The sequence below is a fragment of the Mobula birostris genome, chromosome 1 (genome assembly GCF_030028105.1).
Source record: "Mobula birostris isolate sMobBir1 chromosome 1, sMobBir1.hap1, whole genome shotgun sequence".
Classification (NCBI taxonomy): Eukaryota; Metazoa; Chordata; class Chondrichthyes; order Myliobatiformes; family Myliobatidae; genus Mobula; species Mobula birostris.
In genome coordinates this window covers 199,089,819-199,378,176 of record NC_092370.1, presented here as the reverse complement: position 1 = coordinate 199,378,176, position 288,358 = coordinate 199,089,819, and the positions used below count along the sequence as shown (strand labels likewise).

The window sequence follows — 288,358 nt, the reverse complement described above, 5'->3', positions numbered from 1 at the left end:
CTCTTCACTCTGTTCGGATACCCATGCTATATCCACAGTGACAGAGGGTCCTCGTGTATGAGTGACGAGCTGCGCCAATATCTACTGGCTAGGGGAATTGCAACCAGTAGGACCACGAGCTATAATCCCCGGGGGAATGGACAGGTAGAGAAGGAGAATGGCACAGTGTGGAAAGCCAACTCTTAGCCCTCAAGTCAAAGGGACTGCCGGTCTCCCGCTGGCAGGAGGTCCTTCCCGAGGCACTCCACTCCATCCGCTCCCTGTTACGCACAGCCACCAATGCCAGCCCTCATGAGTGGCTCTTTTCTTTTCCCAGAAAGTCGACCACTGGGACCACCCTATCAACTTGGCTGACGTCCCCGGGGCCAGTGCTGCTCCGGAAACATGCGAGGAGCAATAAATACTCCCCGATTGTCGAGAGGGTTCACTTACTTCATGCGAACTCCCAGTATGCCTATGTGGTTTTACCTGATGGGAGGGAGGACACGGTCTCCATCCGCGACCTGGCGCCCGCAGGAGCTCCGGGCCCCTACCCTGAACACTCCGTGGTGACTATTGACCCCGTACCCACCAATGTATGTACCTACGACACACCGTGCACCCCAAACCCTATACAGACACCACACGACACTCCCATACCGGGCGCGACGCACACGCACGAGGGATTACTGACGCCTAACGTGCTGGCACCTGAAGTCAGGCCGGAGCCAGCACAACCGCCATCGCCGGTGCAATCACCGCCGGTGCTACGTAGATCACAGCGACGGACTCGACCGCCTGATAGACTTGACCTGTAGGTATACTTGTTTTAAATATTGTCAGTCACTTCACCCCGCGGGACTCTTTCTAAAAAAAAAAAGTACAGGTGAATGTGGTAAACCATGTATATATGTTGTAACTCGGTTACCTGTCTGGACACACCCCTCTGCTGACTGCCCCTGTGGCTCCTCCCACAGAGTCCTGTATAAAGGTGTTCGTCTTGCCCCTCCCCCTCAGTCCGGGGGCAGACACTCACCATGGAGGTCGTATTGTACAGCGAATAAAAGCCTTGCAGTATTTTACCAAACCTCAGTCTTTTGGAGTAATTGAGGGTGCTTCAGATGTGAAACTTGTTCCAACTTGTAAAGTAATGTTCTCCTTGTCTGTACTAATATGCAGTGCTTCCGTTTCACAAATGACTGACCCAGTTTGTATACCAGAAGGCAAAAGAAGTTACACTGTGCTATTTTGAAAGGCCAGTAGGAAGAAGATCTGACTCTTTCATTCTTCCCTCACCTTGGCCTTCACCGTCCGAATAGTAGCAAATAGAACAAACATTTGAGAAGTGAGCTGATAAACTGAAGTGCCAGTTAAAATTTAGGTGGATCTAATAGATGAGTTGTTTATATTTAATTCTTACTCAGGACTTTATTTCAGAAACAGGTTATTCATACTGTATGACAATAAGATTAAAATTCATCTGGAGGAAAGGAATAAAGTTATGTTGAGGAGTGCCACATGTGCTAATACTCACCGAATTCGGGTGTTTTAGAACATCCAGCAAGAAATCAAATGAGCTGCTGTTTTACATCGACCTAAATTTGTCAGTTCCATTGACTGCATTTATTCCAGCAAAGGCAGTACATTTAACATGGAGAATTTTGTTGGAACACATCCGTTGCATGCTCTATGCTCTCTCTTATTAACTGCTTTTAATTAGTGTAGCTGTCTTTTTTCATAGGCAGAAAATTTGAGTGTATTTATGTCAGAATATACCAATATAAACTACTGAGGTGAATTTTTTGGGGTGTAGTAGAGTGGATGAAATCACCGGAGAGACAGAGTCACTGGTAGATACAAAACAGCTTCTTTATTCGACACAACAAGGTACAGCAGACATCTTAACGGACGGAGACACTTTCCGCAGAAAGGTCTGCAAGCTTCTTCTTCTTTTGAGTTCTTACGGCAGTTGGCATCCACATTGTTGCATTACTGCCATCTTCAGGATTTATTGTCCTTCATTGTCCATTCACTTTAAAGCCGTCTTTCCAGTCCCGTCACCCTTAAATAACTAAACAACCATTTCCTCCCCTGATCACTCTCCCCACACTCCAATAAACCTTTAACACTGTTCTCTACCAGTCCTATTTTGCGTAATTGTTGTAACATTTGTTGCCTTTCCTGTGCATGAAATTTTTTTTTATTTCAAAATATACTTTATTCAAAAATAAATATATACAATAAACCATTCAATAACTTTTCATCCTTTACATACGTTTCCATTATACTCAGTACACATCCGTATTTATAGCCACCCACGTGGCACTCCAGTAGTTCAGCTTACCACATCATTGTGGAGGGGTATACTCCCCGCCCACCGACCCCTCCCACTCCCGCGGGTGAAGAAACCTATACCGTGGTCCTTTCCCACCAGGCCCTTGCGGTGACTGCACCAAGTTTCAGTGCGTCCCTCAGCACGTACTCCTGCAGCCGAGAATGTGCCAGTCGGCAGCATTCTCCCACGGACATCTCCATGTGCTGGTAGATCATCAAGTTTCAGGCCGACCAAAGAGTGTCTTTCACCGAGTTGATGATCTGCCAGCAGCACCGGATGTTGGTCTCCGTGTGTGTCCCCGGGAACAGCCCGTAGATCAGAGACTCCTCTGTTACGCAGCTGCTGGGGATGAAATGTGACACTAGCCTGTCCATCCTCCTCCACACCCTCTTTGCGAACTGGCACAGACTCCTCCTCACTGCAGTCCTCCCGTGGGCAGTGGGGTGCAGAGACAACATTCCGGGCGTACAGGAGGGCTCTGACTGGGAGGGCCCCTCTCACCGCCAGCCAGGCGAGGTCCTGGTGCCTGTTGGTGAGGTCTGGCGATGAGGCATTTGAATGAATTGGACAGTCTGCTCAGGGAACCACCCCACTGTGTCCATCACGTCCCTCTCCTGCAGTGCCTGCAGGACACTACGTGCTGACCACTGCCTGATGGCCCTGTGGTCAAAGGCGTTCTCCTGGAAGAACTTTGCTACGTAGGACAGGTATGCCGGCAACGACCAGCTGACTGGGGCGTTGCGCGGGAGTGGGGCCAGACCCATCCTTCGTAGCCAGGGCGACAGGTAGAACCTGGGCACATTTCCGGCATGAAATAAGGAAATGCTCTAGTGTTTCAGTCTCCTGACATAGATCGCAAAAACCTGTTGGATGCTTATTTATGATGGCCAGAGTGCCATTAAGGTTACTGTGTCCAGTTCTCAGTCTACTTATAATCCAATTCCCAGACTACTTATAAATGTGGGCTCGATATTTATATGCTAAATACAAAGGCAATCGCTACTTAAAAAGTTATAGACAATGCTTCCTATTGAAGCTCATACAAAATCTCACACCATCCTTTCCTCCCGACGCCAACATGTCTCGGTTGGTATCCACAGCCTTTAGGAATGTAGGTTAAGTATGATACATTTATTTGGCATATTCTGTGCTAACATAGAAGACAATTAATATTTATAATGTCTAGGTGATACTGCCTTCGAAACTACAGTATCAGGTCAAACTACAGCGCCAGAAGCATCTGGTATTCACACCTTTCAGGAAGCCCATTGTGGTGGACTCAATCCACAGTCCTTTGTCAAACCGTTAAAATAGAAGTCTGGTGGCCAAAGTCATTTAAGTGTTAACAGATCATCTACCTAAAAGAAATCCACTCTAACAGTGGGCAAAAATAACTTTCAGAGCTGATTGATTTTGAATTTAGACTTTTGAGGAAGTTGGTCTCTTTATCTAATGTTGTTTGGTTTAACTTCAAATAAATTTTGTGAATTATTTAGTTGCAAGTATAATGTTCTTCAGTTTGGCTCAGCAGGACAATAGAATAAAAACTGCCTATTTTGGCTGGGGTAAAGTGAAAATTTAAGAAACATTATGAGAATTTAATTAAATGGAAAAATTGCAGACTTTCAAATTGGAACTAAAACAATAAGCAGTAGGACAGTTGTGTGTAAAAGTAAGAATTTTTAAAATAATTCTGAGGGGCTGGAAAAGGGTACTAGGAATGGAATAAAGTATCAGGTTTGAAAACTAGCAGTCTGGTTCAGCATAACTGATTTTTTATCATTTAACATTATTATCCAATAGTGGGTTGACAGAATTTGCCTCAAATTGGATGTTAAGGCAACATTGTTAAGCTTTTAATAGCTAATTACTCCATCATCCTTTCCTCATTTGCCCAGTCCTGATGAAGGGTTTCAGCCTAAAACGTCGACTGTATCTCTTCCTAGAGATGCTGCCCAGCCTGCTGCGTTCACCAGAAACTTTGATGTGTGATCCTTTCCTCATTTAATCTTTTCAGGATTGTATATTAAAGAATGCCTCCTATTTTAGGTGTATAAGATGATGAGAGGCATTGATTGTGTGGATAGTCAGAAGCTTCTTCCCAGGCCTGAAATGGCTAACACGAGAGGGCACCGTTTTACAGTGCTTGGAAGTAGGTACAGAGGAGATGTCGGGGTAATTTTTTTTGCGTAGAGACTGGTGAGTGCTTGGTGGAGGCGGATATAATAGGGTCTTTTAAGAGACTCATGAATAGGTACATGGAGCTTAGGAAGATAGAGGGCTATGGGTAACCCTAGGTAATTTCTAAAGTAAGTACAGGTATATGTTTGGCACAGCGTTATGGACCAAAGGGCCTGTATTATGCTGTAGGTTTTCTCTGCTCTACGTTTCTATTATGGATTCCATTTTAAAAATATGCTCAAAGAATCAGTTTGGTTATTTTTGATAACTGAAGAGGGAAAACAAGTTACAAAAAGGAAGCAGCAAAAACATTCAAGGTGATTGTTACTTACTGTGCCTTTAGAAATTATTCACCCCCCCCCCCCAGAAGTTTTCATGTTTTACAACATTGAATCACAAGTGGACTTAATTTAGTTTTTTGGACACTGATCAACAGAAAAAGGCTCTTTCATGTCAAAGTGAAAATAGATCTCTACAAAGTGATCTATGTTAATTAGAACTATAAGACACAAAATAATTGATTGCATAAATATTCCCTTTAATATGACACACCAAATTATCACTGGTCCAGCCAATTGATTTTAGAATTCACGTCATTAGCTACATAGAGACCTGGGTGCAGTGTAGGAGTTCCAATTGATCATAGTAAAAATACACCTGTATCTGGAAGGTCCAACTGCTGGTGAGTCAGTATCCTGGCAAAAACTATAGCATGGAGACTTCAAGCAACTGCTTGAAAAGGTTATTGGAAAGCATAAGTCAGGAGATGGATACAAGAAAATTTCAAGCAAGAAATGGAAAGAAAATGGCACAGCTGTAAATCTGCCTAGAGCCGTCCTCAAAAACTGAGTGACCGTGCAAGAAGGGGACTAGTGAGGGAGGCTACCAAGAGACCTATGACAACTCTGGAGGAGTCACAAGCTTCAGCGGTGGAGATGGGAGAGACTGCACATAGGACAACTGTTGCCTGAGTGCTTCACCAGTTACAGCTTTATAGGAGAGTGGCAAAGAGAAAGACACTGTTGAAAAAAACTTCATTGAAATCTCGGCTAGAGTTTGCCAGAAGGCATGAAGGTGACTCTGAAGTCAGCTGGAAGAAGGTTCTATGGTCTGATGAAACGAAAATTGAGCTTTCTGGCTGTCATATTAAGCGCTATGTTTTGGGTAAGCCAAACACCACACATCATCAAAAACATACCATCCCAACTGTGAAGTATGGTGGTGGCTGCATTATACTGTGGAGATGCTTCACTGCAGCAGGCCCTGAAAGGCTTGTGAAGGTAGAAGGTAAAATGGTTGCAGCAAAACACAGGGAAATCTTGAAGCAAAACATGATGCAGTCTGCAAGAGAACTGCAACTCGGGAGGAGATTTGTTTTCCAGCAAGACAATGACCCTGAGCGTAAAGCCAAAGCTACACAGGAATAGCTGAAAAACAATAAAGTCAATGTCCTGGGATGGCCAAGTCAGAGTCCAGACCTCAATACAATTGACAACGTGCAACTGGACTTCAAAAGGTCCCCGTGCAATCAGACAGAACTTGAGCATTTTTGTAAAGAAGAATGGGAAAAATTGCTGTGTCCGGATGTGCAAAGCTGATAGAGACCTATCCACACAGATTCAAGGCTGTAATTGCTGCCAAAGGTACATCTAATAAATACTGACTTGAAGGGGAGGGGATACTTATGCAAGCAATTAGTTTTGTTTTATATTTGTAATTAATTTAGATCACTTTGTAGAGATCTGTTCTTGCTTTGACACAAAAGGGTCTTTTTCTGTTGATCAGTGTCAAAAAAAAAGCCAAATTAAATCACTGTGATTCAGTGCTGTAAAACAACAAAACAAGAAAACCGAAAGGGGGTGAATTCTCTTTACAAGCACTGTATATTCAGATTGTCAACTCTTGGAAGTCCTAAAACAATTTGTAATATTATGGAAAAAAAGGTACAGTCTTGGCGATAAAATTTGGATTCTGGGAAACCTGTAAATGATTCTCCATGCTCGAGATATTTTAAAGGAAGGGTAGAAAGGCATCATTTGTGTGAGCAGCATAGGCAGTTTTGTCCTGTGAAATGCACATATTTCACTATTAATGCCTATTAATTCAAAACAATAAGGTAAATGGCTTCAGGGTGTGCAATCATTGGGAATTCTGAGAAATTTGTAAAAGATTCTTCATTGCCCAGATATTTTACAGAATGTTAGGAACACATCATTTGAGTGACCAGAACAGGCAGTTTTGTCCTATGAATTTGATACATTCACTATTAATGTTCACTAATGCAAGGCAATGAGGTGAATGGTTTTAGTGCATTGCATTCCCTGCTCCAAAGCTGCAGTAAAGTAAACCAAGACATTTGATATCTTTTCATTTCTTAGAGTTATGTTTTGCTTCTATATGTGCACATATGACTGAATGAAGCCTGCTCACAGAACAAAACAAAATCATTGGCAACACAGTCATACTTTCATTCTATGTGCTCGTGAAGGTCCATTAGATTAGTTCATAGTAGATTTATATAGCCTCATCCAAAGATGTGACAGGGTTTAACTAATTGAGACTGACTAAGAACTCTTGTATATAGAGGTATTTATTTGAGGGACAACATTATTGATATTATAGGGGTACTTAATAGTCAAAGATTTCACACAACATAGAATTCAGGACATTTAAATATTTGTTTGGCAATGGAGTAATTTGCAAACAAACTTCACTGACAACTAAAATGGATAATTTCCATGTTTCCAACTAAAAAGAAACAATTACAAGGAAAAAAAGTGAAACATGAAGGTACGCTAGTCAAAATATAAAAGAGAATGCCAAAAGCTGTTTCAGATACAGTACATAAACAGTAAAAGGACACTGGACTGCTGAAAAATGATGCTGGGGAAGTAGTAACTGGGAACAAAGAAATAGTGGACAAATTGAATTACAGTGGTGCTAGAAAGTTTATGAACCCTGTAACATTTTCTCTATTTCTGTTTAAGTATGACCTAAAATGTGATCAGATATGCACACGCAAGTCCTAAAACTAGATAAAGAGAACCTTTGTATGTGAACCTTTGCTTTCGTTAACCTGGAACAACCAGGTAGTCTTTTGCAAACTTGAGACGTGCAGCAATGTTTTTTTTTTGGAGAGCCATGATTTCCTCCGTGGTGTCCTTCCATGAACACCATTCTTGTTCAGTGTTTTTGTTAATATAGTGGACACATGAACAGAGATTTCAGCAAGATCTAGAGATCTCTGCAGGTCCTTTTCTATTCCCCTTGAATTCTTTTTCACCTCCTTCAGCATTGTATGTTGTGCTGTTGCTGTGGTCTTTGCAGGATGCCCACTCCTGGGGAGAGTAGCAACAGTATCCTCCAACTGTAGACAAATTCTTACTGCGGACTGATGTACACTCAGGTATTTTGCAGCTTTTTCCAGCTTCATGCATCTCTACAACTCTTCTTCTAAGATCCTCTGAAAGTTGTTTTGCACATAAATATATCTTTCTTGAGAAGAGCAGGCTCTGTCAGTAACCTGACTTTGTATGCTTTTTTAAAATAGGACAGGGCACCTCTACAACTCACATCTTGAATCTCATCTCATTAATTGGAACACTTGACTCCAAATAGCTTTTGTAGAAGACATTACCCCAGAGGTTCACATATATTTTCCAACAAATACATGTAATTTTGGATCACTTTTTTCAAAAAATAAATGAACAAGTGTAATGTTTTTTGTGTTATCTATTTAATTCAGTTCTCTATCTAACTTTAGGACTTGTGTGAAGATCTAATCACATTTTAGGTCATATTTATGCAGAAATAGAGAAAATTATACAGGGTTCACAAACTTTCTAGCACCACTATAAATGTTTTGCTTCAGACTTCGCTGTAGAAAACACCAGCAGTTTGGCAGAAATTCAGGTGTCGGGGCAGAAGTGAGTGTAGTCACTATTACTGAGGAGTCATACTTGGGGAAACTGAAAGGTCTGAAGGTAGACAAGTCACCTGGATCAGATGGACTACACCCCAGGGTTCTGAAAGAGGTAGCTGAAGAGATTGTGGAAGCAGTAGTAGTAGTAGTGATCTTTCAAGAATTACTAGATTCTGGAATGGTTTCAGAGGACTGAGAAATCATAAATGCTACTCCTTGAGAACGGAGGGAGGCAAAAGACAGGGAATTAGGGGCCAGTTAACCTAACCTTCATGGTTAGTTAGATGTTGGAGTCTATTATTAAGGGTGAGGTTTTGGGGTATTTAGAGGCACATGAATAAAATAGGAAAAAAATGACATGGTTTCCTTAAAGGGAAATTTTGCCTGACAAATCAGTTGGAATTCATCAAGGAAATAACAGGCAAGTTTGACAAAGGGGAGTCAGTGGATGTTGTTTATTTGGATCTTCAGAAGGCCTTTGACAAGGTGCCACACGAGACTGCTTAACAAGATGAGTGTCTCACAGGAAAGCTACTAGCATGGACAGAAGTTTGGCTGACTGACATGAGGCAAAGAATGGGAATAAAGGGGTACTTTAATGGATGGCTTCTGGTGACTAGTCAAGTTCCGCAGAGGTCAGTGTTGGCGCCGCTACTTTTCACGTTAGATGTTAATGATCTAGATGACAGAATTGATGGCTTAATGATCAAATAGATGATACAAAGATAGATAGATAGATAGGCAGGTAATGTTGAGGAAGCAGGTTGTCTGCAGAAGAATATAGACATATTGGGAGAATGGGTGAAGAAGTGGCAGATGGAATACAGTGTAAGGAAGTGTATAGTCTTGTACTTTGGTGGAAGGATTAAAAGCATAGCATATTTCCTAAATGGAGAGCAAAGGGATTTGGAAGTCCTAGTGCAGGATTCCCTAAAGGTTAACTTGTAGGTTGAGTTAACTTAGGTTAACTAAGGAAGGCAAATGCAATGATACCATTCATTTTGAGTGTGCTGGAATATAAAAGCAAGGATGTATTACTGAGGCTTTTTCAAGGCATTGGTCAGAACACAGTATTAGAGTATTAGGAACAGTTTGAGGCCCCATGTCATTGGATGGAATTATCCTAGAGATGAAAGGGTTAATGCACAAGGAGCATTTGAAAACTCTGGTCTTCTACTTGCTAGAGTTTAGTAGAATGAAGGGGGAATCTCATTGAAACCCGTTGAATATTGACTTGGAGAGGATGTTTCCATTGGTGGGAGAGCCTAGGGCTAGAGGATACAGCCTCAGAATACATTAATAGCCCTTTAGAACAGAGATTAGGAGGAATGCATTTAGCTGGAGAGTGTGAATCTGTAGAATTCATTGCCACAGGTGGCTCTGGGAGCCAAGTCACTGGGTCTTTTTAAAGAGGAGCTTGATAGGTTCTTGATCAGCAATGGTGTCAAAAATTACAGTGAGAAGGCAGGAGAATGGGATTGAGATTGGGATCAACCCCAATCTGGGAGCCGACTCAGTGGATCAATGGCCCAATTTCCCTCCCATGTCTTATTGTCGTGTGTGGTAAATCATGATCTTTAACATATTGCAATGTTATTGATGCATGACAACATTAAAAATTATTTCAAATAAACATGCTAATTGTTCCTAAATATGGTAAACGGATCAAATTTTATCCTGCAGTATGTAATTCTTTGAAGATCAGCAGCAAAGTGATTCTTGGTTGGCCCGGTGCTCTGTGCTGGCATATGCAGCGACTTTTTTCATCTGTTTTGGATCTCGGATTTGTAAGTGTGCTGTTACAACCAGATACCATGGGAAAAGCCTTTGGCTCTCGTCCCCTTGTGGGGACACATAAAAGCTTTGAATTATTTCTTCACGTTAATTTATTTTTTTAGTAATGGACATTGGGCAGTTCTTCTTTTAATCCATCTAAATAATCCTAGCCTGAGCTGAAATAAATAAAAAATAGTCATCGGATAAATTAGCACCAATAAAGAGCCATTTTAGATTGATGAACTGTCATCAGAATTTTGAACGGCAGAATATATACAGCAATCTGTTGACTATATTTCATTAGGAATTTAAGGAAACTTGGTATGTCACCAAAGATTCTTGCAAATTTCTAAGGTCATATCCCGGAGAGCATTCTAACTGGTTGCATCACCATCTGGTATGGAGGGGCCACTGCACAGGATCAGAAAAAGCTGCAGAAAGTTGTAAACTCAGCCAGCTCCATCATGGGCACTGGCCTCCCCAGCAACAGCAAAAGGTGATGCCTCAAAAAGGCAGCATCCATCTTTAAGAACCCCCATCACTCGGGGCATGGCGTCTTCTCATTGCTACCATCGAGGAGGAGGTACAGGAACCTGAAGCCACGCATTCAATGTTTTGGGAACAGAGTCTTCCCCTCCACCATCAGATTGCTGAATGGACATTGAACCCAAGTACACGACCTCATTATTTTATTTTCTTTTGCTCTCATTTTTCACTATTTAATTTTGCACTATGTGTGTGTGTGTGTATATATACATACACTCATAGGCACATGCTGTATATATTTGTTACTGTAATTCATAGTTTTTTAAATTATGTATTGCAATGAACTGCTGAAACAACATGATTCACAACATATGCCAATGTTATTAAACCTGATTCTGGTTAAAATCAATGGTAGGAAAAGTAGTAGAATCTTGATTAAAGAGAATGTATAAGTATAATAAATTGAGAATGGATCTCAAAACAACATTTTAACAATTAGTCTCAAAGAATACTTTGAAGAAGTAAGAGAGAGAGAGCAGTTAAGAGTAATGGAGTAGTTGGCTTTTATTTTCCATGTTTATGATGGGATTGTGCTTTGGTAACATGTCATACATAACAATTAATGAGCATGTAGAGAGAGGGGAATGATAGAAGTATGGATTGCTATCTGGTTACAAAACGGAATGGCCTGTAAGAGTAAAAAGTTCCTTTTCAGACAACACACATCAAAGTCGCTGGTGAACACAGCAGGCCAGGCAGCATCTCTAGGAAGAGGTACAGTCGACGTTTCGGGCCGAGACCCTTCGTCAGGACTAACAGAAGGAAGAGTTAGTAAGAGATTTGAAAGTGGGAGGGGGAGGGGGAGATCCAAAATGATAGGAGAAGACAGGAGGGGGAGGGATGGAGCCAAGAGCTGGACAGGTGATTGGCAAAGGGGATATGAGAGGATCATGGGACAGGAGGCCTAGGGAGAAAGAAAGGGGGAGGGGGGAAGCCCAGAGGATGGGCAAGGAGTATAGTGAGAGGGACAGAGGGAGAAAAAGGAGAGAGAGAAAAAGAATGTGTGAATATAAATAAATAAATAACGGTTGGGGTACGAGGGGGAGGTGGGGCATTAACAGAAGTTAGAGAACTCAATGTTCATGCCATCAGGTTGGAGGCTACCCAGACAGAATATAAGGTGTTGTTCCTCCACCCTGAGGGTGGCTTCATCTTTACAGTAGAGGAGGCCATGGATAGACATGTCAGAATGGGAATGGGACATGGAATTAAAATGTGTCGCCACTGGGAGATCCTGCTTTCTCTGGTAGACAGAGCGTAGATGTTCAGCAAAACGGTCTCCCAGTCTGCGCCAGGTCTCGCCAATATATAGAAGGCCACATCGGGAGCAACGGACGCAGTATATCACCCCAGCTGACTCACAGGTGAAGTGTTGCCTCACCTGGAAGGACTGTCTGGGGCCCTGAATGGTAGTGAGGGAGGAAGTGTAAGGGCATATGTAGCACTTGTTCCGCTTACAAGGATAAGTGCTGGGAGGGAGATCGGTGGGGAGGGATGGGGGCGACGAATGGACAAGGGAGTCACGTAGGGAGCGATCCCTGTGAAAAGCAGAGGTGGGGAGGGAAACTCCTTCTCAGAGTTTCAAATGGAGGAAGTGGTACCTCATAGCATCATTGCTGTGACTGTGTGTTCATAATTTCTACTAATAAATGCGATTTTTGCAGTCAAAATCAACTTTTCTAAATTTGTGTATGACACAATTAGTGGTTGTCAGTTGTGATGAGGACTGGAACAGGCATGTTATTGGCAAATAAATGTTAACACATTAAATTTTAGTGAGAATTTAAAAAGAACTTAAAGAGATCTCTGATTACAAATACGCAAATAATGATAAGTTGTAATACAGTTCAATTGGACCATAAATGTAAAGCAAACACTACTTTATTTCTAGAGAGAACTGGAAACTTTGCTGAACTGTTAATAAACCTTTAAGATTGTGCATGGAGTAGTATGTAGAGCTCTTATTACTAAAAGTGAAAAATGAGGCAGGTTCTCCAATATTTTCTTGAACAGGTATGGCTGAGCTGTTATTTGATTAGAATCTTTGAAACCACAAGAGGCTGAAAAAGTAGATACAAAAGGTGTGCTTCCATTTATAGAGGACAGCAACCAAATAGAAGGCTCAGGCAAGATGCCTTTGCTCCTAATGCTGGAATTGTGGAACTTGTATCTGTGGGGAGAGATGGTACAGTATAACTGAATGTAAGGGGAGCCTTACATGCATTTATACTGTTAAAGCCAAGTGGCACTTAATTAAAAAGAGAGAAACACCTTAATACAGAATTAAGCTGTGCATCTTATACCATTAAATATAATCCAAATATTATTTTCAGAAAATTGTTAATTGGGTCATAATATCACTAACCATCTTAAAAATAACCCTTTAGTGCTTTGGATGAATTTATGAATTAGTTATTCTATATTGATACTGTCAATGTAGCTCTTTTTCAGAATGGTGTATGATTGCTGGAATAACTATTTTGAAATGAATATCATAGTTTGTCACTCCATCGTGATTATAGATCATTTGTTAAGATTGATCTGATCTAAGTTCCCTCAAGTGTAACCCAAAGCATCTGTTAAAAATGCATTAAATCAAATGATGGACTAGAACAGCCAACAAATTCTTTAATAAATTTCTCACTATAAAAGATTTAATACTACATGCAGAATTGATTAGTGTGTAAACAAAATGACAAGCTGATGATCCATCTTGAATCAGCTGTAGAAAATATCAGGCTACATTGGGCTCGTGACAACATAAGACAATTAAACTAACACTGGCCTGCAATTTCCTGGAATGAGAAGTATATTTGACCTGGAGCACCATAGCAATGAGAATTTGTACTTCTAGGTTGCTGTATGATAAGGATATGCCCCAAGACATTTGATAGGCAAGACTTAACACACACATGTGAGGGGATCCAGGAGTGCCCCTATTAGCTGTTTGAAGAGAGACAGAGACAGACATTCATCATTGATGGTTTGTTTGGAAAGGAGAGAGAGAGAGCGAGACGAAGATCAACAGTTGGACTGTCACTTTAAGGCATTGGAAATAACTTTGGGTTTTTACTGAGTTGGAGTTGGAAACAGCACCGAGCAGCTCGTAAGTTGCTATGGTGACCGAAGGTGGTGTTATTTCATGGACACTCAATGTTATGATTTTCAGCAGGTTGTTGATATTTCTTCAAGGACTTGTTGCCTGCTTGTGCATTTCTTCACAGACAAAGGAAGGAGGGACTCTTTGAGTGACAGGTGATGCTCAGCCTGGTGAAATAAATGGGAGGTCAGATGATACAGACCTCAGGACACATGATCTGGACACTGAAGGAGCATTGTTGTGCCCGCAGAGAAAGTGGGCTTTGAAGGATCGATCAAGCGGATCCATCCAAATTGCTATTCCAAAGTAGGAGAAGGGGTTGACTGGTGGGGAGTTGTCTATGTGTCCACCCTTGCTGGGGTGATAGCTCCACCACAGAAGACCGGTCCCCCTGGTTAAAGTCACAGTCGGTGACTTGTAAAGGATTTTGGAGGACGACGAGAAGATCGACGGCATCAGCTTACCTGAAGACTCAACTCACTCTCTCTCTCTCTCTCTCCATCACTACTCAACTAAATACCACGAACTGAACTGAACTTTACTCAACATCGTAAGACTGTATCTTTTTACCCCTAGACTTAAAGAAGCTTGGTTTTTCATATATATATATTCCATACTTACTTTTATATATATTCATTGCTAACCTGTTTGATTTATCTACATTTAGATTACTGTATTGCGTAGTTACTAATAAATATTATTAGTTTATAGCAATACTGGACTCCAAAGTGGTTTCTATTTCTGCTGGTTCTTTATCCCCGTCACGGGGTACGTGACACACAAAACACTGGAGGAACTCAGTATTGATGGAGGAGAATAAACTGTTGCCAATTTCAAGTGAGACCCTACATAACTAACCTTAACCTTACCTCCACAATACCCCTTAACACTATCATAGCCTTGTCTTTGGTTCTGTCTATTTTAACACTAAGGTCTTGAATGTCTACATAGCATAGTATAATTTTCATGTATCATTTATATATATAATCTATATTCGGTATAGTTCTCTGTCCCTATGTGCCTACAACGCTGCTGCAGACAAAATTTTTATACTGTACATCACCATACTTGTGCACTTGACAATAAACTGGACTTGGTATCCCCTGTAAATCTTGTTCCCTTATCCTAAATGTATGGCCTCTATTTTTATCTACATCTGAGTGAAACGTTTCCTACAGACTATTCCTCAAAGAAAAACATGATGAGAAACAGATTATCTGATCCTTCATCAGGTTGCTGATTGTGGGAATTGTGGGAACTTGCATTATAAAAGTGAATACCACTCAAAACACTGATACCTTGAGGCTACGAAAGCAGCAATTTAAACTCAAAGCCTTTCAAATGGCATGGCATTAACTTAAGTTGTTCTGTTTCATTGAATCAGGCTGCGATCAGGTTAGTTTTCATTTTTAAAACTATTTTGTCCAATTTGAATTTCTGTGAACCGGTGTTCAATTTTCGTCTTTCCCAATGATCATATTACTAAAGTAGATTTTCCTCCAGTGATGAATAAAGGACACCATTCATTCTCAAAAATGTGCTTTCCCACAGACTATGGGCTAATGCAGTGAAACATATGGTCGCCTTAAATCTATTTGAATATTGAGTCTTCTGTAGGGGTCTTGGATCTAGGTTAACAAATCTGAAAATGGCAAACCTCCAAGCAACTAAATTGAAGAATCTGTGCCTGAAGCAAGCAATGCTTGAGGGGGGAATTGGAGGTTAGAACGTTGAATTAAATGTGAAATGATGTACAGTAGGGAGGGCATATACAGAAAAAAGATACAAATGAGTGATAAATGAGACAAAGAAAAAGTTTGTTTTATTTTATCTCCAACCGTAATTGAATATGAAACTCCATAGTTACAAAAGCAAAATTTCAGTGCATGCGGAACACTTTGGCAGTAATTAAGATTTATCGCGCTATTAAAGATTTACTTACCTGTAAGCTTCAGAGATGGTAACTATTTTCAGCAGACACCTCAAGGTACTGGAGAGGCATCATCAATCCTGAGTCTTCAAAATCCTTCAACTCATTGCAACAAAGTATGTGTGGTAAACCATATATATATGTTGTAACTGGGTTAACTGTCTGGACATGCCCCTCTGCTGACTGCCCCTGTGGCTCCTCCCACAGTTCCCTGAACAAAGGCGATTGCGCCATTGCTCCTCCTCCCTCAGTCCAAGGGCAGATACTCAGCATGCTGGAGGTCACATCTTACTGCTAATAAAAGCCTTTCAGTATTTACTCTACTTCCAGTCTTTTGGAGTTATTGATGGTGCATCAATATGTTTAGTGTTCTCTCCTGACCAATATCCCAAGTAATTATGCTTGACTAGCTCAGATGAGAAAGACTGGATCGACTAGGCTTATACTCGTTGGAATTTAGAAGATTGAGGGGGGTATCTTATTGAAACGTATAAAATCCTAAAGGGATTGGACAGGCTAGATGCAGCAAGATCGTTCCTGATGTTGGGGAAGTCCAGAACGAGGGGTTACAGTTTGAGGATAAAGGGGAAGCCTTTTAGGACCGAGATGAGGAAAAACTTCTTCACACAGAGAGTGGTGAATCTGTGGAATTCTCTGCCACAGGAAACAGTTGAGGCCAGTTCATTGGCTATATTTAAGAGGGAGTTAGATATGGCCCTTGTGGCTAAAGGGATCAGGGGGTATGGAGGGAAGGCTGGTACAGGGTTCTGAGTTGGATGATCAGCCATGGTCATACTGAATGGCGGTGCAGGCTCGAAGGGCCAAATGGCCTACTCCTGCACCTATTTTCTATGTTTCTATGAGTGGGCCACATTGTTGGCATAATTGACACCAGACTCCCCAACCTGATGCTTTGTCAAGAAATGATCAGGACATCTGAAACGCTTCACAGATGTTCTCAGAAACCCCTTGATTGAAGAAATTGTTATATATCAATCTGGGAATCCCGGTCCCCGGACTCCTCAAAACAGGGCAATGAGGCCACTCTCAGGTTCAAAGAGCAACACCTCATATTTTGTCAGGGTAGTCTCCAACCTGATACGAACATTGATTTCTCTAGCCTCCAGTAATTCTTCCCCCCTCCCCCTCCCCCTCCTCCCTTTTCCCTTCTACCCTTCTCCCTTCCCCCTGCTTCTCCCTCACTCTCTCCTTTTTCCCCTCACCCCCTCCTTTCCCCGTCCCCTCTTCCCCTCCTCTTTTTCACCCATTTCCCCCTTCCCCCATCCCCCTTCCATTGAGTACCCTCTTCTCCTCACCTGCCTATCACCTCCCCAGTGACCGTCTTCCTTTTCTTTCACCCATGGTCCACTCTCCTATCCTATCAGATTCCATTTTCTTCCCTTTTCCACCTTATCACCTCCCAGCTTCTCACTTCATCCCCCCCTTCTTCACCCCCCCCAAAACTGTCTTCACCTACCACCTTCCAGCTTGTACTGCTTCCCCTTCCCCCGTTCCCCTGCGCCATCTTAATCTGGCTTCTCCCCTCTCCTTTCCAGTACTGATGAAGAGTCTCGGCCTGAAACGTCAGCTGCTTATCCCTGTCCATCGATGCTGCCTGACCTGCAGAGTTCCTCCAGCATTTCGCATGTCTTACAAAGAACAACAGAAATGGGACTGAGCTGCCTGAACCTATCTGTCAAGGGAATGTAGAAGACCAACAAAAGCAACAGCGGGAATGTCCTTCCTTCCATATTACCCACTCTCTCAGCCCAGCAGGCACTCCACGACACAACAGTGGCAAAGTTTGTATATTCTTCATCCCTTATCTTAGAACCGACAGAACTGGAAAGAAGCACTTCTCAACCCGAAAGAGAAGATATGCAGAAGTTACAAGAGGAGTGATGAGGAGTAAACCATAGTTTCCAGATTGGTGAAGAATGTCTGCAAGTTCAGCTTCTAAAATGGAAATTTTGGTGCTGATGGTCAGAGGCAATGGGAGCAGCCGGCTAGAGCCAGAGGGAGACGTTAGTCTGCTGCCATGAGTTGAAAGATTTTGAAAACTCAGAGTTGATGGTACCTAATGCTTTGAGGTATCTGCTAAAGATGGTTCTTGTTTCTGAAGCCTACAAGTGAGTGTATTTTTTAATAGCACGATAACTCTAAAGCTATGGTCCCTTTCAATAATTCCAGGTATAATCCCAAGCATCTCATATTTTGAAATAACATGGTTAGACCTTATTTCATGGCTGAGCTTTCATTCACCGGTAGTGTCCTAGTTGCAGTGTTCATAGACTGTTGTTCACATTTTCACACATGTCATGTTTTTGACTTTGTTATTGTGAAGTTTCACTCACAGTCTCTAGCAAACCTAAAACATTTTTTTTTCAGATCCTGTTAAAACAGTTACTTAATACGCAAGTGAAACAGCTTTTACCACAAAAACAATCCTCCTCATGAACTATTAACATTATCGAGCCTGCAAAGAGACAAAACAGACTTGAATTTGTAAGGCGTTGGAAACTACAATCAAAAATAGAAAATAGAAAACTGATGAAGGAGCATCAAAGCCATTCATTTCACTGGAAAATCTACTAAGGGATGCTAAGACTGTACTATCATAGGACATAGGAGCAGAATTAGGATAACGGCCTTATCAAGTCTGCTCCACTATTTGATCATGGCTGATTGATTTTCCCTTTCAACCCCATTCTTCTACCTTCTCCCTGTAATCTTAGATGCCCTCACTAATCAAGAACCTATCAATCTGTGCTTTAAGTATACCCATTAACGGCCTCCATAGCTGATCATGTTCACCTCTCTCCTCATCTCTAGAAAATCCTCCTCATCCCTATTCCAAATAGAGGTCCCTCTGTTCTGAGGCTGTGCCCTCTTGTCCTCGACTCCTCTTCTATAGGAAACATTCTCTCCACATCCATTCTATCTTGGCCTTTCAATATTGGATAGATTTCAATGAGATCCCCTCATCATTCTTCTAAACCCCAGTGAGTACAGGCCCAGAGCCATCAAACGCTCCTCAAATGTTAATCATTTCATTCCTGTAATCATTCTCATGAATCTCCTCTGGACCCTCTTCAATGTCAGCATATCTTTTCTTAGATAAGGGGCTCAAAGCTGCTCACAATACAAAACACAAGTTTGGTCTGACCAATGCCTTATATAGCCTCCTTGGTTTTATATTCCAGTCCTGTTGAAATTAATGCTACCATTGAATTTGCCTTCCTTACCACTGACACAACCTGCAAGATAAGCTTTTGGGAATCTTGCCATAGGACTCCCAAGTCCCTTTGCATTGCTGATTTTTTGAATTTTCTCCCCCTTTGGAAAATAGTCTATGCCTTTATTCCACATTCCATCTGCCATTTATTTCCAATTCTCCTAATCTGTCTAAGTCCTTCTTCAAACTCTCTGCCTCCTCGACACTACCTGCACCTGCAAGAATTGCAGACTTGGCCACAAAGCCATCAATTCAGTCATCCAGATCATTAATGTGTAATGTGAAAAGATGTGGTCCCAACACCGACCCCTGTGGAACACCACTAGTCACTGGCAGTCAACCAGAAAAGTTCCCCTTTATTCCCTCTCTTTGCTTCCTGCCAGTCAGCCAATATTCTGTCCATGCTAATGTCATTCCTGTAATACTATGCCTTGTTACCTTGTTTAACAGCCTCGTGTGTGGCACCTTGTTGAAAGGTTTTGAAAATATAAGTAAACAACATCCACTGACACTCCTTTGTCTTTCATGACTGCAATTTCTCCGGTACATCTATAGAAGTTTTTGAGTGTATTTGTTGACATACCAGACCTCTTCAAACTCCTAATGAAATATAGCCTCTCTCTTGCCTTCTTTATAACTGCATCAATATGTTGGGACCAGGTTAGGTCCTCAGAGATCTTGAGGAACTTGAAACTGTTCACTCTCTCCACTTCTGATCCTTCTATGAGGATTGGTTTGTGTTCTTTCATCTTACCCTTCCTGAAGTCCACAATCAGCTCTTTCATCTTACTGACATTGAGTGCCAGATTGTCGCTGTGACACCACTCCACTAGTTGGTATATCTCACTCCTTTACGCCCTCTCGTCACCACCTGAGATTCTACCAACAATGGTTGTATCATCAGCAAATTTATTTTGAGCTATGCCTAACCACACAGTCATGGGTACAGAGAGAGAAGAGCAGTGGGCTAAGCACACACCCCTGAGGTGCACCAGTGTTGATCGTCAGCGAGGAGGATATGTTATCAGCAATCCGCACATATTGTGGTCTTCCGGTTAGGAAGTTAAGGATCCAATTGCAGAGGGAGGTACAGAGACCCAGGTTCTGTAACTTCTCAATCAGGATTGTGGAATGATTGTATTAAATGCTGAGTGATAGTCGATGAACTGCATCCTGACATGGGTGTTTGTGTTGTCCAGGTGGTCTAAAGACGTGTGAAGGACCATTGAGATTGCATCAGCCGTTGGATCTACTGTGGCGATAGGCAAATTGCAATGGGTCCAGGAATTTGCTGAGGCAGGAGTTTAGTCTAGTTATGACCAACCTCTCAAAGCATTTCATCACTGCAGATGTGAGTGCTACCAACCGATAATCATTAAGGCAGCTCACATTATTCTTCTTAGGCAATGGTGTAATTGTTGCCCTTTTGAATCAACTGGGAACTTCCATCTGTAGGCAATGAGAAGTTGAAAATGTCCTTGAGTACTCCCGCCAGTTGGTTGGCACAGGTTTTCAGAGCCTTACCAGGTACTCCATCGGGACCTTCTGCCTTGCGAGGGTTCGCTCTTTAAAGACAGCCTAACATTGGCCTCTGAGACAGAGATCACAGGGTCATCAGGTACAGCAGGGATCTTCACAGCTGTAGTTATATTCTCCCCTTCAAAGCAGGCATTGAGGGCATTGAGTTCATCTGGTAGTGAAGCATCACTGCCATTCATGCTATTGGGTTTCGCTTTGTAGGAAGCAATGTCTATCAATAGCTAGCAATTGCATTGACATTAACATGACAAGTTAAGGCAAAATGAAGCTAATGCTGAGTATGGAACCGAATATGTTTTACAAATTGTCTGGTGGGGCCAAGGTACTAAATTCCTGTATGGATCACTAGATATCCTGGAATACACTTTATGCTTCAATTTCTGGAAGAAAATCTGCTTTGGACTGTACATTGTTGCCATTACATAGTAAGTGAGAGAGTACTGATATTTCATTTAAATCACTGAAATGACCCTGCTAGCAACAAGTAATGGGTGGAATGGGACTAAATTCTTTATTGTTTACAGTATGCTGGAGAATATTTCCAACAATATTGTGAAATCTAATGTCTCTAAGCTCCAATAATAAACGTGAAGGTAATGTTTGCTAAAGAGCATGGCAGTGCAAATTATTGTATTCTGTTGGCAACAGCAGATGTGATAACCATCTGGATTTTTCCCTTTCATTTACCCTTCAGGTAAATTGCGACTCCAGGCCAGGTCTTCGCATGCTGCTATTGTGACTCCCGTCTCCCCTTCCTCCATCACCACTCTGCAATCCCGTCTCCCTCAGATCCCACCGTCAGCTCCTGGGCCCTCAGAGGCTCCATCTTCCTCTCACCCCAACCCTCCCCTCTCCACTGACACCACCAGCCTTCCTCCCCCTCCCCCCTCTGAATCCAGCTCTCATCCGTGCCAGGTCTTTACCATCCCCTCCGACCTTCAACTCTCTGAGGCAGAACGCTCTGTCCGCAGTAAGGGCCTCACCTTTGTCCCCCTTCACCCACACCTCAGCGAGTTCCGCGTTCGCCATGACGCTGAACTCTTCTTCCGCCGGCTCCATCTTCGAGCCTACTTTTTCGGCAAGGACTCTCCCACCCCCACCGATGACCCCTTCTCCTGTCTTCAACCCTCCTCCTCTTCATGGACACCCCACTCTGGTCTTCTGCCTGCTCTGGATCTCTTTATTGCTAACTGCCGATGGGACATCAACCGTCTCGACTTTACCGCACCTTGTTCCCATTCCAACTTCACTCCTTCGGAACGCTCTGCTCTCCACTCCCTCCGCACTAATCCTAACCTTATTAGTAAACCCGCCGATAAGGGGGGTGCTGTTGTAGTCTGGCGTACTGACCGCTACTTTGCCGAGGCACAGCGACAACTCGCTGATACCTCCTCTTATTTACCCCTCGATTATGACCCCACTAAAGAGCACCAGGCCATTGTCTCCCACACCGTCACCAACCTTATCAGCTCTGGGGATCTCCCATCCACTGCTACCAACCTTATAGTTCCCACACCTCGCACTTCCTGTTTCTACCTCCTACCCAAGATCCACAAACCTGCCTGTCCTGGCCGACCTATTGTCTCAGCTTGCTCCTGCCCCACCAAACTCGTTTCTGCATAACTCGACATGGTTTTATCCCCCCTTGTTTAATCCCTTCCTACCTATGTTCGTGACACTTCTCACGCTCTGAATTTTTCAATGATTTTAAGTTCCCTGGCCCCCACCGCTTTATTTTCACCATGGATGTCCAGTCCTTATATACCTCCATCCCCCACCAGGAAGGTCTCAAAGCTTTCCGCTTCTTTTTGGATTCCAGACCTAACCAGTTTCCCTCTACCACCACTCTGCTCCGTCTAGCGGAATTAGTCCTTACTCTTAATAATCTCCTTTGTCTTCTCCCACTTCCTCCAAACTAAAGGTGTAGCTATGGGCACCTGTATGGGTCCCAGCTATGCCTGCCTTTTTGTTGGCTTTGTGGAACAGTCCATGTTCCAAGCCTATACTGGTATCCGTCCCCCACTTTTCCTTCGCTACATCGACGACTGCATTGGCACTGCTTCCTGCACACATGCTGAGCTCGTTGACTTTATTAACTTTGCCTCCAACTTTCACCCAGCCTTCATATTTACCTGGGCCATTTCTGACACCTCCCTCCCCTTTCTTGATCTTTCTATCTCTGTCTCTGGAGACAGCTTGTCTACTATAATCCTACGGACTCTCACAGCTACCTGGACTATTCCTCTTCTCGATCTATCACTTGCAAAAATGCCATCCCCCTCTCGCAATTCCTCCATCTCCACCACATCTGCTCTCTGGATGAGGCTTTTCATTCCAGGACAAAGGAGATGTCTTCCTTTTTTAAAGAAAGGGGCTTCCCTTCCTCCACCATCAACTCTGCTCTCAAACACATCTCTCCCATTTCATGCACATCTGCTCTCACTCCATCCTCCCCCCACCCCTCTAGGGATAGGGTTCCCCTTGTCCTCACCTACTACCCCACCAGCCTCCGGGTCCAAAATATAATTCTCTGTAACTTCCGCCACCTCCAATGGGATCCCACCACCAAGCACATCTTTCCCTCCCTGCATCTTTCCCTGCCCCCCTCTTTCTGCTTTCCACAGGGCATTTCTCCCTACACGACTCCCTTGTCCATTTGTCCCCCCCAACCCTTCCCACCAATTTCCCTTCCGGCACTTATCCTTGTAAGTGGAACAAGTGCTACACATGCCCTTACACTTCATCCCTCACCAGCATTCAGAGCCCCAGACGGTCCTTCCAGGTGAGGCGACACTTCACCTGTGAGTTAGCTGGGGTGATATACTGCGTCCAGTGCTCCCGGTACGGCGTTCTACATATTGCTGAGACCCGACGCAGACTGGGAGACCGTTTCGCTGAACACCTACGCTCTGTCTGCCAGAGAAAGCAGGATCTCCTAGTGGACACACATTTTAATTCCACATCTCATTCCCATTCTGATATGTCTATCCACGGCCTCCTCTACTGTCGAGATGAAGCCACACTCAGATTGGAGGAACGACACCTTATATTCTGTCTGGGTAGCCTCCAACCTGATGGCATGAATACTGATTTCTCTAGCTTCTGTTAATGCCCCACTTCCCCTTCTTACCCCATCCCTTATTTATTTATTTTTAATTTTTTCCCCCTTTCTTTCTCACTCTTTTTTCTCCCTCTGTCCCTCTCACTATATCTTCCTCTGATGCTTCCCTCCCCCTTTCTTTCTTCCTAGGCCTCCTGTCCCATGATCCTCTTGTATCCCTTTTGCCGATTAACTTTCTAGCTCTTGGCTCCATCCCTCCCCTCCTGTCTTCTCCTATCATTTCAGATCTCCCCCTCCCCCTCCCACTTTCAAATCTCTTACTAGCTCTTCTTTCAGTTAGTCCTGACGAATGGTCTCTGCCTGAAACGTCGACTGTACCTCTTCCTATGGATGCTGCCTGGCCTGCTGCGTTCACCAGCATTTTGTGTGTGTTATTAGGTAAATTTACCTGTTGCATCTAATTTTATTTTCTAGATGCTGTACTCATTAACTATTTGGCATGGTGCCAAATGAACAGGAAAGTGAAAATTTGGCTTGGGGAGTGCAGCTATGAGAGGCTCCCTTTGTACTGGGACGCTGGCACCAGTATTGGGACAGGAGGCAGCTTTAGGATTTAGATCAGCACAACCCGAACCAGCTGGAACAATGATTCAGATGAAAAGGACAAATCGAATAGTACAGAGTGACTGAAATTAATAATTGGGTCCAGAGACAGTAGAAAAATGGTAGTCTTCAGATAAAAGGAGGTCTAAGAGCAGTTTACAGGCTAGAAGCAGTAAATGATCCATGTGAAGGCGTAAGGAAAGCAACTAAAATAGTATAAATTAAACAGAAAAAGGAAGACATCAGGACAGGAAAACACCTTCGACTTTCTTGCCCCAAATACATGTAGTACTTGTAGCACATAGAGAATGTATCAAATTGAAGCACCTTCAATGACTCCAAAAGACTGAAGTTGGGTAAAATACTGAAAGGGTTTTATTCACTGTACAATACGACCTCCATGGTGAGTGTCTGCCCCTGGACTGAGGGGGAGGGGCAAGGCGAACACCTTTATACAGGACTCTGTGGGAGGAGCCACAGGGGCAGTCAGTAGAGGGGCGTGTCCAGACAATTAACCCAGTTACAACATATACACCTGGTTTACCACATTCACCCCTCCTTTTTTTTAAAAAAGAGTCCTGCGGGGTGAAGTGACTGACAATATTTAAAACAAGTATATTTACAGGTCAAGTCTATCAGGCGGTCAAGTTCGTCGCTGTGATCTACGTAGCACCAGTAGTGATTGCATCGGCGATGGCGGTTGTGCTGGCTCCAGCCTAATTTGAGGTGCCAGCACGTTAGGCATTGTTAATCTCTCGTGCGTGTGCATCGCGCCCGGTATGGGAGTGTCGTGTGGTGTCTGTGTAGGGTTTGGAGTGCGCGGTGTCTCGTGGGTACATACATCGGTGGGTACGGGGTCAATACTCACCATGGAGTGTTCAGGGTAGGGTCCCGGTGCTCCTGTGGGTGCCAGGTCGCGGATGGAGACCGTGTCCTCCCGCCCATCAGGTAAAACCACGTAGGCATACTGGGGGTTCTCATGAAGTAAGTGAACTCTCTTGACCATCGGGGAGTATTTATTGCTCCTCGCATGTTTCTGGAGCAGCACTGGCCCCGGGGGCATCAGCCAAGTTGGTAGGGTGGTCCCAGTGGTCGACTTTCTGGGAAAAGAAAAGAGCCGCTCATGAGGGGTGGCATTGGTGGCTGTGCATAACAGGGGGTGGATGGAGTGGAGTGCCCGGGAAGGGCCTCCTGCCAGCGAGAGACCGGCAGTCCCTTTGACCTGAGGGACACTGTGCCATTCTCCTTCTCCACCTGTTCATTCCCCCAGGGATTATAGCTCGTGGTCCTACTAGCTGCAATACCCCTAGCCAGTAGGTATTGGCGCAGCTCGTCACTCATAAACGAGGACCCTCTGTCACTGTGGATATAGCATGGGTATCCGAAAAGAGTGAAGATCTTGCGCAGGGCTTTTATAACTGATGTGGTAGTGGTGTCGGGGCAGGGGATGATGAAGGGGAACCGCGAGTACTCGTCAATTACGTTAAGAAAGTACACATTGCGGTCGGTGGAGGGAAGGGGGCCCTTAAAGTCAACACTCAGTCGCTCAAAGGGGTGGGTGGCCTTGATTAGTTGTGCCCTTTTGGGTCGGTAGAAGTGCGATTTGCACTCTGCGCAGACTTGGCAGTCCCTGGTCATCGTCCTGATCTCCTCAAGGGAGTAAGGCAGGTTCCGGGCTTTCACGAAGTGGAAAAGTTGGGTGACGCCCGGGTGGCAAAGATCTACATGTAGGGTGTATATCCGGTTGATCTGTGCGCTGGCGCATGTTCCCCGGGATAGGGCATCGGAGGGCTCATTGAGCTTCCCAGGCCTCTACATGATGTCATAGTTGTAGGTGGAGAGTTCGATTCTCCACCTCAGAATTTTATCATTTTTGATTTTGCCCCGCTGTTGGTTATTAAACATGAATGCGACTGAGCGCTGGTCAGTTAGCAGAGTGAACCTTTTGCCGGCAAGATAGTGCCTCCAGTGCGTTATAGCTTCCACTATGGCCTGGGCCTCTTTCTCTACCGCAGAGTGCCAAATTTCAGGGCCTTGAAGGGTACGGGAGAAGAATGCCACTGGTCTTCCTGCCTGGTTGAGGGTAGCAGCCAGCGCAAAGTCAGAGGTGTTACTCTCTACTTGGAAGGGAATGGCCTCATCCACCGCATGCATTGCTGCTTTGGCAATGTCCCCTTTTATGCGGCTGAAGGCCGTGCGGGCCTCGGCAGAGAGGGGGAATGTGGTGGACTTGACCAGGGGGCGGGCCTTGTCTGCATAGTTAGGGACCCATTGGGCGTAATATGAAAAGAAGCCCAGGCACCTTTTGAGGGCTCTGAGGGTGTTGGGAAGAGGGAGTTCCAACAGGGGGCGCATACGGTCGGGGTCAGGGCCAATGACTCCGTTCTCCATGGCATACCCAAGTATAGCAAGTCGGGTGGTCCCAAATACACACTTGTCCTTGTTATAGGTGAGATTGAAAGATTTGGCCGCTTGGAGAAAGTTTTGGAGGTTATTGTCGTGATCCTGCTGGTCGTGACCGCAGATGGTGATGTTATCCAGATATGGGAACATGGCCTTCAGTTGGCAGTGGTCCACCATCCGGTCCATTGCCCTCTGGAAGACAGATACACCATTTGTGACACCAAAGGGGACGCGCAGGAATTGATAAAGCCTGCCATCCGCCTCGAAGGCGGCGTAAGGGCGGTCCTCCCAGCGGTTGGGGAGCTGATGGTAAGCGGATTTTAGGTCTATGGTCGAGTACCTTGTACTGTGCTATCTGATTGACCATATCCGCGATGCGGGGTAGAGGGTACGTGTCGAGCTGCGTGAACCTATTGATGGTCTGGCTATAGTCCACGACCATCCTATTCTTCTCCCCGTTCCGAAAAACGACCACCTGGGCCCTCCAAGGACTTGTGCTTGCCTCAATGACCCCCTCCCTGAGCAGCCGCTGCACCTCCGACTTAATGAAAGCTCTGTCCCCCGCGCTGTACCTCCTGCTTTTAGTTGCCACAGGTTTACAGTCGGGGGTCAGGTTGGCGAACAGCGGTGGGGGAGGGATCCTGAGGGTGGAGAGGCCGCAAGTGGTGTCGGTAGTGCGGTAGTTGGCATGGTGTTGGGTGGGATGCACGGGTCGGTGTGTGTGTGTGGTCAGTAGCGGGGTATGTGACATATCTCTACAAAACAGGGGATTTACGACAGTAATTGGTGGGAGGGGCCCATTATACTCCATTGTCACGCTCTTCAGGTGGCTCTGGAAGTTGAGCCCCAACAGCACAGGGGCACACAGTTGAGGCATAACCATTAACATAAAGTCTCGATATTCTGTGCCCTGCACCACTAGTGTTGCTACACAACCCCCCCGGATGTCTGTTGTATGCAACTCGGAAGCCACGGTGACCCTCTGACTTACCGACTGTATCACGAGTCCGCAATGCTGCACCGTGTCCGGGTGGATAAAACTCTCCGTGCTGCCTGTGTCAAACAGGCAGCTTGTCCTGCGCCCCTCCACCAGGATGTCCATCATTGACCTTGCGAGCTGGTGGAGAGCGCTTTGGTCGAGGGTCACGGAAACCAGGGTTGGGTTGCTGTCTTGGTCCGACGCGGTGGGGTGGCCCGTGAGCACCCGTTGGTCGTAGGCGGTGGGAGGGGGCACTGACCAAGATGGCTGCCCCCATGTCTCGCACGTGGTGGCGGCGTGCAGGGAAGATGGCGGCCCCCATGTCTCACACTTGGTGGCGGCGTGCAGGGAAGATGGTGGCAGGCAAGATGGCGACCCCCATGTTTCGCACGCGGCGCTGCTCGATCCCGCTCGCGGTTTGGGCTTACAGACCTTGGCAAAGTGGCCCTTCTTTCCGCAGCTGGAGCAGGTAGTTTGTCGGGCCGGGCTGCGTTTCTGGGGGTGCTTCTCGAGTCCGCAGAAGTAGCACTTTGTGGACTCGTGACTGACGGCAGCCGAGGTCAATTCGCCGGCGGGTTGCGGGGTCTGCGGCGCCCACGAGGCCGTCGGGGGATCGCGTGCCTGGAGAGCCTCAGAGTTGTGCAGAGCGGCCTCCAGCGTGTCGGCCAGCTCGATCGCTGAACTTAAGGTAAGATCAGCTTTTTCCAACAGCCGCTGGCGCACGTACACTGACCTGGTCCCCGTGACGAAGGCGTCTCTCACTAGGAGTTCTGCATGCTGTGCCGCCGTCAGCTCCTGGCAATTGCAGGCTCGCACGAGTGTCTGTAGGGCTCGGACGAACTCAGCACTTGATTCCCCGGGCCATTGTTGCCGTGTCGCTAAGTGGTGCTGAGCATAGACGCTATTTATTGGCCGCAGGTATTGTCCTTTGAGGGCGCTTATCACGCCATCGTAGCTCGGCTGGTCTCTGATCAGTGAATAGACCTGTGGACTGACCCTGGAGAGTAGAACTCTGCGCTTCGCTACGGGGTCGGTCGCTTTAATCTCCTCTAGGTACGCTTCGAAGCGGGCCAGCCGGAGTTCAAAAGCGTTTCCAACTTCAGGCGTTTGCAGATCGAGGTCTAACTTGTCGGGTCTGAGCGAGTGTTCCATGCTTTAAAATTTACAGCGAATAAAATTGAAGCACCTTCAATAACTCCAAAAGACTGAAGTTGGGTAAAATACTGAAAGGCTTTTATTCGCTGTACAATACGACCTCCATGCCGAGTGTCTGCCCCCAGACTGAGGGGGAGGGGCAAGGTGAAATCACCTTTATACAGGACTCTGTGGGAGGAGCCACGGGGCAGTCAGCAGAGGGGTGTGTCCAGACAGTTAACCCAGTTACAACATATATATGGTTTACCACACAAATAAAGTCATTAGTGGTACAAGTTTCTGGCTTCTTCCCCCCTTCCTTTTGAAAGCTGATGAAAGGTCTCAGCATGAAACATCGGCTACCTGACCTGCTGAGTTCCTCCTGCATTTTGTATGTGTTGCTCTAGACTTCCAGCATCTGCAAGATCTCTTGTGTTTATAATTAGAGGTCTAAGTCCATTTTAGAGGACAATATAGTGCCCATTAAAGAAATGCAGTAGCAAGTATTTTAGATTATAAAGATTTAACAAAGGACAGAAAACTGGAGGGGCTGTGGCTTCCTAGGTGAAAGATATTACAATGGAGTTTGCATAGTAATTATGGTGAAGTTATCAGTGTTCGCCATCTTTAACCTGTAAATCTGATGACAACTTTGCAATTTCTACACCTGCATTATTTCTTTTTGCTTTTTAAATGTAATGTTTTATGCATTTTGCGTAGTTTTAATGTCCTAGAAACATTCCTAGTGTTTTTAATGATTTAAGACATTATCAACTGAGTATTAGTAACTTGTATCAGTGGATTGTCATACTTTTATGCAGTGCATAGGTCTAGTTTTACCCAACTTATCCGGTGCTCCTTAGAACAAAAAAACTCCACCCAGTGGGTTCTGCAGTTCCCCTAGGGAGGATTACAAATTACAGATTGCTTTCATTTATATATCAGTCAGTGATGGATGCTTTCGTTGTTGATGTTAAAATCTGTCTCACTGTCACATTACTACGGACAAGAGGAAACAAAGCCGGAGCATCCTCATGACAAATAAAACAGCAATACTGTACTTGATGAGAGAGGAGGCTTAACAAAATTAAAGAGCATGGATGAAAGCAAAGATTAGAGACATTAATGGGACTGGAGATAAAGAACAAGTAAGGAAGATCAAAAAGAAAACAAGATGAGCAAGAGAATATGAAATGAGATGAGAGGGATATCAAGTTTGACACATTTGGACATTTTTTCTGCCTTGAAGCCAAAGTTTATGTTGGAACTATCTAGTTTCCATCACTGCCAAGCCAGCAATTGCATTTTCTGCTGCTGCTGTGGTGAACTGGTGGAGGAGTCCAAGCTTAGTGCTTGCTATTCAGACGAACTCTGCATTCACTGGGAGAAAGATATAACTACTATTAACTATTTATGTGCTAGTTACACTATTTAAATTATTCTTAATTTTTAACAATACTTTAATGGTGTCACAGATGTTACTAAATGTCAAAGCCTTTTAGAAACATTCATTTGACCTGATGACACTAACACCTTTGACAGCTAGTGAGCCTGTGATGTAGGGGGGACACCACCAGCTGTCAAAATGACCATTGGTGCTCTGCTGGCCCAAGCCATAAATTGCCAGGAGTTCATCTCCCTGGAGAAGATAGTGTCAGAGACCCTGCTAAACAAACAATGTGGCCCGGGGGTCAGACTCCAAACAATATCAGGACAAAAAAAGATTTCCCTGATATTTTTTGATTTTTAATATGTGAGCACTTTAAAAACATATGGTGGTGATGTTATAAATGAAACTGAAGAAATGGCAGACTTGTTTAATAAATAATTCGTATCTAAATTCACAGTTAGGGAGGAGGGTTACATTCCTGACATTCCAGGGAAATAAATAATGATTTATGGATTGGAATCCACTGAAATTAATGTAAGCAAAAAAGTAGCATCACTAAAAGCTGACTAATTCATAAAGCTTGATCGTTATTCAGATTTCTGAATGGCCTGTGAACACTACCTCGTTATTGCTCTTTATTTATTTACTGACTTTTTAACCTCAGATTTTATGTCTTGTGCTGTACTGCAGCTGCAAAACAACAGATTTCACAACATACGTCACTGATAAAAAACCCGATTCTGATTCTGCTTAATAGAGTGATGTGTAGAAATTACAGGTGCCACGGCCAAAATCTTCCAATAAGCTTTCAATTCAGGAATTGTTTCTTTTAATTGGGAAATTGCAAACATAATTCCATATTTTGAGAAAGGTAAGACTAATAGTAGATGGTTGCCTCTCCGACAGGAGGCCTGTGGCTAGTGGGAACGGTGCTGCGTCTGTTGTTATTTGTCATCTATATCAATGAACTGCATGTTTGTATGATTATCTGGATCAGCAAGTTTGCGGATGACACCAAGATTGGGGGTGTAGTGGACAGTGAGGAAGACTGTCATGGCTTGCAGTGGGATCTGGCCCAGCTGGAAAGTGGGCTGAAAAATGGCAGATGGAATTTAATGCAGACAAGGGAGAGGTGTTGCATTTTGGTAGGACCAAACAGGGTAGGTCTTACACAGTGAATGGTAAGGCAGGAGAACAAAGGGATCTGGGAATAAAGTTCCATAATTTATTGAAAGTGGTGGCACAGGCAGATAAGGTCGTAAAGAAATCTTTTGGCACATTGGCATACAAATCAGAGTACTGAGTACAGGAGATGGGATGTTATGTTGAAGATGTACAATATGTTGGCGAGGCCTAGTTTGGAGTATTGTGTGCAGTTTTGGTCACCTACCTACAGGAAAGATGAACATAAGATGGAAAGAGTGCAGAGAAAACCTACAATGATGTTGCCAAGACTGGAAGACCCGAGTTATAAGAAAAATTTGAATAGGTTAGGAATTCATTCCTTGGAACATAGAATACTGAAGGAAGATTTGATAAATGTATACAAAATTATGAGGGGTACAGGTAGGATAAATGCAAGCATGTTTTTTTAACTGAGGTTGGGTGGACTACAACTAGGGATCATGGGTTAAGGGTGAAAGGTGAAAAGGTTAAGGGGAACATGAGGGGAATCTTCACTCAGAGGGTCATAAGAGTGTGAAATGAGCTGCCAGTGTATGTGGTGCAGGCAAGCTCAGTTTGAACACTTAAGAGAAGATTGGATAGGTACATGGATGGTAGGGCTATGGAGGGCTATGGTCCCAGTGCAGGTTGACGGGAGTAGGCAGTTTAAATAGTTTGGTACAGACTTGATTGGCCGAGGGGCCTGTTTGTGTGCCGTACTTTCTCCTATGACTCTAAAAAATTGCAAAAATAATCAGTTTACCATGTATTTTGCTGAATTGAACATGTTAGTTGAGCACTTAGAATAATTAGAGCTAGTTAAAGAAAACTAAAACAAAAAAAAACAACAGGTGCTTGTAACCTGGAACAGAAAATGCTGGAGCTGTACAGCCCCTCAATCAGCAGGAGAGAAACAGCTAGGTTCTGATATATTATTCGACTCTGACCAAGGTTCACAGACCTGAACTCTGTAAATAACTTTCTTTTTCTCTCCACCAATGCTGCCTGACCTGCTAAGTACAGCATCTCCTGCTTTTCCTGATATCTTATCAGAGAGCGTCAACATGGAATTGGAATTGCTTAAGCAGTGCATAGGAGAATACCTGAGAATGCAGTTCATATGAAATTCTGGAGAAATTCAAGAAACCATCCTTTTCATGGAAAACATAGAAACATAGAAAACCTGCAGCACAATACAGGCCCTTTGGCCCACAAAGTTGTGTTGAACATGTCCCTATAATAGAAATTACTAAGCTTACCCATAGCCCTCTATTTTTCTAAGCTCCATGTACCTATCCAAAAGTCTCTTAAGAGACCCTATCGTATCTGCCTCCATCACCGTTGCCAGCAGCCCATTCCACGCACTCACCAGTCTCTGAGTAAAAAACTTACCCCTGACAACTCCTCTGTACCTACTCCCAGCACCTTATTATCAATGACTGACTTCATTGTCAGTCCCGTGGACCAGACAATATGCTTCATAATCTGTTGACCCAAATTTAAAATCAAACCTTGTGGTTCAGAACAAGCTCAAAGCAGAAATCTAATTAAATATCACACAATTTATTTGAGATTACAGACAAGTACTTAGATCCAGCAGCTACTGAATATTATTTTATAATTCTGAGTGCACATCTGTCCATAACAGAATACAAATGATGTGAACCAGTAGAAATTACATGTGTAGCTTTGACTCTACAATGTACATTATCACTTTACAAGCTGTATTTGCAGATGTGTATCTTGCAAGCCAGATCAAATATTTGCTTGGCAAATGACTCTTCCTTTCCCCTTCCTGTGAAATGATAATTACTAAGTCACATTCTACTTTTTACTGGTTCTTTCTGTTCTCCGTGACCTTTAATTTTGACCACGGTTTATCACTTTACAGAAATAAATAAAACTTAGTATGGTGAAAATTACAGAGATGTTGGTTTATACAGTACAGTGCTTTCAAGGTTATTGTTTTCCATTTTCCCCCTGTAAACTCTAAATAACTTGTCAATAAAATTCTATGGGCTATTGTAATGGAGCTGAGCAGTAATTTCAGTCTACTACTGCAGCCTTATTGAACATAGTTTAGAGAAAAAGTAACTCAGAGGAAAGAAGGCAGTGAATATACACTAATACATTAATTCTGATATTTTGCAGAGCTGAGATTATTTAAGGTACATTTCAAGGAATTAGGTAAATCAATGGGAAACTAAAAAGTGGCAGGTATTTCTTGGCTGATGGTGCAATATGGTTTCATGCTTTTATCAGGATATAAGATCTGATGGTTAAGTGCAAGCGAATTGCAAAATTCCCAGTTATATTTCTTACTGGTGGGAAGTCTAGAAAGGGTTAAAAACATGCTTGAAAAGATTTCCTTTCTGTAGTTCTAATATCATAAACATTTTACAGAAGTTAAAACTCAGATTTATCTTGCATAAGTGTAACGGTAAACATAATGCATTTTTTATTCTGTGCACTCTGGTTCTCCTGGTGTAATTCCTGTTGTAGGAGTTGGTATTAATTTAACTAAATCTGAAAAATTTTCTTTTAACATGTTGTAGTTAACAATGACACGTAAATAAACATATTTTGTCTCCAGTGTATAAATTGTTCCACATATTTATATTTTTAAAAATCCATCTACTAGCAAGCTGTATTATTTAAGCTTCCTAGATCATATGTCAAGTTTCAACATAACTACAAGGTGAAGGGCTGGTCATTTATAACTGAGGTACCTTGAAGTTTTTACTCCCAGAAGGTAGTGAAACTTTGCAATTCTCTATCTGAGTGGGTGGTTGAAGCTAGATCATTGGAGGTATTTAAAATGGAGGTGGATAACTATGTGATAGATTGAGGAATGGAGAAATGGCACAGAAGCTGAAGCCAGCTTAGATCAGCCACGATCACATTAAATGATGCGGTAAGCTTGAAGGGCCTGACGATCTACTCCTGCTCCTATTTCTGATGTTCCTGTGTAATCCATCCTTTTCAGGGGCAACAGTGGAAAGCTGAAAGCAAATTTAACAGAGCCAAATTATAGGTAAATATTTTAAAATAAATTCTAATTTGTTTTTGACATTGAGCATTTCATTGCTTTGCCTGTTTTGATAGCTTTATTTACATAACCGTTACTTATTTCTCCCCATTGCTGGTAGTATCATCAAACATAGTTATCACATCCATCTCAAAGACTCACCTTATCATTTATTTTGAAAGGCAGTAGGTCTCTTGATATAATCCTGCAATATCAGTTTAAGGGAGGAGCTTGAACCCCAAACAGGCGCGAATACAACTACAGGTTGACCACCACAAATCCGGGATGATTGGGACCCGTGCAGTGCCGGATCATGTAACTTTGCCGAATCACAGGAGGTTAGGTTAGGATTAAATAAATACCTCACCCTACCGTTAAAGTGCCTTGTAAATAGTAGAAGTTGGATAACAAAGAATAAAAAAAGAAACAGCCGATTAAAAGCAGGAAACACTGCACGAATGTTATGCCAAGTTGCAGCTTGAAACGCAGAAGTCGCCCGTCACTGTGTCACACTCATAATCGAGTCCTAATTCTTCATGAAATAATTTCGCTTGTTCTTTCTCCGTCTCCCCTGAGAGTACTACGCCTTATATCAGCTGAAGTGGATTTAAACCACTTCGAGAACTTATCTAGTTATGAACATCATCCACTGTTTTCCTTATGCGCATCTGGTTTTTTTTTGAGTCGCTGTCAGCAAAGCAACTTTTCATTTTTGTTTCTTTATATCGTAAACTGTGGAAAAGCTAATGTTATACAAGTCACATATGCGTTTCACATTCACACCAGGGACCCGGTTTTTCAGCTCCAACCTTATCTTGTACAGATAACGTATGGCGTTTGCGCTTTACACCAAGAGAAGCACTTCTTTTATTCGATGAAGACAAGACTGGGACGAGAGAAGCGCAGGTTACAAAAATGAATACAGAGGAACGACTTGCTTCTTTCAAAGATCGTGCCAACAGCTAATTCTGCTAATGGCGCCACCAAAACAGTGGCGATGGTTTCGCGGCGACGTGGGAAATTTGAAATGAGCCGGGCGAAAATTACGGCCGATCCAGCGGCGGAACCAGATTACTGATTGCCCGATTCGAGGTGATCGACCTGTATAAAGTCTTGGGAGACACATTAAAAAGGATGTAATACTTCCTTCAGTATTGGTTTTAGGACCTGGATTATAACACTGTCAAGTCTACTTAGCATTTTAAAAAAATAATTATGAGAAGACACACAGATCAATCTATCTCTTTGTAATTCCTTAAAAACTACAATTATTTTGTTCACCGCATGTTTCTCTAACTGTGTAGAAATTATGATGCTGAAATTTCAAGGAAACGAGAAATTAATTAACATTTTTCTGTAATTGTACAATGACATGACAAGAAATCAACTATTTTTGTAAAGGTTATTTCAGATGTTCCCAATGGTCATGCCTAATTGCGGGGGAGGGAGGTCAGATTTAGCAACTGAGATGCAAAAGCCTCTAATGTTTGTCACAACCATCTGTGTACAACAGATGGAATGCTAGGTGCACCTACAGCTTAGGTTATGAAAAGTGTGTCCACTATATTTGCAGTGTAATTGAATGTCTGAGACCTATATTTAGGGCTTTTTTTTAGATTGTCATCTTCTTTAACACTGTCATCTTCATTGAAACTATTTGCCAGCATTTCTTTTTCCAGACTTGCACACGCTTTCCTTTCTCCTTAAGGCTACTTTTTAATGTTGTGAAATATTTGTCATGATAGAGCAATTAGCATAACTGTAAATACATTTTGGGCATCTCTTGGTACTTGTTCCCAGTATGAAAAGCTCTTATTGCTTTCCATTGGACAAAGTTGTTTTGCTAATACAATATTCTGATGGTAATGTTGTGAAGGAATAGGTATTCTGTTGCTGTAATTTGCTTAGAGAATTGACTCCAGATGCTTTGATGAGGAAAGAAAATCACATTATTCCAGGTTATAAATATACTATGATTGGTTTATTAAAAGTTATATAGTGGTAGGGAATTATAGAACAAGTTTAATTTAATTTAGAAACTCATGCACATTTCAATAATAAAAAAAGTTGCAACATCTTGCAGTTTCCTAATGTCAAGCTGGAACCACCAGCCTTACAGTAGGCTGAGGTGTGAAGATTCATCAATCCTGATTTGAATTCCAGTCAGAGGCCTCAATCTCCATCTTCTTAGTAGAATACTTGAACTGGATGGAGTCATCATAATCTCCTGGTATGTGAATGATCTGCCTTCAAATAGTTTGGTCTCTTTCCATTCAGCAACGTGCCTCTAGTCTTGCATTATCTTTATTGTGAATATTGTATAAGGAAAATCAAAAATATTTTTCACATAAATTTATACAGCTGTCTTTTGAACATGACAGGCTAGCCTCCCACAGCAAATCTCTAGCAAAACATATTGCCAAGCTGCCAAACTGCCAGATTCAATAGATTGATAACAAGGAGATAATTATTTAAACAGGCTTCTGGTAGGCTTGGTCCTAATGGATTTGTAATTAAAAAGTATTAACATATTAAGGTCATCTGGAATCATTGCAGTAATTTGTAACCATTTCACCTTTGGGGCCTGCTTTCTCAATATTGTGATTTCTAATCACGCTTAACTAATATTCAGTCTGCCTATCAGAGTCTCAATTAACATGCAGTAAAGTCAAAACTGAAAGTGGCTTCCTTATAATAGACATAGATATGATTAATCTTTCACAACTGCAGCTTTACTCTTAAAGGATGATGTTAGGGTATTGGAGTGTTTCCAAGGGTGTTAACAAAAGCATATTCAGATATGAAAGAATGCAAAGACAAAGGAAAGGAATTAACAATGGCCAATAATGACCGGGGAATGGATTTTAAATGAGGAGTGGAAGATGGGGAGGTAAAGGATTATAGGAAGAGATTCCACAGATCAGAGCCTGAACATTTGAAGGCAGCAACCTCAATAGCAGAACAAAGGAAGAAGACAACAGCCAAAGATTAAAATGTATGAGATCTACAGTGACTTCATTCTAATTTTGGATTCAGAATTTGCTTGCCTATGGAAGACAAAGGGTAGTAGTTGATATGACTTAGTCTGATTGAAGGTCAATGACTAGTGGTGCTCCACAGGGATTTGGACTGAGGGCTCTGCTGTTTGTGATATACACTCAGTGGACACTTTATTAGGTACACCTGCTTGTTAATGCAAATACCTAATCAGCTGATCATATGGCAGCAACTCAATGTGTAAAAAGCATGCAGTCATTGTTGTTCAGACCAAACATCAGAATGGGGAAGAAATGTGATCTGAGTGGCTTTGACCGTGCAATATGACAAGGTGGTTTGAGTATCTCAGAAACTGATGATCTCCTGGGATTTTCACACACAAGTTGTTAGAGTTTACAGGAATGGTGTGAAAAACAAATTTTAAAAAAGTGAGCGAATATGAGTGAAGTCAGAGGAGAATGGCCAGATCTGTTCAAGCTGACAGGAAGGTGACAATATCTCAAACAACCGTGTGTTACATTAGTGGTGTGCACAAGAGCATCTCTGAATGCACAACACATCGAACCTTGAAGTGGACAGGCTACAGAAGCTGAAGGCCAGACACGTACAGCATACACTCAGTGGCATTATTTAGTACCTCCTCTACCTAATGAAGTGGCCACTAATTGTATATAAATTACCCAGATGAAAATATAGATGGTGGATTAATAAATTCACAGACTATACAAAGATTGGTGGCATCATGGGTAGAGTAGAAGATTGTCAAAGGATACAGTGGGATATAGAAGTCGCAGATATGAGCCTATAAAATCACAGATGGAGTTTTATCTGGCTAAATGGTTGCACTTCAGGAATTCCAATATAAAAGAACCGTATACATCAATGACAAGACCCTTAACAATGTTGATGAGCAAAGAGATCTTGAGATTCAAGTCTGCAGCTTCCTGAAAGTGGCTGCACAGGTTGATCGGATGGTAAATAATGCACTTTTCATGGTTGGGGCACTGAGTTCATGCAAACAGAAGTTAATAGTGGTTTTGTAAAATTTTGGTTCGGCCGCATCTAGAGTATTGCAAATAAGAGAAAATCTGCAGATGCCAGAATCCAACCAACACACACACACATCATACTGGAGGAACTCAGCAGGCCAAGCAGCATCTATAGAAAAGAGTTTGGCTGATGTTTCGGTCTGAGACCCTTCATCAGAACTGGAGGAAAGAAAATGAGGGGTCAGAGTAAGAAGGTGGGGGGGGGAACGAAGAAACACAAGGTGAGAGGTGAAACTGGGAGGGTGGGGAGGGGTGAAGTGAAGAGCTGGGAAGTTGATTAATAAAAGAGATACAGGGCTGGAGAAGGGGAACCTGACAGAAGAGGACAGAAGGCCATGGAATAAAGCAAACGGGGAGGTGCACCAGAAGGAGGTGATGGGCAGGAAAGGAGGTGAGATGAGAGAGGGAAACGGGAATGGGGAATGGTGAAGGAGAGGTCCACTAAGATCCACAAACCTGCCTGTCAAGGTAATCCCATTATTTCTGATTGTTCCTGCCCCACTGACCTTATATCAGCATACCTTGACTCAGTTTTATCCCCCTTGTTGTTCAGACCTTCCTGTCTACAACTGTGACACTTCACACGTTCTTGATCTTTTCAATGACTTCAACTTCCCTGGCCTTTGAATTCAAATCCGGCCGGCTCATTGCACACTTCCCATCCGTGCTGGGTTGAGCACTGTGCTAGCAACTCGACCTTGTGATAGAAACAGACAAATACTAAGGGAACAGCAAAAATGCCACCTCCAGTGTGCCACAAGGCACGAAGAGGAATAACAACTACAAGAATAAGCTGGACAAACTGAGGTTGTTTTCTCTGGAGTAGCGGAGACTGAGAGGAGATTTAATAGAGCTTTATAAAATTGATGGAGTAGACGGCAGATATCTTTCTCCCAGGATCAAAATGTCTAATATTAGTGAGTATGCATTTGAAGTGAGAGGGGTTAAGTTGAAAGGAGATGTGTATGGCAAGTTTTTTTAGAGTGATGGGTGCCTAGATAGGGAAATGAATGTGCAGAGAATGGAGGGATATGGACATTCAGGTCAAATAAAGTCAAGTGAAGGTTAATGTCATTTAACTACATACATGTATATAACGGTTATAACATTGTAATGATATAGAAATGAGATGTTTCTTTGAACCAGGGTGTAAAACACAGTAGTGCACATAGCACACGATAGTTTATGAAGATAAGGATAACATCTACAGATGAATCACACATAAATAATAAACTAAAGTGCATTAATTTTAAATATTGTAAGATAGGAACAAATTATTCAGTGACACTTCGGATACGATGTGGCAGGGAGTTCAGAAGCCTAATGGTTTGGGAGAAGCAACTGTTCCTCATTTTAACTGTTCTTGCTTTTATGCATCGTAGTCTCCTGCCTGACAGTAGAGAGTCAAGGAGGATGCTGGATGGATGGGTGGGATCCTTAACAACACCAAGTGCCTTGCGTACGCAGTGCTCCTGATAGATGTCCCTGAAGGATGTTAGAGAGACCCCTATGATCTTCTCAGCTATTCTCATGGTCCTTTGTCGGAACGTCAGCTCAGATGCTCGACTGCTCCCATACCAGACGGAGATGCAACTTGTCAGGATGCTCTCAGTGGTGCCCCTGTAAAATGCTGTTAAGATTGTGGGGTGGTGGTGGGGAGGGGTGCTGGAGCCTTGTTTGCTTTAATCTTTTTTGGAACTGGAGGCACAATTGTGTCTTGTTCAGAGAGGTGATATTGTGTAGTAAGAAGGGATTACTGTATTTGGGCATTTAATTTGCTAGTTTAATTAGTTCAGTTTAACATTGTGAGCCAAAGGGCCTGTTCCTGTGTGGTACTGTCCAGGTTCAAAGAGCAACGAGTTCTGAGGAGTTAGTAAATGTGATAGAGATAAGAAATGATACAGGAAGGACATGCAAATGCATAAAGTTAATTCATACTCTGATTTTAAATTTGAGTTGGGAGCAAGGTTAGGCCAATAAGGGACAGCAGTCAAAGGGAAAGAAATGCAGTACAGGTATCCGAAGCATTGCTTTGACTAATCTGTACTAGAGTGCTCTGCTATACACAGAAGCCTGGCATGCTCTGCATTGAAGTGGTTCAGTCTGCTGTAATGAGTTTCAGGAGCAGTATCAATTCATGTTGGAAAGTAGAAATAAAGGATATGAGAATTGAAAACCATTTTAGAGACTGAAAGGATTTTGAGAGTAATTAAGGACAGTGGCCAGGTGCAGCTATGGACTAACGACTGTGTCTTCACTGTGGAAAACATGGGCAGTGTACCAGATGTTGAAGCATGTGAAGGAAGAGGAAACAAAAGGGTCTTTTAAGAGACTCCTGGATGGATACATGGAGCTTAGAAAAATAGAGGACTATGGGTAAGCCTAGGTAGTTCTCGGGTAGGGACATGCTCGGCACAGCTTTGTGGGCCGAAGGGCCTATATTGTGCTGTAGGTTTTCTATGCTTCTAAGAGAAGTGGGTGCAGTTACTATTACAAGGGAGAAGGAGCTCAAAAAGCTGAAAGACCTAATGATACCTAAGTCACCATAACCAGATGAACTGCACCCTAGAGTTCTGACAGAGATTGTGGTAAAGTAGTAGTAGTCATACTTTATTGATCCTGGGGAAAATTGGTTTTCATTACAGTGGCACCATAAATAATAAATAGTAACAGAACCATAAATAGTTAAATAGTAATATGTAAATTATGTCAGTAAATTATGAAATAAGTTCAGGACCAGCCTATTGGCTCAGGGTGTCTGACCCTCCAAGGGAGGAGTTGTAAAGTTTGATGGCCATAGGCAGGAATGACTTCCTATGACGCTCTGTGCTGCATCTCCGTGGAATGAGTCTCTGGCTGAATGTACTCCTGTGCCCACCCAGTACATTATGTAGTGGATGGGAGACATTGACCAAGATGGCATGCAACATGGACAGCATCCTCTTTTCAGACACCACCGTGAGAGAGTCCAGTTCCATCCCCACAACATCACTGGCTTTACAAATGAGATTGTTGATTCTATTGGTGTCTGCTACCCTCAGCCTGCTGCCCCAGCACACAACAGCAAACATGATAGCACTGGCCACCACAGACTCGCAGAACATCCTCAGCATCGTCCGGCAGATGGTAAAGGACCTCAGTCTCCTCAGTGTTCTTTGACCCTTCTTGTAGACAGCCTCAGTGTTCTTTGACCAGTCCAGTTTATTGTCAATTCGTATCCCCAGGTATTTGTAATCCTCCACTATGTCCACACTGACCCCCTGGATGGAAACAGGGGTCACCGGGACCTTAGCTCTCCTCAGGTCTACCACCAGCTCCTTAGTCTTTTTCACATTAAGCTGCAGATAATTCTGCTCACACCATGTGACAGAGTTTCCTTCCGTAGCCCTGTACTCAGCCTCATCTCCCTTGCTGATGCATCCAACTATGGCAGAGTCATTGGAAAATTTCTGAAGATGACAAGACTCTGTGCAGTTGTTGAGGTCCGAGGTGTAAATGGTGAAGAGAAAGGGAGACCTGTTGGAATTCTTTGAGGAGATTATAATTAGGATAGATTATAAATAGGATTATAAATAAGAGATTATAAATAGGATTGATAAAGGGGTTGCAGTGGATGTTGTATATTTGAACTTTCAGAAGGCCTTTGATAAGATGCCACACATGAGGCTGCTTATTAAGTTAAGAGCCCATGGCATTACAGCAAATTTACTAACATGGTTAGAGCTTTGGCTGATTGGTAGGAGGCAGTGAGTGAGAATAAAAGAATCCTTGTCTAGTTGCCTGCCAGTGACTAGTGGTGTTCCGCAGGGGTCGGTGTTGGGACTGCTTCTTTTTGTGCTGTATATTAATGATTTAGATGATGGAACAGAAGGATTTGTTGCCAAGTTTGCAGATAATACAAAGATTGGTGGAGGGGCAGGTAGTGTTGAGGAAACAGGTAGGCTGCAAAAGGACTTAGACAGATTAGAAGAATGGGCAAGAAAGTGGCAAATAAAATACAATGTTGGAAAATGCTTGGTCATGCACTTTGGTAGTAGAAATAAATGTGCAGACTGTTTTCTAAATGGGGAGAAAATCCAAAAATCTGAGATGCAAGGGGACTTGGAAGTCCTTGCAGAACACTTTAAAGGTTAACTTGCAGGTAGAGTCAGTGGTGAGGAAGGCAAATGCATTGTTAGCATTAATTTCAAGAGGTCTTGAATACAAGAGCAGAGATGTGATGCTGAGGCTTTATAAGGCACTGGTGAGGTCTCACCTTGAGTACTGAGAACAGTTTTGGACTCCTCACTTGAGAAAAGATGGTGCAAAGGTGGTTCACAAGGATGATTCCGGGAATGAAAGGTTTATAATATGAGGAACATTTGATGGCTCTGGGTCTGTACTCGCTGGAATATAGAAGGATGAGGGGGGATCTCATTGAAACCTTTCAAATGTTAAAAGGCCTAGATGTGGAAGGGATGTCTCCCATGGTGGGGGAGTCTAGGACAAGAGTGCACAACTTCGGGATAGAGGGGCATCCATTTAAAACAGAGATGAAGAGAAATTTCTTTAGCCAGAGGGGGGTGAATTTGTGGAATTTGTTACCACAGGCAGCTGTGAAGGGCAGGTCATTGGGTGTGTTTAAGACAGGGCTTGATTGGATGCGGCATCAAAGGTTACGGGGAGAAGGCCGGGGAGTGGGACTAAGGAGGGGAAAAAAGGATCAGCCATGATTGAGTGGTGGAGCAGACTCAATGGGCCAAATGGCCTAATTCTGCTCCTATGTCTTATGGTCTGATAAAAACAGTGGAGGAACTGAGGGATGTGAGGAAGGGTACAGCTCAGTGATACTAATACGCACATGGAAGCTCGCCATTTTTTTTGCAAATGGCATTGCCAAGGGAAATGTGCAATAAAGAGACAAGGACAGCAGATTCGAAGTATAATGCATCTTTCTATTTGTTATGGTGGAACTATATAAATAAAAAGTGAGGTAGTACAAGTCAGTTAAATCATTTCCTGTAAAGAGTTTTTCGTAACATTTTTGGAATAAATTACATACCTAGCAAAGCTATTACATTTAATAAGCTGTATCATAATGAAAGAATGCTTTATACTATTTATAAATAATTTTGAAAATTTCTTTTAAGCTTTGAAAATACTTAAAAACTATTTATTTTAAATGTTTTAATAGTGACATGAAAATGTTTTCATTACATATGGAAGGACAATTAAGAAGAGCTGGATCCTAGTATTTTCTGAATTATTACTTATGTTTTGACATGATTTTGGTAGATCATTGTGCTTAGTAAGAGTGTAATGGAACATTACAGCAAAAGAGGGAACAGTCCTGGCAGCAGAGCACATACGTCTGCAGCTTTACAAAAAAATTACAAATTTTCTTCAATGGCATCAATAAAATTTGGCTGCACAGGATAGCTGCTCCAAGTAAGCTAAAAGGACAAAATTTAACTATTAGTTGCCTATTTCCTCCTCATATAGGCATCCGTTAGCCTCATGAGACCATGGATTTGCGCCTTGGAAAGTTTCCAGGGCACAGGCCTGGGCAAGGTTGTATGGAAGATCAGCAGTTGCCCATACTGCAAGTCTCCCCTCACCACTCCACCGATGTTGTCCAAGGGAAGGGCATTAGGACCCATACAGCTTGGCACTGGTGTCGTCGCAGAGCAATGTGTGGTTAAGTGCCTTGCTCAAGGACACAACATGCTGCCTCAGCCAAGGCTCGAACCTTCAGATGAACACTAGACGAACGCCTTAACCACTTGGCCACGCGCCAACAATTTCCTCCTCATACACTTTACAAATGAAATATGAAGAAAGATATTTGTACAGACCCAGGAAAGCTTTTTATATTTAGGTTTGATGTATACTTAGCATTTCTAAATGGACATTGAACCCATGATCACTACCTCACAACTTAACTATTTAATAGACATATATATATTTAATGTAACAGTTTTTCTCTATATTTATCATGTATTCCATTGTACTGCTGCTGTAAAGTTAACAAATATCACCACGTAAGCCAGTGATATTAAATCTGTTTCTGATTTTGCAACAAGTTTTGCCATAATTGACTTAACTTCTGTTGTCTTCTCATTTATTACTTTCAAACTATAGGATGAGAAAAGGACAGAATTTGAGAAGCAGACTTTTTCCTTTCTCTATACAATGGTGGTAGTCTCCCAGAAGATTGCAGTTAGTATGCAACTGATTTTAAATTACTTTGTCTTTCCTGGAATGACGTGGGAAAAAATCCTGCTGAATTTATCTTTGATACAAAATAATATTCTCATATTCCGGTTCCTTGAGGTTGCTGCTATTCTCTTAATGCACTGGCTTCATTATTTAAAATAATGTCTTAACAATCATTTCTGGTCTAGTTTATTTATCTTATAGCTCTTACTCATTAATGTTCTCCTGAACAGGAATATGTTGCATTACTTACCTTGTTAATTTTCTCATATGGATGGTTATGAAACATGAGAAAACAACCTAAGAGAGGAAAAGACCATTTGGCCCCCAGTCTTTCCAGGATGGATCCTCTCCCTCTGCATTATTTTCCAGCACCATCCCCGTATCCCTAGCTTCCCTTAATATCAAGCAATCTATTGACTCTATCATTCTTCAGGATGTGGTTGTTCTTAGCAAATCCAACATATATTGCCCACAATTTGTTGTCCAACTGAAATTGGTTGGATTTGTTAGACTGCAGTTTCTGAGATACTCAAACCACCCTGCTTGGCACCAACAATCATTCCATGGTCAAAGTCACTTAGATCACATTCCTTTCCTATTCTGATGTTTGGTCTGAACAACAACTGAACCTCTTGATGAAGGCACTGAGTTGCTGCCATGTGATTGGCTGATTAGATACTTGCATTATCAAGCTGGTATACCTATTAAAGCAGCTACTGAGTACAGTATATATGTAACATTGTAACTACAAAGCACAACCTAAACCATTGGACTCAGTTTCCAGATATGGATAAATTAATTGCAGGATGTGACACTGCACAGTGTGAGTCACCTGGTCATATTCTTCATAGTGAATTCCCAAACTCAAGTCATGTGTCTGAAACTCAGAACTAATGATGAATTACTTGTATGGCTCAAAATATATTTATTATGTTACCCCCCCCCCACCTTGCTGTACTATTTCCTTGGACAACCTGTATATTACTAGTACTTCTTCCTTGGAGCTTAATATGTATTCTGTTAACTTCTGGTGACTTTACCAACTTTGAAAACTTTAGCAGCATACTTTTGTAATTATATAATTAAACTTTCCAGAGGGCTACAGTATGCCACTGCTCTTCATTGTAAAAGGTAATTCACCTCATTTTAATTTTATTCATCTGTGAGAACTATTGGAAAAACCAGTGATTCACTGACCACAAATTCTTTAAGAAGTTGCTCGCCTTCAACTACTAAAAGCAAATTGCTTGCTAGGCTATTTCATAGGGACGTATCAAGAGATATCCACTTCACTGTGGATGTAACAAGGTAGTTTTTAAATAACGCGTTGGCAATTTCAATCATCACAATTTATACTCGAGGATTATTTAATGAATTGAACAGAAAAAACTTCCCTCTCTATTTCGAGGAGAGTTTAACTCGTGTTTCCGGCCATTATTCTGGACACAGTTTAACAATGAAACTAAAGAGATAAGCATCAATGAACAGAAACAGGAGTAATCACTGATAACCAATCTTATGTCACGCCTGCAGGGTGGGTGAGTGTGTGGGAGAAAGAGAGAGGCATTACTTTGAAATAGTTCTCCAGTATCGGTTATCTTGATCAGATATTGCACTCCATCTCCACAGTGTGAACGTGGCCTCAAGATACCAGAGAGGAAAGGCGCTGGAACACTATATTGTTGTTTAGAACTACAGTTCAACCAAAGAAGCGAAATTACAGCAGTCATCTGCCGTGTACCGGATAGATTTGTATCCGGTTGTGGTTGGTCACGTACTAACACCTCAGTCACCGTCAGCAAATTTCTTCATGGCACGAAATGTTTCAGCAGTCGAAGAGATACTGAAACCATTTGAGTTTCCGTCCCAGAGGTGATCGAGTCGGCCAGCGGCTGGCCAATCAGCGGCGAGCAGGCATCCTGACGCGCTTGTGTTGAGTGGAGTGGAGGGGGACGGCGCGGCACGGGGAGCCTTTCCCGCGGGGGTCAGTTTCCCGGTGGTTTCAGCGGCTCCTGCTCTCTGATCGGCTCTGGACAGGACCTGCCAACTTTCACCGAGGGGCTCCCACCCAGGGGTTAGCTTCTTGTTCAGCAGCATAATTCGCCCCTGTACAACTTTTCCCGAGACCGCCAGGCCTTGCTGTAAGTACAGTTCTAAAAATGAAAATACATTCTGCGCTGAATGGATCAAGTGATCAGTTTAAAAAAACTTCGTGTAGGCTTTGTTTTTAGTTCCTTTGTTTGTTCGTTGTCGTATCACTATTTAGCCTAGTTTGCTGAATGGACAATACTTTAGCCTTTGTTTATCTTGGCTTGTTGTTGGCACAAGATTATCAAAGAATACAATTACAATTTGCTCATTGCCGCCGTGCAGACGGCGCGGCAGTCACTCTGGGATAGGTTCCAGCTTTATTTCATTGTGGATTTGTAAATAACCCACTAGGGAATTAGAAGAGATGATTAAAGGGATATTAAATGTTGCTATTACAAAATACGCATTTGGTCTACAATGTAAATCGCGTCATAATGACATCACGGAGGTAGTTTTTGTGAAAAGATATCTAATCTTGACACAGGTTCTTTACAAAGAGTTTGTATTGATATTCAACAAATAACACCGCAGGCCGGCGCTGAGCAAGACAGCCAAACAAGCAGTTTGGTAATCCTGTTTAGGGAATGGGATAGGATACTGTGACGACACCCCACAAGGTACTGTTTCCTTCACAATATCCAAAGGAAGTGTGTGTTTCCTTGCCCACGACCCACATTTCCTCTGTCCCTTCCTGAGGTCTGTGCCTCGTGTGTGAGCCCAAAAGTGTTCTCAGGGTTTTCTACCACACGCTTCATCACTGAAGATCCAAGTCTCGCTGAACCGATCTCCCTCCCTCTCTCTGTGAACCGTAACGACGCCGAGACCGACTGGTACACTATTTGACATTGCCTGTGTTCCCAGGTGGGAATTTCAAATAGTAAGAATAACACTCTGTCGCACACCTAGCCTTTAGGAATTCAGCTGTGGTTTCTTACTCATAATGACTCAATGCCGGTCGGCCCATCAGGACTATACCAGCCTCTGTCAAAGCAGATCAGCCCCCCTTCCTATTTCCCTGCAACCTAATCTCTCTCGTCAGCTGCCTTAGTTTTCTTTTGGCACTAGCCTCCACTAGGGCTAATTAAGTGGCCATTTAAAACACCAACACATACAGGAGAGCAGGAGTCCTTGGCCCATTCAATCTGAGCCAATTTTACACTACCCACCCACTTTACAGTAATCCCACATCTCAGAATTAACGCACATTGACCTCAATGCCCAACTCCACCATCCAGATTTTACCATTCATCTACATTTTACCATTCATCTACCCACTGGGAACAACTTGCAGCAGTGAATTAACCTACCAACCCACATGTTTTAGAGATATGGGTGGAAAACAGGGCACCATGAAGAATGCAAACAACAGGAATTCTGCAGATGCTGGAAATTCAAGTAACACACATCAAAGTTGTTGGTGAACGCAGCAGGCCAGGTAGCATCTCTAGGAAGAGGTGCAGTCGACGTTTCAGGCCGAGACCCATCGTCAGGACTACACCATGAAGAAACCTGCTTAGTCACACAGTTTTGACAGACGGCACCAGTATTTAGGATTGACCCTGATCACTGGTGCTATACTGGCTTGGGGATGTGGGAGAATATCAGTGCATCCAGGGAAATCCACCTGGTCGATACCAACAGCATTGGAGGTTATGGTCAGATCCAGGTCTCTGGAGCTGGGAGACAACAATGGTTGGCAGTACGTCTGATTGACAACCAGCCATTACTTCCATTTTCCAGTGGTCTGTATCCAGTGTTTACTGTCTTTAGAGAAAGCTGAGGAGAGCACCATAGGTGAGGTTATTGCCTTATGGGAAGGAAGAAGGATTATGTTTGAATTCCCCAAGAACCTGAAGTGGTTTTTCAATGCAACTTCTCTTCGATTTAGTTTGAGTGCAAAATTCCTTCATGATTGTGGGTTGTATTAAATCTCTATGTACTTGCCCTGTTCCCAATAAGAATTGTTTCTGAAATCATCAGCACATTGAATCGGCATCATAGTTGATGCAGCATCAACTGAAGAGGCATTTGCCTATTGTAACAAATGCACCTTTGATTAGATTATTTGCAAATCTACGTTTCTGGTAGTCTACTTCCTTGGTTTTAGTTCTGCTTTTTCTGTGACATTCTGCATTGGAGACCGAGCAGTCAGTCTGCACCAAAGCTCCTGGCAATGACACCTTGTAACTCGGTGTTAATGAAAGGTGCCCAGTGGGTTGGGGATTTTGCCTGTTTTTCATTTTCATGAACTCTTTAATTTGTGACGGTAACTGGTCAGATGATGCAGGAAACTATCTACGTGGAGAATTGAAGCTGTTCAGTTCACCAGTCTTTCACAGCACAACAGTTTCATTCTGAAATTTTTAATTAGATGATTAATTACAGGTCTATGATTCCAGTGGAGATCATTTTCAGAAATATTCTTACACCTCATTTGGACAGCTTAATAGTGTGACTATATCTTTTGGAGGATGTAGCCATTGCTATAAGCAAGTTATTATGGTTGGGCTATAACCCTTTAAATTTATTTTTCATCTGTAAAAATTTGCAGAATGAGTTATGGCTGACACTACATTACATGGAATAATTTTTGGCTTTAAACATAAGGAGCTGGTATTATAATAATACCAACAAATAATTAATAACTCAAAAATACTGAAGATGCTGGAAATCTGAAACCTGGCAGCTTTGTTGAAAGGCAATTGAACAGAAATGTTGATGTTATTTCTAACTCCATTTAAGTTGCCTGACCTGTTGAGTATTCCAGCACTCTGTTTTTATAACCTGAGGCAATAATACTCATTTTCTTTCAACGTAAAGTCCTGTGCGGTATCTTCTGCAAAATAAAATAATAACATGGTGGTGCAGCTCAGCTTCAGGGTCCTGGGTTTCTAGTGCTGACTATGTGGAGTTTGCACTGTCTCCCTGTGTCCATGTGAGCTTCCGTCAAATGCTTTTTCCCCAGAGGTGCATTGGTAGGTTATTTAGTCATTTGTGGCAACATATTCAAAAGTGGGTGGGCGTGGGGCAAGGATTCTTGATGGATGTACCAGGGAGAATAAGCAGTGATGCTATTGTAAATAAGGAGGGAAGTGGGACTGAGGAGACTGCTCTCCTGTGATAAAGGTTAGAGTGCAAACTCTCTTAGTTCATAAGTTCCTCTGTGGACCTGAATGGAAGCAATCATTTGGAACTTGTCAGTAGAAATCAGAGGTTAAGCAGACTGAGGCACTCCATCCAGTATAAAGGTCAACACACACAACATGCTGGATGAACTCTGCAGATCAGGCAGTATCTGTGGGGAAGGATAAACAGTTGACAGTTCAGGTCAGGCAGTGTCTGTGGGGAAGGACAAACAGTCGACATTTTAGGTTGGGATCATCAGGATTGGAAAGGATAGGGGAAAGAAGCCAGAATAAGAAGGTGGAAGGGGATGGGGGAAGGTTTGCAAGTTGGGAAGGGGAAGGCGGCTGGGTTGGAAAGGGAGATGAAGTGAGAAGCTGGGAGGTGATGGGTGGAAGAGGTAAAAAGGGTGGAAGAAGGAATATGACAGGAGTAGACAGTGAACCATGACAAAAAAGGAAGGAGGAGGGGCACCAGAGGGAGGTGATGGAGAAGATAAGGGATCAAAAGGAAGCCCGAATGGAGAGAAATGACCAGAAATCAGAGAAATAGATGCTCATGCCACCAGTCTGCTCTGCTGTCATATTCCCCTCTTCTTTCCCTTACTCCCATGGCCCAATCTCCTATTGGATAATTTCTCCTCCTTCCCCTTCTCTATTGTTGTTCTGGCTTCTTCCCCTTTCCTTTCCAGTCTGGAGAAGGATCTCAGCCTGAAACTTTGACTGCTTATACTTTCCCCATAGATGCTGCCTGGTCTACTGAATTCCTCCAGCACTTTTTGTGTATTGTACTGGATTTCCAGCATCTTCAGAATCTCTTGTGTTTATGATAGCAGTATAAATCTCTCCAGAGCAGAATATAGATTTTACCAATGGTTGAATATAACACCCTCAAATGGTTGAATGTAAATTCCAAGGCATGAATTCCATGTTATTTGATGTCACTGTTCATGTCCCATGACATTCATGTGTTTGTGTAATTGTATAATAGAGGAACAGAAATAATTTTTCTTATGTCTTTAACACACACAATATAGAGATACTGGTATTTGGGTTTTAAATTCTTTCATGCAGTGCACATAAAACTGCCGCATGCCATAAAATTCTTAGCCCTTCAAGTTTTCATTAGTTCAGTGATGTCTGTTGATTGCACCAAAGACAGCTGGAAAATTGCAAACCTGTGTGCGAGCAGGAAATCACTCAGCTTCTGGACATTAGCATTTTATTGCACAAGTGTGTTCTCCAGAAGTTACTGTCAGTTTCATGGCTTAATGACAGCAAATGCTGACAGCTTTGCTCTCATAACAACGGCTGAATCCGGGTCAATGTAACCCCTAGGGTGGTGGAATACGTCATTGTATCAACTTGGCAGTTCTTTTTTTCCCGGCTTACTTTTGATTTTTTCAAAAATAAAACAGTTGCATCCGGTCAGTAATTGTCCACTGGATTGGGGGCACATAGCCCCTTTTTTTTAATATAAAATTCAGCTGATAAGTAGGGCCTTGATGTTACTTATTATGACTAAGCCTGATGCTGAAAAATTTAGCTGAACATATTGTAGTTGAAACAAATTTCAGGAGATTTTGAATGGAAAATATGCCACTACTACAAATCTTTCCTCTTTTATTGCAATCAGTGGCCACTATATTAGGTGGTACTTTGTAGCCCATCCACTTCAAGGTTTGATGTGTTATGCACTCAGAGATGCTCCTGTGCACACCACTGTTGTAACGTGTGGTTATTTGAGTTACTGTTACCTTCCTGTCAGCTTAAACCAGTCTGGCCATTCTCCTCTGACCTTTCACATTTACAAGGCATTTTCACCCATAGTCTTTCATTTCTTGCAACATTCTCTGTAAACTCTACTGTTGTGCGTGAGAATCCCAGGAGATCAGTAGTTTCTGAGAAACTACCCCTTCTGGCATCAACAATCATCAACTATGTAAGTCACTTAGATCACATTTCTCCTCCATTCTGATGTCTGAACCTCTTGACCTTGTCTGCATGCTTTCATGCATTGAGTTGCTGCAACATGATTTGCTGAATAGATATTTGCATTATGAGCAGGTGTACCTAATAAAGTGGCCACTGAGTATATTATTTGTTTACTTGTTTGTACTTTGAAAAAATGTAGAAAAATAATAGAATAATTGTCAATCTTTTTGATTTAGTTTTGCTGTAGGACACAGGAGCAGAATTAGGCCATTTGGCCCATGGAGTCTGCAGAGCCATTCGATCGTGGCTAATATATTTTCCCTCAGCCCCATTCTCCTGCCTTCATCCTGTAACGTTTGATGCTATTACTAAATAAGACCCTGTCAAACTCTGCTTTAACTCTCCATTTTCCACTTCTTTGCCCATTGTCCTAGTCTGTCCTAGCCCTTCTGCAGTCTACCTGCTTCTTCAACACTACCTGCCCCTCGTTGTACCATCCACAAAGCCATCAATTCCATTATCCAGATTATTAATATATAACGTGAAAAGAAATGGGCCCAACACTGATTTCTGAATACCACTAGTCACCAATAGCCAACCAGAAAAGACCCTCTTTATTCCAACTTTTTGCCTTCTGCCATTCAGCTAATCTGTCTTTGCTAGGACCTTTCCTGTAATAGCAGCCTCTGAGGTTGCTGTTATCTGGTTTAGCAGCCTCATGTGTGGCAGCTTGTCAAAGGCTTTCTGAAAATCCAAGTACACAACATCCACCAATTCTCCTTTGTCTATCCTGTTTGTTACTTTCTCAAAGAATTCCAACAGATTTCCCCTTGTGGAAACCATGCTGACCTATTTTATCATGAGCCTCCAAGTACCTCAAAACCTCATTCTTAATAATGGATGCTAATCTCTTGCCGACCACTGGAGTTAGGCTAACTGGCCTGTCCGTTTCATGTTTGTTGCCTCCTTCCCTTCCTTAAGAGTGGAGTGACAACTATAATTTTCTGGTTCTCTGGAACCATTCCAGAATTGAGTGAATCTTGAACGATCAATACTAATGCCAGCACAATCTCTTCAACTACATAATAAGTTGAGTCCATCTGGTCTTGTATAGAATCAGCTGTTATAATTAAGTGACATTAATGCTCAACAGACTTTTATTTTTTATCCACTTCCATGCATTGCATCTGTAAAACAGAATGAGGAGCTCATCATGTTAAAATAGCCAGTGAAATGGAGAAAATGGCTTAACAGAGAACTATTCACAGAATATACAGCAACAAAAAAACCAAATGCATGGTTGTTAGGAAGAACAGTTAATATTTAGAGAGAAGGGTGATATTACTGGGGAGAAAACTTGGATGTAGGATAATTTTACAGAACTAAAACATGACTGAATTAAATCCATCTGTGTGATGAATCTCTAGTTTAATGTTGATATCACTTGAATGAATGAACACTGGATGCTATCAATGTTGTTCTCATCTGTTAAACTTCACCTATACCATGAGCTCTCGTATCTTGGATATGGACAATTAGATGGTCACACTTCGCAACAGATTGGCTCCAAGTTGGTGTTCATTAATCATCAGAAAATTGTAATGGAATAGTTAAGAAAAACTAAATGACCAGTGACAGGTTTTTAAAAATTTTGAAATCCATAAATCTTTAAAGACCAATGAATGAACGTAGATAACCATTTAAGTTACTCAAACTGCTTTTTAAAAATGCAAGTGATATCCTTTTTTAAAAAAAGTGTAGTATTTTGTTGAACTGTCTCAAATCCTGTAGGAATACATTATGCATTTTCTCCCAGGGCATAATCTGTGTCAGAGGCCAACATCTGTTCTCTCTGTGTAACTGAATTCTTCCTTGCTTGTTGGTCTCCTAGATTACTTTCGCATCCCTAGCCCACGTTGAGTACGTTAAAACATTAACACATTATTTCTTAATCGTTGCTGTTCAGTCACCAAATTATCAAGATTAGTGGTTGAAGCAGACACTCTATTGACCTTCAAGATGAAATTGAATAAATAGAGGAAGGCATCACATGATGGGATGGGGGACTGGTGGTAGGGTAAAGGCGATATGACATAAGGACAGATGAAAATGTTCAGACTTGTGCAGTGTAAGTGGCATCATTAATTAAACTGAGCAACACACTAGAGTACTGTAGTTTCTATTGACTGGAAACTGGATCACACAGAGCTGTTTTTTTTCCATTGCTGTGTAATTAAAAATTGATTTAACCTGGAGTAAATCACATTTACGAGCATTTCTGGGTCAAATCACACCATCTGCAAATTTTAACTGGGCCCTTGAGTCCTTGTTGTGATGCTGTTTGTTGTGAAATGGATGTTTTAGGTGTCAATTGATAGTGAGTTTTGATTCAATGAGACAATGAGCAAAGGCGTACACGTTTCACTGCATTGGTATCAATCTACCACACCCTTTGGGGAGTAATGGAAATTCATTTTATGTGAATTTTGATGATAGACTTTCATAAGATCATAGAATATCTGCAATACAGAGGGCTAGTTACTTGTAGACAAATGCAATCCAGCCTAATCTCATTTTCTGATATCAGTTATGTATCCCTTCAATTATTCATGCTCTGTTTTTGTTTTCCTCTCTGCCCCCCCCCCCCCCCCCAGCTTCTAAGGTCCTTCCTATTTGCTATACCTGGGTCCTTAATAATGTCGTCATGCACAGCAGTTAAGAAGTCTTTCCTAAGCAATCCAGACATTTCTTTATTGCTACAATTTTCAGCTCCTGTGATAATCTTCCTAATCCCTATTTTACCCTCACTACAATCACATTTTTCCAGTAACATAAGGATCAGAATTGTTATAGAGTATTTAAAATGTAGTCTAGCTAGTGTTGTATATAGTTCCAGTATAACCTCGCTGCACTTGTATTTCATGTCTTAGCTAATTATGCTGAAATACCCTCTGATTAAATTTATGGCTGTTTTAAGTGCTGTTGATAATAATTTGGGGATAAATCCACCATTGTTTTCCAAAAAAGTATCCTTTTTACCTGTGACCTGAGAACAGTTTTTTTAGAAGTGAGACTTCATTTATTTTCAGAGTAGACACTTAAGATATTCTAAGATAAACTAATTGGGAGACGCTGCTCATTGTAGTTGGATAAATAAGATTATGATTTATGGTCTATGGTCTTTAGTAGCTCATTGTTATTGGATCTCTTGACAAGGGACTAAAATTGTTATATCAACTCTGTTGCTTACTATAAATCTAGATTTGTAAAATTCTTCAGTGATACTAACACCTAATGGGTAAGCCATATCAATGGTACACCCATTTCCGCCCAGCCAGGGCCCTTATCAACTTCTAGGAAATTAAATATTAATTTATGCATCAAGCATATCTCTTCTGTACCCCAGTATGTCTATGCTCCTTCCATATGGTTTCATGTGCGAACTTCTATGAGCCAATGCTGGAATCATTTCAGCCACGTTAAGGGTAAATAGAAGGGCGCTATTTTCCAAAGAAAGATGTCTAAAACTGGAGGTTAGAGTTTTAGGGTAACGGATAAGCAGTTTCAAAGGGATCTGAGCCGGACTTTTTTTTTGCCCATCCAGAAGGTGGTTGGAATCGGAATGTGCAGCCTGGAAGCACATATTCTCACAACATTTAAGAAGTATCTAAACAGAAATTGAATGGCTGAGAGAAGGCTTTGAACCAGGTGTTGTTAAACAGAATGAGTGTATAGGGGTACTTGAGTGACAGGGAGAGCACAGGGGCTGAAGTGCCTGTTCTCTGTTACATAACTCGGTGACAATTGCTTAGTTAATATCTTCAACACCTTTTATCTACAGATAGTTTGAGAACATTGAAAGCATGTTGGCAGACTGATCTCTAGTACATGAATCTTTCTTACCAGCTAAAATTGAAGCTGCACTGATGGGCTGAACCATAGACACCTGGATCTGAATCTGAAATGTTTTCATGTAGCTTTTAGACAACAAAAAAAAATTGCAGATATCAAAAACTGACATTTGAAAATGATAAATTGCATAGAAACACTTTAATGGAATGTATGAATTACATGCAGTATATAACTGATATTTCCTTAGAAAAGTATCATATATTACATAGTGCCAATGCATCTGTATGATGTACCTGCGGTCATTTTCTTGATCATGAAACCTGTATCTCAGCATTCTGTGTGATGAAAACTTTCTGTGTAGGAAGTCTGCGTGGTTGGTAAGTGTTAAACTTTTTAACAGTCTGAAATATACATTTGAGAAGTATGAACTGCAGGCTTCTTAATATAAGATTTAAGTTAGATACTTACCAGGATTTCTTATTTAGTTTTTAAACCAGCTGGTGGATTTAATTCCTGTGAAAGATTTTACAATGAGAAGGTTTACTCTCCAAATTGAACCATGTATTTTTTTTTAAAAAGTCTAACTCAACTGAGCATGATGTTCAAAGGTAAATTTGTTATCAAGGTGCATATACGTCACCATGTACAGCCTTGAGATGAATTATCTTGTAAGCATTCCCAGTAAATACAAAGAAACACAAAAGAATCTGTGAAAGACTGTATCCAAGCAGATGAACAAACACCCATGTGCAGGAGACAACAAACTGCAAATACAAAAAGGGAGAGAAAAATAAATAAATAAATAAATAAGCAATAAATATTGAAAATGTGAGATGAAGAGTCTTGAAAGTATGTCCATGGGACAGTTCAGTGTTGGGGCGATTGAAGTTATCTCCTCTGGTTCAAGAACTTGATGGTTGAGGGTGATAAGTATCACTGGATCTGGTTCTTGAGGCTCCTGTACCTCATTCCTAAAGGCAGCAATGAGAAGAGATGAAGGTCTGGGTGGTGGGGATCCTTGATGATCGGTGCTGCTTTTCTGCGATAATGCTCCGTACAGTTGTGCTCAGTGGTAGGGAGTGCTTTCCCCCTGATACACTGGACCATATCCACTATTTTTTTGTAGTCTTTTCCATTTAAATGTGTGGAAATTGAAGGCCTGATGCTTGCATTGAGTCAGTGGCTGGTTAATCGACTGGCAGGGGTATTTACTGACATTTTTAACCTTTCCTTGCTTCAGTGTGATGTCACCACCTGCCTTAAAAGGTCACTATCATCCCATTTCCTAAGAAAAACGCAGTGGCTCTGACATCTACCGCCATGAGGTACTTTGAGAGACACGCATTAACTCCAGCCTCCCAGACAACCTTGATCCACTGCAATTCCCCAACTGCTGAAACAGGTCTATGCTGAATGCCATCTCTCTGGCCATTACACTCATTTCTGGAGCATCTAAACAGTGAAGATACCCACATTAGACTATTGTTTATTTAAGGCAGAGCTGTATTCAATACTATAATTCCAAGTAAACTCTTGGACCAAACTCCAGACCCTAGAAGTCGATACCTTCCTCTGTAAATGGATCCTTGATTTCCTGCCCAACAGACCACAATCAGGAAGGATAGATGAGTATGTTTATTCCAAAGACCAGTGCTCCACAAGCTTGTAACCTCATCCAACTAATCTACTCCCTGTACACTCATGACTGTGTGGTTAGATTTTGCTCTAATCTTTCCCTCTGTGTAAATAAGACCGAAGAACTGGCCATTGACTTCACAAAATGGGGCAGTGCACATGCTGCTGTCTACATCAATGGTGTTGAAGTTGAGAGCTGGTCCAACCTGTTCTAGTCTGACCACAAAGATGCCCTGGCTAAAAAAGCTAACTAATGCCTTTATTTCCTCGAGGATAAAGAAATTCGATGTGTTGACCCTTACTGATTTTTATTGATGCACCATAGAAAGCATCCTACCTGGATACGTCACACCTGGTACGGTAACTGCTCTGCTCATGACTGTAGTAAACTGCAGGGAAATGTCAACACATCTCAGCACATCACAGAAATCAGGACTCTCTCTATACTCTGTCTCTGCAAAATAGCCAGAATAATAAAGGCCCCTCTCCAGTATCCCCGGATATTCTTTTCTCTTCCTCCATTGTGCAGAAAATGCGCACTGCCAGGCTCAGGGCCAGCTTCTACACTGCTGTTATAATACTGTTGAATGGTTTGCTAGTATAATAAGATAGACTCTTGACCTCACAATCTACCTCACTATGATCTTGCACCTTATTGCTTACCTGCTCTGCACTTTCTCTGCAGCCAATACACTTCATTCTGCATTTTGCTTTCTGTTATTGTTTTACCTTGTACTACCTCAGTGCACTTTGTAATGATTTAATCTGCATGAGCAATTTGGAAGACATATTTTTCACTGTATCTCAGCGCATGCGACAGCAATGAACCAATTCCAGTTCTGGTTCCAATAATGACTGGTGTGTCAATGGCTTCTGATACTTGGGGCTGGTGATCACGGTTCCCTGATGGCAGTACTTACTTTAAACATTTTCCTTTTGTTGACAATTTAATTATGTGAGTTTTGGATGGAATTGGGAAACCAAAATGAAAGCTTGTTATTTTGCAAAATCATCTATTTAATTGATCTGATTACTATTGAGAAAAAATAAGGCAAGAGTTATTAATAGTATTGCTCAATAATTGTTATTGGAAAATTAATTTTAATAGATATTTGTGTGAGATGCATTATCTACTGAGGTAGCCGGAAATGTACAGTGGTCAGTGATGCACTCCTGAATGCTGTTTTGTGATTTTTTTTTCTTCAGCAGGTCTCAGACTTGGCAATCTGGTGCTAGAATCTGCTTGAAATAGGTTCAATTTATATTAAAAATGTAGTAAAAGCTTATTACTTGAAGTGACACATGATCAGAACCCCTTGCAAAAATCTGATTGTGACCCCCCCCATCTCCATATGCAACCAGACTAAAACCCATACTTCTTTCCAGTGTTCTAACACAACTCTTCCCAGAACACTGCAACAAAAACCTTGATGCCTGAGCTGCTTCCCAACTGATTTCCTGACCCCCCCCCCCCCCAACCCGAGTCTCTGTTCCAACTCGAACACATGGTGATCTAGGGTCCAGATTGGAAAACCAGCTAGCTCCACAGCAGTGGTGGGTGTGAGAAAGGTCTTCGAGTCAATTAATTACATGAGGCTGATTTTGATGCATGAAAGATACAGTGAGACCTCTTGTGAAGTTGAACTTTGCAGTGGAAGCTGTCAATAGAAATACTTCTCAGCCCACTGAACATTTGTTTAATGCATATTTCCATTCTCAAAAAAATCTGGGGCAATATAATGTAACTTGACTGCAGTTGTTTGTATGTTTAAAATCATTTAATCAAATAGCTATCATGTACACACTTGTAAGCATGTGATTTTTAAATCTTATGTGAGGAAATAGAAACAAATTTTTATCTATCAAAAATGTTGCAGTTCTGATTTTTACCACACAGACTCAATTCTATTCGAACAATTCCTTTGTTAATATTTGAAATTTACTTTGAATTTTTAACTTGATGTAAATAGGCTTTTCCTCTTGTATCCTGGTTCTTTCATTCAACTTCACTTCACTTCAGTTCTGTTTGTACTTGATTGTACAATCTGAATGATGGTATAAGAATCTAAATGATGATGATACCCAGGAATCTCACTGCATGTTCTATGGGTTAACTTGCAGCTTCTCTCAAGAAGAACCAGAAACATGAGAAATTCTACAGGTGCTGGAAATCCAAAGCAACACACAGAAAATGCTGGAGGAACTCAGCAGGCCAGGCAGCACCTATGGAAAAGAGTTGACGTTTCAGGCCGACACCCTTTATCGGGACTTGCCTGAAAGGTTAACCCTTTTTCATAGAAGCTGTTTGGCCCACTGAGTTGCTTCAGCATTCTTGTGCTGCTTTCCTCAAGGATGATCTTTACCACATATCAGGAGTTTCAGATCCTGCTGCATACAATTTTACAAGTTATTTTGAATTGTTCTAAGCACATACACAGAAAATTCTGACATAATCAGGAGAAGAAACACAGGAGTTGTACAAAAGGAAACCCAAGGGGATTAAAGAACAAAAGGAATGATGGTGTAGGGAGAGACAGGTTGACAATATAATACTGAATCTGAATCCGAATCACCGGCATGTGACGTGAGATTTGTTAACTTAGCAGCAGCACTTCAATGCAGTACAGTACATAATCTAGCAGAGAGAGGGAGAAAAATAAATAGAATAAAACAATAATAAACAAGTAAATCAATTAACACACATCAAAGTTGCTGGTGAACGCAGCAGGCCAGGCAGCATCTCTAGGAGGAGATACAGTCGACGTTTTGGGCTGAGACCCTTCGTCAGGACTAACTGAAAGAAGAACTAGTAAGAGATTTGAAAGTGGGAGGGGGAGGCGGAGATCCAAAATGATAGGAGAAGACAGGAGGGGGAGGGATGGAGCCAAGAGCTGGACAGGTGATTGGCAAAGGGGATATGAGAGCATCATGGGACAGGAGGCCCAGGGAGAAGGAAAAGGTGGGGGTGGGGGAAACCCAGAGGATGGGCAAGGGGTATAGTCAGAGGGACAGAGGGAGAAAAAGGAGAGTGAGAGAAAGAATGTGTGTATAAAAATAAATAACAGATGGGGTATGAGGGGGACATGGGGCATTAGTGGAAGTTAGAGAAGTCAATGTTCATGCCATCAGGTTGGAGGCTACCCAGACGGAATATAAGGTGTTGTTCCTCCAACCTGAGTGTGGCTTCATCTTTACAGTAGAGGAGGCCATGGATAGACATGTCAGAATGGGAATGGGATGTGGAATTAAAATGTGTGGCCACTGGGAGATCCTGCTTTCTCTGGCGGACAGAGCGTAGGTGCTACACATGCCCGTACACTTCCTCCCTTACCACCATTCAGGACCCCAGACAGTCCTTCCAGGTGAGTCAACACTTCACCTGTGAATCGGCTGGGGTGATATACTGTGTCCGGTGCTCCCAATGTGGCCTTCTATATATTGGCGAGACCTGACGCAGACTGGGAGACCATCTTGCTGAACACCTACGCTCTGTCTGCCAGAGAAAGCAGGATCTCCCAGTGGCCACACATTTTAATTCCACGCCCCATTCACGTGACTTAATCGGATGGCAGAGGGGAAGAAGCTGTTCCTGAATCGCTGAGTGTGTGCCTTCAGGCTTCTGTATCTCCTTTCTGAGACACCGCTCCCTAAAGATGTCCTGGGTACTTGGGAGGCTAGAGCCCAAGATGGAGCTGACTAGATTTACAACCTTCTGCAGATTCTTTCGGTCCTGTGCAGTAGTTCCCCCATACCAGACAGTGATGCAGCCTGTCAGAATGCTCTCCACAGTACAACTATAGAAGTTTAAGAGTGTATTTGTTGACATGCCAAATCTCTTCAACATAGAAACATAGAAAATAGGTGCAGGAGTAGGCCATTCGGCCCTTCGAGCCTGCACCGCCATTCAGTATGATCATGGCTGATCATCCAACTCAGAGCCCTGTACCAGCCTTCCCTCCATACCCCTGATCCCTTTAGCCACAAGGGCCATAGCTAACTCCCTATTAAATATAGCCAATGAACTGGCCTCAACTGTTTCCTGTGGCAGAGAATTCCACAGATTCACCACTCTCTGTGTGAAGAAGTTTTTCCTCATCTCGGTCCTAAAAGGCTTCCCCTTTATCCTTAAACTGTGACCCCTCGTTCTGGATTTCCCCAACATCGGGAACAATCTTCCTGCATCTAGCCTGTCCAATCCCTTTAGGATTTTATACGTTTCAATAAGATCCCCCCTCAGTCTTCTAAATTCCAGAGAGTATAAGCCTAGTTGATCTAGTCTTTCATTATATGAAAGTCCTGCCATCCCAGGAATCAATCTGGTGAACCTTCTTTGTACTCCCTCTATGGCAAGAATGTCTTTCCTCAGATTAGGGGACCAAAACTGCACACAATACTCCAGGTGTGATCTCACCAAGGCCTTGTACAACTGCAGTAGTACCTCCCTGCTCCTGTACTCGAATCCTCTTGCTATGAATGTCAGCATACCATTCGCCTTTTTCACCGCCTGCTGTACCTGCATGCCCACTTTCAATGACTGGTGTATAATGACACCCAGGTCTCGTTGCACCTCCCCTTTTCCTAATCGGCCACCATTCAGATAATAATCTGTTTTCCTATTTTTGCCACCAAAGTGGATACTTCACATTTATCCACATTAAATTGCCTCTGCCATGAATTTGCCCACTCACCTAACCTATCCAAGTCACCCTGCATCCTCTTAGCATCCTCCTCACAGCTAACACTACCGCCCAGCTTTGTGTCATCTGCAAACTTGGAGATGCTGCATTTAATTCCCTCATCTAAGTCATTAATATATAATGTAAACAATTGGGGTCCCAGCACTGAGCCTTGCGGTACCCCACTAGTCACTGCCTGCCATTCTGAAAAGATCCCGTTTATTCCCACTCTTTACTTCCTGTCTGCCAACCAATTCTCTATCCACATCAATACCTTACCCCCAATACCGTGTGCTTTAAGTTTGCACACTAATCTCCTCTGTGGGACCTTGTCAAAAGCCTTTTGAAAATCCAAATATGCCACATCCACTGGTTCTCCCCTATCCACTCTACTAGTTACATCCTCAAAAAATTCTATGAGATTCGTCAGACATGATTTTCCTTTCACAAATCCATGCTCATTTTGTCTGATGATTTCACTGCTTTCCAAATGTGCTGTTATCACATCTTTGATAACTGACTCTAGCATTTTCCCCACCACCGATGTTAGGCTAACCGGTCTATAATTCCCCAGTTTCTCTCTCCCTCCTTCTTTAAAAAGCGGGGTTACATTAGCCACCCTCCAATCCTCAGGAACTAGTCCAGAATCTAAAGAGTTTTGAAAAATTATCACTAATGCATACTCCTAATAAAGTATAGCCGCTGTCTTGCCTTCTTTATAACTACCTCGATATATTGGGACCAGGTTAGATCCTCAGAGATCTTGACACCAAGGAACTTCAAGCTGCTCACTTTTTCCACTTCTGATCCCTCTTTGAGAATTGGTATGTGTTCCTTCATCTTACCCTTCCATCTGCAGATAGTATTGCCTTAAGCATAAAAGGCTTGCAGTATCTCAAAGAACTAAATCGTGCCATCTCAGATTTGCATGACCTATATTGCTTGTATTGGACAGTTCAGAATCTATATGATTCTTAAAGGCTCATTTCTCTTCAAGCTGTTGCAACTATATTTCCTGTCATGGTCTCTCATACCCTGCTGGAGACAATGGGGCCTTTTGTTTTGTTTGTTTATCAGGGTTTCCTGTCTGTCAGGATCAATTCTCAATTGCTTTGCACTCGTTTGCATGCATGTTCATAGTGAAGTTTGGGGCATTCTGTTTCTCTTGTTCCCTCCAATGGTTCCCTATAAATCATTTCCTTGACGATATGACAATCTTTCTATTTGATCAGATGACCTTGCTGGATTAGAAGGCAGTCACACAGTAGAAAATGGAGAGAAATGTGAAGATCTGGTGTAAAAGGTTTTAGTAAAATTGCAGAGGGACATGGTTGTTGATGATCCCGATAAATACGAATGGTAGTTTGCGTGGACAAACTGCAAACAGCAGGTTCCCAAGGCCTAAGAAAATGGCATAGAGAGATGGGCAGGACCCTTGGATATGCACCATTCTAGTAACTGTGTAATCAGTTTACACCATCTACAAACTCTGTGACCATACAGACATTCAGGTCAAACCGTTTTGTGGAATATTGCTGGGCAGTCAGCAGTGAGCAGAAGTGTACACCTGATCTGATTTTGTACCTTAGTGAGCAGCGGCGTTGCCACTGTGCATTCTGCATTATCCAATCTCTGATCGACTGAATTAACAGTTGTAATTTAGAATTGGGGAAGGTTGTTTACCAACTCAAATAGCAGCTATTAGATATCGTGCAATCTAAAAGGTTACCTTGACTAATGACTTTGTCATACGATTTCCTGCCGGTGTCTGTAAGGAGTTTGTACGTTCTCCCCGTGACTACATGGGTTTCCTCCGATCGCTCTGCTTTACTCCCACAGTCCAAAGACGTACTGATTGGTAGGTTAATTAGTCATTGTAAATTGTCCCGTGATTGGGCTGGGGTTAAATCAGAGTTTGCTGGAGGTGTGAGTTAAAGGACCAGAAAGGCCTATTCAGTGCTGTATCTCAACAAATAAATAAATGTATATGAGTACATTATTTTTCAGAGTTTTGAGACAATAACTGAGCTCTATGCAAATATCTATGTCATTAATGATTGCAATTGCTTGATCTAAGACAATGAGGAATAGAAACCAACCCTTGCCCATCCTTCCCTCTCCCTGCCCCACCCTCCATTTTTAGCCTGCAAAGCCTCAGAGAAGATGCTCCTACAGCATGGTGGGTTTTACTCTTTCTGTTCCAGCCATTCTCATGACCTGACTGAATGAGAACAGCTATTCAGTTTGAGGTTTGTAAATGGTTTGCTCTCTGGGGGATGTGCCCCCTGGGAAATCAGTAGAGAGTTCGTGCCGGACTTTTATGGCCAACAGAGACCTGAGACTCTGAGCCCATCCAGCTGGGTTAGCTCCAAAGCAGGTCAAAGGGGCTAAAAGGGCTGAACCATTAAGTCATTCCTTATCCTGAAGGAGGATTATTTAACAGTGAGGGGGGAGAAAAAGCTTCCTCAGTGAAATCATTGCAGAGTAGTACTTAAGTTTCTGCCTAAACATCTTCAGTAGAGAATTGTTTTGAGATTGCACATGAAAGCATGAATTAAATGCAGGAAACATCAGTACACATTAAAGCTAATTTTTTGGATAGTGACCAAATTGTATTAGATAATGGCACAATAGATACTGTTTTACTCAGAAGTGATTTTTTTTTGTCTCTGTTCCTTTGTGTTGACAGGTTAATCAGTTGTTATCATGTTACGCTGTATTGACCTTTCTGGGTGGCAGCTGGGAAACACAGGGTAGGGGAAAGAATCACTTAAGTGGCAGTGCTATGTAAGTGGAGAAAGCATAGATTACCCTCTGTTCTCACTTAACCCTGTGACTGATTCTATATTTTACAGAGCAAAGGAAACAGCAGTTAAATATTAACTAGTCCAATAGAGCTATATGGTGTAAAGACAAGAGCAAGCATGCACATTGTACATTCGTGCACAGTTCTAGACCTCCAAATGATTTATGGCATAGTGAGGTTTCTCTAAGACTAGATGGCAGTTGTGTCATTTATTCTTAGTTCGCTGAACAAATGGAGAATGGGTTTCACAAATACTTCTAGCATGAATGTTGGACTGCAAGTCTTTTTATAAGTCTTCTGGTGAATTAGAAAGAGTTTATTGCACAGAAATGGGTTGTGGTGGCCAATATGTTGGTCTGCGCATAAGCACCCACTTATCCTACTTTGACTCAGACTGTCAATATGTACATGATTCATTTTAACCGTTTCATACAGCAGCAAGTTCCACATTCAAGTGTAGTCTCTGCGTACAAAATTTTCTTTTGAATCCTAGTTTTTAGCTTCCCACACTTTTATTTTCTCTAAAATCTATACCATTGTATTCAGCACATGCAGTCTTTCGTGATAAATATGTTGTATTGTGTTAACTCCCTTGTAGATTATTTTTTACATGTTTTCCAGTGGCTTATGTAGTATAGCAACCAGAATGACTAACCAGTATGGTAGTGTGGTATAAATACCTTCAGAGTAATTCTGCTGAAGAATTTTGGCTATATGTGATTCTCTATCATCTTTATTACAAAATTAAAACAGTTTAATCTTTCACATACTGAAAAAGAATTGTCTGACGTAATTCATTCTTCTGTAAAAGGTGATTTCCATATGTGTTTACATGGAAAGACAGTGTATATTTGAAGGAAACATTGAACAGTAAACTGCCTGTTTTCTATTTTCATATTTCTATCTTCCAAAATGTCACTCTAGTGTACTGTCTTCGTCATATTTATTGCAAAGGAAACTGTGACAATAGTTTTATTTTTGGCCAATCTGCACCCACACAACCTGATGCCGTAACTGTCTCTATTCCCACCCAAACCACCTCTTTACTAGGAGCTTGAAGAGATTTGGCATGTCAACAAATACACTCAAAAACTTCTATAGTTGTACTGTGGAGAGCATTCTGACAGGCTGCATCACTGTCTGGTATGGAGGGACTACTGCACAGGATCGAAAGAAGCTGCAGAGGGTTGCAAATCTAGACAGCTCCATCTTGGGCACTAACCTACAAAGTACCCAGGACATCTTCAGGGAGTGGTGTCTCAGAAAGGCAGCATCCATTATTAAGGACCTCCAGCACCCAGGGCATGCCCTTTTCTCACTGTTACCATCAGGTACAGAAGCCTGAAGGCACACACTCAGCGATTCAGGAACAGCTTCTTCCCCTCTGCCATCCGATTCCTAAATGGCTATTGAAGCTTTGGACACAACCTCACTTTTTAAAAAATATACAGTATTTCTGTTTTTTGCACATTAAAAAAATCTATTTAATACATGTAACACACATCAAAGTTGCTGGTGAACGCAGCAGGCCAGGCAGCATCTCTAGGAAGAGGTGCAGTGGACGTTTCAGGCCGAGACCAGTCCTGACGAAGGGTCTCGGCCTGAAACGTCAACTGCACCTCTTCCTAGAGATGCTGCCTGGCCTGCTGCGTTCACCAGCAACTTTGATGTGTGTTGCTTGAATTTCCAGCATCTGCAGAATTCCTGTTGTTTGTATTTAATACATGTAATTGATATACTTTATTATTATGTTTTATTTATTATTTTTTTCTCTCTGCTTGATTATATATTACATTGAACTGCTGCTGCTAAGTTAACAAATTTCATGTCACATGTCGGTGATAATAAACCTGATTCTGATTCTGATTTACCTAAGAAGGCATGTTAGTAACCTCACAGAGCAGGGTTCATACTGTCAATGAAATATCAACAGGACTCTCCCAGTGATGACTCTGTTGCAAATTAATTCTCCTTTATGATGCCGTACTTGACATTCAATTGATTGTGTGGAAGGTGCATCTATTTATCATTGTCCTGCCTGATGTGTTGAATCTTCAAATCCATTGGTATTTTATTGATTTTAGTACTTAGGAGTATTATCAGCCTGAATAATTGCTAAAATTGATACGTTCAATTTTATTCTGGAGCCAGGTAATCTGGCTGATTCTATGAAGGGTTCGTAAACTTTCTGTGAGGTGAGCAGTTACATTTTCTTCAAATTGCTTATAACTTCTAGTACACAGACCCACTCAATCTCAGAATGTTTCCTACTACTGTATGTACTGTAAGTTTACTAAATACAGTATGAAGTGCTTCATTGGTTGTAAATCTTGAAATGTCCTGAAACCATGAAAGGTGCTATATCAGTTATAAAGAACTTCCTTCCTTTAAACTGCTATGTATCAAAGCACTGTACCAACAATGCTTTGACCATTAATTTGTGTAAAATGTTCCATATTTCATATTATTATTCCCTATTCCCTTTCTTTGATTAAAAATACTAACAACCAAAACTCTTTTTTTGCAGTAATTAGGAGGTTCACGAGAGCAGAACACATATATCATCCTTCTTTTTCCACCTCCCTTCTGAATGATTCATAGTTGGAACTAAACATACATTGCAGCCAGCTGATTGGTAAAGCCTGTTTTTTTTTACCAATTCATCAACCTTTGTTGCAGAGTATAAACGGTGAAAAAGAAACTAATGAAATTGAGGAACGTTTGGTTAGATGTATCAAAGAATAGTGCTAAGCCAGGGCTGAGTTTAATGAGTTGAAACCAGGCACAGAAAAAGGCCCAAGTTTGCATCTTCAGTCTATTTCTATATCTCATTGAGAGAACCAGCAAACAGATATCATAGATGACTTTGCAAGCAAAATCTGTCTTTATCACCTCCCCAAGCAGAGCATTCCATGCACTTGCCACTTTGTGTTCAAAATAAAAACCTACCACTTATATCCACATACAGGTGTCCCCCGCTTTTCGAACGTTCGCTTTAGGAAACCTCACTGTTACGAAAGACCTACATTAGTTACCTGTTTTCGCTAACAGAAGGTGTTTTCACTGTTGCGAAAAAAGCAGCATGCAATAAAAGACAGCGCGCGCCCCGAGCAGCCACTCTTCCCCCGGATTCGGAACGGCATTCTCGCTGGCATTGCTTAAACACGAGCCTGTGAGCAGCTGTTTGCAAGATGAGTTCTAAGGTATCGGAAAAGCCTAAAAGAGCTCGTAAGGGTGTTACACTGAGCATAAAACTAGACATAATTAAGCGTTTCGATCGTGGTGAACGAAGTAAGGACAAAGTGAGTTTGGCTTGTGGAAGCTGACGAAGATGATGTTGAAGAGGTTTTGGCATCCCATGACCAAGAACTGATAGATGAAGAGCTGATGCAGTTGGAAGAGGAAGGGATAACAATCGAAACCGAATGCAGTAGCGAATGGACTGAAAATGAAGTCGTCCAGGAACTGAACGTGAAGCAACTGCGTGAGATTTTCACTGCAATGATGAAGTACGAGTTTAATTTTGAAAGGGTACATCGGTTTAGGGCATATTTGCAAGATGGTTTGAGTCCTTATGAAGAACTGTATGATAGAAAAATGCACGAGGCTAAGCAGTCAAGCAGGCCTTCCAATCAGCCACAGCAGATGACGAACCTTGACCTTTGACATCGAGGCAGGCAGACATCGAAGAAGATGATCTGCCTGCCCTGATGGAAACAAACCACCCCAACCCCCGGGCCGCAGAGAATGCAGCGGTAGCCGGGATGCACTCAGCGCATCTTTAAGAAAAAAACCCGAAATAAACAAGCTAATTAATTAGGTGCCGCCCTGCACGTAAATGCCGATTGCGTCGTCTCTGATCTGGGCTGACATTTACGTGCTGGGTGGCACCTAATTAATTAGCTCGTTTATTTCGGCTTTTTTCTTAAAGGTGTGCTGGGTGTGTCCCAGCTTCCGCTGTACTGCTGCATTCTTCGCGGATCGGTATCGGTCTGTGGCCTGGAGGGTGGGGACCACTGCACCACCCCAACCTCCGATGACTCAGCCTAACACCATCGTCCGTGTGCTCAGCGCTGTCTTCCGGATTCCCGTAAGTGATACTACACTATACATATGTTATTTCTACTTTATATAGGCTGTGTATTTTTATGTGTAATTTGGTATGATTTGGCAGCTTCATAGCTTAAAGGTTACTGGAGAGAGTGTTTCTGTAGAGAGCGCTTGTGTGAGATTTTCGCTACGGAGAACAGTGCAGGCAATGATTGTAGAGAAGTATTTCTATTTTATATAAGCTGTGTATTTATCATATCATTCCTGCTTTTACTAAATGTTACTGTTATTTTGGGTTTTATGTGTTATTTGGCATGATTTGGTAGGTTATTTTTGGGTGTGCGAACACTCTCAAATTTTTCCCATATAAATAAATGGTAATTACTACTTTGCTTTACGACATTACGGCTTACGAACTGTTTCATAGGAACGCTCTATCTTTGGATGGCGGGGGAAACCTGTATACTGTCCCTCAATCACCTTAAAAGCATGTCCTCTTGAATTAGCTCTTCCTGCCCTGGGAAAAGGGCACTGTCTGTCCACTCTATTCATGCCTCTATCATCTTATACACCTTTTTCAATTTCTGTCTTATCCTCCTTCACTCCAAAGAGAAAATCCCTATCTCACTCAACCTTCCCTCATAACACACATTCTCGACACAGCATCTTGGTAAATCTCCTCTGCCCCCTCTCTAATGTTTCCAGATCCTTCATATAATGAGCCAACCAGAAATGAACCCAAGTGTGGTCTACTAAGAGTTTTATAGAGCTGCAATATTACCTCGTGGCTCATGAACTCAATCCCCCATTAATGAAGGCCAACAAGCCACATGTCTTCCTAACAACCCTATCAACTTATGCGGCAACTTTGAGGCACCTATGGACTGGCCCTCAGATCGCTGTGTTCCTCCACATTACTAACACATCACAAGCTGCTCCAACATACAATACTGAAGTTCATAACAGCACTGGCAGGGTTATGGTAATGTCACCAGCTCATAAGTTGGGAAGAGGAAAATAAATAAAATGGATTGAGATAGGGTACAAAATTGAAAGACAAAAGCTATATCTGTAATAACAGCATCTACTGTGACATGGCATGAAGAACTTCATATATATATATATATATATATATATATATATATTTCATAACATTTCATATATGAACACTGGCGGTGACTGGGAGAATAACTATTTGTATGCAAATCTGTAAATGTATCTACCACCAGTATATCAAATGAATTTGCTAAACTCCTACTGTTATCAACCATTGTCAAACATATAAGAGTTGGTTCACTGGATTTATAAAAGGTTTGTACTTGTGTTATGCATCAGCTGGGTGCTGATTTATAAAATCTGAAATTCATGTTTAAAAAGATGTGTAATATGGTCCCTGTACTTGCCTTTTACATTTGTTCAGTAGTATTTTCTTCTTTACTTGCTAACATTGGCCCAATTCCAAATATAGAATGGATTCCAGTTAATTGGGCCGTCAATTATTCAGGGCAGCTGCTTATTTGCGACAACTCTTAAAGAACAAAAACTAAGTCAAGAAAATAGTCGGGATTCCCTTTGTTTATTTGGGACATTATTCCACCTAATTGGGGCAGGAGATTGTTGCCAAACAATTTCTAACTAGCGTCAGTCACATTATTTGCATGTATTTGTATGACATTAGACACTACATCTTGCTTAAAGTGAAGTTTTTAAATAGCATCGTGTGTGTGTGTGTGTGTGTGTGTGTGTGTGCACGCGCATGCGCGCGCACGCTCAAAAAGCAGTGATTTTTGTCACTGACTTTTGGTGAGAAGCAAGCAGTAAGACAGTAGAACTGTTTTGCTCACTGCAGATTCATGCTTTCAGGCTTGGAGATGTGAAAATGGCTGGGAATGAAAATGAAGTGATTTCACTACTTCAGCAAGTTAGGAACTATGAAGAATTTGAAGGTATCGACAATCATCTTGAATGTTACAATGGAAATGAAGATTTTGAGGCTGCAAGCGTTAAAGGTGTTGTACAAAGGCAGTCCATTATCTGCACTGGGTGTTTGTGCTGATTTTGTTTACTTACACTCAATCAAAAGAACATGGCAGCATACGTGGGATGAATTCCTCCATCGATAACTAATTAACAAATAAATAATTTGTTACTTAGTTAAAATTAGTTTGTCTTTTTATATCTTAATTATTTCCATGAAATCTCAGCTGATTGGGGCAGCTACATAATTGGGCAAAAGTGTATTGGTCCCAATGTGTCCCAATTACTGGAATCCACTGTACTGTCCCAATTAAATAGAATCGACCGTATAAGTAATTTTTAAACATCTTTGAGACATCAAGGACATTTGGATGTTCACGCTGACAAACTGATACTCTTCCTTTGTGAAATTGAAAAAATCCTTAACATTCAGTCCATTCCTAAAAACAGTATTTTGATGGTTAATTTAATGCAGCTGGTATGAAATTGTTGGGCAAGGAATTCTGCGTGCAAGCTTCTCTGTTGCTATTGGTTGTCCTGTTGTATTAGTGCATCTGTGACAAATAGATGCATTGCATCACATAATGAAACCAGTGTAATTAAGTAGTTTCAATATTTGAATGATGCAGAGTATTAATCAAAACATGACTGCAATTAATTCTTAATGAACCTCTGCAAATGTTCACTTTTTGGTGGCTTTCACTTCTGATCCTTCTTGGATTAACTAATGCATATTTTTGATAAGTTGGTGTACTTTTGTCAAGATTTAATAATTATTACTAGCTTTAAACTTCCAGGGAAGTGGTGTCATGTTGCAACAATTTCACTGTAGGAGGTGAGGGGTGGTTTTGAAAATGCTGGGAATTTGACAGGAATGCTAATAAAAGGATCTTTTGATTAGATTAGAATAGCTTTAATTTTGTATCACTGCTTCAGCTTTGGATGTACTATACAAAAGACCTGATTGAACTCTATTTTACTTTCATGCAAACAATTGGCAGGGAATACTTGGTTTCCAAAGCACAGTATTAAATATTGTAGGTGGATCATGCCATATCATATTACTGATGTTCCAAGCTCAAAATACTTTGGTTCAAAATCTGATTTTTGTTTTGATCACTTTGTGTGGAATTGGATGAAAATTGAAACAGCGGTGTTGTGGCTTAAAGATTAAAGATCACATAAAGAAGGAAAGGAGCTTTATAATTGTACATTATTTCCTTATTCCCTTTTGGGTCTGTGTCAGCTCAGAGCTATCTCATCGCCCGCTAATTTTTCCTGTAAATTATTCTCCCTACATCCCATCACCTCTGTCCAGACTTTGTCACTCACTTGCACACCAGGCAAATTACAGTGGTCAGTGAACTAGTCTTTGGGATGTGTGAGGAAACGAGATTATCCAGGAGAAGCCACGCAGTCACAAAGAGAATATGCACATTCCATATTGACAGCACCAGAGATTAGGATGGACCTCAAGTCACTGGAGTTATGAGTCAGCTGCTATATTGACAGTACCACTCTGCTGTCTGTCTGTCACAGAACTGTTTGGTTTTACATATATACTTTTTAGGTATACTACAATGAAATTAAAATAATTTCAAAGCCCACTGGGAGTAAGTTCTCACTTCATGTATCACGGTGAATGTTGTGGGACAACACTTGTTTTATGGTTGATGTGGAAACTGAGGTCATCTGAAATATTTCACAGCTCATTACTCAAGCCTTCTGATAATGCAAATCGTGAATCTATGTCGAAGAGATTGTATTGTAAACCCCAGAACATGTAATGGCACTTTTGCTCGTCCATGAGAAGGAAATACCTCTAAGATGTGTGAGCAAAGCTTATCCTTGATGTTCTGGTACAAAGCTGATGTCAATCAGTTAACATGTTGTAGGATCTCCTCAAAGAGATGTTTCTGGAACACATGGCTAATGTGTTTTATTTACAAGAGCATAATCAAGAAATTCTTTCGTGTTCCGATAATAATGTTGACTTTTTGCAGTAATGCAATTTTTGACAGAAGTCACATGATTGGTCTGTATTTCTTTCATTACCTCAGTTTCTGCAGAAATTGTTCCTGATGTAATGGCACTTCAGAATTTGTGCTGTGATCACTTTCTGCTTCCTTTGTTAACTATGGCTTCTTCTGTACAGCTGTCCGTGTTGGCTCTGTGTTATGGTAATATTAGAAAATTAGCAATGAAGAACAACATAATCTTGGAGATCAAACAAGGTAGGAGAAGAAGTTAGGTGGTATGGCATTTAGGATTTAAGAGAATACAGTAATTTTATGTTCAAAAAATCAAAATACTTAGGTAAAAGAGATTCTGCAGATGCTGGAAATCCAGAGTAGAAATACCTTCACTCCATTTTATCCCCCTTGGTATATACCTGAACTCCATTTTATCCCCCTTGGTATATACCTCAACTCCATTTTACACCCCCTCCCCCTTGCCCTTGGCGTAGCCCCTTCACTCCTACATTCATGACACTTCACATGCTCTTAACCTCTTCAAAAACTTTCCATTTCCTGGCCCTGTTTGCCTTACTTTCACCATGGATATACAGTCCTTATACACTTCTACCCCTTATCAAGAAGGCCTTAAAGCTCTCATCTTTTTAGACAACAGACCTAACCATATCTTCTGCACAACCCTCCACCTCTGCCTGGGAAAATTGGTTCTCGCAATCAGCAATATCTCTTTCGGCTCCTCCCGCTTTCTCCAAACTCAAGGTGTAGCCATGGGGCACGTCCTTGTGTCCCAGTTATGTCGGTCTTTTATGCAACAGTCCATGTTCCAAGGTCACATTGGTAATGCTCTCCAAATCTTTCTGCACTACATTGATAGATACATTGGTGCTGCTTCATCCACCCATGCTGAGCTTGTTAATTTCATCAACTTTGCCTCCAACTTCCAACTTGCCCTTAAATTAACCGTCCATTTCTGACACCTCCCTCCTCTTTCTTGATCTCTCTCTCTCTCTTCTCTCTCTCTAAATCTCTAGAGACAGACTGTCTACTGATATCTTTTATAAGCCTACTAAAATCTCAGAGCAATCTTGGCTGTACCTCTTCCCACCCTGTCACTTGTAAAAATGCCATTCCCTTTTCTCAGTTCCTCCATCTCCACTGCATCTGTTCTTAGGATGAGGCTTCCCTTTCCAGAACATCTGAGACGTGTTCGTCCTTCAAAGAACACGGTTTCCCTTCCTCCATCATTGATGCTGCCCTCACCTGCATCTCCTCCACTTCTCAGAAATCTGCACTCACCCCATCTTTCTGCTGCCATAATAGCAACAGAGTTACTTTTGTCCTTACCTACCACGCAATGAGCCTCCACTTCCTACACATAGTTCCCTGCAACTTCCGCCATCTTCAACGGGATCCTACTACCAAACGTATCTCTATCTCCCTCTCCCCCGACTCTCTGTGATTCCTGTGTCCATTTGTCCCTCCCTACTGGTCTCCTTCCTGGCACTTGTTCCTGCGAGTGGCACAAGTGCTACACCTGGCCATTTACCTCCTCCCTCACCACCATTTAGGGCCCCAAATAGTCCATCCAAGTGAGCAACACTTCACCTGTAAGTCTTTTGGGGTCACCTACTGAAGAGACTCCTCCCCATCAGTGAGGCGATGTAGATTGGGGGACTGTTTAGTCGAGCAGCTTTGCTCTGTCCACAATAGGAAAGAGTTCCCAGTGGCCGACCATTTTAGTTCAATTCCCATTCCCATTCTGATATGCCAGTCTATGGCCTCCTCTACTGCCACGCCGAGCCCACTCTCAGTTTGGAGGAGCACCTCATATTCCATCTGGGTAGCCTCCTATGTGATGGCATGAACATCAATTCTGTCTCCCCTCCTATCTCTTATCCATCATCTCCCTCTGGTGCTCTTCATCCCTTTCTCACATGATCCACTCTCCTTTCCTATCGGATTCCTTCTTCAGCTTTTACCTTTTCCACCTATCACCTCCTGGTTTCTCACTTCCTTTCACCACCCCCACCCACCTACCTTCCCCTCACGTGGCTTTACCCATCTCTTCAAGATTGCAATCCTTCCCCTCCCCAACCTTTTTATTCGCAACCTCTACTGTCTTTGTGCTATCTGGATGGCTTTTAGCTGTTGCTAATTTTCCCACCTCAATCAGTAATTTTATTTAAAGGATATGAACACATTTCTAAACTTAAAATAACACACACAAAATGCTGGAGGAACTCAGAAGGCCAGGCAGCATCTGTGGAAAAGAGTACAGTTGACATTTCGGGCCAAGTCCTGCTGAAGGGTCTTGGCCCAAAACGTTGACTGTACTCTTTTTCCATAGATGCTGGCTGGCCTGTTGAGTTCCTCCAGCATTTTGTGTGTGCTGCTTAGATTTCCAGCATCTGCAGATTTTGTTTCTAACTTTAAAATGTCAGTTTGCCATTAATAACATATCTGAAAGCCTGTTCAGAAAATCTATAAATGTAATTGTATCACTTTAGTTTGTAGTAAAATATTTTTGAAGTCCAGGAAAGCTCAAAAGGTTATACTCACAAACTGTTGTAACAAGTTCAGGTAGTAAGTCATGATCAATAGTGGTTTTTCCGTCTTTGTCCTGTCCTGAATCGGTCATCATTTTTTTGTGTTTACACAGTTTGTCCTGTCTTTTGCACGTTGGTTGTTTGTCATTATTTCTTTGTGTGTAATTTTTCATTGACCCTAATGTAATTCCCTGTTCTCATGTGAATGCCTACAAGGAAATGAATCTCAAGGTATTTTGTGGTGACAAATACTGTATGTTCTTGAATATTGAGTTTGCTTTGAACTTTTGAGAATTGCTGTATTCCAAGTCAAACCAATTTTCATTTGTACATCACTGTTCGTTTTTGAAAGTTATGTGAACTAATTTCTAGCCTGCTGCCTTCCAGCAGAAATGCACAATGGCAATAAAATCTTGTCTTCAATGTTGCGCTTTGTAGATGTTTAAATTGGTTATCACATGCACTGCCGGGGTGGTGGTGCAGGCACATATGATAGGCATTCAAGATGCTCTTAGATGGGCACGTGAACGTTCAGACAGTGGAGGAACCACTGCAAATGTGCTGCCGAAAGCAGCTTGGCAGATGGCATCATGGATCAGTGTGGTTTAGTATGGCAAAATAAATGTGCAGGAATGCAAGAATACATCATGGGCATATCTGTCCCCACCGTCGGTGTTATCTACAGAAAGCACTGCCTTAAGAAGGCATCTATCATCAAAATACCCGTCATCCTGCTATGCCATCTTCTTGCAGCTACCATCAGGCAAAAGGTACAGAAACTTGAAGTGTCATGATACCAGGGTCAAGAACAGCTACTAACCTTCAACATTTGTTCTTGAAACATTTGGCAGAACCCTAATCACTACAGTTTAACAGCACCTCTTTGATCACCTTGCATTAAAATAGACTTTTTCATTCGAATTGTAACATTTATTATAAAAGTTTATAATTTATGTTTTTTTTGTGTGAATGCTGCTGATATGATGCTATCTGCCTGTGATGCTGCTGCAGGTAAGTTTTTCATCACACCTGCGCATGCATGTACTTGTGTATATGACAATAAACACAACTTGGGACTTTTTCTTGACTTTGGATATAGATATTGCTTAGGCAGAAGGGATTAGTTTAATTACACATTTAATTGCTAGCTTAATTAGTTCTGTACAACATCATGGGCTGAAGAGCCTATTTCTGTGCTGTACTGTTCTATATGTGTTCTCTCCTGTGCTGCTTGGAAATATTCAGCTGCTTTAAAGAAAGTTAGTCTGCCATACAAGAAACCAGAAGACTATTAATAGGCAAAACATGAAGCATATGTTACTTTATTAATTTCACATGCTCACTAAAGGATGCATTCTTCATCCTTTTCAAGTTTTTCTTGAATATTTTCAGAAATACAAAATGTATCTTATTTGTAAATTGGTTTGATATCTGCAAGAAAATCTAAACAAGCTCCATATGCGACTAAAGATTGCTCAATAATAAAATAGTTTTCACATATTAAAATATTTCAAACATACATTGTAAAAAGTACTGATCATTCAGGTGCATTTGATGGATAAATAAGTTGTTTGACCATCTCTTGGTCCAGTTTATTTGATGCTGCTCAGTTTTCCTTTCCAACTCAAATGGGCACCTAGCACCAGTCATCGACTCTATTTTATGGGAGATTCGGTCAGCACAAAAACACATTGATAGTGTCAAAGATGGGATATACCAGTTTAAAAAAATGCCAAATGCTTTAATTTTTTTTGTAATATGCATACTGTGAATATTTAGAATGAAAATTGAAAAATTACACACTTGATTTTATTTATTAATTGAAGGGCATAATAAAATATAGTACAAGAAAAAAATTTCGTGTTTTGTAAACTTTTCCTCGTCTGCCTTTATTACAAATCCATTGCTGTGTTTGCGCCTATAAACACTGTCCAGATTAATTTCGATCCAGATGAAAGATATGTCTTAATCTTCATTAGATTATTGAAATGTTCCACTTCTAGTCTGTTTTAGGAATTGCATTTGATTGAATTCATAAGACTGAATCCATATTCCCCGTCGGCACTAGAAGCTTGAAATGTTCCAGCGATGTCAACAAGAATTGGCAGATTTTCAAATTCTTTGTTTCTAAGCATGTAGTTCAACCTATCAGTGAAAGTCTTATTTGAACCAGTCTTAACTTTATCAGAAACAATAAATTCACAGTAATGCTGCGATATTTTTGAGGCAGCGCTTTTGTCGTAGTTCGTATAAATAGCTGAGTTCAGTGGGCTGGCGGTTTATTAACAATGAACTACCAACTTCTATTCTGTGTTTATTGTTACAATTTGTAACAGTGTAGTAACATGAAACACTAACGATATAACTATGTTGAAGCTTTAAAATGTTTCAAAATAAAGATTCTGATACATGTATTATTTAGAAAATTTATGTTATGTTCATTAACAGGTTAATTGCAGGGTATTTTACAATTATATTAACATAGATTTCAAAATTATATTAGCATAATTTCAAAATTATATTAACATTACATAGAACATAGAAATTTACAGCACATTTACAGGCCCTTTGGCCCACAATGTTGTGCCGACCATGTAACCTACTCTAGAAACTGCCTAGAATTTCCCTAGCGCGTAGCCCTCTATTTTTCTAAGCTCCATGTACCTATCTAAGAGGCTCTTAAAAGACCCTATTGTATCTGCTTTCACCACCGCCACCGGCAGTGCATTCCACGCACCCACCACTCTGTGTGGAAAAACTTACCCCTGACATCCCTTTGCAAGCACCTTGAAACTATGCCCCCTTGTGTTGGCCATTTCAGCCCTGGGAAAAAGCCTCTGACTATCCACACGATCAATGCCTCTCATCATCTTATACACCTCTATCAGGCCACTTCTCATCCTCCATTGCTTTAAGGAGAAAAGGCCAAGTACACTCAACCTATTCTTATAAGGTACTCATCCAGGTAACATTCTTGTAAATCTCCTTTGCACTCTGTCTATACTATCCACATTCTTCCTGTATTGAGGTGGCCAGAACTGAACACAGTACTCCAAGTGGGGTCTGACCAAGGTCTTGTATAGCTGTAACATTACCTCATGGGTCTTGAACTCAGTCCCAAGGTTGATCAATGGCAACGCACCATACGCCTTCTTAACAAAACTGTCAACCTGTGCAGCAGCTTTGAGTGTCCTATTGACATGGACCCCAAGATCTCTCAGATCTCCACACTGCCAAGGGTTTTGCCATTTATATTGTATTCTGTCTTCAAATTGGACCTACGAAAATGAACCACTTCACGCATATCTGGGTTGAAGTCCATCTGCCACTTCTCAGCCCAGTTCTAAGAAAATTCCAGCTGTGCCGTAACAAAGGCTATGTTTGTGGGAGCATTTCAGTTACTCACATGGCTTAGAAAAAACAGTGTTCTCCAGTGACCATATAGACACTGTGAGTTGCCCACTTTCATCACAGAACCTCTATTGACAACTCAGTGTCAGTAAGTGTGTTGGATGCAGGGTGGGTAATAGAGTGTGGATTGTGTAGCTAACAACATTAATTTGCACTAGAAAGGTCTAGGTGAGGGGGGGGTGGGGGAGCCTATCCTCATCCAAGCAAAGTATATTTTTCTAGGAATTCAGAGGGTGGAAGGTTCATACAGATGAATTATGTACTTCACTTCAAATTCAGTCATTTGTAAAATCTTGAACACCTAGTTTGATTGACGGTCATGTTACCCAAGCTTGCCTACTTCGATTTGGAACAGCATTGTCACCATATGCAGCCCTGCCATTACTGATGACTTGGGAATGGTATTTTTCCTTGGTTACTGGTGCCAAATGCACAATATAGAACCTTGTGCACACTGTATCCTATTTTCCAAAGTTCAGTTTTTTTTTACTTCAGTAATGCAACAGAATTGACTGAAAATAAATTTCCATCCTTTCAACATCTTAATAGCTTCTTTAATACTGGACTTTATCTAAAGTTCTTGATCTGTGTAGTCTTCTGTGGCAGTGTATTAGTTTGGGGCCTATACTTATACAGTAGATTCTGGTTAATTCAGACACATCGGGACCAGTATATTTTGGCCCAATTAAGTGGCTGTCCTAATTAGCTGAAGTTTCATGTAAATAATTAAAAAAGTATAAAAAAGACAAACTACCATTTAACTGAGTAACAATTAATGTACTGTATTTAAATGAAATACAAAATCAATTAGAACACTACTAATTCTCCAGTACTATAAAACTGTGTTAGTCCTTAATAGTTATTGATAGAGGAATTCATCCAGTTTATGCTGCTGTGTTCTTAAGATTGATTGTAAATGAACAAAATCAGCATAGACACCTAGTGTAGATGATGATTGCATCCTCAAAATCTTCATTTTCATTGTAACGTTCAAGATGATGGTTGATACCTTTGGTAATTCCTAAGTTGTTGAAGTAGTGAGATTGTTTCATTCTCACTCCTTGCTGTTTCTGGTGTCTAAGCCTGAATGCTTGAAACAGTGGTGAACAAAACGGTTCTGAATTGTCTTGCTGCTTTTTTCTCACCAACTAACAGTGACAATAATCGCTACTTTCTGAACACAAACACACACAACTGATGTTTTTTAAAAATTGTTTGCTCTAAGCATGTTGTGTTGTCTAACAGATACACAAGTGCATGTGACTTGATGCTAGTTAGAAACTCTTCGGCAAAAGTCTCCTGTCCCAATTAAGTGGCATAGTGCCCTGAAGAAACGAAGGGCCTGGCTATTTTCTTGATTTAACTTTTGTTCTTTAAGAGTTGTCCCGAATAAATGGCTGTGCCAATTTACTGATAGCCCAATTAACCAGAATCCACTGTATATGTATTGACCAGCAACAAATTTGAGTATTTAATTGGATTTTTCTGAATCGGAATCAATTTGGGTTTAGTCAGGAGTGATGTAAATGGTACTAATATAAATGGGATTAATAACTCACTTTGTAAACAGTTGAAATCTAACCTGATTTGTTTTATTCTGACCCAAAAACAAACATATTCTAAATAGAATGGAAAGGAAATGAATAGTTTTTCATCATTTTTGTCAACATGCATTATCTATTACTTGCACTATTTGAGCAATCATGTAAGCACTGTTACCCATATTCCCAGTGCTAATTGTGAAATTCTCAGAAGAAAATTCACATTTTATTTATTGGCTTTCTTTGAGAATAAAACCTTGTTGCTCACTTTAGTTCACATTGTACTCCGGCAAAGAGAACTTTTTGAGTAATTTAAACCAGAGGAATGCCTGTAGGTCCTTTGGCTTCAAACACATGGTTGTCATTACAATCAAAGGCTTCTTTTAACTGTCTTTGGTGATTATTTCCTACATTGTCAATACTTGACGGACACTGAAAAAACAAAGGAGTGTGATCAGTCTGAAAATAGATCAATCACATTGACCTCTATAGTCCTTTCCTCTGGAATAGCTGCCTTTTATTAACTAAGTCATGAACTTTTGCTCACCCTGTAACTTTAGTTTAGAAAAGGGATTAACATTTGCTTTGGAGAAACTGAATTTATTTTTTTATTGATCCCATGGGTTTTAAAATTCTTGGTTGAAAGTGCAGCATTGTAGTCCACATCTTTTGCCAAAAAAATTATTCCATAGATAATAGAATGTTTTAAAAGTAAGATGGAGAGAAATCTTTCAAAGTTCAATAAATTCTGTTGTTGTGTTTCCAGAACAGCTAATTCCTCACTCAGGCCATTGTACCACTAACTTTAATTGTCACCCACTTTAAAACAAATATTGAGATTGGTTTCAGATTTAACTTCACTTGTTGTCCAGCCTGAAAATAAAATATTGAAATGTTTAAATTACTAAAAATAAACCCAAATGCTACAGAAAATTGATGGAAAACATTGCATTAAGAAGGTGATTAAAATTTGGATATGCTGGGCCGATTTTAATTTTCCCACTTAGCGTAAATGCCATGGTAGGACCATACAAATGTCATCTGCTTTCTTAAGTGCCCTAAGTACTAGATCTCCAGAAACCATGCAGTTTACAGAATGGAGGTATTTTTAATATGCAATTGGAACCCAATAACAACCATAGGAGGATGATATAACTGGTCTGAATTAATTATCTGCAGAAATTATTTTAATACCTTGCAGTATGCTGTCCCTGTGGCTGTATGGGTTTTCTCTGGGTGTTCCGGTTTCCTCCACATTCCAAAGAAGTACGGTTAGGCTTAGTGAGTTGTGGGCATGCTATGTTGGCACTGGAAGCATGGTGACACTTGCGAGTTGCCCCAGCACAATCCTCGGACTGTTTTGTCAATGATGCAAAATGACGCGTTTTGTTACATGTAACAAATAAAGCCAATCTTTCTTTGAAACGGAATCCCTCCAAAACAGCTTGAAAATTTAAAAATTCTGTTATTTACATCAACCCAGTATGAAGTCAACCAATTGAATTAATGTTCTGTGGGCTGGAAATTCTGCCATCCACACCCTATTTGGCATAATCATATCGATATTGATGACCTTGACTCTTGCTGCCTACTTTCTGCAAGGGCTTAGTAAATCAGAACTCAAAGGCAATTAGGAATGCTGCTACTCCATAGGAAAGTCTACATGGGAAGCACCTCTGATCAAAAGTCAGATCAGACTGATTTGCAAGGATGATAAGCATCTGCTTAATCTTTGAGGACCTGCAGGGAAATAAAACAGTGGTTTCTGATGGATAGTTCTCAAGCAGAATGCTGAAGACATTTGACCAAATGTCTTATCACCAGAACTTTGCTCCCACTCCCATGCTTATGCATCAGATCAAATATCATGTAGAATCCATCAGGAAAGATGTAGATGTGAGAATGGAGGTACTTGGATCACTGTCTTCTGCAGAGATCAACTGATCTCTGCTCTTGGTGAGCATCGAAAACCAGTTCAGACTAGCCCTGGGTTTACAGTTAAGTGCAAGGTGTTTAAATTGGAAGTGGGGCTGGCTTTGTCTTCATTCCCATGTCCAACTACCATAGAGTGCAGGGAACGTGTATGAGCGAGGCCAGGCATGTGCCAACATATAGACAAAGTTAAGTAGAAACTAGGTTGGTGGGAGCAATGATCTCTCTCAAAGGTGCAAAAGTATTTGATTTTCCGGTACAGTCGGGCTGAGTGAGCGATGAGTTTGGCCTGTACCTGGATCCTGTACCCATTTGAGTCAGCTTATATTTTATCTGGAGATTGACGATGGATTGTGTCCACTGAGACACATTTCTGTAGAGCAAGTTGGAGGACAAATTCACCCAACATGCTCTTCAGCCTGATGGTTACCTTTGGTGTTTTGTGCATCATGCTGCATTTAGGCTCTGGGTATCCAAACAAAAAGTGTCCCCGCATGTTGCGGTTCCACCTGTTCCTGGTGTAGACAAAGATCGTTCTGGTTGTGTTGCTGTGGATGGTTTCATTCAGTGAGCCATGTAGCTCCAACTTTCCCATGTAGAATTTTTTTTTTGTCAAAGAACATCTTTGACCACAAATCAATCACACAGTGGTCTCCACGAATTGTCTTCAATCCCTGTGGGGGGTGGTGGGGGTGGGAGGAAGTATTACAGCCTTGAGGGACTTGTAGATGTGATGAGACCACCATTCACTTCCTGGAATGGAAACTGCTAAAAGTGATCAGGAAAAAGAGCAGCAGTCTTTGTTGAGATGCACCTCAAACAGCTGTGTAACAAGGGACCCTGTGCTCTACCATTCTCAACCAAGGTGTACATGCAACAGCAACTATCCACTGCTGCTGGAAGATCATCCATTCAATGAAAGGCACCCTTTGGTTTGTGTAAAATTTGCTGATCTTCGAGTCCAGAACTAGCTCAAGATTGAATGTTTCGGACTGGCATATTTCCAGAGTCCAGGTTTTACATACTGAGAGAAGCTTAATATGGACATTGTGATACAAGTTATGGGGAAAAGCCGTGGATTAAGAGCATCTCACCATTGTACATTGTGGTGTTTGAATCCATATAAAAATCCCTCTGGTTAATTACTCGTGAAATGTGTGTGGCATATAAGTTGGTGTCATACTGATTAAAGTAAAATTTAAAGTACTGAAAATTGTGGTATATGAATGCTTGCAATTTTTTTAATATAGTATTTTGGTTAATTTATTTGTTAGAAAACAAGTGTGCAATAATTACCTCATAAATGGATAACTTTTTTTAAAAAAAAGGAGACTGCAACCTTAAGGTGAACGTGGGTAAATTGGCCTGATTGCTGGACTGTAGATATACAAGAGGAACTGCATGTGGTTCTTGTATATTTATGAGGTAATAAGAGCAGAAGCCTGCTTCTCACTCCATAAAAGCACTTAGTCTCGCTTTGCCCACAGAGGATCTGTCCTCGAGATCGCTTCCCATTGTCCCAGGGCTAAGATTGCAAGCCACCTATACACTGAAGCCTTTAAATAAATAAATAGATATTTATTGCATAGATCTTGCCATTCGATTTACTGTTTAAAAATATTTGACTTTTCAAACAGTTGGTAGAATATCTCTGGTGTGCTTCATGGGCATCTTCATTTAGAAGTATTATTTATGTAAAATTTTAGAAAATTGAAAATGCATATCTCTCACATTGTCATTTAAAACAGTAAATAAGCAGTAAAACTTTCCAAATTTTCAATGTTTTGCCACTTCCTGTCTTATTTTGTGTGTGGTTAGGAAAGAAATTTTTTATGTAGGTTTTGAAACAGGTGGGCGTGTAAGGAGGGAGTGCTTCCTCTTGAAGGTGTGATGTACATAATCAAATTTTGTAATCCCCTGTAGAGGATTTTATTGTTGGAGTACTCATTTTCTTATATAATTATGATATAGAAATTAGAGGCATGGCAGTGCTTCGACTTTCTTAGAAGTTTGCATAGATTGAAGTGTCACCAAAAACTTTGACAAATTTATATAGATGCACAGTGGAGAGTATCCTACAGAGATACCAAAGCCCAGGAACAGAAAAGTCTACAGAAAGTGGTGGGTTCAGCTCAGTCCATCACAGGCAAAACCCTCCCCACTCTTCAGTACAGTGACGTGGAACACTGCCATAAGAAAGTAGTATCAAAGGCCCCCGCTATCCAGTCCACACCCTCTTCTTGAACTGATGTGGATAACTTCATTCACTATGGCTGTGAAAAGATTTTATGACCTACAGGCTCACTTTCAAGGACTCCTTACAGCTCATGTTTTCAGTATTATTATTATTATTGGCACAATTTGTCTTTTGCACATTGGTTGTTTGTCCGTCTTTGTTTATATATAGTTTTTCATAAAATTCTATTGTATTTTTTTCTCTTGTAGATGCCTGCAAAAATTGAATTTCAAGGTAGTAGATGGTAACATGAACAAACCTTTGTTATATTCATTGAACTTTGAAATATTATTACAATCCTCTTTCATTCTAAAAGAGAAATCCTATTTCCCCAAAGTTATTTTAAATTATTTTTTTCCCACAAGGCAGCTCACTAGTTTGCTCAGGTAAGATTTTTGAATAGAAAACAATTGACCAAAGCTTCATAATACAGCTCTTTAGTACAATAATGTGACCAAGGTTCCATAGAGATGAACATGAATAAACAAGTCATATATAATGCCCATTATCTTGCCTTTATGAACAAGCAGTTTAATCAATAGCGGCATTTTGGTTGATTTAAATTGTGCAGTCAATCAGAAACATGGGTCAAAAGTTCCATCTAAGTACAGCTTTAATTTATGTGTGCTTTATCGTTAGGGGTTAATGGGTAGCATAACAGGATGCAGCTGCATGTAGTCATGACGAATCTGTGAAATTGCCCTGTGATGGTTGGTGAAGGCAGAAAAAAGTATCACAGAAAAATTTCCCTGATCTGTGCTTTAACAAATCCCAATCATGTTGCTTGCATGTGAAGTTCCTATTATTTTAAGAGGTTATTCTTTTCTGCAATGTGCCTCTATTTAATTTTAACCAGTTCTTGATATGTTAAATTTTTTATCCTCTTCAATAAGAATGAGGAGTTTATCATAAATAGCAATTCCCATTGAACCCAATGATCTTATCTGGCTTTAAATTGAATGCCAAAATACCCCTTTCATATCCACATTCAAGTGGCATTTGAGTGGCTCTCTGTTCTCCTCAGTTGTTTAATAATAGACCATATTGCTACAAATATGAAACAATGTATTTGTCTCTTTTGCCAAAATGTCTCTTTTAAAATGTTTTAAACGTGGGCCTCAACCTTTTCCCTGTTCTGGAGTTGCTAGTTCCTTGCTGTTGCTCTTCTTACCTGCACACCTCTACTAATTCTCCAACCACATTTCACTCTCAGAGCCCTGGCAAGGCTTCTGCCTCCACCTTGACAGCTCTCTGTACACTGACTGGCTCTCCACAGTTCAGCTGCATCCCCCTGTAGAAATGAAACTGGAGCTCAGGGGCTGTAAGCTTGCACAATGAGCTTCAAAGTCAAATTTTTGTCTAAAAATAGAATAATTTCTGTGTTTATTTTCACGTATAGTTATGGATGGCTCTATGTATGAAAGGCATCCGTTAGTTTTGTAAGACCATGGATCTGCGCCTGGAAAGTCTTCACTCTCCAGGGTGCAGGCCTGGGCAAGGTTGTATGGAAGATCAGCAGTTGCCCATGCTGCAAGTCTCCCCTCTCCACAACACCAATATTGTCCAAGGGAAGGGTATTAGGACCCATACAGCTTGGCACCAGTGTCGTCACAGAGCAATGTGTCCTTGCTCAAGGACACAACACGTTCCCTCGGCTGGGGCTCGAACTCACGACCTTCAGGTCGCTAGTCCAATGCCTTAACCACTTGGCCACGTGCCCACACGGCTCTATGTAACACACTCAATATATTAATATGCAAAAAGAAAACATACTGTTACTTGAAATCGCAGTTTTAATATCAGGGTAGAGCAGATTTTAAAAGCCTATAATAATGGTTTTTACCTTCAATTTCCTATCCAATAAGTTACGTGGAATTTATCTTCAATCACATGAAACACAACTTCTGTTTCAGCGAGTAAGCCGTTTTGGTCAGGAGGCTATGATATAATTAGAGCCAGTATGAAATTCGCCTTGGATATGAAGTTGGTCCTGTACTTAAAATACCAGATCTGTAAACACGAGGCCTGGGCCAATAATCTAGAAGTGTGATTCTACAAAACTGTAGAGTTTATAATTCAGTTAATTAGATAACCCACAATTAACTGGGGAGGGGGGGGGAGCCTTGCTTAGAATGAACATGAAACTTACTGGATTGTTAAAGATGTTTACTGATGACCTTCAGGGGAAGAAATCTATTGTCCTTCGCTGGTTCAGTTTATATGTAACTCCAGGCCCACCAGTGATGTTCCCTCTGAAATGACCCTTGGTTCAAAAGGATCTCTGATATTTTTAGTTGTGTTGCTGTTCAATGGGTTTTGAAAAACTAGGGAATTCTTTTGTAAGATATAGATGTTGTTGGTTAAGGGTATGTAGCATTAGTAGTAAGGGCTCTAAGTTATTTTGAAGAGTTCTCATTGAAATAGTTTCCATGGATTGGTGTGTAGATTATGGATTTGGTGACAAATAAAAACCAGGGTTTGTTGAGTTCCTTAGCTAGGACAAAGTATAATTTGTTGAAAGTTATTAGACAGCTCCAGTTTCCAGTAAAATTGAGCTGAAGAACACGTATAGGAAATGCATTTTTTCCCCCAGAAAGAGCAATTTTTGCAAACCTATTTAGATAATGCATCAGTAAAGTAAACAAATCAAGATGCATTGTGCATATTCCCCATTTTAAAATTGCATAACACATACAAGATGTGGAGCTTTTCCTCTGTGAAATCTGATCGTCTTTGTGGAGTAGTGAGTGATCTGATTTCAAGAGGTTTCACATCGTTCCATCTGTCAAACCTCAAAGTTCAGCTTGATGCACAGGAACAGAGTAAAACTACTACAAAAACATTCCATAAACCTAGATTACTCCATTACCTGTGAGTTGGAATCTCTCCTCTCTTCCATCTCTCCTGCCTTTTTTAAGATTCTTTAAAGCCACCTCTTTGACAAGTTTATACTTACTTGTCAATCTCCCTGCTTTGGCGCAGTCTGTTTTTATATGATTGTGTTTCACTGTAGATCCTAGGTATTTTTTTCTGCATGAAAGGCATTTTCATAGTGGGAAATGTTGGTGCTGATCGAAATTGAAGAACAGTCTTTAAAATTTAGTGTAGTGTGATTTAGTACTTGCTCAGAATCTGCAAAAATAGTTGCATAATACCTGTACATCAAAGAATTTTGAGAGCATTGAAACCCTTTGCTGTAAATTAACATTTTGTTTACCACTTTTAAACAATGGAGTGCATGATAGCTCCTTGAATGAATGGGTGTAATTTTACATGTCTTAAAGTTGAATTTATGATTCTTTTCAAGAACAGAACATGTCTACAATGTATCTTTTCAATGTAACTTTGTCATCAGAATAACCTGCAGTAAATATCAAAAACTGCAACTTCAAAAATAGGTTTTGACAATAGTGTTAAGTAGATGACAGCTTTACCTCTCCCAATTTCTACTTCTATTGACCTCAATTGGTTAAAAAAAAATTGAAGAGAGTTAAGTTGCCACTTTGGTACCACTCATTTCAGACTATTACACAACCTACCACTTCAAATTAGATGTGGTTGAAATGAGCATAAATGGCACTTTAGCACTTGGACTGGGTTTCAGTTTTAACATTGATTTCCATTTCGTTAACATGCATTATATCCAGACCATTTTACCCAACGGACGTCTGGACAGTGTCCAGCCTACTCATAAAACAGGTAATGGGCTGTATCTTAGCTAGCAGATATCCAGGTGAGATTGTTTAATTTTAACTGTTCAGGTGCTTTCCTTGGGCTAGGAAAAAGCAGGAGTACAATTCTAGTTTTCTCAAAGGTACCTTAGTCCTCCCCATAATTGAGCTCACCCCTGCTCACTCCTGCCACAATCATACATTTTCCTGCTATCTGAGTTTGATTGAACTGTTGGGGGCTTTTCTCAGGAGGCTTGAGAGCAGTTTGATTTCCCCTCTTCCCCCCCCCCCACACACTTTTTCAACGTGCTTCAGCAGCAGATATTAATGAGAGGTAGGAATCAAAATTAGGCTTAATGCATTAGCATGATAACTCTTGCAACTTGCTGCACTATCAGCTTCCCATGTAGAATGAAATATTAGTGGAACTGAACAGAACATGACTTGTTCCCATCTATTATTAGAGTTAGGCTTACTCAATTAGACACTGTACCCGATTATACCTGATATACCTGCTGCTCAGAAGCGATTATCCATAAATAATTGATGCTGAATTTTACACACTGAAAATGAGTTGTTCTTTCTGTATTGACATCCTACAGCCACTTTTTCTTTTATCAAGTGTCAATAGTCATGAACGTGGTCCAACATTTCTAACTTATGAACTGAAAAATGCCAAATGGAGAAGGAATATACTTTTATGTATTATTGTTGGCAATCTGTGGCATTCCAAAGTTCTTCACTGCCAATATGGTCACCATTATAATGCAAAATATCCAGCTTCCAATCTACACTAATCAAGGGTTCACAAACTCCAGCTGTGTACATACATCTACCGATGCCTCTGGACACATCTTCAGTGATGTTCCTGGAATTACCGGGTGTTTCGGGTCTTTCAACATCATACACCCTCCTCCAGGTGACCCAGCTGGGGCTGATCAGACCCCAGCTTGTGTCCAAGTAGCTAGCTACTTATGACCGCATGGCTCCCCTCTTTTGAGCCACAGCCATCTTGAGGCCCTCTCTGCCACATCGGTGGTACTGCGGATGGCTCTCCTCTTCCTCTCTCCCTCGATACCCAAAATGCTGAAGGCTCTGGCTAAGGAACGGGCTGCAAATCCCCTACATCCAGCCTCCACTGGGAGACACCTCGCTCTCCATCCAGCCTGCTGACAGTTGCTGACCAGTCCTGCGTACTTGGAGAGCTTCCTTTCCAAGGCCTCTTCCAAGCTATCTTCCTATGGGACTGTCAGCTCCAGTAGCACCACTTGCTTAGTAGACTCAGACACTAGGACAATGTCTGGTCACAGGGTGGTGGCTGCGATATGGTTGGGGAACTTCAGCTGCCGTTTGAGGTCCACCAACAGCTGCCAGTTCCTTGCAGAGGTCAGGATGCCTGTAGATGTTCTTTTGGCAGGTATTGGCTGCTCCCCAGCTCTGACAAAGGCAATGGTCTGCTTGGAGGGTTGGGACTGCTTTGCCCACTCAACTCCTGCGCCGATGGCTTTAGCGATGGTCTTCAGGACCTGATCATGCTTCCACCTGTACCGTCCCTCACCAAGTGCCCTCGCGCAGCCGCTGAGGATGTGCTCCAGGGTTCCTCGCTTGGAGCACAGTGGGCACGCAGATGACTCTGCCAGTTTGATGGGCTTGGAAGCACATCATACACTATCTGGATGAGAAATTGGATGCGGTGTGGTTCGGCTTTCCAAAGATCAGCCCAGGTCACTTTCCTCTCAATCGCATTCTCCCACGTTGTCCAAGCTCCCTGTTGCTTCATTCCCAGGTTTTTGTCTCCTCCTCTACTGCTCTCACCTCCTCCTGAACTAGACGGCGCCTTTCCTTCCCTCTGGTGTACATTTGGGGAGTTAGAAAGGATCCTAGCCCAGCTCAGCCTTGAGTGACCACTCCCACCAGCCTTCTGTGACGCAGCCTTGCCTCTGCTTCCTGAACAGCTTCCTCTGCCCTCCACTTCCTGCCAGTCCTCACTTGGATCCCTGCTCTAGCCACCTTCGAGTCACTTGAGTCCCTATACTGTCGCACTTCTCTGGCTCTTGTTACCTTGAATTCTTCCTCCAAGGATTTGAAGGGCAGTTGCAGTTTGTTGTGGTGTCCATAGAGTGTGATGCTGCTCAGGCTCTTTGGCAGCCCCAGCCATCTCCTGAGGTGGTTGCTAACCCTCCTCTCTAAGGTTTCGACTGTCGAGATTGGAACTGCATAGACGAGGAGGGGCCACAGGATTCTGGGAAGAATTGCCATGCTGATACACCCAGGCTTTGAACTTCCCAGGTAGGCCAGACTTGTCCACAGATTTCAGCCAGCCATCCAACTCGGTGCAGGTCACCTGAATGGATGTCGTGTCCCTTAAAGAGCTGTCAAAAACCTTGCCTAAGCTCTTGACTGACTTTTCTGTAATGGTTGGGATGGCTGTGCCTGGATGCTGAACCAGAACTTGTTCTCCACCTTCCCTTTCCTCAGCACCGTCAATTTTGATTTGGCTGGTTTGAAACGCATCCAGGCCCACTCCACCAGCTTTTCGAGCCCCTGCAGAATCCACCGGCAGCCTGGGACTGATTCTGTGGTGACTGAGGTCATCCATGAATGCCGATAGGTGGTTGCTGTTGACCGGAATTCATTCTGGGCCCTCTGCACTCTGGTTCAGCAGACTTAGTGAGCATGTTCATAGCTAGGGAGAACAGTGTCACTGAGATAGTGCACCCTGTGATGATGCCGACGTCCACCTTGTGCCAGGTTGATGTAATTGCTCCTGGAGAGACCCTCATCCTGAAGTTGCTGTAATCAGCGATAAGGTCTCTGATTCTGCTGGGGACGTGATATTTGGTCAGAGTGAGCTGCACCAGCTTGTGCGGAATGGAGCCATATGCATTTGCCAGGTCGAGCCACAACACTGACAGGTTGCCCTTGTTCTCTCTGGCCTCCCTGATGATCTGTGCCACCACACCGATGTGCTCCAGACAGCCCGGCATCCCTGAAATGCCACCCTTCTGGACTGATGTATCAATATAGGTGTTCTTTGGTAGGTATGTGCACAACCAGTTGGAAATGGCGCTGAAGAAGATCTTCGCCTCGACACACAGCAGGGAGATGATGCGAAACTGGTCTATCTGGGTGGCATTTTCCTCCTTCGGGATCCACACCCCTTCAGCAACTCTCCACTGTTCTGGAATCTTTCCCCCTTCTCCAGAAGATTCACAGGATCTTCCACAGACGCAGCAGGAGTTTGGGGCAGTTCTTGTACACTTTGTACGAGGTGCTGCTTGGTCCTGGAGCCGAGCTTGCCCTTGCTTTGTGGACGACCTCTGACTTCCTTTAGTTGCAGCTCTGATGTGTCGAACTGCACATCCGGTTCAGGGGGGTCTATTAGGATGTTGCACTCTCCCAACTCCTGCTCTCTTTCAGGATCATGGTATATCTCAGATGATAAAGATAAATGACCAGGTGATCTTTAACAATGTAGTTTGCAGCACTAATGTTGCCCAGGATACTAGGATAATATCCCTACCTTTCTTTAAAATACACTCCAGTGGGCCCTTTCCTGTCATTGGAGAGGGCAGCTGTTAATAACCGAGCACCCTGTCAGTACCTTGTTGAAGCACTAGCCTGAATTGCTGAAGTGGAGTTTGAAATTGTGAGCTGCAGTTGGCAAAGTGAGAACGGAACCACTGAATGAGGAACTTATAATTGACTACTTGTGGAGAATTATGTCATTACCTGCACATCTCCATGGGGTTTCATTTAGCTTTCTGTTTAGCCACATGCTGAGTTTCACCTGTATCTTTTTACAAGGATTGTCTCCTTCCATGTCTATGTTGTTATCTATCTCTACCCTCTCTGCTGAAGCCCTCATTCAGTCTATTTATTACCTTGAGACCTGAATGGTTCTGGATGTGCTTCCTGCACATCACCATGTCTCAGTCGTCCATCGTTCCAATATTTACTCACCTATTTCTGGTTCCCAAAAGCCTTACCTTTAAAATTCTGACACAGGAAAGACTTCAGATGCTGGAATGGAGTAATATGCAAGTAATACTGGGGGGATTATGGAGGGAAATGAACGTGTGATGCTTTAGGTCAAGACCCTTTATCAGCACTGGAAAGAGAGAGGCCATAACCTAGAATAAAAAGATGGTGGGAGGGGGAGCACGTCTTGGTGGGTGATTGATGAAACTAACTGAAAGGGGGAAAATGGGTAGGTGGGAGAGGGGAGAGAAGTGGGAATGATATAAGAAGCTGGTAGGTGAAAGATGGAAGGGGAAAAGGATGAAAAAGATGGAATCTGATAGGAGAGGACAGAAGACCATGGAACAAAGGGAGGAAGGTGTGGGTGATGGGCAGTTTATGGGGGAGAGGAAACAGAAGGAATGAGGAAAAGGAGGTTACTGAAGGGGGGTGGCTACTTGAAGTTGGAGAAATTGATGATATCATCAGGTTGGAGACTACAAAACAAAATACACGATGTTGTTCCTCTAATCTTAGTCTAGCCTCCACCTAGCAGTGAGGAAGCCATGCACAGACAAGTTGGGAAGTGCAATTAAAATGTCTGGCCACCAGGAGATCCTGGTTGTTACAGTGTACAGACGTAAGGTGCCCAATGAAGTAATCAACCACTGGACATCAAATCTCACTAACGTAGAGGACGCTGCATCGGATGCAAGAAATGACATCAATGGGCTTGCATGTGAAGTGTTGGCTCACCTGGAAGAACTGTTTAGAGACCTTAGTGGTGGTGAGAGAGGAGGTGTAGGGGCAGGTGTAACATTTGGGGCAGTTGCAGGGATAAGTGCCAGTAGGGACGAGCAGACAAGGGAGTTGTGGAGAGAGCAATCCCTGTGGAATTAAAATTCTTATGCTTCCACACAAACCCCTTTATAACCATGCCCTTTTATTTCAAAACACATGGCCTCTCTGAGTTTTAATCCTGGCAGCAAAAACAGAGTAGCACTTTTTGTTCATGGTGAGAGACTGTTAAAGGGGATTTGGGTATTCTTGTATAGGAGACCAGGAAAATTAACATCAGGTGCAGCAAACAATTAAAAAAATTATATGGGTCTTTATTGTAATGAAATTGGCATATATGAGTAAGCCTTGATGTGTATATGTGTGTTGAATCCACTCCACGCAAACTGCTCGACACCATCTGACCTTGGTCAGTTATTACTGTGAGGACTGCAATTACTTTTGTCCAAGTCCCAAGCTCTCTCTCTCTGTGCAGTACAGGAGTGCTTAAATGGACACTGGAAGGTTCTTTCATTTAAAACTAATGCTGAGGTAAATGCTGGAACTCAGGTTTTAGTTCTACCATTACAGTAATAGAAACAGAGTTGTATTACAATATATATTTTGGGTTTGCTTGCATTATGGTTTATAAGAGCTGCTTCTTGTAAAAATAGCAGCCTAATGAGTAAGATTTTCTTTGGATCTGTCAAATTTGAAACAATTCATTTTCTATGAATGAAATTGCTGAGAATATTTCTTGTCTTTGCAGAGCCATAAAGTTAGTCCTAAGATAAAACATGTTGTCGATGTAGGTCAGTGCTTGTCCAAAAATGAATATTCTGGAGCTACCATGACCATGTTTTATTAGAAGGTGCTTGTTAGTTTTCATTAGATGGGATTATGGAGATTCTAAAACTTTGCTAATGATAGGATTATAATGTGGAGGTCTGGCAATCATTAACCAACATTTGTGCTGTACACATCAATAATAATTCTATTCACAATATCATTCAATAGACTGCTGTGTCTTATGTTACCTTAAAACCAAGAAAATTTATAAGGAGACTTGCATTAATTTTAAATTGCACCCTGTAAACCAAAAAAAAATCCAATATCATTGATCATGGAACTATGTGGAAGAGTTGGTTGCAATTTAAATAGTGTTGCTTCATAGAATAAATGTAATACAGCTTTATATGAAGGGCTGTGATAAAGCTTTGTATTTTCAGACACGTCCAGTGGTGAACTAATGGCGTTTTTGCTTGGTCCTGGTGGCTGGCTGTGCTTGATACTATTTGTCTTGTTCATTGTTAATGATTGTTCTGTCTGGAATGAATGGTACAAGATTGAACAGCACAACGGAGACAGTTCAAAACTGTAATGTATTGCCTAAATGGGGTTTTCAGAAACTATAAAATGTCTAACTTGAAATCAAAAGATCACATTGTGAAATTAGAAATGGCAGAAACCCACTCTGCCTCAACTTGCTCGTGTATGGTGAGAAAGCACTGTTTAAAAGGAATGCTTTCAGTATGTGGCATTGTGCTACAAATTGTGGTGAAGCAAGCAACTGGCAGTAATTCAAACTCCTTCGTCCAAAAATGTAGTATTAACTTCAAGAGCAGGTTAAAACTGAAGATAGTCGGACCCATATGGGATGTAATAAGGATCAGGAAGGATTATTCCCAGCTGAATACTTAGTTGTGCAGTTTCCTCTAAGTTGGGAGGTTAAAATTGACTCCTCATAAGAGCTTACAGAATTGAAAAGCATTTCATTTATTCTCATTTCGAGATGCAGCATGTTAACAAGCCTGACTAACCCAATGAACCCATGTCACCCAATTATACCCATATGACCAATTAACCTATTAACCCGGATGTTTTTGAAACGTGAGAGGAAGCTGGAGCTCCCGGAGGAAACCCACGTGGTCACGGCGAATTTACAAACTCCTTACAGACAGCGCTGGGAAATGATCCTGCGTTGCTGCCACCGTAATAGTGTTGCTAACCACTGGGCTACTGTGCCGCCCCAAATGTTTAAGTCTTTTCCATCCTTTAAATGTACTTAAAATTTTAAAGTTGTGCTTTTTTGCTAACTTTTTAAACTTGTTCATGTTAAAATTTACCCATGTAAACTACCAAACCACAGTTACTTTTTCTCATCTGTGTATGTGTCTTAGCGCTTCAATTTTGTAATTCTAGCTCCTTATCCTCTACTTAAGAGAACATATTTTGTTCCTGTAAATCTTCACCTCTTGCCAAGCTAATTTAAAATGTCTATTTAATTAATATCAATTTCGGAAATTCTCTGCCTTGGGGTTGGAAGTGGGATCACTAAAAATTGGTAGTGGATAAATATTTGATAGATTAGAGAATATGGAGAAATGGCGAGAGGAGTTGAGGCCAGTGTAGATCAGCCATGATCATACGAAACATCAAAACAGGCTTGGACAAGGGCCTGATCCTGATCCTTTTCTCGTGTTCTCATGTCCCTGACTGATTCCTGTCATGGCAAATTGTTCCATGCGGAGAAATCTAGGAGACTAGATTCATATTCCCAAATTTACAGGACTGAGAGGCAATCTCATTTTTAAAAAAAAATGTTAAAGGCTAGCAGGGCAGGTAGAGGAAAGAGGTTTCCTCAGCTCTGGAATCTAGAATTCGGTTTAAAGCCTATAAAGAGTAGATTGGTTACTTTACGATTGAGATGAAAGATGCACTTTCAGTTTAGAATTCTGGAATTCTCTAAGGCAGAGGGTGGAGAATGTGCATACTCAAGACAAGGCTGGGGGGTGGGGTGGGGGGAATCTGAGACTAGTGAAATCAAGAAGTAAGGGGGTTGTGAGTAAGGGGGCAGTATAGAGTTCTAATACTAGGGATATCAAGGAATAAAGGTATTGGGGTTTCTAATATTAGGGAAATCGGAATAAAGGGACTGGGAGTGTTCTGATACTAGGGACATCAAGGAATAAAGGGACTGTGGGTTTCTGATACTAGGGAAATCAAGGAATAAAGGGACTGAGCGATTCTGATACCAGGGAAATCAAGAAATAAAGAGACTGGGGGATTCTGATACCAGGGAATTCAACAAATAAAGGGACTGGGGGATTCTGATACCAGGGAATTCAACAAATAAAGGTACTGGGGGGGTGTTCTGATACTAGGGACATCAAGGAATTAAGGGACGGGAGGATTCTGATTCTACAGAAATCAAGGAATAAAGGGACTGGGGGGATTCTGATTCCACAGAAATCAAGGAATAAAGGGACTGAGGAGTTCTAATACTAGGGACATCAAGGAATAAAGTGACAATATGGGATAGTGGTGTTGAGATAAAAGGTCAGCTATGATCTTCATGGAAATTAAAGTGGATTGGAGGCTATTTTTGTTTTGTTTTTCTGTCCATAGCTATTCATACATCAGTTGAAGATGGGTTTAAGTTATCCCTGCATACAGGACTTCAACTACCCACCAACCCTTTTGCTCTAAGACTGCATGCTGTGAAGTTGTTCATGTTTATACTTTGAGAGCACAAATGAGTGATGTATGCTCAGTCATGTATTATACACACTGCATCATTTTCCTAAAACCATGCAATATTTGATTGTTAATTTCGCATCCTACGATATTTTTGTTAACACAAGGAATAAGTCCAACAGTGATGTGATAATGCCAGTTTTGAGCTTAACAAAATGAATTATTTTGGTAACTTTATCTCCAACATGCCATGATAAAACCTGATTGTACAGGATCCAACAAAACTAGAGAAAAATCACTAGCCGCAGATTTCAGAAAGGCAAGTCTTAATTTATAAAGAGAAGAAATTTACTAGAATTGCATTTGGGCTAGGAGCTTATCTTATGCCCCAGAGCATAGATCCTCGCATAGTGGAGTCAGGAGAAATACGGGTTGGTCCCCTTGGCGCAAAGTAGACTAAGAGTAAATTTGATAAATCTTTATCTAATTTATCTCGACAACATGAATTTAAAGCAAGATATTTCTTATAAAAATATAAGAAATACATAAAGAAAAATTGTGCCACAATAACAACCTCTCATCAATGTAGCAAAACCAAGGAATTGATCATTAACTTGAGCTGGAGGAGATCAAAGGTCCATGAGCCAGCCCTCACTGGAGGATCAAAGATGGTGTGGGTCAGCAACTTTAAATACCTCAGTGCTATAATTTCACAGGACCTGTCCTGGGCCCAGCACTTAACTGTACTTATGAAGAAAGTACGACAGCGTCTCTACTTCCTTGGAGGTTTGCAAAGATTCGGCAGGACGTTTAATACTTTGACCAACTTCTATAGATGTGTGGTGGGGTGTATATTTTTTAAAAATGTTTGCTTGGTCCGAGCCATTCTCCTTCAGCAGTCGGATTACAGCCTGAAATATCAGGATTGAAGTTTGGTGGGGTGTATATTGACTGGTTGCATCACACTGTAGTATGGAATCACCAATGCTCTTAAACAGAAATTTCTACAAAAAGTATTGGATATGGCCCGATCCATCTTGGGTAAAACCCTCCCCTCCATTGAGCACATCTATATGGAGCACTGTCGCAGGAAAGCAGCATCCATCATCAGCGACCCCACCCCCACCCAACCACTCATGTCATGCCCCCTTCTCATTGTTGTCATCAGGAAGAAGGTACAGGAGTGTCAGGATCACACAACCAGGTTCAGGAACAGTTATTGCCCCTCAACCATCAGGCGCTTGAATAGGGATAATTTCATTCAACTTCACTTGCTCCATCACTGAATTGTTCTCACAGCCTAAGGACACACTTTGAAGAACTCTTTGTCTCATGTTCTCGATACTTATTGTTTTTTAAATCTATTTTTACTCTTCTGTATTTGTGCTGTTTATTGTCTTCTGCACATTGGTTGTTTATCTGCCCTGCTGGGCTGGTCTTTCATTGATTCTATTATGTTTCTTGAATTTATTGAGTATTCCCACAAGAAAATGAATCTCAGGATTGTATATGGTGATATATATGTAGTTTGATAATAAATTTACTTTGAACTTTATCACTGATGGATTGGTAGCTGATGTGGGATGATTGATAAAAATGGGTACAATGAGGATTAATTCTTGAATAAAACAAAGGATCACAAATGAAGTGCAGTAAAGTAATGGATATGAGTTTAGATGTAGTCTTCAAAAGGGAATTGAATAAGTTCCCTAAAGCATCATTTTCACTAAAATTATCCAAATTCCATGGTGTGTGAAATAAAGGACCCTACTGCAGTTGAAGGAGGGAGACAGGAATTCAAAGCAGAACCATATGTCCTAGATTTTTGCTTTATTTCCTCTGTCAGAAATCTCATGGGGAGGGGAGGGAACATGTTTTCTGTCAAGCTGACCTCTCCCATAGCTTAGCAACAGCTTGGTGATGCTTAAATGATGATCCAAGACCACACCAGGAAATCAGTGCAATACCTTCCCATCAGGCTCAGTGAAACCTATATCTTCCGAGCATCATAATTCCCAAAGCTGGCAAAAAATAAAGGTCACAGAACCTGACACCAGCCCATTTCTGTGGACGTATTTGTTTGCATACACTTGATGAAGCATTGTGGCTCTTTTGCGTGAAATAAATGTGTACTGCACTGCCTTTTTGATGGCAATACAGCGTAGACCCCTTGTAGTGCCACTGCAGTATCTGGTTCCCGTCCAAGAATCCAACAATACGATTTAGTACATGATCCTGTGATTCACACCGGCAGACCTAAGCAAATGTTTAATTTCGCACTTGGGTTTATTGTATATGTTTAAAACATAATAATTATGAAGGAATGATAAACAATTTAATTTTGAAAAACTGAGTTAAGTAGAATCCTATATGGCACAGTTTTACTTACTGGTATGATTTGGTGGTGCTTTGGCAATGAAAAGTAAAGGGTAAACCATAATGACCTTATTGGTGTGACTATTGAATTTGTGTTTTATTCAACAAAAAGGAGTAGAGCAAAATAATTAATTAATTTATTCCTTTAACACACTCTGAGTTTGTATGAAATTCACACTGACATGAAATATATTTAATGCACATTACCTGTCCATCACTGACAGCTGCCAAACAGAGCCTGGAAATGGTGGATTTATGGCAGATTTACTTTGTGTCAGCTTTAGTGTAACAGCTGGAGCTCAAACAAATGACAGTGAATTTCTGTAGGGGTTCTTTTGGTCGGTTGCCAAAACTTCTTCATAATAGCCATGGAAATTCACGGTTTTAAAAAAAGGACATAAATGGGGTTTATGTTCCCTTACTTCTATTTCCATAACTTTTTCCTTTAATTTTAGCTGATGAGGTGAAATCCTTGTGTAAATTTGCACGTGTGCCCACATACATGCAGTGTAATATACATTCATGCTAACTCACACAATTCATTCTCTCACATAAGGAAGTTAAATTCATATATAAGCTCTCATATTAATTTTTGTTATGCACCCTGCTCCTGTTCTGCCTGGATTATTAAATTTGAATTTAATGTAGGAACTTTATGGGTTACTCTTTACTTGTTACTAAGAAGCAGGAATTCACATCAATTAAGTAAAACTGTACCATATAGTGTTCTACTTGGATCAGAATTCAAATTTATTATGCTTATCATTCCTTCATAATTATAAAATAAACTATCTCAGAATCATGTAACCTATTTTTACTAACTTGAAAAATTCGTAGATCCTTTCTTGTTCAGAGGAACCCTAGGGATGTCCTTAACACTTAGAATTGCTTTGTTCTGTGTATTGATGTTTTTGTAATTCTACTGAAGAGACTTTTTACTTTGGTTCATGTAATTAATGGTTTAGAAATTAACCTTTGGTCGATTCTAATAATCCATTACAGTAAATCTCATGACGATTCACTATATACATATTCAGATTTTGCAATGCTCAGGCATCTGGCTCACTGAGTAATGTTTTCTCACTCTCCCTTTAAATTTACCTGAATCTCTTTCCAACGCTGTCTTTAAGCACTATGATGCCATGTTACCCACATGTCCTTGAGTCTCACTGGACTGTTTCCTGTGCTCCCTTAATAGCAATAACATCCAATTGTCTGGAACACCTGCTGTTCAATGACTTGAGATTGCAGGATTAACAGAATTTTACTGTATTGTACCATGTCATTCTTCACTCATCACTAAATGGGCTGACTCTGTGATCCCAACTTGGGATGTCAAAGCTGCCCTGATGCACGTCATTATGCTGCTTATACTATCAGCAATAGATAATATATCTACCTATAGAGATAGCGTGAGTAAATTCAGTAAATTTTGTGCATTATGTTAGAGATACGTAAGTAAACGCAGAATAACAACAAAAATGGTACTGCAGGAGTATAATATAGCAATGAATGTGGAAAATACAGTACAAACAAAATCTTAATTTCTGCCTAACTTGCTCAATGTTTACAGTATTTTCTAGTTGTTTCAGATTTCCAGCATCTGCAGTTTTAACAAAAAAAATTAATATAAATATTAAATGCAAGTTCAAAATCATAAAAGGTAGATTTAGGATTGCTGCTCATCAACAATAAATCTCGAGATGCAGTGATCCAATACCAGAGGAAGGTGAAAATCCTAAACTTAATTAGGAGCTTTGGATGTCACAATGGGCATTCCCTTTCATGATGTGTCGTCATCTATGTTCAAAGTATGTAGTACCAGTTGTTATTACTCCTACCCACCATATGCATAGAACCATAGAACACTACAGCACAGAAAACAGGCCATTTGGCCCTTCTAGTCTGTGCCAAAACCTTATTCCGCTAGTCCCGTTGACCTGCACCCAGTCCATAACCCTCCAGACCTCTCCCGTGCGTGTATCTATCTAATTTGTTCATAAAAATTAAAAGTGCTTCAGATGGCAGCTCGTTCCATACTCCCACCACTCTCTGAGTGAAGAAGTTCCCCCAACCCTTTCCCCTTTCACCCTAAAGCCATGTCCTCTCGTGCTTATCTCTCCTAATGTAAGTAGGAAGAGCCTACTTGCGTTTACTCTGTCTATACCCTTCATTATTTTGTAAACTTCTATCAAATCTCCCCTCATTCTTCTACGCTCCAAGGAATAAAATCCTAACCTGTTCAATCTTTCCCTGCAACTCAACTTCTGAAGACCCGGCAACATCCTAGTAAATCTTCTCTGCACTCTTTCAATCTTACTGATATCCTTCCTATAGTTAGGTGACCAGATCTGCACACAATGCTCCAAATTTGGCCTCACCAATGTCTTGTACAACTTCGCATAACATCCCAACTCCTATACTCAGTGCTTGGATTTATGAATGCCAGGATGCCAAAAGCCTTCTTTACAACCCTGTCCACCCGTGACGCCACTTTCAGGGAATTATGTATCTGAACTTCCAGATCCTTTTGTTCCTCCGCACTCCTCAGTGCCCTACCATTTACTGGAGGGCACTCTTTCAGCTTGGCAACTGAAACTATATCATTTCATTTGGGTGTTTTTTAGAAACCTATTTATCCTTCTGATTTAATGACTGATTCTAATATGCTGCTTTTCCATCCTTTGTTATCCATTCGAAATACTGTTTGCCTCTCTGTTTAACTTCCATCCATTCTTTATAATATTATTCATACTTTTGTAACCTCACAGTTTCATCATTTTGATGTCACAAACTTCTCTGATGTTGCTGATGTCTAGGATTTGATGAAAGAGATAGTAGAGGTAATGCAGTTTCACCCTCCTGGGAGTACACATCACACACAATCGCTCCTGGTCCCAGAACACGTCCTACACAGTCAGGAAAGCTTACGAATGCCTCGACTTTCTGAGGAGGCTGAACAGAGCTGGACCTGGCACAGCCGTACTCATGTCAATCTACAGATGCATAGTAGAGAGCATCCTGAGAAGCTGCTTCACTGTATTGATTGAAACTGCACTGTGGTGGACAGGAGGGCTCGACAACAGATGGTCAATACTGCCCAATGCAGCACCGGCACCAGCCTGCCTGCCTGCCATCAAGGGCATATGTACAAAAGGATGCTGGAAAAGGGCCAGTAACATCATGGAGGATCCCACCCACCCTGCTTGTGGACTATTTTGCCTCACTCCCATAAGGGAAGAGGCTACATAGCATCCACGTCAGTACCACCAGACTTTAAAACTGTTAGTTTTCTCAAGCAGGAAGGCTGATCAACACCTCTACCCACTAACTCCACCACTACTTTATTGTATCCTGCCAGTCACCCTATGTACAGCTCAGTGTCCCATTATGGACATACAATCAATCTATGTATATAAGCTAACCATATGTATTTATTTATTGCATTTTTAAAATTATTACTGTGTTCTTTTTGTTTTTTTTTCTCTTGTGTACTGAAAATGACATTAAACAATTTTGACTCGTGACTTGAATTTTGAATTGTTGTAATAGTTTATTATTTCTCGGAGCAGCTCACAAGCCACACATTTATGCCATTGGCAAAAGTCATGATCAGTAGGTCCGATTGATTGGCCGGGTGCTATCCATGAATGATAACCAATAGTGGAAGCTGAAAACTTTCAGAGATCAGGTGGCTTGGCAGATAAAGTAAATGCAGAGGCAGGATGATTAGGGAACTGAATGAAAGTTTGCCAGGAGATGGTGACAGAGTACGCCATGTATCTAAATGATAAAGAAACACAACTGTTTGCACTTGTTTCTGAAGGTTAACGGTTGGGGGAAGGGGAGGGTTCACTTGTGAAGGAAAGGACATTTTGATTGTTCATGTTCTGCAGTGTGTAACCTTGGAGGAGTTGGCTAAGGAGAATGAGATGTGAAATGTGCAGCCAGGGTTGGTGGTGTTGGCTAATACTATGGAGCAATTTAAAAGTCTCTTAGATGGGCACATGAACATGCAGAGAATGGAGGGATATGGACCAGAGAGGATCAGTTTCATTAGTTTAACTATTCTACTAAAAATATACTACTTCTGGACTACAATCTCTGCAATCCACAACCTGTAATTTCCATTTAAGAAATGTACTTTTCAACCGCCCAAATGATCTCCTGAAGGCATTTTTACAATCTCCTGAAGGATTTGGTGAACTGGGTTTTTGAGAATGCGGGTATGGCCATAACCACAGCAGCCATTGCTGGAGTGGACTTCAGGCCAGATTAAGGTGTTAAAGCCTGAGAGTGGAAAACGAATTGATGTTTTGGCAATTTAAGCGTCAAGCCAGATTAAAAAGATTAAAGTGTCGAGGCCGAGAGCGGAAAATGAACCAGTGTTCAGTTCGCTACTCCATGACAGCCAAGATCCCTCACCTGAGTCTTCACGTCTGCCTGGGTTTGACCTGTTTCCCACTCTTCTCACTACTACTATTGGGCGGGTGGTGTAAGAGTCTTGGGTCCCATGCCACCAGGTTCAGGTGTAGTTGTTGTCCTGTGGCCATTGGGCTCCTGGACCGGCTTCACTTTCCTCAGCACTGAACTGGCTGCGCAGCTGTGGACTCACTTTCGGGGACTTCGCAGTTCATGCTCAATGTTTACCTGTTTTATTTTTGTATGGTTTTTTTTTGCACATTTGGATCGTGTGTGGTTTTTCATGGATTCTATTGTTTTTCTTTGTGTTGTGGCTGCCTGCAAGAAGGCGAACCTCAAGGTGGTATATGTAGCTTAGACCCACCATTGTGGGGCAAAGAGCTATTTTGGATGTCTTATGATCTGAATGTTGGTATTTGAATCGGTCATGTTGTAGCCAAATGTGATGATGAACGATGAGGTTAGCTGTTTACCACATTCCACAGTTTTTGGAGTGAATGAGTGAAATTTGGGAACACTCTTGAAGCATCGACAATTGTAGATGCTGCCTGACCTGTTGAGTACCTCCTGCAGTTTGATTTTTGCTGAGTGAAATATTGGATTTTGGTGGGAGAAGCATTGAGTGAGGAAGACAGTGAGAGATCTAGGAAGGAGAAATGGATTAAAAAGAGTAGTGAGGAAGTGTTAAAGTTTGACAACAGCCTTGCTGTTGTGGCCTGAAGAGTGGAGATTTGAGAGTAAAACTGTGAGAAAATTGTTAAAGGAAGTTAAAATATGAAATGATGGGTGACTGGTGGGTGCAATCTAGCTAGGTATTCATTTACTCGTATTCACTGGCTGGGCATTGGGAGTTAATGACAGTAAAGAGAATGAGTGTTCCTCTTCTTCCAAGGAAATGTGATTAATTGACTATGATTTGCAGTGGAAAGCCATGGAGTCTTTGCTTTTAAGACTAGTCTTTTAGTAGATCTATATAGTTATAGATCTTAAGAAAAATTGGGGAAAATGGGATTGTGTAGTATCCTGGCCTAGTATTTCTCCCTGAATTGATGTACATAGAACAGTATACCACAGGAACAGGCCCTTTGGCTCATCATGTCCATGTCAACCACGTGGCCAATCCAAACTAATCCCTGAACAAGGTCTGATCCCTCTAATCTCTTTTCATTACGTTTTTCTAAATGCCTCTTAAATGTTGCTATCATATCAGCTTGTACTGCCTCCAGTGACAGCACCATCCAGGCCCTTAGAAAACTGAGTAAAACAAACCTTGTCTCACACGTCTTTAAACTTTCCCCTTCTCACCTTAAAATTGTGAGCTTTAGTATTTAATCTCTCCATTTTGGGGGGGGGGTTAGTCTTTGACTATTTATCCTATATATGCCTCCCATAGTTTTATATATTATCAGGTCTCATCTTCGCCTCCAACAATCTGGCAAAAACAATCCAGCCTTGTCTAATCTCATAACTAAAGATCTTGAACATCCTGGAAAATCTCATCTCTCTCTCTCTCCCCCTGCCCCCCATATATATACACACACACACACACACACACACACACACACACACACACACACACACACACACACACACACACACCACATTTTTCCAGAATGGCATTGCATGCCAAACGTGGCCTAACAGTAGTTTGATATAACTGCATTATGACTTCCCAACTTTTATACCCAACATCCTGACTGATGATGAGCATGCTATATGTAACCTTCACTACCTTTTCCACTTGAATTGCTACTTTCACTAAACTATTGACGTACACCCAAAATCCCTGTGTGCATGAAAGCTCTTGTATACTTTCCTTTTGCACTTGACCTCATGCTATCTGCTATTGCTCCATCCAGATTTCCAGATGATCTAAGGTGCCTGTAAAAAGTATTCACCCCCCCCCCCGCCAAGAAGTTTTCATGTTTTATGGGTTTACAACAATGAATCACAGTGGATTTAACTTGGCTCTTTTTGACACTGATCAACAGAAAAAGACTCGTGTCAAATTGAAAAGAGATCTCTACATAGTGATCTAAATTAAATACAAATATCAAACACAAAATAATTGATTGCTTAAGTATTCACCCCCCCCTTAATTTGACACACCAAATCATCAGCCAATTGGTTTCAGCAGTCACATAATTAGTTAACTGGAGATCACCTGTGTGCAGACAAGGTGTTTCAATTGATTGTAGTAAAAATACACCTGAATCTGCAGGGTCCAACTGCAGGTGAATCAGTATCCTGGCAAAAACTACATCATGAAGACAAAAGAGCACTCCAAGCAACTCCATGAAAAGATTATTGAAACACACAAGTCATGAGATGGATACAAGGAAATTTCCAAGTCTGAATATTCCTTGGCGTACAGTGAAGTCAATCATATGGCAGAATATGATTGAATATGGCACAGCTGTAAGTTTGCCTGGAGCAAGAAACTGAGTGACCCTGCAAGAAGGGCACTTCTGAGGGGTGCCACCAAGAGACCTATGACAACTCTGGAGGAGTTACAAGCTTCAGTCGCAGAGATGGGAGAGACTGTGCATTCAACTGTTACCTGGGCACTTCAGCAGTCGCACCTGACTTGACAGGAAGCTCAGAGACCTCTGCTGCACCCTGCCTTGTGCAGCTGGATCCTAGTCTCCCTAACTTATCGCCAACAGGTGGTAAGGATGTGCTCCCTCACCTCTGCCCCTCTGCCCCTCAACACAGGTGCACCTCAGGGTTGTGTCCTGAATCCACTCTACTCACTTTACACACACGGCTCCAATCTGCTGATCAAATTTGCAGATGACAATAACATTGATCAGCCTTATTTCTAGCAGTGATGAGGCAGTCTATAGAGGAGAGGTTGACACCCTGATACAGTGGTGCCAAGATAACAACCTCTTTCTCAATGTCCAAAAAACAAACGAGCTGATTGTGGATTACAGAGGAATAGAGACAGACTCGCCCCGATCAACATCAATGGGTCTGCAGTTGAGAGGGTGAGTAGTTTCATGTTGCTCGGTATACACATCACCAAAAATCTCACCTGGACTGTACGCACCGGCTTTGTGGCACAACAACATCTCTTCCATCTCAGGCGACTGAAGAAGTTCGGTTTTGGCCCCCAAACCATCAAGACCTTCTACAAGGTCACCATTGAAAGCATACTGACTGGCTGTATCACTGCCTGTTATGGGAACTGCACCAACCTTGATCGCTGGGCGCTGCAGAGAGTGGTACGGACAGCCCAGTGCACCTGTAGATGAGAACTTCTCTCCATTAAGGACATTTATAGCAGCAGGTGCAGAAAGAAGGCCTGGAAGATCATTGGGGACAACAGTCACCCCAACCATAAACTGTTTCAGCTGCTTCCATCTGGCAAACAGTACTGCAGCATTAAAGCCAGGACCAACAGACTACGGGACAGTTTTTTTCTACAAGCTATTAGATGTATAAATTTACATGTCTGTACATTGTGACAGTCATAATGCAAAGATTTTCACTCCCTCACATTGTGGGATGGATGCAAGATTTAAATAAGTTCAAATTCAAATTGACACAGACTCGAGGCTGTAATTGCTGCCAAAGGTGCACCTATTAAATACTGACTTGAAGGGGGTGAGTAATTATGTAATCAATTATTTTGTGTTTAATAATTGTAATACATTTAGGCCAATTTGTAGAAATTTTTTTCAATTTGACGTGAAAGAAACTTTTCTGTTGATCAATGTCAAAAAAGCCAAATTAAATCCAATGTGATTCAATGTTGTACAGCAATAAAACATGAAAAATTCCAAGGGAACGGTGAATACTTTTTATAGGTACTGTACATCCTGTTGTATCCTTTGATAACCTGCCCTGCTATCCACAACTCTACCAATTTCCATGTCATACGCAAACTTATCATTCTGCCAAAATTTTCATCCAAATCATTAATATGTATTACAGATAAGAGATGTCATAAATTGATACTTGCAGAATACTGCTGGCCACAGACCTGTAGTCAGAGAAACAGCCCTCTGCTTGCTATGACTAAGTTAGTTTTGTAAACTCATGTAACTTAATTTTCTAGATGAGTCTATCATGAGGTTCTGTCAAAAGCATTACTGAAGTCTCTTAGATAACATTCACTGTCTTATCTTTGTCATTCCTTAAAAAACTCGGTCAACTGTGTGAGAAAGAACCTGTCCTGCACAAAACCATGTTGACTTTCCATAAGAAGTCCATGTTTTTTTACCTGGGGAGTTCTCCTCCATAATCCTGATTGCAGTTTACATATCACCAGCAGCTGACTGTAATCAAGTGCTTGAGATATTGCATGATGCCATCTCCAAACAAGAAACAGGAAATCCCAATGGATTTCATTCATAGTTGAGGTCTTTAACCAGGCTTGTTTGAAGAAAACCCTGCCCAATTACAATTACCATATAACCTGTAGCACCAGTGGTCCCAACACACTAGAGCACGGTTATTTGAAGATGAGGAATGTCTACCGTAATATGCCCGGACCGTAATTTGGTGAATCTGATCACCTGGGTACCTGCATACAGGCAGAGGCAAAAGAGTAAAGTTCCAGAGGTTAGGACAACAAAGACGTCGTCACGGGAGGCAGAGGATTGCTTTGAGTTGGTGAACTGGGCCGAGCTTAAGGACTCATCTGTGGGTCTGAATGAGTGCACCATGGTTGTCACGGACTTTATTAAACCAGTTGTAGATGAGTGTATCCCCAGAAAACAGTGACTTCCCCAACCAGAAGCCTTAGATGAGATCTGCAAAGTCTGGTGACCAAGGAAGTTAGAAGAGGTCTAGGTACAATCTGTGGAAAGCCATCTCATAGATGAAGTGGCAACTCTGGACTAAACTTGAATCAGTGAAGTATGTTTGACAGTTGTGGCAGAGTTTAAATAGTATCACCTCATATAAAGTTAAATCAAGGGGCACAGGTGACAACAGGGCTTTGCTTCCAGTTGAGCTCACTGTCTTTTATGCTCACTTCAACCATGGCGGAGCCATCATGAACTCCCACAGCCCCTGATGATCCTGTGATTTCAGTTTCTGAGGCTGATGTCCACGCTGCCTTCAGGGGAGTGAACCTACAAAAAACATCTAGCCGAGACGGGGTACCTGGCCAAGAACTAAAGACTTGTGTTGATCATCCGGTAGCAGTGTTCACTGAGTCTTTAATCTCTCACTTTGGCAGTCTGAGGTACCCACCTGCTTCAAGCAGGCTTCAATTATACCGGTGCCTATGAAGAATATGGTGATCTGCCTCAATGACTATCATCCAACAGCACTTCACATTGATGAAGTATTTTTGAGAGGTTGGTGATGAAGCACGTCAGCTCCCGCCTGAGATATGACTTGGACCCTCTTCAGTTTGCCTACTGGAGCCATAGGTCCATAGCAGGTGCCATCTCATTGGCTGTTCACTCAACTCAGCAAAGGTGCCGACATCAAGATGCACTTTATTGACTACAGCTTGGCTACAGCATCATCCCTTCTAAACTAATCAATAAGCTCCAAGAGCTTGGCCTCAATACCTCCTTGTGCAATTGGATCCTCAATTTCCGTACTTGCGAGCCACAGTCGGTTCAGGTTGGCAACGACATCTCCTCCACAATCTCCATCGTCACAGGTGCATAATAAAACTGTGTACTTAGCCCCCTGCTGTAATTGCTTTACACTTGTGACTGTGTGGCTAAGCACAGCTCCAATGCCATATCCACTGTCAAAGGAGGTGACGAATCAGCATATAGGAAGGGGACTGGAAATCTGGTTGAGTCATGCCATAATGACAACATCTTACTCCAGTGAAGCTAATTGCGGACTTGAAGAAGAAACCAGAAATCCACTAGCCAGTCCGCATCTGAGAATCAGAGGAGATGAGGGTTAGCAACTGTAAATACCTCGGTGTTATTATTTTGGATGACCTGTCCTAGGCCCAGCACATAAGTGCAATTACAAAGAAAGCACAGCAATGCCTCGACTTGCTTAGGAGTTTGCAAAGATATGGCATGACATTTAAAACTTTGACAAACTTGTATAGATGTGTGGTGGAGAGACTGGCTACATCATGGCCTGGTATGAAAACAACAATGCCCTTGCATGGAAAATCATACAAAATGTAGTGGATACGGTTCAGTCCATCACTGGTAAAACCCTCCTCACCGTTGAGTACACCTACATGAAGTGATCTTGCAGGGGAGCAGCATCTATAATAGGGACCTTCAGCTCCCATGACATGCTCGCTTCTCGCTGCTGCCATTAGGAAGAAGGTACAGGAGTCTCAGGACTCTCACCACCTGGTTCAGGATCAGTTATTACCCCTCAACCATCAAGGTCTTGAACCAAAGGGGATAACTTCACTCAATGTCACTTGCCTCATCAACAAAATGCTCCCACAACGTATGGACTCAGTTTCAAGGACTCTTCATCTCATGTTATAGACATTTATAACATATTCATTTTTTTCTCTATTTTCGCAGTTTATTCTCTTTTGCATGCTGGTTGAACCCCCATGTTGGGGTAGCCTTTCATTGATTCTACTATGGTTATTATTCTTTCAAGGATTTTATTGAGTATGCCTGCAAGAAAATGAATCTCAGGGTTATATGTGGTGACATGTATGTTCTTTGATAATAAATTCACCTTGAACTTTGAACTTTTCTCAATGTGAGTAAACCTGCCCTTACAAACCTTCAATAATTACCCTAGCTCTGATATAAATCTCACTGGCCTGCAATTTGTTCATGCTGCTTTTTTTTTAAACAAAGGAACAACATTGGCTTTTCTCCAATCATTTGGGACCACCCCTGTGGCTAAAGAGGATACAAAGATCTCCATCAAGTTTCCAGCAATCTCCTCCTTTGCTTTCTTCAGTATTTTGGGATAGATTCCAACAAAAAAAACAAGTCTAACTGGTTTTCATTTCATTGCTGTTTAATTGCTTATGAAGTATTTTGGAACACTTCTGAGAACTAGGATAAATCAGTGTAGATGTAAATATTTTCTCTGTATATGTTAAAATTGCCCTTTCTAACATGGGGTAATTTTAACATGTACAGATTCCTGATCTAAATCCCATTTCCAAATCGTTTCTGTTCAAACAAATTCCATTCTCTCTTTCTGCCAATGAACTGCTACTTTTGAACTAAGCTCTCTAATACTAAAGCTATAAGCTCACTAATACTAAAGCTACGATTGTTCTCTTTTCACTTATTCAGTTGTATTTTTACACAGATATCTGCTCTAGAGCATGGATGAAATGTCTTTTGAATAACCTGCATTGTTACAGGAATTTACAAAGAGATCCTTGTTTAGTAGGCTTTGAGTACCAGTACTGTTTTTAAAAGTTTGAGGAGGAGAACTCTTCGCAAGAGTTTGCATTAATAATCGCACAGATGCTTATTTTTTCAATTCACATTACAATACCAGGACAATATTCTTGAAGTTGCTGAGGCTGTGCAAGAAGAAATCCTTCTGAGAAAAAGAACATACATCTTTTCATCTATCGGTAGAACTTCAAAATACAGCAATAATTTATGCAAAATGATCGGATAGATATTAATGTTACAGAACCCAACAATTAAAAAATGCCTTTCTTCATGATTACCTTCTGCCATAACAGGTCCCTGGGCTGTCTGTACGTTGCTATCTAGGGCTCTCCAGGTACTAATTTATAATGTCTTCTGAGCTCTTCCTACTGTGCATACATTTTTATAACCAACAACACATTTCTTCAATGGACAATAAATTACCAGCTCATACTTATTATACACGGTGTTAGCTGTCAACAACTTTGTGCTGGTGCTATGTTTTTGTTTAATGTAGCCCTTCCACCCCCACTATCTGATTTAGTTTGTGCTCCCAATTCTTCTTCACTTCCTTTACACACCTCCTCTGGATCACTTGTCCTTTGGGGACAAGATAACCTGTCTGCTTTTTGCTTATCTGCTAGGTGACAAGTACATGAGGGATAGCTCATTTAATTTTCCTTCTCTCACAAGAGTTGTTGAAGCATTTGCTGCTATACTTATGAAGACTGTCTGGAAAATGAATTAAGTGAAGTTATTACATGCCGTCAGCCACTGGTGATCCAATTATACCATTGCTCACATCTTATCAGTTTTCTTTATATGCTTTTGCTTGGCCTCTCTGTACCAGTCCAAACTGCTTCAGAAATGGTACTGTTGTACCTGCCTCAACCTCTTCCTCTGGCAGCTCATTCTACATAATTATCACCCTCTGCATGAAAAACTTGCTGCTCGTGTCCCTCTTAAACCTTTCCTCACTTACCCTAACCCTCCTCATAATCACCATCATTATGTACTGTGTCGTACGACGAAGGCGATCATGGTCTCAGGACCATGATTGTTCTCGGCAAATTTTTCTGCAGAAATGGTTTGCCATTGTCTTCTGGGCAGTGTCTTTACAGGACAGGTGACTCCAGCCATTATCAGTAATCTTCAGGTATTGTCTGCCTGGCATCGGTAGTCGCACAACCAGGATTTGTAATATGCACTACCTGCTCCCATGGCTTCATGTGACCCTGATTTTGTGGGGCGGGGGGGGGGGGGTTGCTAAGCAGGTGTTACACCTTGCCGAAGGGTGACAACCCTGCCTCCCTTGCCACCTAACCCTAAGTCATTCAATTAATTCAGAACAGAAGAGCAGCTAATCGCCATTTACCTGTCTGGTTCTGTATCTATTGATATCCTTAAAAAAAACTTTAAATCATCGTCTCTCAGGCTCATAGCAATAGAACACATCCTGGATACAGGAGCTGTCAGTAATACCAGATAAAATTAGGGAAGGAAGTGCAGTGCGCAACTTCTCTAAGTGTGGTATTTTATAATTATTATATGAAATTTAAAGAACAGACGAGAACTTAAACAACTTTTCATTTGGAGAGATGAAACCCCTTGGGATTTTCCTCAGCCTCTTTATAATGCATTAAGGAAGCAGACATTCAGGCATAGTTTGATTAGGGGAAAGCTAGAATAACACTGGAACACATCCCAGCTAGGCAGAAAAGGAAAAGGGATGTTAAAGTGATACTGATGGTCAATGATAAGGCCAGCTGGAAAGACAAACAAAGCAAGGCTGCCATAAATGAATAGCTTGCATTGCTCCAGGTCATTGAATTGAGCGGCGTGTTAGTGAACAACTGGCCACTTGGGAGGTGGAAGTCATTTTCTATAAACAGAAGGGTAAATATTTTTGACATTTTCTAAACCAAGATGTTCCCCAAAGCTGTTTTTTTTAGACATGTCCTTGACAAAGTAGGGGCTATGGCTTCGCTTAAAATTATGTTATTTGGAACTCTGCTAGAAAGAATTGTAAAATATTACAAATTCACACTCCAGTATATTTTCTTTTCAAAGCCGTGCCTCACCCAGTGATATGCATTATCACTGAAATCTGAGTGGTTAGTGCTCAGCATGTCAGAACATCTTGCACTATCCTAGTTAACACAATTGCATAACGCTTTATAATTCACAAGCCCTTAATTCAAAGTATGAAATGGATAAAAATGTGCGAAATGGATAAAAATGCAGGTTTCAGGTCGGATACAAACTGAAGAAAACAATTGAGGGAGAATTGACATTGAATGTAAGAGCGACTAAAATGCTGTTAGCTGAACACAACAGTGATCATTTTTATAATCCAAATATGAATGTAAATTAATTAAAGTAATTTCCATTACACTTCACTACTTAAGCATGTTCCAAAGCATTTTAAAGATAATGCAATACTATTGAAATGTCACTGCGGTAATGTCGGAAATGTGACAGAGAAGTAGCAAGCTCTAGACATGTGTCCTGCTTGTTTTAATATTTGTAGGCTTTGAAAAAATTCATATTTCATTTGATGTTGAAGTCAGCCTTTTCCGGATAACAGTTGACCTATCATTTCAGGAGTTCCCTGTGACTTTCATTTTTTGCCTAAACTAAAATTTTAAATTGTTGCTGCCAGAAAGTTGTTATTTCATTTTTACTGTATTATTTTTTTTGTTGAAGGATGTAAACAGATTTTTATCCAGTTAAAATTTCATCCATAAGTCATGGCTTGTACTTCAGATGCATGATTGATTGTTTTTTCATAGTTTAAGTCTAACCTTTTCAATTGTGAAATGGTGTTAATTTGGGGAAAAAATTCAAAGCTGAGATGTCTGATGATTTTGTATCAAAAATAACAAGCAATATTTAATGAAAACACAATTGTAATTCTACCCAATAAAGTTCTGTCTTCACCTCAGATTTCATTTGATAACGGCATTTAAGATCTTCTAATGAACTCCAAAGTAAGATGTCTCTGCTAACAAAATCTTGCAAATATTGCTCTACCTAATGTTTGCTTAGTACAAAAGCATATAAAACCTAATGGAGTATGTACAAAAATTATCACTTTTGTGAAATGCTGAACCAACAGTTAAGAACTGTAGTGTGCTCTTCCTTTGAATAGGGACCATTAATTTCTGCATTTTACCTTCTGTGTAAGTTGAATGTAATTTAACAAGGTTTGGTTTTATTCGTTCAGCTGATTGCAATTAAGTCATTAGCTTTAATTTTGGTAAAAAAACATTAGCTGTTAAGTGAATTTAGGGTAAATCAAGTGCTTGCATGTTGTCTAATAAATAGTCCTTTTCTTCTTTAGCCCACCATCCTTACTTGCGCAGAGGCCACTGACAGCAGCTCACTAGAGTCCTTTTTCCTGAGCCAGTCGCTCATGTTGTTCCAGGTGTAGCCCATCTTCTAGGAGGAAGATCCTCCTCCTTCCAAGGATGAGGCCCCTGGAGCCTCTATCCATGTTTCTGTAGCTCTGGGTTTTTATGGGATTGGGTTGCTAGCCGTGCACAACCCTCCTCCTTTCGCATCCAGCTTGAGACCATCCATGGCAGAGTTAATACAGTGATGTAGAATTATTTTAAGACTTGCTGCAACACTTGTGACTTATTGAAACACAGACATAGTTGGTAAAGCTTCATTTTCTCTGACTAGAAGATAAACTCATCACCAAACTCTCTGCACCCTGGGAGTGAATGCCTCCCTCTACAACAGGATCCTTGAATTCCTGACCATCAGACTGCAATCAGAAAGGATAGGCAGCAACACCTCTATCATAATTATTTCAAACACTGGTGTCCCCCCCCCCCCCCACACCCCCAAGGTTATGTTTTCACCTTCCTAGTCTACTCGGTGTACACTTATGACTGTGTGGTCAAATTCCGCTCTAACTTCAAATTTATGGATAATACCACAGTAGTGGGTTGTATCTCAAATAACAGTGAGTTAGAGTACTGGAATGGAGATAGAGAGCTCAGTAAAATGTGTCATGACAACAACCTTTTTCCTCAATGTCAACAAAACAAGAGATGCCTATTGATTTCTGGAAGGGGATGTGAACAGACTTGTATCTACATCAACAGCATTGAAGTTGAAAACTGCAAGTTCCTGGGAGTGAACATCACCAATAGCCTGTCCTGGCCCAACTATGTAGATGCTATGGCCAAGAAATTTGACCAAAGGTTGTACTTCCTCGGGACACTGAAGGAACTTTACAGGTCCCTGTCGACCCTTACCAATTTTGATCAATGCACTATAGATAGAATTCTATATGAATGCATAAGGGCTTTGTATGGCAACTGCTCTGCATGTGACTGCAAGAAACAGCACAGAGTTGGGGGACATGGCTCAGCACGTCACAGAAACTGACCTCCCCTCCGTGGACTCTGTCTATACTCTTGCTGCCTCAGAAAAACAGCCAGGATAATCAAGGATTGCACCTATTCTCTTCCATCGTGCAAAAGATACAAAAGCGTGAAAGCGTGTACCACGAGGTTCCACCCTGCTGTTATAAGACTTGACCTCACAATCTACCTCATTATGTTCTTGCACCTTAATGTTTACCTGCACTGCACTTTTTCTGTCGCTGTTGCACTTCATTCTGCATTAATAGTCTTAACTTGTTCTAGCTCAATGTCATATGTAATAATGTGATCTGTATGAACAGTATGCAAACAAACTTTTCACTATCTTGTGACAATAATAAACCAATTCCAGTTCCAAAATTAAATTCACAGTGAATATATCAAATGATAGGTCTGTGTAGGATTATTATACAGTAGATCTGCTATAATCCTGAACAATTTTCTGCTACAGGTCAAACTCCAGAGCTTTCAAACGTGAATGAAATAATAAAGTCAGCATTTTTTGGTTAACTTGCTATTAACCACTTCCTATGAAGTTGAGCAGGGTCAGGTATGGTGGGAGTTGTTATTAAAACATTAGAATGAAGAAATCCAACTCCATTCGCAGTTAGTGTGATACTTACAATGGCGAGCCAGGCCCTGTAGAAGGATCCTGCTAAAAGCAGGAATAGGCTAACTTAACATGTGACACACATAAAAGTTGCTGGTGAAGACAGCAGGCCAGGCAGCATCTATAGGAAGAGATACAGTTGACGTTTCGGGCCGAGACCCTTCGTCAGGTGTGTTGCTTGAAATTCCAGCATCTACAGATTTCCTCGTGTTGTGTAACTTTATATGCGATTGTGATGCCACTGTATTGTGTCCATTTTGTCCACACCAGGGGAGAACCATTATGCTGTTGCCCGACCCTGCTCCATAGGGATAGGACACGAGGAACAAATTGATCACCAGGAAAAGTCCAGATACGTTTCAAAACTTTCCTGGACCTCCTCTTCAATTTGCTGTATAAAATTAACTTGTTTTCTCTATTTCCAGCCCTTATGAAGGGGTTTTGACCTGAATTCTGTTTTTTTTCCATAGATATTTTCTGACTTGCTAAGTGTTTCCTGTATTTTGTTTTCTTTATTTCAGATTTCCAGCATCTGCAGTTCTAATCTATTTTCAAGTTTAAAAACAATGTGTTTTAAGTGTGTGCATCAGAAGGAACAGAAATGCCAGTTTTCTATTGCTAGTTTTTCCTGCCAACTAGGCAGTCAATCTGGCTGGCAGTGGGATGGAATCAATATTGATTCATTTAAAGGAATCCTGTTGTAAAGATCAGCAAGGTCTCAAACATTACCTGGCTTTGCAGTGTTTTTTTTTGCTGGCTTCTTATCAGGAAACACTTCAAAGATGGCATCAAAATCAGTCAAGAGGAATTCAATATTACCTCTGAAAACTGGGAAGACATAGCACTCAATAGATGCACCTGGAGGAAATCTGTTCAAGAAGGAGCTGAGCTGCATGAGAGTGATCTCCACTGTGCTGCAGAGAACAAGCCGCAGCAGTGAAAGGAGAGAATGAACAACCAAAAGACTCAACCACTAACCGCAGCTACCATTTACTCTTGACAGTACTGCACCAGAAATTATGGATCTCAGATTGGCCGCTACAGCTACCTGAGGACCCAGCAACAGACAACCGCTTAGGAGGCTTCTTGTCCTCTTCTTCCAAGTTACATGGAAGTAATCACTATCAGCAAATCCTGTTCGGCAAAAATTGTAAGGAAAATTTCAGATACTGGTTACATATTCTGCAAAAATAGTAAGGAAAATTCTGATACATTAGACTTATTATAAGCACTTCTCATTTAATTTTGCATTTTGTAACTTTGGTCTTGTTGGAAAAATCACTATTTTAGTGATGTTTGTGCAATAGAGAAATGTTATATTTTATTCCAAATATATTCTACATGTCATTCTTTTATGTTGTAACACTACCTGTCATGGTCTGGTCCGTGATGTCCACATTCCGGTTCACGGTCTGGTCCGAGGACTCAGGACTCCGGGTCTTCCACCTGTCCCTTGTTTGGTTGCGTTAATCATTGGCACCTGATTCCCATCTTTGGGCTTGGAATATAAGTAGCCTTGGGGTTGAGTGTGGGCTGCTGGTTTGTCTTGTCAGTCCCCCTTAGAGCAACCTGCTGATGGAAACCATTTGTGATGTCTAGGCCTGGTTGGAGGACCACAGCTTCATGGAGCCCTGTTGCCACTTATCGGAGCAGTCATCGTGGTATGGATTCGGCCGTTTCTGTAGCCAGCCAAGGTTGCTGGCTGCCCTGAGACTCGGAGCCGCCCTGTATTGAGCTCCTTTCCTGTCCTTGCCTCTGTTGGGTAAGCCAGGCCGTAATTGCCGTTACCCTGTGGTTGGTTCTGTCCCTCCCTGTCCTTGCCTCTGTGGGGTGAAGTTCCGCGTCCTGCCCAGGAGATCCGTGTCCTACCCAGGAGAAGCTCCAAGAACCCAAGCCTCGACGATCCCAAGCCAAGCTCCAAGAACACAAGCCTGAAGTCCCCAGCCTCCAAGCTCAGGACCCAAGGCCCCAGCCTGCAGCCAAGCTCAGGCCCCAAGGCCCCAGCCTCAATAGCAAAGACCCCAGCCTGTCTCCAAACTCGGGCCTCTAGACTCCAGTCACGTCCTGTCCTGAAGCCATGTCACAGATATCCACCCTGCAAAAATTCATTTCAGGGAGGTAGCATCATCAATTTGCGAGAGACTTCTGGGAGGGGTGGGATGTCTGCAATAGAGTAGCTCCTTAGCAGCCAGCCAGCTAGTTTAAATAACGTTAGCTATGCCAATGAATGAATGACACCTGTTAAACTCACCTCAACATTTCTTTTACATTTTAACCCACCATGGGCAATAGAAAAGTCACTGTTGCAAACAGTGCAGTGGGAAACACTCATTATTTTGACCCCTATTAGGCAGGGGTACACCTTAGTGTAGTCTGGGGTGACGTACGTTTTATTTTTTTTGGAACACTGCCACTCTGACTTTTTTTGGAACTCTCTCACTCTTGCTCTCATGCTCTCTCTCGCGCTCGCTTTCTCGCTCTCGTGCGCGCTCTCGCTCTCTCTCATGGTCGCTCTCACTCTCGCGCTCGCTTTCTTGCTCTTGCACTCGCTCTCTCTCGCGCATTCTCTCACACTCGCTCTCAAAAAAATCAATTTCCGGGACATTGTATATAATTTGCGGGCATCAGGGAGCCACTATTAATTTGCAGGACACTCCCGGAACTTCTGGGAGAGGTGGGATGTCTGATGTCATGGCCTTGCCTGGTTCCGGGCTCCGAGCCCGAAGCAAGACCCAGGTTCTGGGTCCTTGTCCAGTCTTGGGCTTGGAGTCGAAGCCTTGTCTCCTAGTCCATGGTTTCTAGTCCTGGTCCTGCTTTCCTTAGCCCAAGTCTGCGTTCTTGTCCCTGCTCCTGGTCTGAATCCAACAGTCCCTACTCTAGTTAGGTCCTGTTCCTTGTACTTCAGTGTCTGTGTCTTGCATTTGGGTCCATTACCAGCGCCCCCTTTCTGACACTACCATGATTTGTAGAAATAAAACCATTGAGCTTTATGAAACAAAACAAAGGCTGGCTTGCTGATATTTTTTAAAGAAAGCATTGTTACTAATTCTTCCCCGGTACAAAAATAGTTCTGTTGTATGATAATGTAATTACTATCATTTGTGTAATGCCAATGAAAGTACTTAATTTTTAGATCAATTGCAACAACCAGGATAATAGTGTTTCTTTAGTCTAATTTTTACAGGCTATTTATAATTTCTACAAGTATGTTAAGTGGATATTCCTATTCTTATAGCTAATATAACATTCCCAGTCAGATGCACCAGTGGCTTATTTCTACATACTCAAGAATTCACCTTCACATTTAAAAGTACTCATCAATGTGACATTTCAGTGTTCTACTGTATCAGAGAAATAAATTCATTCATAAAGCTTCTGTGTTACAGTAATTTAATATTTCAATGATCTAGTACTGCCATCAGGAAGAAAGTACAGGACCCTCAGGATCTCTACAACCAAGCTCAGGAACAGTTATTACCCCTCAACCATCAGGATCTTGAATAAGAGGGGATAACTTCACTTGCTCCATCACCAAATTGGACTTAACTTCAAGGACTCTTCATCTCATGGTCCTGAGCTTTCTTGTTTATTTTCTCTTTCTTTTTGTATTTGCAGTTTGTGTTTGTTTTTTGCACATTGTTTGTTGTCCATGATGGTGGGCGTGGCCTTCAATTGATTCTATTGTGTTTCTGGTATTTACTGTGTCTGCAAGAAAATGAATCTCAGGGTTCTATATAGTGACTTGTATGTACTTTGATAATAAATTTACTTTGAACAATAATATAAAAAGGATAGGGCCAGTTGGTGCTGATTGATAATACCAACCAATATGCCACCATTCCTCAGCAATTCCTACCTTGCTATGATTATAGAAGGAATGGCTCAGTAAGGAGACAGAATCAGAGATGTCTTCTTACTACAAATAAATCAGCAACTAACGTGCATCTTAAGCAGTTGCATGCAGCTGTGCTTCTCTTCTCATCCTACCAATAAAGTTAGCAAATGATAATACCAGTTTTTTTACAGCCATCCTCTTCATTTTTCAAACAGCAATGAAAATATTAGTCTAAACCTATCTGGCATGGGGGATTAGCATTCAATGTTGGTAATCTTTCTCACCTCCCTTTTAGAACTGAACATCAGGTACAATAATCAACCCTGTAAGCAGATGATTTGAAGGAGGACCTGCAAATGGCCATTAACTACTCCTCTACAGCTTACAGCAGCCTTGCACTAACCCTCAACATTGACATAGCCATAAGACATAGGAACAGAATTAGGCTACTCGGCCCATGGAGTGTGTTCTGCCATTTCATCATGGCAAAGTTCTGCAGCAGCTTTCTTTGTAGTTAATTGTCAGGTGCATCAAGGAAGATCTACATTGATTATAAGGAACTGGAAATTGTCTAACTTGGCAGAATAAAGAAGCAGGAGTACACCATTCGACTAGTCATGCCATCTCTGATATTCAATAATATCATGGTTGAACATATATTTCAGTCCCAATTTGATGCACTAATTCAATATCCATCATGGCAGCCTTGTGTTTGGTAATCTGTTTCATACTGTGTTCAGTATCAATGATATTAGAATGCATTCCAGTCTTTTACTTTACAAAGCAATATTAATCCTAACTCTTCTCTACAGCTATGAGACTTGGGGATCTACAGAAAACAACTGGAACACTTTTCAAAGCACCATTGACATAATTTTGGATAGATTTTTTATCCAAATGAGACACTGTGGGGAATATTGCTACTGCTGTTTTATTTCCCATTTTCTTATTGCAACATTAATGTCAATGAATTCACAGACGGTAACTGTTTCAGTGCTAAAGTCCTGATTAACTTGTATAAACTGAGTAGATACTGTGTGCATATGCCTGATATGAATGGAAAAAAAGGAGGGAGTCCAAAAGAAATGTTTTAAAGATGCAGGGCATCAGTTTCACATGTTGGAAGACAGCTCAATGAGGCTAGCTGGTGATGATTTTGCCTGAGGAAGTGTATCTTGCTTACAGAGTAACACCATGAAAGAAAGGACAAGCAACTGTCTAGGGCAATCGTAAGGGCAATTATGGTTTAAGTATGCCTTCTAACACCATCTGTAAGGTCTGCCAATTTGGCTTCAGAATTGGATGCAGTCCCAGGGCTACTGCTGATAGTACCAAATGGCACATAGCTCCTCTTCCAGCTCCTGCGGCACCTCTACTTCGGCAGATACGCAATTGTGAGCTGGTTACTAGATTGTTTCATCATCATTCGTAGATCTTTATCTCTAGATTGGATTTTCTTTCCTTCTCATAGCGCAGCATACTTTATTTCTAAAAGTCCACAGTTTTAGATTCTATGTAAAACGCAGCCATACATTTTTGGCAATAATTACGCCAGAAGTCTTTAGGCTAGAACGTCAATGCCCCTTATTTCTTTCCGTCTTTCCTTCCCACTTTTGAAATCGGATAGCTCTGTCACTTAGTCACTAGTTCCTAAATTTCTGTCTTCCTTTTTTACTGGTTTCAACATCAGCTGCACAATTTAAAAGGAAGTCAGGATTTGGCAACTAATGCCTAACGTTATGTCCTTGCAGTTTGATGAACTTATTTGAAATTCATCCTCAAAATACATTAAAAGGACCATTTAATATACGTGATAGGCAGTGGAGCATTTACAGTTTCAATGTTCGGCTCACATAAATTACGAAGTGAGCATTTTTTGTGTGGTTTGGCAACAGCTGAACCTCAGGCTTTCACAGAATACAAAATGTCTACATTGTTTAACATTAATACCGTCTCTTTTAATCTCTGGCATATCCTTTGAAACGATAATTCCATGATGCCAGAAAAGATTTATTACCATATCATTTATGCGATCGTACTGAACCAATTAATCAGCATTGTGTATGTGGAGGATGCCTTTAACAAGTCCCAACCCCCCTAATATTAAGATTAAATAACAGTGAATAGAGTTTCGTGTGCCACAGCCGGTACATTGTGCTTTCTGTGGCTCTACTGACGTGCCTTGATGGGAGAGGACGAGAAGGAGAGGCTTTGAAACAGCGAAGTCCTTGTTTTCCCTGGGTCTGGCAGTGCCAGCATGGCTCCGGGACCGAGGTTCACTAAGCTTTGCCGTTAACATATAAATCTACGCTTCTTTTGACCATCAGCGACAGCAGCAGGCGACAGTCAGTGGCAGGGGATGGTAGGGCGCCGACATCTGCCGCGGCAAATCGGAGCGCATGGAGCCGACAGCTGCCGACGCCCCCCCCCCCCCGCAAAGGCTCCTGCTGAAGTCCCGAGGGACGCGGCCTCCCGCTGACCAACCCCGGCCGCATCAACACTCGCGCCCGTTGTCCTAATTGACTCGTTCCGCCGCTCGCGCTCCAATCGCGGCCCGTGCCAGGCGCTCGCGCTTCACGCAGCGGCTCCGTCTGTTGTGTTTACATAACACCCTCAGACAGGGAACCAGGAATAAAAATAATCTGCGGGGAAGCGGCGTTTGACAGGAGGGATTGCATTCTGCTCGGTTTTTTTCTCTCTCTCTCTGCGAGCAGAGCACTCCTGAAAGAAAGTCACGACAAGCCGCGGTATTAACACTGCCTGGCTGTGATGGGGAAAATCTTTGCGTGGCGCAAGTGGCCGCGGGCTTGCCTCCCGGCTCTGCGGGAGTTGATAGGCTCCGCCCAGCCCTCCCGCCCGCCCAGCCCCGCCCCCTCCCCCCGCGCGCCCCAGCTGACTAATCTGAATGTTGACGCTTTCTTTCTCGGCACAGGAAACATTTGGCCGATCGGCGCTGACGAGCTCCGCGGATCGGAACCCGGAGAGGACGCGGAAAGTGGTGCGAGTGGAGCACAAACAAAATCAGAACAACTCCAAAGCAACAGCAACACCAGCAGAAATAAAACTAATGATCTGCCTGTGGATACTGTCAGCCAGTAGCGAACGGTGAACCTCGACGAGGAGAGGAAAATCGAGTGCCACTCATGTTTTCATCAAGTCAGGAAGATCACAGCGCGCCCACCAAGGATCCCGTGAAGTACGGAGAACTCATCGTCCTGGGGTGAGCGAGGGGAGATCAGGGTCATGGCTTCAGCTGGAGTCTCCGTTTGTGACTGTTTCCTGGCTAGATCACTGCATCTTGCTCTTCCTTCTGCGTCTCCCTGTGTGCCTGCGCCCTCCCTGCGCCAACACAGATCACTGTGCTCTCTTCCACTTTTCTAAAGGGGGGGGGGAATATTTGCTCTTCTGACTGCAGGTGCCTTCTACAACACTTTTACTTTGTCCCCAGTATTTTATCTGTCTGTCAGCTTCCTGCACTTATGGAGCTTCATCCTCATCTCGGTCAGCTCGTGCTTCTCTGCTCAGTGTTTGCCGTTTGTGCCTGGCTGCGTGAGGGCTCTTTTTACGTCTGCCAGTGTCGAATGCTCTCACTAACTCGCATTAATTTTCTACTTGTCTGTCACTTTTCCATCACTTCAGCAGGTTCACTTGGTCTACATTCGCCCTCTTCCACTCAAGTACCAGTGGTGGGGGGTTGGTTTAGGGTCAAAATCCTGTCAGAGGTGAATGCCCCTCTTTAAATCGTTGAGCCCACTAGGGGAACAGCAATTCTGGATTGGGTGTTATGTAGTGACCCAGAGAAGCTTATGGTAAAGGGGCCCTTAGGAGGAACTGATCATAATATGATCGAATTCACCCTTAGTTTAAGAAGGAGAAGATAAAATTGGATGTATCAGTATTGTAGTGGAGTAGAGGGAATTAGGCATGCAATTGGGAGTTGGCCAAAGTTGATTGGAAAGAGACACTAGCAGGGATAACAGCAGAACAACAATGGCTTGTGTTTCTGGGGGAAATTCAGAATGTGCAGAAAAGGTACATCCCAGCAATGAAGAAATGCTTTAAAGGGAGCATGAAGCAGCTATGGCTGACAAGGGAAGTCAAAGACAATGTAAAAGCAAAAGAGAGGACAAATAATATAGCAAAAATTAGTGGGAAGGATTAGGATGTTTTCATAAACCAATGGATGGCAACTAAAGAGCCATAAAGAGAGAAAAGAAGAAATATAAAGGGAAGCTAGCTAATAATATAAAAGAGGATACAAACACTTTTTTTCAGATATACTGTATAAAGAGTGAAAGAGAGACGTGAGTTGATATCAGACCTCTTGAAAAAGACACTGGAGAGGAACAAAGAAATGGCAGAGGAACTTAATGAGTTTTTTCTGTTGTGGAAGACACTAGCAGAATGCCAGAAATTCTGGAGGCAGGAGTGAGTGTCATTGCTATTACTAAGGAGAAGCTGCTTGGGAAGCTGAAAACCTGAAGGTAGATAAGTCACTTGGACTAGATGGACTACACTGCAGGATACTGGAAGAGGTACCTGAAGAGATAGTGGAGGCATTAGTAATGATGATTCAAGAATTGCTAGACTCTGGATGGTTCTGGAGGTCTGGAAAATTGCAAATGTAACTCCACCCTTTCAGAAGAAAGAGGATTACAGTATAGGGCAGTTAGCTGGACTTCAGTGGTTGGAAAGATTATTAAGGATGAGGTTTTCAGTACTTGGAGGTGCAATGAAAAATAGGCCAAAGTCTGCATGGTTTTCCAAAGGGGAAATCTTGCCTGATAAGTCTATTGGAATTCTTTGATGAAGTCACAGGCTGGATAGACAAAGGCAAGTCAGTGGATGTTGTTTATTTGGATTTTCAGAAGACCTTTGACAAGGTTTTGCACATGAGGCTGCTTAACAAGATAAGAACCCATGGTATTACAGGAAAAGTTCTAGCATGGATAGAAGGTAGGCAAAGAGTGGGAATAAGGGGGTCATGTTCTGGTTGGTTGCCGATGACTAGTGGTGTGCCGCAGAGGTCGGTGTTGGGACTACTACTTTTCACTTTGTATGTCAGTGATTTCAATGATTTGTGGCCAATCTTGTGGATGATACAAAGATACGTGGAGCAGCAGGTAGTGTTGAGGAAGCAGGGTGACTGCAGAAGGACTTAGACAGATTAGGAAAATGGGCAAAGAAGCGGCACATGAATATAGTGTAGGGAAGCGCATGATTGTGCACTTTGGCAGAAGGAATAAAGGCATGGAATATTTTCTAAATGGGAAGAAAATACAAAAATCAGAGATGCGGAGGGACTTAGGGATCCTCATGTAGGATTCCCTAAAGGTTAACTTGCAGGTTGAGTTAGTGGTAAGTCAGGCAAATGCAATGTTAACATTCTTTCAAGAGGACTAGAATATAAAAGTGAGGATGTAATGCTGAGGCTTTGTAAGCATTGGGCAGACCGCACTTGTATTGTGAGCAGTTTTTGGCCCCTTATCTTAAAAAAGATATGCTGGCATTAGAGAAGGTCATGAGGAGGTTCACGTGATTGATCCCAGGAATGAAACAGTTATATGAAACATATGAGGAACATTTGATGCCTCCGAGCCTGTACACACTGGAGTTTAGAAGAATGAGGTGGATCCCATTGCAATCTATTGAATATTGAAAGGTCAGAATAAAGTGGATATGGAGAGGATGTTTCTTATAGTGGGGGAGTCTAGAACCAGAGGGAACAGCCTTAAAACTGGGGGGCATCCATTTAGAACAGAGATGAGAAAAGGTTTCTTCAGCCAGAGGGTGCTGAATCTGTGGAATTCATTGCCACTGACAGCTCTGCATGTTATTGGGCATATTTAAAGTGGAATTTCATAAGTTCTTGATTAATCAGGGAGTCAAAAGTTATGAGGAGAAGTCTGAAGAATGGGGTTAAGAGGGATAATAAATCAGCCATGATGGAATGGCGGAGCAGACTCGATACGCTGAATGGCCTAATTCTGCTCCTGTGTCTAATGGTCTTAAACTGTCTGGATATATAAACAACTAACTCCTGTATTTTCACACACCCAGCCTCCCCCCTCCCCCCTCTGATCCCAGCTCTCATCCGTGCCGGGTCTTTACCATCCCCTCCGACCTTCAACTGTCGGAGGCAGAACGCTCTGTTCTCAGTAAGGGCCTCACGTTTGTCCCCCTTCGCCCACACCTCAGCGAGTTCCGTGTTCGCCATGATGCGGAACTTTTCTTCCGCCGTCTTCGTCTCCGAACCTACTTCTTCGGCAAGGACTCTTCCACCCCCACCGATGACCCCTTCTCCCGTCTTCAACCCTCCTCTTCTTCATGGACACCCCGCTCTGGTCTTCTGCCTGCTCTGGATCTCTTTATCGCTAATTGCCGACGGGACATCAACCGTCTCGACTTCACCGCACCTTGTCCCCATTCCAGCCTCACTCCTTTGGAACACTCTGCTCTCCAGTCCCTCCGCACTAATCCTAACCTTATTATTAAACCCGCCGATAAGGGGGTGCTGTTGTAGTGTGGCGTACTGACTACTGACCTTGCCGAGGCACAGCGACAACTCGCGGATACCTCCTCTTATTTACCCCTCGATTATGACCCCACTAAGGAGCACCAGGCCATTGTCTCCCACACCATCACCGACTTTATCCGCTCAGGGGAGCTCCCAATCTTATAGTTCCCACACCCCGCACTTCCCGTTTCTACCTCCTACCCAAGATCCACAAACCTGCCTGTCCTGGCCGACCTATTGTCTCAGCTTGCTCCTGCCCCACCGAACTCGTTTCTGCATACCTCGACACGGTTTTATCCCCCTTGTTCAATCCCTTCCGACCTATGTTCGTGACACTTCTCACGCTCTTAAACTTTTCGATGATTTTAAGTTCCCTGGCCCCCACCGCTTTATTTTCACCATGGATGTCCAGTCCTTATATACTTCCATCCTCCATCAGGAAGGTCTCAAAGCTCTACGCTTCTTTTTGGATTCCAGACCTAATCAGTTCCCCTCTACCACCACTCTGCTCCATCTAGCGGAATTAGTTGTTACTCTTAATAATTTCTCCTTTGGCTCCTCCCACTTCCTCCAAACTAAAGGTGTAGCTATGGGCACCCGTATGGGTCCTAGCTATGCCTGCCTTTTTGTGGGGTTTGTGGAACAATCTATGTTCCGTGCCTATTCTGGTATCTGTTCCCCACTTTTCCTTCGCTACATCAACGACTGCATTGGCGCTGCTTCCTGCACGCATGCAGAACTCGTTGACTTTATTAACTTTGCCTCCAACTTTCACCCTGCCCTCAAGTTTACCTGGTCCATTTCCGACACCTCCCTCCCCTTTTTAGATCTTTCTGTCTCTGTCTCTGGAGACAGCTTATCCACTGATGTCTACTATAAGCCTACTGACTCTCACAGCTATCTGGACTATTCCTCTTCTCACCCTGTCTCTTGCAAAAACGCCATCCCCTTCTCGCAAGTCCTCTGTCTCCGCCACATCTGCTCTCAAGATGAGGCTTTTCATTCTAGGACGAGGGAGATGTCTTCCTTTTTTAAAGAAAGGGGCTTCCCTTCCTCCACTATCAACTCTGCTCTTAAACGCATCTCCCCCATTTCACGTATATCTGCTCTCACTCCATCCTCCCGCCACCCCACTAGGAATAGGGTTCCCCTGGTCCTCACCTACCACCCCACCAGCCTCCGGGTCCAACATATTATTCTCTGTAACTTCCGCCACCTCCAACGGGATCCCACCACTAAGTACATCTTTCCCTCCCCACCTCTCTCTGCATTCCGCAGGGATCGCTCCCTACGCACCTCCCGTGTCCATTCGTCCCTCCCATCCCTCCCCACTGATCTGCCTCCTGGCACTTATCCGTGAAAGCGGAACAAGTGCTACACATGCCTTTACACTTCCTCCCTTACCACCATTCAGGGCCCCAAACAGTCCTTCCAGGTGAGGCAACACTTCACCTGTGAGTTGACTGGGGTGATATACTGCGTCCGGTGCTCCCGATGTGGCCTTTTATTTATTGGCGAGACCCGACGCAGACTGGGAAACCGCTTTGCTGAACATCTACGCTGTGTCCGCCAGAGAAAGCAGGATCTCCCAGTGGCCACACATTTTAATTCCACATCCCATTCCCATTCTGACATGTCTATCCACGGCCTCCTCTACTGTAAAGATGAAGCCACACTCAGGTTGGAGGAACAACACCTTATATTCCGTTTGGGTAGCCTCCAACCTGATGGCATGAACATCGACTTCTCTAACTTCCACTAATGCCCCACCTCCCCCTCGTACCCCATCTGTTACTTATTTTTATGCACACATTCTTTCTCTCACTCTCCTTTTTCTCCCTCTGTCCCTCTGAATATACTTCTTGCCCATCCTCTGGGTCCCCCCCCTTGTCTTTCTTCCTGGACCTCCTGTCCCATGATCCTCTCGTATCCCCTTTTGCCAATCACCTGTCCAGCTCTTGGCTCTATCCCTCCCTCTCCTGTCTTCTCCTATTATTTTGGATCTCCCCCTCCCCCTCCAACTTTCAAATCCCTTACTCACTCTTCCTTCAGTTAGTCCTGACGAAGGGTCTCGGCCTGAAATGTCGACTGCACCTCTTCCTAGAGATGCTGCCTGGCCTGCTGCGTTCACAGCAACTTTGATGTGTGTTTCCTGTATTTTCCTTTTTGTTTATGCATGTCCTCATTTTTTTGTTTGAGCAGCTGGGCCTTTTTGGTCGTGGTTACCTTTTTTCCTTCAGAATTATTTTGCCCAGCTTCAATTGGTTACTTTCTATCAGTTTCTTTGCCTCATTCTCATTTCCCACTCTCTCTTCAATAAGATTCAATATTTTACAGTTCTCACTCTTTCAGCTCAACCCCTGCCACCTTCCTACTCTACCATCCTCTCTCTTCCTCATGACCTCTCCTACCATCTTCTCTATCCTGCCCACCCTCCTGTTCTTCCTCTCATTCTTCCACCCTCATATTTTCCTTCTTTACTCTTCCATTCAGTCTCTTTCTTTCCTTTTTCCTATTTCTCTCTCTCCTTCCGTCTTTCTTCCTTATCTCTTATTCACTTTCCATTAATCACCCTAACAGCCAGCAGCCCACTCTTTCACACTCATGTTACCCATTCTCCCTTCCTTTTTTCTGCTTTTTTGTCCGAATTATGACTTTGAAGGAGACCATTTGGCCTGTCATTTGTATTCCAGCTCTTGGAGCAGTCACATTGACCCATTCCTTTCTCACCTGTTCTTTCCCTCTCTCTTGTATTATTGCTTCCTATCTATCCACCCACACTCTTACTCTTACTCTTCCCTGCTCTTACTTTTTCTCTCTCTCTCCACCTGCTCTTGCTCTGTCTTTCTTCTGCCTGTCTTTCCCCTCTCTGCCCTGCTGCTGTTCCTCTCTCTTATCTACTTGCCCATCACATCCTCTCTTTTTCCAGACCACACCATTCTCTTACCTTCCCATCTTCACATACCTGTCTCTTCCCTTCACTCCCTACAACTAGAAACCTCTATCCTCCATCCCTTCTCTCTCCACCACCTGCCTTCACCTCTGACCCCTTTCCTCACTCCTTTCCTATAATTCCACCTCCCCCATTATTCCTCTGTATCACCCTTACAATACTGTATCCTCATCTCCTCACTTCCTCAAGGCATTCCTATACTCTCCCTCTTCTGTTCACTCTCTTCACACTCCTCCATGCCCTCGTTCTCCTATTGACACCTTGCCACAGCACCCTATGCCACATTTAAAATGTGCCTGGTTGCACTTGAAGAACTGGAGCTGCAGGGCAATGAACTGCTAGAAGCTGAGATTAGGAGGGTAGCCCCTTTACAACCATCTCTATGTGGTAAGCTGAATTGTCTCCTTCCATTTTTGAAATTTTCTGTGATTCACTCATCCATCCAATACTTGCTGCTCATCTTTCACCTTGCTACCCTTTTCCATCTCATTTTATACTCTATATCCCACTGTTTCTGATCCTCTTGCCCCCCCGCCCCAATTTATGTTTTTGCTAAACATGTTATCTTTCTTATTTTTGTTGTGGTAAGATTTTCTTCGTATTTTCTGCAGTATTGTCTAGTTAATCTGTATCTCTCCCTATCTATGAACTCTCCTCATGTCATTCTATCTATGGACATCTTAAACTATTTCAGCTTAATTTAAACTTGTTTTGTTATTTCTCACTTAAGTGATTTGTAGTTTGAAAATAGACTAATTTATGTTGCAACATTTGGTCACTTTTAACAATGGCATTTTTTAAAGACATGTCTATTTATCATATACAAAATTCCAAGACAACAACTTGTCTTAAAACAAACCTCCTTTCATGAGTGAATAGCTTTTAGGAATAGCAATAATTTTCACATTTAAAAGTGAAAAATAAGTAGTTGTATATATCAGAAATTTTTTCTGTTTTTAAATTAAAACTGCATGTACTCTGCAGTTTTCTGCATGGATAGTAAATTTTGTTATTTTATAGTTTGGGGACTTTCTCTTTATGATGTTTATTTCCTCAGTTCTGTTGATCACTCATAAAACACTAGGGATTTATTTGTACTCTTTCAGAATGAACTAATTATTGAGTTTCAAATTATGGGAATCTGTTCTTGTTAACAGTTCTCCATCTTCTCCATCATATTTCTTCAATGACTCTTTATTCATAACTATATAGGAGTTACCATTGACAGTTTAATGTAAGAAGGTTTTTGTAAAGTCAATGAAGCTGTAATTGACTTGGATTTTTAAAAAAATTATGTATTTCACAAAAGGCCCCAGTTGAAAGGTAATTAAATTAATTGGGTCTTCTCAATATGATTTTAGATTTTCTTTAAAGTAAAATTATATACAGTGCAATTATTAACTAAATTCTTGCAGTGCAGAATAATTACCTATAGTTGTATTGTGCCTATGAACATACAACTTTATAATAGCAACTTTTTTCCTAGAATTAGATATTGAAATTGAAGTGATTAACATTCTTTGATTTTAGAGAGTATGCAACATAATAGATTGCATACATTACTTAAGAATTTGTTAATATTTTTCTTTGTAATGTGCAATATAGTTAGCATTAGTGAATTACCACATAAGTGCAGAGATCTGTTTTAATATATTGCATTCCCATAGTTGTACTGCACTGAAAGAGGCCCTTCTGGTTACAAATTCATGCTTCCAGTTGCATCAATACACACTAATCCCATTTACCCACATTAGGTCTGCTGCCTTCTATATCTTTATATCTGCTCTACTGTCTCCTTTGGGAGCACATTCCAGATTCCTGCCACACTGTGTGAAAAAAATTCCCCCTCATATCCCATCGAAACCTCCTACCTTTCACGTTAAACTAATACCTCTTATCTTAAGCACACCCAACAAAAGAAAAAGTTTATTGCCATTATCTCCTTAATTCTTTCAGGCTGCTCCTCAGCTTCCTCGACTCCACAGAAAACAAATACAGCCAATCCAATTTCTTCCTTATAACTGAAATGCTGAAATCCAGGCAATTTCCTGGTGAATCTCTTCTGCATTCTCTCCATTCTTCCCATAGTATGACATCCAGAACTGCAAACAAAGCTCCAAAGTATGACCTAATGTTATATAAGGTTTTAACATGATTCCCTGGCTCTTATTTTGTGTGCCAATGCTCACAGAAGGCAAAGAGTGGTTGTAGCCAGGTCATATTCTGCATGGAGGTTGGTGACCAGTGGTGTGCCTCAAGGATCTGTTCTGGGACCCTTTCTCTTCGTGATTTTTATAAATGACCTGGATGAGGAAGTGGAGGGATAGGTTAGTAAATTTGCTGATGAAACAAAGGTTGGGGGTGTTGTGGATAGTGTGGCGGGCTGTCAGAGGTTACAGCAGGACATTGATAGGATGCAAAACTGGGCTGAGAAGTGGCAGATGGAGTTCAACCCAGATAAGTGTGAGGTGGTTCATTTTGGTAGGTCAAATATGCTGGCAGAATATACTATTAATGGTAAGGCTGTTGGCAGTGTGGAGGATCGGAGGGATCTTGGCGTCCAAGTCCATAAGACACTCAAAGCTGCTGCATAGGTTGACTCTGTGGTTAAGAAGGCATACGGTGCATTGGCCTTTATCAATCGTGGAATTGAGTTTAGGAGCCGAGAGGTAATGTTGCAGCTATATAGGACCCTGGTCAGACCCCATTTGGAGAACTGTGCTCAGTTCTGGTTGCCTCACTATAGGAAGGATGTGGAAACCATAGAAAGGGTGCAGAGGAGATTTACAAGGATGTTGCCTGGATTGGGAAGCGCGCTTTATGAGAATAGGTTGAGTGAACTTGGTCTTTTTTCCTTGGAATGACAGAGGACGAGAGGTGACCTGATAGAGGTGTATAAGATGATAAGAGGCATTGATCATGTGGATAGTCAGAGGTTTTTTCCCAGGGCTGAAATGGCTAACACGAGAGGGCACAGTTTTAAGGTGCTTGGAAGTAGGTACAGAGGAAATGTCAGGAGTAAGTTTTTAACGCAGAGAATGGTGAGTGCGTGGAATGGGCTGCTGGTGGATGGTGGTGGAGGCGGAAACGATAGGGTTTTTTAATAGATTCCTAGATAGGTACATGGGGCTTAGAAGAATAGAGGGCTGTGGGTCACCCTAGTTAATTTCTAAGGTAAGTACATGTTCGGCACAACATTGTGGGCTGAAGGGCCTGTGTGGTGCTGTAGGTTTTCTATGTTTCTATGAAGGCAAACATCCTATATGCCTTCTACATCTGTTGCCAGTTTTTGGGATTTACGGACTTGTATCTGAAAGTCTCTCCATTTATGAAAACACCTCAGGGCCCACCTTTTTACTGTACAGGTTTCCCCCGCTATCCAAAAGTAGAGCGTTTCTATGAAACCTTTCATAAGCTGAAATGGCGTAAAGCGAAGAAGCAATCACCATTAGTTTATATGGGAAAAATTTTTGAGCGTTCCCAAATCCAAAAAATAACCTACCAAATCATACCAAATAGCACATAAAACCTAAAATAACACTAGCATATAGTTAAAGAAAGAATGATATGATAAATACACAGCCCATATAAAGTAGAAATAATCTATGTACAGTGTAGTTTCACTTACCAGAATCGGGAAGATTTAGCCAAAACCGCTATGTAGAAAAAAATCGGCACGTACACGCATGCGTGCACATCTGCCTGCGTAAGGCTTCACTGTCATGGTAGTCTTTCTCAGGGTAAACACAAGTTTAAAGCGGCGCCTATTTTCATAAAAGTGAAAATCCTCTTCGGATTTCTTTCGGTTTAGCGAAAACAGGTACTAATGTAGGTCTTTCGTAAAAGTGAAGCGGCGTAAGGCGAACTTTCATAAAATGGGGGACACCTGTATATGTGTGACCCTTGTTTACCCTCTCAAAATGCATCATTTCAGTCTCATCAGGATTAAAGTCCATTTGCTATTGCTCCATCTAACTTTTCAGCTGATTGAAGTTAAGTTATAGCCTTAGGCACCCTCCCCATTAGAGCGGGTGCAGAAGAAATTTACCAGGGTGCTGCTTGGATTAGAGAACATGTATTATGAGGAGAGGTTGAGGGAGCTAAGAGTTTTTCTCTTTGGAGAGAGACAGGATCAGAGGCGACTCGATACAGGGAATAAAGTTATGAAAGGTATAGATAGTGAACGCAGCAGGCCAGGCAGCATCTCTAGGAAGAGGTACAGTCGACGTTTTGGGCCGAGACCCTTCGTCAGGACTAACTGAAGGAAGAGTTAGTAAGAGATTTGAAAGTGGGAGGGGGAGGGGGAGATCCAAAATGATAGGAGAAGACAGGAGGGGGAGGGATGGAGCCAAGAGCTGGACAGGTGATTGGCAAAGGGGATACGAGAGGATCATGGGACAGGAGGTCCGGGGAGAAAGACGGGGGGGGGGGAACCAGAGGATGGGCAAGGGGTATAGTCAGAGGGACAGAGGGAGAAAAAGGAGAGTGCAAGAAAGAATGTGTGTATAAAAATAAATAACAGATGGGGGATGAGGTGGAGGTGGGGCATTAGCGGAAGTTAGAGAAGTCGATGTTCATGCCATCAGGTTGGAGGCTACCCAGACTGAATATAAGGTGTTGTTCCTCCAACCTGAGTGTGATTTCATCTTTACAGTAGAGGAGGCCGTGGATAGACATGTCAGAATGGGAATGGGATGTGGAATTAAAATGTGTGGCCACTGGGAGATCCTGCTTTCTCTGGCGGACAGAGCGTAGGTGTTCAGTAAAGCGGTCTCCCAGTCTGCGTCGGGTCTCGCCAATATGTAGAAGGCCACATCGGGAGTACCGGACGCAGTATATCACCCCAGCCGACTCACAGGTGAAGTGTCCTCACCTACCACCCCACCAGCCTCTGGGTCCAACATATTATTCTCCGTAACTTCCGCCACCTCCAACGGGATCGCACCACTAAACATATCTTTCCCTCCCCCCCTCTGCTTTCCGCAGGGATTGCTCCCTACGTGACTCTCTTGTCCATTCATCCCCCCATCCCTCCCCACTGATCTCCCTCCTGGCACTTATCCTTGTAAGCAGAACAAGTGCTACACATGCCCTTACACTTCCTCCCTTACCACCATTCAGGGCCCCAAACAGTCCTTCCAGGTGAGGCGACACTTCACCTGTGAGTCGGCTGGGGTGATATACTGCGTCTGGTGCTCCCGATGTGGCCTTCTATATATTGGCGAGACCCGACGCAGACTGGGAGACTGCTTTACTGAACGCCTACGCTCTGTCCGCCAGAGAAAGCAGGATCTCCCAGTGGCCACACATTTTAATTCCATATCCCATTCCCATTCTGACATGTCTATCCACGGCCTCCTCTACTGTAAAGATGAAGCCACACTCAGGTTGGAGGAACAACACCTTATATTCCGTCTGGGTAACCTCCAACCTGATGGCATGAACATCGACTTCTCTAACTTCCACTAATGCCCCACCTCCACCTCGTACCCCATCTGTTATTTATTTTTATACGCACATTCTTTCTCTCACTCTCCTATTTCTCCCTCTGTCCCTCTGACTATACCCCTTGCCCATCCTCTGGTTTCCCCCACCCCCGACTTTCTCCCCGGACCTCCTGTCCCATGATCCTCTCATATCCCCTTTGCCAATCACCTGTCCAGCTCTTGACTCCATCCCTCCCCCTCCTGTCTTCTCCTATCATTTTGGATCTCCCCCTCCCCCTCCCACTTCCAAATCTCTTACTAACTCTTCTTTCAGTTAGTCCTGACGAAGGGTCTCGGCCTGAAACGTCGACTGTACCTCTTCCTAGAGATGCTGCCTGGCCTGCTGCGTTCACCAGCAACTTTGATGTGTGTTGCTTGAATTTCCAGCATCTGCAAAATTCCTGTTGTAAAGATATAGATAGACTAGAAAACCAGCACCTTTTTCTCGGGTCAGCAGTGGCCAATACCAGAGAACATGCATTTAAGGTGTGTAAGGGAATGCTTAAGGGAGGTGTCAAAAGGTAGATTTTTTGTTCACACAAAAGTGAAGTGAGGGTGCCTGGAACTCACTGTTGGGGGTGGTAGAGGCTGATCCAATGAGAATACTTAAAAGACTCTTAGCTAGGCATATGGATGTAAGAAAATTGGAGAGTTGCGGGCTGTGTAGGAGGAAAGGGTCAGATTGATGGAGACCGCTTTGCTGAGCACCTACGCTCTGTCCGCCAGAGAAAGCAGGATTTCCCAGTGGCCACACATTTTAATTCCACATCCCATTCCCATTCTGACATGTCTATCCACGGCCTCCTCTACTGTAAAGATGAAGCCACACTCAGGTTGGAGGAACAACACCTTATATTCCGTCTGGGTAGCCTCCAACCTGATGGCATGAACATCGACTTCTCTAACTTCCACTAATGCCCCACCTCCCCCTCGTACCCCATCTGTTATTTATTTTTATACACACATTCTTTCTCTTACTCTCCTTTTTCTCCCTCTGTCCCTCTGACTATACCTCTTGCCCATCCTCTGGGTTCTCCCCCCCCCCCTTGCCTTTCTTCCCGGACCTCCTGTCCCATGATCCTCTCGTATCCCCTTTGCCAATCACCTGTCCAGCTCTTGGCTCCATCCCTCCCCCTCCTGTCTTCTCCTATCATTTTGGATCTCCCCCTCCCTCTCCAACTTTCAAATCTCTTACTAGCTCTTCCTTCAGTTAGTCCTGACGAAGGGTCTCGGCCTGAAACGTCGACTGTACCTCTTCCTAGAGATGCTGCCTGGCCTGCTGCGTTCCCAGCAACTTTGATGTGTGTTGATTGAATTGGTTTATATTGGTTGGCAATAATTGAAACTCCTGTTTGCCTAAGTCATTGATGTATGTCACAAACATCAAGGGTCCAGCATTCAAACATCCTTCATAAGGCTAAAATGCTCCATATTATCACTGTCTCTCTCCCTGAACTCTCCATCTATTGTCTCTTTCTGCTGGTGAGTGTTGATGTAAGTACAGTGGATTCTGGTTAATTGGGATATCGGTTAAAAAACTAATCAAGAAAATAGCTGGGATTTCCTTTATTTATTTAGGACACTATGCCACTTAAATGGGGCAGTAGACTGTTGCCGAACACCAGTTGTGTGAATTGTGTGGACTTGTGTGGCTGTTAAACATTGCACCATGCTTAGAGCAAACAGATTTTAAATAGTGTTAGTTACAGGTGTTTGTATTCAAAAAGCAGTTATTTTTGTCACTGATGGTTGGTGAGAAATAAGCTGAAGGCAATTCAGAACTGTTCTGCTCACTGCATTTTCGAGCATCCAAGCTTGGTGAAGACAGAATGACCAGGAATGAAAATGAAACGCTTTCACTACTTCAACAAGTTAGAATCTATGAAGAATTTAAAGGTATTAACAATCATCCTGAATGTTACAATGAAAATGAAGATTTGGAGGATACAGTCGTCGAAAGAATTGTACGAGGGCAGTCCATTATCTGCATTGATTTTGTTCATTTAGTCAAACGAACATGGCAGCTTACACTGAATGAATTCCTCCATTAATAACTATTAAGAAGTAATAGTAGCATTGGTAGTTTTTAAATTTATTTTGTATTTTATTTAAATACATAATTTGTTTCTCAGTTAAATGGTAGTTTATCTTTTTTATACCTTTGTAACTATTTCCATAAAACTTTAGCTAATTGGGGCAGCCGCTTAATTGGGCTAAAATATACTTGGGCTCGATGTGTCCCAATTAACCTGAATCTGTTGTATTTATCTAGGACTTTTATCCACTTTACCTGGCTCTAGGCAAAAATTGCCCCTCTGATCCATAAGAGGACTTAATCTTTCCTGGTTACCCTTTTGCTTCCAATACACTTACAAATTCTGTAGGTTTATTCTTAATCTGTATGCCAATTATACTTCATAGCCCTTTTTGCTCTCATAATTTCTTTTATTTTAAGTACGCTCCTACACTGTCTATATTCCTTAAGGAACTAACCTGTTTTTGGTTACCTGTATCTGTCATATGCTTCATTTATATTTATATTTTTCATCAATATCTTTAATCATTTAGGATTGCCTAAGTTTGCTGCCTTTACCTTTCAAACTTATAAAAGATGTTGGCCCTGAACTCTCACTGTTCCCCTTTTAAAAGACTGTATTATATTGTTTTGCCCACAAGCAGCTACCTTCAATCTACTTTTTGCAAACAAGAGAAAATCGGCAGATGCTGAAAATACGAGAAACACACACATAAAAAATGCTGAAGGAACTCAGCAGGCCAGGCAGCACCTATAGAAAAGAGTACAGTCGATGTTTCAGGCTGAGACCCTTCAGCAGTCCTGCTAAAGGGTCTCGGCCCGGAACATCAACTGTACCCTTTTCCATGGATGCTGTCTGGCCTGCTGAGTTCCTCCAGAATTTTGTGTGTGTTGCTTCATCTACTTTTCTCAGGTCTTGTCTTGTATTACCTGTATATTTTTGACAGTACAATTTTTAATTATGATTTACAAACAAGAACGTTTATTTCTCGATGCTATGCTCAAATGAATTTATGAACTGTCAATATAGTTTTCAGTTGGAGAAATGATAAAGGATTGTATTTTGTTTTTCAATCAGGCAGCAATTTTCTGCAATTACGTATGTACAATTAGAAATAGAAATGCAAGATGTTATATTCCTGCAAAAGGTTCACAAAAGTGATCTTCCTACTTGGTTTAATATTCGGATACTTCAGAAGAAGTTAAGTTTCTGCACTTATTTCATAGATGCAGACTTAGCTTGTAATTTTTTATAAACCTCTTTAACAGTAGTACGTCTTAGTAACTTTTGCATAAATACAATGGTTTTGGCACTAATGTTTAACTCCTACAAGAGCAGAGTTATTTTACTGTTTGTGTTTTAGTTATCATTAGAAATGTTTTCTTTCCTTTAATTTATTGCTAGTTGGTTTTTCTTTTCTCTATTTCTTTCTGTACCTGATTTATAATTGATATTCTAACAGGCAGTTCCTGATGTAGACACTGCATAATTATTTAATAATTCTTGAATTTGATAAGTTGAGGAAATATGCAGTTTCTTGCCGTGTCATACTTGTCACTGCTGTCATGTCCTGTTAAGAATGTTGTATATATCAGATGATTGTTTGACAGGAACACATTATGCAAAACCCCACAGAAAGTTTATGGGAAACCACAGGTCTGCTCGGACTCTTGATGTTTGTGGCTCAGAGCAAAGTCCAGCACACTGCAGTTCTTAAATGAAAATAGAACTAGAAACTGACAACATTTCTGAATTTTGTGATGTTACTGCCGAAGTATCCATTGAACAAAGTTGGAACGGCAATATTAATCACTTCATATGTGATCTTTCAATAAATTGGGAGCTTTGTTTTAATTTAATTTCCTTCATTTATCATTACATGTTCAGCCTCTTTCTTCCTTTAAAGTTGGTACTGAACTGTCTCACAGCTCTGTGAAATTTAAAGGAACAATATGGAGATAATACAATTTACATGATAGGGGAAAAATGTTTGGATGTGGGCCAAATACTGAAGGTTGCAGAACAAATTAATGAGGCGGTTAAGAAAATGCCTAGAATATTTGCTGTGTAAAGGGGGTCACTGAATTAAAAAAAATTATTATATTATGTCTTTACAGTTTATTGTTTAGATCCCATTTGCAGTATTGAGCTGGATTTTGTGGTTGTAATGACAGTAAAAATACCAGTACCAGCAATCATACAACCATGTAACTGGCAGTAATTATGTGTAGTTAAACTAGAAGCTGAAAATTGGTAATGCCCTTTATTTCTTCCCTTCATTAGTCAAGATTATAGAATATAGTGGCTTCCAGTTAATTGGGCCATCGGTTAATTGGGGCAGCTGTATTTGGGCCAACTCGTCAAGAACAAAAACTAATCAAGAAAATAGCTGGGATTCTCTTCATTTATTTGGGACACTATGCCATTTAATTGGGACAGGAGAGTGTTGCCGAACACTTTCCAACTAACATTAGTCGCGTGCTTTTGTATGCTTGTTAAACACTACATCATGCTTAGGGCAAACAGTTTCTAAATAGCACCAGTTGCGTGTGTTTGTGTTCAAAAAGCAGTGGTTTTTGTCATAGATACTTAGTGAGAAATAAGCATTGAGACAATTCAGAACTGTCTTGCTCACTGGGGTTTCAAGCATTCAGGCATAGAGATGCCAGAAATGGGTGGGAGTGAAAATGAAACAATTTTGCTACTTCAACAAGTTAGGAACTATGAAGAATTTGAAGAGTCGTCTTGAATGTTACAATGAAAATGAAGATTTACAAGATGCGACCATCGAAAGGATTGTATGAAAGCGGTCTATTATCTGCACGAGTGTCTGTGCTGATTTTGTTAATTTATAGTCAATCAAAGAACATGAATTAATTCCTCTGTCGATAGCTGTAAGGAACTAATACACAATTTTATAGTACTATGGTAGTATTGATGGTGTTCTAATTTGTTCTGTTTTAATTTAGTTACATAATTTGTTACTGTGTTAAACAGTGGTTATACCTTTTTAAGCATTTCCATGAAACTTCAGCAAATTTGAGCAGCTGTTTAATTAGGTCAAAATATACTAGTCTCGATGTGATGTGCCCCAGTTAACTGGAATCCACTGTATGAGACCAGGAAGTTGTACTAGAGAGGAATACAATACTAGCTGTATAGCTAGTATTTCTGGTCATTTCTGCAGGGGAGATGTGGTTGCACAGGGATGGTGCAGAAGAGATTTACAAGGGTGATACCTGGATTGGTTAGGTTGGAATTGTTTTCTCTGGAATAGAAGCTGAGGGGAGACTGAATTTAGGTGAATTAAAATATGAAATACCTAGTGAGAGTAAATGGAAGGGTAATTAATATTCCCTAGCCCAGGGGTCAAAATTAGAAAGTATTCATCCGATATAATTGGTAGGAGGATTAGAGGGAGAATGAAGAATCATGCAGGACACTTGACCAAATTCTGGAAGACAGTAATAGGGCTGGATAGCTTATGTTGGGTTAAATGTTTTCCATGTTTTAACTTTATATGAATCTGTGTTGGATATTTATTGGCAGAATTGTAAGATATTTATGTTGAAAACTAAGCATCTTATGTCTAAATTTACACCCTGTTGTAAGATTGTTCCTGAGACATATAGTGGCTATAAAAAGTATTCACCTCCCCCCCCCCCGAAGTTTTCATGTTTTATTGTTTTACAACATTGAATCACAGTGGATTTAATTTGGCCTTTTTGACACTGATCAACAGAAAAAGTCTCTTTCATGTTAAAGTGAAAATAGATCTCTACAAAGTGATCTAAATTAATTATAAATATAAAACCAAAATAATTGATTGCATAAGTATTCGCCGCCCCCCCCCCGCCTTTAATATGACACACCAAATAATCACTGGTGCAGGCAACTGGTTTTAGAACTCACATAATTAGTTAAATGGAGATTTGTTCTTAGAGACCTATGTGTAGTCAAGGTGTTTCGATTGATTATAGTAAAATTACACCTGTATCTGGAAAGACCAGCTGCTGGTGAGTCAGTATCCTGGCAATAACTACACCATGAAAACAAAAGAACACTCAGTGCAACTCTGCGAAAAGGTTATTGAAAAGTATAAGTCTGGAGATGGATACAAGAAAATTTCCAAGTCACCAACTATCCTTTTGAATACAGTTAAGTCAGCCATCAAGAAATGGAAAGAATATGGCACAGCTGTAAATTTGTTTAGAACAGGCTATCCTCAAAAACTGAGTGACCATGCAAGAAGGGGACTAGTGAGGGTGGTCACCAAGTTACGTGTGCCAACTCTGGAAGAGTTACAAGCCTGAGTGGCTGATACGCGAGAGACTGTGCATACAACTGTTGGTCGGGCGCTTCACCAGTCGCAGTCTTATGGGAGAGTGGCAAAGGGAAAGCCATTGTTGAAAAAACTCACATGAATTCTCGGCTAGAGTTTGTCAAGAAGGCATGTGGGAGACTCTGAAGTCAGCTGGAAGAAAGTTCTTTAGTCTGATGAAACCAAAATCAAGCTTTTTGGCCATCACACTAAATGCGTAAGCTAAACACCACACATCATCAAAAGCTCACCATTCCTTCCGTGAAGTATGGTGGTGGCTGCATTACGCTGTGAGGATGCCTCACTGCAGCAGGCTGTGGAAGGCTTGTAAAGGTAGAGGCTAAAATAAATGCAGCAAAATACAGGAAAATGCTGGAGGAAAACCTGATGTAGTCTGCAAGGGAACTGTGATTTGGGAGAAGATTTGTTTTCCAGCAAGACAATGACCACAAGCTTAAAGCCGAGATATGCAAGAATAGCTTATAAACAACAAAGTTAATGTCCTGGAGTGGCCAAGTCAGAGCCAAGACCTCAATCCAATTGAGAATTTGTGGCTGGACTTGAAAAGGAGTGTTCACTCATGATCCCCATACATCTGACTTGAATAGCTTGAACAGTTTTACAAATAAGAATGTGGAAAATTGCAATGCCCAGATGTGTAAAGTTGATGGAGACTTATCCACGCTGTTATTGGTGCCGAAAGTGCATCTCCTAATTACTGACTCGAAGGGGGTGAATACTTATGCAATCAATTATTTTGCATTTTATATTGTAATTAATCTGTTTTCACTTTGACACAAAATAATGTTTTTCTGTTGATTAGTGTAAAAAAAACCCAAATTAAATCCACTAGAACAACAAAACATGGAAACTTTCAGGGTGTTGGGGGTGTATAAGGAGCCATACAGTGCATAACAGATTAGTTCCCTTGAGATGTCCGGGGCTGATGTAGAGATGTTTTACTGTTTACTGCAATTAATCATGCAGTAATTAATTATTAATTAATCATTAACTAATGCATGATTAATTGCAGTAAAGAGTGAGATGACTTTGCATTAGCTGTGGCAACAGTAGTTTTCTTCTAAGATCTTCATATCATAATCAAGTTGTTAAGCAAAGAGTAACATGAAGGACTGACATTGTAGAGCTGTTGATTAGCTGCTAATTTTAATCCTTTGCACACACACTTAAATACTTATTTCAAAGGATTGGCAAATGCTACTTTACATCACAAATCTAATAACTCTAGCCCTTTAATGAAGCAAACAACTTCTCCTTGATTAGGGATAGTTACTGTATATTTCTTATATCTGGCTTCCCTCAAGGGCCCTGTTTAGCTAATTATTTAAGATAAGCCTATATTAACTATCAACCTAACCAACTCAACTGTATTGACAGCAGAGTCTGTCTTTCCCTTATCTGCATCCAAGCTAGTGTGACAAGTTCCTTAATTTCTGAGTAAAATATCATCTGGCTTTGTTTGGATACCAGATATTGCATTTGGAGATGTAAAATCATTTGTTGAAGCTTATGAGGAATGCTAATTCCTTTGCTTGTATATTACGTCCTTCTCTGTCCACAGTGTCTTGAATATTATTAAAATATTATGGAATTGATATTTTCATACAGTGAATATCCTATTTTATCTAACTGTTGTTGTACCAACTAACACACAGCTTAATTTTCAATACATAATAATGAATTGAAAACTTTAACTTAGATGCCCTAACGTTTGATAGAAAAATCTGTAGCACAAGATTACAATTGAGCTGAATATAGATGGGTCTGTTGGGAGTTGGAAGAGATTATGGAGGAGGGAGAGAGAGTGAAATTGTATTGGTTGTAATAGATTTTGGTGGTCTGGTCCATTAATGGTAGGGAGGTTGACAGATTAGTGAGAGGCTTCAAAGCAACCAAATATTCCTACTAAGAGTGTTATTGAACTAACAAAAATTGTGAAACCAGGATTATATTTAGTGGCATTAAATAGGAATAGAGGCTGTTTATAAAATTAAATTTCTGGATCTGTTAGTTACTGGAAATGTCAGTGTTTATTGCCCATCCCTCATTGGCAATAAACACTGGTAAATTTGGTAAATTGGTAAATTTGAGCCATCTTCTTGAAACACCTTGAAGACATCTTCAAGTCATGTTGCAGCTGTATAAAGCCACATTTGGAGTATAGTGTTCATTTCTGATTACCACATTACAGGAAGGATGTGGACATTTTGGAGAGGGTTCTGATGAGACTCACCAAATTGCTGCTTGTACTAGAGAGTATTGGTACTCATTTAATCTGGTAAATGAGACCTTGAATGCACAAGAATGCATGAAGCTGCAGAGTAGTGTACTCAGCCCAGTATATCACAACATATCCCTCCCTACCATCGATAAAAAACTACATGAGGCACTGACTCAAGAAAGTGGCATCTATTATCAAAAATCTCCACCATACCATCTTATTGCAGATCAAGCAGCATTTGTGGAGGCAAAGGGATAGTCAATATTTTGGGTTGTAACACTGTATCAGGACTCTAACTCAGTCATTGGAGCAGTGCATTTTGTTACTGCTACACAGAATAGACACTGGTGCAGAAAATGAATGTGTGGGGTCAAGGCCAGTCATGTGACCTAATTTGTCTTTAATGATGTTGACTATCCTTAGAGGTTTGGTTCTGCACCCATACAGCCAAGTGGAAAGATTCCATTATCCTTCTGACTTGTGCCTTGTAGATGGCAGAGAGGCCATGGGCTGTAAGGAGGTGAGTCACTTGCTGCAGAATACTGAGTTTCTGACCATTATAACCACAATATTTGTATAGTTGGTCTGATTGGATTTCTGGTCAGTGGTAATCTTCACATACTAATAATAAGGCAACTCGCGATGGTAATCCATTGAATGTCAAGGATAGATTGTTCATCATTGTCTTGCACTGTTGTACTGAGAATGCCATTGGCCACTTCTTAGCCTATACCCAACATTTTACCTCATGGAGGTATGAGCTGCTTCATGCGTTAAGGGATTGTGAATAGAATTGCCATTAGCCGCAGATGAAAAGTCAAAGATTTTCCTGAATCCTTGCCTTTTTGGTTAACTTCCATACCTAGTTATTTATAACACAGGTGATTAGCTGATCCAGCTGGCTCAAAATCAGCTTTTTACTCCAGGTAAAAACACACTGTCCCCTTGGTAGTGGTTGTGATACAAAATTATTTTTAGGTCCTTCTAATAGTGCAGTTTGAAACAACGTATGTGTCAAACTGTTGACAAATGCATTATTAATTATTGTGCCATTTTGAACCCAATGCTGTTTTAATGTGAACATAATCTCCAGAGGGACACTGAAGCTAGTTTTATTTAACAAAAATCAGCAGCAGGCATCACATTGAAACCCTTTTGGAGGAAGACGCTTGTTCAATCAATACTACATGACGTTTTACATGCTGAAGATCAAAGGAAAATTCTATATTTACAATGTATCTACGATGCTTCCCTTGGATTACATATAATTTTTACTCCTCCTTCATCACCCCACACTCTAAATACCCAAGATGAATGTTAATCAGCAGTCTGGTTTTCAATTAACTGGAGTCCACAGTTTAAGGAAACTATTGTCCAATCTTGCATTTTAAATTTAATCTACAATTCACATTCAGGTCTAAAGATTGGTTGCTGAAGTTAATCTTTTGCTGTTATCCTAATTCCAGAATACGTCCTAACACATGTTAAAACTTTGTATCTTGGAAAAAGAAGACTGTATTGATGCTAATCAATTTTTTTTTGCAATATCCTTGATACTTTAGGTTCTATGATATGTCATCTGAGTGCTACTGGACTGGAGATATAGCAGGCTGTGGGTAAATCAATACAAGGGGAGAAATCTATGTGAAATCTATTCAGAACTGTTTTGCCTGAAGTAACCAATACACAACCCTTGTGATGGTCGAGTGCTGTCATCATATGACGACATCTCTTTTTGCATTACCTTATGTTATCTTGCCAAAAGGATAGATTCAGATCTAATCTAGCATCTTAAATTTGCACATAAATGAGCTGCAGTAAACAATGCTCTAAATCTATTTCACTGCCTGATACATTCCACATTCTGCTGCAAAAGGGAAACCAATACTTTTTCAGTAAGTTGATCATCCATGGAACACATTTGAAGTACCTGTAAATGAGATGCCATCCCAGTAAGGCTACAGTACAGGAGTACGTGCATACTGAGCAGCACACTGTGTGTAGAGCCGTTGATCCAGTGGATCAGATTAAAGTTCTGCAGTTCAGGCAGGTCATGAAGACCGGTGGTAACTAAATAGCTAACGTGAAGGGACGGTTTCATAGATATATTATTAATGATATGACTAACCTGTCTAACCATCTTCAGGCAAAAGATAAAGCATTTCATCCTCCTGTTGAGGCTCACTATTCACAGCTGCAAGTCTTCAGTCAATTTGTCATTCAATTATATAACAAGAAACAGTACATGTATTTAAGTAAATGTAAGATTCAGCTGTTTTACAATACCTTGCAAATACAGCTTTTAGTATTATTTTATAATGCTAATGTGAAGAGGGTATTCTTTAGAGTATTCTATTACATTTCAGTGGCATGAATTGTACCTGACCAATTGAAACAAACTTATGAAGTACAAGTCTTTCCAATTGTACAGTTGGTTAAGTTTTGGCAAATGTAATAAATGGTAGTTTATATGTAACACCTGTTTCATTCACAGATACAACGGTTCTCTTCCAAATGGAGACAGGGGCCGCAGGAAAAGCAGATTTGCACTTTTTAAACGATCAAGAGCTAATGGAGTCAAGCCCAGTACAGTGCATGTTATTTCCACTCCCCAGGCTTCTAAGGTATGTGGTTAGGTGGATTGGTTGAAATATACTGTAGTTATTTAAAATGTAGTAGTAGGCTGCATTTTAATTATTAACTTATTTCTTCCCCCCTAAGTTATATTTCCTTCTGCTGACTTAAACATTTTTCAGATACTAGAAATTAGTTTGTGAAGCATTGCATTTTTTGAATGCTGAATTATATGAGTTTTGGTCCTGATGCTGGGGTTTAACCTGAAACACCAACGATTCCTTTCCTTTGACAGATGCTACTTAACTGAACAGTTCTTTCAGCAGATTGTTTGTTGCTCTACATTTCATTGTTTGCAATCTCATATCTCTCATTTGAACTACTATGTTTTTAAAAATGTTAATCATAGGAACATTGTTATTCTGTTCATGTTGGAAACAGTAGCCAGGAATCCATCAGATGATGATTGTATGTTCTTAGATCCTATCTTTCAAAGCATGCAGGGAACCACTTTCTTACCTCTAGCTTTTGGAAAATCAATATAATTAAAAGTTAGGTCTTTCCTATGTTAGTGGCTATAGAAATCTGCATCGGTGCCTAGATTGTCTCCTAATATAGGTCATGGTCACTGTCATAATGAACTTTCTAGCCTTTAGGTAATTTTAAACTGAATGACTAGTCTCAGCTAAGTATCATAGTTGGATGCACTCTGCTGCATTGAAGAGGCAACTGAAGCTGAATGTTCACTTTCCCTCGAGCAGAGACTTATTTCCGGTGCCACGTGCTAGTCAATATAGGAAAAGGACAAGTGCCTGGTTGAAGAGATGGTGCAGAAGGAAGGTCTTTAGAATTCTGGATCACTGTTACCATTCGTAGGGAAGTTGGAACCTGTAAAAGCCAGATTATATATGAACTGCATTTGGTCCAACATCCTTGCGGTTTTAGAGGTGGGGGGTTTCATAGTGTTGTTGGGGAGGCTTTAAAATAATATGGCAGGGGATTGATATACAGAGTACGAGTGTATTTTGGGATGAGACAAATATAGAAAGAAAAATAATTCAATTTAGTAGGCACACGAGAAGAATGTGAGGCTGAGCCGTATCTATTTCAACACAAGGAGCCTAACAAGTATGACAGATGAATTGTTCCTAAGCTCCACCTGTATGGCTTCTTGCTTCAGTAGTATGTGACATGGATAGCAATCCTGTGATCACCACCCTGGTCTTTTAATTAAACACCTCACTCCCTAAACTCACTTTGCAGGAGCTCATTATTCCTACTACTAGATATAAAACATATTTGTATACTATAGAGGACACCATATGACTGCCACTTTATGGTGTTCTCTGTTGTAAGTTGGAGGAAGTCCATTTTAACCTGGAAAATCTGTGTGGGTCCCTGGAAAATGAAAGGGTATTTGTCATAGAGCAATGCAGCACAAAAGAAGGCCCATCAGTCCAATGTATCCATGCTGATCAAGATGCCCATTAAGCTGGTTCCATTTGCCTGCATTTGGCCAATGTTCTTCTAAACCAATGATTCCCAAACTTTTTTGGGTTTCTGCCCCCTTGGCTCTCAGACCATTTCCCCAGCATCCCCCTTTCCTTTTCTGGCCATTACATAAAAACGGTAAAGAATTTTGATTTGCAGTACACAGTGAAAGAAAATAGGGACTGCAAATTCAAAGCAATGACAAATAATTGCAAATATTATTCAAGCATATTTAAAACTACAAATACATTTATTTATCTTATTTAATTACAGTAAAGACAATTTTCATTAACGATTCTAGAGTATCCATTAGTAGTTCAACTATTTACTGCTGCATTGCTTTTACACCTTTGAATGAGATGGATGGGTTTGGTGCAGTGATATCAGCCTCTCAGCATTAGGCTGAATGTCACTCAGAAGGAGTCTTAGATCCTCATGTTCAGTGATTTGCAGTTTGTTTCATTGCTTTGAAAGAAGTTGGGCGACTGCACTGAAGCTGTACTCCACTAAATATGATGTTGAAAAGGCAATGAAGTACATCTAGACCCTTTTCAGTGCAGTCGCAGGGTAGCGTTCAAAGATTTTCTTTCTGTAAGCAAAAGTCTTGATATGATTTTTTCGATCTGTGGCTTTAGCTCAAAGTAATTTTGTAGCGAGATCAATTCTTCCATTCTCCTGTTAATTCCTTATTTATAAGTGTTCAGGAATGGATTTATTACCCTTTCTGGAATTTGGGTCAAGAGAAGATCCTGAAATCTCTCTGACATGTCTTTATGCGCCACACCCAGGTGGGCACAATATACTGGAAGATTGTCATCTGGTATTCTTTTTTCACTTCCAACTCAGGCTGGAAATTGGAAAAGATCATGTTGGCCAATGTTGCACTTAAATAGGATTAACATGGACAGAAATGTGGAGATGACTGATTTGACTTTGATAAGTATCTCACCATTTCCTTGCAAATGAAAATTGATTTCATTAAACCTTGAATAATTCTGACAAATAAGCAATATCATGCTTGATATTCTTAAGTTGATTACTGAATGAAGCAGTTGAGTCTTCAAAGAATTTTAAAGCGTCTCAGGCTGTTTCATTTTGAGAGCGATCTGATTTCTGATTTTATTTACTGCTGTGATAACAGAATTTAATCATTTGTGCAGCCAATCACTTTGGTTTTTTACAACAAGATGTCTGTGAACTACACAGTTAGGTACAGGTTTTTTTCAAGAAAGTAATGAGTCCATGGTGGCGCCTTGTCATTGATGGTGCCCCATCTGTTGCACCAGCAAGAATCTTGGTGAGTGAAATCTAAGTCTCTTTGAAAAATTGTTCAACAACCCAAAATATTGATTGAGTATTTATTTATAGTCCCCTTGAAATAAGTCTTGAACCATGCTTTCATCTGTTATGAAGTGAACATAACTAAGAAGCAAAGATTTGTTCCTCGGCAAAGTTGATTCATCCAATTGCAGAACAAATTCTTTTGTCCTAAGTACAGGTGTCCCCCGCTTTTTGAACGTTTGCTTTACGAAACCTCACTGTTACGAAAGACCTACATTAGTACCCTGTTTTCGCTTTCAGAAGGTGTTTACACTGTTACGAAAAAAAATTCAGCGCGCGATAAAAGGCAGCGCGCCCCGAGCAGCCGCTCTCCCCCAGATTCGGAACTACTTTGCTTTAACACGTGCCTGTGAGCAGTCGTTTGCAAGATGAGTTCTATGGTATCGGAAAAGCCTGAAAGAGCTCGAAAGGGTGTTACACTTACGGTAAAACTAGACATAATTAAGCGTTTTGATCGTGGTGAACGAAGTAAGGACAACGTGAGTTTGGCTTGTGGAAGCTGACGAACATGATGTTGAAGAGGTTTTGGTATCCCATGACCAAGAACTGATAGATGAAGAGCTGATGCAATTGGAAGAGAAAAGGATAACAATCGAAACCGAATGAGTAATGGTAAAGTACGACTTTAATCTTGAAAGGGTATGTCAGTTTAGGGGATATTTGCAGGATGGTTTGAGTCCTTATTAAAGAACTGTGTGATAGAAAAATGCGCGAGGCTCAGCAGTCAAGCAAGCCTTCCACATCAGCCACAGCAGATGACGAACCTCGACCTTCGACATCGAGGCGGGCAGAGATAGAAGAAGATGAGCTGCCTGCTCTAATGGAAACAGGCGACGAGATGACACCCCAGTGTCCCACCACTCCAACCCCCAGGCCACGGGCAGATACCGATTCGCGGAGAATGCAAAGGTAGCCGGGAGGCACACAGCACATCTTTAAGAAAAAAGCCGAAATAAACATGCTAATTAATTAGGAGCCGCTGACACGTAATTGTCGGCCCAGATCAGAGACGACGCAATCGGAAATCGGCACTGATCTGGGCCGACAATTACGGGCGACACCTAATTAATTAGCCTGTTTGTTTCGGCTTTTTTCTTAAAGATGTGCTGTGTACCTCCTGGCTACCGCTGGACCCCTGCGTTCTTCACGGCAATGTATCGCTCAGCGGCCCGGAGGGTGGGGGGCCACTGCACCACCCCAGCCTGCGACAAGTCTAACACACCATCATCAGTGTGCTTGGCGCTGTCTTCCCGATTCCCGTAAGTGATACTACACTGTACATACATTATTTCTACTTTATATAGGCTGTGTATTTTTACGTGTTATTTGGTATGATTTGGCAGCTTCATAGCTTAAAGGTTACCGGAGAGCGCTTGCGCCGTGTTTTTGCCGAGAGCGCTTGCATGAAATTTTCTGCCAACGGCGCTTGTGTGCGATTTTTGCTACGGAGAGCAGTGCAGTAATGATTGTGGAAAAGTATTTCTACTTTATATAGGCTGTGTATTTATCATATCATTCCTGCTTTTACTATGTGTTACTGTTATTTTAGGTTTTATGTGTTGTTTGGCATAATTTAGTAGGTTATTTTTGGGTCTGCGAATGCTCACAAAATTTTCCCACATAAATAAATGGTAATTGCTTCTTCGCTTTATGACATTTCAGCTTATGAACCATTTCACAGGAATGCTTTACCTTCGGATGGCGGGGTAAACCTGTATACTGTACGATGTGCCTTCTACATTCTCAGACATTTCATCTATTCACCTTTGAACAGAATTGTCATTGAGTGGAATCATTTTAATTATTTGGTCTGGTGACTTGTGCAAAACTGTACTCAGAACTTCTACTGGCAGAATCAGTTCTTCTCCAATTGTACAGGGCTTTCCGGATTTAACAAAGAGCAATGAAATGTATAAAGCATGTAAACCATTACTGTTTTGTTGTGTAGTGCTGGCAAAGCAGAGTCTTAGAGAACAGTGGGTTAACAAGAGGTGAGGTGATTATGAAATCATTGTAATTAATTATGAGGCACTGAGATTAAATGCTTATAATAAGTGATTCATTTCTTAAATTAAGACTGTAATCCCTCAGCTACTACCCCTTGCTACCAAGTACTCCCCACTGCTCTCTTTATCTCTTTCATCCACTTAGAAGCTTTCACTGCCCGGGGGGTATTATCACCCACATGGGGAACCACCTTTCTAAGCGTTTCCAATCCATGTACCTGACCATGTGTCTTTTAAATGTCGTTATACTATGGTTGCAATGAGGGCTAATATGAGAAAGGGAACAAATAGAGAGTGAAGGGAGAAAATGGATGCCAAGGAAAGAATAGTTTTTTAAAAATTCTAAAATATGAGTAAGGTGGGGAGGTGTTGTTGAGGGGAAGATGTGTCTGGTAATAGCATGTTAGTGAAAGTTTCAGAAATTATGGTGGATGATCTGGTGAATATAGAGGCGGACATGGGGGAATATGTGGACAAAGAGAACTTTCTCCTTGTTCAGTTTGGGGAGAGAGGAGATGAGTGCAGATATATAGGAAATGGAACAAGCATGGTTATAAGCCTCGTCGGCTATGAGGGACAACAAATGGTAGTTAAGGAAAACCTGTCAAATGCACTAATGGAATCAGGTTTATTATCAGTGATATCTATCAATAAAACTCAGTAATATTTATTTTCTTATTCTCAGCATTATTCATTTATTTTTGTATTTGCATAGTTTCGTGTTCTTTTGCATGTTGGTCATTTGTCAGTCTTTGTTTATGTGTAGTTTTTCTTTGATTCTATTATGTTTGTTCAACTGTGAATGCCTGCAAGAAAATGAATTCATGCACCCAGAGTAGAGGTAACACCTGGCCTCATTGAGGGAAAAGATGAACAGCTTCAGGTGTCTGGGCATCAACATCTCAGAGGATCTATCTTTGGCACAATACATTGAAGCAATCATGAAGAAGGCATGTCAGCACTTCTACTTCATTAGGAGTGTGAGAAGATTTGACATGTCACCGAAGGCTTGTTAATATCATAGATGTACACTGGAAAGCATTCTGACAGGTTGAATCAATGTGTGACATCAAGGGTCCAATGCACAGGCTGAAGAGAGACTGCAGAGCATTGTAGGCTCAGCCAACTCCATCACAAATTCAACCCTCCCAGCATCAAGTAGCTAGTATCCATCATTAAAGACCCACACCATCTGGAATATATCCTCTTCTGTTGACCATCAGAGAGGAGATACTAAGCCAGTGGGCCCACACTTAATTCTCACCTTTTCCTTCAATGAGGACCAGTATGTTTTCTCTTGACCTCCTCTTCCTGTAGTCCACAGTCAATTCCTTGGTCTTGCTGATGTTGAATGTGAGGCTGTTATGACGCAACTCAGTCATCCAATCTATCTCACTCCTGTTTGCCTCCTTGTCACCATCTAGATTTTGTCAACAGCAATGATGTCATCATCATGATTGTGTCACGGTGGCATTGTCAGAATTGGTATGGTGGAGACTGGAAGAATAGAATGAAGCCCTTAGAAGCAGCAGAGTGAGAGGGAGTGTAGTCAGGATAGCTATAGGACTCAAGGGGTTTGCAGTAAATGAAGGTAGTTCCTGGGTTATAAAGATTTTGTTCTTGAAAACGGATTCTTTCATAAGTCAGAAACAAATAATTTCATGAGAGTTGATTAACATGGATGTCGTTACCTATTGCCTTCCTCTGTGTGATTACGTGGTACTGAATCAGAATGTCCCATACCCAATGGCAAGTTTCAAAGGTCTTAAAGTATCAACGGGTGTTGCGTTAGTTTGAGTGAAGTATTTTACAAGTGTCGATAGAAGAGAGAGAATACATTGTCAGTTTCTAAGTCATATTTCTTCAATGGTCCTCTTAAGGATGCAATCTGATTACTGTAGGGGTGTTACATGATATCATTTTTTGAAGACTGGTTGTGTTTTGAATTAAATAACTGCTACTCTTATTTCATAGTCTGTGAAGCTTTTCTGTAACTAACTTTCCTATCTTGAAAAGTTGTTTCAATGAGATTTACAGGAAGATGTTGTTTCCAGCTTGGCACTGCTGCCTGTCACACCTCCAACGGTGCCCTTAGGTCAGCTGCAGGGTCATCAGCAGCTAGAGACCACCGCTCATTGATGCTTCACTCCTTTAACCATGGTACATCTCCTGGTAGTGGAGCAGCAGCAGGTACATCTCCCTGCCACCCCTGCACCTTTCAAAGGGGTTAGTCGGTCCCGCAGTTTCTGTCCTTCTGCCTTAGCCATAGCCAAAAGCTGCCCTTTTCTGCCTCTTCAGCCAGTTTCTGGTGGCCCTCCTGAGCCTCACTGCCATATCCCAGAATAGCTTTGTCGTTGATGCACCGATGAAGCCGTGGTATCCTACCTGATGGTCCTCCAGCCAGTTTCCTTACTCTCAGCTGCCAGGTCTGAGTACTTCAACCTCTTCTGCTTGTGGGCAGCCTCCACTCTTTCCTCCCATGGGTTAGTTAACTCAATGAGGACGACTAACTTGGTGTCCATGCGTCACAGTACTCTCTCCAGGTGAAGAGATGTGGTGGCGATTTCCGTGGGGAAATGTAGCTCTCTGCTGAGATCTGTCCTCTTGTTCCACTCATTTAAAAAAATTATGGGAGAATTTGGGTAAAGGCAGATTTCCGTGAGCTTCATCTTCCATTACTTAGGAGGTCCTGTTTGCTAAGCTATTCCCCAGAATATTAATCAAAACTTGTGAAAGAAAAGGGAAAAGTTGGATCACGTGAAAGTGAAAGGAAAGTGGAAATTAATAGCAATGATGATGAAACCTTTAAATATTGTTTGGGAGCAAAATGCAGCATGTAAACAATCATCTGTGTATTGGAAAATGATATGAGGAGGTTTCTGACAAGTTTTGAAACAAAGAATGGTCCATACTGTCTCTACCTTTCCTGCCTTTCTCTGTAACTTTGTGCTGTTTTATTCTGATATTTACCGGTTTCTATAACTTGAAAGATAAAATTTGTTTCTTCAGAGATATTGTCTGCCTTGCTAAATATTTCCAGCATTTTCTGTTTTATCTTGGTAATTATATCCCAATATGCCAACGCGTGTAACATTGTGTTTATAACATTTTCAGTAGCTTTTACAGAGAATGTAGAGAATAAAATGTTAACAGTCATATCATATAGATGCAGGGTGGAGAGTATTATGACCGGTTGCATCACAGCGTGGTGTGGAAACACCAATGCCCAGTAATGGAAAAGTCTACAAAAATGATGGGTACAGCCAAGTCCATCACAAGCAATGCCCTCCCTATTATTGAGCACATTTACAAGGAGCACTACCACGGGAGAGCAGCATCAGTCATCAAGGAATCCCATCATCCAGGCCATACTCTCTTCTCATTACTACCATTGGGCAGGAGGTATAGGAGCTCTAGGTCTCACACCATCACATGGCTATTATCCTTCAACCATGATAACTACAATCACTTTAATGATGAACTGACTTCACAACTTATAGACTCCCTTTCAGGGACTGTACAGCTCATGTTATCAGTATTATTATTTTTTTTTACTTTTTTTGCATTTATTGTTGGCATGATTTGTCCTCTTTTGCACATTGAATGTTTGTCAGTATAGTTTTTCATTAACACTTTTGTATTTCTGTAAGTTCCTTTAAGTCCCTGCAAGAAAATGAATCTCAAGGGCAGTATATGGTGACATATATGTACTTCGACAATAAACTTACTTTGAACTTTGAATTTTGAAATTGCTGATTCTACATCTAATGAGTAGGACTGCAACAGTGCACTTGGAGGAATACTGGCTTCTGAATTTCTGTTTTACGTCACACTGCAGCCACTTTCACAAAATAATGAATTCTGAGAGGTTCACCACAATGACAACTGCAAATTCCAAGCTGTTGGTTTTATTGAAGAATACATTTTAAGTGTCAGTAGAGATGCTCCTTCATAGTACTTTAGTTCAATGATGTCTCTTGGGCAATAAGGACTTGTTAACTGCTGTGTTTTCAAATAATGAACTGAGATTTTGTTTATTTTTTTATAGTGAAAACAGTTTCAGTAAATTTGCATCATTGTGAATTTACTGTTAACATAAACAGGTTAAAATATGGGACTCCTTAATTTATTACTTCAAAGTTATGTTTAAGACACTTCCTGCTGATTCGCGTGATTTCTGAAATGTTTCAGAGCAAGTGCAGTTTTTTTTCTGTGTACTGTTTGGCCAAGTAAAGATGTTGGTATCTAGTTTAATAGGAATTATTGATAGTTACTAACTATCAATAGGGACTATTGATAGTTCCTTGAGAACTGCTAGGTGCATTCAGCATGATTTCAGATTCAGAATTACTTATCACATGTACATCAAAACATACAGTGAAATGTGTATGTTAACTACACACCCAAGGTAGTGCTGGGGACATTCTAGCACCAACATAGCATGCCCACAGTGTTCAGCAGAACAACACAAGCAGCTATAATGACACCAACAAAGCAAGCCCATTTATCCCACACACCCACGCAGACAGACCTCCAACCACAGTACAGGACATCTCTATGCCTCCAGTTTTTGGCCTGGGACTCTTAGACTCACAGATGTTGAGCCTCCAACTTTGGACTTTGCTGATCGCTGGGTGCACCCAGCCCTCCAAACCTCTGGTGACCTGGGGGATCATCGATCCTCATGACCCTTTTGGGCTTGCTGGCTTCGGTCTTTGTCTTTCAGGCTGCTTCTTCTGGACTCTGCCAACATCTGTGTATCGACCCTAGGACTCACCAATCATGATCTTCAGGCCTCAACTTCCAGACTCATTTAGACCTCTAGTTCCAGTAGTTTGGCCTATTATCAGTCAACTTAATTGCTTCATGTATGACAGCTACAAAAAGTTCTTGGATCATTTCCTCTACAAAGGCAGTATTTGTTACAAACAGAAATTGCCCACTCAGCAGATCAGGCAGCAGCTTGGAAAATGAAACAGAGTTAACTTTTATTGTCAAAATTCCTACATAAGTTTCATTAAAAAGATAAATTCCATATTGCAGTGAGGTCTGCTTCAGATTTAGTCTCATTATGAGCAGTTGCTGTTTAATAGCTCATAAAGAACACTAGGCTAGTGTTCTAATCTGTTCTCTCAAAGTTTCTGCTGGCATTCTTAATGTCATATTTACTCCAAGGTGAAGTTGCATTTTGTTGTATTTTTCCATCACATAGAACTATCCTTAACTGCAATGTTTTCCTTCCAAAAGACTGTTCTTTTGTTACAATACATTTTCCCCTTCACTTAATGCTGTATTCGCTCTTTCCGGTTGCCACTGACTTGTATCTTTCTTGTCCCATTCCAGTAATGGCCCTGTTCTAATAATAGCAGTACAGGTTTCCCCCGCTATCCGAAGGTAGAGCGTTCCTATGAAACGGTTCGTAAGCTGGAATGTCATAAAGTGAAGAAACAATTACCATTTATTTATGTGGGAAAAATTTGTGAGCGTTCGCAGACCCAAAAAATAACCTACCAAATCATGCCAAATAGCTCATTAAACCTAAAATAACAGTTACATATAGTAAAAGCAGGAATGATATGATAAATGCACAGCCTATATAAAGTAGAAATACATTTCTATAATCATTGCTGCACTGTCCACTGTAGCGAAAATCTCATGCAAGCGCTCTCGGCAGAAACACACTTTCCAGCAACCTTAAAGCTATGAAGCTGCCAAATCATACCAAATAACACATAAAAATACACAGTCTATATAACGTAGAAATAATGTATGTACAGTGTAGTATCACTTACTGGAATCGGGAAGACAGCGCTAAGCACACTGATGATGGTGTGTTAGGCTGAGTCATCGGAGTTTGGGGTGGTGCAGTGGTCCCCAACTTCCAGGCCGCGGACCGATACTGATCTGCGAAGCATGCAGGGGTGCAGCGGTAGCTGGGAGGCACCCAGCACATCTTTAAGAAAAAAGCCGAAATAAACAAGCCAATTAATTAGGTGCCGCCCGGCTCGTAAATGTCGGCCCAGATCAGAGGCGATGCAATCGGCAATTGCCTCTGATCTGGGCCGACATTTATGTGCTGGGCGGCACATAATAAATTAGCTTGTTTATTTTGGCTTTTTTCTTAAAGATGTGCTGCGTGCGTCCCGGCCACCGCTGCACCACTATGTGCTTCACGGCACTGTATTGGTCCGCGGCCCAGAGGTTGGGGTGGTGGGACACTAGGGTGTCATCTCATTGTCGACTGTTTCCATCAGGGCAGGCAGGTCATCTTCTTCTATGTCTGCCTGCCTCAATGTTGAAGGTCAAGGTCCGTTGTCTGCTGTGGCTGATGTGGAAGGCTTGAAAAACGACGTATGCTTGACTGCTTAGCCTTGTGCATTTTTCTATCATACAGTTCTTTGTAAGCACTCAAACCATCCTGCAAATATGCCCTAAACCTACGTACCCTTTCAAAGTTAAAGTCGTACTTTTCTGCAATCATTGCAGCTAAAATCTCACGCAGTTGCTTCACGTTCAGTTCCTGGACGACTTCACTTTCAGTCCGTTCGCTACTGCATTCGGTTTCGATTGTTATCCTTTTCTCTTCCAATTGCATCAGCTCTTCATCTATCAGTTCTTGGTCATGGGATGCCAAAACCTCTTCAACATCATCTTCGTCAGCTTCCACAAGCCAAACTGACTTTGTCCTTACTTCATTCACCACGATCACAACGCTTAATTATGTCTAGTTTTCTGCTAAGTGTAACACCCTTACGAGCTCTTTTGGGCTTTTCCGATACCGCAGAACTCACCTTGCTAACAGATGCTCAAAATAAATCAACATAAAGCACAGATGCTCACAGGCACATGTTTAAGCAATGCTGGCTAGAATGCCGTTCTGGGGGAGGAGCTTTGCTGCTTGGGGCGCGCTGCCTTTTTTCGTAACAGTGAAAACACCTTCTGTTAGCGAAAACAGGTAACTAATGTAGGTCTTTCTTAACAGCAAGGTGTTGTAAAGCGAACGTTCGAAAAGTGGGGGGGCCTGTAATACTAACAAGGGGAAAGAGATGCCATTTAATACATTAGAGATAGATTCTGATAGTTATTTCAAAAGGGAATTGGAGACTTGAAAAGAAAACAATTACAGATCTTGAGAAAAAACAGGCAAGTGAGACAATTGAACTGGTCTTTCAAAGTTAAATGTATATATATGTCACCATATATAGTCCTGAGATTCATTTCTTGTGGGCAATCCCAGTAAATCCAAGGATCTTAATAGAATCAATGAAAGACAGCACCCAAGAGGGCAGACAAACAACCAATGAGCAAAAAACAACAAACTATGCAAATATAAAAGAGCAAAAAATTAATAATAAATAGATAAGCAATAGATAGCAAGAACATGAGATGAAGAGTCCTTGAAGGTGAGTCCATAAGTTTGAGGAAAAGTTCAGTGATGGGCCAAGTGAAGTTGAATGAAGTTATTTCCACTGACTCAACAGCCATGATGGTTAAGGGTAATAACTGTTTCTGAACTTGGTAGTGTGAATCCAAAGGCTCCTGTACCTTCTTCCAGATGGCAGCAGCAAGAAGCGAGCATGACCTGGATGCTGTGGGTCCCTGATGATGGATGCTGCTTTCCTGCAACAGCGCTTCATGTAGTTGTGCTCAATGGAAGGGTGGGCTTTACTCGTGATGGACTGGGATGTACCTACTACTATTTTAAGGAATTTCCATTCAAGCACCATGGAGAATTCGTTCATACTTCCATTCAAGCAACAGGCTGCATCACCATCTGGTATTGGGGGTGGGGAGAGCTACTGCATATCATCAAAGTAAGCTGCAGAGAGTTGTACAATCAGCCAGCTCCATCATGGGCCCTAGCTTGATAGTATCCAAGACATCTTCAAGGAGTAATGCCTCAAAAAGGCAGTGTCCATCATTAGTAGGTTCAATAGGTACATTTAATGTCAGAGAAATGTATACCATATACGTCCTGAAATTCTTTTTCTTCACAAACATCTACGAAAACAGAGTGCCCCAAAGAATGAATGACAGTTAAATGTTAGAACCCCAAAGCCCCCGCCCCAGCTCCCCCCTCGAATGCACAAGGCAATGACTGTTCCTCCCCCACCAGCAAAAAAGCATTGGTGCCCTTCACCGAGCACTCAAGCGTGCAGCAAAGCATCAATAAAGACACACACTTGCAGGACCCCAGAGACTACTCATTCACCCAGTAATTTGACATAGTACAGGCACTCTCTCTCATTAATAAGGGAAAAAGAGATGTCCCTGTTTCGCAGCAAGAGGGGAGACAAAACAAACAACTGGCTGATCTATGGTGTTAAAAGTCTGTTGTGTTGCTTTTTCTGAGCCCTGCACCCAGAGAATCAACCCCGGAAAGACTCAGGTCTCTGGACACAGCCAGCAGCTAGCCCGTTGCTCCTGAAGTTCCATGTTCCCTCGTGAGGCCTCAGTCAGTCTCCAGAACCACGAAAATCTAGCACCCTGAAGGCGCGCTGGTCTTCCAGGCTGTGTCCTTGGGATATCAAAAAGTGGCTGGTCATGAGGCCCTGAGAGCGGGTCCCATTCCTGCAAAGAACTGAAGTCAGAGAGTAACTCCAGGTCAGGGTCTTGAAAAGAACCTTAAAAAGGAAAAAAAGAGATATCAAAGATAGAAATAGAGCTGCTTCAAAGATGCAAGTGAAGGAGTCTCCTTTTAGCACCATCCTGATGGTAACAATGAGAAGAGAACATGTCCAGGGTGGTGGTGGTCTTAAACATTAGAACCTCAAAGCCCCCTTTCCACCCATCTCCCCCCTCCCACGCACAAACAGCAGCAAGGCAACGACTCATTAAGGACACCCCACCACCCTGGACATGCCTTCTTTTCATTGTTACCATTAGGAAGGAGGTACAGAAGCCTGAATGCACACACCTTGCATAGGTACGTTGCAATGAGACAGGGAAAGGATGGTAGGGTACAGGAACCATGGTTTACAAAGGCTATTGAAAATCTAGTCAAGAAGAAAAGAAGAGCTTATGAAAGGTTCAAAAACTAGGTAACGATAGAGATCTAGAAGATTATAAGGCCAGCAGGAAGGAATTTAAGAATGAAATTAGGAGAGCCAGAAGGGGCCATAGGAAGACCTTGGTGGGCAAGATTAAGGAAAACTCCAAGGCATTCTACAAGTATGTGAAGAGCAAGAGGATAAGATGTGAGAGAATTGGACCAATCAAGTGTGACAGTGGAAAAGTGTGCATGGAACCGGAGGAGATAGCAGAGATACATAATGAATACTTTGCTTCAGTATTCACTACGGAAAAGGATCTTGGCGATTGCAGGGATGGCTTACAGCAGATTGAAAAGCTTGAGCATATAGATATTAAGAAAGAGGATCAAGAAAACATCGAGTTGGATAAGTCTCCGGGACTGGATGAGATGTACCCCAGGCTACTGTAGGAGGTGAGGGAGGAGATTGCTAAGCCTCTGGCAATGACCTTTGCATCATCAATGAGGATGGGAGAAGTTCTGGAGGACTGGAGGGTTGCAGATGTAACCTTATTCAAGAAAGGGAGTAGAGATAGCCCAGGAAATTATAGTCCAGTGAGTCTTACTTCAATGGTTGGTAAGTTGATGGAAAAGATGCTGAGAGGCAGGATTTATGAACGTTTGGAGAGGCATAATATGATTAGGAATAATCAGCATGGCTTTGTCAAAGGCAGGTCGTGCCTTACAAGCCTGATTGAATTTTTTGAGGATGTGACTAAACACATTGACGAAGTTAGAGCAGCAGATGTAGTGTTCATGGATTTCAGCAAGACATTTGATAAGGTACCCCATGCAAGGCTTATTGTGAAAATGAGGAGACATGGGATCCAAGGGGACATTGCTTTGTGGATCCAGAATTGGCTTGCTCACAGAAGGCAAAGAGTGATTGTAGACAGGTCATATTCTGCATGGGGGTCGGTGACCAGTGGTGTGCTTCAGGGATCTGTTTTGGAACCCCTTCTCTTCATGATTTTTACAAATGACCTGGATGAGGAACTGGAGGGATGGGTTAGTAAATTTGCTGATGACACAAAGGTTGGGGTTGTTGTGGGTAGTGTGGAGGGCTGTCAGAGATTACAGCACGACATCAATAGGATGCAAAACTGGGCTGAGAAGTGGCAGATGGAGTTCAACCCAGGTAAGTGTGAGGTGGTTCATTTTGTTAGATCAACTATGCTGGAAGAGTGTAGTATTAATGGTAAGACTCTTGGCAGTGTGGAGGATTAGAGGGATCTTGGGGTCCGAGTCATCTGTGGGATTGAGTTTAAGAGCCGAGAGATAATGTTACAGCTATATAGGACCCTGGTCAGACCCCACTTGGAGTACTGTGCTCAGTTCTGGTCACCTCACTACAGGTGGAAACTATAGAAAGGGTGCAGAGGAGATTTACAAAGATGTTGCCTGGATTGGGGAGCATGCCTTATGAGAATAGGTTGAGTAAACTTGGGCTTTTCTCCTTGGAGCAGCGGAGGATGAGAGGTGACCTGATTGAGGTGTAGAAGATAATGAGAGGCTTTGATCATGTTGATAGTCAGAGGCTTTCCCAGGGCTAAAATGGCTAACATGAGAGGGCACAGTTTTAAGGTGCTTGGAAGTAGGTACAGAGGAGATGTCAGGGGTAGGTTTTTTATGCAGAGAGTGGTGAGTGCGTTGAATAGGCTGCCAGCAATGGTGGTGGAGTCAGATATGATAGGGTCTTTTAAGAGATTCCTGGATGAGTACATGGGGTTTAGAAAAATAGAGGGCTATGGGTAACCCTAGGTAATTTCTTAGTAAGTACATGCTCGGTACAGCATTGTGGGCTGAGGGGCCTGTATTGTGCCGTAAGTTTTCTATGTTTCTACACCCAACGATTCTAGATTCTCCTCTGCCATCTGATTTCTGAATGGACATTGAACCCATGAACACCACCTCACTACTTTTTAAGTTAAATTATTTATTCTGATTCAAGGGCATTGGTGTTTCCATACCAAGCTGTTATGCAACCAGTCAATATATTCTCCTCCACATATCTATAGAAGTCTGTCAAAGTATTAAATATCATGCTGAATCTTCACAAACTGATAAGGAAGTAAAGGTGCTGCTGTGCTTTCTTCGTAATTGCACTTAAATGCTGGGCCCAAGATATGTTTTCTGAAATGATAACACCGAGGAATTTAAAATTACTGACCCTCTCCATATTTGATTCCCCTGATGAGCACTGCATCATGGACCTCCAGTTTCCTCCTCCTGAAATCAATGATCAGCTCCTTGGTCCTGCTGACATTGAGTGGTGCTTGTTGTTGTGACACCACTTTGGCCAAACTTATGTAGCCCCCCTGGCCAGCCTCAGGGTCGCTCGGCTCGCTGTCGTCAAGGGAAACAGCCCTCGGCCCCGGCAAGCTGGGTGCATTAGTTTGTGTGGATGCTATGTGATGTACCCCACCCCGCCCAAATAACAGACAATACACCAGATACGATTAAATGATTTACAGTTTATAGATATTACTGGAACTCTATAATTAATAGAGTATAAAATATAAAAGGAAAATCAAAGGTGCCACACTTATCAAAGTTCAATCTCTTCGTGCACGAACAGTTGGAGCTCAGCTCAGGACCTTTCCTCTTCACCCTGCGACCCCTCGGACCACCTCGACCGGCTGCCTAGGACCAACAACGATGGTCGACCAGACGCTCCACACAAGTCCGTCTCCGTCTCCTCACCTTGCCAAACGCCCTGCTCGGGGTCCGACCCCGTTAGTGTACTCACAGCACCTGGTCCATCCTCTGTCCCTCTCTCCCGCCTTCTCCCCAAAACCCCGCGCATACAATATCTTACAGATACACCAAAAACGTAACAACTATCGCAATTGGTTCATAACATTTTCTTATCAGTAACGTGATTCAACAAACTGCTGGCGGGAGGACTTTCTAAGCATTTAACATAACAAAGAAGCATTCCCAAGTATAACATAACAAAGAAGCCATTTTAATTAGCCTATGCAGGCCATAAGAGACGAAACCCCCTTACACTTAAATATGACATTGGAGATGTGCTTAGCCACACAGCTGGCATACAGGATAGATTAATGGCCTGTGGTGCGTCATAATTATGTGTTTCTTGATGAGATAGGGCATTACTGCTGATATGGCATTTTTTCACCTACTTTTTTCATTGCAATCTTTTACAGTACTGCTTTTGCACATCTTTTTCTGGCATTCTAAATTTGAGTAATAAGGACACTCAGGTGGTTCATAGGCTGGTAAAGATAGTGGATTTTAATGCTATAAAGTATACAGGTCGACCTTCACTAATCCGACTACCTGTAATCCGGTTCCTTTGATAATCCGGCACTGATTATGCTTAATGTGATCCTTCTGTAATTGGGTATTTTCACTAATTCGGCACTCCTCAGGTCCCAGTGGTGCCGGATTAGTGAAGTTCGACCTGTACTTCCTATAAAAAAGTACACCTACTTTACAAATAAGAATGGATCTCATTTTAAATGTTGCCAGCTTGTATATATTTGATTATAAATACTCATTTTTAACAAGAGAGCTATTTCCCACATACATACTCAATCCTTTTATAGCATGTATGAAATGTCCCTGCTCAATACCATGTAATGATTTTTTTTCACAAAAGGAAAGTATGTTGGAGACCATATAACAATTTAGAGTCTTGAAGTTAATGCTTGGGGATTTTTCATAAAGAAAACACATTTGTTGATTTGTAGCAATATTGCTCCTTTAGTATCAAACGTTTTCACATCTGCCTCAGGAGTTCTTAACCATTGTTATTGGCCAGAGGGGTTCTACAGGGCTCAACACGTGCATATTTACTGATACTGATGCTTGACTGTGTGGTTAAAATTGCCTCTCTCAGTGGACCATTTTATGACTTTAATATGAAAATGATCCATCAGATTAAATCGATAATTTCCAAAGAGTGCAAACTGTTGTGCGAATTCCCACCTCATTATAATTCTCATGTTGCTTGCCGGTGGATAATTTACATGATTAGATTCCCTTGCTAGTTTAGGAAAATGATTTGCTACTCTATTATGCATTCAGTGATTGTAACTTTTGAAATAGAAAGGCTCAAAACAGATGTGTATCTCCCTTACACCACAATTCCCCAGGTAGGAAGGAAATATGTAGCAACATTGTCTTCGTTTGTCCTTATTCTGCTTTTCAAATATATCAAATAAAGTGTCTGCATAGTTTATCATTAATCATACTGTACAACATTGTTATTGATCCTTTGGGTTGTATTGCCTGATACATACAAAAAGTTTAAGTGTCTCGGCACTGGGTAAATTAAGTCTTTAGTTGAAGTAGGTAGCATTTCTGCATCTTGGCTCTATATTATTCTTCCCCTTTTTACTGCTTGTCACTCAGACTTCGTTAATGTGAGGCTTTGTACTCTTCCTTTAAGGCTTGAGTTCAAAATCAACTGCTTGTCAGGCCTTTACCAAGACTGTACATTTTTACATCATTGCATCAATTTTTTAAAGGTCTTATTAAAGTTTTCCACTGTCCTGTCCTTGTTGCTTACCTAACACATCCATAATTGAATAATTGACCTGATGGAAAGTGAAAAATAATTCTATGATTGCCTGGAGTTATAATGCAGGTGCTCCAACTAAATGTGAATTAGTATATAAATGTACTTGGCTTAAAAATAGTTTAACATCTGAGCTTGTGTCTTGAAAACTTGGAAGAAAGATCCCATGGTACTTATTTGAGAAATTCACAAAGCTGACAACCTGGAAGAAATCCAGGTGGACAAAGTGCTTACAGTTGGTCTTGCTTGAATTGATAAGTTATTAACATTGAGAAATAATTATTTACATTCTGCACTATAAATGGTGAAGCAAATATTGCAGAAAATGGCCATATAGTTGGTGGAGACATAATTAACTAAGAAAACTAATGGTTTATTAGACAAAATTGTAGAGGGAGAGAACAGAACAAAGGGAGTAGCAACATATTTTATTTTCAGTGATATGAAAACTGAAAATAAACTATGTTGCTAGTTACGTGATATGATACAATAGCCACCAATGACACTGAGGGTTATGAGAGCTATGGGTGTATAGAGATGTGCATTGAAGTGGATGTTTTCAGAATCTTTTCTCACAGAATCATTATGTGGAAAAAGGAAAGCAATTTACCCTATCAAACACTTAAATAATCTATCAACACCAGTTCTGTTCCTGTGGCCCAGCAGATTATTTCCATGAAATTTCCATCCAGTTATTTTATGACAGCTTTGATTGACTCTATTCTATCAGTGTTAGTTCCAAATCGTTTTTCTTCATTTATTCTAATATAACATTGTAGCTAAAATCCCTCATCCCTATACCCATTGCAGTAAATCTCTAATGTACCCTGTCTAAGACTTTCATGTCCTTCTGAACAACTGGTGAGCGTAACTGGATTCAATGTGACCTCTGTACCTTTGTACTCCACACCTATTATGAGTCCCAGAACTCCTTGTGCTTTAGTAATCGCTTTTTCAACATTTCCTGGTATTTTCAATTATTAATTTTACTTGTACTCCAAGTTCCAGTATTGCTGCACAGCCTTTAGAACTGTGCTGTTTTCCAAATAGTCCCTTCTTATTTTTTCTGGTAAAATGTGGAATTTTATGTATTTAAAAAATGTAATTGCTGTCACTAGAGTTATGAATACCTGACTTTTGGACATCCCATACATACGAACAAGCATTTGGGAGTCTGGTAGGATAGATGGAGATGGATTTTCTGTCTTCTCCATAGCTGCAGGCATCTTTGGCTGGGTGGGAATAAGGTATTTCTGTCTGCTTAGAGCTGGGAGCACCGAGCTGACCCATGTTTTCTCACTATGTCGGTGAGCCTGTCTGGGGGGCATTCTTCCCATATCCCTCACTCTCTCATCATAGGTTCTGTGATCCTCTTCCACACACTGTTTTTGTTCACTACCAACTTCATGATAGTCCATGTTATGAACTATTCACTGGAATGGAACCTGTTGTGACCTGGGAACTTCCTCTATCTACAATGTAGGAAACTTAAGTAATGTTCTTGAGACACAAAGGATGCTTCATTATGTTTGGCGTGGACTAGATGGGCCAAAGGGCCTGTTTCTGTGCTATAGTGCTCTATGACTTTAAGTGATCAACGGTTTCACTTATAAGGAGCTGTTGGGAAAGGTAGGACTGATTTCTGTGGTGCATGGTTCACCTAGGTGATGAGGGCATCTGATAGGTAGAGAAATTAGAGGAGCAGATGAAGAAAATCATCCCCTCAGATAAGTAGATCAATAACTAGATATCGTGCTGAAGATCTTTTTTATTCCCATTTATATTCACCAAGATCCTTTCATCCTTGAAAAATGATAGAATCTGATTTCATAAGTAACTTTACGAAGGAGTTACAAAGGCTTACAAATAACCTGAGGATGCTCAACAAAAAGCATAATGAATCCAAAGTTTCCCTTTCAAAGAGCTAGCATGGGCAATCAAGTTATTAAATCTATCACTTCCCACAAAACTACACTAGCTTATTAAAATATGCAAAGTTGTCAAGTGACTTATCTGTGCTTTGAAAAGGAGAAAATAAATGTACAAGAAATGGTGTTGAAACAAGGTAATAAGGAAAGTATAATGTAATTTCAAGCCTTTAAGATCTGTATTAGTTAAAATCTCTGTCCTCCTTGATCTGTTGTATTTGAACATTAAACATTTTAAAACATTTTTCATGGGAGTTTTTATGTATTGAAAGTACATTTTGTTTAACATGCCCTTTTCATTTTGCAATTTAAGCCATTTAAAATTGTTTAGTTTCTGCTCATGATGGGGATTTACAAAAGTAATGTGTTTGATGGCTTATTACTATTACAGTACCCACACTGCTGCAAGCCGGTGGCAAGTTCAGTGATAATCCTTTTTATGTGTTTACTGTTTTACAGGTAATCAATTGTAAAGGGCAACATAGCATCTCATATACATTATCCAGAAACCAAACCGTTGTGGTAGAATATACCCATGACAAAGATATGGACATGTTTCAGGTGAGATTACATATTGTAGTAAGATAATCTACATGATCAGTAGATTCCTAAAAGCAAATCGATGGAAACTTTATGTTGTAACCCAACAGAGGGAAAATTCTCTTCAGTTTATTTTGGTGAATTCATCTGCACTTGAGTTGATGTGCAACTTCTATCAAATAGTTAAGTGTTACTATCATAGAAACACTTAAGTCCATTTATCTTTCTTGTATGCAAATTAGTCTTTCACCTCCCTTGTCAAATAAAATATTAGGAACAATGATTGTAAATCTGTTAATATGTAACTCTCCCATATCGGCCTAGTTGGCATCGTTATAGTATATATACTTAAGTTTCAGGAAGTTGTCTCCCTAGGTTAAGCTTCTGATCAAAAACGTGTCCACTAGGTAAACCAGGAAGACCAGGTGGGTAATGCAGGCATATTAGGGGGGATGATCATTTAACCTGGATGTATCATAGGGTTATACAGCGTGGAATCAGGACCTTTCCCTCAACACATCCTTGCTGACCAAGTTGTCTACTCGAACTGGTCCCATTTGCCTGAATTAGGCCCATGTCCCTCTAAACCATTCCTATTCATGCTTTTTAAATATTGTAAATGTATCTGAGTCTAGCACTTCACATGCGCACCACTCTCTATGTGAAATTGTTTCTCACCTGTCCCCTTTAAGTTGTTCCTCTCTCATATTATACACCTATACCTTTTCATTTCAGATTCCCCCACCTTGGGATAAAGACTGTGTCCATTCACTGTATCTATGCCCCCCCCCCCAAATTATTTTATAAATCTATGTGAAGTTATGTCAACTGTTATATCCATTATTCATGTCCTCCAGACCAGGTGATATTCTTATGAATCTTTGATGCACCATTTCCAATATTAAGTGGATGTAATTCATGAATCATATGTTGTCTCATTGGTGCCAGAATGAAGGATGTCATTGAATGGTTATACTGTGTATGTACATCTATTGATGCTTCTGGACACATCTTCAGTGATGTCCCTGGAATCATCGGGTGTTTCGGGTCTTTCAACATCATACAACGTCCTCCAGGTGACCCAGCCGGGGCTGATCAGACCCCAGCTTGTGTCCAGATGGCTAGCTACTTATGACTCCATGGCTCCCCTCTTTTGAGCCACAGCCATCTTGAGGCCCTCTCTGCCGCATCGGTGGTACTGCGGATGGCTTTCCCCTTCCCCTCTCCCTTGATGCCTAAAATGCTGAAGGCTCTAACTAAAGAATGGGCTACGAATCCCCTACAACCAACCTCCACTGGGAGACACCTCGCTCTCCATCCAGCCGCTGACAGATGCTGACCAGTCCTGCATACTTGGAGAGCTTCCTTTCAAAGGCCTCTTCCAAGTGATCTTCCCATGGGACTGTCAGCTCCAGCAGCACCACTTGCTTAGTCAACTCAGACACTGGGACAATGTCTGGTCGTGGGGTGGTGGCTGCGATATGGTTGGGGAACTTCAGCTGTCCTTCAAGGTCCACCAACAGCTGCCAGTCCCTTGCAGAGGTCAGAATGCCTGTGGATGTTCCTTTGGCAGGTATTGGCTGCTTCCCAGCTCTGACAAAGGCAATGGTCTGCTTGGAGGGTCGGGACCGCTTCGCCCACTCAACTCCTGCGCTGACGGCTTCAGCGATGGTCTTCAGGACCTGATCATGCCCCCACCTGTACCGTCCCTCACCAAGTGTCCTTGCACAGCCGCACAAGCTTGGAGCACAGTGGGCACGCAGATGACTCTGCCTTGCCCCATGTGTGCAGGTTTGATGGGCTTGGAAGCACATCGTACACTGCCTGGATGAGAAATTGGATGCGGTGCGGTTCAGCTTTCCAAAGATCAGCCCAGGTCACTTTCCTCTCAACCGCATTCTCCCATCTTGTCCAAGCTCCCTGTTGCTTCATTCCCACTGCCTTGCAGGCTCTCATCTCCTCCACTACTGCTTTCACCTCCTCCTGAACTAGACGACGCCTTTCCTTCCCTCTGGTGTCCATTTTGGGAGTTGGAAAGGATCCTAGCCCAGCTCGGCCTTGTGTGACCACTCCCACAAGCATCCTGTGACGGAGCCTCACCTCTGCCTCCTGAACAGCTTCCTCTGCCCTCCACTTCCTGCCAGTACTTACTTGGATCCCTGCTCTAGCTACCTTCGGGTCACTTGAGTCCCTATACTGTAGCACTTCTCTGGCTCTTGTTACCTTGAATTCTTAGATTATGCTAACAGAACAGTAAATAGAACATAGAACATTATCGCACAGTCCAAGCCCTTTGGCCCATGATGATGTGCTGACCTTTTAACCTACTTTATGATGAATCTAATTCTTCCCTTGTACAGAGTCCTACATTTTTCTATCATCCATGTGCTTATCTAAGAGTTTAGTGAATTACCCTGGCTCTACCACTATTCCTGGCAGGGCGTTCCACCCACTCAACCATCTCTGTGTAAAAGACTTACCTCTGACATCCCCCTATATTCCAATCATCTTAAAATTATGTCTCCTCGTATTAGCCTGTTCTGCCCTGGGAAAATTTCTTTGGCTGTCCGTTTGATCAATGCCTCTTAACATCGTTGTACACCTCTATCAAGTCACCCCTCATCCTTCTTCACTCCAAAGAGAAAAGCTGTAGCTCAGTCAATCTATCCTCATGCTGCCTGGACTAGCTCTCTAGGCAGTGTCGAGGTAAACCTGCTCTCCACCCTCTCAAAAGCTTCCATGTTCTTTCTATAATGGGGTAACCACAATATTCCAAGTATGGTGTAACCAGGGGTTTTATAGAGTTGCAACATTACCTTGCTGCTCTTGAACTCAGTTCCCCCAATTAATGAAGGCCAACAAACCATACACTTTCTTAACCACCCAATCAACTTGCACCCAATATTTTAGGAATTAGTTCTTCTTTGCCATCAGATTTCTGAACGAACAATGAACCAACCCATGAACACTACCTCACTATTTTTGGGCTCTTTTTTGCACTACTTATGTAAGTTAACTTGATTGTAATTTATAGTTTATAGATATATATTGCACTCCACTGCTGGCACAAAACAACAAATTTCATGACATATGTCAATGATATTAATTCTGATTCTGATCAATTTCAACTCTCAAAACTGAATCATTTTACACTTCTGGATTAAACCTCATCTGCCACCTTTGAACCAGCTCTGCAGCCTGTCAATATCCCACTATAACTTTCGACAACCTTCTATATTATCCAAACTCCACTAACCTTCGTGTCGTCTGCAAACTTACTGAGCCACCCTGCCACTTTTCATGTTTTAAAAATCATGAAGAGTGGGGTCCCAGAACAGACTCCTGCAGAACACCACTAGTCATCGACATCCAGGCAGAATGCACTCCATCTACTACCACCCTTTGCTTTCTATAGCCAAGCCAACTCAGAATCCACACAATCAAGTTTTCCTGGATTTTGTGCTTCCTGACTTTCTGAATGAGGTTCTAACATGGAGAACCTTGTGGAACACATTACTAAAATTCACGTACACAACATCCACGGCTTTGCCTTCATCAATTTGTTTTGTCACTTCCTCGAAAAGGTCAATTAGTCTTGTGAGGCACTACCTACCTCTCACAAAGTTGTGCTGACTCTCCTTTATCAGACTATGCTTCTGCAAATGCTTGTAAACTCTTTCTCTGAAAATCATCTCCACTAGTTTGACCACCGCTGCTGCATGACTCACTGGTCTATAATTCCGAGGATTATTCTTATTAATTTTCTTGAACAAAGAAATAACATTTGCCATCATCCAATTTTCTGGTACTACTCCTGTGGTCAATGAAGATACAAGGATCATTGGCCGCGGTGCACCAATCTTTTTCCTTGCTTCCTGTAGTAACCTGGGATATATTGCTATTTCTGAAATACACCCTAAAGTTGGGCAAGAATGTTAGCTCAGCATTTCCATTTACGGGGTTTTCAGAGTGATTAAGGGGTAAGCGTTATAGCAGTATATTTGTGAACAGGGTGATGAACTTGAAGGTCAACATCATATAGGTTGAACTGAGGAACCATTTATGATGCTGATAGCATACTGTTAGCCCCAAACAATCAGATAGAGAAATATAAGAAAATTAATGATAGCTTTCTGTGAACTGCAAATTTCAACTCCTAATGTGAACTGAGGTAGTAGCAATAGCAGTACAAGATTTAGAAGGTGTAGAGTTGGTCTTAAAATCCATCGAGGAAACCTTTTTTTTTATCAATATGAAGCATGCTTAGATTTGTGGAGTTGGAGGGTGGTAAAGGGGTATAATAATTTAATTTTAAGGAATGAACCTGGGCAATTACAAAGGTATCAGGAGGAGAGTGTTTTGTAGACAATGATCATAATTGAATTAGATTAGCAGAGTTTGTGATTAAGATAAAGGTGGACTGTGAGCCAAAGTTTTAATTTAGCACAAACCTAATTTACATAATATTAAATTTAGCAAAAAGAACAAAAGAGTGACTTAAAAGTAAATCAAGGCACCACACACAAAATGCTGGAGAAACTCAGCTGGCTAGGCAGCATCTGTGGAAAAGAATAAACTATCGACGTTTCAGACCAAGACCCTTCATCAGGACTGATGTGTGTGTATGTGTGTTGTTTGGATTTCCAGCATCTGCAGATTTTCTCAAAAAGCAAATCAGTGTTAGGCGAAGGTGATTTTAAGGGTTTAGAACAAATAAGTTATCAATAGAATGGATATATCCCAGGCTCGATAAGTTCCTATTTAAAGAAGAGTGCTCCAAAACATAAACCTTATTGATGTCAGGGAACAAACAGAATAGGATAAGATATATAAAAAAAGGAAAGCTCATGACAAATATCAAAAGATAAGCACTATAGAAAACCTAGAGTATTATAAACAGTGCAGAGGTGAGCTAAGAAGAAAATTAGCAAGGCAAAGTGGTGCATGGAAAATAAACACTGGCAGATTAAATCAAGACAATACTAAGTTTTTGATAAATACTTTGAAAATGGCTAACAATTGAAATAGTAGGTGCAGTTAGATATCAAAATGGGAAATTGTACTTGTCTTCATGGGAGAGGAATTAAGAGAAAGAATATAAAGTATTGGAAAAGAACAGAGAGAGAGAGAGAGAGAGAGAGAGAGAAACATGTTCGGTAGAAAAGTGCCGAGTTCTTAAAAGAAATGATAGAGAAAATAGCACAGCTTTTAATTATCATTTTCCATTCCTCTTTAGTTATATGATGGAAGTCTGGAAGATGGCTTAAATGGTGCAGTTGTTTCATAAGGGAGAAAGGAAGTAATTACAGGCCAGTCAGCCCAACATTGTTAAGACAAATCCTTAGAAACATTTCTCAGAAACAATATAAATGAGCAGTTAGAGAGGCACACCTTAAAAAAAGGACAGTAAATTTGGAATTATTAAGTAATGGTTACGTTTGACTAATGACAGAATATTTTGAGGTAGAGAGGAAGATGAATAGCAAAGTGCAACTGATAGTTAGTATGAATTTTAGGAAGATATTTGACAAAGTCTCCAATGCTGGAGTGATCCAGAGAAGTCCAGGAGATGAAAAGGAAATGATCAAATTTGATTAACAATGAGCACAGTAGAAGAAAGCAAAGGATAACAGTTATAGGGAGTTTAGCGATTTATAGCGTTAGCATTGGGATTCTGAAGTGTATGGTATTTGGTTCCTTGTGTTTGTGATATAATAATGACTTTAACTTAAAATGGGGATTGCGATGAAGAAGTATCAATGATACTAAAATTAATATAGCGGTTGCTAGTTCTGTTTAAAAGACGATAGCATGACTGGTTAGGTGGCCACAAAGAAATGAAATATAATTTAGTATGGAGAAATGATAAATAATGCACTTAGAAAGGCCGAGCTTGATGGGTAGAAGAGCAGAGGAATCGTAGAATGAGGATCCTATAGACTCTGCCTCAGGTGTAGCAGGATTTACTTGACGTTGTATGCAGATGGTTAATTAAAGGAATAATCTGATCGTTCTATTTGTGACAGATGGACTCAATAGATGCCATGCTGAATGTCCTTTGCCATTTTGAGCAGTCATGTAGTTATGAGGCTGTGATTTTGACATGTTGTTGGGCTTATTATACTTTTCTAAGGAGGCTTTGAGAATCTCTTCCTCAATCTCCTTGGTGATTCCTTGCAGTGATGATGCTCAGAATACAATGCTTGTTTCAGGAGTCTGTTATTAGGAATGAAAACAGCATGGCCAGTCTATCAATGCAATTAGGACCTCAGCACAGGGAAAGGAAATGAATGGTCGTTCTTTTATCCTGTCAATAAATCTAGAGGAATGTGTGGATGATACCTTTCCACTGCTTTAAAGTGCCTGATAGAGGTAGTCCATGTCTAAAAATCATATATGAGGGCAGGGAATCCCACTTTCCAGATGGATCATGAGTTTTGTGCCAAATTTGAGGTCCCGATCTTCAAATATTCTTCGTCAGATGGCCAAAGTGTGTATCAATGCAAGAAGTAGTTCACAATTTATTGTAATGTTTTCCAAGGTCTTGTTGTGGATCTTTATTGTTGAAGGCAGATTGGTAGATGATCTTGATTTTACAGATGTTTGGTATAAGGCCCATTCTTTCAAATTTTTCAATGAATGACTTGAAAACTATTTGGAACTTAGCCTCTAAACAATCACAAATTTAAATATCATCTGTGAGCTACAGCTCAGTGTTAGGATGACCTTGATTGTGGACTAGTTTGAGCAGTTTCCTATCTGTTCTCTAGGTTAGCTTTGCTCCAGTGGTAAATCTATCCAGTGAAAAAGAAAAATGTTGGGCGATGATACAATCTTGTTTGACTGTCACCTACTTGATGTGGCTTATTTGATTAAGAGGGTGTCTTGTATGCCATTGTGAAGCAAATATAGGATGAACATGAATTTCAATTGATAGCCCTATTTTAGAAGCATGCTGCAGACTCTCTATGGATAGATTTTAAGGCTTCTATGAGGTCAATATAGCCCTTTGTATAGGGTGATGTCACTGCCAACATTTCTCTTGGAGTTGATGTGCTATTAAAATTATGTCTGTAATGCTTCTAGACTGACAGAATACACACTGTGGTTAAGAGAGTACCCCTTTGTCTATTGGGAGGAGGTAGTTAAAGAGAATCCAGGCAATATTTTCCTTATGACAAACAAGTAGATATTACAATACAATTTGTCTCCTTTCTTGAAAATAGTCACAAATCTAGCATCGCTGCAGTTCTGTAACATGCACATTTTACTCTCAGGCACAGGAATTGAGACTGTGAATTAGTGACTGATATTCTTCTCCTGAAAGTTTTAAAATTTCAGTAATGATGCCATCTGCTTTCAAGACCTTTTGTGTTTTAGTTTGCTTATAGCCTATTCACATTTGTCAGTCAGGGGTGTCAGCATGCTTGATCAGGGGAGCCAGATGGATTTGAACTTGGGACCTTTTGTCCCGAAGTCTGACGCTGATGCCACTATGCCACCAGCCGATCTTAAAACACTGAAAAAATTTACACAGGTTACATTTATCTGTGAGTGGCTGGAATCCACTATTTATTATTTCCATTGGACTTTGATCCTAGAGCTTCATGGTATGATGGAGCTTTCAATCCAAGAAAGCCTTTTGTTTCAAATTTAATTGTTCTTGGATTTCCTGGTCTGGAGACACAAGAGACTGCAAATGTTGGAACTCACAAAATGCTGGAGGAAGCTAGTGATGGAGGTAAATGGACAGTCAATGGTTCCGGTCAAGAGCCTTCACTCGACTGGAAAGAAAGAAGAGAGATAACTGGTATAAGGTGGTGAGAAGGGATGCAGCAAGAGCTGGCAGATAATGGGTCAATCTGGATGAACTGGGGATGGTAGGTAATTAAGGGAGGGAGTTTGGGAATGATGTAAGAAGCTGGAAGTTGGTAGATGGAAATGACAAAGGGCTATAAGAGATGGGAGCTAATCAGAAAGGACACTGGGTTATGAAGGAGATGAGGAGGGGAACCGGTGGGAAGAATGTGTTGGTGATGGGCAGCTCACTGTCTTTATGACTCCCTTGTCCATTCGTTCTCCCCACTGATCCCCCCCTCTAAGCACTTATCCCTGAAATACACTAAGTATTACACTTACCCCTACATCTCCTGCCTCAACAGTCCTTTCAGATGAGGCAATACTTCACATTTGAATCCATTAATGTCATTGCACCGGGTGCAATCTCTTCCACATCAGTGAGACTTGATACAGGTTAGGGGAATGCTTCACCCAGCACCTTCTCTCCATCCACTGTAACAGCTAGGATTTCCTGGTGGCCAGCCATTTTAATTTCACTTTGTATTCCCATGTCTACATGTCTGTTTACGTCCTACTTTACTGCAAAGTTGAGGCTTGACACAGATTAGAGGAATAGCACTTCTGTCATATTCTGCCTTAGTCGTCTCTCTTATGATGGCATGAACATTGATTTCTCTAACTTTCTCTAACTACTTTCCTTTGTCCTTTCTTTCCTTGTCCTTGGGCCCCATCAGTCCTTCTGTTTTCCCTTGCCCTATTCTCTCGATTGGCCCATCACCCACATATTCCTCTCTCCAGTTCCCCTCTTCACAACCCAACTTTATTCCATAATCCTCCATCTTCTCCTATCAGAGTCCATCTTCAGCCATTTGTCACTTCCACCTATCACCTCCCAGCTTCTTGCATCTTTTTACACTCCCACTCACTCACCTGCCTATCATCCCCATCTGACCTGGATCTACTTATCATTGCCAGCTCTTGTTCTACTCTGAACTTCTTGCACTAGTTTACTCTCCTCTTTTTTTCTTTCTTTCTTTGGGCCTTGATCCAAATCATTGAATGCCCATTTTCCTCCATAGAAGCTACCTGACCCACTGAGTTCCTTCAGCATTTTGTCTGTTGCCCCTGTTCTTTTCCAGTAGAGATGCTAAGAAAACTAATCTCTTCATATTTGCAAATTATTGTGGATTTCAGAGTAGTCCAGAAACCATGTGGACACTGTAGCTCCTGATGTTTGAGGGTTGCAAATTATCCGTGATCAACAGTGTATACAGTACTTTTGTTGCCAAACTACAAGAGGGGATATAGTAGTACTAGAAATAGTTCTGAGAAAACTAGAAGAGATAGAAGAGGAGTTTTTTCTGACTGGAGAAATTAAAGTTTTGTAGGAAGAATGAGTAGGATGAATTGTTTCTTTGGAACAAGAGAAGCTGAGAGAATATGAATTGAGGTGTATGAAATCTTGAAGACTAGATGATGTAGATGAAGGACCTATTTTGCTTGTTTGAGAAGTTTATAACTTGTGGAAAACAGGTGACAGTTAACTGGCAAAAGGCAGTGGAAAGGTGTTGAAAAGTGTTTCAACAAAAAACAGTGGGAGTCTGGAAGGAACTGAGGAAGGATGATGGGGCAGAAATCATTGAGATATGACTGAATAAGCATTTAAAGACAGTAACTAACTGAAGTTGGAATAACTAATAATTTAGTTTTATGCTATCATTGGTAAGATGTCATAATTTTGTATGATTTTATACATTTGTAGAAAAAATGGATAATCAGAGTAAATTTGTATTTTATAATGAGAGAAATTACTGTTGGAATACATTTATATTGCATTTTTTGAAAATGTGTCCACGTAACAGATAACATTTATTGAATAGAATGACTTTGAGTTAAAATTTACTCATAGTTCTTCTATTTAATAATCCCTTTTTATTTAAATTTTCATTAATACATAATACTGTATGCTAAATGGAGAAATTATATTTAATTTTCTGAAAATCCTTGTGTATATGTAGCAATGATTTCTCTTTGCATAACCAGCAATGCCATAGTTGTATTATTTGTATTTGCTTTCTTCACAGATTGGAAGATCTACAGAAAACCCCATTGACTTTGTGGTGACAGACACTGTTTCTGGTTGTCAGAGTAATGATGAGACACAAATCACTCAGAGCACCATCTCCAGATTTGCGTGTAGAATAGTTTGTGATAGAAATGCACCATTTACTGCTAGGATTTATGCTGCTGGATTTGATTCATCGAAAAACATATTTCTTGGTGTAAGTACATATGTTGCAAATTTTGTTAAATCTAAAAGCAGGTTAAAAGCTCTAAGAGCAAGTTTAGTATGTTAAATAATTTGGAGGTGTAATTTGAGTATTATTATATCTTGTTTAGCAATCAAAAGCACAATGAGCCAAAAGTGGGAGTCACCAGTTAGACTTGTTGCTTGCTATTTTGACAAACTTACCTTCCCCAGATTCAATAGTTGTATTTGCTGGCTCAAGTCGTCCTGGAGATGAATCCCTGAGTAGTAGTAAGGATTGGAACAAATCGATCAGGTGGCATGGGTGGGCCTAAACAGCCCTGCCAACACTCACTGAATTCTTTTGAAAATCACAGTGATAGATTTGCCAAGAAGGCAAAAAGTGATATACATATGATAAGTAATAGGATGCTGTACAGTGTTGAGCATTAGAGAAATCTTAGGGTACATGACTGCATAGTCTTGTAGGTAGTTGATACAGCCCAGTCCATCATGGGTAAAACGCTCTGTACCATTGAGTATATCTACATGGACACAGTCACAGGAAAGCAGCATCCATTATCAAGGACTCCCACCATCCAGACCACCCTCTTTTCTCGCTGCTGCCATTTGAAACAGGAGCCTCAGGATAAATCTGGTCCAATCTTTTCAAATGATTGTATTTTCAGTACAGCAAACAAATTTATCTTGTAGCCAAATTGTTTTAAAGAGTGTATATTGTACATCTTTATTCTTTGAATCTGTTCTTAACCTCAATAGGAGAAAGCTGCTAAATGGAAAAATCCTGATGGCCATATGGATGGGTTAACAACCAATGGAGTATTAGTAATGCATCCTAGGGGAGGATTTACAGAAGAATCTAGCCCTGGAATATGGCGGGAAATTTCTGTTTGTGGGGATGTCTATACACTAAGGGAAACAAGATCTGCACAGCAAAGAGGAAAATTGGTAGGTAAACATGGTCTTTCAATTTTAGAAAGCATGCTCACTTACTAAGCATGGTGTACTTAAAGATTTCCGATAAATGCAAACAATATTCAAATTATGAACTTTATACATACATTGGAAATACTTGGCAAATTAAATAAAAGGAAAGGTTTTGTTTAGAATCGTACACACAACATTGGAGTCAAGGATGGCATGTATTCAGGAAGCCACTACCGCATTTGGAAGTTCTTTAAAAATTCCTTTAAACTATTCTGTAATGAGCATATGGAAGATTTCAAGCCTCAGACTTAATTAGGCTTTATGTAGGTTTTGTGTCTGACAGAAGGGAATACAATTTTTTTCAGTATCATGCAGTGGACATAACAATTAAACATAATAAAGTTTCTGTTTTTGGAGAATACATATATGAATAATGGCCTCTTTTAACATTACGTGCCTGGGAAATGTGTGACATGCTGTGTATAACAGTTGTCATCCCTTTTCTGTTAAGAGTTCTCAACCAGCACCTTAAAAGGCTATCTCTAAAAACTATAACTTCAAGAAGATTTATTGAAATCTCAGAGGACTCTTTCTTGTAGCTGCATTAAATTAGGTTTGCTTTGAAATTACTGCAGCAATTTCACCAGAATTCAGTACTTAATCTGGTCCTTAATCAGACAATTTACTCTCTTCAAGCCTTATTAAAATATTTTTGCGAGCTTAGTTTGTTGTCATGAAAACTTAGCAACTAAAAGGAATCTATTAACTCAGAGTTGGAGGTTCACTGTTCAAAGTGTTTCTTCACTGCTCACACAGTGGTGGTGATGGTTGGCATCCATCTGTCTCCCTAAGGAATGGAGGTATGGAGATCCTGAGATTCCCAGTTGTCAACAACCCTCTCTCGGCCTCTCCAGTGTGGTCCAAAGGAAAGCTTATGAAGCAATACGCTTGGCACCAGCTTGGCTGTAGGAGCTGCCGGATGGATGTTCAATTACGTTCAGTTGCTTAGGGACTGCACTCTGGATTTATTGTCTAGGTTTTTTCATGGGGCAGCCCACAAGGCAGTTGTGCTATTTAGCCATAGCTGGGGATCTGGTTAATGAGCAGCAGGGCATGCCCACTCACCAGTGGGCCTGCCTGCTCTGTGTGCAGGGGCCAGACTTCCTCCCCATCCTCTGTAGTTCAGCCTGAGTTCAAAAAGAGTTCAGTTTCCGTGTGTCACCGGCGAGGAGGCACTACAAGAGACTTGCTGTTGGAGAAGCTATGTAGTGGCAGGGAGAGACCTACATACTCAGCTCTCCTTTTCGTGAGACTGCTAAAAATGAGAGCGACAAGCACTACCCACTACTAGACGTGTCACAACTACCATTTTGATACCACTCACACAGTAGCAGGAATGTTAAAAGCTCCATGATAAGCTCCTGTATTTCTTTGGCAGTTGCTTTTTAGATGATTAAAAAACACTTTAATAGATGATGCATGCCAGTGCTACTGCAATTCATTGAATTTAACTTAGTGCAACTAATTAGACTAGCTGTGCAGTGTTTGGTCAGTTAGTGTGGTGGCTAAGGTTTCTTCCTTTTGAAAATCATCCCCATTTAACCACTGCCTTAGTTTCCATATGGAACAGAAAGAAAAGATTATGCTGATTGAATTTTCATCCTCTGGAGGTAAAGATGCATCCATAATCCACATGAAATTTACAATATAGATGAGACATAAGAGGATTAAAAATAGTTAATTTTTAAAATTTCTACACAATGAAAACTAATCATAATGAGTTAAGGAGGGGTTCTGCCATGTTAAATGGAATGCAAGTATTCAAAACTTTATGTCAGCAAAGCCAGCATCTAAGTAGGAGGTAAGCAGAGTCCAGATCAAGTATATTCCAATAGTAGGAAACAGAATAGAATAGAATTTATTTAAATCTCATATCCATCCCACAACATGAGGGAGTAAAGACCTTTGCATTATGACTCTGTTGCATTGTACAGACGTGTGAATTTAAACGTCTAATGGCTTGTAGAAAGAAGCTGTCCCATAGCCTGTCGGTCGAGGCTTTAATGCTATGGTAGAGCTTTCCAGACAGAAGCAGCTGAAACAGTTTATGGTTGGGGTGACTGGTGTTCCCAATGATCTTCCAGGCCTTTCTGCACCTGTTGCTATAAATGTCCTTAATGGAGAGGAGTTCACATCTACAGGTGCACTTGACTGCCATACCACTCTCTGCAGTGCTCAGCAATCAAGGTCGGTGTAGTTCCCATACCAAGCAGTGATACAGCCAGTCAGTTTGCTCTCAATGGTGACCCTATAGAAGTTCTTGGGGGATTGGGGGCCCATGCCAAAATTCTTCAGTTGCCTGAGGTGGAAGAGATGCTGTTGTGCTTTTTTTGCCACAAAACCAATGTATACAGTTCAGGTGAGATCATTGGTGATGTGTATGCCAACTACTCATCCTCTCAACTACAGACCCATTGATGTTGACTGGGCCGAGCCTGTCTTTGTACCTTCTGTAATCCACAATCAGCTCTTTTGTTTTTTGGACATTGAGGGAGAGGTTGTTATTCTGGAACCACTGTGTCAGGGTGTCAACCTCTCCTCTGTAGGCTGTCTTATTACTACTAGAAATAGGGCCAATCAAAGTTGTGTTATCTGCAAATTTGATCAGCAGATTGGAGCTGTGTGTGGCAGTACAGTCGTGGGTGTAAAAGGAGTAGAGAAAGGGACTGAGAACACAACCCTGGGGGACACCTATGTTGAGGTCAGAGGGACAGAGGTGAGGGAGCCCATCCTTACCACCTGTCAGCAATCCGATAGGAAGTCTAGGATCCAGCTGCACAAGGTGGGGTGCAGGCTGAGATCTCTGAGCTTCCTGTCAAGTCTGGAGGGAATTGTGGTGTTGAATGTTGAACTGTAGTCTTAAGAATAGCATTCTAAAGTATGCATCCCTCCTCTCCAGGTGATTGAGGGCAGTGTGTAGTGCTATGGCTATGGCGTCATTGCTGGACTGGTTCTGTCAGTACCCAGGTTGTAGAGGGTCCAGTGTGGGTGGTAGCATACTGCAGATGTAGTCTTTAAACCAGCCCCTCAAAGCATTTGCTTATAATTGAGGTGAGACCGCCAATTGTTCAGGTATGCTACCTTGGTTTTCTTATTACAGGGACAATGATGGATGATTTGAAACAGGAGAGAACTACACACTGGGAGAGGGAGAGATTAAAAATGTCTGTAAACACACCAGCCAGCTGTTCAGCAGACACTTTAAGGATGTGCCCTGGGATGCCGTCCGGCCCCGCTGCCTTGTGGCTGTTGACATGTTGGTATGTCAGCCTTGGAGATAACAAGGTGCAGCTCTGGTTGGCGGCTATCCTTGGGGGTTCAGTCCTATTAACCTTGAATCGAACATAAAAAAACATTTAGCTTGACCGGGAGCGAGACAGCAATGCTGGCTGTACCGCTGCATTTCATCTTGAAATCCGCAATGGTGTGCAGTCCCTGCCGTACACTGTATGTGTCATTGTCGCAGGGTTGTGACTGGATTTTGTCCCTGTGTTGCTGTTTTGTCAGCTTGATGGCTCTATGTAAATCATTCTGGCATCTCTTGAGCTCTTGTTGGTCTCCGGCTTTATCCCTTGCACTGAAAGCAAGACGCATTGAACTTCTGGTTTGGGTAGACCCGGATCGATTTTTGGGGAGCAATGTCTTCAATGCACTTCTGAATTAAGCTTGTGACCACCTCCGTGTATTCGGAGATGCTTTCAGCTTGAAGTACCTCGCAGGTGACGCTATCGAAGCAGTCTTGTAACATTGAGTCTGATTGGTTGGACCAGCAGTAGATAGTTTTCATTATGGCCTGTTCCTGCAACAATTTCTGCCTGTAGGTGGGCAGGAGCAAGATAGAGGAATGGTCAGCAGAGTGTGGAGAAGAGCTTTTTAGGCATTGCGGAAGGGAGAGTAGCAGTGGTTGAGTATGCTTCCTCCCTGTGTACTCACTTCGATGTGTTGGCAGAACTTTGGGTAAGCTCTGGTTAATGACGATTGGTTAAAGTCTCCGGCAATGATGAAAGCAGCCTCTGGGTGTGTGATTTCATGGATATTGATGGCTTCACAAAGTTCATTTGGTATTGGCCTGTGGTGAGATGTACACAGTTGTAATAATAACAGATGTGAATTCTCTAGGCAACCGGTGTGTATAAAAGGCTGCATTGCACATTTATTATACTAAATTTATTCACACATTTGTGTCAAGGCTGACGTTTGAAGTAGGTAGTACTTCACCAACATGGTGAAGTTCTTCAACCATTCTATATGTAAGGGGTTCCGGGATTTTGATTTAATCATAAGCATATAACAATAGGCACTCAATGGCCACTTTATTGGAGACACCTGTACACCTGCTCGTTAATGCAAGTATCTAATCAGCCAATCATCTGGCGGCAACTCAATGCATATGTAGCGACTATGCCCTACTTGACTCCTGCTTGTCTAGGGTAAACTGGTGTTGACCCTGCCAACTCTGTAATTGTGTTGGTGTGGATACTGTGTGATTGCACCCCGGTACAAGCCCAAGACATAAAATATCAGATGTACACAATAGGCAAGTAAATGATTACACTTTATAATTATCTCTCGGTGATGGGTTGGTAGAAACAAATAAAATAAAGGTGCCAAATCAATAAATTTTATCAGTTCTGTGCACAAATAATCTGTTGGAGCTCACGAAATTCTGTATCTGTTCCTCCCCTCGATCTCCTCCGAACTCCGTCGACCTAACAGAGCGCTCGACTCACGTCCAATCTCTTCTCTTCTCCTCCACCAAAAACCCGCACTTCTCCTCCGGTTCCCACACATACAAATAGAATAACATGACTTCCATTGGCTAGCAAATGAATACAAGTCCCGTTATTACTAATTATAACCAAAACATGTTGCTACAGAGAACCTCTTACTCAGCAGTTAACAGTACAGAGAAGCCATTTTGTCAGCCTTAACAATTAACATTATAATGAGTATTACTGAGAACCCTACGCATGAAAACATGCAGACATAATTAAGAGTCTCAGCTGTTGTTTAAATCAAATAGCAGAATGGGGAAGAAATGTGATCTAACTAATGTTGACTATGGAATGATTGTTGGTGCCAGGCGGGGTGGTTCAAGTATCTCAGAAACCGCTGATCCCCTGAGATTTTCTAGAGTTTAAAGAGAATGGTGTGAAAAACAAAAAAAAAACTTCCTCTGAGTGGCAGTTCTGAGGGTGAAAATGCCTTGTTAATAAGAGAGGTGTTTTCACCCATAGAGCTGCCACTTGCTGGATGTTTTTTGTTAACAAGAGAGGTACAGGAGAATGGCCTGACTGTTTTAAGCTGACAGGAAGGTGACTGTAACTCAAATAACCACACGTTACGACAGTGGTGTGCAGAAGAGCATCTCTGAATGCACATGTCAAACCTTGAAGTGGATGAGCTGCAACAGCAGAAGACCATGGATGTGCCCTCAGTGGCCACTTAATCAGGTAAAGGAGGTGCTGAATAAAGTGTCCACTTTTGGTATATCCCAAGCTGGTATGATACATAACTTATCTCATGCCCCATGCTGCACAGAACATCGTATATCGTTTGTGAAAGAAGGCTCCAAGTCAAGGATGTACAGCGCAGGCCCACGATCAAGCATACTTTCTTCAGCCAATGATTGGTGTGTCAAGGCCGACCTGATGGGAAAGGCAGTTTCCCGGAGCTAATAGCTTTCACCACATTGCGTCCAGATATAATCGTATGGTCTGACACCAGTAGAGAAGTGGTTATTGGTGAACTCACAGCCCCCTGGGAAGACAACATCGGTGAAGCCCATGAGCGCAAGTTAACCAAGTATGCAGAATTAAGATCAGAGTGCAGAGACAGAGGGTGGAAGGTCTCATGCTATCCATTTGAAGTAGGCTGCCATGGGTTTATTGTGTTCACTTTCCAGAAGTGGCTGTGTGACCTTGGCTTCACTAGAAGAGAGATCAAGTCAACCAGCAGGGCTGTAGCTGAGGCAGCAGAGACAGGATCAGCATGGGTGTGGACTAAGTATGTCCAGAGGGGCAGATAGTCAGACAGTGTATACATATTTTACAAACCCTTCAGTAGTTGCATAGGCACCTGAAGAGTAGACTATCTGTTGGATAGAAGCGACCAACAACTCTGATAGAGGCAGATGCTGAGTTTTTAAGCTCACCAGTGGGAGGTGGTGCTTTAGCACTGCTGGCCCACCACCTTGAGGGAGTCTTGGGCTGAAACTCCTGAAGACAGGTGGCAGATCAACTGATGATCCCACTGGTGATAGCACAGGACAGTTAACATCTCAGTCCATGTGTATTTTCAATTCTTGGAGGAGAACATGGAGTTGGTGGTCCCACATGCCTACAGTTCTTGTTTTTCTAGGCGAAGTGGGTTGTGAATTTGAGAGATAATGATGAAGAAGCCTTGATGAGTTGCTGCAATGCTTTTGATATGTACTGCAGTCATAGTACATCTATGGTAAATGAAGAGATTGTTTACATGGAGAATAGGGTGGCTCAGTCCTGGATGTTGTAAGGCATCTTTGAATATAGTTAGAACGGCACTATCCCACCGTTGTCTGTAAGGAGTTTGTTCATTCTCCCCATGACTGCATGGGTTTCCTCCTGAAACCCATTCCAAAGATGCATAGGTTAGTAGGTTAATTGGTTACCTGGGTGTAATTGGGTGGCACAGGCTTGTTGAGTTGGAAGGGCCTTTTACCATGCTATATCTCTACATTAAAAAATAAAGTAAAAAGTATTTTATTGTACTCCTCCTTTGTACCTTAAAGATGGACTTGGAAGGCAGGAATGAGTGACACCCATCCCAATTCCCACCCATAGGATGCCAAGTTCTTACATGCTTTTAAATTATCAAGCTTGATCAGGTTAATTTTTCAATAACCATACTTCCAGAATCATAATGTGATAAAGCCATTACCTCTCCTCTTGGAGATCGTCATTGTCCAGTAGGAGTGTGTTGTGACTGTTACTTTCCACTTATCAGCCCAAACCTGAATCTTATACAGGTCTTGTTTGCACTATCAGTGTTGCTCATTTTCTGATGAATTGTGAATAAAAACCAAACTCTATGCAATCATTACAGGCATTTCAATCTTGACTGACCTTATGATGGAAGGTGGATTATAATTGAAGCAGTAGGAGATGAACCCTGCAGTAATATCTTGGGGCTGAGATGATTGGCCTCCACCAATTACATTTATCTATCTTTGGGATAGCTGTGAATTTAGGCAGCAGAAAGTTTTCCTCCTGGTAACCATTAATTACAGTTTTACAAGAATTCATTATTGCACAGTAGGTCAAATAAAGCAGTAATATCAAGGACAGTTACTCTTGCCTCCACTTGAAAATTTATCTCTTTGGTTCATGTGTGGGCAATGGCTTTATTGTTTGAATGCCTGATAGTCCTGGTGGAACCCAGACAGTGCATTTTGAATGTTATTAGTGACTATCTGGCACTTAATAACATAGCTGACAATCTATTCAATCATTTTGATAATTAAAAGCATATTGATGGGTGTGAAATAAAATTTTTAAATACTGGAACTATGGATCAGGTTGGGCAGCACCTGTAGGTGCAAACCAGAGTGAACTTCTTAGTCAGTCAGTGATTAAGGAAAATGCGAAAACAAGTATGTTTTAAGTTGCACAGAAAGTGAAACACGGAAAGAACAAGGGCAATGTCAATACTGGGAGGGACCAGAGTTTTCCAGTAAATCACCATGCCTGGACTCTTTGTCACAAATATTCCTGTTGTTCTCTCAACCTTTCACTTTTCTGCAACAAGAATTCTGTGGTGAAGCAGGGGCTAAACTACCAATCTAGTAATCCTGAGACTTGTGTGAACATTTTGAGGCCTGGAGGATACTTGAAGGATATTTGAATGAGTATGTGGATAGGAAAGGTTTAGAGGGATATGGGCTACTCTCTGGTAAATGGGACTAGCTCAGTTAGGCAACTTGGTCAGCACAGGTAGGTTGGGCTAAAAGGCCTGTGACTCTATGTAACACTATGAAGACTTAAAAGTTTAAATCTCAGTTTGGCAATTCGGGTAGTAATTTAGAATTTGGAAAAAAATGACAACTAATTTTGCTATGATGATCACAGAAATTAGGATTATTGTAAAATTCATCTGGTTCATCGAAGTTTCTTGGTGTGAAGGGGGGAGCAATATACCATCCTTATGTACTGTGGCCTATATTTACCTTCAGGCCCACTGCATGTACACTCTGAAATGATCCACCCGACCATTAATATTAATACCCCATTAATACTACTTTCAAACAGAAAATTTGAAGGGTAGCAGCAGTTTAAGAAAGAAGTTCATTCATCACCATTTCTTGGTGGTATGTAATGATGGGTAGTAAAATACTGACTTGCCCAATCAAGGTAAAAGATAAAATCTTGATTTCAGTCAAGATGGCGCCAGTGAATGTGACCGACAGCGGTGTCTTGCTGACAGTTCATGAAACTATTTCTTTTAATTCTTTCAAATATGATTCTTCTACAAAGCTGCATCCGAGTGGAACCTGTGAGTTACATTTTGATGGTGTATTTTGGGGTTGATTGAACAATCTAGCGCTTTGCTGTCTTGGAGGGAGTTCAGTGAGGTTTGGTTCGGAGTAAGTGGCCTGGAGACAGGGTGCAAGCCCATGATTGACTCCATTGCTTCTCTCCAATTGAGGCATTGAGCAAGGTTGAAGTCGATACGGACGAGAGCGGAGGACGGGTGGTTGTCTGGTGCCGTCTGCCTGTGATTCACTGGTCTTCCTCTCCCTTGCTGCTGTTGGAGCAAAGTGCAGAGTCTTGAGATCCACATTACCAAGAGTGATCGGCGAGGCTGTGGACTCATTTTGGGGAACCTTGAGGTTCATGCTGCATGTGTTCCTGGAATCAGGTTACCTTTTTTTTGTTGTTTTTGAGCGGTTTGAATGGGGCAATCAGTGCAGACTGCGGTGTATTGATGAAGAATGGCCCTGCATTGGCTAGCGGGATGGTGCTGAACTGAAGTATATACTGAACCCCAGTGGACTCCTGGTTTGTTGGTTGATATTCTATGTGTTGTTTGCTCACTTTTTGCCGTTTGCACAATTTGTTATTTTTTTCACGCTATGGGTGTTTGATTTTTTTGAACGGGTTCCATGGTGTTTCTTTGTTTCGTAGCTGCCTGTAGGAGAATGAGACTCAGAATTGTATTTCTTCCCCGTATATGCTTTGATAATAAATGTACTTTGGATCTTTGAATCTTGAAAAATGAAGAAAAATTTGAAAATCATATTGGTTTTCTAATTTTTCTAGTTCTGGTCATTAACCTGAAACATTAACTATTTTTCTTTCTGCCGAAGTTGTTGAGTATCAATAGCATGTTGTCTTTATATTTAAATTTTCCAATAACTGTGTTTTCCTGCTTTTCAATTACTGATGAATTTTAATTGGCCAGAATAATTTTTGCTTGCTTTTTTGAATAAGATATCCCTCAGGAGGATGAGCAAAAATATTGCTAAATTGTGGGGTAATTAAATCTAAGATTTGGTTTCAGTCACAAACACTGTTCCCTTAATTGCTGATATTTTGACCTTTACATCTTTTTACTATTTGTATAAACAGCTCTTTTTGGTCTTCCTGTCTCTGTAAATTGATAGAGGTAGCACACTATGAGTATATTTTAATTAAAACATTGAGTAGTATATTTAATGTATTTCATGTAGGAATATGACAAAGTTGCAGTACTTTTTAACATGTTATTTTAGCTCAAGCTTGTACAATTTTTCACATCCAATTATTTTTGATACGATTTTATAATCATATATGTTAAACATTTAGTGATAGCTGCATATGCTAAACTAAATTCTGCATTTTCATTGACATCCTGGGATTTGATGCAGTTAGCTGGGGCGAGGTGGAGGATGGAAACACAAAATGATGCATATTTATTAGATTTTGTATTTGTTGATATAGTTTTAATTAAACTTTGACAGCTGTTATTTGTTGTTGAATGCAATTTGTGACACCAGTATTACCATGGACTTCCCTGCTACTTAAGACAATACCCCTTCTTAATTCTACAAATGAGTTGATTCTGTTTGGTGGCTTATAATAGCAATTGTTCATAATAGGATTTCTTTTTTCAGAACATACCTTATCAAAATCATAACTGGATCACAAAAGTCCAAGGTTTAGAATAAAACATTTATACATTACATTTTTTAATAAGAAAATGTTATTTTCTTAATGGTCATTAAAGGTATAAGACCAGAAGACATAGGAGCAGAATTAAGGCCATTTGATCCATCAGGTCTGCTGTGCCATTTCATCATGGCTGATTTATTGTCCCTCTCAGTCCCATTCTCCTGCTTTCTCTCCATTATCTGTGACACGCTTACTAATCAAGAGCCTATCAAATTTTGTTTTAAATATACCCAATGAATTGCCCAGATTCACCACCTTTTGGCACAACAAATTCCTCCTAATCTCTGTTTAAGGGCTGTTCCTCCATTGTGGGGCTGTGGCCTATGGTACTTGACTCCCACAATATAGGAAACATCCTCCCCACATCCACTCTATCTGGGCCTTTCAATATTCAATAGGGTTCAATGAGATCTTCTAACTGCCAGCAGGTATAGACCCAAAGCCATCAAACATGTTTCACCTTTCATTCCCAGATTCATTGTAATGAATGTCCTTTGGATTCTCTCCACTGCCAGCATATCTTTTCTTAGATAAGGATCCCAAAACTGCTCATAATATTTCCAAGTCTGGTCTTGCCAATGCCTTCTAAAGCTTCAGCATTATATCCTTGCATTTATATTTTAGTCTTTTAAAAGTGAATGCTAACGTTGCATTTGCCTTCTTTACCACTGAGTCAGCCTGCAAGTTAAACTTTAGGAAATCCTGCACAAGGACTCCCAGGTCCCTTTGCACCTCTGATTTCTGAATTTTCTTCCCGTGTAGAAAGTAGGCTATGCCTTTATTTCTTCTACCAAAGTGCATGAAAATACACTTCTCTACTGTGTAACACTTCTTTGCCCATTGTCCTAATCTGTCTGCCCTTCTGCAGACTACCTGCTTTCTAAACACTACCTGTCCCTCCACCTATCTTTGTATCGTCCACAAACTTGGCCACAAAGCCATCAATTCGATCATCCTAATCATTGTTATGTAATTTGAAGAGAAACAATCTCAATACTGACTTCTATGGAACACTACTAGTCACTGGCAACCAACCAGAAAAGGCCCCCTTTATTACCACTCTTTACCTCCTGCCAGTCTGCCAATCTTCTAGCCATGCAAGTGATATGGGCTCCAACGTCTTTCCAACAACTGAAGTCAGGCTAACTGGCCTATAATTTCCCTTCTTTTTCCTCCCTTGCGTATTAAAGAGTGGAGTGATATTTGCCATTTCCAGTCCTCTGGAACCACAGCAGCATTTAGTGATTCTTGAAGGATCACTACTAATAGCCTTAGCTACTTCTTTCAAAACCCTGGGATGCAGTCCATTAAAACTACTGCCTTACCTTAATGTTGTTCCATCACCTTATGTTAAGTCATTTGTAAGTTATTGATATTAAGCTTTAAATTTATTCTATGTAATAAAATGCTAAAGAAAAGGGCTATTTACTGACAATTGTTGCTCCAAACACTGTCTCTCACTTCTGAAGTTACTTTTTTCCAGTACGTTTGTTACCTAACAATTTTACAGGTACTTCCAAATGTTAAACACTCTTGTAACCCTCCCAAGGCTGCTTGTGCAAGGGAATCTTGGAACCACTTTCCTCTGGGAAGCAAGCATCATTGGCTGCTCCCAAAGTTACTTTGACTCATCACACTACCCCCATTGGTTCCACGTACCCATCATCTCTTCCTTATCTAGTTCCACCGATCACCTACCAGCCTCTGTCTCAACACTCCCTCCTCCCTCTCCCCCACCTGGCTTCATCTACCCAACACCTCCCTCCCCCACTACCTTACACCTGGTTCCACCTATTGCTTACCAAACTCATTTTCACCCCTCCCGCTGACTCTGGTGTACTGACCGTTTCTGGTCGCGCTCAGTTTGATGCAGGGTTCTGTCCCAAAACATTGACCAAAATTTTGCCTCCACAGATGCTGCAAAATATTTTTTGTATCTGCAGTCATTTGTGTATCCTTTATTAGCTTCAGTTTTCCCCTCTGATCACTTTAGTTTTCTCATTAAAAATCAAAAGAAAACACCTGAAAATTCAAAATAAAAGCAAAAAGTCAAATGTTGGAAGTGCTCAACTGGTTAGATAGTCTTGGGTGTAACAAAGTTAACATCTTGTGTCTTGAAGAAGGGTCTCAGCCCTCAACGTCGTCTGTTTATTCATTTCCATAGATGCTGCCAGGCCTGCTGAGTTCCTTCAGCATTTTGTGTGATTTCCAACACCTGCAGACTTTCCCGTGTTTATATCTTAGGTTGATGACCTTTTGTTGCTATTCTCTCCTGTAAGATTAACTCTGCTTCTCTGTACAAAGATGACACCTGGTCATTTGAGTATTTCATTAATGTTCTATTCTTTGTTTTTTTAAAAATTCTTTTCATGGAGGAATTGATTCTAGCCTTCAATATCTCATTCATTTGCCATTTTGCTTGTCTCCTGCAGATGGTCCATTGTGGTGAACTCATTTGACGTCAGTGGAATCAAAGTCACTGTAATCTGTCCCACATAAAAGCACGATCTACTACTTATGGGGACAGGATTAAATAAATTATCCCCTTGAGCCTATTCAATCATTCACTAAAGTTATAGTTGATTTGTGGCTAAACTCTATTTCTCTCATTATTTCCAAGGCCTAAGTGAAAATCCTGGTGTAAACCTAGTTAGAGCAGATATCTTACTCTGTCATCAGAGCTTGACAGCTTCACCTAAGTTTTGTCATGTTTTGACATTCATAAATGCTTTCTATTGAGTGTCATTTCATAGTGATAAGCAGTAACATATTCTCTAATTTTTGATTTTGCTGAAGTACTGAAACCAATAATAACTTGGTGTCACTTTGAAGCTTTGAACATAGACTTGCTCAGTATCACTTGGTCATTCTTGAATCTTACTGGGCTGGTGTTGAGTTCCACACTTGAAATCTACAAGATTGAAATTGACCTTAGAAAGTCATAAAACAAGACCATGTATTTACTGTATATAAGATATTAATGTGAAATAATAATGAATGAATTTCTGATGTATACTGCATTTTAATAATTTTCCAGGTGGAGACTGAAACCAATGTTCTTCAAGATGGCTCGCTTGTTGATCTTTGTGGAGCAACACTTCTGTGGAGAACAGCTGATGGCCTGTTCCATACTCCTACCCAAAAACACATTGAGGCTCTTCGACAGGAGATAAATGCCGCTAGACCTCAGTGCCCAGTTGGTCTTAATACCTTAGCATTTCCCAGCATTAATCGTAAGGACATTGTGGAAGAGAAACAGCCTTGGGCTTATCTCAGCTGTGGACATGTCCATGGTTACCACAACTGGGGACATCGCAGTGATACAGAAGCCAATGAGCGGGAATGTCCCATGTGCAGAACTGTGGGTCCATACGTACCCCTTTGGCTAGGTTGTGAAGCAGGATTTTATGTGGATGCTGGTCCTCCGACACATACATTTAGCCCATGTGGACATGTGTGCTCTGAAAAAACAGCAAAATATTGGTCACAAATTCCATTGCCACACGGTACTCATGCATTCCATGCAGCGTGCCCTTTCTGTGCTATTCAACTGAATGGAGAACAAGGCATCATTAAACTCATTTTCCAGGGACCAATTGACTGATGAACAATTGAAAGAAGACAAGCAGGACATTTTGGAAAATACTGTGAAAAATAATCCATTGTGGCTGTATCTCCACTATTCCTGGTTAATCTTTGAAAAGGTTTGGGGGAGGAGTGGGAGGGCAGTGATCAAATTGGTGGGGAAATACAAGTTTCAGCATTGCAGATGGTGATTAATAATTGTTTTTTGGGTGCAGGTTTTAGAGGTGCCATTCAGAAAAGCCACAACTAAAGAGAAAAGTTATCCTATTATTCTAACCTATTTTGCTACAATTTGACCTTTGTATAGTTTTATAAGTTATATGGTTTTAATATATTGCATTATATGCTTGAATGGCCTGTCAAGATAAAGCTGTAAATCATTTTATGGCTATTGTGTAACCTTAGCAGTAAAGTATTATTTCAAAATGTTTTTCTTTTGGTAGGAATGTTTAGTAATGACCTGCTCAGTCACTGTAATTTGGTTTAAATTCTCAGGTGTATAAGTAAGTATTGAGAAGCTGAATTCTGCACAGAGATTAACAGCAAGGTGGATTTGTGCTTTCTACCTACTAGAGTACTCTTTACAAGTTTTAAAAATCTTTTAGAAAACTATTGCTGAAATTCTTTGCAATATTATGCTATGAAATTACTCTCATTTTTGAATGAAGGGATCAGCTGTGAAGTCTTACTCCAGTTTAAGGTACACAGGGAAATATTGTGACAATTTAACTGAAACAATTAATTTTTTTACCAGTTACCTTTTATGATTTGTAGTAATATCTTTAATGTGACATCAAATACTATTTATAGTACTAATAATTGCTGGTGTTCAAGTTACTTAAATTGCCCATGTTCTATTTTATATCTATTTTAAATATAGCAAACTGCAAATACCTGCATAAGTATCTGTATCGATGACAGAATCTTTAGTTAAAAGTACAATTGAGCAGCATGATTATGAACAGGATCTTAGCTACGAGCATGCCTTGATGGCAGGTTATAATATTCCAAAACCTTTACAACTTCTGTAAAGCAAAGGTTATCCCGAATTTAAAATAGTACAACAGCTGAATCACAATTAAATTATTTATTTATAATGCAAATGTAGCATTTTAAGCCACTCATTGAAATGTTTGCTAATATTTCTCCAGGGTTATTTTGCTATTCTTGTGGGGAAAGCACATAGTTTAGTATGTATGAAAATTGAGATGTAACTTGGTAAATATTACATTTACCATAGTAAATAGCCAAGGTTATTGATTCAGGATTCAAATACAGGCATTTTTTTCTTCTTTGACTGTTTACTTTGATGTGTTTTTGATAGATCTGTACAAAGATACTATTATCTTCAAAATATGCTTTTGAAGCAAAACTAAACAAAAATCTCTCATGACAGATTGGAAACCTATCTTGATTTACAGTACTGTGCAAAAGTCTTGGGCACCCTAGATTTTTTATGTGGCTTCAGCGAAAGTCTGTAGAAGAACTGCAGCAAGTTTTCCAAATGCTTGGGACATCCTACCAGCCACTTTTCTTATAAAATTGCAGGACAGTGTACCTAAGGGAACTGATGCAGTTTTGAGGCAAAGGATGGTCACACCAAATATTGATTTGATTTAGTTTTTTACTTTTTACTGTTCTTTATAGTCATTTTTTTGGTGTTTAGAAACTTTTCATTTTTTTTTACATGTGCCTAAGATGTTGCACGGTACTGTACAAAACTTTGTCTTGGTCTGTATTATGCTTGCGATACTTCCTAGCAGTTAAGAAACAAATTTGCATATCTGGCCATTATGGATTTCTTGTTGATACAAACTGATATAATTTTTTAGTTTGCTTATTATGTACAGAATAATTTGGAGACTTGAGTATTAACATGTCCTTCTAAATGTGGCATTATTATTGCCATTTTCCTTATCTTAGTTTGGACTAAAGGTCAAGTAACAAGATTTTACCCTTTTAAGAACTTGTGCTTTAATCTTCAATTATCATTGGTACTTTCCACTAACGGTGGAAAATATGTTCATGGAAATTCAGTAAAGATTAATATATTTACTCTCCATTTTTTAACATTGCTGATTGTATGTAATTTAACTGTTACAACATGTTAAATAGAAGTACATAAGGGATTATTGGGCTTGACCTTTATTTAACTACACTAAGCATATAGAAAGATTAACCCCTGAATGTCTAGGTATTATAGTGAAATATTGAGCACTCAGCAATACCATTATAAATCTTGCAGAGGAAGTATTACAAAATAATCGATTCTTGCAAAATTGTTGAAAAAGTTCATGTAGAAATTGTCAGTATTCAACATAAATGTTAACCTTGTCACATGAACTGCAACAAATCCTACTTGTAAGAACAATACAAATTTTAAAATTGCAATTGTCAGTGAAAGGATCACCTTTTGATTATTTTTATCAATTGTCACATCAATGTTAATTTATGAAGAGCTTTCTGATTAAAATTTCAGGATATTGCTTCTTAAAGTATCCACTATTGAAAATTCCCTAGTTAAAATATAAATAAGTAAAGCTTGGTTTGGTAAAATTCATGCTGGTGCCTCAGTTGCTAACTGATTTATTGTGATGTATCACATGCTAATAAAGGCATTTTCTGAGATACTTGTGAATTGCATACATTTTATTTTAATTTGGGTTACTGTGTTGCATTATTGTGTTTATACTTAGCAATAAACAAGATGCAGGTTGTAAGAGCTATTGAGATTTCAACATATTTAAAAACTTCATGCTATTCACAGCTGTGGGGAATATGATATTCCTTAAATAGTGAGAAGGGATAACTTTGAAAATATTATGTCTGAAAACATTACTTTTGCAAACACAGTGGCAAAATTGACAAACCTTTCCCTATCTTTGATCATCAAAGGTAAAATGTGAAAGTAATTTTAAGTTTCAGTTAAAGCCTCAAGAAAACAATAATTGAGCAGCCATGATTTTTTTAATCTCATGTTTGTTTATTTCACAGGGTAAGATTTTTGGTGACTGATTTGATTGTTAAATGTTTTACAGCACCATCAAAAGTTAAAATTGACCCTTTGAAAATATCAACTTTGGTTTGTACATATACCATTCTTAAAAATGAAAATCTATCCATGGCTATCTTAGAGCAAACATATTCCTCATGCTATTTAATTTGAATCAAAGTGAATTGTATTATCTGTCTCTTGGTTCTTCTATGTATTACTAAAGCTAAAAAAAATTCACTCCCATAATTCAATATTTTGTACTTTTCTGATGAGATCTCTTTGAGCACTCTCCTCTGCATCTGAAATCTTCATTTCGTTTAAATTAATCTATTTGTCTAATTGCAAAATTACTTTTAGTATTTTTGAAAACATTTTGGTTATTCAAAGTTTTATATGTTATTATCCTGCTGATAATTTTGCTCAACACCAAGAACAATTCAAATATTCTGAGATGATCCTTGTGAAACTTAGGCATTTATATATGCTATAGATATGTTGAGAGAAAAGTATTTTGAATACAGTCAGAAATAGGGGAACTTGTGTGGGAGCAAAGTAATGGAAGACTAATTAAATACATCATGCAGAAGAACATAAATAATCTCCCAGGCATGCAGAAATCACAGTGAGAGGGAGGAGCTGTATGAAATCAGTATTTGGAGGGTAATAGTGTAAGGAAAATTTGACAATTAAAGACGAATAAATCATCAGGGTTCAATAGTCTTTGTCCCAGGATATTTAAAGAAGTAGCCCAAATATCCACCAATATATACATCGGTGGGTATTTCTATCATTCCTCAGACCCTGGAACTACTCCAATGGACTGGAAGGAAACTAATGTAACTCCAATATTTAAAAAAATGGAAGTAAAGTGAAAACAGGGAACTGTGGACCAGTTAGCAACATTAGTTATAGGGAAATACTAGAGTCAATTATAAAATATGTCGAAGTGGAACACTGAGAGAAGAATGACAGGTCCAGACAATGTCAACATAGATTTGTGAAATGGAAATCACGAAGGATATATCTTCTGGAATGTTTTAGGGTATAACTTGCAGAAAAGATGAGACAGAATCAGTAAATATGGCATACGTATTTGGACTTATGAAAGATTTTTATGGCATCCTACTTAAGAGATCAACATACAAAATTAAAGTACAAAGGTGCTAATATGGATAGAAAATTGGTAAGATACAAATAGAAAGAATAATGAGTCATTTTTGAATGGCAGGTAGTTATAGTGAGGTAACATTGGGATCAGTTTTGAGATCCCAGCTATCTGTGAAACTTATCAATGGTTTGGATTAGGGAATTTATTTATGATTTGGATGAAGATTGTGAAATACCTTCAAGTTAGTAGATGACGCAAAGCTGGGTGGAAGCTGACCCTTGAGAAGGATTGAATGAATTCCATGGTTGATTTGGACAAGTTGAGGCAATGAGCAAACTTGACATGCAGTATAATAAATATGAGGAAGGCAGATTATTATCTGAATGGTGGTAGTTTGGGAAGAGGAGTGGTGTCCTTGTGCACATGTTGCTGATGGCAAACATCTTGCTGCTGCAGGCAATTAAGAGTGTATTATGTGCTGGGCTTCATAGCAAGAGATTTCAAGTATAAGAACAAGAATGTCTTGCTGCAATTATATGTGACCTTAGTGAGACTGCACCATGACTATTATGTGCATCCTTGATTTTCTAATGGAAGGGTGTCTTTACTATGGTTCACCTTGTCTGGTGTGTTTACTATGAATTAAGTTTCACCAGACTGTTTCCTGGAAGGCAGCACTAAAATACGAGGAGAGATTGGGTTGATTGGGATTATTTTCACTAGAGTTGTAAAGAATGAAAGGGGATTTCAGACACCTGCAAGATTCTAATGGGACTGCACAGATGCAGGAAAAATGTTCCTATTGGCCAGTGTGTTCAGAACCAAGGGGGACAATCTACAGATGAGGAGGTAAGACATAGGACACTGAGATAAGAAGATACTTCATAGCAAAGAATGGTAAACCTGTGAAATTCTCCACCACAGAAAGCAGTTGAAGACAATTAATTAAATATATTCAAGAAGAAGTTAGATATTTTTCTTAGGGCTGGATGCATCAGGGTAGGCATCATTTGTAGGTAAGCATAATAATTACCACATCCTCCTCCATTTTTAGAAATGAATCACTTATATGGTTTGATAACAAAAGTGTGAAAAAGATGTTTTAAAAAATACATATTTTTGGATATGACATTACTGGCAACACTAGCATTAATTGTCTCTTAACTGACCTTGCAAAGATGTTGTTGAGCTATCTTTTTGTATTACTGCAGTCTTTCGGGGGAAAATATTTTTGCAATGTCATGGGAACTGAGTATTGCAGGTTTGGGAGATATTGTTGGAATAAACTAGCTGTGTAAATGCATTGCAAAATCTTATATGTTTTGTGTATCTTATTATTCTAAACTTTAGACATCATCTTTCCTCACTGGTCAAATCCTTCATCCCAGAAATCAGTCAAGTAAACCTTTCTGCACCACTTCAAAAGTAAGTCTATCCCTCCTTAAATAAGAAAGCTAAAATCGTGTAAAATACTCCAGATGTGCGCACACTTAGTATAACTGTAGCAAGATTTTTTATTCTTGTACTTCATTTCTCTTATAGATGATAACTTGCTATACTTGCATACGAACTTATGGTGTTTCTTGTCTCTCTGAATATCAATGCGTAATATCTTCATACCATTTAATTAATATTTAAATTTTTAATCTTTTATCCACTAAAGTGATGACCACTCTCCTGTTAGACTGTTTGTGGTTAACTTATTTCTTATTCTTTCTACTTCCCTTCTAATATTTATATCTGTGCACTTGTAATGCTACTGTGACACTGATTTCCTTTGAGGTCAATAAAGTATCTATCTATCTAACCTCAAACTTCATACTGTACAACATCTGCCATTTTTGTACTCACTCACTAAACCTGTTCATATCCCTTTGCTGATTTGTGTTCTTCAGTTTATCATTTATTTTTGTGTTACAAGCAAACCTGATGCATTAAATTCCATTCCTCCATTTAAGTCATTAATGTGGACTATAAATATGCAATTTTACCAGTGCCTAAGAAGAGTTGTAAGTTGTCTTAATGACAATCGTCCAGTAGCACACACATCTAGAGTGATGAAATGCTTTGAGAGGTTGGTCATGGCTAGAATGAACTGCCTCAGCAAAGAACTGGACTCACTGCAACTTGCCTATCACCACAATAGGTCTACTGCAGATGCAATCTCAATGGCTCTTCACATGGCCTTAGATTACCTGAACAATTCAAACACCTATGTCAGGATGCTGTTCACTGACTGTAGCTCAGGATTTAACACCATCATTCTCACAGTCCTGTTCGATAAGCTACAGAACCTGGGCCCCTGTACCTCCCTCTGCAATTGGATCCTCAACTTCCTAATTGGAAAAACACAATCTATGTGGATTGGTGATAATATCTCCTCCTCGCTGACAGTCAACACTGGCACACCTCAGGGGTGTGTGCTTAGCCCACTGCTCTACTCCCTCTATACCCATGACTGTGTGGCTAAGTATAGCTCAAATGCTATCTATAAATTTGCTGAAGATGCAACTATTGTTGGTAGGTGTAGAAGCCTGAAGGCACACACTCAGTGATTCAGGAACAGCTTCTTCCCCTCTGCCATCTGATTCCTAAATGGACATTGAATCTTTGAACACTACCTCACTTTTTTTAATATACAGTATTTCTGTTTTTGCATGTTTTTAAAAATCTATTCAATATACGTAATTGATTTACTTGTTTATTTATTTATTATTTTAAAAAGATTATTACATTTTTTTCCTCTCTGCTTGATTGCATTGAGCTACTACTGCTAAGTTAACAATTTCAAGTCACATGCCGGTGATAATAAACCTGATTCTGATTCTGAGTTGAGAGTGCATACAAGAGCGAGATATACTGGCTAGTTGAGTAGTATTGCAGCAACAACCACGCTCTCAGTAAGATGAAAGAGCTGATTGTGGACTTCAGGGAGGATAAGATGATGGAACACGAACCAATCCTCATAGAGGGATCAGAAGTGAGAGAGTGAGCAATTTCACGTTCCTGGGTGTCAAGATCTCTGAGGATCTATCCTGGTCCCAACGTATCAATGCAGCTATAAAGAAGGCAAGACAGTGGCTAGATTTCATTAGGAGTTTGAAGAAGTTTGGTTTCTCACCTAAAAACACTCAAAATCTTCTATAGATGTACCATGGACAGCATTCTGACTCTCTGGTATGGGGGGAGAGGCTACTGCACAGGACCAAAAGAAGCTACAGAAAGTTGTAAAATTAGTCAGCTCCATCTTGGATACTGGCCTCCGTAGTATCCAAGATGTAGTGCCTCAGAAAGGTGGTGTCTATTATTAAGGACCCCCATCACCCACTTTTATTATTGTTACCATTAGGAAGGAGGTACAGAAGCCTGAAGGCACACACACAATGATTCACGAACAGCTTCTTCCCCTCTGCAATATGATTTCTAAATGGGCATTGAACCCTTGAACACTACCTCACTTTTTAAAATATATATTACAACTATATATCTATATGTATGTATTTACTGCAATTGATTTACTTATTTTTTTCTATGTTGTTATGTATTGCATTGTACTGATGCTGCTGTTAACAAATTTCATGACAAATGCTGGTGATAATAAACTTGATTCTGATTCTGAAAGAGTTGAAGTCTCTGCACTGATCCCTGATGCATTCACTAGCTAATTGCTTGTTGATCTGTAAATTATCCTTTTATTGCTACTGTGAGGGGATCCAGGAGTGCCCCTATTAATTGTTTGAAGAGAGTCAGAGAGAGACATTTATCATTGATGGTTTGTTTGGAAAGGAGAGAGAGACAGAGTTATTTACCACTGATATGTTGCTTTTGAAAAGAGAGAGAGTAACGAAGATTAATGGTTGGACTGTCACTTTAAGGCATTGGAAGTAACTTTGGATTTCTACTGAGTCTGGAGTTGGAGATAGCACTGAGCAGCTCGAAGGTTGCTATGGTGACCAAAGGCCGGTTGTTGATGTTACTTCCAAGGACTTGTTGCCTGCTTGTGCACTCCTTTACAGACAAAGGAAGGAGGGACTCTTTGAGTGACAGGTGATGCTCAGCCTGGTGAAATAAATGGGAGGTCAGATGACACAGACCTCAGGACACATGATCTGGACACTGAAGGAGCATTGTTGTGCCCGCAGAGAAAGTGGGCTTTGGAGGATCAATCAGGCGGTTCGATCCAAATTGCTATTCCAGTTTGAGGAGAAGGAGTTGACTGGTGGGGAGTTGTCTATGTGTTCACCCTCGCCTGGGTGATAGCTCCACCACAGAAGACCGGTCCCCCTGGTTAAAGTCACAGTCGGTAACTTGTAAAGGATTTTGGAGGACGACGAGAAGATCGGCGGCATCAGCTCACCTGAAGACTCAACTAACTAACTATCTCTATCTCTCTCTATCTCTCTCTATCTCTCTCTATCTCTCTCTATCTCTCTCTCTCTCTCTCTCTCTCTCTCTCTATCTCTCTATCTCTCTATCTCTCTCTCTATCTCTATCTCTCTCTATCTCTCTCTATCTCTCTCTATCTCTCTCTATCTCTCTCTATCTCTCTCTATCTCTCTCTATCTCTCTCTATCTCTCTCTATCTCTCTCTATCTCTCTCTCTCTCTCTCTCTCTCTCTCTCTCTCTCTCTCTCTCTCTCTCTCTTTCTCTCTCTCTCTCTCTCTCTCTATCTTTCTCTCTCTCTATCTTTCTCTCTCTATCTTTCTCTATCTCTCTCTCCTCTCTCCTCTCTTCTCCCCCCCCAACTAATTACCATGAACTGAACTGAACTTTACTCAACATCGTAAGACTGTATCTTTTTACCCCTAGACTTAAAGAAGCTTGGTTTTTCATACATATATAGATTCCACACTTACTTATATATATATATAATCATTACTAACCTGTTTGATTTATCTACATTTATGTTACTGTATTGCGTAGTTACTAATAAATATTATTAGTTTATAGCAATACAAGACTCCAAAGTGGTTTCTATTTCTGCTGGTTCTTTATTCCCGTCACGGGGTACGTGACACTACCATTACTGAAACCTTTGCATGTTCCCATTTATTCATTTCAACTTCATGAATCTTTAGCATGTAACCTTATGTGGCTCCTTGTTAATACGGTCTAGAAATCCAAGTACTCTCTATCTTTTCTCTAACTTTTATCTGACCTGCTGCTTATTTCCTGAAATAACTTTAGGATTTTTGATAAGGCATGATTTGCCTTCCATAATACAGTATTACTTTGTTTGATATATGAAACAGAGACACCTCTTTCTCCCTTATGAGGGAGGGAAAGAGCCTGTGGTATATTGAATACCAGGTGAATGAGTAGTTTTTGGGGTACTGCAAGTCTGTGTCTTTGCTGCACGCTTGAGTGCTCGGTGGTGGGTGCCAATGCTTTTTTTTTGCCGGTGGGGGGAGTGGGGATCATTGCTTGCTGCCGCTTACTTGTGGGAGGGAGAGGAGCTGGGGGGACTTTGGGGTTCTAACATTTAACTGTCATTCATTCTTTGGGGGCACTCCTCTGTTTTCGTGGATGGTTGTGAAGAAAAAGCATTTCAGGATGTATATTGTATACATTTCTCTGACATTAAATGTACCTTTGAAAAACTTTGAACTTTGAATATTTTCTTAAGTGAGTTACCACGTATTTAATAATTAATTCTAACCTTATATGAACAAGTGTTATTTGACTAACTGACCTGAAATATCTTGTTTTCTTTCAGCTTTCCTTCCTGAATAGTGAAGTTAAATTTGTTCTTTTCTAATCTTCTGGGGTCTGTCTGGAACATAATTATACAATTATGTTCCAGAACGAAGGCAATAATTATACCAGTGCCTAAGAAGAATAACATGGGCTTCCTTAATGACTATCGCCCGGTAGCACCCACATCGACAGTGATGAAATGTTTTGAGAGGTTGGTCATGACTAGACTGAACTCCTGTCTCAGCAAGGACCTGGACCCACTGCAATTTGCCTATCGCCACAAAAAGTCAATGGCAGATGCAATCTCAATGGCTCTCCACATGGCTTTAGACCACCAGGACACCACAAACACCCATGTCAGGATGTTGTTCATCGACTATAGCTCAGCATTTAACCCCATTATTCCCACAATCCTGATTGAGAAGTTGCAGAACCTGGGCCTCTGTACCTCCCTCTGCAATTGGATCCTTAACTTCCTAACCATAAGACCACAATTTGTGCGGATTGGTGAGTTACAGAATACACGTGGACTAAGATATTAACTGTCCTGTGCTATCACCAGTGGGATCATCAGTTGATCTGCCACCTGTCTTCAGGAGTTTCGGCCCACTTATGATCAAGACTCCCTCAAGGTGGTGATAACATATCCTCCTTGCTGACGATCAAAACTGGCGCACCTCAGGGGTGTGTGCTTAGCCCACTGCTCGACTCTATAAACACACGACTGTGTGGCTAGGCATAGCACAAATACCATCCATAAATTTGCTGACAATACAGCCATTGTTGGTAGAATCTCAGGTGGTGACGGGAGGGTGTACAGGAGTGAGATATGCCAACTAGTGGAGTGGTGTTGCAGCAACAACCTGACACTCAACGTCAGTAAGACGAAAGAGCTGATTGTGGACTTCAGGAAGGGTAAGACGAAGGAACACATACCAACCCTCATAGAGGGATCAGAAGTGGAGAGAGTGAGCAGTTTCAAGTTTCTGGGTGTCAAGATCTCTGAGGATCTGGCTTTTACCTACATATTGATGTAGATTTAAAGAAGGCAATATAGCAGCTATAGCAATATAGGAGTTTGAAGAGATTTGGTATCTCTTCGAAACCATCTTCTATAGTTGTACCGTGGAGAGCATTCTGACAGGCTGCATCACTGTCTGGTATGGAGGGGCTACTGTACAGGACTGAAACAAGCTGCAGAAGGTTTTAAATCTAGTCAGCTCCATTTTGGGTACTAGCCTACAAAGTGCCCAGAACATCTTCAGGGAGCGGTGTCTCAGAAAGGCAGCTTCCATTATTAAGGACCTCCAGCACCCAGGGCATGCCCTTTTCTCACTGTTACCATCAGGTAGGAGGTACAGAAGCCTGAAGGCAAAAACTCAGTGATTCAGGAACAGCTTCTTCCCCTCTGCCATCCAATTCCTAAATGGACATTGAATCTTTGGACTTTACCTCGCTTTTTTAAAATATACAGTATTTCTGTTTTTGCATGTGTTTTTAATCTATTCAATATATGTACACAGTAATTGATTTACTTATTTTTTTAAAAATTTTATTTATTATTATATTTTTCTCTGCTAGTTTATGTATTGCATTGAACTGCTGCTGCTAAGTTAACAAATTTCACGTCACATTCTAGTGATAATAAACCTGAATCTGATTCTGATTCTGATTAACTTTGGAAGATGGTAACTGTTCTCTGCATCCCCCTCCTTAATAACTGATGAAGATACTAGGTATTTATGAGCCCTGGCCCTGTTAGAGAAAATATATTAGGCAAACTACGCTTTCAACTTCCTCACTCTGTTGCCCCTCAGCTATCAACTGTTCTTAGTACACTTATAACAAATACAACATGTGTATACATCTTTTTAACTATTTCATTATTCACTATATTAATCTCCTCGGCTCAGCTTTCATAGAAGAAGCATTAACTTTGCTGCATGCTTTACTCTAGAAGCACCTACAATCTATTTTTGTATTCAGAACATAGAACAGTCTCTCACAGGAACTCCTGCCCCACCGAACTCGTTTCTGCATACCTCGACACGGTTTTATCCCCCCTTGTTCAATCCCTTCCTACCTATGTTCGTGACACTTCTCACGCTCTTAAACTTTTCGATGATTTTAAGTTCCCTGGCCCCCACTGCTTTATTTTCACCATGGATGTCCAGTCCCTATATACTTCCATCCCCCATCAGGAAGGTCTCAAAGCTCTACGCTTCTTTTTGGATTCCAGACCTAATCAGTTCCCCTCTACCACCACTCTGCTCAGTCTAGCAGAATTAGTCCTTACTCTTAATAATTTCTCCTTTGGCTCCTCCCACTTCCTCCAAACTAAAGGTGTAGCTATGGGGACCTGTATGGGTTCTAGCTATGCCTGCCTTTTTGTTGGCTTTGTGGAACAATCTATGTTCCGTGCCTATTCTGGTATCCGTCCCCCACTTTTCCTTCGCCACATCGACGACTGCATTGGCGCTGCTTCCTGCACGCATGCAGAGCTCGTTGACTTTATTAACTTTGCCTCCAACTTTTACCCTGCCCTCAAATTTACCTGGTCCATTTCTGACATCTCCCTCCCCTTTCTAGATCTTTCTGTCTCTGTCTCTGGAGACAGCTTATCCACTGATGTCTACTATAAGCCTACTGACTCTCACAGCTATCTGGACTATTCCTCTTCTCACCCTGTCTCTTGCAAAAACGCCATCCCCTTCTCGCAATTCCTCCATCTCCGCCGCATCTGCTCTCAGGATGAGGCTTTTCATTCTAGGACGAGGGAAATGTCTTCCTTTTTTAAAGAAAGGGGCTTCCCTTCCTCCACTATCAACTCTGCTCTTAAACGCATCTCCCCCATTTCACGTATATCTGCTCTCACTCCATCCTCCCGCCACTAGGAATAGGGTTCCCCTGGTCCTCACCTACCACCCCACCAGCCTCCGGGTCCAACATATTATTCTCCGTAACTTCCGCCACCTCCAACAGGATCCCACCACTAAGCACATCTTTCCCTCTTCCCCCCCCCCTGCATTCCGCAGGGATCGCTCCCTACGCGACTCCCTTGTCCATTCGTCCCTCCCATCCCTCCCCACTGATCTCCCTCCTGGCACATATCCGTGTAAGCGGAACAAGTGCTACACATTCCCTTACACTTCCTCCCTTACCACCATTCAGGGCCCCAAACAGTCCTTCCAGGTGAGGCAACACTTCACCTGTGAGTTGACTGGGGTGATGTACTGCGTCCGGTGCTCCCGATGTGGCCTTTTATATATTGGCGAGACCCGACGCAGACTGGGAGACCGCTTTGCTGAACACCTACACTCTGTCCGCCAGAGAAAGCAGGATCTCCCAGAGGCCACGTATTTTAATTCCACATCCCATTCCCATTCTGACATGTCTATCCACGGCCTCCTCTACTGTAAAGGTGAAGCCACACTCAGGTTGGAGGAACAACACCTTATATTCTGTCTGGGTAGCCTCCAACCCGATGGCATGAACATCGACTTCTCTAACTTCCACTAATGCCCCACCTCCCCCTCGTACCCCATCTGTTACTTATTTTTATACACACATTCTTTCTCTCACTCTCCTTTTTCTCCCTCTGTCCCTCTGTATATACCTCTTGCCCATCCTCTGGGTCCCCTCCCCCCCCCGCCCTTGTCTTTCTTCCCAGACATCCTGTCCCATGATCCTCTCGTATCCCTTTTGCCTATCACCTGTCCAGCTCTTGGCTCCATCCCTCCCCCTCCTGTCTTCTCCTATCATTTTGGATCTCCCCCTCCCCCTCCAACTTTCAAATCTCTTACTCACTCTTCCTTCAGTTAGTCCTGACGAAGGGTCTCGGCCTGAAACGTCGACTGCACCTCTTCCTAGAGATGCTGCCTGGCCTGCTGCGTTCACCAGCAACTTTTATGTGTGTTGCTTGAATTTCCAGCATCTGCAGAATTCCTGTTGTTTGCATCTCACAGGAACATGCCCTTTTGCCCATGATGTTGTGCCAAACAAATTAAACTAATGACGCTTAATCCCTACCTCTTCTACATGGTCTGTATCCCTACATTCTCTGCAAATTCATGTGCCTATCTGAGAGCCTCTTAAGAGAGCCTCTTAAATCTTTCTATCATATTTCTTGCTAATTTCTTGTCATAATCTATTTCCTCTATGATTCTTTAATTAAACTTGTTTCTAAAGATTTCCCAATCCTCAGGATCACCAACTCTGGGAGCATATTTTTCACTCTCGTGCCATCCTTAAATTCTTGGATGAATCACTTTTTCAACAGAGCTTTATTTCTCAGTGAAATACATTTTCATTGAGAACCAGGAAATTACTTTAAACCTCTGCCATATTTTTAACTAACTTCTTGATTTATCTTGTCTCTAATTCCTTTATTTAAGCTTAAGATTTCTAAGTTTTGAATTTAATATTTCACATCTATTTTGGGACAGATTATCATATTATCAACATTCTTTCTTTGAGGATCCTTCATATAGATTATTAAATAATCTTGCATAATTACACATGACTAAATCTAAAATAAGCTTTTTCTTATTTGGGTCCACTGCATTTTGTTCCATTTATTTCATTTCCAAAACTTGTTGCTTATTTTGATGAGGATATAAATTTATCACTTAATTATTTCCGATAATGCATTTCTTTGCATTTCAAAATAGTGGTTCAGAGGATAGAATGTATATTGGAAAAAGGGCAAAAATTGTCTTAATTTATTGTGATGTTCTCCACTTATTCAGTGTTATTTTACAATGACAAATATAGAGATGCATTTTCTACAATTAACTAATGAATTATGAAATTCATTATTGTCATTTTATTGCTCTGGAACTAACAAGGTATTCAAAAGTTCCCTTTTTTAAGCATTTTTGAAATTTACAGTACTGAAGTAATCCGGGCAAATGCTGGATAGTCTTCTGAATCTTTGTTCGTAGTAGAAAATCTTCCTTGCTAGCAGTGTATTTGAAAATTTTAGGCACGCTATATATTGTTGCTCAATTGCTAAAATCAGTAGTCTAATACTTACAACAAAACACGTGTGAGCAAAGAATAGTCTGCTGGAGGAACAGCATCTGTGCAAGAAGCATCTGTGGGAGGAAAGGAATTACCAATGTTTCAGGCTGAAATCCTGCATCAGGATAGAGTGAAGAGGCAAAATGGACAGTATAAAGTGAAAGAAGGGAGTGATGAGAAAACCCAAGGTGCTTTGTGGACTGAGGTGATATTGGGAGCTGGAGTTGTAGGACTCGGTCTGGGATACAGTGGCAGCTGAATTAGAGATGGACACAGAGAGAGAGGGAAAAATGTTGAGAGGCAGATGGAGCAAGGTAGAGGGATGTGAGTGTTAAGGTCAGGTATTACTGCAGGAACAAAACAGAGCTACTCAGCACTGGACTCTGATAAGTAAAGAAGGTGAAAATGGGAACCGTTAGGGAAGAGGTATGGAACCAGAATGAGATTGGAGAGGAGGCAGAGCAGAGATGACGGGGGGCTGCTGGGGGGAGGGGGGGGGATCAAGAGCCACTTGACGCCATTTTTGTCAACATGACTTTCCTGAAATACTATACTCAGTGGCCACTTTATTAGGTACTTCCTATACCTAGTAAATAGGCCACTGAATATATGTTCATGGTCTTCTGCTGCTGTAACCCAGCCACTTCAAGGTTTGACATTTTGTGCATTCGGTGGTGCTCTTCTGCGGAACACTGTTGTAATATGTGGTTATTTGAGTTATTGTTGCCTTCCTGTCAACAAGAACTAGTCTCGCCATTCTCTTCTGACTTCTCTCATCAAAACAAGGCATTTTTGCCTACAGAACTGCTGTTCACTTTTTCGTTTCTGACATGTTTCTCTGTAGACTCTGGAGTGTGTGAATATCCCAGGTGATCAGCAGATTTTCATCGTGGCTGATCCATTTTCCCTCTTAGCCCCGATCTCCTGCCTTCTCCCCGTATCTCTTCATGCCCTGACCAATCAAGAATCTATCATCCTCTGCCTTAAATATACCCAATGTCTTGGCCTTCAAAGCCGCCTATCATAACCAATTCCACAGATTCAACACTCACTAGCTAAAGAAATTCCTCCTCATTTCCATTCTAAAAGATCGTCTCTCTATTGTGAGACTGAGTCTTCTGGCCTTAGGCTCCCCTGCTATAGGAAACAACCTCTCCATATCCACTCTTTCGAGACTTTTCAACATTTGATAGGTTTCAATTCTTCTGAATTCCAGTGAATACAGGCCTAGAGCCAGCAAACGGTCTTCAATCCCAGAATCATTTTTGTGAGCCTCCTTTGAACTTTCTCCATTATCAGCACATCCTTTCTTAGCTTAAGGGCCCCAAACTGCTCACAACATTCCAGGTGAGGCCTCACCACGGCTTTATAAAACTTCAACATAACGTTTTTGCTTTTATATTCTATTCCTCTTGAAAAGAATGCTAACATTGCATTTGCCTTCCCCACTACTGTCTCAACCTGCAAATTAGCCTTTAGGGAATCCTGCACAAGGACTCCCAAGTCCCTTTGCACCTCATATCTTTGAATTTTTTCTCCATTTTGAAAACAGTCTACTCTTTTATATCTTCTACCAAAGTACATGACCATACACTTCCAGACACTGTATTCCATCTGATACTTCTTTGCCAGTTCTCCTGCTCTAAGTCCTTCATTAGCTTATTTCCTCAAAAGTACCTGCCCCTCCACCTATCTTCATATCACCTGAAAACTTGGCCACAAAACCATCAATTCTGTCATCCAAGTCATTGACATATAACATAGAAAAGAAACAGTCCAAACACAGGCCCCTGTGTAACACCACTAGTTGCCAGAAGCCAACCAGAAAAGGCTCCCTTTATTCTCACTCTTTGCCTCTTTCCAATCAGCCACTGCTTTATCCATGCTAGAATCTTTCCAATAATACTACGGGTTCTTATCTTGCTCAGCAGCCTTGTGTGTGGAACCATGTCAAAGGCCTTCTGAAAATCCAAGTATACACCACCCACCAATTCTCCTTTGTCTTTCCTGCTTGTTATTTCTTCAAAGAATTCTAACAGATTTGTCAGGCAAGATTTTCCCTTGGGGAAACCATGCTATTTTATCATGTGCCTCCAAGTACCCCGAAACCAGATCGTTAACAATCGACTCCAACAGTTTCCCAACCACTGAGGGCAGACTAAATGGCCTATAATTTCTGCCACTCTCACTTCTTGAAGAGTGGAATGACATTTACAATTTTCCATACCTCCAGAACTATGCCAGAATTAATTGGTTCTTGAAAGATCATTGCTAATGCCTCCACAATCTCTTCAGCCACCTTCTTCTGAACCCTGGGGTGTACACCATCTGATCCAGGTGACTTACTTCCCTTCAGACCTATCAGTTTCCCAAGAACCTTTTCCTTAATAATGGCAATTTCACACACGTTTGCCCCCTGACACTTTGGAACTTCTGGCATACTGCTAGTATCTTCCACAGTGAAGATTGATGCTAAATTCTTATTCAGTTCATCCACCATTTCCTTGTTCCCCCATTGCTACCTCTCCAGCATCATTTTCCAATTGCCACTCTCTCCTCTCTTTTACACTTTATGTATCTGAAGAAAATTTTGATATCCTTTTTTATATTATTGGCTAGCTTACCTTCGTATTCCATCTTTTACATTCTTAATGACTTTTTTAGTTGCCTTCTGTTGGTTTTTAAAAGCTTCCCAATTCTCTAACTTCCCACTATTTTTTTCTCTATTTTTTCTTTGGCTTTTATGTTGGCTTTGACTGCTCTTGTTAGTCATAGTTGTGTCAGCTTGCCCTTAGAATACTTCTTCCTCTTTGGGATGTATATATGTTGTGCCTTCCGAATTGCTTCCAGAAGTCCCAGCCATTGCTGCTTTGCTGTCAACCCGGCCAGTGTTCTTTTCCAATCAATTTTGGCCAATTCCTCTCTTGTACCTCTGTAAATCCCTTTACACCACTGTAAGACTGATAAATCCAACTTTAGCTTCTTCTCAAATTTCTGGGTGAATTCTATCATACTGTGATCACTTGCTCTTAAGGGTTCCTGTACCTACATTCCATGGGGAGGACATGTAGACTCCTTACAGATGACGTCGGAACTGAACTCCAAACACTGATGCCCCAAGCTGTAACAGTGTTGTGCTCACTCCTATGCTATGCTATTGTGGTATGCTTGTGTCATCTTGTCATCTTCAGAAGTTTTCTGATGCCTCTCCCATAGTTGGATGCATCAGCGAGGGAGATGAGGCTGAGTACAAGACTATGGTAGGAAACTTTGTCACATGGTGTGAACAGAATTATCTGCAGCTTAATGTGAAAAAGACTAAGGAGCTGGTGGTGGACCTGAGGAGGGCTAAGGCACCGGTGACCCCTGTTTCCATCCAGGGGGTCAGTGTGGACATGGTGGAGGATTACAAATACCTGGGGATACGAATTGACAATAAACTGGACTGGTCAAAGAACACTGAGGCTGTCTACAAGAAGGGTCAGAGCCGTCTCTATTTCCTGAGGAGACTGAGGTCCTTTACCATCTGCCGGACGATGCTGAGGATGTTCTACGAGTCTGTGGTGGCCAGTGCTATCATGTTTGCTGTTGTGAGCTGGGGCAGCAGGCTGAGGGTAGCAGACACCAACAGAATCAACAAACTCATTTGTAAGGCCAGTGATGTTGTGGGGATGGAACTGGACTCTCTGAAGGTGGTGTCTGAAAAGAGGATGCTGTCCAAGTTGCATGCCATCTTGGACAATGTCTCCCATCCACTACATAATGTACTGGTTGGGCACAGGAGTACATTCAGCCAGAGACTCATTCCACGGAGATGCAATGCTGAGTGTCATAGGAAGTCATTCCTGCCTGTGGCCATCAAACTTTACAACTCCTCCCTTGGAGGGTCAGACACCCTGAGCCAATAGGCTGGTCCTGGACCTATTTCCTGGCATTTACATATTACTATTTAATTATTTATGGTTTTATATTGCTTTATTTATACTCTCTTCTTGGTGCAACTGTAACAAAAACCACTTTCCCTCGGGATCAATAAAGTATGACTATGAAATACATCTTTATTGAAAGGACAGGCAGGTGGGGAGAGGGATTGGATTGGCTTTGTTGATTAGGAAAATGAAATCAAATCTCTAGAAAGAAATAACCATAGAAACTACAGCACAGAAACAGGCCTTTTGGCTCTTCTTGGCTGTGCCGAACCATTTTCTGCCTAGTCCCACTGACCTGCACATGGACCATATCCCTCCATACACCTCCCATCCATGTATCTGTCCAATTTATTCTTAAATGTTAAAAAAGGACCCGCATTTACCACCTCGTCTGGCAGCTCATTCCATACTCCCACCACTCTCTGTGTGAAGAAGCCCCCTCTAATGTTCCCTTTAAACTTTTCCCCCTCACCCTTACCCCATGTCCTCTGGCTTTTTTCTCCCCTTGCTTCAGTGGAAAAAGCCTGCTTGCATTCACTCTATCTATACCCATCATAATTTTATATACCTCTATCAAATCTCCCCTCATTCTTCTACGCTCCAGGGAATAAAGACCTAACCTATTCAACCTTTCTCTGTAATTGAGTTTCTCAAGTCCCGGCAACATCCTTGTAAACCTTCTCTGCACTCTTTCAACCTTATTTATATCCTTCCTGTAATTTGGTGACCAAAACTGAACACAATATTCCAGATTCGGCCTCACCGATGTCTTATGCAACCTCATCATAACATTCCAGCTCTTATACTCAATACTTCGATTAATAAGGGCCAATGTACCAAAAGCTCTCTTTACGACCCTATCTACCTGTGACGCCACTTTTAGGGAATTTTGTATCTGTATTCCCAGATCCCTCTGTTCCACTGCACTCCTCAGTGCCTTACCATTAACGCTGTATGTTCTACCTTGGTTTGTCCTTCCAACGTGCAATACCTCACACTTGTCTGCATTAAACTCCATCTGCCATTTTTTAGCCCATTTTTCCAGCTGGTCCAAGTCCCTCTGCAGGCTCTGAAAACCTTCCTCACTGTCTACTACATCTCCAATCTTTGTATCATCAGCAAATTTGCTGATCCAATTTACCACATTATCATCCAGATCATTGATATAGATGACAAATAACAATGGACCCAGCACTGATCCTTGTGGCACACCACTAGTCACAGGCCTCCACTCGGAGAAGCAATTCTCTACTACCACTCTTTGGCTTCTTCCATTGAACCAATGTCTGATCCAATTTACCACTTCTCCATGTATACCTAGTGACTGAATTTTCCTAACTAACACAGGATCTGAAAATGTAGAATTCTTATGGGTAGAGTTAAGAAACTGTAAGAGTGAAAAGAACCTGATGGGAGTATATCCAGGCCTCTGAACAGAAGTCAGGATGTGGGATACAGATTATAATGAGAGATAGAAAAGGCATGTAAAAAGAGCAATGTTGTGATGATCATGGATGGTTTCAGTATGCAGGAAGATTGGGAAAATAAAACTGGTGCTGGATACCAGGAGAAGGAATTTGTAGAATGCCCACAAGATGGATTTTTAGGGCAATTTGTGGTTGAGCCCACTAGGGAAAAGGGACTTCTGGATTTGGTGTTGTGTAATGAAAGGGAGCTTACGTTGAAGAGGTAATATGAAAGAACTTACCCTGCAGTTTGAGAGGGAGACGCTAAAATCAGATGTATTTGATATTATAATTGAGTAAATATAACTACAGAGGCATGAGAGAGGAGCTGGCCAAAGTTGATTGGAAGGGGTCACTAGCAGGAATGATAAAAGAGCATCAATGGCTGTAGTTTTGGGGAATAATTCAAAAGATGCAGGATCAGTTCATCCCAAAGATGAAGCATTCAAAAGTGAGGATGAAGCAACTGTGACTGCTAGGGGAAGTCAAGGATAGAATAAAAGCAAAAAAGAAGGCATACAATATAGACAAAGTTAGTCACAAGTTAAAGGATTGGGGAGCTTTTAAAAACCAACAGAAAGGAACTAAAAAAGTATAAGGAGAGAAATGATTAAATGAAGGTAAGCTAGCTAGTAATATAAAAGAATGTTCCAGAAGTTTTTTCAGATATGTATCAAGTAAAAGAGAGTCAAGAACAGACTTGACGTAATTGATGGCTTTGTGTATGATACAACGATAGGTGGAAGGGCAGGTAGTGTCCTTGTTAGAAATTACTAAACAGACTTGTTAGAAGTTATTAAGTTTTAACTTACAGAGAGGTTGTGGGAAGGATGGATAGGATACATAGAATATTTCAGATACGGTGAGTTCAGGATTGCTGTGGGGATAAGCTGTTGAAGTAATTATACAGTTGATGTGCCTCAAGTTCAGGTTGGGCCTTGTTAAGACGGTGTACCTGAGCAGACACCAAATTCAGCTCAGGTCGTGCAGGGGGCAGGGAGATGATTCTATTGCTTGTCAGTGATGTTAACAAGTTGGGCCTTGTTAAGACAGTGTACCCGAACAGACACCAAATTCAGCTCAGGTTGTGCAGGGGGCGGGGAGATGATTCTATTGCTTGTCAGTGAAGTTCTACATTTCATTCCTAATTTGGCCTATCCACCTGCAGCCTCCTGCACTGTTAGCTTAAATAACAACAATACTTCATTTCCTTCTGGGCACATTGCACTTTCTCAATTTCAAATTCTATAACTTCAAGAACTCTATTCCTCTGTCTATATCCAAACTGGCTTATCCATCTGTGCTTTTAGCTCAGATGCTCCCTCTACAATAGCACAGCCTGATCTTCTTGGTATGATATAGTCCTCCTGGCCCACCAGCAGGTCAAATAGAAGCCTATTTCTTACGATTAATATAGCATCCTTTGAGTACTCACCACGCCCTGCAGTAGTGCTGTTGTGGGACAGCATACACTTATGTGATAGCCCTCATTAAACTGTGGTGTCCAGTGAAAAATACAGAATGTTCCCTACTTACTATCAGCTATTGTGTTCAATTTGCTATTTTAGAATTCTGTCCAGTAGCACAGTGGCACGGCGTACAAGGTGGAGTCAGTGCTGCCTGTGTTTGCTTGGCAGAAGACAAGCTGCATTGTGTTTGAATGCAGATTTCTGCATCATTCATTGACTCAGAGTCTTGGACGATATATTTTTTTTTGTAATTGTATTTTACTGATATCTTATATGTGCCTTGTGCTGTGTGTGACTGTTGGCCCTGTAGTAACGCTGTTTCATTTGTCTGTATTCATGTATAGTGGAATGACAATTGAACTTGAACTCGAACAAGGCCATTTAATTATAACTCATGTTCTGCTCCCACTGGGCATGGAGGGAGAAGATGGATCTCTTAAAAAAAATCTTCCATTCCACTGGGAATGGAGGTATCAGAAAAATTGTGTTTTGCCTGATTTTCAGGGTCATAAAGAAAGCTTTTAGCACATTGGCCCTCATAAATAAAAGTATTGAGTGCAGGAGTTGGGATGATATGTTGAAGTTGTCGAAGATGTATTGTGTAGAACTGGAAGTCATGGGTTAAGTTGAAAGGTGAAGTGTTTAAGGGGAACGTGAGGAGAAACCTGTTCACTCAGAGGGTGGTGAGAGTGTCGAACGAGTGACATCAGAATTGGTGGATGCAGATTTTATTTCAACATTTAAGAGAACATTGGATAGGTACTTGAACGGGGGAGGGGGGGTTATGGAGGGCTCTGGTCCCAGTGCAGTTTGATAGGACTAGGCACATTAATAGTTTGGCATGGACTAGATGGGCCAACGGTCCTGTTTCTGTGCTGTAGTGTTCTATGACTCTATGATGTACAGATTATGAGGTACAAAAAAAACTATGGTGCCAAAGGAGTTCTGGGAAATGTTATGATTTGAAAAGTCATATTTGATTGTGAGCTTTAAGATATCCTCCCACAGTAGAATCAAACAAAAGTCAAATTATTGTACATATTTTACAGAAAATAAACAGACAAAAGATGTTCTCAAGAGAAGAGGAACAGTTCTACTACTGTCTCAGTTACTATAGAAACTCTATCCGCTGTGCCTCAAAGTGTAAGTTTGCAGTTTTAAACAACTGAGCATTGTCTAATACAGCTTTTGCCACAGGCATTAGGAATGTTTCCCATTTAGGGAGGCTGCAGCTCATTTGTTTATGATAGTTGTGGAATTTGGGAACAATACATAAATATAAGTACTGTGTGAATTATACATTCCACAAACTGTAAAACATCATATCTGTCTAACACACTTGGAAGAAACAATAAGAGTAGCAAGCATACAGAATGTAGTCTGAATGGGGCACTTTTCATGTCCACTACCAAGAATGACATGACCATTGGCCTCACTCCTACAGGACACAACCATCAGACAGGGTGTGAGATTCAGTATGAGAGATAAGTTCACTTGCACTCATCATTGCCAATCCGCATGTTGCAGAGTGCATCCGTCCTTGACAAGAGGTAGAAGGATCCAGCATGTAATTGTCATGTGCACCGGCCTTCATGTTGTACAGCACTACGGCCATGCTAAATTAGATACAGTCAAGCTGTATATAATAGCTCAAATCAGGCATTCACAAGGGTACCAGGGCCATCAGCACTCTTAACAAAATGGTATTCAACCAAAATCTGTAACATCAGATCCTCAGATTATTCATTCTACCATCGTTGTCTAGCCAGGAGATTAGCTTCAGGCATACTTAAAAATGAGACACCAACCTGATGAAGTCATAGAATTGCATGCCTGCTACAGGGAAAAAGCAGCATGTGAAAAAGCTAAATATTCTCACAACAAAAGCAATCCTTCTACATACGGGTGTAAAGAATAGTGCACAATTAAACTAATGAGAAGAGGTGGCTTAAAAGTACCTACTGTCAATGATGGCAGAGCCAGCTAACTGTGCTAAAGGCAATTGCAGCATTCGTAAGCATCCTCATCAGAAGTGCCAAGTAAACTATGCAGCTCAGACTGCTCCAAAGATTCCCGGCTTCAATGAGTATGGCATGCAAGCCCTGAATGAACGCTCATTTTGGCACTCATTTGCCACAATATATTTGATAGACTATTTAATTGCAAACGTTCAACTTCTTAAATTTTCCATTAATTCCCACCAGAAATAGCAACACAACTGATAGAAAGTTCAAACCAATATGTGAGATACTAGGCAAAAAAAAAGCCGAATCAGACTCAACATAATTTTATTGCATGTTTAAATATTAATCAGCATTCCTGGCACATAACAGGAACATAACATTTTAAGATCTGTGATCATTTATTTTGCAAAAGTACTTTGAAGAACTGTTTCTGTCTTTCTCGAAATGCTAGTAGTAACAAAATGAAACAAGCCTCATATTAAGAGAAGATTAGTTGTGTTTTGAAGAAAATAATTAACTCTGGACTATGCTCAATAGTAATTGTTGGTGTTCTTTACTTTCCAGTCTCTTTCATTCTTATTTTATTTTTATAATATCTTATCTGGTCATAATGGCAGAGCTTTCAGTGCTGTCAGGGGACCATTTATGTCACTTTTAAAGTAAACTGGAGGTCTTTAAGACATGAGTCATTCATTTATGGGGAATTAGCTATTAGAGACTATTTTTCTCCATACTTGCTTTATTCAAGCATAATAAGCTATCTACAGTACCAGATCTGTCAATCTGGTAGTTGACAGATTACCTCTTGAAATATGAAGGAAAGCCCCTGGGCACAGATGTTGCCATTTTGAGAGCAAAAGGAAGTTTGATAGTAACTGAAATTGCAATAGAGATCAAACAAGAGTTCAAACCCATCCTGCCGAAGGGTCTTGGCCTTAAAACGTCGGCTGTACTTTTTCCGTGGGCACTGTCTGGCCTGCTGAATTCCACCAGCATTTTGTGCACGTTGCTCACAATAGAGATACTATATGTTTGGAACAAGGGATGAGCCACATATGCGCTAAACACTAGGCTGCATATAGGGCAAACCTGAACTATTTTCAATTGATGGGTAAAAGTATGTAACCACCATTTTCAGATACTTCTTTTGTGTGATGGGTGGGATAATGGGATAAATATAGTATTTCACATTCTTTCCAACATGGTATTTAAATATCAAGACAGTCACATGAATATTTTTCACCCAAATACAGATAACTAGATGTAGGATTATTTTTAATTTGTTTTCTAAATGAATTTGAGCTGACTTGCACCATTTACCAATAAATAAATACCAACAATATTATTTTGCCGGCATATTTTGTTACACAAAAATCAATTTTATTACTGCCACGTGGAAAAACTGGAAGTGCTTTCCATATGATCAGAATTGTTTGGCAAAAGTAAGTTCAGGTAAGGCAGGGCAAGTGGAGTGGCCATCATTGAGTGGTCAGAGTAAGAGTGGGGATTTTAAGGCTTTACCTCTTTGAGGCTTCAGCGAGGAAGAGGGCTGAGTGAGAGAAGGCAAAATAATTATAAGTAGAGTTCCCCTCATAACAGTTTATTGTTTTTCACTCTTTACATTTGCTCAGTTACAACAGTAGAGATGCCTGGTAGGAGTGTGGAATGCTTCTCTTGTGGGTTATGGGAAGACAGGGAGACCTCCAGTATCCCTGATGACTACACCTGTGAGAAGAGCATCCAACTGCAGCTTCTAACACGCCACGTTAAGGAGTTGGAGCTGGAATTGGATGAAGTCTGGATCACTCAGGAGACTGAGGGGGTGATGATAGGACATCTAGAGAGGTAGCTACACCCAAGGTGCAGGACACAGGAAACTGGGTGACAGTCAGGATGGGGAAAGGGGTGAAGAAGTCAGTGCAGAGTACCCTTGAGGCCATCCCCCTCAATAACAGATATACCACTTTGAATACTGTTGGGGAGTATGATCTAGCAGAGGAAAGTCACAGCAGTCAGGCCTTTGGCACTGAGACCGGCTCTGTGACTCAGGCGGGGGGAGAAGAGGCTAGCTGTGGTGATAGGGGATTCATTAGTTGGGGGAACAAAAAGGAGTTTCTGTGGATGAGATCGAGATTCCCAGATGGTATGTTACCTCCCGGGTGCTAGGGCCTAAGACATCGCAGATCAAGTCCTCAGTGTTCTCAAGCGGGAGGGTGAACAGCCAGAGGTCGGGTCCATGTAGGTACCAATGACATGGGTAGGGCGAGTGATGTGGTTCTGCAAAGGGAGATCAGGAAGTTAGACGCTAAATTAAAGGGCAGAACCTCCAGGGTTGCGATCTCAGGATTGCTACCTATGCCACATGCTGTTGAGGCCAGGAATAGGAAGATTATGCAGTTTAACACATGGCTAAGGAGTTGGTGTAGGAGGGAGGGTGTAAGATTTTTAGATCCCTGGGCTCTCTTCCAGGGAAGGTGGGACCTGTACAGAAGAGACTGTTTGCACTTGAACTGGAGAAGGACTAATATCCTAGTGGAAAGGTTTGCTAGTACTGCATGGTGGGGTTTAAACTAGAGTTGAAGGGGGTGAAGACTAGAGTGCTGGAACAGTTAGTGGAGAGGCTGTGAAGACAGATGTTGGTAAGATCTCAGACATAGGAACCAAAAGGTTGCGCATGGTGCAACTAATGGCCTGAGCTGCTTATATTTCAATGCAAAAAGAATTGTAGGAAAAGCAGATGAGCTCAAGGCATGGATCAGCACCTGGAATTATGACGTTGTAGCCAATAGCAAGACTTGGTTGCAGGAGGGGCAGGACTGGCAGCTCCATATACCAGGGTTCCTTTGTCTTAGACATGACAGAGCAGGAAGGATTAAAGGTGGAGGGGTGCTGTTACTAGTCAGGGAAAATGTCCCAGCAGTATTCCATCAGGACAGACTGAAGAACTCGTCTAGTTAGTTGTTATGGGTGGAACTGAGAAATAAGAAAGGTATGGCTACATTGATAGGGCTGTATTACAGACCATAAAACAGTCCGAGGGATTTAGTTGACTTGAGTCACATAACACATAATAACTTATGAAAGTAAGGATGAAATCTATAGATGGATTACACATAAATAAAAAACTAAAGTGCATAAATTAAATATCGTAAGGTGCGGAACAGATTAACCAGTGACCCTTTGAAGGTGATGTGACAGGGAGTTCAGAAGCCAAATAGCCTGAGGGAAGAAACTGTTTCCCATTCTGACCAGTCTTGTTTTCATGCATTGGAGTCTCCTGTCTGATGAATGAAAGTCAAAGAAGATGCTGGATGGATGGGTGGGAACCAACTAATACTAAACACCCTGCATGCGCAGCACTCCTGATAAGTGTCCCCGATGGATCGTGGGGAGACCCCTATCATTCTTTCAGCCATTCTCAGAGCCCTTTGTAGGGACTTCCAGTCCGATGCTTGTCTGCTCCCATACCAGATGGAGATGCAGCTTGCCAGAATACTCTCAATGGTGCTCCTATAAAATGCATTTAAGATGGAGGGTGTGGGGGGAGCCTTGCTTTCCTCGATCTCCTTGGGAAATGGAGACACCGCTGTGTCTCTTGTTCAGGGAAATGATATTAAAGGAACAAGTGAGAAACAAATTTGCAGCGAGATTGCAGACTGTTGTAAGAAACATAAGGCTGTTATAGTTGGTGATTTTAACTTTCCACATATTGACTGAGACCTCCATACTGTAAAAGGACAAGATGGGATAGAGTCTGTCAAATGTGTTCAGGGAAGTTTCCATAATAAGTACGTAGAAGTGCCAATGAGAGAGTGTACAATGCTTGATCTGCTACTCGGGAGTGAGACAGGGCAGGTGACAGGAGTTTGTGTAGGGAAACACTTTGCATCTAGTGATCACAATGCCATTCGTTTCAAAGTAAATATGCAAAAAAGATAGTTCTGGTCCGCTGCTTGAGATTCTAAATTGGAGAAAGGCCAATTTTAATGGTATCAGAAAGTATCTGGCAAGTGTGGATTGGGACAGGCGGTTTTCTAGCAAAGGTGTACTTGGTAAGTGACATTTTGAGAATACAAAGCTTATATGTACCTGACAGAATAAAAGATAAAGAAGTATAGGGAACCTTGTTTTTCAAGAGATATTGAGGCCCTCGCTAAAAGAAAAGGAAATGCGTAACAGGTATGGGTTGATAGGAACAAATGAGCTCCTTATGGAGTATTAAGAATGTGAGAGAACACTTAAGAAATTAATTGAGGGGACTAAAAGAAGGTGTGAGGTTGCCCTCGCAGACAAGGTGAAGGAGAATTCCAAGGGATTCTACAGATATTTTAAAAGCAAGAGAATTGCAAAGGATAAAATTGGTATTCTGGAAGACCAGGATGATAATCTATATCTGGAGCCAAAAGAGATGGGGGAGATCTTAAATGATTTTTTTGCATCTGCATTTACTCAGGAGATGGACACTGAGTCTATAGAAGTGAGGAAAAGCAACATCAACTTCATGGACCCTATACAGTTTACAGTGGAATAGGTGTTTGCTGCCCTGAGGCAAATGAGGGTGGAAAACTCCCCCGGGCCTGACAAGGTGTTCCCTCAGACCCCGTGGAGGGCAAGTGCAGCAGTTTCTGGGGCACTAGCAGAGAAATGTACATCATTCTTAACGACAGATGAGATACCAGAGGATTGGAGGATAGCCAATGTTGTTCTGCTGTTCAAGAAAGTCTAAAAACAAACAGGGAAATTATAGGCCGGTGAGTCTGATATCAGTCATGGGAAAGTTATGGAAGGTATTCTGAAAGACTGGAAGTGCAAGTATTTGGATAGACATGGACTGATTAAGGATAGTCAGCATGGCAGGTCATGTTTAACGAATCTTATAGAGTTTTTTGAGGAAGTTACCAGGAAGGCAGTGGTAGTTGTTTACATGGACTTTAGTATGGCATTTGACAAGGTCCCACATGGGAGGTTGGTCAAGAAAGTTCAGTCACTCGGCATTCAAGATGATGTAGTGAATTGGATTAGACTTTGGCTTTGTGGAGAATCTAGAGAGTGGTTGGAGGCCTGTGACTAGTGGTGTGTCGCAGGGATTGTTGCTGTTTGTCATCTATACCAACAATCTGGATGATAATGTGGTTAACTGGATCACCAGATCTGTAGATGACACCAAGACTGGGGGTGTCATTGATAGCGAGGAAGGCTACCATGGCTTGCAGAAGGATCTGCATCAGCTGGATAAGTGGGCTGAAAAAAAGGCAGATGGAATCTAATGCAGACAAATGCCATGTGTAGCACTTCAGTAGGGCCAACCAGGGTAGGTCTTCACAGTGAACAGTACGGCATTGAGAAATGTGGTAGAACAAAGGGATCTGGGAATACAGGTCCATAATTTATTGAAACGGGCATCCCAGGTCGTAAGGAAAGCTCTTGGAACATTGGTCTTCATAAATCAAAGCACTGAGCACAGGAAATGGGATGCTATGTTGAAGTTGTATAAGATATTGGTGAGGCCTAATTTAGAGTATTGTGTGCAGTTTTGGTCAGCTACCTACAGGAAAGATGTAAATAAGGTTGAAAGGGTACAGAGAAATTTACAATGATGTTGCCAGGACTGGAGGACTTGAGTGATAAGAAAATATTGAATAGGTCAGGATTTTATTCCTTAGAACATAGAAGATTGAGAGGAGATATGATGAAATTATGAGGTGTATAAACAGGGTAAATGCAAGCAGGTTTATTCCGCTGAGGTTGGGTGGGACGACAACTGGAGATCATGAGTTAAGGGTGAATATTGAAAAGTTTAAGGGGAACATGAGGGGACACTTCTTCACTCAGAGGGTCGTGAGGATGTGGAATGAGCTGCCAGCACGGGTGGTGCATGCGAGCTCGATTTCAATGTTTAAGTGAAGTATGGATAGGTACAGTGGGTACAAGAAGTATTTACCACCCCTAGAAGTTTTCATATTTTTTTGTTTAAATTACAGTTGATTTAATTTGGCTTTTTTGACACTGATCAACAGAATAAGATTCTTTTGTGTCAAAATGAAAACAGATCTCCACAAAGTGATCTAAATTAATTACAAATATAAAACACAAAATAATTGATTGCATAAGTATTTGCCCCTCTTTAATATGACAGACCAAATCATCACTGGCACAGCCAATTGGTTTTAGAAATCACATTATTGGCAAAATGGAGATCACCTGTGTGCAGTTAGGATGTTCCAATTGATTGTAGTAAAAATACACCTGAATGTGGAAGGTCCAACTGCTGGCGAGTCAGTATCCTGACAAAAACTACACCATGAAGACAAAAGAACACTCCAAGCAACTCCATGAAAGGGTTATTGAAATACACAAGTTAGGAGATGGATTCAAGAAAATTTCCAAGTGACTGACTATCCTTTGGAGTACAGTTAAATCAATCATCAAAAAATGGAAAGAATATGGCACAGCTGTAAATCTGCCTAGGGCATGCTGTCCCCAAAAATTGTGCAAGAAGGGGACTAGTGAGGGAGGCTACCAAGGGAGCTATGACAACTCTGAAGGAGTGACAAGCTTCAGTGGCTGAGGTGAGAGACATGGCACATACAATCCTTGCCCAGGTGATTCACCAGGCACAGCTTTGTGGGGGAGTGGCAAAGAGAATGCCACTGTTGAAAAACTCATGAAATCTTAGCTAGAGTTTGTCAGAAGGCATGTAGGAGACTCTGAAGTCAGCTGGAAGAAGGTTTCATGGTTTGATGACATCAAAATTGAGCTTCTTGGTCATGAGGCTAAACACTATGTTTGGCATAAGCCAAACATTGCACATCATTACAAACATACCATTGTTACCGTGAAACATGGTGGTGGCTATGTTATGCTGTGGGGATGCTTCACTGCAGCAGGCCCTGGAAGGCTTGTGAAGGTAGAGGGTAAAATATATGCAACAAAATAGAGGGAAATTCTGGAGAAAAACCTGATGCAGTCTGCAAAAGAATGGTGACTTGAGAGAAGATTTGTTTTCCAGCAAAACAATGATGCCAAGTATAAAACCAAAGCTACACAGGAATGGCTTAAAAACAACAAAGTTAATGTCCTGGGATGGCTAAGTCAGAGTCTAAACCTCGTTCCAACTGAGAATTTGTGGCTGGACTTGAGAAGGAGTTTTCACTCATGATCCCCATGCAATCAGACACAGCTTGAGCAGTTTTGTAAAGAAGAATGGGTAATAATTGCAGTGTCCAGATGTGCAAAGCTGATAGAGGCTTATCCACACAGACTCAAGGTTATAATTGCTGCCAAAGGTGTATCTACTAAATACTGGCTTGAAGGGAGTGAATACTAATGTAATCAATTATTTTGTGTTTTATCTTTGTAATTAATTTAGATCACTTCGTAGAGATCTGTTTTCACTTTGACATGAAATAGTCTTTTTTTTTTTGTTGATCAGTGTCAAAAAGGCCAAATTAAATCTGCTGCGATTCAATGTTGTAAAACAATAAAACATGAAAACTTCCAATTGGGGTGAAAACCTTTTATAAGCGCTGTACGTGGATGGTAGGGATAGGGAGGACTATGGTCCAGGTGCAGGACAGTGGGAATAGGCAGCTTAAATGCTTTTGACATGAACAAAATGGGCCGAAGGGCCTGTTTTTGTGCTGTACTTCACTGTAGCTCTAAGATTCCAGGAAAATAGATGAAGACAAGGCAGTGGTAGTTGTCTACATGGACTTTCGTAGGTCATTTGACAAGGTCCCGCACGGGAGGTTGGTCAAGAAGATTCAGTCACTCAGCGTTCAAGATGAGGTAGTAAATTGGATTCAACATTGGCTTTCAGGGAGAATCCAGGGAGTGGTAGTAGATGGTTGCCTCTCTGACTGGAGGCCTGTGACTAGTGGCGTGCTGTAGGGATTGGAGCTCAGTCTGTTGTTTGTCACCTACATCAATGATCTGAATGATAATATGGATAACTGGATCAGCAAATTTGCAGATGCCACCAAGACTGGGGGTGTAGAGGATAGCAAGGAAGACTATCCTGGCTTGCAGCAGGATTCGGACCAGATGAAAAAATTTGCTGAAAAATGGCAGATAGAATTTAATACAGACAAGTGCGAGGTTTTGCACTTTGGTAGGACCAACCAGGGTATATATTATACAGTGAACAGTAGGGCACTGAGGAGTGTGGTAGAACAAAGGGATCTGGGATTACAGGTCCATAATTCATTGAAAGTAGTGTCATAGTTAGATAGGGTTGTAAAGAAAGCTTCAGCACATTGGAAGGACAAACCAAGGTAGAACATACAAGGTAAATGGTAGGGCACTGAGGAGTGCAGTGGAACAGAGGGATCTGGGAATACAGATATAAAATTCCCTAAAAGTGGCGTCACAGGTAGATAGGGTCGTAAAGAGAGCTTTTGGTACATTGGCCTTTATAAATCAAAGTATTGAGTATAAGAGTTGGAATGTTATGGTGAGGTGGTATAAGCCATTGTTGAGGCCAAATTTGGAGTATTGTGTGCAGTTTTGGTCCAAATTACAGGAAGTATATTAATAAGGTTAAAAAAGTGCAGAGAAGGTTTACAAGGATGTTGCCGGGACTTGAGAAACTGAGTTACAGAGAAAGGTTGAATAGGTTAGGACTTTATTCCTTGGAGCGTAGAAGAATGAGGGGAGATTTGATAGAGGTATATAAAATTATGATGGGTATAGATAGAGTGAATGCAAGCAGGCTTTTTCCACCGAGGCTAGGGGAGGAAAAAACCAGAGGATGTGGGTTAAGGGTGAAGGGAAAAAGTTTAAAGGGAACATTGGTGGGAGGGGGGCTTCTTCACACAGAGAGTGGTGGGAGTGTGGGAGTTTGGAATGAACTGCCAGATGGTGAATGCGGGCTCACTTTAAACATTTAAGAAACACTTGGACAGATACACGGATGAGATGTGTATGGAGAGATATGGTCGAAGTGCAGGTCAGTGGACTAGGCAGAAAAATGGTTCGGCACAGCCAAGAAGAGCCAAAAGGCCTGTTTCTGTGCTGTAATGTTCTATGGTTCTATTAGCCTTCATTAATCAAAATACAAGAGATGGGATATTATGTTGAAGTTGTATGAGACATTGGTAAGGCCTAATATGGAGTATTGTGTGCTGTTTTGGTCACCTACCTCCTTGAAAGATGTAAGTAAGGTTGAAGCAGTACAGAGAAAATTTGCAAGGATGTTGCCAGATCAGGAAGACCTGAGATACATGGATGGTTGGGGCATGGAGAGCTATGGTCCGGTGCGGGTCGATGGGAGTAATCAGATTAAATGGTTTGGCATGGGCCAAAGCGTCTGTTTCTGTGCTGTACTTTTCTATGACTCTGTGACTCTATATGTAGATGTCAGGAAACTCAGCACCTTCATTCAAGCATGTGCAAATGTGCTGTGGCCAAAGGTACTAAAAGATACTCCCTATACTTAAATGTTTAATTCTTCATAAGAGTCTAAGAATCTTAAAATTCTTTGGTATTAATGTTGGGAAGACAGTTTACTGAACATTTACTACCCTACCCCTGACACAGGTTTCAATGGAGAGAGACAACTACAAGTTTTCAGGTAATCTCTCTTTCTTAAGCTTAAGTACATACATAAGTTTTCCATTTAAAGTAAATGTAATTGAAAATTAATTAATTGTTAATTTGTGTAGGAGTGTTTTGAATGACAAATGCATTCACGTATTTGCAAATTATTGGAGAGCATTGGCAGTTTGTTAAGGTTAAGTCCATAGCTTTGCTGCCAGTCAAAATATTTCTGTGGGTGATGTATATTCAGTCCTTGCTTTGAGTTGGCGTTTATGCCAGAAGGTAGTGAACTGGGCAGGGCTTCAGCAACTAGGAAATGGCTGCTTGCAAATCCACTAAAGCTAGTTACTCACCTAACAGGTAGTGTGCTGTGAGCAAAGTTGGTTTATTAGTGTCAGGGTTATTGCCATTTTTATCCACTTTGTCTCGTAATTGTTTGTACCAGCATATCTTCTGACTTGTAGATGTGTGTGCCATTTGCTGGTCCTCCAATCCTTTACTGGGTAATCACTACAACACCTTGCAAAAATTGTGCTTGGACTGCGGCTGGTGGATACCTTCCATTACTGGAAATCCAGAGAGTGCTGACATTTTTGTCATTCCTGGACTGTTGAATAGGAGGAGGTCTCTGACTTAGTGAAACCCCAGTGAAGAATCGTGTCTCTGGCTCAGAATTTATTCAATATATTTATTTAAGAGACATGAACTTCTGAAAATCACCTTTAGTGTGATTTTTAAAAAAAATCCTGGTATATATCTTGTTAATACTCCTCCTAGATAGTATCATTAGCTATATTTAAGTATGGTTATCATTATGTAATGTCCCTCTACTTTTACTTCTGTGATCTGCTGTGGTTCTTTATTTGTCAAAAGCTTAAAAGGGGAATTTTGCTTGTCAAGATTCTTGCATCTGGTTTAGAAAATCTAAATCTGGTTCCTCACAATATTTTATTGACTGCATGTTCGAAACAAATCTAAGGATTTTAGATTAAGAACTATGGTATCGAAGGTATCTTTACATAAATAAATTACTTCCATTCAGTGTTCCAATCTGGACAAGTCAAGAGTTCAGCTCTTTGGGGTCAATTATCACGCACAGTCAGGGTGCTATTTCTTTTCGTATGCACTTCAAGGAAGCATCAACACCTGGACAGGTCAATTCATTGGTTTTCTAACAAGGTCTTTGTACACAAAGGGTTTTAAACTGAACGTAGAGCATCTTTGTCTTACAGTGTTTCCACTGGCCTGAACTTTCTTTCCAATTTTCAGTGGGAGGACTTAACAATAAAAAAATCACTTTAACGAGGTGAAGTATTGCAAGGCAATTCACAGGAATGTTGTCAGAAAAGAAAACCATACCAGGATATATTAGGATTGGAAAGATATTGTTTTTAAAACAATATCATTCATAATAATATTGTTTTAAAAGAGGGAGAAATGGAAAGGTTTAGGAAAGGAATTCAGATGGTCCTGCTGCCAAGATAAAGAATTTTGCATACAGAACTGCCAGAATGTATAGCTTTAGGAGATCTAAAGACTGGAGGTTGTTTGGTGCAAGGCTGTGGAGGAATTTAAATATAATCATGATCATTTTAATTTTGTAGTGTAGGGTTGCTGAATTGGTTCTGGAGCAATGGAAGAACAAGACTTGATATGTCTTGGGCAGTCCCACAGGATTAGTATGATTTAATGTGCCTGTGGGTCTAATGTGACTGATAAGGCCAAAGTGAAAATCACAGGCTCCTTTGTAGTTGAGGTTGGAAGTGCCCAATGCAGTAGTTTGTGGGTGGTGGTATCCTTCACTATTTGTTCTGGATGTCTATGTGCTCCTGATACATAGACTCAGGACCATGCCAACCACTTCTTTTCCACTTTGACCAAGGATGCCTAGGAGTCAGAAGGTTGTTCCAATTGATAATCTCTTTCCTTGACAGAGCTTGGAATAGAGTGTCTCAGAAGTCTGGCGTTGGGCCTATGAAGAATATGGTCTGTCCAACAGAGTGGCTGAGGGAAGACCATAGTAGTGGCATAGAACATTACAGCACAATACAGGCCCTTTGGCCTATGATGTTGTGCTGACCTTTTAACCTACTCTAAGATCAATCTAACCCTCTCCCCCCACCCCGCACACAACCCTCCTTTTTCTATCCTGCGTGTGCCTTTCTAAGAGATATTCCATTGCCAGCAGTTAAGAGATGTTGGCAGTGTAAAGGATATATGTTGATTGTTTATTTTGCTGGTGAATGAAGAGGAGATAGCATTAGTGATATTATTACAATATCTTGGAAGTTCCTATTGTTATAAATTCTGATTTCGTAAGCATTTGGAGGCAGAACTCACTCCTGCATTGTAGACCATGAACTGTGTAGTAGACCTTGATTTGCAGACGTCCTTTCCTTCAGTTGATCAAAGGCTGACCTGGCCGCAGTAAATTTCAACAGTACTCCACATGGAAATATGCCATGAACCATTACTGTAGGAGTGCAGCATTGAACAATGGCAGCAGGTCATTAGAGGGCCTTTGTCTTGTGAGATCCATTGTCTTGTCCGTTTCAATGAATAATTAGATTCTGAGTTTAGCATACAAGTGTGCACAAGTACAAGCATTATATGCCTACTGTAGCTTGGCTACTGAGGTGTGGGCAATATTTGGTTCTAGATTGCTTAACCCACTATTGCTACAGTTTCTTATAGTTCTGAAATATCTTACAGGTGATGTGCAGCATCGTGGTGAGAATAGTTAAACAAAATGTCTCGACAATGACACAGTCTTGTTTGACACTCATCTTCACTGACAGTTGCTGCGTTTTATAGGCACGTTTAGGATCATGACTTGCATGTCTTCAGGAAGCAAACATAAGATTGAGAAGAATTTCTATGGGCAGCTGAAGATAACCAGTCTGAAGCAACATTTGAGGGAGGCTCTGTTAGGGGGGTTGTTAATTAAGCAGTCTTCTTGATGGAAGGAATACAGCAATTGAAGCTATTCACGGTCAGTTAGGATGCTAAGATGAATGGACCAAAGGAAGTATCTGGGGAATTTCCATCTCATGTCAGACAAAGAGCATGATAAACTAATTGAACTCATGGGGCAACTTTCTTACAGTATGAGTTATGCCATGCCATTATTCAGTATGCCATGTCAATTCAATAATTACAGATTACAACATAATCAAAAAGAGTTTTGTTGCTGATGACATCCCGACCAAAAGATGTTACTTGAGGTTCAAACAAAATCCCTTAAATTTGATCAAAATCCCTTAAATTTGATTAATAACTGAATGGCACAGTCACGCAGCTTTTCTTGTGCACCAGCTTTGAAAGGTATTAATGCTCAGAATCCCGGACTATTCAGCCTATGGATATAGTTTAGTTGAGTATTCATGGACAGCTATCAGTCAGCTCGGTGAAAGTAATGCAATCTGACAATGCACTAGATACAATGGTTGGTGAATTATTTTTGTCTTCTGTGACAAAAGCTATATGACTGTAATTTTTCAGATTAAAAATTCATCACTGCCAAGAGAACAGCATTTCATTTTACATATCTAACAATTTGGTATTCAGAAAATGCTTATTGCTTTGAACAACTAGTTAAGACAGTGTGTGTTTGACAGCTGAAAAGATGTGGTACTTCTCTGCCAGGCTTCTTCATAGTTTCTTGCCAGCTGACACTTTATAAAGTGTGCCTTACTGCTGGAATTACTAGGCGATTCAAAGCTAAGTTCTTCTGCCAATCAACAGCATTTCAGATACTACTGTCTCACAGAATGGTTTATGGATCATATAAAGCATAATACAATTTCCACACTTCAAATTTTATTTATAGCAGTGGTAGCAATTTTAAGAGCTTGGTAGGAGAACACTACTTGGCATGATTTACATAGAATTAAAATCCTTTGAGCAGATATATTCATTGCAATCTATTTCTCAATGCCATATTGCAAATTAATAAACTGCATTGTACGATGCATTGCTTCATAAAATTTGCAGTTGGATAAAAAAACTTACTTTTTATTTATTTTATTATAACACTTAATTGGGAATGGGCCTTGTAAGGGTCAAGTGTCACTTTAAATTTTAATAAATCCTGCTAATATCCATGACTGTTTTATCCTTTAAGACTTAGCTAAAATAGAATGTCAGTCATTCCTTTCACATAGAGTATTCTACTCTTCCAATTTTTAACACCTTGGCTGAGCACAGACAGTAATAATAATTTACTGTTCCTGGTAGATTTAAGAGGTTTTTACAGGTAGAAAACATTTCTTATTATACATTATAAAATACCTTTAGGCTTTGAAATATGGAAGTATGCATTTGAAATCTTATTTTACTGCTCAATTTTAATAGAAAGTATCAAATAGCTTGTATTTGCATACAATTATACTGAAATTAGAGTACAGAAATATTTTATTCAGACTGCATTGGGGAAACATGTTTGAAATGGGAAAAATCAAGAAATATTTGATGGATCCAAAAATTTGCTGAAGTCAATCATCTCAGAATAACTTACTAATTGTTGCAGTAGGTTTCCCATCTCCAGCTCTTTAAATTAACTCATAGCCTCTGTGAGGTGGGGATGCTGCTAGATGTAATATTAGTGAGAATGGTTGGACTTTATCAAGGGGAAATAAGTGTGGGGTGAAGAACAGTGGTTTATTTCACATTTGCTTCTTGTCGTGATGGGATGGGGAATTACAGGTGTCAATCAATCACAAGCTAGGAGGAAACTACTCCATACTTCCCACCGCAGAGTGCTAATTGCCCACCTCATGAATCTGACTCTTCTTTTTACAATGATTGATACACTGGATAAATAATGTGACTTCTTTTAAATGAGCTCTCAGATTTGGAATACTGCCGAAATATTTTTGCTCATGCATAATGCGAATATCACAGCATCATTTATAAAGTTACAACATCATGCAAATTCATGGCACAAACATGGATCAAGTCAGTTTCTGTTTACGTGCACTTGTGTTTTCCCCAGTGGGACGTTGGCAAGGAAGGGAAAATTACTCGTAGGAGCTGCCACCTCTGTTTCTAGTTAAATGAGCCTTGGGCTGACAAAGGAGTGACTGGAAGCTGAAGTTGTAACACAGTCCATTACAGTTTCTACTGAAGTGACACCATTTTCGTACTGGTTGCTTAGAATTAATGCCACACCAAAGTATGCAATAATCATAAATGCTTGAAAAATGCCTTTGGCATGCAGTAATTAGGAAAGAACTGGATAAAGTTAGACATTAAATATGTTGAAATATTACCCTTGGTAATGAGGAATGTAATTATTTCTATCCATTATATTCAGATAATCCTTATCGAATGATGCAATACCTATTTATAAAAAATTTAACAAATGGCATAATGTGTCAGCAATTAAATTTTACATTTGCTACATGCACTTTCTCTAACAGTAGTTTAAATATCTGACAACAATAGACTTTGATATTAACTCTGAAAACTATAAAAAAGATTGGAGCTCAGCTGAACTAAATATATTTTCAAAGTAAGTTATGCATTTTAAAAGTAATTTTACTGATACAGTGCAGAACAATTCTGATGTGATCCAATGTGCACATGGACTTCTATTAAGAGAAGGAAAACCTGTTTCACTCAAAGCTTAAAGTGATGTTTTCAAATAATACTAGAGAATAAGTGATGAATTGTTAATTTTCTTTTAATTTCCTTTCTGCTGATCATTCTCCATGTCCTAGATTGACATGTGTCCTACTGCCTGACATCTACCAATAATTCTAAAAATATCTGATGATTAGATCGCTTGCCTTGATAGTTAACTCACTTTGCCTTCTTCCCTTGCCTTAGTAGCTAGTGCCATTGCCCCTCACTTCCTTCTTTCTTGATGGTTATAAGAGCATGTACTTCAGTCTATGATTCTAGCAGACTGTATTTGAAATACAAAGTCAGCATGCAGAACCTTTACATTATTTTACACATTCTTTTGATCTTTTATTCTGTTACAGATTCTTAGCTGTGGGATTTCCTGAATGTCAGCTAAGGCATGTTAGAACTTGTTTTCAAGTCCTTCTACACTTAAGTAGTTTGTCAATTGATTCTATTAAGTCTAAAGAATGGGTGATATGTGAGAGGTTGGTGATGTTGAGGTCACGAGTGAATAATTTTATAAATAAGTTTATTCAAAGCAGTGAATATTGAAACCATCTTATTAATTTACTGATTTTTAAATTGGAGCTTCTCAGAATGTACATCTCCAAAGACACCTATACTGATTAACCTCCAGTAATGTGCTAAAGTTCCCAAGGCTTAACCAAAACAAATCTGCTCAGTATGACAGAAGCTGAAAAATGAATGAAGATTCCAGCGCCAAAAACTAAATGTTACATTGACTACGACCAAGAGATTAAAAAAAAGCACTGGCTTAAGTTCAGATAGTAATTTCTCTAAACAATAGTAAAAGGTTCAAAGGTTAATTTTATTATCAAAGTATGTATGCAGAATACAACTCTGAAATGTGTATTTTCCAGATAGTCATTGAATACAGAAAACCATAGAGGTAGTTGAAAGAAAGGCATCAATTTCCGCCCCCCCACCACATGAAAAGATAAAAAAGCAAAAACTCCCAAACCCCAAACACCCGCAAACCCTCCCTTGCACAAAAACTAACAGATCACCCAAGCCCCCTGCCCGCCAATCAGCAACAAGAAAGAATGGGCCAGAACATGACAAAAATAGAACTGAAAGACGTCAATATGATCTACAGTTCAATCCATAAATCACAGAATTTTAATAACGTCTCCAGGAGCATCAGCTCCCCTCAGATGGCAGGGAACTGAACCAGCAGCTCCTCCGAGGGAAGCAACATGAACTAGGGGCCCCTCCGAGGAAAGCAACTCAAAACAGCAGCCCCTCCGAGGGCAGCAGCTCAGAGCAGAGGCCTTATATTGCCTTAAATAAATCTGTTCATAATAAAAATGTACTCCAGAAATCAAGTGCGAACTTTAATTGCTCCACTCAGCTAGGCAAATAGAATTAAGTGCAGTATCAATGCATTCTTTATCAACCATTTTACATTCTGCTTCAATCCTAATCCCTCTGTGCAGCTCCCGGATGAGCTCCCTTGCTGATAGGGATACTGATCAGGTGGTGGCCTCTCACAAGTCTGCTTTCAAGAGTCCTGTCAGAAAACTAACTTTGACTTCTCCAAATTTTCAAATTATCGCCCTCATCTCTGTCTGCTCATCTTCTGAAATCCATGCTCGTTCTCCTAAAACCCTAGATCTCAATTCACATTAGAGAAACTACTCGCCAAAGTTGGAAATGTGAGTGTAATTATCAGTAACTTGCTCTTCATTCATCTTAACCTGCTTGTAAAAATCCTGACACGATTCACCAGAACACCCTCCAAAAATTTTCTACTATTATTCAGCAATTCAACTGATCTCTTTTCATTCTATTCTAATCTATTCTATAGTCACAATATAATCACAAACAATAGCAGTCCTTCATGTTCTCACTTTGTTTCCACCAGTGTTTCTCAAGGATTGATCCTAGTCTCACCACTTTTGTTGTCATTTGAAAAGATCTTTAAATTTTACTGCATTGGGTTCTGCGGGCAAGCAGGAGGTGATTCCTACTCTACTTTGCCACTTTTCCTACTACTCTACAGTATCGGCTGTCAGACTGCTTGTCTGATATTCAATCATGCATGAGTTGAAATTTCCTTTCACCAGTTCTGATGAAGGGCCTTGGCCCAAAACGTTGACTATTTACTCTTTTCCGTAGATGCTGCCTGACCTTCTGAGTTCCTCCAGCATTTCATGTGTGTTGCTAAGATACATAGAGTATTTTTTCCAGGACAGGGGGAATCTGGAACTGAAGGAAACGGGTTTAAGGTGAGAGGGGTGAAATGTAAAGGAGATCAGGGGATAAGTTTTCACTCAGAGTTGAGGATATCTGGAATGAGCTAAAGTGATGGAGGCAGATAAATTGAAATGTTTAAAAGGTGTTTGGACAGGTTCTTACAGGGAAATGTGTGGAGGGAAACAGGCCTAACGTGGGCAAATGGTATTAACATAAATAGACATCATAGTTAACATGGATGAAGTGGGCCAATGTGCTGTACATTTCTATGATTCCCTTTTCTGCTTTCACATGATTTTTAAAACCTACCTTTCAAATAACTTTATCAGATGAAATTTTGTTTGATAATATTCCCATGAATCATCTTGTGGGTATTGTACTATGCTACTGGCAATATATAAATTAAAACTGAAAGCTAGAAAAAGGCTAGCAGAGTGCATAGATCAGATAGGGTTGCATTGTATGTTAGGTGAGGACTAGGTTGGGTTTGGCTCTCCTGTGTTGTGTGGTCAAGTGGCCTCAAGTCCTGACTGGCCTTCATGTGGCTAAGGGATGAAATATAAACAGTATCCTATATTTGAGGAATTGCCACATCAAGGATAAAAGAAAAGAAAGATGAAGAAAAAAATGAAAACCATGGAAAATTAAGTGTTTTTAAAAAAAGCTAAAGTAAAACATACCTAAAAACAGTCCTTTGGATTAATGCCGCCAACAACTTTTCCATACTACTTCACGGTACCAATTTAATCAACTTCTCAATCTCTCTTTGCCTTCCTGCCTGTGGGCATTCTTGGCCTTTTCCTCATTGTACAGGTCATGCTACCCAATGAAATGCTTTGCGTTGTAAAGGTTTAACCATGCTACCATAATGCCCAAAGGTGGTGTCAACATGAAGGGATTGCTTGAATTAAGTCCTTCCACTACTTCACACTATTTCCCTGGGGAAGAGCGTAACATTAGAAAACAACAACAGTCTTCATCTTCCACACAATAAATTCCAGATGTCAGCTGAGAATGCGCACGAGGCACACTACTGGAGAGCAGCTGTTTGACAGTGAAATCCAACCATGGTGTTTTCTCCCAGCTCTCAATGATTGTCATAGCAGAAGTGACAGATGTCAGCCTGTGCTTTGAGAGTATAATGAAAATGCCTAAAACAGAGAGGAGTGACTCATTCAAAATGGTGGGGAGTTGGAACTAAATAAGAATAGTTTTTCAGAACGATATATGAGATTGATAGGCAACTTCAAAGTTTGAGCATTGGAGAAATAACTGGAATTCTTTCATGTTTCTTGGCACAAAACACTATTTATCTTACAATATTTCGTGCTTTGGCACTCTTCAGATGAATTTAAGGACTCTGTGTACCAAACAAATGCATTCTGCAATATTTTTGCAACATTGCCATCTCAAAGGAGGAACTTTCCTATGTTATGCCATATACCTTCAGAGTATAAAGAACAGTGAGCACCAGTGATTATTTCAGACTTTCTTGGTCATTATTGTATGAGGCGAGAAGTCAAAAGTTTGGAAAATGAAAATATTTGTACAAAGGCACAAGTGGTCAAATTTATAATATTATGATAGGATGAATCCAGATTTAGACTTCATTCCCATTGGCTTAGTACCAAGAGAGAAGTTCAAAACAATACAGTTCTAATGTGTAAATATATCACAAATGTACTGAACCAAAACCAGTTATATACGTCCATCAAGATGTCAACATCTCAAAGTATCTATCCTGGATCCAGCACATTGATGCAATCATAATGAAGGCATGCCTGTGGCTCTGCTTTGTTCATTTCACCAAAGGCTTACAAATTTCTATAGGTGAATGGTGGGGAGCATTCTGACTGGTTTCATTACAGCCTGGAATGAAAATTCCAATGCACAGGATTGCAAGAGGCTGTAGAGGGATGTCGCCTCAGCCAGCTCCATCACAGGTGCAAGCCTCCTCACCATTGAGGACAAATTCACTAGGTGTTTCCTCAGAAAGATAGCATTCATTTTTCAAACACCTGGGACATGCCTTTTTCTTGTGAGGAAAGAACTACAGGGATCTAAAGAAATATACTCAACAATTTAGGGCAGCTTCTTCACCTCTGTCATTGGTTCTCTGAACCCATGAAAATTATCTCGATATGATTCTTTTTGACACTATTTGTTTTCCTAAATTTTTTATTTATTTGCACTGAAAAGCTGCGGCAAAACAACAAATTTCATTCACATGTTGGTGTTAATAAATTGAATTCCTATTCTGAGTGTACATGTGACTGTTTCACACACATTGTCTGTGCCTCAACCTTTCATATAAAATGTTATTGTGTTGCAGATTAGGGTGGAATGATTCATGTTGCAATTGTGGGAAACAGACCTGGCATCTATGAAGCATTCAGAGTGCCTGCTAAACATTATACTGCAGATCTTGCTAAAAGATATAACAAATTAAATTTCTTTATTATCTCTGTTACACCTGTTCTAATAGCCATGATTTCCCAAGTAAACATTTCAATGGCCATCTCCAAAGTGCATTTAAAACATATACCTAACCTACTGAGAAGATCCAATGGGAGCAGATTTTCTGAGCTGTTGGTCAATGTGAGCCCAGTTTAATGCCAGCTGGCCACGCTTAGTTGAAAAACCCAGGTAGTAATACTGTGCTGTGTCCCCGTCTCACTCCGCACACCCAAACATGAAACTACTGATTTGACCGATATCCTCACCTCATGTGGATGCACATTCTGGGAACAGTTGTTGATCTTCTGCTTGGATTCACCCAATTGCAGGCAGGGCTGAGATCTGGGGAATATATCTACAAGGGAACAATTCTACAGGCTTCCCACCAGGCACTCAAGCCTCCAGTAATTTTCTCAGGAAGTGACAGCTGTTAAATACAGGAGTTCATATTACATCAAGGAAAAAATCTTAATCAACTGCAAATATAACAGCAGTGAACTTTAATGGTTTGCATTGGACAATGAATTAGAATCAGAATCAGGTTTATTATCACTGACATATGTGGTTAAATTTGTTGTTTTGTGGCAGCAGTACAGTCCAAGACAAAATATACAGAAGTCCAAAGTAAGTTTATCAAAGTACACATACAGTGCCTATAAAAAGTATTCACTCCCCCCAACCCCTGGAATTTTTCACGTTTTATTGTTTTACAACATTGATTTACACAGTGGATTTAATTTGGCTCTTTGATCCTGATCAAAAGAAAAGTACTCTTTTTTTTATGTCAAAATGAAAATAGGTCCCTACAAAGTGATCTAAATTAATTACAAATATAAAACACAAAATAATTGATTGCATAAGTATTCACCCCTCTTTAATATGACACACCTAATCATCACTAGTGCAGCCAATTGGTTTTAGAAGTCACATAGTTAAATGGATATCTGTTTTTGGATCACCGTGTGCAGTCAAGGTGTTTCAATTGATTGCAGCAGAACTACACCCGTATCTGGAAGGTCCAACTGCTGGTGAGTCAGTATCCTGACAAAAACTATACCATGAAGACAAATGAACACTCCAAACAACTCTGTGAAAAGCACAACTCGAGATGGAGACCAGAAAATTTCCCAGTCCCTTGGAGTACAGTTAAGTCAATCATCAAGAAATGGAAAGAATGTGGCACAGCTGTAAATCTTTCTAGAGCAGGCCACCCTCAAAAACTGAGTGACCGTGCAAGAAGGGGACTAGTGCGGGAGGCCACCAAGAGACCTATGACAACTCTGGAGGAGTTACAAGCTTCAGTGGCTGAGACGGGAGAGACTGCACGTACAGAAACTGTGGCCCGGGTGCCGAAACGTCAACTGTAATTTTTTCCATAGATGCTGCCTGGCCTGCTGAGTTCCTCCAGTGTTTTGTGTGTGTTGCTCAGATTTCCAGTATCTGCAGGTTTTCTCTTGTTAGGTATTTTGAGGGAAGGTCAGAAATAAAGCTTTCCTAAACATACTGCAGAAAATGACCACAGAAAAGCTTTTAAATCTATTTGTTTCCAACATGTTTGCTGCCTCTCTGCTTGTTTGCCAATTAAGAGTGTAATGACATTTTTTCCACTTCCCTGGACGAGTGCAGCTCCAATAAGTCAATAAGCTCTGTTTAATCAGCTTCCGTTTTCATTAATCCTCTTCTGCAAAGCATCCTGAGTATTGAATGTACCATCCATGCAGCTCACACCTCCATTCATTAGTATTGGTCATAACATTTTATCCACCCTGACCATTAGCACCAGTGCTCCCTGGAGTTCTGTGCTCAGTCCCCTGCTTTATTCCTTGTATACTCATGACTGTCTGCCCAAGTATCGAACTCAATCTTCAAGCTTGCCAATGACACCGTTGTTGGAGGCTAATCAAGAACAATTTGAGATGGAGTATAAGAAAGAGATTGCAAACCTTGTACATTGATGTCAGGCCCTTAGTGTCAGAATCTCTTTTGGACGCGAGATTCTGCAGATGCTGAAAATCTTGAGCTACGCACCCAAAATGCTGGAGGAATTCAGCAAATCAGTCAGCATCTATGGAGGGGAATAAATAGTCAATGTTTTGTGCTGAGACCCTTCATCAGAACTGGAAAAGAAGGGGCAGAAGTCAGAATAAAAAGGTGAGGTGAGGGGATGGAGTACAAGCTGGCAGGTGATAGGTGAAACCAGGAAGAAGAGGGAATCTAAGAGGAGAGGACAGTGGACCATGATAGAAAGGGAAAGAGGAGGGACATCAGAGGGAAGAACTGGGCTGGTGAGGAGAGGAAAAGGGATAAGAGGGAACCAGAATGGGATGTGGAAAAAGAGAGAAGGGGGAAAGGGTAAAAATTGGAGGTAATGCCATCAGGTTGAAGGCTACTCAGATGGAATACGAGGTGCTGTTCTGTCAGCTTGAGTGCGGCCTTATTGTAGCAGTAGAGGAGGTCATGGACAGACATGTCAGAATGGGAAGGGAAAGTTGAAGTGAAATGGGTGGCCACCAGGAGATCCTGCCTATGCAGTTGATGGAGGGTTGAACACAACCTTGTCCTCATCATTGTAGTTACTGTAGAGATGGCCAATGGCTTCTTGGAATCCATATCACTAGCCACCACTCCTGGCTGGTGATGTACTTTTTTAGACATCAGTAAAGATTTGACTTGTCCACAAGCATTTTCTCAAATTTCTCGAATTTGTCTGGATGTGCTATACAGAGTATCCTGATGTCTTGCATTTTAGCCTGGTATGGCAAATGCTTAGACCATTGGAATCTACTGAATGTCATAAACACTGCTGTCTGTCACAGGCTCAGCACATCCTTCCATCCAGTCCGTCTTCACAGCCTGTTGCATTAGGAAGTCTATCAGTATTGTCCAGGATACCTGTCACCCTGGCTATTCCCTTTTCTTTCTTCTACCTACTGGGAAAAGATATAGCAGCTTAAAAGCCAGCATGACCAAATTCAAGAACAGCTTCTTCCCCATTGTAATTAGGCCCCTGAACCATTTACATCTTTCATACCTCCTTCCGATTGGTGCTGCCATATTCTTAAACCCTCAATTCTACAGACTCCATTATTGTCACTTCAGCATCTGTTTACACTGCTATATTTTGCACTATTCCACTGTGCTTAAGCTTGTCTCTGCATTGATTGTTGTATTTATGATTACTGTGTATTCTGTTTACTCTCTCAGTAGTGGTAGGAATTTCATTACACCCTAGTGTGTATTGACAATACAATAATATGAATCTGAAGCACCGAAACTTCTCAACAGCATGCTCCAGATCTGCTACCATTTGAAAGAGAGGACCAATGAGTAGAATGGAATGGCACCTGGTCCAAGTAGCATAACGGTTACCGTGATAATATTACAGCTTAGAGCATTCTAGAATTCGAAGTTCAATTTTGGCGCCGTTCTGTAGGGAGTCTCTGTACGTTCTCCCCTTGAAATGCCTGGGTTTTCCCTGGGTGCTCCAGTTTCCTCCCACAGTTCAAAGGTGTATTGGGTAGGTAAATTAGTCATTGTAAATTGTCCCATGGTCAGGTTAGGGTTAATCGGGGTTGTGGTGTTGCTGAGGTGGTGTGGTTGGAAGGGTCTACTTTGTGCTGTACCACTAAATGAATAAATAAAGTCCCCTCCCCCAGTGTGTATTATCCTGACTTGAAATACACTGCTGTCCCTTCATTATCAACATTTAGGTTGTGTATTGTGCCAAAACCCCTCACTATTCTTAGCATTTTGTCTTGGCCTGAAAGGTTTGGCTCTGAGGACTACAAGAAGTAATCATTTACATTTTGCATATCAAATTTAACGTCAATGAAATGACCACCTAATACAGCTTATCATCAGAACTAGAAAGTAGTAGAAAATATCAAGAGGAAAAATATCTGATGTACCACTCATCACCACAAAATACAGCAACATTTTAGAGATAGACATGAGCAGTAAATGTTGCATGAAGACAACATAAAAATAGGATAAGAACTGAAAGCTAACAAGAGTAAAGGCACTATGGACTGTTTGGAAAATTCTTTTGTTGTGGGTTCTTTGATTTTACTAATTCAAATGAAAAGTAGTAAAGACATAAGTTGGGGTGTTCGATGTATTGATGATAAGCAGCTGATTTGGGTAAAAACAATTTGTTGCTAGTGATCTCAACGGCCATTACTCATGTCAATTATTAGTAAAAAGGGAGAAAATTTTCAATGTGACAGTTGCCATGGTGTCTTCTTTCTCCCAGTCACCGAAATCAGATTACACTCCCTCATTTACAGTCACTCTGTGAATGGCACATTGCTCAAAACAAAACAATGCTGTCTTTGTGTAGCCCAGAGGGGAATCAATGTGATTTCACAGCCTAACAGATCTAGAAGGTCCTGGAACATTCATTGACATTATAAAAACCTTTGACATAATTTCCAGGGAAAGACTATAGAAGCTGCTGAGTAAGTCTCTGTCTGTAAGGTAATTAGCATAATCAGTGAACCACATGTCTTGTTGGATTCAAAACTACCCAAATGTAATGAATTTAACGTGTACCCTATTATAAATTCTGTAATTAAAGGTCATGTAGTTACCCTGAACCTTTCCTGGGTGTTTAGCACAGCTACTTAGGGTGATGGCACAATGTGTTTATAAAGGGAATTTATTGACACTCATTGATGGATGGGTACACTTGCATTGATTATTGGTCAAAGTGTAGATAACGTTAGGTGGCTTTGCAAAGCTTGTGCACAAAAATCACAAGCTGTTCCATTTACACAAAAACATGTTGGATTAGCTACACATAACAACTAAACCATAAAATTCCATAGCTAACAATTTTACTAACCGAGATTCTGAATCCATCTTGGACCATGAATTCAAGACACTCAGGAATTTAAAGCTGCTTACTCTTTCCACTACAGAGGATCAACCACGATCTTACTCAGTTTCAGAGTAGACTCAGGAGGCTCTTTGGTTTAATACAAATTCTAAACACAATCTTCAAATGCTCTTATCATCCTTGTGGAACATTTGGTTGAACGTGGTTGCAAATGTTTCATCCTTTTCTTTGTACTTCACTATGGTAGAGAATGAAGATGTTCTTAAGGTCTCCTCTTTCTGTTAGCTGTTTAATTTATTGCCAATATTCATGTTGTAGGATCTGAACCATTGATTGTTTTTGGATTGTCAACCTGTGCCTTTTGCATCTATATTTGCTCTTTTGCATGCTTGTATTCTTATGCGTCAGTTTTGCCAGTTTACCATTTTATTTTCATCTATCTTTGGTGCTGTTCCCAGACATTCTCTCTCTCTGCTGAAAAACTGTGTTGATTCCTTGGCTTGACTGCAATGATAGAATTTGAGATATTCCAGGCAATGAAAAAATGTGGACCCTTGCATTTCTGCTGGTGATAAAGACCTCAGCACCCCCTGGATTCCCAGTTCTGAATTGTCAGATTTAGTCTGAATCTTTTACACATAATGGGATGGTGGGTATCATTAGTGCCCAATGGATTGTGCATTGGTCAGTCTTTTTTATTAATAGCTGAGGGTGAGATCAACTAGGTTCATCTCTTGTCATTTATCACAAACTCAGTAAGGTATCTATGTCTTTCAAGGTTCTGCCAGACTAGTCCACGTCAGTATCACTGAGCAACTTTAGGCAATCTAAGACAAAACAATGATACCCCTCCCAAGCCCTGATATTCTCTGAGTTCTTAATCCTTACATTTCTTCCATCATGTTATTGACAACATCGAGGATCTTCTTATTAGCTGTGGCGGGGGGGGGGGGCGGAGTTGGCAGGTAACAATTAGAAATTAGGAGGAGGGCACCTCCTTCTTCCCTATCTCCCATGGTCCACTCTCCTGTCCTACCAGATTCCTTCTTGACCTTTCCCACCCACCTGGCTTCACCTCTCACCTTTCAGCTTGCCACTTTCTCCTCCTCCCACCTGTATATTCTGCCATCTTCCCCCCTCCTTCTCAGTCCTGAAGAAGAGTCTCAGTCCAAAAACATTGACTATTTATTAATTTCCAAAGATGCTGCCTGACCTGCTGAGTTTTCTGTGTGTGGCTAACAATTAGCAAAGGTTTCCTTACTTATGTCTGACTCAGAGTGATGGGGTTTGGAAACTTTCAATTTGCAGGTAACCCACTCCTGGCTACATACCATTGTGAAGCGACCTCTGTCCTATAACTGGGACAAAATACACCTGGGAATGATAACAGAGTAGCCTGGGACATTGGCTACAAGGTTCTGTGAATATAACTATATCACACTATTAGACCATAAGACCATAAGACATAGGAGCAGAATTAGGCCATTCAGCCCATCAAGGCTGCTCCACCATTCCATTATGGCTGATCCCAGATCCCACTTAACCCCATACGCCTGCCTTCTCGCCATGTCCTTAATCTCTGATCGATCAGGAAATGATCAACTTCTGCATTAAGTATACCCATGGACTTGGCCTCCATGGCAGCCTGTGGCAGAGCATTCCATAGATTTACTACTGTCTGGCTAAAAAGAGTTCTCTTTACCTCTGTTCTAAAGAGTTGCCCCTCAATTTTGAGGCTGTGTCCTCTAGTTCTGGATATCACACCAGAGGAAACATCCTCTCCACGTCCACCTTATCTAAGCCTTTCAACCTTCATTAGGTTTCAATGAGATCCCCACACATTCTTTCAAATTCCAGTGAGTACAGACCCCAAACTGCCAAATGCTGCTTATTCCCAGAATCATTCTCCTGAGCCTCCTCTTACACTCTCCAATGACAACACATCCTTTCTGAGATATGGGGACCAAAACTGTGGACAATACTCCAAATGCAGCCTGACTAGTGTCTTATAAAGGCTCAGCATTATCTCTTTGCTTTTATATTCTATTTCCCTTGAAATAAATGGCAATGTTGCATTTGCCTTCTTTACTATAGACTCAACCTGTAAATTAACCTGGGAGTCTTGCAAGAGGACTCCTAAGCCTCTCTGCACCACCGATGTTTGAACCTTCTCCCCATTTAGATAATATTCTACACTATTGTTCCTTTTACCAAAATGCATTTTCATACATTTCCCAACGGTATTACATCTGCCACTTTTTTTGCCCATTCTTCCAATCACATTGCTTCCTCAGCATTACCTGCCCCTCCACCTATCATCATATCATCCACAAGCTTTGTCATAAAACCATTATCCAAATCATTGACGAACAATATGAAAAGCAATGGTCCCTGAGGAACATCACGAGTCACCATGCAGCCAACCAGAAAAGGCCCCTTTTATTCCCACTTGCTATCTCCTGCCAATCAGTCATTCTATTATCCATGCCAGTATCTTTCCTATAATGTCATAGGATTTTATCTTGTTAAGCAGCCTCATATGGGGCACCTTATCAAATGCCTTCTGAAAATCCAAGTTAATGACATCCATGGCCTCTCCCTTTTCCACCCTGCTTGTTCCTACCTTGAAGAACTCCAATAGATTTGTCAGGTAAGATTTCCGTTTACGGAAACCATGCTGACTTTGACTTATTTTATCATTAGTCTTCAAGTACCCCTAAACCTCATCCTTAATAATAGACTCCAACACTTTCCCAAACCCTGAGGTTTGGCTAACTGGCCTATAATTTCCTTTCTTTTTCCTTCCTCCCTTCTTAAAGAGTGTAGTGACATTTGCAATCTTACAGTCCTCCGGGACCAAGCCAGAATTGAGTGATTCTTGAAAGATCATGAAAAATGCATCTGTTATCTCTTCAGCAACTTCTCTCAGGATTCTGGGCTGTAGTCCATATGGTCCAGGTGACTTATCCATCTTATGACCTTTGAGTTTACCTCACACTTTTTCCTTTGTAATAGCAATGACACTCACTCCTGCTCCCTGACACCCACGGACCTGTGGCACACTGCTTGTGTCTTTAACAGTGAAGACTGATGCAAAATACCCATTAAGTTCATCTGCCATTTCTTTGTCCCCCATTACTACCTCACCAACATTGTTTTCTAGTGATCCAATATCAACGTTCACCTCCCTTTTACCCTTCATATAACTGAAAAATCTTTTGGTATCCTGCTTTATATTATTGGCTAGTCTGCCCTCATATTTCATCTTTTCCCTTCTTATAGCTTTTCAGTTGCCTTTTTTTGGATTTTAAAAGCTTCCCAGTCACTTTTGCTTGACTGGTCAGTGGGCATCTCTCTGATTTTGATAGCAGTCTTCAGATATTGTTAAGTGGGCTTGTATCCTTGGTTAATGCCAGGTGATCTTTTAAATTTTAATTTTGAGAAAATTTAGCAGTACGCTCAAGGTGAGGAACTTTCCGGTTCATTACAGCCGACCTTTAAGAACCACGTTAAGGCCAGACTGGGTGAGGGCACACTTCCTTTCTCAACTAACCAAACCAATCAGATGGGTTTTTAAACAACCTTGTAGCTTATGATCAGAATTACTAAAACTATTTTCATGAAAATTCTTAATATTTAATTAACTGAAATTAAACTCTGCTGTGCAGTGGTGAGAGCCAGGTCTCTGGATCATTAAGTCAAACTCTATATTATTAATTCAACCACTTAAACACAGACTAACTGTATGCTGCTTGGACCATTGCAGACAGGAGATAATGGGATGGTTAATTATAATGTTCCAAGTGCAGCCTTTAGATAAAAACCTGTTAATAAATGATTGACGCACCACTTGTGCTGGCTTCACAACAGCTTCAGTCATCATAATATCTTCCTCTTCTGTCATCTGCCAAGGCTGCAGAATAGCCTTCATCATTGGCTTGGTCTATCTGTATTAGGAAAAAAAGGAAAAACTATGTGAACAATAGCTTGCATCGGCTTTCAAGTTTTTTGTTTTCTTTCTTGTGACACCTTCAAGTGATGATGGATTTCTAATGACAGCATCTGTATTTGGTGGTTTATCACTGATACCCAACCAGCTACCATGGTATCCCTGCAATCTTCCTTCCAATTTGTGTACTTCTTGACACGATGCTAGCATTATGACCCGAGACCACTCTGTTGTTGCTGGGCTTTATTCTGTTATGACTTAATGGGGTGAAAACATTGTCTTCAGAACACCGGGTCAGAAAGTAGAGGGACTGAGAAGATGATAGATGTCATGACCAGTAAGAACCGGCAGGAGTAGGGTAATAGATATACTATAAAAGGATGAACAGGTTGAAATGTGTATATTTTGATGCTGGAATATTATAAGCAAGGGTAATGAATCTAGAGCATGGAACTATATATGGAACTAGGATGGTGTGGTCATTACAGAGACTTGGTTGAGAGACGGACAGGAACAATGCTCAATTATCCAGGGTTCTGCTGTTTCAGAAAAGATAGAGTGTTGGTGCTTGACCAAGTGGTTAAGGCATCGGTTTAGTGATCTGAAGGTCGCTAGTCAAGCCTCAGCTGAGGCAGCGTGTTGTGTCCTTGAGCAAGGCACTTAACCACACATTGCTCTGTGACGACACTGGTGCCAAGCTGTATCAGTCCTAGTGCGCTTCCCTTGGACAACATTGGTGGTGTGGAGAGGGGAGACTTGCAGCATGGGCAATTGCCAGTCTTCCAAACAACCTTGCCCAGGCCTGCGCCCTGGAAACCTTCCAAGGTGCAATTCCATAGTCTCACGAGACTAATGGATGCCTATTATTAGAAAAGATAGAGGAGGAGGTAAAAAGGGTTGGGGGTTTGTAGAATTAATCAAGGACAATATCACAGCTGTACTTGGAGGGGACATAATGGACGGCTCATCCATTTGAATCCATACAGGCAAAGGAATGGATACACAGGCAGATTAGGGACGGGTGTAAAAACAACAGGGTTGTTGTATGGGTGACTTCGACTTCCCTAAAATAGACCAGGATCTCCTTTGTGTAAGAGGTTCAGATGGGATTGGTTAGGTGCATCTAAAAGGGTTTCTTAAATCAATGTGTATTTAGTCCAACAAGAGGAGGGGCCATTGTAGACCAGGTGTTGGGTGATGAGCCAGGCCGGGTGACTGAATTTTTAGTGGGAGAACAATTAGGGGATAGAGATCACAGCTCTTTAAGCTTTAAAATAGCTACAACTAAGGATAAGTATGGACCTTGTGGGAGAGTATTAAGTTGGAGTAGGCCATGTTATGACAGTATTGGGCTGGAACTAGCGAGAGTTAATTGGGAACAATTATTTTTGGGCAAGTCCACATCTGATATGTGGAAGGTTTTTAAAGACCAAATGCACAGAGTATAGGACATGTATATTCCAGTGAGAAGGGAGGACAAGGATAGCTAGATAAGGGAACATTAGATGTCAAAAGAGGTGGTGAATTTAGTCAAGAACAAAAAGGAATTGTATGTTAGGCTTAGGAAGCTAAAATCAAACAGAGTCTTTGACTTAGAAGTTATAAAGAAGCTAGAAAAGAACTCGAGAAGGAAATTAGGAGAGCCTAGAGGGATCCTGAAAAGCCCTTGTCAAGTAGGATTAAAGTGAATTCCAAGGCATTCTATACATACATCAAGGGCAACAGGATAACTAGGGAGCAGGTAGGATTGCTCAAGAGTGAAGGAGAGAACATGTACTTGGAGGGTGGAGGTTATGGGTGGTCCTAAATGAGTACTTTGCATTGTATTTACCAAGAAGGACATGGAGGATAGGGAATGAATGTAGAACTTGCTAATTTCTACCGTAGGTAGGATTGTGTCTCCTAATGAACCCGTTACTGTGCTGTGTTATTCTATTTTCTTTGGAATTATTGTTACCTATTGAATGGCAGGACAATGTCTGGCACTTAGTAATAGAACTTCAATATCTTGTATTATTTACTATTTTTTCCAGGACAACTGTGTTCCCCTGGCAAACAAGACTTTGGTGGCTTACTTGATACACGATCAGATTGAAGTTTGCCGAGACAAGTGCTATTAGTAGTGGCTTGAAATAGGATTAAAGTAAATTCCTTCATGGCATAAAAGTTCAGCACTGCACTGGTATTCATTGTTGATCTAAAAGAAACAACAACTTAAAAAACAGGCTTGTGAAACCAATGTTAAGTTTTCTGCTGTAGTCTATGTTGATTAACTGAGTGAACTGAGCAATATTCAGAGCTGGGAACAGTCAGGAAATTCTACCCACCTAGCTTTACCTATCACCTTCTAGCTATTCTCCTTCTCCTCCCCCCCCCCCCATCTTTTTATTCTGGCATCTACCCCCTTCCTTTCCAGTCTTGAAGAAGGGTCTTGGCCCGAAATGTCGACTGTTTACTCATTTCCATAGATGTTGCCTGACTTGCTGAGTTCCTCCAGCATTTTGTGTGCATTGCTTAGGAAATTCTCTGCAGGTCTTTACATTAATGAGCTCAACTCTCATTTGTCCTGATCATTGTGGCAAGTCTTCCTTTAAGAGATCCTTCTGCTTGTTTTGTCTTTTTAAGACTATAACTCTCCAAACGGGTTCTCTTAATCAGCCATAATTAACTGGAATAGCTAATTCATTTGAATGAAGCACACAAGAAGCAGCTATGTTTCCTGTTTGGGCCTCTTGAAATCCCATTCAGGTTTGTTTAAACTTTTCATACTTTAACTTGGTTCTCATTATAGCTATGGGCTACAATTCTCTTCTGTCGTGTGTCACAAGAAAAGTTTGTTTTTCTTCATTTCTGTTGACTTTTTAATAACTTTAAACAATGCAGTCGGAAGACTTGTACAAGATCATTTGAAGGAACCCCTTAGGACCTCTTTTAAGAATAAACGTAAGATAGGTATAACATTTTAGAACTGAAGCTAATTCTATTTGAAAGGTGGTGCTTGAAGGATATGTCAAATTCTTCAGGTCAGTTTATTTACATCATAAGACACAGATCCATGTTCAGCCACTGGCAAAGTAAATGTAAAACGGTATACCTGTTACATGAAATGAAACTCAAATGTAAGTGACTTTTAAAGGGGGAAGAAATGGTAAGCAGTAGTGAAACAAAGAAAAGCACAGATAAAACTGAGAATGGGTCAGGAGTCACCATAAGGTATTTGATAAGAATGAGGTTTAGGAATAAGTCAAAAAAAAAACAATGTTGAGATTTTTACAATTTTGAAATGACAGCTGAGTTCTGTCACTTGAACTCTGTGGTCATAATCCAGTGCAGACTGGTGGATGTCTGAGTGGTGATTAGGTCGATGAATGCAAATCATCATGTGACATCAGCAAATATTGTTAGCAGCTTTAGGAAATCTGGTTGCTTATGATTCTAGCGGTACTTCCTTCACTGAAATGTGTAATACTAAGTTTTGTTGCTTCCGAAGGATATCTAGCGAAATAATAAGTAAGACTTGCACAACTTTGTCTTTGGAGAACTGAGCAAATAGAAGAGAATCCTTAAAGGAGATGGAATAGGAGGACAAGATTGCTGTGGAGAACAGTGGGATTGTAATGTATGTCTGTTGCTTGCCAGTCTATTGAGATGGGAGGTAAAGAGCCAGAGAGGGAAGGGAAGTTTTTGAGGTGGCTGATATTAAAGTGGAAATGGGGTGAAACCTGCTAACAAAAATAACAATTTGAAGTTTTGCATGATTGCAGGAAGTGGTACCAATACCATTAATGATGTACTTTAAAAAGAGTTAGGGGAAAGGCCCAAGTAAGACTGAAACAGACTGTTCAACTGTGGCTTAAAGTCCTTAAATGGCTTAAAGAAAGACAGGCATAACTTGGGCGCACTTAAGTTTATTGTCACACCTTTGATCTGGAGATAGTGAATGCAGCAGAATAAGCTTGTGCAGTGTTAGTACAGTTGAATACATGATTTAAGAGCTGGTGTAGGAGGGAGAACCTCAGAGACATGGATCATTGGGATCTCTTCCAGGGCAAGAGGAACCTGTTCAAGAAGGATGAGGTGCACCTGAACTGAAGGGACACAAATTTAATTGCAAGGAGGTTTGTTAGTGCTACTGAAGAGAGATTAAACAAGTATCTCTGAGAGCTAGGAACCAGTGCAGAAGGTCAGCAGATCGAGTGATTGGGGAGAATGTAGAGGTTAAGTCAAAGGAGTTTAATAGGAAAAAAACATGCAGGGACAGTATAATGAACACGACAGGAATGAAAGCCTGACGTATACTTATTTTAATGCAAGAAATGTAACAGATAAAGCAGGTGATCTTAGTTCCTGGATTGGAACAGGAACAACCATATTGTAGCCATTACCAAAATTTACTTGCGTGAAGGGCAGGAATTGCAGTTCAGAATTTCAGGGTATAAATATTTCAGATATGACAGAAAGGGATGTAAAACAAGTAGAGAAATCGCATTATTGTTTAAGGAGCATATCATGACTGCACTAAACAGCACTTTATAAAGGCCAGGAGGATAGAGTTCAGGAATAATAAAGGTGCAATCATTATGATGGGGCTCTACAGTAGGAGTTGGAGGAACAAATATGCAGGTAGATCATGGAAAGATGGAATAACAACAGGGGTTAAGACACTAAATGCTGGAGGAACTCAGCAGGTCAGGAAGAGTCTGGAGGGTGTAATATTGATGTGACTCGGACACCGCTGTAGATTGAACAACCACATTTATTCAACAGACTTCCATTTTTACCTGTCTACGTCCTGGCGCCATATGCACTCTGACGCTACAAATACTCACACAATACATTACATCCCCCTTCTCAAGATTTTTTTTTACAACACTGTGAATTACCAAAACAATGCCTCCAGGTATGCCCTTCCTACAGTGCAACAACCGTGACATAAACTAAACAAAGCCATCTTAAATTCTGGTACTGTATTCTGCATTGCATCTTACAATACTAATAGCAGTGTATTTTCTTTTACTAACACAGACTAATAAACCTTTTATTTCACACCTTGGAACTTATAACACGTGTGACTTTGCCTCAAACTGTGTGAGACTGTAAGTATGTCTAGTCTCTGTATCTAGCTGGAAGTTTGACTTGTCTCCCAGACCATGTGTGATACAACTGTGACTGTGCTTGTCCTTCATCCGTGTCAGTCTCTCGAGTGACCTCTGTGTCTTTGCGGTCTGCATCACTCTTGGTGTCATTTGTTTCCATGTCTGTGTATGTGGAAATGTCCTGTGCATCTGTACGTGGAAACTCCCTCTCGCCTGTCTTCAGCAGATGCTTCCTGTTCCTCCTGTAGACGCTTCCATCCGACGTGCGAACTATGAAGGATCTTGGTTGCTGATGTCTGTTCACAACCACAGCTGATTGCCAAGTGTCTCCTCTCTGTATTCTGACATTTTCACCTGTATGCAGATCTGGCAACTGTCTTGTATGTCTGTCATAGTAGCTCTTTTGCTTTATTTGCTTGTACTTTTGCTTGTCATGTACTTGAGCATTACCTTCAGGAGTCAGTAGAGTTGCGGATGTTGGCAGTTTGGACTTCAGACGACGTCCCATCAACAGCTGCGCAGGAGAGAACCCCACACCCTCAATCGGCGTGTTGTGGTATTCAAGCAGAGCAATGTAAGGCTCACCGTTGCTGCTATGTGCCTTCTTGAGCATGTTCTTGACAGTTTGTACGATTCTCTCTGCTTGTCCATTAGACTGAGCGTGCCCTGGACTGGAAATAACATGTTGAAATTCCCAGCTTTCTGAGAACCCTCTGAACTCACCACTGGCATATTATGGACCATTGTCACTAACGACAATATCTGGAATACCATTTCTTGCGAATGTCGACTTCATTGCGGTAATGACACCTCGACTGGACGTGTCACTTAACTTGGTGATCTCCGGATATTTTGAAAAGTAGTCCACACAAAGCAGATAGTCTGCACCATTGTAGTGAAAGAGATCTGTGCCAGTCTTCTCCCATGGTCTTCCTGGTAGTGGATGGGGAAGCAAAGGCGCTCTTGGTTTGCTGTTTTTGTTTTCATTACAAACAGCACACTGAGACACAATGTCCTCTATCTGAGTTGACATGCCTGGCCAATAGAGAATGTCCCTTGCTCTTTCTTTACATTTCACTAACCCCAGGTGTGACTCATGAATCCTGTTGAGCATTTCCTGTCTCATTTGGTTTGGTATGATGAGTTTTGCCATTTTGAACATTAGTCCTGATGTATAGCTGATTTCCTCTTTAAATGTCCAGTATTTCTGCATTTCCTTTGGAACATTTTTTCTTTCTGTTGGCCATCCATTCATTGTAATGTCTCTTAGCATTTGCATTTCAGGATCAACTGCAGTTGCTTTCCTGAACATGTTCAATTTCTCCTCAGAGATGGGTAGCTGAGGTGTAACCCAGTTGACCTCCAGCTCTCTTCCTAGCAACTCTTCCTTTTGCTCTTTGAGGTAAGCATGGCTCAAAGCATCAGCGATGTGCAGTTCTTTTCCTGGCTTATAGGTGACTGTGAGAGTGTACCTCTGTAGCCTGAAAAGCATCCTTTGCAGCCTCATAGGAGCTTGGTAGAGTGGATTTTTGAAGATGCTCTCAAGTGGTTTGTGATCACTCTCAACCTGGATTTCTTTACCATATACATATTGGTTGAACTTCTCACACCCATAAACTATGGCGAGTAATTCCTTCTCGATTTGAGCATATTGGCATTCACAGTCCGTAAGTGCTCGTGATCCATACACCACAGGCCTCCCATCCTGCTGTATAACAGCTCCTATTCCCTCCAAACTGGCATCCACAGACACCGTCACTGGTTTATTGACATCATAGAACTTGAGTGCTGGTGCATTGGTAACTAACTGCTTCAATGTGTCAAAACTTTTCTTTTGTTTGTCTTCCCAATGCCATTCAGTGTTGCTCTCTAGTAGCTTTCGGAGTGGAGCGCTGACCTCTGATAAGTTGGGAATGAATTTGGCAAGATACTGTATCATGCCCGTGAACCTCAATAGTTCTTGCTTGTCTTTGGGTGGTGGTAGCTGTACCCCAGCTCTGAACTTTTCATCATCTGGTTTTAGCCCATCAGCGCTGAGTACATGACCTATGTATTGGATCTCTGTAGTTCTGATCTTACATTTACTTTTGTTCAGTTTTAGGTTGTACTCACGTGCTCTCTCCAGGACTGGACTCTCTCTCGAGTCCAATTAACTTCATCCTCCATCTCTGCATTGTCAATATTTTTGATGCATACCTCCTGTTCCACTTCAACTGTGCCAATTAACACGTCACTGTTGCCCTCACTCTGTTCCACAGCGTGCATTTTCCTTGCGTGCTCCTTCGATTGCACATCTTTGCAAAGTGATTTCTTTTCTGGCATAACTTGCATGTCTGACCAAAGGCTGGACATTTTCTGTATCCATGTTTATAACCACATCTATTGCAGTTAACTTCCTTTTGATCATCCTGTGGAGCTGGCTTTGTCCTACTCTTGTCAGTTTTCACAGTTTTTATTTTGTGCACTTCAATCTCTTCACTGAGCACTTTAACCTGACTTGATGTGATCTCACTGGCCCGCCTCTCTCAATAGCCTGCCTCTCACCTGATCATCTCGTATGCCGCATACAATCCTGTCACGTATTAAAGAATCATGCAGTTGTCTGAACTCACAGCCTCTTGCCTTGTTCTTCAAATCTGTTACATAGGCGTCTGTGGTCTCTACTGGTCCTTGAGCCCTCGTGAAAAACCTGTGTCGGATGTACGGTAGGTTTTTTCACGGTTCGCAGTAACCTTGAAACTTTTTCTTCGACACTTCAATTTTATCTTGCTGATCATCTTGGAAGACAAGTGTGTTGCAAACCTTTATTGCCTCTTCCCCTGCCGCATGCAGAAACGTAGCACATTACACTTTCTCCGTCTTTTCAGCTACACCGGTAGTGATGCAAAACAGTTCAAACTTCTGGATCCATATTTCCCAGTTCTCAGCAAGGTGACCTTGTAAGCTTAAACTCGACGCTGGCTGTAACTGTGACATCTTTTACGTGACTTCTCTTCCTTTTTTTTTCTTCGCGATTTCTTCTGACACATGTAATATTGATGTGACTCGGACACTGCTATCGATTGAACTACCACGTTTATTCAACAGATTTCAATTTTTACCTCTCTACATCCTGACGTCATACACACTCTGACGCTATGAATACTCACACAATACACTACAGAGGGAAATGAACAGCTGATATTTCAGGTTGGGATTTTTCCTCCTTCGTGATGAATGGTCCCAAACGTGGAACTAGCATATTGTCGCCATTACAGAAACATTGTTTGTCCATTTCCCTCCAAAGATGCTGCCTGACCCATTGAGTTCCTCAAACATTTTCCTTATTGCTCCATATTTCTAACAGTTTCTTTTGTCTACATGGACTATTGTACTGGGAGATCTTAACCTCTCCAACTTTGACTGGACTATCTTAGTGCCAGTAGTTTAGATGGGTCAGAATGTGTTCCATGTATCCAGGAGGGTTTCTTGAAGCAATGTGTAGAAATTCTAACTAGGGATGGGATCATGCTGGACATTACGGTGATTAGTGGATTTAAATTTCAGAGAGGAAGCACTTGGGGAACAGAGACATAATTCTGGAAATTTTAAGATTGTTATGTATAAGTCTGATTCTTGTTTGAAAGTGCTATATTGGAAGATGGGAAATTACAATTGCAAAATATAAACTGCTGGAAGAACTCAGCAGGTCAAGCAGTATTTGCAGTCTGTTGTGTCACATCCACAGATGCTGCTTGACTAACTGATTTCTTCCAGGAGTTTATTTTTTGATGGCAATGTTTATAGTTATGAAAGGCATAGACATGTCAGAATCTTTTTCTCCGAGTGGGAATTTCAAATACCTGAGGGCATTGGTTTAAGGTATGGTGGTAAGTTCAAAGCAGAACTTTGAGGCAAGTATTTTTACATAGAGAGTGGTGCCTGGAAAATGATGCCATAGGTTGTACTGGAAGTAGATACAGTAGTTTAAGGAGTATGTAGACAGAGGCAAGAACAGGCAGGAAATAGAAGGATATGGATCACATGCAAGATTAGTTTACAGTGGTATCATGGTTAGCAGAGACATGATGGGCCAAAGGGTCTGTACTGTTCTATGTGAATGAACTTAGCCAGAGGAATGAGTGCATTGATGGAGGGGAATTCATTGGTCCTCTTTTCAAAGAAGAAGCAAAAGTCTTTCAGACCATACAGTGAGGAAATTTATATCCACGACAAAGATAATCTAGAATTGGGAACTTTCAAAATGAAGGCAGACATCAGAATTAGCATAGAGGCTAGTGAGAACTCCTTGGTTCACCTCACTACATCCCTGAAAGTAGTTTAAAGAAAGACTTACAATGGAGCAAGCCTTCACCTTTCTGCTAGCTTCTGCACATGTGACCTATGTTCCTTCTTCAGCAACAAGGCATACTGTAAGTTCCCAGCAGCGATGCCTGCAGATTGCCTTACTGTGGCACTTCCAACGGTGTCCATATTTGAGTATATTGCACGCATGGAGCACTGCAGCAGAATTTCCCTAGCATTGCCTATTAGGATTTACAGCCCACTGATACCCACATTCATTGGCATTGGCACGAAGCAATAATTATTGTCTCGCTTTTACAACAATATTTTAGAACTATAAATTGATTCAGAATTTATTTATCACTCACCCTGAAAATCCACTTTGAAATGGCTGGCAGTAACAATGAAATGCCCTGCCATAACTCTCTCACTTCAGAATAAAGTCATAAATAATAGTGTCAAATCAATTTCTATAAATTGACCATATGAACTTGCACATGTTTGCCCTTTGCAGTCTGTTAAATTTGAGGGCACTTTCATTGTTCATACTCAACTAGCCAGTGCTACTTCAGTATGTGGACAGGTTATTTGACAGGTACAGCCAGTTAGTTGATTATAGCAAAAAATTCCAATCAGATGACATTTTGACATGGAAGAAAATTTGATTTTGTAGTCATGCACTGAAATCTTTGTGTCAAAGAAATTAGTGCCAAATGTTCAAAATAATGTGCACTGCCTCATAAATGTATTCGGTCAGGTTGTTGGTGAAAGTAGGACAGGGAACTTAGGATAGAATAACAGTTTTCTGCAAATTTAATGAATTGTACATTTACTTTTATTTAAACAGTTTTCCCGCCCAATACCCTTTCAGCCAGACAGACTGACTAGTGTGCTGAAAAATGTCAGGCAGTTTGGAAATCAAGGGAAAAGGGCAGGGGAGATATTGTACATGGAGTCTATTGGTCATTGTGCAGTGGTGTTTGTTGGACAGTCTGAGGAGGATATAAGTGAGAGTCTGGGAGTTAGAGATGTTAAATATTGAAAGATAGTCATGGCTCAGCTCAGCTAACTAACTCGCTGATCCAAGGGGCTGTATTTTATGCCAACAGGCATTTTGGGCCTGTGAGAAACAGGTTTACTCCCCTTTGTGTCAGTTCAATTAAAACGCTCACCTGAAGTATTCTGCTCAGTTCATTTATTGTTACCTGTTGTTGACATCTGGAACAATAAAAAATAGCTTTATTATGGAGGTACAAAATTTAAACCATTTTAGTAACTAACCATCCTGAGAAGTCACCAGTTGCACCATCCAGCCCATCAGCCTCTTTGAAGACCACAACTGATTTGGTTTTGAGTATGGTATTAAAATTTAGTACTAAAATAAACTTCTTCGATGGCAACATTGCTTGATTTATTTGGTAATGAATGTAAAATCTGCAGTTTAAAATCATAGGTTTCTCCCTAATGTGATTATAACAGACTTCATCTCCAGACCATTTACTAGTCTGAGATGGTAAGTAATATGCAAAAATGGCAGCAGAAATTTGTCAGACATCTGTGAACCACGTGTGCAGGGTTATGACTTTGGTTTCAGAAGCATCTTGGAAGTTAGGCAGATTTGCATATATTGGCAAAATGAGAGGAATAGTGAAGTTGGAGGAGGCAGATCGGAAACTTATTAAGTGAATCCGAATCAGGCTTAATATCACTGATATATGTCAATATGTCACAAAATTTGCTGTTTTGTGGCAGCAGTACATTGCAATACACAATAATACAAAAACTATAAACTTTAATTATATGTATAAAATATATATATAAATAATTAAATATATAGTGCAAAAAGAGAAGAAAAGAGAAAAAAGAAAACAAAAAGCATACATGAGTCTATTCAGAAATGAGATGGTGGAGGGGAAGAAGCTGTTCCTAAAATGCTGAGTGTGCGTCATCAGGCTCCTGTACTCCTGATTGATAGGAGCAATGAGAAGAAGCCGTGTCCTGATTGATGCGGATCCTTAACGGTGGATGCCACTTTTTTGATGCATTGCTTTTTGAAGATGGAGCTGGCTGAGGTTACAAATTTCTGCAGCTTTTTCTGGTCCTGTGCAGTGGCCCCTCCATTCCAGATGGTGATACATCCAGTTAAGAATGCTCTTCACAGTATGTCTGTAGAAATTTGTTTGAGTCTTTGGTGACATATCAAGTCTCCTCAAAACTCCTAATGAAATATAGCCGCTGTCGCGCCACTTTAATAATTACATCAATATGTTGGGCTCAGGATAAGATCAATTTCAGAGATGTTGACACCCAGGGTTTTGAAACTGCTCACCTTCTGATCCCTCAACGCTGACTGGTGTGTGTTCCCTTGACTTCCCTTCCTGAAGTCCAAAATCACTCCCTTGGTCCTACTGACATTGAGTGCAAGGTTGTTGATGCAGCACCACTCATTCAATAGATTTATCTCATTGCTGTATGCCTCCCTGTCACCATCTGAAATTCTGCCAGCCATAGTTGTGTTATTGGCATATGAGCTGTGGTGGTATTTGAGCTGTGCCTGGCCACACAGTCAACAGTGTAGAGAGAGTAGAGCCATGGGCTAAGCACCCATTCTTGAGGTGCGCCAGTGTTCATTGTCAATGAGGAGATGTTATTTCTGATCCCCACTGACTGCGGTCTCTCAGTGAGAAAGTCAAGGATCCAGGTACAGAGGGAGGTACAGGGGCCTAGTATTTAGAGCTTGTTGATTAGTAATGAGGATATAATGGTACTAAACGGTGAGCTGCATAATGGTGAGGAACATAGCTTCATTTGGTTGTATATATGTAGTCAAATGACAATAAAATTGAACTTGAACTGTAATCAGTAAACACCAGCCTCGTGTAGTTGTTGCTATTGTCCAGGTGATCTAAGGCCGAGTGGAGAGCCAGTGAGATTGCATCTGCTGTAGACCTATTGTGGCGATTGGGAAATTGCAGGTCCATGATCAGGCAGGAGTTAATTCTGTCTATGGTCAACCTCTCAAAGCACTTCCTCACAGTAGATGTGAGTGCCACTGGGCAATAGTTACTGAGGTAGCTCACCCTGCTCTTCTTGACATTGGTATGATTGTCAGCCTTTTGCAGCAGGTGGGAACCTCTAAATGCAGCAGTGAGAGATTGAAGATGTCCTTGACCAGTTGGTTGGCACAGGTTTTCAGTGCCCTACCAGGTACACCATCAGGGCCTGATGCCTTGCAAGGCTTCATCCTCATGAAAGATGTCTGAGCGTTGACCTCTGAGACAGAAATTACAGGGTCATCAGATGCTGCAGGGATTAGCATAGATACAGTTTTATTCTCCATTTCAAAGTCTGCATAAAAGGGATCGAGCTAATTTGGAAGTGAAGTGTCATGATGTTTGGTTTTATCTTGTAGAAAGTTAATCATTATTTAAAAGTGGAGCAGGCTTAAAGGGACAACTGACATATACTTGCTCCAAATTTGTATGTTCCTATGATTAAGTTGGAGCGATTGTGGGTAAAACTATAGATAAAACTTAATTGAAAAAAAAATCTGCAAAGTAGCAAAGAGAAATTTCTTTCAACAAAGAAAATATCAGGCAAATAATTTAAATTAACTGACAAAGGAAAAACATCAGAGGTTCCACTTGTTAAAAGTATATTTAGGAAATAAGGAAGTCCTTCATCCTGTTAAAAATGATCTATATGTAGAGAGTGCTACATGGTTCTTCTCTGTAGAGAAGTCTGGAGTCTTCTCAGGTGCCAGTTCTGGCAGTCTTCATGGCAGCCAATTAACTATAGTCACACTGCAGTTTTGATGGTTTTGGAGTTGTCAAGTTGTCTGTGAAGCTCTGTTTGAGAAGAGCGCCTTTGTTCGGTCCTTAAGAGATTTGAACTGATCTTTTTGATGCTGACATTTTGAGGCCATATTGAAGGAAATAATAAGTGGTTTAGGCAGTGGTTAGTCCAATAATCAGTAGTGTCATTCATAGTACAGGTCCCTCACTTAGACAACACGATCAAACAGGTGCCAGCACTTTGAAAGGGTGTGGCAAAATTAAATGTTCATCATGTCAAGCCTAGCTCCAAGCATTTTGTCAAGAAAAGGATCTCATTGGAATTGCTCTTTCTTATGGTTTTTCCATGCTGATCACACTTTATTAGAGGACTGAGTTCCTCCCCATTCTGGCATTGAAGTCAGACAAGATGATTAGTTTCTCCATTTTTGCATGGTGAGCAGGGTTTTTCAAGGTTGGTGAAAAAGTCCTTCTTGGTGTTGTTGGAAACTTCAGGGTTGGGATATATGCATTGATGAATGTAACATTTTACTTCTGTGTAAATGAGCTGGAGGGTATGAGGTGTTTGCTCATTCTACAGGGGAAATCTCTGCAGTGCTGGACCAGTTCATTCTTGATGGCAACAACCACACCTAACTCCCTATAACCCTCATTCTTTTCCTACTCCTTAATACATTTGGTTTTTAAAAATCTAACAATTTCTGATTTCCAGTCAATCATTGATCTAGTACCAATTTCATTTGTTGGTTCAAAACATCTACCACTTATTGCACGAAGATATGCTCCTTGTCTTCACTTCTGGAAGGCTGGGTTCTAATTTTTAGACTTGATTCTCTTGTATTATACTCCTCGGCCAGAAGAAATAGTTTTTATTTTTCTGCAGCACACATCAAAGTTGCTGGTGAATGCAGCAGGCCAGGCAGTATCTGTAGGAAGAGGTACAGTCGACGTTTCAGGCCGAGACACTTCGTCAGGACTCCTCTTCTGGGGCAGGTGGGATCTTTACAATTGGGATGGGTTGTACTTGAATCCAAGGGGGACCGATATTTTTGAGGGCAGATTTACTAGAACTGTTGGGAGTGGTTTAAACTAATATGGCAGGGGGATGGGAACCAGGATAATCGAGCTGAGGATGATCCAGCAGGTTTATAAGTAGATGATGGGTATTAACATGAATGTAAGGAAGGACAAGCCAATGATTGAATACAAATGCGGACAGAGCAAAGAGTTAAATTGTACCACTGAGGCAAAATTCAATAGAGCAAAGAATGCAGGACTGAAGGTGTTGTATTTAAATGTGCGTAATATTCAGAATAAGGTGGACGAACTTGTGACGCAATTAGAGATTAGTCGGTACGATGTTGTAGGCATCACTGAGTTCTGGCTGAAAGAAAGCCATAATTGGGAGCTTAACTTCAAAGGATATGCTTTGTATTGAAAGGATGGGCAGGAAAGCATAGGTGGTGGTGTGGTTCTGTAGGGAAGAGATGGAACAACATTTTTAGAAGGAGATGACATAGGGTCAGAGAATGTTAAATCTTTGTGGGAGGAGTCAAGAAATTGCATGGGTAAAAAAACCATTATGGGAATCATATGTAGCCCTCCACATAGTAGCCAAGATATGTGGTTGAGATTGCAAAGGGAGCTGGAAAAGGCATGTAATAAGGGTAATGACACAATTGTAATGGGGAAATTTAATATGCAAGGGGATTGGGAAAATCAGGTTGGTGTTGGATCGCAAGAGAAGGAACTTGTTGAATGTCTACAAGATCACTTTTTAGAGCAGCTTGTGCTTGAGTCTACTCAGGGAAAGGCTATCTTAGATTGGGTGTTGTGTAATAACCCAGATCTTACTAGGGAGCTTAAAGTAAAGGAACTCTTAGGAGGCAGTGATCATAATATGATTGAATTTGAGAGGGAGAAACATAACTCACATGTATCTGTACCGCAGTGGAATAAAGGGAATTACAGAGGTATGAGAGAGGAGGTTGCCCAGGTGGATTGGAGGAGGAGACTGGCAGGGATGACAGTAGAGCAGAGATGGCTGAAGTTTCTGGAAATAGTTCACAAGGCACAGGATAGATATGTCCCACTGAGGATGAAGTTCTCAAATGGCAGGGGTAGGCAACCATAGCTGACAAAGGAAGTTAAGGAATGTATAAAAGCCAGGCATATAAAGCAGCAAAAGTGAATGGAAAGTTAAATGATTGGAAAGCTTTTAAAATCCAGCAAAAGGCAACTAAAAAAGTTATAAGAAGGGAAAAAGATGAGATATGAAGGTAAGCCAGCCAGTAATATTAAGCAGGATACCTAAAGTTTTGTTAGTTATATAAAGAGCAAAAAGGAGGTGAGCGTTTATATTGGACCACTGGAAAATGCTGCTGGTGAGGTAGTAATGGGGTATAAAGAAATGGTAGATGACCTTAATGGGTACTTTGCATCTGTCTTCACTGTAAAAGACACTAGCGGTGTACCACAGGTCTGTGAGTGTCAGGAAGCAGGAGTAAGTGCCATTGCTATTACAAAGAAAAAAGTGCTAGGCAAACTCAAAGGTCTTAAGGTGGATAAGTCACCTGGACAAGATGGACTACATCCCAGAGTCCTGAGAGAGGTTGCTGAAGAGATAACGAATGCATTTGTCCTGACCTTTCAAGAGCCACTTGATTCAGGTATGGTCCCGGAGCACTGGAAGATTGCAAATGTCACTCCACTCTTTAAGAAGGGAGGAAGGCAAAAGAAAGGAAGTTATTGGCCAGTTAGCTGAACCTCAGTGGTTGGGAATGTTTGAAGTCTATTATTATGACGTTTCAAGGTACTTGGAGACAAATGTTAAAATAAGTCAAAGTCAGCGTGGTTTCTGTAAACGGAAATCTTGCCTGACAAATCTGTTAAAGTTCTTCGTGGAAGTAACAAGCAGGGTGGACAAAGGAGAGGCAGAGGATGTCATTTATTTGAATTTTCAGAAGGCATTTGTTAAGGTGCCACACATGAGGCTGCTTAACAAGATAAAATCTTATGGTGTTACAGGAAAGATATTGGCATGGATAGCAGAATGGCTGACAGGCAGGAGGCAGCCAGTGGGAATAGAAGGGGCCTTTCTGGTTGGCTGCCAGTGACTAGTGGTGTTCCTCAGAGATCATTATTTGGACCGCTGTTTTTCACATAGTTTGTCAATGATTTAGATAGTGGAATTGATGGTGTTGTGGCAAAGTTTGCAGATGATATGAAAATACGTGGACAGGTAGATAGTGCTGAGGAAGCAATGCAATTACAGCAGGACTTAGACAAATTGGAAGATTGGGCAGATGGAATATGTGTTGGGAAATGTATGATAATGCATTTTGGTAAAAGGAACAATAGTAAGGATTATTATCTAAGCGGGGAGAAGGTTCAAGCATCAGAGGTGCAGAGGCACTTAGGAGTCCTCATGCAAGACTCCCAGAAGCTTAATTAATTTACAGGTTGAGTCTGTGGTAAAGAAGGCAAATGCAATGTTAGTTTTTATTTCAAGGGGAATAGAATATAAAATCAATGAGATAATGCTGAGCCTTTATAAGACATTAGTCAGGCCACACTTAGAGTATTGTCGCTGTGTACATACATCTACTGATGCTTCTGGACACATCTTCAGTGAAGTTCCTGGAATCATCGGGATTTTCGGGTCTTTCAACATCATACAACCTCCTCCAGGTGACCCAGCTGGGACTGATCAGACCCCAGCTTGTGTCCAGATGGCTAGCTACTTATGACTCCATGGCTCCCCTCTTTTGAGCCACAGCCATCTTGAGGCCCTCTCTGCCGCATCGGTGGTACTGCAGATGGCTCTCCTCTTCCTCTCTCCCTCGATGCCCAAAATGCTGAAGCCTCTAACTAAAGAATGGGCTACGAATCCCCTACAACCAACCTCCACTGGGAGACACCTCGCTCTCCATCCAGCCTGCTGACAGATGCTGACCAGTCCTGTGTACTTGGAGAGCTTCCTTTCAAAGGCCTCTTCCAAGCTATCTTCCCATGGGACTGTCAGCTCCAGCAGCACCACTTGCTTAGTCAACTCAGACACTGGGACAATGTCTGGTCGCGGGGTGGTGGCTGCGATATGGTTGGGGAACTTCAGCTGCCTTTCGAGGTCCACCAACAGCTGCCAGTCCCTTGCAGAGGTCAGAATGCCTGCAGATGTTCTTTTGGCAGGTATTGGCTGCTCCCCAGCTCTGACAAAGGCAATGGTCTGCTTGGAGGGTCGAGACCGCTTCGCCCACTCAACTCCTGCGCTGACGGCTTCAGCGATGGTCTTCAGGACCCGATCATGCCTCCACCTGTACCGTCCCTCACCAAGTACCCTTGCGCAGCCGCTGAGGATGTGCTCCAGGGTTCCTTGTTTGGAGCACAGTGGGCACGCAGATGACTCTGCCTTGCCCCATGTGTGCAGGTTTGATGGGCTTGGAAGCACATCGTACACTACCTGGATGAGAAATTGGATGCGGCGTGGTTCGGCTTTCCAAGGATCAGCCCAGGTCACTTTCCTCTCAACCGCATTCTCCCATCTTGTCCAAGCTCCCTGTTGCTTCATTCCCACCGCCTTGCAGGCTCTCGTCTCCTCCACTACTGCTCTCACCTCCTCCTGAACTAGACGACGCCTTTCCTTCCCTCTGGTGTCCAGTTGGGGAGTGGAAAGGATCCTAGCCCAGCTCGGCCTCGTGTGACCACTCCCACCAGCCTCCTATGACGCAGCCGCGCCTCTGCCTCCTTAACAGCTTCCTCTACCCTCCACTCCCTGCCAGTACTTACTTGGGTCCCTGCTCTAGCCACCTTCGGGTCACTTGAGTCCCTGTACTGTCGCACTTCTCTGGCTCTTGTTACCTTGAATTCTTCCTCCAAGGATTTGAAGGGCAGTTGCAGTTTGTTGTGGTGTCCATAGAGTGCGATGCTGCTCAGGCTCTTTGGCAGCCCCAGCCATCTCCTGAGGTGGTTGCTAACCCTCCTCTCTAAGGTTTCGACTGCCGAGATTGGAACTGCATGGACGAGGAGGGGCCACAGGATTCTGGGAAGAATGCTATACTGATACACTCAGGCTTTAAACTTCCCAAGTAGGCCAGACTTGTCCACAGATTACAGCCAGCCATCCAACTCAGTGCAGTTTGCCTGAATGGATGTTGTGTCCCTTAAAGAGCTGTCAAAAACTTTGCCTAAGCTCTTGACTGGCTTTTCTGTGATGGTTGGGATGGCTGTGCCTGCAACGCTGAACCGGAACTTGTTCTCCACCTTCCCTTTCCTCAGCACCATCGATCTTGATTTGGCAGGTTTGAACCACATTCGGGCCCACTCCACCAGCTTTTCGAGTCCCTGCAGAATCCACCGGCAGCCTGGGACTGATTCTGTGGTGACTGTGAGGTCATCCATGAATGCCCTGATAGGTGGTTGCCATTGAGCGGAATTCATTCTGGGCCCTCTGCACTCTGCTTCAGCAGACTTGGTGAGCATGTTCATGGCTAGGGAGAACAGTGTCACTGAGATAGTGCACCCTGTGATGATGCCGATCTCCACCTTGTGCCAGGTTGATGTAATTGCTCCTGAAGAGACCCTCATCCTGAAGTTGCTGTAATAATCAGCGATAAGGTCTCTGATTCTGCTGGGGACGTGATATTTGGTCAGAGTGAGCTGCACCAGTTTGTGCGGAATGGAGCCATATGCATTTGCCAGGTCGAGCCACAACACTGACAGGTTGCCCTTGTTCTCTCTGGCCTCCCTGATGAGGTGTGCCACCACACCGATGTGCTCCAGACAGCCCGGCATCCCTGAAATGCCACCCTTCTGGACTGATGTATCAATATAGGTGTTCTTTGATAGGTAGGTGCACAACCGGTTAGAAACGGCACTGAAGAAGATCTTCAGCTCGACACACAGCAGGGAGATGATGCAAAACTGATCTATCTGGGTGGCATTTTCCTCCTTCGGGATCCACACCCCTTCAGCCACTCTCCACTGTTCTGGGATCTTCCCCCTTCTCCAGAAGATTCTCAGGATCTTCCACAGACGCAGCAGGAGTTTGGGACAGTTCTTGTACGCTTTGTACGAGGTGTTGCTTGGTCCCGGAGCCGAGCTTGCCCTTGCTTTGCGGACGACCTCTCTGACTTCCTTTAGTTGCAGCTCTGACATGTCGAACTGCACATCCGGTTCAGGTGGGTCTATTGGGATGTCGCACTCTCCCAACTCCTGCTCTCTTTCAGGATCACTATATATCCTCTTCAGATGTTGGTCTATGTCTTCCTGCGAACAGGCCAGTTTCCCACTGCGCTTCTCCCCCAGCAACTCCTTGGTGAACTTGAAGGGGTTGGCGATAAAGGCAGCATGTTTTCAGGCCCTTTCACGCCGCCGCCTCCGATGTCACTCTGCCCGGCGGAGGACCCTGATCTTCTTTCGTAGTATGCACATCAGCTGGGCCAAGCCAATGCGCTCCTCTTCTCCTGCCTCCTTGTATTGGGACTTCAGCGCTTTCATCTCCTGCCTGATGTTGTGGATCCTCAATGCTCTTTGGTTCTTCGAGTAAGATGTTTTGGAGCCTTCCTTCTCCTCTTCTCCGAACCGTTCAGTGGCGATACTGACAGTAATTGTTGTCATGGCTTGCAGCTTCCTATCAACCCCTCCCTTCGCAGTTGCCTCCAGAATTTGGTTAACATCTTCATCAAACTGCTTCCACAGTGAAGTCATGTTAGCTGCAAACCATTTGATCCGCCTCCTGTTAGACTTCATGTTAGAGGGATTAGTTTGCAACGCTTGGAGACACACACATCAAAGTTGCTGGTGAATGCAGCAGGCCAGGCAGCATCTCTAGGAAGAGGTACAGTTGACGTTTCGGGCCGAGACCCTTCGTCAGCACTAACTGAAGGAAGAGCTCGTAAGAGATTTGAAAGTGGGAGGGGGAGGGGGAGATCCAAAATGATAGGAGAAGACAGGAGGGGGAGGGATGGAGCCAAGAGCTGGACAGGTGATTGTCCTTTACCTTTTCCTTCTCCCTGGGTCTCCTGTCCCATGATCCTCTCATATCCCTTTTGCCAATCATTATATACACACATTCTTTCTCTCTCTCTCCTTTTTCTCCCTGTGTCCCTCTGACTATACCCCTTGCTCACCCTCTGGGTTTTCCCCCCCTCCCCCTTTTCCTTCTCCCTGGGCCTCCTGTCCCATGATCCTCTCATATCCCTTTTGTCAATCACGACGCAGACCGGGAGATCGTTTTGCTGAACACTTACGCTCTGTCCGCCAGAGAAAGCAGGATCTCCCAGTGGCCACACATTTTAATTCCACATCCCATTCCCATTCTGGTATGTCTATCCACGGCCTCCTCTACTGTAAAGATGAAGCCACAATCAGGTTGGAGGAACAACACCTTATATTCCGTCTGGGTAGCCTCCAACCTGATGGCATGAACATTGACTTCTCTAACTTCCGCTAATGCCCCACCTCCCCCTCGTACCCCATTCGTTATTTATTTATATACACACATTCTTTCTCTCTCTCTCCTTTTTCTCCCTCTGTCCCTCTGACTATACCCCTTGCCCATCTTCTGGGTTTTTTCCCCCCCTCCCCCTTTTCCTTCTCCCAGGGCCTCCTGTCCCATGATCCTCTCATATCCCTTTTGCCAAGCAGCGTTCACCAGCAACTTTGATGTGTGTTGCTTGAATTTCCAGCATCTGCAGAATCCCTTGTGTTAGAGTATTGTCAACAGTTTTGGGCCACATATCTCAGAAAGGATGTGTTGTCATTGGAGCGAGTCCAGAGGAGGTTCACGAGGATGATTCTGGGAATGAAGGTATTAACATATGAGGAGATTTTGGCAGCTTTGGGCCTGTACTCACTGGAATTTAGAAGAATGTGTGGGAATTTCATTGAAATCTACTGAATGTTAGAAGGACAAGATAGGGTGGATGTGGAGAGGATGTTTCCTCAGGTAGGGTATCCAGAACTAGAGGGCGCAGCCTCAAAATTGAGGGTCGACCCTTTAGAACAGAGGTAAGGAGGAATTGTTTTAGCCAGAGAGTAATTAATCTGAGGAATACTCTGCCATAGACTGTGGTGGAGGCCAATTCCGTGCGCATATTTAAGGCAGAAGTCGATCGTTTCCTAATCGGATAACAGCATCAAAGGATATGGCGAGAAGGAAGGTGTATGGGGTTGAGTGGGACCCAGGATCAGCCATAATGGGCTGAATGGCCTAATTCTGCTCCTATGCCTTATGGTCTTAGAAGGATCTCTCTATATTTTTAAAATAGCTCTCTCCTGGGTTGAACTGCTTACATAGAATAGTACAGCACAGTACAGGCCCTTCAGCCCACAATGTTGTGCCGACCCTCAAACCCTGCCTCCCATATAAGCCCCCACCTTAAATTCCTCCATATACCTATCTGGTAGTCTCTTAAACTTCACTAGTGTATCTGCCTCCATCACTGACTCAGGCAGTGCATTCCACGCACCAACCACTCTCTGATTAAAAACCTTCCTCTCATCTCCCCCTTGAACTTCCCACTCCTTACCTTAAAACTGTGTCATAGAACCATAGAACCATAGAAACTACAGCACAGAAACAGGCCTTTTGGCCCTTCTTGGCTGTGCCGAACCATTTTCTGCCTACTCTCACTGACCTGCACATGGACCATATCCCTCCATACACCTCCCATCCATGTATCTGTCCAATTTATTCTTAAATGTTACAAAAGAACCCGCATTTACCACCTCGTCTGGCAGCTCATTCCATACTCCCACCACTCTCTGTGTGAAGAAGCCCCCTCTAATGTTCCCTTTAAACTTTTCCCCCCTCACCCTTAACCCACGTCCTCTGGTTTTTTTCTCCCCTTGCCTCAGTGGAAAAAGCCTGCTTGCATTCACTCTATCTATACCCATCATAATTTTATATACGTCTATCAGATCTCCCCTCATTCTTCTACGCTCTAGGGAATAAAATCCTAACCTATTCAACCTTTCTCTGTAACTGAGTTTCTCAAGTCCCGGCAACATCCTTGTAAACCTTCTCTGCACTCTTTCAACCTTATTTATATCCTTTCTGTAATTTGGTGACCAAAACTGAACACAATACTGCAGATTCGGCCTCACCAATGCCTTATACAACCTCATCATAACTTTCCAGCTCTTATACGCAATACTTCGATTAATAAAGGCCAATGTACCAAAAGCTCTCTTTATGACCCTATCTACCTGTGATGACACTTTTAGGGAATTTTGTATCTGTATTCCCAGATCCCTCTGTTCCACTGCACTCCTCAGTGCCTTACCATTAACCCTGTATGTTCTACCTTGGTTTGACCTTCCAATGTTCTCAATCTTTGTATCATCAGCAAACTTGCTGCTCCAATTTACCACATTATCATCCAGATCATTGATATAGATGACAAATAACAAGTGTCCTCTTGTATTGAGCAGTGGTGCCCTGGGGAAGAGGCACTGGCTATCCACTCTATCTATTCCTCTTATTATCTTGTACACCTCTATCATGTCTCCTCTCATCCTCCTTTTCTCCAAAGAGTAAAGCCCTAGCTCCCTTAATCTCTGATCATAATGTATACTCTCTAAACCAGGCAACATTCTGGTAAATTTCCTCTGTACCCTTTCCAATGCTTCCACATCCTTCCTATAGTGAGGCGACCAGAACTGGACACAGTACTCCTAGTGTGGCCCAAACAGAGTTTTATAGAGCTGCATCATTACATCGCGACTCTTAAACTCTATCCCTCGACTTATGAAAGCTAACACCCCATAAGCTTTCTTAACTACCCTATCCACCTGTGAGGCAACTTTCAGGGATCTGTGGACATGTACCCCCAGATCCCTCTGCTCCTCCACACTACCAAGTATCCTGCCATTTACTTTGTACCCTGCCTTGGAGTTTGTCCTTCCAAAGTGTACCACCTCCCACTTCTCCAGGTTGAACTCCATCTGCCACTTCTCAGCCCACTTCTGCATCCTATCAATGTCTCTCTGCAATCTTTGACAATCCTCTACACTATCTACAACACCACCAACCTTTGTGTCATCTGTAAACTTGCCAACCCACCCTTCTACCCCCATATCCAGGTCGTTAATAAAAATCATGAAAAGTAGAGGTCTCAGAACAGATCCTTGTGGGACACGACTAGTCACAATCCTCCAATCTGAATGTACTCCCTCCACCACCACCCTCTGCTTTCTGCAGGCAAGCCAATTCTGAATCCACCTGGCCAAACTTCCCTGGATCCCATGCCTTCTGACTTTCTGAATAAGTCTACCATGTGGACCCTTGTCAAATGCCTTACTAAAATCCATATAGATCACATCCACTGCACTACCCTCATCTATATGCTTGGTCACCTCCTCAAAGAACTCTTTCAGGCTTGTCAGACACGGTCTGCCCTTCACAAAGCCATGCTGACTGTCCCTGATCAGACCATGATTCTCTAAATGCCCATAGATCCTATCTATAAGAATCTTTTCCAACAGCTTTCCCACCACAGACGTAAGGCTCACTGGTCTATAATTACCCGGACTATCCCTACTACCTTTTTTGAACAAGGGGGCAACATTCGCCTCCCTCCAATCCTCCGGTACCATTCCCATGGACAACAAGGACATAAAGATCCTAGCCAGAGGCTCAGCATTCTCTTCCCTCGCCTCATGGAGCAACCTGGGGAATATTCCGTCAGGCCCAGGGGACTTATCCATCCTATTGTATTTTAACAACTCCAACACCTCCTCTCCCTTAATATCAACATGCTCCAGATCATCAACCTCACTCATATTGTCCTCACCATCATCAAGTTCCCTCTCATTGGTGAATACCGAAGAGAAGTATTCACTGAGGACCTCGCTCACTTCCACAGCCTCCAGGCACATCTTCCCACCTTTATCTCTAATCGGTCCTACCTTCACTCCTGTCATCCTTTTGTTCTTCACATAATTGAAGAATGCCTTGGGGTTTTCCTTTACCCTACTTGCCAAGGCCTTCTCATATCCCCTTCTTGCTCTTCTCAGCCCCTTCTTAAGCTCCTTTCTTGCTTCCCTATATTCCTCAATAGACCCATCTGATCCTTGCTTCTTAAACCTCAAGTATACTGCCTTCTTCCAGCTGACTAGATTTTCCACCTCACTTGTCACCCATGGTTCCTTCACCCTACTATTCTTTATCTTCTTCACCGGGACAAATTTATCCCTAACATCCTGCAAGAGATCTCTAAACATCGACCACATGTCCATAGTACATTTCCCTGCAAAATCATCATCCCAATTCACACCCGCAAGTTCTAGCCTTATAGCCTCATAATTTGCCTTTCCCCAATTATAAATTTTCATGTCCTCTCTGATTCTAGCCTTTTCCATGATACTGCTAAAGGCCAGGGAGTGGTGGTCACTGTCCCCCAGATGCTCACCCACTGAGAGATCTGTGACCTGACCCGGTTCATTACCAAGTACTAGATCTAGTATGGCATTCCCCCTGGTCGGCCTGTCCACATACTGTGACAGGAATGCAGTGAGAAACTGTAGAAAGGTGTTAATGTCATAACATGAGTGGAGGAAGTGCATTGCATGGACCTGATTATAATTTTCATTTGAACACCATGCTCTCAATTCATGCTGTGGTGAAGAGATAAAGAAAAAACACATTAGGAACAGAACCGCACCATAAAGTAACCATATACTCTATAGTGTGCACTGGAGTTTTATTTTAATTTGAGGCAACATATAAAACCATTGAAGAACAGGCTGTTATGGAGTGACCTTCACTCAGATATTGGAATGAAAGAATACTTGGTAAGCCACCAGCAACCCATCTCACAATTTTCCTTCCATGACAGCCTGTTCTTCAATGCAAACAATTTGGTAGTGAGATCAGAACAGTTGAGGGTGTCTACTAAACACAGAGCTTGTGCAGACTGCTCTCAATTCATGCTGTGCTGAAGAGATAAAAAAAACACACATTAGGAACAGAACCGCACCATAAAGTAACCATATACTCTATAGTGTGCACTGGAGTTTTATTTTAATTTGAGGCAATATATAAAACCATTTTCTATACTAAATTGCAGTCCACAAATACTTAATTAAACCAAACTTTAATTATGATTCTGAACTCTGCTGAGCATGAACACTTAAAGAACTGGGTTTTAGATATCATCATTTCAACACAGCATTTACTCAACTTGAGAGGCAGCAGTTCTCAGCAGGAATTGCTGTTTGACGTGAAAGTAATAGCTCATTATCCCTGTCAATGGTATGGATGTTGATAAATGGACAAGTATTTCACCTCCAGTAATTAATGGCTAAATATGAAGTTGCCAGGGAGGTGCAGCTCAGTGGTAGAATGGAGGAAAAGTGAATTGCAGATAGATTGGTCTCTTCAGGAGGCAGAGGGAGAGAGAAGTAATATTTATGGTAATGGGGAAAGATCAGAGAAATGGGATTTACAATACTGGACTGTATTGCACTGCAAGATTACAATTCCAGTTACTGTATTTGGTAATGAGATTAAATTGTACTTGGCTGAAGTTGATGGAAGGGGATCCCTCAGTTACACACTTTTCATTTTTGAGCTGCTAGAGCTAGTGACTTTTTGAGCAATTTCTGTTTTAAAGCCAGTCTACAGGCTTTCTGTATTGCCAATCTCTTCCATTCTTTACTCTTTCTTCTTGAGGATGTGTTTCACTGGTGTGGAAATTCATGAATATTTCATTTATTCAATGTCTACTATTGTCTGCCTAAAATGATATGTTTCTTTTTATTTAAAGTATTTGTATTTGTATTCTCTCTCCTTTGTCTTGTCTGGGTTTTACTTTCCCTTCCTGAATTTTCCCTTTTATCTACTTCCATCAACAGTAACATACTTGGACACCTTACATTTTTCAGACCCGCACAAAATGGCAGCACATCCACTATCTTCACCAACACTGATTGACATGGTGCCTGGTTCCCAGCAACTCTGGTTTTTAATTTCACTAATAAATTGTAAGTTAAATTACAGATAATTTTGATTTAAATAAAGCTTCCCCACTTTAGTAGCTGAAAACATTCAACAGGTTATCAGTAACTCAGGGGAAACATGAGCAGTAATTCAATCCTCCAGGTAAAATTACCTGTCCGTTTGAAAAGCCACTGTGGAGGAGCTTATTTCCTGCAAATCTGATTTTTGTTTTGTTTTTGATTCTGACTCATAGTTTCATGCTAAATACAGAATAAGACCTGATACCAAAGTTGAATTACCAATAATAGGGTCTTTGAGAGAGGTAGCCCAAGATACCAGTAACTGATGAAGTAGCATTGAAAGACAATTGGATATCACTATTAATTTTAGGTAAGGTTATGTGGACAATTGGTTTGTTACAACTTTCTGCACTCAGTTTTATATTTTTAGATAATGAAGAACCCTTCAATTTTCCTACTGGAATTATTCTATCAGTTTTTCAAAGAAAAATTTAAGAAGTGCTTTAATTCATGTGAGGAATATTGACATTAGCAAGTTAAGGTTCAATTCCCACCACTGTCTCTAGACAGTCCTCCCTGTGACTGCATGGATTTTCTCCAGGAGTTCCAGTTTTCTCCCATATTCCAAAGACATATGATTTAGGTTAGTAAGTTGTGGGCACGCTATATAGGTGACAATTGTGGGCTGCCTCCAGCACATCCTCGGGCTGTGCTGGTCTTTGACGCAAACTACACACTTCATTGTATGTGTTGACGTACATGTGACAGGGATAGGGTGCTGATGAGCCCAGAGAGCATGCAGTAGGCTTTGCAGTGAGGAGCACATTGTCGAAGATGGTGGGACCAGGCAGCAGTGGATCTGAGTAACTTATTACTCTTCACCTCAACCCCACCAAACGTCCAGTTATTCAGTGTGTGTGCTTCCACGCTGTGCTCTACATCTGAGGCAAAGGATGAGTTTTATGAGAACCTTGCAGCCACCATCAGGAATAACCCCAGCAAGGAACATCTTGTTCTCCTGGGTGACTTCGATGCTAAGGGTGGGGCAGATCATGACGCCTGGCCCTCCTGCCTTGGTCACTGTGGCATAGGCAAGGTGAACGAGAGCAGTCAGCAGTTGCTGGAGTCTGGACCTATCATAATATATGTAGCACCAACTCATACTTCCAGATCAAAGTTTCCTGGAGACACCCTCGCTCCAGACACTGACACCAGCTAGATCTGATCCTGGTCAGGCACTCCTTTCTCGGCAGTGTGCTTTCCAAACACTCCTATCATAGTGCAGTCTGCAACGTGCACCATTTGACTGCAGTCAAAGAAATTCCATTATGCTAAACAAGAGCTGATTTCAGCAGGGTGTCTCACCCAGACCTGCTGGAGCAGTTTGCTGCCCTTCAAGAAGGAAATGAACGTCCAGCAGCCTGGTAACTCTGTCACAGAGAAATGGGTACTTCTGCAGAATACTATTTACAGCAGAAGAAGACTTTGAAAACAAGTGATTGGTTCGAAGTCAAATCCAAGGGGATGACCCCTGTCACTGAAGCCAAATGTGCTGCCCTAGCCAAGTATAGGCGTTCGGCAGCTGAGAGGAACCTACAGATCTGTAGGGCGGCTAGAAGTAAAGTTCAGCAGACTGCCAGACACTGCGCCAACGAGTACTGGATCTAGATCAGTAAAGATATCCAGACCACAGCAATGACAGGCAATGTCAAGGGTATTTATGATGGCATCAAGAAAGGCCTCGCCCCCTCCTCAGAGCAAGTTAGCTCCCCTCAGATACATCAGTGGGGAAGTTATGACAGGCAGGGGCAAACAGATGGAGAGATGGACAGAATATTACTAAGACCTCTACTCCAGAGGAAACAATGTCACCTCTTCAGCCCTGGATGCCTTTGAGAGCCTGGAAATGATGGGATTCCCCCAGACCTGATCAAGCACTGCATGACTACCCTACTGCACCCACTGCATCAATTCCTTTGTTTGTGCTGGCAGGAAGGAGCTGTATCATAGGATCTGGGGCATGCCATGACCATTGCCCTCTACAAAAACAAAGGCAAGAGAAGTGATGTAACAACTACAGAGCCATCTCCCTAATGAGTGTTGTTGGCAAAGTCTTCTTGATCCGCCTACAAAAGTTGGCTGAACGTGTCTACCCAGAGTCACTGAGTGGCTTCTGTGCTGGGAAATCAGCTGTAGATGTGACTTTCTCTCCGCCAGCTCCAGAAGATGTGCAGAGAACATAAGAAGCCCCGCTATGTTGCATTCATTGATCTCACCAAGGCACTTGACTTGGTCAGCAAAGACGGGCTCGTTCAGATCCTCCCCAAGAAAGGCTGCCTGCCAAGACCACAGAACATGATCATATCCTTCCACAACAACATGAAGGGGCTGTGCAGTACAGTGGGAGCTCTTTGGAGCCCTCTGACATGAGCAGCAGCTTCAACAAGGCTGTGTTCCTGTCCCAGTGCTGTTTGGAATCTTCTTTGTCCTTCTGAGGGACTCATTTGACACTGCAACAGAGGGGATCTACTTCTGCACTAGATCAGAAGGCATGCTTTTTAACTTCACGCATCCAAGAGCCAAAACCAAAGTTTGTGAGGCTATGATCAGAGACATGCTGTTTGCTGACGATGCAGCAATTGCAACCCACATTCTTCAGCACCTCCAGAGCTTGATGGATCATTTCTCCCAGACCTCCTAGGAATTTGATCTATCAGCCTGAAAAAGACAAATGTCTTGGGACAGAGTATGGAGGCACCACCAGTCATTACCGTTTATAACTCTGAACTGGATATTGTTCATCAGTTCATCATCAGTGACACAGAAATTGACAAGAGCACTGGGAAGGCTGCGACAACCCTTGCCTGTTTCACCACATGGGTCTGGGAGAACTCCAAGCTCTCAGTTAACACCAAGATGGTAGTGTACAATGCTTGTGTCATCAGGACTCTGCTGTATGGTAGCAAGACCCAAACAACGTATCAACATATGCTAAGTAGGTGAGAAGGCTCAACACTTCCGTTTAAGGTACTTTCATCACATCTTGGGCATCTCCTGGAGAGACAGAGTACCCATTCCTGAGGTCCTCTCTCATGCCAGCCTCCCTAGAGTGTACACCCTGCTCAGGCAGCATGGGCTGCACCAGCTGGGCCACGTCCACTGCACGTATCATCTGAGAGTGATGATAAACCTGATTCTGATAAGGGTCTCTATTGTGGACTGAGAGTGGGAAGGGAGTAGGGAGAGGGGAATCATTATTGGGAAAAGGGGAAGGGAGAGGAGGGTGAGCAGGAATGATCAATAAATCAATTGTTCGGAAACCAATGACCTTGCCTGGTGTCTCAGGGCTGGGTGTGTCTGCACTCGTGCCACTAGCACTTCTCTGCCTTCCGCCCCACACCCCTCCTGCAGCGCTCTGCATCAACATTCCGAACATCCTTAGCTCCTGATCAGATTTACAAACTTGCTCGCTGCTCCACGTTGACAAATACAGTACTGTGCAAAAGTCTTAGGCACCCTAGCTATATAGATGGGCTAAAGACTTCTGCACAGTACTGTAGAAATTCACAAGTCCTTCTAACTGATATCACCAATTAATGCTGGATAGTGATTTGGTTTATCTAACACGCCTGTAGTTAAAAATTAGATAGATATTAGCATATTGCATTTTATCTAGATCTTTATCATCATCATAAAAAGGTATTTTTCACATGGAGTCAATCTTACTGTATATATTTGGCTGGAAAAGAGAGGATCACACAGTGGAAGTCAGGCTTGTGACTCAGCTTGCTGTAAAGGACAGAGGACTGTGTGAATGGCGATCCCTCTCAATAACCATGAGAAGCCTAATCATTAGGTGCAATGGGCTCTTGGTGCTGCTGTATGTGGCACAGGGTGGCCCATCTCCTGCTCTTCTGCCTTGGAAAATATCCAAGTTGTCTTCCAGTTCACCTGATGATCCAAGATGGGATGAACTGGACAGGTCCTGATGCAGAAGTCTAGAGACAATGTGTGTGCCTAACATCATCTTCATCCTGATGACCACCTTTGTGTGTGGGTGTGTTAAGTTGTGTTTGAAACCAAAGCAATGGACACCAAGTGTTACTACCTGTCCTTCATGGAAAATTTCCTTCTGAAAAACCACTTTGACCACAAGTCCTTCAGTCAATGGTTAACATAGGACATCCTGTAAGTACTGCCGGAGAAGGACACACTGGACTTTAAGCTGACAGTCCTCCACATCCTCACAAGATGCCACTTAAATTAGTGAATAATAATCATTTCTGGCAAGCAATGATGCAGCATTTAATATCTTAATGACAATGCTTTGTGGTAAAATAGCTCTTGACTTTTTGGAAATCTAGCAAAGCACTATAATCATTTGAATTATGCTAGTAAATTCCATGCAGTGTTTATAATATTCACTCTACATTTTTGTGCATTGAAATATATTATTAGTTCGGCCATATGTAAACACAGTAATGGTAACAAGAAATTATGTTTTGTTTTGTAATACACACCAAATGCTGAAGGAATTCAGTAGGCCAGGCAGCATCTACGGGGGATAAAAAAGTGAAAGTCAACATTTCCGTCCAAGTCCCTTCTTCTGGACTAGAAATAAAGATAAGAAGTTTGAGCAAGAAGATGGGGGGAGGGGAGGAAGAAGTACACGGTGGGAGGTGATAGGTGATAGGTATCTGAGTAGCCAGGGCATCAAAGGTTCTGGTGAGAAGGCGGGGGAGTGGGACTAAATGGGAGAATGGATCAGCTCATGATAAAATGGCGGAGCAGACTCGATGGGCCGAATGGCCGACTTCTGCTCCTTTGTCTTATGCACTTATGGGTGTCAAAAGTTGTGGTGAAAAAGCAGGAAATTGGGTTTGAAAGGGATAATAAATCAGCCATGTTGGGATGGCAGAACAGACTCAAAGGGCAGAATGGCCTAGCCCTGCTCCTATGTCTTATGAACATATGGCCCAAATAACTTATGTGTAACGGAGCTGGATTATTTTGGAATAGCTTCTCTTTAGAGATCTAGAGAGGCTAAGATGCAGAAAATCAGTTTCAAATAAAATATGATACCTTTACTTGATAAATCTTGTTCTCATTGTTTGATAAAGGAATACAAGATTTATTATTCATTTGTTGGCAGTCCAGGGTATTCCCATGGCAACATAAAATATAGTTTATATCTAGTATTTTGAGTCAGTTGATAAAAAGTCAATGGTCTGTGTTACTGGTAAAATGACAGATAATTTTCAGTGTCGTACACAATTCTAGGTATTTGTATGCATGTCAGCTTTCAATACAGCCAAAATTCTGTATTTCTTATCTGCCATCTGACAATTTAATGAAAAAGATTCATCAATGCAATAACATATACTTGAAAACTTTTTTAAATCAAAATTTAGAATTGTGTGAGAAGAATCTAACTGGAGTCTGATGTGGCATTTATAAAGAGAGGTTTCTTCTTTTAATTCTTCTTTTAAAATGATAGCCTCACATGGTTCTAGAAAAGTAGATCTGGCAGTACTTTTGTGAATTAATGCTTGTATTTAAGTAACAAAGCTGTGCTTGACAATAAAGCCCTGTACCTTTCAATTATTATACTTTTGCAGTCATTTGAAAGATGCTTTCCAATCCCTTCAAAGAAATATAGCCCTGTGTGATGCTCTCAACATTGGAATACAGTGAAGAGCATCTAATGATTAACTGCTGACCATTCTACCTACAGAGAAAGTTCTCCACTGTGATCCCTACTGCAGTTTGCATACTGCCAAAGTTAGCACTCATTGTGCTAGATTGGTGCCAGCCAATGTACTAGTGAGGGCCATAATTAACCAACAGGAAATGGCCTACCCCAACACCTTTCATATCCTTGCTGGAGACTTCAATCAAGCTATCTTGGGGAAACCTTTGCACATCTACTATCAGCACCTCACCAGCAGCACCAGAGGACTCAGCTCTTTCAACCATTGCTACAGTACTATCAAGAATACCTACTGTTCCATCCCTCGACTGCACTTCAGGAAATCTGTTGATCTACTCTCCTCCTCCTATCTACATATAGGCAGAGAGTAAAGAGCAAAGCACCAGAGTTAAGGTCGACGAAGAGGTGGTCACGGAAAGCAGAGAAGCGGCTACAGGACTGCTGTAAATTGGTGTTCTGGGCTATGTTCAAGAACTCATCAGAAGACCTGAATGAATACTCTATGATTGTCAAGGACTTCACAAAGGCACACTTGGACCAGTGACTTCCTACAAAATCATTCAGAGTCTTCCCCAAGCCCTGAATGATCCAAGAGATTCATAATCTGCAGAGGGCTAGATTGGTAATGATTCAGGAAAACACAAGAGGTCCAGGTATGACCTCCTGAAGGTCATTTCACACGCAAGGTGACAATCCAGACTAAACTTGAATCACAGAGGGATGCTTGACAACTGTGGCAGGGCTTGAATGCTATCACCTCCTGTGGAGCAAAACCCAGCAACATCAATGGCAATGAGGTTTTGCTCTCAGAGCTCAATGCCTTTTATGTTTGTTTTGACTGACAGATATGGAGGCACCTACATGAGCTCTCACAGACCCTGATCACCCTGTCCTTTGAGTCTCTGAGGCTGATGTGAGAGCATCCTTCTGCAGGGTGAACCCATGGAAAGCATCTAGCCCAGATGGCATATCTGGTGGTGTGCTGAAATCTTGTGCTAATCTTGGCTGGATTATTTACTGACATCTTCAACCTCTTGCTTTGGCAGTCTGAGGCATCCCCCTGCTTTAAGCAGGCATCAATCACACTAGTGCCCAAGAAGAATGTGATAATCTGCCTCAGTGACTATCATCCATTAGCACTTACATCCACTGTGATGAAGTGCCTTGAGAGGTTGGTCTGAGGAGTGACCTACATCCACTCCAATTTGCCTTCCGTCACAACAGCTCAACTACAGATATCATTTCATTGGCTCTTCACTCAGCTCTGGAACACCTGAGCAATGAAGATGCATACTTCCGGATGCTCTTAATTGACTACAGCTCAGCATTCAACTATGATTCCCTTGAATCTCATCACTATGCTCCAAGACTTGGGCTTGATGCATCCCTGTGCAACTGGATCCTCAATTTCCTCTCCGGAAGACCCCAGTCAGTATGGATTGGCAACAAAATTTCTTCCACACTTACCACAAGTGTACCACAGGGCTGTGTGCTTAGCCTCCTCCTCTATTCACTTTATACTTATGATTAAGTGGTTAAGTACAACTCTAATGCCATATTTAAGTTTGCTGATGACACCACTGTCATAGGCTGAATTAAAAGTGGTGACAAATCGGCATATTGGAAGGAGATTGAAAATTTGATTGAGTGGTGTTGCATTGGCAATCCCTCTCAATGTCAGCGAGACCAAGGAGCTGATCATCAACTGCAGGAGGAAGAAACGGGGAGTCTATGAGCCGGCCATCATGAAGGGGACGCTGATGGAGAGGGTCAGTGGCTTTAAATTCCTTGGTGTTGACATATTGGGTTCTATCCTGAGACCAGCACATAAGTGTCATCACAAAGAAGGCAAGTCAGCTTCTCTGCTTTCTCACAAGTTTGCATAGGTTTGGCAGGTTACCAAAAATTTGGACAAGCTTCTGTAGGTGCACAGTGGAGAGTATTCTACAGGCTTAATTTCAAGGACTCATCGTAACTCATGTTCTCAGCATTATTTTCATTTGCAGTTTGTTTTCTTTTGCACATTGGTGTTTGTCAGTCCGTGATTCTTTATGCATAGTTTTTGACAGCACATAGGAGACGTGCTATCTTATATCTGGTCCTGTGCAATGAGACAGGTAAAATTAGTGATCTTGTAGTTAGGGATACTCTTGGAAAGAGTGATCACTGTATGACTGGGTTTCTCATACAAATGGAGGGTGCAATCCGTTAGTCTTGTGAGACCATGGATCTGTGCCTGGAAAGTCTTCACTCTCCAGGGCACAGGCCTTGGCAAGGTTGTATGGAAGACAGGCAGTTGCCCACGCTGCAAGTCTCCCCTCTCCACGACACCACTGTTGTCCAAGGGAAGGGCATTAGGACCCATACAGCTTGGCACCAGTGTTGTCACAGAGCACTGTGTGATTAAGTGCCTTGCTCAAGGACACAACACGTTCCCTCAGCTGGGACTTGAACTCACGACCTTCAGGTCACTAGTCCAATGCCTTAACCACTTGGCCACATGCCCTATTGTGGAGGATGCAATAGTTTGATCTAAAACCAGTGTATTATACCTAAACAATGAAAACTACAATGGGATGAGGGAGGACTTGGCTAGTGTAGACTGGGAACAGTTGAGGAACAGTGGAAGACTTTCAAGGATATTTTTCACGATGCTCAACAAAAATATATACCAAGAACAGTAAAGATGGGGAGAGCCAGCCTTGGATAACTAAGGAAATAAAAGAAGGCATCAAACTAAAAGCTTGTGCATACAAAATCACCAAGAGTGCTGGGACACTGGAAGCAACAAAAAACACTAAGCAAGCAATAAAGAAAGGGAAGATAGATTATGAAAATAAACTAGCACAAAATAGTAAAAGTTTTTATAATTATGTACAGCGAAAAAGGGTGGCAAAAGTGAACATAGGTCCTTAGGAAGACGAGAAGGGGGAATTGATATTGGATAATGAGGAAATAGTAGAGGCTTTGAATGACTATTTTGTGTCAGTCTTCACACTGGAGGACACGTCTAACATGCCAAAGAGATATTATGGACGCGATGGGATGTGAGAACCTCAATACAATAGCTATCACTAAAGAAGTAGTGCTGAGCAAATTTGTGGGTCTGAAGGTAGATAAGTCCCCTCGTCCTGATGGAATGCATCCCAGGGTACTGAAAGAAATGACAGAAGTTATAGTAGAGGCTTTGGTGATAATTTATTAAAATTCACTGGACTCTGAGCAGGTCCCAGCGGATTGGAAGACGACGAATGTCACGCCACTGTTCAAAAAAGGATGTCGGCAAAAGGCAGGTAACTATAGGCCAGTTAGTTTAACATCTGTAGTTGAGAAAATGCTTGAAGCTATCATTGAAGAAGAAATAGTGAGACATCTGGAAAGAAATGGATCCATCAGGCAGACGCAGCATAGATTCAGCAAAGGCAGGTCCTGTTTGACAAAATTACTGGAGTTCTTTGAGGATATAATGAGCTCAGTGGATAGAGGGGAACAGATGGATGTTATTTACTTGTGAGTTAATAGAACAATTGCAGAAGAGCAACAACAGCAAATGTATGCATGACGAGATCAAAGAGGTCACAAACCGGAAGAAAAGTGGGGCAACAACAGGATGCATAAAAGCAAAAGATGGCTCTACAATTATGGAAAAAGGAAAAATAATGCAAAGACGGACAGAATACATCAAAGACCTATACGACGCCAAAGACTGAGAGGACAACTTTGATATTGGCAACAACAATGGGGACCCAGCAATACTGAAAGAAGAAGTGGAACTTGCTATGAAGAAAATGCAAAAGGGGAAATCATCAGGACCAGATAACATTCCGGTTGACCTGTATGAAGTGCTAGAAGATTTTGGTGCAGAGAAATTAACAGTCTTATTGAATAGAATATACAACAGTGGCAAAGTACCAGAACTTTTAAAGACAGTATTCATTGCACTGCCAAAGAAACCAGGTGCAACAGAGTGTGGACAACACAGAACAATTAGCTTAATGAGCCACCTCACAAAAATTCTACTTAGAATCATCATGCTCAGAATAAGAAACAAAATTAAACCAGAGATCAGTGAAGAACAGTGCGGCTTTGTTGATGGCAAGGGAACACCAAACGCCACTTATATTCTCAGGAACGTTATTGAAAGGTCAATAGAAATACAACAAGACCTATACTTCTGTTTCATTGATTACACAAAAGCCTTTGACACAGTGAAACACCAAGTCATCATGAAAATGCTTAAAGATATTAATATCGACGGAAAAGATCTAAGAATAATCAGGAATCTCTACTGGCAACAAAGTGCAGCCATACAGATAGACAACGAAATTGGTGAATATCAGCCAATACAGCGAGGAGTCAGACAGGGTTGTGTTCTATCACCAGACCTGTTATCCCTGTACAATGAAAACATCATGAGAACCATACAAGACCTCCCTGGAATAAGTATAGGAGGATTCAATATCAACAACCTCCGCTATGCAGATGATACAGTACTGACAGCAAACAGTAAAGTAAATTTACAGAAACTAGTATCTACCATCAACACAGAGAGCGAAAGATTTGGCTTAACCTTAAACAAAAAGAAAACTGAAGTAATGGTAATATCAAAGAAACCTGATATCCTAAACTGTAGGATCGTATTGGGAAATGAAATCCTGAAACAACTTCAAGTACCTTGGATCATGGATAATATCTTATGGCAAGTGTGAAACAGACATAAAAGCAAAAATAGCAATGGCAAGAACAACATTTACAAAAATGAGAAACATCTTAATGAACAAGAAAATAGCAATTGACATCTGCCTTAGAGCTCTCAGCTGCTACATTCTTCCTATATTGATGCATGGCTGTGAGTCATGGACCATCACAAATGCAATGGAAAAAAGAATCAATGCAGCAGAGATGTGGTTCCTCAAAAGAATGCTAGGCATATCATATATGGACAGGATAACCAACGAAGGAGTTCTACAGAGAACGAAAACATTACTTAAAAAAAAATCAGAAAACAGCATTCAAAATTCTTTGGACTCATCATGCGAAGAGAGACATAGAAACATAGTATCAGACATTAGAACATTTAGTTATGACTGGAAAGCTGGAAGGAAAATGAAGCAGAGGCAGAAAGAGAATGAAAATGATAGATGGAATAACATCACGGTGAGAAACAGGGGAGGCAACAACGACAATTCGGAGGGTCAGGGACCGTGATGGATGGAGAGACATGATCGCCCACGCCGAATGGCAAGGCACCTGAATGAATGAAGTGAATGTTGGTCATATTTGAAAATATTCTGCAAGTGGCAAATATAGGGAAATGTGCTTGATAAGAAATAGGTACAGATCCGGCTTCTCCAAATTAAACCGGTATTCACCTTCAAATAGTTTCTGCTGTTAATTTACTTGGCACAATCAAAATCAGAAATACTTGCAAATCTGATGCTAAAACTGGGACATGCTGGAATTGCATACTCCATTAATCAGTGTGACAAAGACAAAAATATGCAAATTTCACAACTTCATCCTGTGATTTTTGTGAAATAGGTCTTCACTCTTTGTAAATCCAGTCCAATGTTGAATGTTGCTTTCATACTTTGAAAGACTCTAACCACTTCATTGTTATACTTTTATACATTACTTCTCGTGAAAATCGTCTTCAGCCGAGTTTTGTTTATCAGTTATAAACTACTCATGCTGGGATAAATTGCCAGAAGTAGTTTAATTATGAACTTGTGCTGAGGTGTTTTTTTATACTACACGTGCTCCTGTCATGCTAGACTCCTAGATAGAATTCAGTCACTTAATTGCTTACATCAGAAACCTAATTATGGCAGAGTTTTTATTTTAACATGAGATGGCTAATTTCAAATGGTAGAAATCTGATCAAGTTTCGTATTTTCACTGAAATGGAATATCCTCCATCAGGGAAACAATATGGAGAATTTATCAGAATTACCTTTCACTATTTAGCATTTCAATCGTGAATGGAGATCATGTTTTGTCACAACAATTTCAAGAGACAAAAGTTGTCAAATAAAATTACATAGCATAAAAGGATTAACAAATAATTGTAACCAAATAAGCTTAATATTCAGTTACAACCTACAACTGAAAATCATCTGTTATAAAAATTAAATTCATGGTTAATTGACAGCTTGAGTTAGCCAGATCAAAAAATGATCAATTGCTTAATGTTTATAAATGTTAGCAAATCAAGAACAATGTAACAATGGAAAGGAATAAACATTCAACATTTTGGGCTGAGACCCTTCACCAAGCCCGAAATGTCGACTGTTTGTTCCTTTCCATAGATGCTGCCTGACCTCCTGAGTTCCTCCAGCACTTTGTACATATTACTCTGGATTTCCAGAATCTGAAGAATCTGAAGAGCAATCTATGTTTCAAACCTATGCTAGTATCTGTCCCCCGCTTTTCCTTCACTACATCGACAACTGCATTAGTGCTGCTTCCTGCACGCATGCTGAGCTCATTGACTTCATTAACTTTCCCTCCAACTTTCACCCTGCCCTCAAGTTTACCTGGTCCATTTCTGACACCTCCCTCCCCTTTCTAGATCTTTCTGTCTCTATCTCTGGAGACAGCTTAGCTACTGATGTCTACTATAAGCCTGCTGGACTATTCTTCTTCTCACCCTGTCCCTTGCAAGAATGCCATCTCCTTCTCACAATTCCTCTGTCTCCGCCGCATCTGCTCTCAGGATGAGGCTTTTCATTCCAGGACGAAGGAGATGTCGTCCTTTTTCAAAGAAAGGGTCTTCCCTTCCTCCACTATCAACTCTGCTCTCAACCGCATCTCTTCCATTTCACGCATATCTGCTCTCACCCCATCCTCCCGCCACCCCACTAGGAATAGGGTTCCCCTTGTCCTCACCTACCACCCCACCAGCCTTCGGGTCCAACATATAATTCTCCATAACTTCCGCTACCTCCAACGGGATCTCACCACTAAGCACATCTTACCCTCCCCCCTCCCCCCCCGGCTTTCCACAGGAATCGCTCCCTACACGACTCCCTTGTCCATTCGTCCCCCTCATCCCTCCCCACCGATCTCCCTCCTGGCACTTATCCTCATAAGCGGAACAAATGCTACGCATGCCCTTACACTTCCTCCCTTACCACCATTCAGGGCCCCAAACAGTCCTTCCAGGTGAGGCAACACTTCACCTGTGAGTTGGCTGGGGTGATATACTGCGTCCGGTGCTCCCTACGTGGCCTTCTATATATTGGCTATTGGTGAGACCCGATGCAGACTGGGAGATCGTTTTGCTGAACACCTACGCTCTGTCTGCCAGAGAAAGCAGGACCTCCCAGTGGCCACACATTTTAATTCCACGTCCCGTTCCCATTCTGACATGTCTATCCACGGCCTCCTCTACTGTAAAGATGAAGCCACACTCAGGTTGGAGGAACAACACCTTATATTCCGTCTGGGTAGCCTCCAATCTGATGGCATGAACACTGACTGCTCTAACTTCTGCTAATGCCCCACCTCCCCCTCATACCCCATCCGTTATTTATTTAGTTATATACACACTTTCTTTTTCTTTGTCTCCTTTTTCTTCCTCTGTCCCTCTGACTATACCCCTGCCCATCCTCTGGGTTCCCCCCCTCCCCCTTTTCCTTCTCCCTGGGCCTCCGGTCCCATGATCCTCTCATATCCCTTTTGCCAATCAACTGTCCAGCTCTTGGCTCCATCCCTCCACCTCCTGCCTTCGCCTATCATTTTGGATCTCCCCCTCCCCCTCCCACTTTCGAATCTCTTACTAGCTCTTCTTTTAGTTAGTCCTGACGAAGGGTCCCAGCCCGAAACATCGACTGTACCTCCTCCTAGAGATGCTGCCTGGCCTGCTGCGTTCACCAGCAACTTTAATGTGTGTTGCTTGAAATTCCAGCATCTGCAGATTTCCTCATATCTGAAGAATCTCTTGTGTTTAAAATCGAAAACGATCCCTTCACAGCAAGTTGCGTGAAATTTTAAAGAGCGAAATCATTAACACTTTTGAAAATCACAGAATAAAAATATTGTATCAGAATTAGCAATTGAAAAAGTAATTTAACTAAGGATTTTACTAACACTTTTATTTTCCTGAATATAATCTGGTAATTTGGAAAAAAAATTTACCTTTCCTGTAAAGTACCAAACACTCTATACAATCAATTTCAAAAAGTATTAATCAAAAAACAGTTCCTTATATTTTAACCTATTCTTACATGGGTTGAGGATGCCGCTGGCAAGGCTGGCATTATATTGACTATCCCTAATGCTTCTCAACTCGAGAGGCTTTAATCCTGAACTCAGGTTTTAGTCACTTGTGGGTCTGGATACATGTCATCCCACCAGGTAAGGATAGCAGAATTTCTTCCCCAAGAGATTTTTACTATAATTCAGTCGTTTCATGTCTCCCCAAGACTAGATTTTTTAAAAATTTATATTCCCCATCTGCCATGGTAAGATTCAAATTTGCAACTTTTGATCAATAGTCCAGAATTCTGTTATTAGACCATGACAACTAAGCTACATACTGTAAAATGCCTAGAACTGGAACTGTATAATTTTCTCAAGCATTTTCTTTCCAAAACAGAAATTATATCAAGAGAGTTCAGGGAAAATAAATGACTGAATTCCATGAGGGAATCACCACTATTAACATTTGGGAGTTATAGCTAGAAATTACTGTAGTTTTAGTTGCGGATTCATGTCTTGATTAATCAGATTCCTTAAATTAATCAGCAATGCATTTATTATTCCGGACTGATTTGACAAAATGACCTGGTTTATTTAACAAGTCATCCAGAACAGAAAAGTCATATTATTATGAATTTTGGTGTTAGATTAAATTGGAGATGCTATCAGCTATTCCTGGAAGGTAATTGGCCAGATAATTGTGAACAATATATTTTTATTCTCACCTATTTGACCTGAGGTTAACTTCTCAGGTCATAAACGCAAAGGACCATGAAGCCAACCTTCCATGACTGCTTCTTTTCCTTCCTTGCACTTGGTTGTTACCTGTGCATGCAAGGTTATGTAGGCTTTTTCGTTTTCCTTACATTTTCTTTTTTGTTCCATTAAGATTCAGAATTTCTTCTGTCATCCATTTCTTTCTAGCTTTTTTCTGTTGTTTGGGAATCACCTCTTGTGCTGCTTGTGTTATGCTGACTCTGAGATTTTCCCATTGCTGTTCTATAATAGTGATGTTTTGGAGAGCCTCGAATTTGTTCTTCACCGTTATTTGGAATTCATTTTTGATGTCACTGTTTTTTCTCAAAAGTCCCAAATTCAGCTTTGGCTCTAGTCTTGGTCCCTTAAGCTTTCTGAGTCTCAGGTACATCACGCTGATTATTGGAACGTGATCACTGTAGCAGTCTGCACCCGGATACGTTTTGCATGATTTCAGAGAATTTCTATACCTTCTCCTTATAAGCACGTAATCAATCTGGTTTCTGGTGTTATCCCCTGGCTCTTCCATGTCCATAGTTTTCTTGGGTGTTGCTTGAAGACGGTATTGCCAATTATATAATCTTTTTCTGTGGTCCATGTAGCTAGTCATTCACCTCTCTCATTTCTCTCAGCCGTGCCGTAATGCCCAATATTGTCCTCGTCCCTGGTCTTGCCTACTTTTGCATTGAAGTCATCTTGAATAATGGTATTTTCTGAGCTTTTACATTGTCTTAATGCTGTTTCTAGTTTGTCATAAAATTGATCGATGCTTTCTTCACTGCTGTCTGCTGTTGGGGCATAAACTCGAATGATGTTAATGTCAAAAGGTTTTGCATGTAGTTTCACAACTAACATTCGATCTGATATTATTCAATATCCTTTTATTGGTTTTGCATGTTCTTCATCTAACATAATTCCAACACCTTTTTCATGTATTTCTCCTCCCGAGGAAATGATGGTTTATCCCTCTGAGCTTGCTTTACCAGCTCCTTTCCACCTCATCTCGCACATTCCCAAGATGTTGATTCTAATCTCATTTCTAGAAGGTTTAAAAAGAACATTGGTGATTGGTCCTCTTAAGGTTAGCATTTGAACTGGTATTATTGAGGAAGGCATGGATAACTTGAAGCAGAAAGCTGCATTCTGTCATTCTGAATTGTTCCAGCTTAGTTTTTGCGTGATATCATGGCCTTCTTGCACTGAATGAAGTAAACTGTGAAAGGAGTTTACGTAGCTGTTGTTGCGTGAAAGAAGTCACCGGAGAAAAGTTCTGGCGGATACGAAGCAGCTTCTTTACTCGACAAAACAAGATCGAGCTGGCATCATATGGAGACACTTTTGGTGGAAAAGTGTTCCTATGCCCAGCACTACACACTTCTTATGTGACATGGGTGTTCAAGGGAGTGTGCTTCAGCATCGCCCATTGATGAGAAGGCAAACCTTGTTGGAGGCCACCGAGATCCAGACTTATGGGACATGACACTCTGCTTCAGTGGGCGACGTTACACGTGGGACTTTGTCCTGGCTAACGTCCCAGTTGTTACCCCGTCCTACACATCAAAGACTTTTTGGCATGTTTAGCAGGAAAGAGTTTTATCTGAAGTCGATCTAGTTAGGGGCTACCATCAGGTGCCTGTGTGCTCGGAGGACATTCCCGAAACAAGTGTTTGGGCTTTTTGAGCTTCTGCACTTGCCTCTTGGGCTGGAAAATGCAGCACAGACTTTCCGATGATTGATGGACTGTATTAAAAGACCTAGATTTTCTTTTTTTTTACCTGGATGACATAGTTGTCGCTAGTGTGTCCAAATCCGAACACATATCTCATCTCCGCACATTTTTGCAGCACCTAAGCCAAAACAGATTGATTATCAACCCTGCTAAATGCTAGTCTGGGTTGTCAACCATTGACTTTCTCACATTTCCGCAGAAGGTGCAAAACTCCTCCCGTCAAAAGTAGCCACTGTTATGGATTTTCCCACCACTTGCCCTCTGTTGGCAGCTCCCTCTCCCCGGAAGGAAGACCAGCATGCTTGACCATGAGCTTTTCAATCCCTATCTGGCTGTCCACCACTTTTGTTTTCTTCTACAGGGTCGTCATTTCACACTGTTCATTGACCACAAACCCCTTGTGCATGTGATGGCCAAAATATCAGACCTTTGGACTGCACAGCAACAATGCCACCTGGCCTGCAAACCTGAAACTAGTTCCATTAAAGTTTGTTTGGCATGGCCTCAGAAAGGATGTGCATGATTGGCCCACAGCTTGTGTAGAGTGCCAGTGGGCAAAAATTATCTGTCACGTTCAAGCACCACTGGCACCTTCTGAGGTCTCTAAGTGACAGTTTGACCATGGCGATGTGGACCTTGTTGGTCCTCTTCTCCCCCCCACAACTTCCCCAGCGGTTTCATGCATCTCCTTAGCGTGATGGACCTTGCCACCAGGCTCAGACAAGGCGCTGGTTTGCTTGGTTTGGCATCCCATCTGAAATTTCCTCTGAACGCAGACCCCAATTCTTTTCTAAGCTCTGGGCTGTGAAGGCCCAGAACGTTCCCGTTAGGCTACATCACACAATGGCGTATCATCTGCAGTCCAATGACGTTTCCAAGTGGCTTCACCGCTCCATAAAGGCTGCTCTGAGGGCTTCCCTGACCGATACGTGTTGGCATGATCATCTCCCATGGGTCCTACTGGGGCCCAGAAATGCTCCAGAAGAGGACCTGCAGTCATCTATGGCTGAATCGGTATATGGACAGCCATTATGAGTGCCAGGTAATTTCATTTCTGGCTCCATGACCGCCAGGTCGGCCTCTCAACAGCGTTCCACCCTCCTCAATAAATTCAATTCCTTTCCACCTATTCCTTCTTCCCATCATAGTTACAGCACTCTTGGGTTCAAGTTGACATACACTCCACCTCGTTTGTTTTTGTCCACCGTGACACACATCAACATCCTCTTAGGCCCCCCTTATGATGGGTCGCTCCACATTTTGGAATGAGGAGAAAAGACTTTTATCTTGGGTAAGAGGGGTAAACTTGAACGTATTTCGGTAGATCGCCTTAAACCAGCCCACCAAGATTTGGAGTATTCCTCTGGTGCCACAGCATGACTATGAGCGTATCAATGTACCTCTGGATGAACCAAAGGCACCTGCAGTTCCTCCACCCATGGAACATAGGACCCATGCCAGGTGGCTTACAGACAGGCTTACAATGCTGGTTTTAGTGAATTTTGGGGTTGGGAGGCCTGTGTAGGGTAACGTAATTGGGAAAAATGTGCATTATTCACAACCACCGACATTGAGTTGTGGTTTCGCTTTAAGAGGCTGGTTTCACATGATGATGTTATTATGAAATAATTTTTAGTGCATTTTTGACTTAGGTTTTGGAGTTCAATGAAATGTGTTATGGGTTTCATTAAACATAAAATGCCTCACTTTGTTTTATTTGTGAAAACCTACAATATGATCTTGCTCTGCCATGCATAATACAATAAATCAAAATAAGAGTTCACATTACCACCCAAACATTGGCATCTCTTCAAAGCTCATGATCTCTTCCCTGTCACCTTACTCATGAAATACCAACAGTTGTTCTAATGTTTCTAATTTATCAAGAATGCATTGGGTGAGGTAAATTCAGAAATTTCATAACTGCAAGAACATGCATACAAGTGAGTACTGAGTAAGAGATGAGAGTCAAAAAAGGGAGATAGATTTTATAAAGATGCTTTGGTCACTTTCATTGCCTGAAAATTGAAGAAATTTACCTCCTAAATATGAAAGATCTGACAAGTTTAAAAGATGCCTTGTCAATGGAGCATTCCTGCAGGGCCTGGATTTTTCACTCAAGTGGTTGACTTTGGTGATCAAAATAAAATTGATTCTTTTCTGGGATACATCTGTGACATTATTCATACTCTTTACTCTGAAATGTAATAATACCAAATATTAAGCACACTGTATATCTTAGCTGTTTCGATTGTCTGCAAATACGACTGCATTTGTAGATAAACTAATATCTTTACTTGGATCACTCAGTGACAGAAATATTAAAAGAGAAAACTAAGGCACAAGGAAATATTGATTATCCTTTTTTGTTTGGAAATAAGACAGAGCTGTCAGAAATACTTAGCAGGTCAGACAGCATCTATAGAGAAAGACAAGGAGTTCAGGTCCATAATCTATCATCCAAAAAGGGGAAAAATGTATTTTAGGATGCAAATAAAGGTAAGAGGAGAATAACAGCAAAGTCCGTGATAGAACATATGACAGGCA

At 41.3% G+C, this 288,358-nt stretch overlaps 1 protein-coding gene across 2 annotated transcripts; it reads left to right on the top strand.

The window, feature by feature from the left end:
* Window positions 1–46,404: 46,404 nt before the first annotated feature.
* LOC140202835 (E3 ubiquitin-protein ligase pellino homolog 2) lies at window positions 46,405–193,652 on the top strand. 2 transcript variants are annotated; one of them, XM_072268275.1, is made up of 7 exons: window positions 46,405–46,690; window positions 122,097–122,384; window positions 145,214–145,343; window positions 166,096–166,197; window positions 176,061–176,258; window positions 177,005–177,193; window positions 190,457–193,652. In XM_072268275.1, exons 2-7 carry the CDS (start codon window positions 122,308–122,310, stop codon window positions 191,021–191,023), a joined length of 1,263 nt encoding a protein of 420 aa, XP_072124376.1. In that variant the 5' UTR covers window positions 46,405–46,690; window positions 122,097–122,307; the 3' UTR covers window positions 191,024–193,652. The 2 variants fall into 2 exon arrangements, with proteins under 2 accessions (XP_072124376.1, XP_072124384.1); XM_072268283.1 differs by lacking the exon at window positions 46,405–46,690 and adding an exon at window positions 68,645–68,756.
* The last annotated feature ends 94,706 nt before the right edge of the window (window positions 193,653–288,358 follow it).

Coding starts and splice junctions, on each gene's coding strand:
- LOC140202835 (XM_072268275.1), top strand. CDS start 122,308: ATGTTTTCATCAAGTCAGGAAGATCACAGCGCGCCCACCAAGGATCCC. Junction 166,198..176,060: donor AAGATATGGACATGTTTCAG/GTGAGATTACAT, acceptor CTTTCTTCACAG/ATTGGAAGATCTACAGAAAA. Junction 176,259..177,004: donor CGAAAAACATATTTCTTGGT/GTAAGTACATAT, acceptor TAACCTCAATAG/GAGAAAGCTGCTAAATGGAA.